The sequence below is a fragment of the Oryx dammah genome, unplaced genomic scaffold (assembly GCF_014754425.2).
Source record: "Oryx dammah isolate SB20612 unplaced genomic scaffold, SCBI_Odam_1.1 HiC_scaffold_1, whole genome shotgun sequence".
Classification (NCBI taxonomy): domain Eukaryota; kingdom Metazoa; phylum Chordata; class Mammalia; order Artiodactyla; family Bovidae; genus Oryx; species Oryx dammah.
Window position 1 is genome coordinate 73,327,233 of NW_024070185.1, and position 229,697 is coordinate 73,556,929.

General features: G+C 43.7%; 4 protein-coding genes and 3 long non-coding RNA genes across 11 annotated transcripts; 3 read left to right on the forward strand and 4 right to left on the reverse strand.

Annotated features, from left to right (window-relative positions):
- Positions 1–26,411: 26,411 nt before the first annotated feature.
- Positions 26,412–42,194, reverse strand: LOC120866131 (aprataxin). Of its 3 annotated transcripts, none has more exons than XM_040243675.1 (8): positions 41,554–42,128; positions 35,994–36,130; positions 34,631–34,677; positions 34,094–34,396; positions 33,430–33,489; positions 32,388–32,614; positions 27,577–27,680; positions 26,412–26,695 (listed from the first exon to the last, which is right to left on the reverse strand). In XM_040243675.1, exons 1-8 carry the CDS (start codon positions 41,619–41,621, stop codon positions 26,541–26,543), a joined length of 1,101 nt encoding a protein of 366 aa, XP_040099609.1. In that variant the 5' UTR covers positions 41,622–42,128; the 3' UTR covers positions 26,412–26,540. The 3 variants fall into 3 exon arrangements, with proteins under 3 accessions (XP_040099609.1, XP_040099618.1, XP_040099624.1); XM_040243690.1 differs by having other exon boundaries at positions 26,418–26,695; positions 42,091–42,194; XM_040243684.1 differs by lacking the exon at positions 27,577–27,680 and having other exon boundaries at positions 41,554–42,136.
- Positions 42,195–65,869: 23,675 nt separating this feature from the next.
- On the forward strand, positions 65,870–76,374 carry LOC120866159 (dnaJ homolog subfamily A member 1). Its single transcript, XM_040243713.1, has 9 exons — positions 65,870–66,030; positions 67,091–67,232; positions 67,364–67,541; positions 69,634–69,738; positions 70,425–70,652; positions 72,784–72,898; positions 73,920–74,035; positions 74,335–74,435; positions 75,143–76,374. The coding sequence occupies exons 2-9, from the start codon at positions 67,101–67,103 to the stop codon at positions 75,359–75,361; spliced, it is 1,194 nt and encodes a 397-aa protein (XP_040099647.1). The 5' UTR covers positions 65,870–66,030; positions 67,091–67,100; the 3' UTR covers positions 75,362–76,374.
- A 3,883-nt stretch (positions 76,375–80,257) lies between these two features.
- On the reverse strand, positions 80,258–111,667 carry LOC120866152 (WD40 repeat-containing protein SMU1). Its single transcript, XM_040243701.1, has 12 exons — positions 111,526–111,667; positions 108,242–108,452; positions 106,587–106,739; positions 105,379–105,489; positions 94,213–94,341; positions 92,625–92,744; positions 91,219–91,335; positions 90,468–90,595; positions 89,751–89,877; positions 87,645–87,812; positions 82,276–82,428; positions 80,258–81,044 (listed from the first exon to the last, which is right to left on the reverse strand). Exons 1-12 carry the CDS (start codon positions 111,549–111,551, stop codon positions 80,946–80,948), a joined length of 1,542 nt encoding a protein of 513 aa, XP_040099635.1. The 5' UTR covers positions 111,552–111,667; the 3' UTR covers positions 80,258–80,945.
- Positions 111,668–113,009: 1,342 nt separating this feature from the next.
- Positions 113,010–125,698, reverse strand: LOC120866172. The gene is made up of 3 exons (XR_005721606.1): positions 125,687–125,698; positions 117,231–117,235; positions 113,010–113,091 (listed from the first exon to the last, which is right to left on the reverse strand). It is a non-coding gene; the product is annotated as an uncharacterized LOC120866172 (long non-coding RNA).
- On the forward strand, positions 113,089–121,299 carry LOC120866167. The gene is made up of 3 exons (XR_005721605.1): positions 113,089–113,226; positions 113,272–113,278; positions 121,284–121,299. It is a non-coding gene; the product is annotated as an uncharacterized LOC120866167 (long non-coding RNA).
- Positions 125,699–136,441: 10,743 nt separating the features above from the next.
- LOC120866179 (beta-1,4-galactosyltransferase 1) lies at positions 136,442–189,446 on the reverse strand. The gene is made up of 6 exons (XM_040243741.1): positions 188,740–189,446; positions 159,678–159,913; positions 147,470–147,657; positions 142,062–142,184; positions 139,837–139,941; positions 136,442–139,353 (listed from the first exon to the last, which is right to left on the reverse strand). Exons 1-6 carry the CDS (start codon positions 189,161–189,163, stop codon positions 139,221–139,223), a joined length of 1,209 nt encoding a protein of 402 aa, XP_040099675.1. The 5' UTR covers positions 189,164–189,446; the 3' UTR covers positions 136,442–139,220.
- Positions 189,447–193,102: 3,656 nt separating this feature from the next.
- Positions 193,103–221,320, forward strand: LOC120866188. Of its 3 annotated transcripts, XR_005721608.1 has the most exons (7): positions 193,103–193,390; positions 196,924–197,077; positions 203,057–203,202; positions 206,028–206,123; positions 207,190–207,280; positions 215,656–215,754; positions 221,281–221,320. It is a non-coding gene; the product is annotated as an uncharacterized LOC120866188 (long non-coding RNA). The 3 variants fall into 3 exon arrangements; XR_005721607.1 differs by lacking the exon at positions 196,924–197,077 and having other exon boundaries at positions 193,111–193,390; XR_005721609.1 differs by lacking the exons at positions 196,924–197,077; positions 215,656–215,754; positions 221,281–221,320 and adding an exon at positions 208,927–212,978 and having other exon boundaries at positions 193,111–193,390.
- The last annotated feature ends 8,377 nt before the right edge of the window (positions 221,321–229,697 follow it).

Sequence of the window (229,697 nt, forward strand, 5' to 3'; positions counted from 1 at the left end):
GGAGTCATGGAGTTGAGAGCTGGGACAGGGACCTGTCTCCCACCCAATCACCTCAGAGGTAAGGCAGAACCCAGAAACAGGCTGGGGCTCCCCAAGGCCTGCAACAAGCTGGTGGCAACCCCAGGATGAGAACCCAGCCCTCCCAACCCACCAGCCCATGTTCTTTCCTTGTCACCAAGTCACTGATATCTAAGCCTCAGTTTCTCCATCTGTAAAATGGACGTAATACAGATCTCAGAGATGTGAATGTGTTCTGTAAACACAAGGGTCTTATGTCATCATTGCAAATTCTGACTCCTTCAAAAATAGACGTAGGACCAATTGTGGGCACTGGCACCGTATCTTTTGGGGAAGTGGGAGGAGGTGGCATAGAGAGAGGGACAGAGGAAAAGAAGCAGGCACACAGAGGCCACTTGTGGTCCTTCCCTGCTGCTCCAGGTACTTTAAAGTATCTGGGAATTAGCCAGGAGTCTTGTTATCACACCAGATTCTGATTCCGAGACTGCTGTGCTAACAAGCTTGCAGATGATATTGATACTAGCCCAAGGGCAGTACAAGAACAGTGGCTGTGGGGCCAAATGGCCCTCCCTCTGCACTGACTCCCCTTCCCTCCCATCTCCAGACTAGGGCACCTGGTTGCCAACTGCTCTGATTAAACAGAGCATATTGAAAAGCAGAGACATTACTTTGCCAACAAAGGTCCGTCTAGTCAAGGCTGTGGTTTTTCCAGTAGTCATGTATGGATGTGAGAGTTGGACTGTGAAGAAAGCTGAGCGCCGAAGAATTGATGCTTTCAAACTGTGGTGTTGGAGAAGGCTCTTGAGAGTCCCTTGGACTGCAAGGAGATCCAACCAGTCCATTCTAAAGGAGATCAGCCCTGGGTATTCTTTGGAAGGAATGATGCTAAAGCTGAAACTCCAGTACTTTGGCCACCTCATGCAAAGAGTTGACTCATTGGAAAAGACTCTGATGCTGGGAGGTATTGGAGGCAGGAGGAAAGGGGGACGACAGAGAATGAGATGGCTGGATGGCATCATCGACTCAATGGACGTGAGTTGGAGTGAACTCCGGGAGTTGGTGATGGACAGGGAGGCCTGGCGTGCTGCGATTCATGAGGTCGCAAAGAGTCGGACACGACTGAGCAACTGAATTGAACTGAACTGATTAAACAAGCCTCTCAAAGGCTCTCCTTTCCCCAAAGGAAGCCATGGGGAAGACACTGTCACGCAGAGTAAGCTGCAGGGTTCAAAGCCCAAAGCCCAAGCTCCTCTCCTACTCCCTCCCCAAATATAGCAAACTCATCCGAAAAGAAAAGCAAAACAATTCTCCTGTAATTCACACCCTCCAGAGGCAACCAGTAGCACTGCGGTATCTTTCCTCTTTTCTGTTTGTTTGCATACAATTGGATCCTTTACATCCACTATCTTCAAATACACTCTAAAAGCACAGTTTTGCAGCTGTGTAATAGTCTCTTACCTGGTGTACCTTATTTTGCCATCCCACGTGGCTAATCATTTAAATTGTCTGTAATTTCCAACTATTATTATAACGAACTCTCAAAAGCATCCTGTTACAATACCAGTACTTACTCTTAAATTCCTAACCCCACTCTTAAATAGTAATAATCAGCTTCTTTTTTCAATAGGTCCAGAAATTCTGAAAGGTCAAGACTTGGGTTCTAATCTCAATTCTGATACCTATTTTCTGTTTATTTTTAGAGATTTTTCTTTCTGTTTATCCTTCCAGATTTTCACTTATAAGATGTGACAGTTTGAATCAGATGTCTGAAATCTGAGGAGGTTGTGTGACGTTTCTCTGATGTACTCTGGTGCATTAGGAAGCAGCTCTGCCACTCCAACAGCAGCGTCAGTTCTCCAAATGTCAGTTTCCCCATCTTCACAAAAGTAGGTTCACGAACATCTATCCTGTTTACCCCACAGAACTGTGATTGGAGTTCATGAACAAAAGGGCTCCCGAGTCCCTGTCTGTGCGCCGACCCCACAATTTTCGGTCCCTAACTCGGTTCCTTGGCGATGGGGCTCCAGCCACCTCCTTTCCCTGGATCTTCCGACTCCACCCAAAGCGCCCCCTCTGACAGCCTTGGGACTACCAGCGACCATCCTCTCCTTGCCTGGCAGCCCCTCACCCCCACCCCTACGCCCATCTTCCCGGCGGCGGGGGTCTGCGCAGGGGACTGGAAGAGTGGGGACATCTCACCCGTCAGCGCCGCCCACAAGCTGGCAACGCCGCGTGCACTGCACGGTGAGGCTCCCGTGTTTATAGCGCTCCGCTGCGTGTACACCCACTTTGGGAATAGCTCCAAACCTGCAGGATGCCCAAAGAATGCCGTAGAAAGCACCAAGAGATTTCCGGGGCCGGAGCGTGAAAGGGTGTGGAGATGCGGGGGGTGGGCATCTGGGGAGGTGGGTCAGGTGCAGCACCCCGCGGGGGGCGTAGGAGGTGCGGCGTTCGGCACAGCGAAAGGCTCCGGTGGAGACAGACTCTGGGGTGCTGGGTCGCACCTAGGGCGCTCAGTGCAGGGGCACGGCGCCCCAGGAGGGAAGAGCCTGAGTTCACATGCACGGCGAGCGCCCAGCTCCGCAGGAGTGGAGGGATGCTCCGCGCCCCTGTCTGGTGCCTCCCAAATAAAACCTCAGTTCCGCTGCGGGATTGAACTTTAATTTTTCAAATGTGCCACTCCTCCGGCTCCATATAACAGCCTCAGAAATATCGGGGATGTGATGGAGAGGGATGTTGTGATGCAACACAGAAAGTATGCAATGTTGGCTTCCCAAACCACTACAGTGACCTGGTGGTCCCCTGGCAGACCTGCTAGGCTGCAGGAAACAGAAACAGGTTCTTAGGGATGAACATAACATTCATTTGGAAAATTAGAAGGCCTCCCTGGCTTTGAGTCCCAGACTTGAAGTAAGTGTTGTCCCCAACCACTTGAGACCCAGCCAAACCAGGTGGGCTTCATGAACACAGGACCCTGCTGCCCCATGCGTTGTTTGATGAGCTACTGTCCAAGTCTTGAAATTCTCAATAGTTTTTGAACGAGGGGCCCTGCGTTTTCATCATGCATGGAGCCTCACAAATTATGCTGCTGATCCTATTTGCAAAGGGACTTACTGATCACCAGCCCCAAGTTCCCTCTGCTGGCAGGAGAAAGCTTGCCAACAGACTCTCTGTGGCAGGGGCTTTGATGGGGCAGAGGGGTGAGAGCAGTCATGCCACACCCTAGCAGGGAGAGGACCAACCCAGAAGCTGCACAGGCATAGCCATTAATACTTCCTGGGGAAGAAACAGTCAGGCACTCTGACCCAGGATGTTTGAGCCCTAAGAGAAAGGTCTAGGGGCTTGAGTGTGGTTCTCGTGCTGGCTGGAGGGAGATGGGGGAACAGGGCAGGTGTGGGCAGTATGGTTCACTTGCCAGCTGAAAACCAGCAAGTTGAAGGGCTCAGAGGAGAGTTGTATGGCCAGGGCCTGAGTTTTCCTGCTCTTAATTTTCAATATACAGCTTCAGATCCCGTCTCTGGTTGCTCAAGGTCCAGGGGCAACTAGAAACCCCCCTCCCACCTTTTCAGGAAGGAGCACAGAGGGAGCTTCTAGGGATGAGCAAGTGGGGGTGGGGCACTGCACGGAATTCTGACGCAGTCTCAGCTCTGTCCTGAGGCTCTGGGTGACCCTGGCCAGACCAAAGATTTAACCCTCACGTTCCACCCCCGTTCCAACCCCCCTCCTCAGTTCTCAGTTTCTTCCTTCTGGACAGTACGGAATCTGGAATGTATCATCTCTGAGGTCCTCTTCAACCTCACCAGGAGCAATGCCAAGTGTGAGAAGATCATCAGCCCAGAAGGAAAAGAAAAAAATCCAGCCAGAATTTGCAATAGCATTTCTCCTTTAAGGCTTTACTTTATCTTCCTGAAAAAGTCTAATTATCAGTAACAGCTACATTTTCTATGGAAACTGCCTCCTGTTTAGCATCCTATCAATGCCCAAGGCCAAAAGGACTCTCTTTGAGCATGCTCCTTGTAACTTTTCTGTTCTGTGACTCCCCCAGCATCCGATACAGGAGGCACAAATCTGTAATAATTATATTTTAAAAAATCAGACTTTGGAGGACAAGGCAAGGAGATCTGCCTTAGTCAGCTGAAGTAGGGGAAGGGAGGAGAAGACAGGATTGGAAGAAAAGAACGTGATTCACAGCTTCAACTGGTCCTCTGGGAGGAATTACTTGATGACTCCAGCTCTTAAGCATACAAGGCTCAAAAGATAAAACTTGAAGGAAAAGAGTGCACCATAAATGCATCACTGGATTTTAAACAGTCTAAATAGATCACGGAGGCCAGTTGGTGCAGCCCTCACCCAATAGTTGATTCTTTCTTTTTAACTTTTATTGACCTGCAGTTGATTTCCAATGTTGTGTTAGTTTCAGGTATACAGCAAAGTGAATCAGTTATACATATTCTTATATCCACTCTTTTACATTCTTTACCCATATAGGTCATTACAGAGTATTGAACAGTTCCCTGTGCTATACAGTAGGTCCTTATTTGTTACCTAGTTTATATATAGTAGTGTGTATATGTAAATCCCAATCTCCCAATTGATCCCTCCCCTCCCCTTAACCCCTGGCAACCATAAGTTTGTTTTCTAGATCTGTAATTCAATTTCTGTTTTGTAGAGACGTTCATTTGTACCGTTTTTAAATTTGTTTTTAAGTTTTTATTGAATTTGTTACCACAATGCTTCTGTTTTATGTTTTGGGTTTTGGCCACAGGTCATATAGGATCTTAGTTCCCTGACCAGGGATCGAACTTCTACTCCCTGCTTTGGAAGGCAAAGTCTTAACCATTGGACCACCAGGGAAGTCCTCTTTTTTTTAGATTCCACTACTTGATTCTCAACTCCCCACCAACCACCACCACCACTGCCACATTCCATCAGGTAGTCATCCTGCCTTTGTTTGGATGCTCCCAATAACTGGGAGCTCACTACCTACATGCACGAAATCATCTAGAAAACTGTCCATAGAACTTGGTGAAGTCCAAGCCTGGCTCCTGCAAGGAACAGTCTCAAACCCAGGTCTATCCTCTGAAATCACACAGAGAAAACCCAATCCATCTCCCCACTGCTAGCCCTTAGCTATTCAAAGGCATCTGGTCATTTCTCCCAGCATTTCCCCAGGTTTCTCGCTGCCTGCTCTGTCCTTGTTTGTAAATTCTTCCCCAACCCTTTGGCCTTCTGCATGTTACCACTTTTGAGCCCTGGGCCTGCCAATACCGGTGAGGACTGACCATAGGCCAGAGCAGGACCACCTGCTCCCTTGCCGGAACACTCGAGATAAGCTTTTATTTAGCTGCTGAGTCACTTGGTTGATTCATATAGAATTCATCATCTTTTTGGCAGACACTGCTGTTTAGTCATTTTTCTTCTATCACGGACTTAGGCGGTCAGGTTTGGGGTTTGGGCTTGATTTTTTTCTTGGAGTGGGGAGGAGGCAAGGAGAAAGTAAAGAACTTTACGTTTATCTGCTCTTCTCTTTCTGCTTTGCCCACCATCTCTCCCTTGCTAGGTGGTGTCTTTTTTCTGCACCCCACCACCACCGCCACGGTCCAGCTCTGTGCCAGCAGCGTGGCAGTTTAGCTACTGCTGATGGAAGTGGAACAAGCTAGAAATGGATGAGAGCAGTAAATACTCCATGGCCTATAATTAAGAATCATTCTCCAGGCTCTAATTATAATTTGGGTGATTCAGTCATAAAAAAATAATGGATAATAAAATCAGAAGTGATAAAATTAGCCTAGAGCTGATGCAGAGGCATCCTGACTGCTGTTTCAGGGCTTCCTTAAGTCCAGAAACATTCACTCCATCCACTGTGTTTCCCTTATTTTCCCAAATAGGATCTCTTTGCGAAAAGATCTGATGCTAGTCTCTCTTGAGTTGCTTTTCATGGACCTACAACTAGACAAATATCACTTAAACTACCTTCACTGTTAATCTTTTATTGGTATAAGAGATTCTGAAATTGGGACTGTAAGGTAAAAGAGAATATGTCATGTTAATGTTAATATATACAGGCTAATGGTAGCAGCAACGCTCACTGTCTCTGAGAAAACCCAGTTCCCACAAGACCATCAGTCTGGATGTAGTTGTCCTTTTGAATGTTTGCCATTCTGGTGGGTAAAACTGACATTTTACTCTCTTACTATCTTTGTTTATTGTTTTCAGCTATTCATTTTAAAATGAACTTTCCTTTTCTGTGACTTGCTTATTCATAGTATTTGCTCGTTCTGTTGGGTTAGCCATCCTTTTTTAAATTGAAGTGTAGTTGGTTTACAGTGCAGCCATTTTTCTACCGATGTAGATCCAAATCTTACTGGAGAAACAATGAAAACCCTTTGGCAAAGTGAATGGGGTTGAGGGGAAGTGGGATAAATTTGGGATTAAAGCCGGGGGCTTTCTCATTAGCACTGCTTGAGAACTGCCTGGAAGAGGGAATCCTAGAGATGGTCCTGTGGGCCCTAGACTACAGTCAGGGAGACAAGATAAGAGAGAGAGGGAGATGTAAATTCTGATAGAAACCTGGCAGGGCTGCTCCCTCTCTGATGAGTGGATCTTGGTATGGTGGACACAGCAACAGTCCCCACTGGCCTCTTTTAGTTCTTGGACACTCCATGTCTTCACAAAATTCTTTGGGAGTAGCTGCAGTGCTAGACAAGTACAGGGTCTTAAGTTTCCAGGTATTTCTATGTAGGTATCCCCACCCAACCACCTGACATGTCTCCAAAATCTACAATTTGCATTCCTCCACCAAGAGAAGGGCCAAGACCCTCCCACTAAATTGGATGGAAAAAGCAAAAATGAAAAGCAGATGCCCCACATCCACACCCTCTGTTTCTGCACCCAGAACCTTCTACTGGATATACTGCTCAGACTTTAATGTCTATAGAGGGGTCCCGAAATGGCAGGGACAAAATGTGAAGTTTCATTTGAAAATTGTGCCAAATAACTGCATGTTAGTCAGAGTAACTTATATAACATGCCAGAGTTTTGGGGGGGTTTTAATGCTGTCAAAGTACAGTTCACCAGTGCTGAGACACTTACCTATTCCAGAGCAGGAGACAGATGGTAGGCTAGCTGCAACATGTGAGGGAGAGTACTTTTGCTTGGAGGACTTGTTGCCCTAACATTGGACCAGACCTGGAACCACTGGCATCTTCAAAAATCCCTTCTAAGCATTACCCCACCAACGAATCAGATGCAAGAGCTGAGAGGTCACTCATAAATCTTGGTATATAGTTGGTCTATGCAGGCCAAATGGAATAAATCCACCATAAATCTTGGAAGAAATGGTCCACTAACAGCTTCCACTTCTCCTATACCTATAGAGGCACAGCCAGATCCATAAAGACCCACTTCATCACCAAAGTTTGTGCTCACTGAACATTTAGTACCTCCCAAGCACGTTTACATCATTATCTCATGAAAGCCTTCCTACAACCCTGCAGGGTGAGTAGCCACTGTTACCCCATCTCACAGATGAGGAAACTCATCAAGATTTAGCTCTCAGCCAGTTGGCGGAGCCAGCATTTGGAGCTTTCATGCTTAGCCTCTAAGCTACACTATCTCCCAGGAGATGGCGCTGGATCAGTGAGGACAGATGCCAAAATAAGCACCTTGTCCCCCACAACTGCCTCTGGAGAGAAAGAAATGGTTGCAACAAAACGGGAAATGGAGTTCATGTCAGAAGCAGAGGAGATGGGACCTCTGGAAGCTCTGAGCATAATAACTCTGAATGCAAGTGCCTTTGATTGCTAAATTAAACTACAGGGTCTGCTGAGACTAAAGTACTTCAGCAATCATTTTCACTTAAAGCAGTCTATAACATTTGAAGTTTCTTCCTGAAAACAAACATTTGTTCTTAAGAAAATACATTCCAAATGATTTCTGGGGAAATGAAACATTTGAAAAGACTTTACCAATTGATCTCAATGCAGAGATACTTTTAAAATAAAAACTCTAAGTTCAGGATCTCAGCTCCCTGCAGACCACACACACACACACACACACACACACAAAATATTCATCACATACACATACTACACAAACCATGCACTTACACCAAATGATACACACTCATCATCAAAAAATACAACATAAATACACACACATGTACCTTCATATATACATATCGTATATACCCAACACGCAAACCACACACCCACCACACAAATACACATATACTACAAGACATCCTTGCCACACAAATCACACACACACGTGCATACACATCCCACATATTCCACACACTAGTAGTAAAGCAGCACCTGTGTTTGTGATTCCCTTTTTGCATCCATTTATGGTAACTTTCATTTCAGTTTGAAGAATACAACTCTGTAGGGACAATTGTTTTAAATTTGAGAATGCTTGAATTAAATAACAATTTTAATTAATCTTATAGTAAAAACTCCAGTTTGTATTAGCAAAAAATAGGTACGGGACTTCAAAAATCATGCTCTAAAGCTTATTGAATCACTACAATTTTAAATTTTTGAATCTGCCATTAGAGGGGGAAAATACTTTGTAATTTGGCACATTCTTATAATGAGCCTCTTACTGTAACTCATGCCATAGATGCCTTGTGAAAATGCAAAAGAAAATAACCAGACTAATATGTGAGGAGAATTTCAATGATGGGAGAGAGGCTGTTGGGGTGAAACAAGCCTTTCCCACCCTTCACTGACTTGGGGCTCCTTCAAGTGCCCACATCAGGCTAAAAAAAAGTATTCGCACAGAGTCAAGAAAGAATTTCAGAACACACCAGTGGGAAAAAAGATTTTTCAACTTGCCCTGAGCCACACTCCCTTTGTCCACTGAACACTCTCTTAAACCTAACAGACTATTCTCTATTTCTTTTATTCTCCTAATTAAAAAACCTAAGGCTAAAAAGTGACCTCACCTGCCTTCAAGCTTAGCCCTAGGGAGGGCAAATGATGGAGAGGGAAAAGGAAGTCAAGGAAGTTAATTAACACAAGATGAGGCTGAGTGGGTTTCTCTGCAACTGAGTTTCTCAAAAAGGAGGAGTGGAATGAAAGGGGCAGGCAGAGCACAGGACTGAGGAAAGTGGGTGATGCCCATAACTAAGAAGTGTGCACCTAGTTCCCAATGTAACGTGGGCCAAATAAGCTTATATAAATTCATTTTGTGCACTGACTTAACGAGTTCAGTTTACATAGCAATTTGGTGTTGTCTATGAGCATGTAATTATTCACTCTATTATTTATTGCATTGTGTTTGTTTCAGGGGGCAAAGATTTTTTTTTTAAATCTACTGTTGAAGAAGAAATCAGGAATGTGTTTTTATATAAATGTTGGTTACAATTCACCTTTAAGGAAGCTCTTGGAAATTTACTGTGAATCATTACAACACTGAACAATGTTTGAGCCATTCATTATTTCTCTTCATAAAAACCACTAATAAATAATAAAATTTTCTGGGACTTCCTTGCCAGTCCAGTGGTTAAGACTTTGCCTTACATGCTGGGAGTGGAGGTTTGATCCCTAGTTGGAGAGCTAATATCCCACAGGCCTCCCCGACATGTCTCATGGCCAAAAAACCAAAAGCCACTAGTTAGAACTAATCAGACTATTCACTAAGGGGCTAGTTATGAAACAGACACAATACTGTAACAAATTCAACAAAGACTGTTATTTTTTAATAAAAAAGTCCACATCAAAAAAAATCTTAAAAAAAATAAACATGAGTTTAAAATAATAACAATATAATTTTCTAAACAATAGTTCATAGGTGCCAGAGATAATGATGAAACAAAGGCTTTATTGTGAGCTACAGGAAAAGAACTAACAGGATTTTTTTTAGGACTAGAAAAGTTCTTATCTTCTCCTTGGGGCAGAAGCTGGAGAATACTTCAATCAAAGCAAATGCACTTGTCTTGGAGACTTTTCTTGAACCTTTTAAATCTAGCTAACGAGCACTTTACTGTTAAGCTGACTTCCGTTCTTAAAGGGGAAAATCCTATTTCTGTTCTGACAATTTTCCTTTTTCCTAATGAAGATCTATGTGATTTTCTAACACCCCAGTAGACATAATTTGAAATTAACACATTTTCAAGGTACATATAATTTCCATGTTCTGTAATCCATTTATAGGGCATTAAACTTAGAAAACAATTTCCCTTCATTTAATAAAACTCACATATCCCTGAATAGAAAAACAGAAAATGAGAAATCAAACCTCTTATATAGATATGTTTTAGGGTGAAAACCAGGATATCCAATATTACAACTATCATTTAACACTGCCTTGAATATTTTGACAAATGGGAGTGAGAAGAAGGCAATGAAAAACAAAAGTATTACTATCAGAGAGGAGAGAATTAACACGACAGTCTGTTTAAAAACTTTGGAAAATCAATCAGAACTAATTAAAATTAATCAGACTGTTCACTAAGGAGCTAGTTATGAAACAAGTTACTAACTTTATATTAGCAACAGATGAAAAATATAAATCACTCCTATTGCCAACAGAATATCTTTACATATAAAGAATAACCACTAGGAATAAAGTTAAGAAATGTGGAGGATATAGATTGAAAGTTACAAAACTATATTGGAAGTCATCAAGGAAGACGTGAATCAGACTATTTCCAGGAATTGCAAGAGTTGTAAGACTGAAGTTTGCCAGGACATCTGAGACCCCATTCAAGACCAAAACCAGTGACTTAGTGATGCCCAAACCTAGAAAACTGGGCTTCCTGAAGGATTCTAGTCATCAGTCATTGGACTGGACAATGGGGAAGACACTGTGTCAAAGGTATATCAGGTCCATCTGTCAACACGTTTTAGTAGTAATCGGATTTCACACAAACATAATCAAGTGGAGCTGGACTATCTCCACAGATTTCCAGATTCCCTGGGGTAGGACTATGTTCCTCTATATTAGTGGAAGTAATGCATTTGTAAAGAAAGAGAAACCTATTTTCTCAATAGCTGAACAAAATGAAAACTACTTTCTTGCTTATTTAGAAGTCCAATCAGCCTGGGATAAGGAGAAAGAAGAGAAGCCAGGTTGATGGAGGCCCTTGCCATCTACGCCACTTGGCTTTTCAGGTTGCCCTGAATGAACATCAGAGTCCCACCAGCAGACTAAAGAAAATGAAGAAGGATGTTGTTTATGAGCCAGATCTGATCGAGGTGCCCTTTACTTCTGTTCACATTCCCTTGATACAACTCAGTCTCAAGGCCAACCTAACTGCAAGGAAGCCTGGGAAGGGGGCTCACATTGCTTCCCCACCCCGACAAAAAGAACAGACGATTGGGTTTATAAAAAGAACAGATGATTGCGTTTATTCAATAGGCAAAGAAAGAATTTCCCTATTAACTTCTTCCTATAACGGGAGCTTGCCCTTTAAACACTTAAGTTTTTAATTTTACACATATTTATGCATAATAATTTTCCTGTTTCAACAGAAAGATCAATAATGAAACATTTCCTATGGCTCAGGAGTTTGATGAATATAAGCTCTCTTCCTAAGACTGCCGTCAGGCACTCTAAAAAAACTACTGATACTTTCTCTCTATACTATCAATAAAATGCTCTAGATGACTTTTGCTTTTTTCAAACTGTTGGATCTTTTGAAATGTCTCTTTCTGAATTCTTCCTCCAAACAGAATGGCACCTGTCACTTCTTGCTGCCCTCATCACACAGGCTTCTAGTAATTCATCTCCCCTCTAACTTCAACTAAGGGCTTATACTAAGGTAAAAAAAAATTGAGTGTGAAGTAAAATCAAAAAATTGGCTCAGACTAATGTCCATTCCTGAGTAAAGATTGTGAATTTCTATCGCCTGGACCTGCTAGCACTGACTTTGGTTATCCAACATTTTTTTTTTTTCTTCCAAGTTTTTACTGCTTTCAGCAGTTGCAAAAAACCAATTATGTTGCTTTAGGATACAATCTTTGAAAAGAAAACAAATTATGCCTCAAAGAGAATCACCTTACAAATAGTTCTATGAAGAAAATTTAAAAATATTTTAAAAATTTAAATAAAATTTAAAAATAACAAAACTAGAATAATAGCTAACAAGAAAGAGATCTGAAATATATTGTTAGGTAGAAAAAACCAACTGCAAAATGGCATTTATAGTGTAACCCCATTTTTGTAAAAAAAAAAAAAAAGAAAAAAGCATATTTGTGCATATGCCTAGAGAAAATATCTTAAGGAATCAGGAATCATTTTCTTAAGGTGTAGGACTGCTGAGACTTTTACTTTCAATGTCATTTATTTAGGTGTTTGACTATTTTATAAGAAGCAGATTTTTCATAAGCATAAAAAACAATAATAACGTTAAAATAAAACTCATGCTGTCTTCTCAAAGAATGAGCTCCTGGAAAACATAGATGATAGATAAATACTCCTCTATATACTATCTGCTACCACAAATAAGGGGATTCTTAATAAACACTAATTTTTTATAGAGATAAAACACAAACAAACTAGAGTCAACTCAGAGTTGACCTCATAGACAGGACAATTCCAGGAAAGTGCTGATGACTTTCCCCTTGGAATACTTCTGCCTGGAAATCTGCTGGAAAGTATATTAAGCAGAGTTTCAAAGCCCATCAAAGGAGCTTATACTAACCAGAGCCACAGTTCAACCTATACTAGAATCATGATGACAATGTACTCAGCAGGGAAAAATTCTGGATAATTACATGGTGTATAAAGGCTTTCCAGAATCTGCTTCACTTCTCTAACAAAAACACTGATTATTTAGTGTGTGAAACCAGCATGCACATAGTAGGTTTTTGCCCCTTGTTATATACTGAGGACCCCAGAAAATACCTTCTGCTCAGCATTTTTTGCCTACCCTGCAAAGTGAAAGTGAGAGTTGCTCAGTCATGTCCGACTCCTTGCAACCCCATGGACTATATACTCCATTGAATTCTCCAGGCCAGAATACTGGAGTGGGTAGCTGTTCCTTCTCCAGGGGATCTTCCCAATCCAGGGATCAAACCCAGGTCTCCCACATTGCGGGCGGATTCTTTACCAGCTGAGTCACCAGAGAAGCCCAAAAGTGAAAGTCACTCAGTCGTGTTCAACTCTTTGCAACCCCGTGGACTGTAGCCTGCCAGGCTCCTCTGTCCACGGAATTCTCCAGGCCAGAATACTGGAGTGGGCAGCCGTTCCTTTTTCCAGGGGATGTTCCCAACCCAGGGATAGAACCCAGGTCTCCTGCACTGCAGGCAGATTCTTTACCATCTGAGCCACCAGGGAAGCCCCTACCCTGCAAAACTCTATAAAATATGCACAAAGATTAAGGCATGAACTCCAGAATACTCCAGTTTAAATGAAAATACATTTTCTAGAAAAGTAATGTAACAGTTAACTATTGCCCCTAAAATGCTGCTTAACAGATTGACCCAAAACAGAGAGGCATGCAACAAGAAGCATTTATTCTCACATTCATAAGTCTGCCGGTGGGATGGGACAGCTCAGCCTCATGCTGTGGGTGTGTGCTATGGGGGAGCAACTGTGCTCCACGTGCCATCATTCTTCTGGGAGGAGTTTTCATATTTAGCCAGACTTAAAAAGAATACACTAAGGAAACAGGACAGAAGGAAAGGGGGAAAGTGGGGCCCAAAAATACATAGCATTCTGGACACTGTCCATGAGGGAGGAAGGGCTGGGGGAGGTACCACAGTAGAGGTCTCTGGAAGAAAACAGAACAGAACACCCTCATGAATGAAATTCACTAGTGAAAATTCAGGAGTGAAGAAAAACAAGACAAGACAGCAAGAAAACATATATATATGAGTGTGAAAGAAAATCCCACAGAAAGACAAGTTTTAAGAAACCTGCACATAGAAGTAAACCTGTTCAAGCACAAGGTGTCTCTCCATTTGAAACTGGCATTTCTTATATGACCATCTTTGGTCTATTACCTGTGGCTCATAATTTGGAAGAGGTTGTAAACCACTATGAGAATCTCTCCGTAAGAATCCTTACTACAAGAAAAACAAATGTGGGGGTGGGGGTGGGGAGGGTGATGTACACATTTTTTGTAAACCAGGCAGATAAGAAACTCCCTAGAATTTGAGCCTTGAACAAAGGGATACAATACCAAAAACGATACAAGTTCACTCCTCGCCCGGGTCACCCTGATGAGGCTATGTCATGATTACTGCTTCCCAGGTTCTTAGAGTTGCTCCATAATCCTGACTCCACTGAAGACCCCCGCTTCCACAGTCCTTCAACTCTGTAAACCATCCTTTGATCCTATAAATATGCTTTTTTTGCTTAAATGAATTTAAATTGATTTCAAATTTTTAATCAAATAATTGAAATCAAAGAATTGTCAGGTACACTTGTCCTGTGTTCTATCCTCTGAGGAGACAAGGGAGAGAAGAAGGAGAGAGCACTAAAGATGCCTTGAAGTAAATAAAAAGGCATGCCATTATTCAAGAATCTAGTATCTAAAACCATTTCATGAACATCACTGTTACTATGGCAACTCTTCAATGTGCATTCAGTGATTTTATAATATATTAACACTTTAAATCAAACTATATTGGCTCATTTGGCCTTGACTCCTTTTTAAACAGATTGTTTTGTCTCATAAAATTCATCAGCACTGACTCACCGAATAAATTTGCTTTTTCCTCTAAAATGCCTATTGAAATGACATGTTTCATTTCAAGGCTAAAGGAAAGGCTTCCATGTTTTATCTCCCACCACCACCATCATTCTATACACACACACACACACACACACACACCCATAATGTCCACTAGAGACCTAGCTCCTGTCATCAGAATCCATTCTGAGAATCCAATATGGTTAATATGCCTCCCTTTAAATGATAAATTAAAAACCATCAAAGTCAAAAGCCTAATGATATTTTTGAAATAAAATCTGACAAGTTGGAGGGAAGGCACATCTGGAAGAATAACTGTATAAGAGCCAATAACATATATACTGGCTGGCTGCAGCATTGCAGGTAGATTATTTATCATCCGAGCTGCTGCTGCTGCTAAGTCACTTCAGTCATGTTCGACTCTGTGTGACCCCACAGACGGCAGCCCACCAGGCTCCCCTGTCCCTGGGATTCTCCAGGCAAGAACACTGGAGTGGGTTGCCATTTCCTTCTCCAATGCATGAAAGTGAAAAGTGAAAGTGAAGTTGCTTAGTCGTATCCAACTCTTAGAGACCCCATGGACTGCAGCCTACCAGGCTCCTCCGTCCATGGGCTGGTCTTCCCCAAATGTTCACCTTCTCATCAAGTAGATTGGTTTAGCTTCTCTGACTTCTTTCTGTGACCTCTCCACTTCTCTCATTACTTGAACTCTTTGCCACAAAGGATATCTAAAACCAAAATCTTGACCATTCTCCTCCTAATGTTCAGCTCTAATTTGCTCCTCCACTTCTCATGATACTTTATGTCTGAAGTCTGGTTTCCAGGCCACAAAGCACTCACACATGAACTAATCTATAAACCTTATCACCCATTCCCACATCATCAAAAATGTCTCCTTGAGTCCAAGTCAACATTAAAAGTAGCCCTTAGGAATCAAGAGGATTCATTCCCAAAACTCAAGGATGGTTCAATATTTGGAAACTTAATATACTATTAATGTGCCACATCAATATAACACACAAGAGAGATCATGGGACTTCAATGGCTGCCGAAAAGACATTTGTAAATACAAAAAGGAAGTTGCTGTGTACAACAATTCTAAACAAAATGTAGTTGATATCTCTGCAAAAAGCAATTGTGGTTGTGGGCAAAGAGAAGATCTACTTTTCTAAACCTAGTGATAGAGAAATCAGATTCAGAACATGAATTACCTTCATTTGTGCCATTCTAAGGCCCAAGTGAACCTGTTAAAGGCTTGGAATGTGGCCTTGCAGGATGTTTTTCAGTCTGTAGAGGCCTGAAGAACTGATATGACTTGTTAAAATTACTGGCCATATTTGGCTTTACCAGCTATTAATATAAGTAACTAAATGTTGATTGCATTCCCTTGTGACCTGTGACTCTTAATAAAAGTTGGTTTTTCTCACATCCTCACACATATTCATAGTAGCTAATTAGAAATATGCACAACATAATGAAATCTAAGTTACTCACATCCTCATCATCCAGAGAAGATTACCAATTAATATTTTAGTATATATTGTCTCAATGTGAGTTTAGGAATATAAGCATTCTTGGTGTTTACAGAATTCCCTGGAGGTCCAGTGGTTGGGACTCTGTGCTCCCAACTGCTGAGGGCCCAGGTTCAATCCCTTGTTGGGGAACTAAAATCCCACAAGCTTAGTGGCCTCAAAAACAACAACAACAACAACAACAGCATTCTTGGTATTTATAAAGACTTAAGTTTGTCACTGGTGTTAAAACAATTACTTCTGTGTCCCAAACAACTCAATGGGATATCAGAGGCTATTAGACTAAAGAATTTTAATAACTTCTTAAGGAAAGAGATTAAACATTTGTCTGCCTCCAAAATACAGGAGTATTAGATGTTTTCCCATTAGTAACAGAATGAATTTCTGTATGTGGTTTGGAAAAAGGCCCTACCAGATGGTTCAAAACAATCTAAGGGATACACACACACACACACACACACACCCCAGCTGAGGGTCTAAGGAATGTACACACACACACCCCAGCTGAGAACCTCTACTAGGAAATCCAAATATTATTGATTTGTATAAAAAGTACGTATGTGGAAAGGATCCATAGTTTTCACCAAATTCCCAGAATTTGTGACTCCATCAAAGTTTCAGGAGCCCTGGTTTGTCAAGTTCTTTCCAGCTCTAATATTTTGATATTATTTGAGGTTGGGGCACTTATTTTGCCTGCTTAAAAGACAGAAGTAATGGAAGAGCTGGAGAACAGAGAGGAAGCTATGCTAATTTATCAGAAAGAGGCTTTGAGAGAAACTAGCTGCAGTCCGTGGGGTCGTGAAGAATCGGACAAGACTGAGCGGCTTCACTTTCACTTTTCACCTTCATGCATTGGAGAAGGAAATGGCAACCCACTCCAGTGTTCTTGCCTGGAGAATCCCAGGACTGAAGTGACTAGCAGCAGCAGCAGCCTGTGAAAAATGCACACATAGCCCTTCATCTTCTCTGGATCATTCATCTCACTTTGACAATGCTTCCTCTAATACTGAACCATCAAATTAAGATCACTGTAAACATAATGCCTCTTTATGGAGATTGCTTAAAAAACTACGAATAAAACTACTGTGTGTGTGTGCTTAGTTGCTCAGTTGTGCCTGATTCTTTGCAATACCATGGACTGTAGCCTGCCAGGCTCCTCTGTCCATGGAGATTCTCCAGGCTAAAACACTAGAGTGTGTTGCCATGCCCTCCTCCAGGGGATCTTCCCAACTCAGGGACTGAACAGAGGTCTTCTGCATTGCATGTGGATTCTTTATCATCTGAGCCACCAGGGAAGCCCAAAACTACCATATGACCTGACAATCCCACTACTGGGCATATACCCTGAGAAAACCATAACTGAAAAAGACACCTGTACTCCAATGTTCACTGCAACACTATTTACAATAGCTAGGACATGGACGCAATCTTGATGTCCATCAACAAATGAATGGATAAAAAAGCTGTGGTACATATACACAGTAGAATATTGTTGTCAGTGGCTAAGTCATGTCCGACTCTTTGTGACCCCATGAACTGCAGAACACCAGGCTTCCCTGTCCTTTATTAGGTCCCTGAGTTTGTGCAAACTCATGCCCATTGAGTCAGTGATGTCATCCAACCATCTTATCCCCCATCATCCCCTTCTCCCCTTGCCCTCAATCTTTCCCAGCATTACAGTCTTTTCCAATTGAATGTTACTCAGCCATAAAAAGGAATGCATTTGAGTCTATGCTAATGAGGTAGGTGAAACTAGAACCTATTATACAGAATGAAGTAAGTCATAAAGAGAAAAACAAACACATTAATGCATATAACGGAAGCTAGAAAGATGATACTGATGAAACTACCTGCAGGGCAGCAGAGGAAATAGAGACATAAAGAACAGACTTATAGACATAGGGGAGATGGGGAGGAGAGCATGGGATGAGCATGGGATGAATGGAGAGAGCAGCATGGAAACCTATACACTACCATATGTAAAATAGATAGCCAGTAGGAATTTGCTGGGCTTCCCTGGTGGCTCAGATGTTAAAGCGTCTGCCTACAATGCGGGAGACCCGGGTTCGATCTCTGGGTCAGGAAGATCCCCTGGAGAAGGAAATGGTAACCCACTCCAGTATTCTTGCCTGGAGAATCCCATGGACAGAAGAACCTGGTGGGCTACAGTCCACGGGGTCGCAAAGAGTCAGACATGACTGAGCGACTTCACTTCACTTCTTCAGGAATTTGCTGTATGACTTAAGGAACTCAAACCAGGGCTCTGTGACAATCTAGAGGGGTGGCATAGGGTAGGAGGTGGGAGGGAGGTTCAAGAATTCATGTTGATGTATGGTAGAAACTGACACAATAGTGTAAAGCAATTATCCTTCAATTAGAAAGAAATAAATAAAAATAAAGACACTTTTCAAAGATATGCCCAGGAGAAGTGTCTGTTTCCAGTGCTGCTTCCTGGTATATATGTGATAGGAACAAGAGTTACTAACCTTGGGATCAACTTAAGAAATGGGAGGAAATGAACTAGCATATTTTTCAGTGTCTACCATGCACCTGACATGTCCAAGATCCCCATCTGATAAGTGCCAGAATCAGATCTCAACCCTGACTCTAGCCAATTTCAGTCTCAGTTCAGTTCAGTCGCTCAGTTGTGTCGGACTCTTTGCGACCCCATGAATCGCAGCACACCAGGCCTCCCTGTCCATTAACTCCAAACCAAATGGCCTCCCCTATCAATCATGTGCATTTTATATTCTTATCTGTACCGTGGCTTTCTGTCAAACTTCTATCTTAAATAGGAGATCAGTTAAACACACATAAGCCTATTTTTAAAATCCCTCTATATTTTATTTTAAAACAGATTCTAAAATATAAAAGAATTACAGAGAAAAACAGAATAAAAATAAAAATTTTTAAATAAAATAAAAACAGAGAGAAAAGCAAACATAAAGTATAAAAGACTTACATAAAACTTCTTTCCCAAAAAGATTTGGAATAAAGGACAAATTAAAATTTTACTGTTCAAAGACTGCCCTCTGGTGGCCAAAAATAATAAACCCTCTAAAAAAACAACTCCTCATAGAAAAGATATGGAAGACCTCAAGAACCTCAGTTCCTTTTTGGTTAGCAAAGAATGATAATCTGTAACATTATATGAGAAAACATTAACATGTTTATGTTCCACTAATTATTATCCATGTGATATACTATGCTCACAGACTGGCAGCAGGATATCTATCAGAACATTTCCAAAAACCAGATGCAGTCTCAACAGACCACACACTTGACCATTAAACCCAGCTGCAACAGCAGTTGTTTCCTCTGTTTTTCAGAGTATGACACATGGTTTCATTCCTTCATCCCAATTTTATTGGGATCCTATCAAGTTGCAGGTACACTGAATTTTATTGGGTACATAACAGAGAACTAAAGAAACAGCATCTGTTCTAGAGAACCTCATGTTCTGGTGAGAAACAAGGTCCCCACCTTGTTAGGCTGCATATCTGTGACCTACATGAGCCCCAGAGTCAGGGGTGGCTGTGAGTTAAAAACTTTCATTTTCATGGGGCACCTTTTTTCATTCATGTGAGACATACACTAATAGCTTCTCAGGTGGGGTATTCAGATAGTGGTGCCTATTAGGAGGGAACTCTCTTCAAAATCTTGGGTCTCTTCCCTTATGCCTGATAAGCTGGAGGGATCACTCTTTAGTATGTGACCTATTTCCTCCCCTTGTTCTGTCACAAATATTTTCCCCTTCATGGTTTCTTAAAAGCAAAAGTTAAGGTTTCTCCAGTCCCTAGTCACTAAGTTATCCTCTGGGTATTTGCTAACCTAGAGAAGTTGTTAACAAGAATGGAAATGCAGATAAAAAGTAGCAGATAAAAATCCAGCTGCTCTACTGACTTTTTAGGCAACTCCCAAAGCCCCTTCCTCTGCCCTGACCCTGGCCTCCTACCCCAGAATACAACCAATGAAAGAGCAGCAGAAGCGAGTGGTCTACTGAGGAGCCAGGACATGGAAGTGACTCAGGACCCTGGCAACTCTAGCCAGTGTTAAGAGTGCATCCTACAGCTTCTAGAAAAGTTTCTGCAAAAGGTCCTTGGTTAGTAACTATTCAGCTTGAATGTGATAGTTTTTCCTCCCATCAAGGCAAACAGTACAGGCCAGGGGTGGGAGCAGGGGGTTGTGTCAACTTTCAATTTGTGGCTGCCAGAAGCCCAGGACTGTGCCTCCTTTCATCTCAGATCCCAAGGTGATGGCATGTGGTGAAGGGAGCTGTGAGTATGTTGGGGTGATGTGTGCAGCCCATGTGAGTGGTAAATATATACTGTTTTGTAAACTGCTCTTTCCTGTTCCATGTAAGTCTAGTGGGGCCATCAGTCCTACAGCCCTCCACCTCTCACGCCTCAAGATGGCCCTGTTCCTCAAGATGGCCAGAGTGCGTCATCCTCCTAAGAGATACAGTGGTTAGTCCAGAGACTAGTATGTGACCTAAGAAGAGTCAGGGTCCTTTCTCTACTTTGGCAGAAATGTCAGGGAAAAGGACTGTGCTCTCTCTCTGAGGCCCGTGGCTACTTTTGTTGCCCTCTGGAGAGAGTTAACATAGGAAAGCAGAACCAAGCAATGCAAAGTTCTAATGATGTCATTTAAACCCCTAGATTCGGCTATTCCCTGTGCTCCCCACCATGGGTCCAGAATCAGCATAAAGTGATGGAGATGTATAGACTTCTTTTAAAACTTCCTTTAGGGTCAAGGCAGGGATGTAAAGAATCTCTGTGCTGTAGAAAATTCATCTGCCAATTTTGGTCTTGGAAAAAAAGGAGACCTTGGGGACACAACAACAGGAGCTAAGTAGCCAGGGCCTGAAGCAAGCTGTAAGGCCCTCACACAGCAAATGCTAAATCGCTTGTGATTATGGATGACTTTTTTTGCTTCCTGTTTTTTGTTTGTTTGTTTTCTTATTATGTACATGTCCGCTTTCAAAAACAAATGTTATTTTTAAAACCTTAAAAAAATGAAAATTAAATTAAGAAGTTGTAAGTCCCTCTTACAACTAAGAGGGACTTCAGGTATTATCCAGCCCAAGGCTCTCATTTTAAATATGAGAAACCAAACCAGAAGGGAAAAAGAAGTTACTCAAGAGAATATTCATTAAAGCCTCGCAGGTCAGATGGGGGTCATAGTTTAGTAGAGAAAACTAGGATTGATGAGTGCTAGACAATCGGAGTACCTGAGCCTTTCACACTGATATTTGTTTAATCCTCACAGTCAACCTGGGATTACACTTTCTAGCTCAGTTTCACAGATGATAAAATTCTGACCAGAGAAGTTAAATAACTACCCCAGCCATCACACAGCTAATGTGGAACAGAACTGAGCTTCCAATACAAGCCTAAATCCCTTTATTCCTATTCTACCTTTAGATAAAGAAAATAGTAGGAGGTAAGACAAGAAGCAAGTGGGATTTAGCACTGCTGCCATTCCTTATTCTTAAATGAGATGTCAGTAACTTGAGAGCATCTGGGAAAAGTCAGGAAGACTTCCAATACAGGCCAAGGTCTGGTTTAAACTGCTAAATGAGCCCTTTAAATCTCCAGGTCCCAGCAGCCTTCTAAAAAATAACAAAGTTGAAATAGATGGTCTCAAAATAAATTTGCAAAATGGAACAGGGAAAAGGAATTGAGTAGTGAGTGGCCCAGAATCCTAGAACTCCTTTGCCACTGCCTGGGGCCCAGGCTGTTTCCTTCCCTGAAGCCTGGGTGGAAAGCAGCTGCCAACAGAGGAATTAGCAGGCATTTGAGGATGTCACTGATTTGATGAATCATTTGATAATTGCTTACATAATGCTCCCTTACCAGCCCCTCTCTGAATTGAAAGCATCAGAACCCTAATCATTAGGAGACTCTAAGACCCAAAGCTCATTCCCTGGTGATAGCTTGTTTGCTTTAAAAAAAACAAATTAAGATATGACTAATAGATTACTCCATTTCATAGAGGCTAAAGGACTTTGAGAGCCCTTTCCTCAGGTTGCGACTTAAACTGATTTAAGGCCTATTCTTCACACTCATGTAAGACATTCATTCACTTGCTCAGTTTCACGTTCCAGTTCGGCTACCTACCTTCTTGTACAGCAACAGAAGAACTCATTATAAACGTGACTTCTTGACTAGTAAGGATCCATCCATATTCAATGGCTTTATTTGAACAAAATTTCTGCCTTGTCTGCCTATAATAGGATCAAGATAAAAGAGAACATTCCTAAGGGAGAAAATACTAAGATCTGGCATCACAAATGTGACTTACGTGCTCTTGGTCTATTTTTTTCATGCCAGTATGAGAAGACTCCACCCAACTGCAATGCAATGATAAATCTGGGTTAAATAGGCAAAGAAAGGTAATTTTTTTCTAGTGATATTATCAACAACAGCCCACCTAGGGGAGGGAGTGACATGGGACTTATACACCTCAATATTTTGCATCCTTTTTCTGGCCCTTACAAGTCATTATTTATATTTATTCTTCTAAAAGAGCTATTATTCAAGCTCATCAAGTAGCCTGGCTGAAAAGAGAATTTAGAGGTGGTCACCTCACTTCCAATTTTCCTTCATCATACCTCACATGTTATACTGTCTGAGACACAGTCCCTCCTTGGTTGCAGTTTACCAGATGTTCTCATCTTGATTTTAATATTGATATGCTAACATTATTGATTAGGTAGAAAATTAAACTGTATGCTTCTGCAATATCTTTATTTTTTAAAGTTCACTGGGCACTTTGTCTGAAGTTTAGTTAAATGTTCCCTTAATTCTAAGTGCACTGGCTGGGACCCCAGTAGAATCTCTGCCTTGGTTTCAACAGTACAAGCTGCTACAAGCTGTACTAGGTCTTCAGTACAGTTTGTACTGTTAACAGACTGTACATAAATACTGCCACTTCCACTGTCTTCAGATACAATCACGATGCAGCGGATCTATTTGTGCAGATGATCAGTACAGTTTCCCTTGGACATTGATTGTGGTTAAGTACATCCAGTTTTAGACAGTTTATGATGAGCCTGGCAGCCAAGGTTTGCAAACCCCTCAGACCCACTGAGAATTTCCGTTTCCCAGGACTCCTGCAGGAGCGTGGTGGCTAAACTGAGCCAGCAGCTCCTGGGCCCCATGGCCAGAGGCCCCCAGGATATGCATGTACCAAAGGGCTGAGGGAGGAGCACTGACACCCAAGGGAGTATCCCAGAAACCTCCTAGAGATGGGGTCTGGCCCCCGTCCTCCACAGCGATCCCAGATACCTTCTGAAATCACAGACACACGGTGGTGACCCTTTTCACCACCCCTAGGGAGTCTATGGAAGTGCTTCAGGAATTTTATAAACTCTATTATTTATATAAATGTGTATATATACATTATCCTGGGGAGGGCTGCCACAGTGAAAGCGCAGGGTCCTAACCACTGGACCACCAGGGAACTCCCTATCATATATATATATTTTAAAATCTCATCTATGGAAGAGCTCTGTGGAAGTCTCCAAGTAGGTATTACTGGAACAGAGAGACACAATTAGGCCAGTTCTGTCACAAATGAGCCCTGAATCTCTGAAACCTAGCCATATCCAACTTATGTGATGGGCATCTAGATGCCAAGCTCCAAGAGATGTCCCTGAACTTGTAGAGACTCTTAATGATCATCCCAAGTATGGTCTGGTCCTAGAAGGGACTATTTGCCCCTGGATATCAAAGAGACAAACTCAGAAGAGGAAAAATATAAATGCTCTGAGTCTCCAGCTAGCTACATTCATCAAGATCCCAAGCCAAGCCTCCAGGACTGACCTCTGGGCAGAAAGAGGGGAGTGAGAGCCACTGAAGAGCAGTCATCATCTCAACCTGGCCCTGGGCCAGAGAGGCTCCCTCCAACCCCTGCAGAAAGGGAGGGCTGGTCGCTACAGCCACTCTCCCTCATCTAATGCCCAGGGACTTCCCAGATCCTGAAATGATACTGACCCTGCAGAAGGAAGCAAGGCCCACAGCTGGCCCAGAAAGCCCACTGGAAAGTGCAGTTTGTGTCCTGGCAGGGCACAGCCTAATCTGGAAGCTTCAGACATGGAATATACTTTGAAGCCAAGGGCTCTTTATACTCTGGTTCTCAAACTTTATTATGAGTTTAAATGTTTGTTATGTAGTACAGATCCCTAGGCCCAGGGGACTGTGATCCAATATTAATTAAAAAAAAAAAAGAAACTAGTATTTGTGATCTCAGGAGTCCACAGAAGGTATACTCTATACCTTTACAAACAGTTTCTCTGGGCTTAAAGGCTTCAGATGTAGAGATGGGGCTAGGTCAAGAGAATCCCTTCCCCACCCCCACCACTCCCCTCAACAAAATAAAAGCAGAGGCTTCCAGTTACCTTCTCTGTGCCAGATATTATGCTGTCTTCTACAGGGATTATTTTATTTAATCCTTATTACCCTGAAGTTCAGAGAAAGTCAGTCACTTGCCTAAGATCCCTCAACTCTGAGTACCTGAGCCAGGTTTGGGACCCAGATCTGAATCCAGAGTCTGTTCTTAACCAATAAGCATTACAATGCCTAATAACCTGATGATGCTGAAGGAAAAGCTATGAAGCCACATCCCTTCCACAGCTGAGTCAGGGGAGAAGGCCATGGGCCACAAGGTAAGGAACCATCAGTGCAGGAGAGGACAACTGCACAGGCTCAAAGGTCCAGAGCTGAGCCAGACAGAAGCAACTAAGCATAAGTTCGGCTGACTAGGTAAAGCCTACACTCCTGGAGCGCAAGAGGAACAGAGGACATAGATGAAGAATGCTGGACAAACAGGGCTTCAAAGGAACTGACCGGCCTCAGAGAAATCAACAAAAGTCATGGAAAGCTTTGATCAGCACAGGCCCAAGGCCCCTGCAGGCCTATGACACCTGCTGGTTAGCACTACATTTTACTGTTCAGTTGAGGAGAAATGTAATGAATTCTGTGCACTAGAATCAAGACCAAACATGGAGCCCAGGATCTTTTATAGATACTTAGATCTTCATCCCTTAAAGGGGCATAACAATAGGTCCTACCCAAGAGTTACTCTCCGTGAGAAGATTTGGATAAAGCTACTTAGCATAATACCAGAAATAAAGAAATTGGACAAGTGTTAGTTGCTGTAATCATTAATTACAATTAATTATAATTATACTCATACTCACCAAAAAACCACTATGGCATCTTGTTTATTTGTGAAAGAAACCAAGGTCAAATGTGGTCTCCATGGATTGATGTTTTCCTCTCTTCAGAGAGACGTTATTGTTAAGAAGATTTTTTTTGGGGGGGGGGTGGTTGTTGTTGTTGTTGTTTTACAAACAAGAGCAAAAAAGTCACATCACCAAATAGATCAACAACTGATCAAAAATAATATTTTAGATTTCCCTTCACCTTTAGTTCTGATGTTAACTAACAGTCAACTTAATCTAACTGTTCTACCCAAATTTGTTCTGAGGGAAAAGTGAAACCATGAGGTTATTCAATTTTTTTCATTCAACAACTACTTTTTTGTGCATCAGAACTGACTCTGTGACTATTAGCTGAATTCCTGATAGTTTTCAATTACCTAATCAGACAACAGATCCAAGCAGGCCAACCAAGAAGACTTGACCGCTGAAATGGAACAAACATATTGCTGAGTATTTCCTTACCATCCAAGTACTCCTGACATTAGAAGAAAATTCCATCCCTGTACCTTGTCACCAGCCTGTTTGCTCAGAGTAAAGGAGAACTGATAAGACAGGCTTCCTGAGAAAAAAGCATTTGGATGATGGAAAGGAACGAATGGGGACAGAAGAAATAAAGTCTCCCGTGTGAAAGAGGGGAAGAGAGAGAATATTACGGACCAGATTATGATCAGAGAACAATCAGTGCCTGCGGGGTAAACAAGAAATCACTGTGTCTGGTCTGATAAAATGGCACCACCTATCTCTGAGGAGAGAGAATAAATGTAAACAACAGGACTTTATAAGCAGCTCTCTGCTTCCGTACCCTATGTTTGGTCAGTTTGAACAAGGCCTTGCCCCCCATTATTCAGACCTGACGTGACTCCTGGAGATGGTGGGCCAGGCCTATCCCTGCCACCCTCAGCAAAGAACACACCCATGACAGACCCAAATTCCTAATTCCTTAACTATTTCAGGTCAAGCCATATTGTAGCCACTCAGAAATACAACAAGCTTTGTAAAAAAAGAAAAAACGCATGTTTTAATTCAAGAAATGAAAGTTCACATGCAATCCAGAACAGGTGGCAGGAATTTGCTCTAAACAATCAGGTACACGTGCTGCAGAAGGTCGGGCTCCACAGAATCACTTGGACCAGTGCTTCCTGAGGTGCTCCTTCAGCTGAGGGATGGAAGGCAAGAGCTGCTGGCACTCGTGACAACGGAGGGGCAGCTTCAGGAGCTCGGGCATCCCGTCTCGGACGGTCACTCTGCCAGCCTCTTGCACCATCTCAATCACAGCTGCAAGGGAAAAATGTTCAGAGTCCAGCTACTCAGGAAAGCCAAGATACAAAAATTAAAAAAAAAAAAAAAAGGAAAACCTGATTCCAAATATGCCAACTATCCTTAAATCTAGTAAACTTGAGGTTACATTTACTGTTGGGAAAATATGCTTGGTCAGATTCTAAATCTGAGCAATGGGTTTCGTTTGATTTTTTGGCAGCACCACACAGCTTGTGAGATCTTTAGTTCCCCAACCAGGGACTGAACCCGGGCCCTCAGCAGTGAAAGCATGGAGTTCTAACCACTAGACCACCAGGGAGTTCCCTGAGCAACCTGTTTCTGAGATAATTACATTCCTTTAGGATACATTCTAAGCAATCCATGTTACTATGTCAAAGGCTTATTATCACAGGGCTTTATCACTAGTTAGCCCATGGTCATCATTAACATTCCAGCATACTTAAGTTCCACAGTATACACAATGGAAAATTCTTCCTTTCTACATATAGACAGGCTTCCCCTATTAAGTAGCCACTCTTGACAGAAGGCAGCTACCAAGCTCCTCCCAGCTGCTGGCAAAAGAAAGAAAAAACTGTATAGAGCTTTCAGATCCATAAACTCCAATAATTATCTGCACAACCTTTTAAGCCCCCCATTGAATTTTTTCTGACTCTGACATAACAGCATTCTACGTCTCCCAAGAAGGCTGCTCACAGCAAAGTGGTAATCCTACTAAAATCCAAATAATCCAGTTTCTGTTAATGGGGTTCTCTGTATAGGCCATACAAAGTTGTATGTGAGTTTTCAAAGCCAAGTTATTATTTAGGGAAACAACTGAATCAAGTGTAAGAACAGCTGAGAAATTAAAACAAATGTAAAAATTAAACAATATTGTTTACCTTGTGATTCAAGGAAGTATTCAGTATTGAAAGAATTCCAGTGTTTTTTGTTTTTAAGGCAAGGAGAATCAAAATCCTGGCTGATCACATGGAGGTGTACATGGCTAGTTGAGAGGAAACAAAGATTTACCATTAAAGCTAGCTTAATCACAATGCCAAAAAGGAAGAGTATGCAAAATACTGACAGTGTTTCCACTTAACTCCATTCATTCATCTATTCACTTAAGAATATTTACTGCTCATGAAGTACCTACTAGGGCCAAGCATTGTTCTAGCACCGGGAATTTAGCAGTGAACAAAATGGGAAAGGCCTATGTCCTTGTATACCGTAATGAAGGGAGATAAATAATTAATAAGTAAACAAATAAACAATGAAAATTCAAACTGTTACTGCAACAATGCTAAGAAAAAACAAAACAGGGAGATGGGATAGAGTGCCTAGCAAGTAGAAGCTGTCTCTTCAAGTAGCTAGGACGTTCACAGAAAACCTCTCCCAGGCAGAGATTTGAACTGAGAAAGCAAAGATCTGAAAGAGAGTTTCAGAGAGTGGAGAGACCACATGTGAAGGCCCTGGTATGAAAAAAAGCTTGGTGCAACTGAGTGGCAGAAAGAAAATAATGGCCGGAGTGGCTGGAAGCAAGGAGCAGGTGCTAGGGAGGAGCTGGATCATAACGGGTCTTACAGGTTGACAGAGGGTTTGAATTTTATTCAGATTATACTGCGGAACCACTGAAGGGTTTTAACCAGGGGAGTGCCATTATCTGGGCTTCCTAGGTGGTGCTAGTAGTAAAGAACCCGCCTGCCAATGGCAGGAGACATAAGAGATGTGGGTTCGACCCCTGGGTCAGAAAGATCCCCTGGAGGATCTTTCACTCCAGTATTCTTGCCTGGAGAATCCCACGGACAGAGGAGCCTGGTAGGCTACAGTCCATGAGGTTGCATAGAGTCGGACACAACTGAAGTGACTTGGCACACACACATATGCTATCATCTGCTTGGTACTTTAAAAGATTACTCTGGCTACTGTGTGGAAAAGGACTGTAGGAAGGGTAAGGATGGATATAGAGAGAAGTTAGGAGGCTGCCACAGCAGTCCAAACCGAAAATAATGTTTCAGACAGAAGCTATACAGGTGGAGATGACAAGAAGCAATCCAATTTTAAATATATTTTGGAACAGAACCAACAGGAACAATTAATGGATTAGATGTGGGTTTGGGGAGGTGCCACTTGCTGGGATGAAGAAGCTTAGGGAAAAACAGGTTTGAGGTAGAAAACCAACAGTTCTCTCTAGGACTTGTTAAACCAAGAAGGACGACTTTCTGTAAAGCTTTGACTCAAAATCAGTAATATTTCACATTCCCCCAATAAATCATCAAAACCAACCAGTCAGTACCTTGTGGGAATTTAAAATGGAATACAAGCAGTAACAAATAAACCTAACGTATTACAAATAAAAAGGGAACCACACTGAAGGAGGTCAAGAAGAAAATAACTAACCTAATTAAGTTTGGAAAACAGTATTTTGACTTGATTCTGTAACGATAAAAAGAACGCTATACAAATACTGTACTCTAGTGAGTAAATGTCTTTCTCATGTGAGTGTGGATAAGCAATTCTGTAACTATTTTATGTTTAAACTGGGAATGAATACATAAGTGAATTAACTGTAGCTAGTGAGAGCCAAATTTCTCACTACTGGAGAAAGAAATCACAAAAAAGGAAAGGGGAAGACAAGAATGAACCTGTGGAACAGGACTGGATCAGAAGTATCAGCATGAACTCACGTTTTTCATATACACGCACAGGTAGGTAGGTAAACAGAGAAATAAATAGAGAGGTGTATGTATCTGTGTGGGTTGGATTCATGCATCTATTTCCTAGTTCCATCTGCTGAGAGAACCTAGAAGCAAAGACGCTCTGAAACCAACCATTTCTCTCTATAGAAACCTCGTGATCTAGTCTTGGTTTATGTCATTCTCCAATAAAAGGAACTATGGCTCTTTGGAGAAGTGGTTCATTCCAGAGCTAGAACAGGAAAAATATAAGATAAGCATAGAATACCTTGTTACAAAAAGTTAAGGGGCCAGAAAAAAAGGATGTGCTCAAAAAATGTTTGGGGCATGTCAAAGTGATACAGGAACCAACCTAAAGGAATTTCCAATGATCAAGGCTGGAACAATATGAGCAAGAAACTAAACAGAGACAGATTAAATTAAAACCTATATAATAAAATAAATATCCATCAGTCCATACATGTATTGAATAAATACATAATGGGGGGAAAGGACAACTCTTCCACACAGAAAATTCTGATTAATAAATTAGAAGGAATGAGGGAAACATAAAGCTACCATGAAGTAAACACTACAATAATAACTGTTGCAGGCAAGATCCACCAGTAGATGCTAAAATCACTGGGCGAAAGTCTGAGGAGAAAAAAATTTAGTAGCATAATCTTAGAACATCTCCCCCCAAGATACTGATCAATTACAAGGGAAAAAATAGCAACTTTGAGTAGAAAAACCTGGCAGACACCACCTTAATAAAGTGATCAAGGTGAACATCAGGAGCAACAAACTGTCTCGATCGACCATGCACTCCTTGATATGATGCACTGAGAAGACACAGTATCATTTCTGGGGTATTTTGGGAAAAAAAAAAAAAAAAACCCTCAATATAATCATGAAAAAACATCAAACAAACTGTAATTGAGAGCCATTCCATAAAACAACTAGGCAGTCCTCATCAAAAGTGTCAAGGTCATGAAAACCAGAACAGAAGGAGGAATTGTCACAGATCACGGAGACTAAGGTGAGACAACAAATAAATGCAATGTGGGATCCTGGAGCAGAAAAAAATGGAAAGAATAACGGCTGAAATTTGAATAAGGTCTAGAGTTTAATCAGTGGTGATATTATGGAAGATCTTTGTTCTGCTTCATATTTTATATTTTCTAAGTTGAAAATATATTAATTTTACAATAGAAAATATTTGTTCCTTTTTCCTTCCTAGATTTAACATATTCAAACTTCTAAAGAGTGATCATAAAAGGATATGTGCCTGACAACTTACTGCTCATTTTGCTTCCCACTCACACCAGTTGCAGCTCTTGCCTTTAGCATTCTCCTTAGCACCCATTATATGAAAAAGGTGTGGACAGCACGACTGCTACGTGAAAAAGGTTCTGTGGTCAAGGGCTGTCATCATGAGGTATGCAGAACTAGGGGAATAGGATCATGTGTGACTTTCTGCCCTATAGTCGTGAATAAGGTTTTAACAATTTAAAAATATTTTCTAAATGAGATACAACATATTTCCACCCTGAGATCTAGCAATTCCACTTCTAGGTATTTACACAAGAACAAAAAAATGAAGTATATCCATGATACACACAACAACATGCATGAATCTCAGAATCTATTACACTGACCAAAAAAAGCCAGACAGGAAAAGAGTAGACATTGTGTGATTTCATTTATACGACATTCTGGAATAGACAAAACTAATCTGTGCCGAAAAAACGAGAACAGCACTTGGAGGTTAAGGGGAGGATTAAAGGAAAAGGAGCACAAAAGAACTTCCTGGGAGATGACTGAAAAGTTCTGTGTTCTTTATCTTGATCACAGTCATAGTTACATGGCATATACATTTGTCAAGACTGATTAAACTACAGATCTTACTGTGCATTTTATTGGATGTAAACTATGCCTCAATTTAAAACAAAGAGTATGGATGGGGAAAAAACGTAGCACAAAAATTTCATGTGTTAAAGTGGCCAGTAACCTAAGTCACAATTATCCACCTAATAAAATGTAAAGAATGTTGGGTGGTTAAATAAAACAAAAGAAATTGACACGTTACAGTACAGATGAACCTTGATGACACTATCCTAAGTGAAACAAGCCAGCCACGAAACAACAGATACTATATAATTCCATTTACATGAGGTACCTGAAGTGAAAGTGAAGGGTAGTCAAGTTCATGAAAACAGAAAGTAGGATGGTGGTTGCCAGGGACTGGGGGAAAGGGATCTGAGGGTTAGATGAGGAAGATGAAAAAAAGTTCTAGAAATAGGTGGTGGTGATGGTTGCGCAACAATGTGAATTTACTTAATGCAACTGAACTGTTAAAATAGTAAATTTTATATTATGTATATTTTACACACACACCCCAGAAAAACACCCCAAAATAAAAAATCAGAAATTCCATTTGTCCTCTTATCTTGTTGCTTAACTCAAAAGAATTGGAGATCTGCCTTGCTTGCATTCTTTGAAAAGTATCAATCATTCTTTTCTGAATCCTTCCAGCTATGAGCCAAAGGATAACAGTCTCTATACTTTTTTCCTCATTTTATCTTAAATCTGAGATCTAAGCTGTCATGAAAGAAGTCAGTGATGCTTGTCTCCTTCAAAGCAATGGTCCCTAATCATTTAGAGGTTATTGATACTTCTTTTTTTTTTTTTTTTTGATACTTCTGAAGAATCTGATAAAAGTCACTTTATTACCATCAGGTGACAGTTCTTCACTGAAGGTAATAAAGCTGCTTCATCTGGTTTGTAAGTTAGGCTCTCAGAGTTTACATTTGAGAAGAACAAAGAACTGTATGTTATCAAATTATAAGCAGAAGTAGGAACTCCAGGCTTGCAAGCAAGTCAGGCAAAAGCATTCAAGTTTCAGTCCACCTGCCTTGGAAACACCCCACCCAATCCCCTGAACTTCGGGGTGACCAGCACACTCAGCACACCCAGGCTGAATTCATCTGCCCGCTGAGATGGAACCAGAACACACCAGCACTCCCCACAAGGTTTACCTCATGCTGGGAATGGCATGGTAGCCCAATCGGAAGCGGAGTTTGCTGGACCCAGCGAAGTCAGCAATCACTTTTTCCCCAACAGCGTGCATGTGTCTGAGGAGCTCCAGATGTTCTCTGGTCACAGCCTTCAGACTGGAAATGGAGGCCCAAGGTAAGACCAGCCAGTGGAAACGAGCCTTGGGGTATTTATCCTTTATCACCACCACCTGCTCATCTTTGTAAACCTAGCAGAGGGGCACAAGAGAAGGAAACAGACGTCAATTGTACATCTTGTGTGTGCCAGTATGGTCAGGTTCACTAACGTACTTAATTCCTGCCACGATCCTGTGAAGAGGGTCTTAGGATCCCAATGTCGACAGATGAGAGCACAAAGACTCAGATAAGCTGTGTCATGTGCCAGGTCACATAGTCACCAAGTGGGAAGTCTGAAGTCTAGAATGCCAACACAGACCTAGCTGACTGCTGTCTGTGTTTTCAGCTACCACAGCACACAGAGCACAGAAGAGAGGCATGCTGCCAAACAGCTGCTGAGGGGCTGATGCAAAGCCCCCAGGTCTGAATCCAAATGCACTCTTCTTCACTGCAGCCCAGCAGACCACACGACTCACGCACGTGTTCCAAGAAGCCCTAGCAGATCTTGCCCCCTGTCATCCCAGGATGTAATTTAAGAACTCAGACCCCTCCCAGGATGATGGCTATTAATCCCAGGGCAGCCATAACTACAGTCACCACACAGTAACTGACACTTTGTCGAAAGGGACCACACTAAGTTTAACACAACATCCCATAATAGTGCCCAGAAATTTAGGAGGAACAATGCAGAGAAGATACTCATTTGAAAAACTTAGCTTTCTCTCTAAAGAATTCCAGTTGTAACTTACTGACAATGAGAAAAGCCACTTGATCTCACAAAATAGCCTAATAAAACAAATCTCATTCAGAAGGACTGATCTCCTTTGATTTCATTTGTAGCTATGACCTCTGTGGAGTGATCATGTACAATGTGAAAAGTATTTTGATGCCAAAATTTTATTCTGACCTGCATTTTGGGGTCCTCCATAGAAATCTTCAAGCCTTGACTCCAGTGGCCCAAGGATTCCTAAAACAAACAAAAAAAGACAATGTAAACTGCAAACAAGATGGTTAAATTTGGCATTAGTTAACACTGGATGTCAGCAAAGTCCAGCCAAACTTGGAAATAAGGTCAGTCTTTAAGAATTAAATTAATCTCTTTACTTCAGTCTTTTCCTTTATAAACCACAAGCTATTCCCATTCTCTTCCCATATTCAGAGCTGCATGTCTAGACAGAAGCTGGACACACCAGAGTGAACTGCATCTTCTTTCCCCTCTCCCACTTCATCTACAGCCTAAGTTTCCACTTTGACATCAGGATGTGAATCATGGGATCTATGAACAGTGTTGCAATGTTAACCTTGTATAGAGAGACAGATGACTGACCTATTTTAGTAGCTCAATGTGAAGCACACTGCCATTATCACCCTACCTTCAAGTGGCTTACCTCAGGAATTCAAGAGAAAAGTACACAAAGGGATATTCATCCCAGTGACTGGTGACATAAACAAGTGACTCTCTCATCATAATAATCCTTCACGCGTGTCTGGGCTTGACTGCGTACAAAACAATTAAGCAACATTACATTTTATGTACTCTCCATGCCACCTATCCAGCCCTCTTCCCTCACCTTTTTGGCGGATGCATCTTTCTCCTTCTTTGGAGGCACAGAGCGCTGGCGAGGGTTGCTCCCAGGTTCCAGTCCTATGCTGGGCTCAGCTTCCGGGGAAGCACCCCTTTCTGTAGGATCGCTATTGCCTGACCTCTTTCTCTTCCTGTGTGTCTCCAGGCCAGGACTCTTTGCCTCTTCCTCAAACTCTATAATATACGGATAAAGTTCATTCACCAGGTAGAGGACCTGGCCAGGCTGCAGCTTCACCTCCTGGTCCTTCCCAATTATGACTGAGTCAATGCTGGTGGGATTGACCCCTACCTATGGAATAATCAGAAAATAATTATAATAGCAGTAACATCATTAGTAATATAGCTACTCCTATGTTCACCACTTGCTACATGCTCAGTACTATGCTTAATATTCACTTCTGTTATTCTGTCACTTCCACAAGTGACCAAGGAGCCTTTACTGGCTGGCACAGACACTCTAAAGTCAACAGAGTAAGACAATCATCAAGTAGAACATGGAAATCCAAGATACAAATAGACATACCTGCTTTACCTTGACATATCCTTTGTTACACTCTGCTTTCAACTGTACTGAAAGAGATTGAAAAAAGGTAAACCCAAATGCCATGAAGAACCAGAAACTTGCTCCTATTATCCCTACAAGACAATGAAGCCTCCCTCTAGGAAGCAATATGACAAGGGTTTCCTCAAAGACCCATAAGCAAAATCATTCATTTTTCAGGGGACTAGGGCTCCAGGTCCTTCCATACAGTACCCAACAGTGTACATGCTCCCTCAAGCACTGCTAGTATCTCTATAAGGCAGAGTCACTGAATCCTCACAAGTCTCCCTAATTCAGAGCCCTTGACCCACTCAGGGTAATAGGCTCTGAAATCAGGGAATGGAACCCAATTTCCTCACAAGCTCTTATAGCTCAGGATCAAATCAGACTTCTCCTATTACATGACACGATCAGAAACCTTCAACCGAGAAAGAGGTAAACGATACATTCCTGGGAAACTGAAGTTCAGCTGGCCTTGGGTAGGAGGAGTGCAGAGACTATTCTAGAAAGAGGACTGCTGGGACAGAACAGTCTGAGCATGTGTGGGAAGAAGTAACACCAAACATTTAGGTTCAGATACATGAACAAAAAAATTCTGGCAAGAGACAGGGAGCAAAGGAGAGACATCCTAGCTTCTCTCCAGGGAGGACAGGCAGCGGATGGGCTGACATACACACCCCTACAGCTGCTGTTGTGACAAGGGGGACAGAGAGCAAGAAGCGGTATCTTTTGCCCATTTATATTAACATGTGGGGAAAACTAGAATCACTGCTGCAAGCTCCAAGTCTCAAGAATCCCTGCCATGGGGAACACACTGCAGGGGGAGACCTGGTAGCAGTGAGCACATCTGGAGTTTACAGGTTAAAAAAATAAAATGAGGCACACGGTAAAGATTCTTCCTAAGGACTTTCATTAAATTCCAGAAAAGACATTCCAAGAGCCAGGTGCCATCATCTTTTAAAGATAGCTCCCTCTGTGTATGGCAAAGTGTAAAGAATGAAACCATCACTTCTCAGACATGGTTTCAACCTGGAAATCCCAGAATTCAGCTGTCTCCCTGCCCAACGAGGAACGTCCCTGGGCAAAGCGGAGCAAGGACTCAGTTCCACCACCCCATAGTACAGGATGGAACCTGCCTGCTCCGAACACTGAATATGAACCCATTTTCAGAGGATGGAATCAGGAGTGCACAGAGCCCTGTCATCAGCCAAAAGAGCTCAGTTGCTGAGTTTTGATTTGGCACAGAAAAGGTTTTCATCAGTAGCATTCAGGAAAAGTGCACCTTTGATTATCACTATCTGAAGGAACCAAACACGGTAATCTCCACAATCCTGTGACCAATTACCTTGCTGTCGAGAACACTTCTTGTCAGCGATCTTGGTCTCTGGGCTGCGCCCAACCATGACTGTTTCCAAATGTGGAAGTTTGATTCGCTGGTGCCGATTGTCCTGTCTCACCAACCAGCACACCCGCATCATTATTCTGAGTGACAAAACACAAGAGAAGCCCTGGAAAAACTAGTACATGTCCTCCAGGGCCACACCCCAGCACCGCCACATATGCCATTTACCAGCTGCTCATTCTCGAGGCAAGTGGCTTCACCTCCCTAGTCTGAATTTCCTCACCTATAAAATGTGATAATAACAGGACTCATGAAGGTGTCGTGAGTATTTAAGAAGATAAAGTGGGTAAAATATTTACCTCTGTGCCTGAATCATGTTATGCAATCAAATATTTGTTATCTGTGCCTGAATCATGTTATGCAATCAAATATTTGTTATGTTTATCGATATACTCTACATGCTGGACATTAAGCTACCTGCTGAGGATTAAAGAATGATGAAACACTGTCCCTATCCTTCAGGGGCCTAGAGTACAACGGGGCAGACTCATATACCAATTATTACAACATAATGCAATGCCTACTATAAGGGAGTAGCCATATGGCCTTAGCCCTTGGAAAGGAATGACTGACTCCTGTAGGGAGTATCAAAAAAAGGCTTCATGAGGAAGGTATATTTACACTTGGTTTTAAAGGACAAGAAGTTTGCCTGACAGAGAACTGAGGACATAAGAACAGAGGATGTTCTCTCCACAGGCATCAAGGTTTCTAGTCCTTAACTGTCATAACATACGGATGTTGGAACAATACATTGTACTGACATCTGCCAGAATATTGTCATAATAAATATACAAACCTATTTCTAAAGTGTGATTATAGCACCTTTATTCAATACACAACTTGCACTGACACTACTATAGGTGCTGATACTTTTGTAAAAGAACATTCATGGTCACACAGAGTTATCAGCAGAAGAGAAAGAGAAGAAATCTGGGAGAGGGAAGAGGCCTGAACAAGAGGATGACGAGGAAAAAGCCAGGAAAAACTGTGAAGGTGACTTACTCCTGACTGCACTTGGGGAATAACAAGGGAGACACCAACCAAGATGTTTAATTTGGAAATACTCATTAACCAAAATGAGGAATACACAGAAGACATAATTTGGGGATAAAAGATAAGTGAAGAAAGGATGATTTCAGATTGAAACACAATTAGATTAAGTTGTCTGTGGAAGGTGCTAGAGTCACGCTGGGATATACAGTATAAAGCTCAAAGAGGGGACAGGACTGGGGGGATAACTTTTTTTTGAGACGATCAAGTGTTTTATTTGGAGTCAGGAATTGCAATTCGGGAGACATAGTTTCAAGTAAACCTGAAAGTGTTTCAAGGAAGAGAAAGAATGAGAGGCTTATAAAAGCAAAGGTTGTTAAAGCTGTAATTATGACCAGCTCTGACACAGAAAGGAAATATTTGCCTTTAATTGAATGTATATATTTGCAAGACATCAATATGTCACAGAATTTAGGGTGAAAGAAGAGGATAAGATCACCCAGGGAGGCAGAGCATGGAACTGAGAGGGACAGGACTATATCTTTGGAACGCTTCCCTCAGTTCCAGATGCTTACCAATGCTCAAGCCTCTAATGTCCTCTATCTGAGAAATGCCTCTTGCAGGCAAGGCAGCACTTAATCAGCCCCTCTGCACAAGCTTTGTATCCAAAGGGAAGGGAAAAGAAACCATATTTTTAAACATTGGAGTTTCATTACCATTTACAAAGATAGGATAATGCGAGTCAGAGTGAGCAAATGAGTGCTGAGGACCTGCAGTCACAGAAACTGGATCAGTCAGGGAAGGCTTCGGAAACTGTGCAGTTGAGGTCAAGAGCCAAGGGGACCGACAAGGAAGAAAAGGAGTGGGAGTGGACATTCTATTTCAAAAAGCACAAGTGACAGTACAGATTTCAATAGTGACAAGCCACGGGTGAGGGGTGAGCAGCAGACCTTAGTTGGCTGACCCAGAGGAACTGCCCCAGAGAATCACCAAAAAAAGGCAAAGGTGTTGAAAGAACAGTAACTAGGCCATGAGATTCAACAATCCATAGAAGACCACCACCAGGGTCTGAGTTGCACAGCAAGATGAAATGACGCTGTGTGTAGGCAGCCTGGAGTGGAAAAATCTAGAGTCAGCAATCATCAGGAGGCTGTTAATATAATGTGGGCCAGTGTTAGGTCTAAGAGGCAGCTCCTCTGTGAAGAAGCTGATGCACGAGCATGAAGAGTCAGCTGTAAATCTAAAATCCTTCACCCAGAGCATCAAGTGATGATGATGCTACAGGCAAACCGCACTTTTAAATGCTATGTGCTCAGAGGGATCTCTGTTTGCACTTGATGGAAACTGAAGAATGAACAATGAAGCATGTTTTCATTAAGCATTGGGAAATAAGTCATGTGGTGACTGACGACTCACAGGAATAATAAAAGGAGCCTGGAGAGAGAATACCTGAAGAGCAAGGACAGGAGGGAATCCAATAGGCAGCTGAGAGCACAGCTGACTTTTGCAGGATAAGAGGAACTCCTCCTTCTGCCCTACACACACACACTCAGGTGCTTCAGTCTCCCTAAAGTTCTGACGTTATAATGCTCCCACTTACTACTCCTTGAGAGGCTGAAGCAGTGACGACACAATGCTTATATAACTAACCTTAAGCAGTATCTTGGTCCATTTCAGCCTACAGTTCCAACTTCTAGGAACGAAGTATTTTAGAATATGGGGAGCACAGAAAGATGGCTGTTCCTGAACTGTCAATATAACCCATCCAGTAAAACCCCATAAACTGCCAGCTCTATGACAGCAAAAGCCTCACTGTACTGTATGATGCAGGTATAATACATCATACCTGCCTTCGAGATGCTCAGAGTCTTGTGGAGGACAGAGATTCAAAAACAAATGCAACAAATCTGAAAAGTATTATGACTGGTCCATGCAAAGGGTCAGAGAAGGCAATGGCAACCGACTCCAGTACTCTTGCCTGGAAAATCCCATGGACGGAGGAGCCTGGTAGGCTGCAGTCCATGGGGTCGCTAAGAGTTGGAGATGACTGAGCGTCTTCACTTTCCCTTTTCACTTTCCTGCATTGGAGAAGGAAATGGCAACCCACTCCAGTGTTCTTGCCTGGAGAATCCCAGGGATGGGGGAGCCTGGTGGGCTGCCATCTATGGGGTCGCACAGAGTCAGACATGACTGAAGCAACTTAGCAGCAGCAGCAGCATGCAAAAGGTGTTGTGGGAGCACAAAGCTGGAATACCCAACCTAGCCTTGGAGAAAGGTGTCAAGGAAGGTTTCCTATAAGAGATGGGCCTAAAATGAGACTTATATATGAGCTGGTTAGTTAGGTGAAAGTGGGCAGCCTAATTAGCTGAGGAGCAGGAAGTGGAGGAAGGAATCAAAGAGAAGATTCCAGTCAAAAGGAACAGAACAGTGCACACGCATGAAGAAGCAAGCAGTTCAGGGTTGCTGCAACCTAAAGTATGAGGTCAATACGAGGCTGGAGATGCAGGCAGGTCCAGATGAAGCAGAGCCCTGGGTGATGGGCTGAGAAGCTCAAACTTTAGAAGCTCTAATGGATTTTGCAATTTAGTAAACAATAAATATTTGCTTAATGAAAGAAAAGATAGGGTGAATGAAAGGACAGATCTTTAAATATTATTAAGCAGGACTTTGACTCAGATCTGTTTTCAAGGATCATTTGAGGGAGGATGGTAGGTAGTGTAAAGAATAGTTATGCAGGGAATTGATCTAGAGGCAGGGAAACCAGTTAGAAGGCCATCATATTTCAGGTGAAAGAAGGTTCAATGTAAAACATTAATACAGACAAAAAAAGAACACAGATTTAAGAAATACTTAGAGGGTAAAATCAATAAGACAGTGATGGATGTGCTAAGAGTAAGTACAGAGAAGACAATATTTGAACAGTCTGTGAGACTAGCAAGCAGAGGTATCCAGCAGGGTAGCCAGAGGTGAGAATGAAACTCAGCAGAGGTCTAAGCTGACACTTTAATTTGGGAGCATACAGGAAGGAGTTAAAGCCATGCTAGTTGATGTGCTCATTCAAGCAGTGTGTACAGCATAAAAAGAACAGTGGGCCAAAGTCACAAGCCTTGGAAACACCCAACATTTTAGACAAGGAGGAAAGACTATCCACAGGAGAAATTACTGGTGAGGGAAGCACTCGGGGGAAAAAAAGCTAAAATGTAAGCTTTTCAAGGGAAGGAGGCACTTTGACGTGTTCATCTGTATATCACAATAAATGTCTGTTGAATAAATCAGCTTAGTGTACTGTCTTGAAAAGCAAAGGAGTAAACAGTATCACCACGTTTGCAGCAAAAAGGATCCAGTAATGATCGAAAGTGTTAAAAGCTCAGTCATGTCCGACTCTTTGTGACCCTATTGTGACCCACCAGCCTCCTCTGTCCATGGAATTCTCCAAGCAAGAATACTGAAATGGGTTGCCATTCCCTTCTCCAGGGGATCTTCCCAACCCAGTGATCGAACCCTGGTCTCCTGCACTGCAGGCAGATTCTTTAGCGTCTGAGCCACTAGGGAAGCATAATGATTAAAGAATGTATATTTGGTTTGATAATAAGTCACTAGTTACTACTGTATAAAATTTTAGTGGAATAATAGATCTGAAAGCTAGACCGCAGAAAGGAATGAAAGGTGAGGAATTGGATATAGAATTTAGATTAAAAAGTCTGGATAAGGAGAAGAGAGTTACTGTATGCGAGCTAAAGAAAGATGGATCACCAAGAACTTTTTCTTTCTGGCTTGGGGGATAACGAGCAGGGATCTGAGTAACCTGACCTTGTTTATACATGACTGGGACATAGACAAATGAAAGCCAGGTTTCATAGGTGAAAATATAAAAGAAAGGTCAGAAGCAAAGGTAAAGAAATTTGTTTTGATCAAGAGACAGCTCATCCTCTGATATTTAAGGAAAGGTATAGATAGGTGGTATCAACCTTGATGAGTGTATGAAGAGAAAGCAAAGGTAGAAATTTGAGGGAAAGCACATCGGATGAACTCAATTTTCTCCCTAAAATAGCAGATAACAACAGAGTAAGGTGTCCGGGCAGTTGAGAATCAGCTGAAGACAATCAATATAAATTAGTGGACAACATCCAGACCGCTGAAATCCAACTGCTCACGTTCAAATCTTCCCTCCACCACTACTCACTGCATAATTTGAGGCCAGTTATTTAAGCTAAGACTTCATTTCTTCAGCTGGAAAACGATATTAATTATGGCTCTACACCACACTCTTGTCACAAGGGCTAAATTAAGATGTAAAAAGTGCAGCATCTGGCAAAAAACCAGCATTCAACACCATTACCACTCTCGTTAATAGTGAAGAATAGGCGCTATAAGGAAATGTTAAAAGATCCGACAACACCGCTTGCAACGAAGGTGACAGGGCACAAATGTTCTGTCTCCCTGAAGAGAGTAGTCCTGTCCTCAGTGTTCTAATGGCTCCCGATATATATCAAATTCTCAAAAGGCTCCAAACCTGGACCACATTAATTCCACATGGAAATTATAGCCTTGATTTGTTGAACCGCTATCACTGGTGTTCATGAGAAAAGGCTTGATTCTTCTGGTCTTCCTACAAGGCCAGCTGTGGATGCTGTGAAGGGCCCTCAAATTCCTCTCAAGGAGCGTTTCTGGAGAAAACAAAGTCCCTCCTGACAGGCTGCGAAGCCTCCTTGGGTCAGACAGTGCCCACTCTCTAATATTCCTTCTGCTTGTGCTCTGACTAAGCTAGGTTCAGGTGTCAGGCGCATAGGTGAACCAAAGCGAAGTGCAGTGGAGACCAACAGGAGCGCCGCCAGCCGCTAAACACGGCAGGAGGGAAATGGGCAGCCCTGGGCCTTAGAGCCCGAGGATGGAGCAACGCCTGCTTGCCTGCCGGGAAAGAGCCGTGAGAGCGTTATTCAGGGAACATTACTCTGGGGTAGCGGCGGACTCGAAGCCCACACTCACGGCTCTCAACACGGCAGGCAGACGAGGTAGGCAGGCAGACGAGGTAGGCCGACAACCGCCTTACCTCGAGACGGCTGAGGCCGACAAGCTCACGTTACTCCTCCACTTCCGGCGCTGAGGGATGACGTTGCAAGACAAACTGGAGCGCAACCTGTGACGTTTCCAGTGCCTGTCGGAAGACCGACTGAGGATCTCGCCAGATGTCCGGATAGGGAAGTGCCCGCCCCATTTGGTTCCGAACTGGCCAACAGTCCAAGTTTGGTTCCTGGCAGTTAACCAAAAAACGACGAGTTCTCTCCGTTCCCCTCTATCCGAGAGCCGCTCCCCAGTCACCACCTCTTAATCTCTGAATTGGGAGATCCTCTCGGTGGCCGCTTCTAGGCAGCCATGCAGCATCTTGATTTTCCCTTCATAAGGAAAAGCTCACTACTTTTAAAGCCACCGTTTCCGCTGTAGACAGTACCTGCTTGTGGCACTGTTTTCCCGCACGCTTTCGAAGCTACAATCGGCTTTCTCTTTTTCTGAGTGAGAAAGGTCTGAAGGGGCCAGAAGTGGAGAAACTTGCTAAGATTTTTTTAATGCTGTCTTCACTGAATGAACTGGCTGAGTGACCGTCAGGGAGGAGAAAAGCAGGATGTTGGAATGAGATGTTTACTGATTTTTATGACAGTTCCAGTATGTTCCCTAAGTGTCATGAACTGCAAGAATTCGAAGGCATTCTGGCAGATGGAAAAACCGTCTCTCTTTTCTAATATCGTTTCCTTACATAGAGATTTAGGACTTCCCTGGTGACTCAGACAGTAAAGCATCTGTCTACAATGCGGGAGGCGTAGGATGAAGATATCAGCTGTCGAAACAGAATAGGAGGATCTTCCAGGAAACAAGGGAGAGCTGCCCTTGTTAGCAGAAAAGACGCGGGTTTATATTAAGGTCACACCAGGAAGTGCGGGAACACGGGGAGCAGCTCAGCGGCTGCACAGGCCTCATAGCAGTGGAATGTGGTTCACACTGTCCCAGGTAAAGAGAGGCTGTTCTGGTGACCCGACCAGTCTTGTTGTTCCCTCAGAATTAAGCACTTGCCAAGCATCACAATGGTAAAGAATCTGTCCGCCAATGCAGAAGACACAATTTTGATCCCTGGTTGGGAAGATCCCTTGGAGAAGGAAATGACAACCCACTCCAATAATCATGCTTGGAAAATCCCATGGACAGAGGAGCCTGGCGGGCTATAGTCCTTGGGGTAGAAAAGAGTTGGGCATGACTGAGCACCACACTCACACACAGAATTAAGCTTCTCTTAGCCTCTGCTTCTATAAATACCTGACCTGCCTATGTGTGTCTTGCATTCAAAATTGGATTGAATTATTCTAATTGGTCATTCAACATATATTGTGCAAAAATGTCCAGCCTATTAGGTCTAGCGCTTTCTCTATAGCATATTACTGGCCCAGGAAATGCACAGCTTAAGGGTATTGGGGGGGGGGGGGGCACTTAAAATTTTCAAGGACTCCAGAACCAAAGATTTATCACAAACACATATATAGAAAATTAATAGCTAATAAGCCTGTGGTATTACCTAATGCGTGTGCTCCGTGTGTGCTGGGCTTCCCAGGTGGCGCTAGTGATAAAGAACCAGCCTGCCAATGCAGGAGACGGTTGGATCCCTGGGTAGGGAAGATCCCCTGGAGAAGGGCATGGCAACCCACTCCAGATTATCTAATGCAGTAGCCCTAAAAGTGTAATTATTGGATCAACAGCAGTAGCCTCAAAACACTTAGGAACTTATCAGAAATGGAAATTTAGTTCTCACACTAGGCTTTCTGACTTAGAAACTGCTGGCAGGGCTCAGCAATATGTTTAACAAGTCCAACAGGTTTTCCTAATAGGTGCTTAAATTCGAAATTCACTGATGGAAGGCAAAAGCGTCAAACCATCACTTCAGTCGCTCAGTTGTGTCCGACTCTGTGACCCCGTGGACTGCAGCATGCCATAACCCATGATAAATGTGTTTTGTTAGTATGCTCAAGGCTTTGGGGTTTTTTCCTTCCTTTTTTATAAAATGTTTTTCGATTTTTACTTGTGGCAAAATACAAACAACATAAAACTCACCCTTAACCACTTTTAAGTAGTATACGTTTCAGTAGTGTTAAGAATATCCTTAATCTGCCCCTCGTGGTCCAGTGAATAAGACTCTGAGCTTGCAATGCGGGGAATGCGAGTTGGGAAACTAAGATTCCACGAGTTGCATGGTGCACCCAAAAAAAAATTTTTTTTAAGAACATTCACATTGTAATGAAATCTATTTCTAGAACTTTTTAATCTTGCAAAACCGGAATTCAAACAACTCCCTAGTTCCTCCTACCCCCGCCCCTGGAAGCCACCATTCTGCTTTCAGTTTCCGTAAGTCTGACTACTCCACATACCTCATATAAGTGAAATCATACAGTATTTGTCTTTTTGTGACTGGCTTACTTCTTAGCATAATGTTCTCAAAGTTAATTCACTTGTGTCAAAACTTCATTTCAAGGCTAAAAACCATTCCATTGCATTCATACACTACACTATTCCTCTGCTTCCACCTTTTGGCTATCAGGAATAACGCTACTCTAAACAAATATACAAATATCTTAAACAAATATCTCTTTGAGATCCTGCCTTTAGATCTTTTGGCTATATACCCAAAAGTGGGATTGCAGACTCATAATTCTGTTTTTAATATTTTAAGGAACCACCTGTTTTCCATAGTGGCTGCACCATTTTGCATTCCCACCAACAGAGCACAAGGTTTCCAATTTCTCCACATTCTTGCCAATGCTTGTATTTTCTGATTTGGGTTTTTGGATGTGAAGGGAGGTAATAACTCACTATGGCTTTGATTTTGCATTTCTCTAGTGATCAGTGATGTTGAGCAGCTTTCCATGTTTGTTGGCCATTTGTATATCTTCTTTGGGGAAATGTCCATTGAAGTCTTTTGCCCAATTTTTAATCATGTTATTTTGTTCTTGTTGCATTGTAGAAGTTCTTTTAATCTTCTGGATGTTAACCCCTTATCAGATATATGACTTAGAGATATATTTTCCCATTTCATAGGTTGCCTTTTCACTCTTGTCAACTGTGCCCTGCACAGAAGTTTTTAATTTTGATGTAGTCCATTGTATCTATTTTTACTCTTGTCATCTGTGCTTTTGGAATTATAGCAAAGAAATTATTGGAAACTTTTCCCCTGTGTATTACAGTTTTAGGCCTTACATTTAGGTCTTTGATCCATTCTGAGTTCATTTTTAAATTTTATTTATTTTTAATTGGGGGATAATTGCTTTACAATGTTGCCATACATCAAAATGCATCAACTGTGGGTATACATATGTCCCCTCCCTTTTGAACCTCTCTCCCACCTCCCATCCCATCCCACCCTTCTAGGTTGTCACAGAGCACAAGGTTGAGCTCCCTGTGTCATACAGCAAATTCCCACTGGCTATCCATTTTACACATGGTCCTGTATATATGTTTCAATGCTACTCTCTCAATTCGTCCCATCCTCTCCGTCCACAAGTCTGTTTTCTATGTTTGCATCTCTATTCCTGCCCTGCAAATAGGTTCAGCAGTACCATTTTTATAGATTCCATATATATTCACTAATATATAATATTTGTTTTTCTGACTTACTTCACTGTATAACAGGCTCTAGGTTCATCCACCTCACTAGAACTGACTCAACTTTGTTCCTTTTATGACTGAGTAGTATTCCACTGCATATGTGTACCACAACTTCTTTATCCATTCATCTGTGGTTGGGCATCTAGGTTGTTTCCATGTCCTGGCTATTGTAAATAGTGCTGCAATGAACACTGGAGTACATGTGTCTTTAAGAATGATTTTCTCAGGGCATACGCCCAGCAGTGGGATTGCATTCATTTTTCATATGGTGTAAAGTAAGCATCCAATGTCACCCTTTGCATTTGGATATCCAGTTTTCCCAGCACCCTTTGTTGAAAACACTGTCTTTTCTCCACTAAACGGTCTTGGAATACTTGTTAAAAATCATTTGACCATGCATGTAATGGTTTATTTCCGGGTTTTCTATTGTATTCCATTGATCCAGTACCACCCTGTCTTGATTACTGTAGCTTTGTAATAACTTTTTAAATCAGGGGGTGTGAGACTTTCAACTTTCTTTCCCGCCATTCCAAGATTGTTTTAGCTATTTCGCTTGGCGGAGGGTAACTTTTTAAAATTCCAACAGTTAAGATATTAGAAGATCTTGCATGAAAATCAGGATTCTTGGTCTCTTAGGGGAAAAAATCAAGAAATGCAGCAAATTTGGGCAACAAATAGCTGGAATTGTGAGTGGCTGCTAAGTGCTTTCAAGTTACCATTGTCTCTGCCCACTCATTTCTGTAACCTGTCTGGCCCCCTGAAGGCCCCTCTTTCTTTGAGACGTTAAGACTCCTGGCCTAAGGGAAAGGCAGTTGGACCCAGAGGACTTATCTGGGGAAGCTGCAGTGATCTAAATCAGAGATTTTTCTCAAAAGGGAAAATACAGAGTTCTGAGAGGAAATATAGCTAGGAAAGTTTGTTTGTTCAATGCAGGAGAGAAGGTATGGTGGAAGGGACTATGGAGGAGTGTCAGGAATCTATTCTTGCCTGAAAAATTCCATGGACAGAAGAGCCTGGCGGGCTATAGTCCAAAAGGTCACAAAAAGTTGGACACAACTGAGCGACTGAACTCACACACAGGAAAGACCTATCTAAGGAAAGGACAATTAAATCAAGTCCAGAAAGATGAAAATGAAACAAACAGACAAGTGAAGACTTGGTAGAAGAATACTATAAGCTAGCCTGAGGAAAGAGCATGTACAAAAGCCCTACCGAAGGGCCTTTAGCATTCTTTTAGGCATGACAGAAGTCCAGCGGAGCTGCAGCCTAGACAGTAAAAGGAAAATGGTGAGATCTGAGCAGGGGTCAGATAGTAAACCATTTAGGAACTGTATGTGGGCTCATCCTATAGTCAATGAAAAAACCCGAGGAGTGACATTATTTGATTTTCATTTTATGAAGATTACTGTGGCTGCTGTGAGGAAGAATGGATTTAAGGGGAGGATGAAAAGAGAATGGCTGAGAGCAGTTAGTTTACTGATGTAGCACAAAGGAGGATGGCAGCCTGGACAAGAACATAGAAGTGGGATGATTTAAGAGTTATTTTGGAAGCAGCATCAACTGGACAAGACAAAACATATTCTTCTCTAAGCATCAAAACCTAGTGAGCCATAAATGTAGTTGCATCTTTCACATATCTAAAATTTGTCACTGTGCATACCTGCGACTGTCTGCTGGCTTCCTCTGGCCCGAGAGCCTTCGCTGAACTGCATACAGGCCAGAAGGGAGGGGATTTACACCCCTGGGAGTAGTAGAGAGAATGACATAAAGAAGTGGAAGGGTAACTTGTTTCCACACCCGTGGGGTGAAACAACTTTGAAGCATATACTACTCGACTCCAAGAGGCTCTCCCACCCTAGTTGTCTAGAGGGGTAAGCTGTGCCTTAACCCGCCTGTCCTGCTGCCCTCCCAGCCCTGTCTCAGGTCTCCACTCTCCTCCTGGTACTTCCTGGGATCATCTCCAAAACAAACTGCACTCAAATCCTTGCCTCAGTATCTGCCTCTGAGGGAATTCAACCTAAACACTTCCTGAATATTTTCTAATGATATTTTATTATAAATAAGTAATGAATACTTCTAATGATATTTTGTATTCTCTTTTTAGGTAAGTTAATAACTCCCACTGCTTCCCAATTTATTGATGTCGTGGCATAAAGATAAAATTATGTATGCAGAGCATATTGGGGTCATCTTAAGTTCTATGAGGAACTTAGTGGAAAAATATATTTTCTTTGTAATTACATGCAATAATAATTTTAAATAGACTACTTGAGAAAATAGTATTGATTTTGGCTAAATATCCAAATAAAATTTGTTTTTACTTTTATGAGAAACTTGACCGTGTTTCTGTGAATATTACCTTTCTGACATTAGGTTTCACATGGTGAAATAGCGATGTAATTTCTGATTAAGTTTATAATGATAATATTTTTAAATTCTTAGAGTCACACCTATAATTGGCACACCAGTAGAGAAGTTCTGTTCTATTCATCACAGTATAAACATGCTAATGTATCTGTAAACTATACCCTGCAATTTACTTTAAAACCTTCCACCTATAATTTATACTTTATTGTTTTCAACTCCTACTTTCTGTACTGGTTAACCTCTCCCACTCTGTGTTGATTTCATAGCTTAACCCTCTCAAGAATCTAACTTTCCAAGACTTTATGGCATCATCATTGTAATCCCAAGTACTAGCATTCATATGGTTCCTGTTAGAACTTTGATATCAATTCAGAAATTCTTTCGCGTAAATTGCAGAAGTCCTGGTGGTCTCTTCTGAATGTCTCACACTAAGAAGAAAGTCACAGGAAGCCCTTCTAACTTATCCTGCTTACCTTCTACTATCTCTTCATTGCCAGCCTTGTACCAACAATCCTGAACTTCCTACCGTTCCACCGCTCCTCCCCAGCACTCTAGAGAGATGAATGAGATATCCCTATGAAGCCCTGGCCTAACTGCAATACTCCACTGTGTTCCCAGATGCTCATGCTATTTTCTCTGGAATGTTCTTTATTTTCTCCCTAATTCACTTCAGCCTCCTCCAATCCATCCACATATAACTAGAGAAAATATTTCAAAACACAGACCTGACTAAACTCAGTATGTGTCTACTTTTAAGTGAGATATCATCTCTCTCTCATAATTCTATCTACCACTTCCTTACCTAGCCACATACCTAACACAAGGGTTTTCTTTCCATTCTTTGAACGCACTCAGTCAAGGTTCTCTGATTGGAAGCTGAAAAACTAAAAGACTGATAGGCCTGCCCTTGGTACCATTCCCAAGCCATATGAATCCTGCACTACCTAGGCCCTCAACTTCACAATTATAGACAGTTAACAGTAACTCCAAACAAGAGGGCCTGGGCTCCTGACACAGTCAAGATGAGTTCTTCCCACTGGTCAAGTAGGAGGGACGTGGCTGTAGAAGCCCACATAGATACCTGCATTCCACAGTCTCCAGGGTCTTGGTCTCTAGCCGGAGGAAATTAGTGAGGCCTAGCCTTCCATGGCTTGGTACATTATTCATTCATTCAGCAAGTATTTCTTAGCACTTTTGACATGTTTGTTTTAGGTGTTGGGGCCTATACCACAGTGGACAAAACAAAGCTTCTGCTTTCAAGGAGCTTACAATCTAGTGGGGAGAGGCAGACCATAAAAAAGAAATGCAGGTCATGTAGGGATAAACGTTATAAAGAAAAAGCAGGATAAGGACTTCCCTGGTGGTTCACTGGTTAAGATCTACCTTCCACTGCAGGGAACGTGGGTTCAATCCCTGTTCAGGCAACAAAGATACCAGATGCCACAGAGAAACTAAGCCTGTGTGATGAAACTAGAGAGTCCTTACGTGCCACAATGAAAGATCCTGCATGCCACAACTAACCCCCTCATGCTCCTGCTCAGTTGCTTCAGTTATGTCTGACTCTTAGCGACACTATGGACTGTAGCCCGCCAGGCTCCTGTCCATGGGATTCTCAAGGCAAGAATGCTAGAGTGGGTTGCCATGCCCTCCTCCAGGATATCTTCCCAACCCAGGGATTGAACCCACATCTCCTGTGTCTCCTGCATTGCAGGGGAATTCTTTATGGCTGAGACACCAGGCAAGCCCAAATGAATATTAAAAAAAAAAAAGAAAGAAAAAGCAGGCTAGAAAGTGGTGAGGATATTTTGTATATTGTGGAAGGACCCCCCCCCTTTTTTTTTTAGCACAGACTTAAAAGAAGGAAGCCATGTGGATATCTAAGTGGGATGGGAAGCCATCAAGGGATTTTAATCAGAGGAGTGCTTTTTGAGTCCCGGTACCACCAATGACTTCCAGACTGACAATTTTTTTTTAATGGTATGTATTTTTAAAAGGTCATTCTAATTATTTTGTGACACCAGGATATTAAAGAGAGGGAATGGTTTACAACCTGCAATTTCTTCAAACCTCAATGTCTACATCCATTCAACAACCACTTGGGGTGCCTCCTCTGTATTAGGCAGTGAGTTAGGTGTTAAAGACAGACAAGGCAACAAACCAGCCCCAGCCCCTCCCTTTAAGGGACTGTCGGTGTGGAGAGCTCAGCTCCAGCCGACATTCACCTTTCACTGACTTACCTTTGAGCTCTTCTACTCTCATAGGTAAATCAGTGAGATTGACCTAGCTGCAATTTCTCCCATTTTGTCTTTCTCACTATAATTCAGACTGGATGCCCAGTGGCATTTTCCTGACCATGTTTTTTTTTTGCTCCTCTTGACAACAAATTTGGGATTCCCAGATGGTGCTAGTGGTAAAGAACCCATCTGCCAATGCAGGAGATATAAGAGATGTGGGTTTGATCCCTGGGTCAGAAAGATTGAGCATGGCAACTCACTCCAGTATTCTTCCCTGGAGAATCCCATAGACAAAAAAGCCTGGCAGGCTGCAGTCCATGGAGTCACAAAGAGTCAGACACCACTGAAGCAACTTAGCATACATGCATATACAACAAATGTGTATGTCTACACTTTTATACCTGGGACCCTCCTACCTTATCACTCTTCACTAATAAAGATCCAGCTCTGCATATCAAAATAACACAGTTTAGTTAAATTTACTCTTTCTTCCTTCACCGTATTTTCAATGAGAGTAAAACATCTACCTATCATAGAATAACATTGGCCTAAATTATATGGCCTGTAACAGAAGCTTTTAGCCACTCTCCAAACAGGGGAGATCTCACAGATAGGGGGTATAGCATGTGTGGTTGAGGAGGAATAAAAGGACAAATAATTCTTTTAGAAAATAGAGATACAGCCTTTGTCTCTATGGCAGTTCATCGACTCTATGGACATGCGTTTGGGTGGAATCCGGGAGTTGGTGATGGACAGGGAGGCCTGGTGTGTTGTGGTTCATGGGGTCACAGAGTCGGACACGACTGAGCAACTGAACTGAACTGAACTCTATGGCAGTCTATTACTCTTCTAGGCCCTATTGATTCTTATGTCTCAGAATCCTTGCCCTTGTATAGTTCCCTCCCACACTGACTTTGGACTTGGATGTGGAACTAGCTTTAGCTGATGGGACATTAAGAAGTAGAATGTGAGCAGAGCCTTAATAAGTGTTTGCACATTGTGGCTTATCCTTGCAGGTTGCTCCTCTTCAGAATTCAGCTGCCACGCTGTGAGAAGCCCAACTTAGCCATGTGGAGAGATGACATGAAGGAGCATAGAGGTCCTGATGAACAGCCCCAGCTAAGCTCCCAGCCAGCAGACAGTGTGTGAGTGATCTAGCTTAGATGAACCCTCTAGCCCTAGTTGAGCAATCTTAGTAGTCACCACACAGAACAAACACAAGCTATCTCTGATAAACCTTGGTTTAAATGCAGAGTTTTGAGCAAATAAGTGACTGTTTCTATTTTTTTTTTTTTACTGTTTCTATTTTAAGCCACCAGTTTGGTGGGGGGGTGGAGGGCATTTTGTCATATTGCATTAGAAAACTAGAACATCTACTTTATAAAAATAAAAACAAAAGAGGTACTGTTCCTAATGTATACTGGAATTCTTAGGACTAAAATGCCTGAACCTTGGGTCAAGGGTTGACTTCCCTAATAAGGGAGATGCCGGTGCACAATTACACTGCTGTAATTGTTAGTTTAATGTCTGTACTCCCATTCATCTCTAAGTTCTATGAGGAAAGGGATTATGTCTATCATGGTCAACATTGTTTCAAGGACCTAGAAAAGACCCTAGCACATAGTAGGCACTCAATCAATATTTTAATAAATCAATATTATGCTGATGTACTAGCTATGTTAGTTCTTCTGTTGAAATACAACAGTATTACTTATTTTATTATTAGCAAACATTATTATATAATATTTACATACAGACACTGTTCTAAACAATTTACAGGTATTAACTAATTTAGTCCTCACAATAACCCTATGAGTCAGGTACTATTATTGTCCCTTTTTACAGATTAGGAAACTGAGGAAGAAGAAGAATAAGTAACTTGCTTGTTGCAGGGCCAGGATTCAAATCCCAGGGCGTCAATTTCCATATTCTTTGCCACTTTACTCTCTCTCCCAGTTTCCTGTTCTAGGTCTAGCAGTGCCATTGCTATTGAAGCAAGAATAAGGTAAGGTTACACACCAGAAGATGAGAATATCTTCACCATGATGAAGACACCATTGTGATTATACAGGTGGAAAGTTGCACACAGGGACCACATTTCTGCCCTAAAACACCTTTACAACATCAATGACAAGAAGATGACATTCAGGAACGAGAGATGGTGACATACACCAGGAAGAAAGACCCTTATACAAGGCCCTACCCTAAGCCTCTAACTCTACCAGCTAAAAGACTGAACCCCAACCTGGGAGCTCAACTCAATCCCAGTCACCCTACAGGACAATAGGAAACCCTGATTCAGGAGCTGCTAGCTCACCACTGAGTCCCCTTTTTTTTTTTTTTTTTTGAGTCCCTTTTAATTCCAGTGCATCTGTGACTTGTTTCTGGGTCTTCCTCATGCTCAGCACAGAGACCAATGACAAAGGTCCACTGCAGTACCATTGCCAGCCCTGCCTCTTCTCTGAAGAACAGCCTAGATGTGGGAATCTGGATCTAAGCCAGGAACGATGTGACAGTCGCCAGCAATCTGACCTCCCAGTTTGATGAGTACAGTACTTTCTTAACCCAAAACTATCACTATCACCACCAGTAACTGTGTACACCCACACATAAATGCTCCAGCCAAACTGAAATGGCAATTTACCCCAAGAGTAGAAGAAATATTTCATGACTACATTGCTTGATAGCTACAAAAGGAGTGCAGAGTTGGGGAGCAAGATTTTAAGTCTTGGTAATTAGTGGGGCCTTTTAGAGGGAGTCTTTGAGCTTCATCTTCTGTACTTGACATTCACTCAACAAATACTTTTTGACACCTGCTATATGCCAGTAACTGTACTAGGTGGATGACCACTGAGAATGCTCCACCTCAGAAACAGCGCTTTAACTCACTGAATCACTTTTTGGTGTGTTGCCATCAGGCTGTAAGAGACACCCTTGTGGACTAGACACCCTCTCAGGGATGCTGTCAAGGACACTGCTCCTCATCCAACACAATGTTCTCTTCTTGAGCATCCCTGGGAGACAGCCCAATCTGACCTCGATTCTGGGAAGTTTTACTTCTCCAGAGTAACGAGTTCGTTTTTTATCTATGGACACCATGAATTGTGGAACCAAGGAGGCTGTCAGCTTAGAGACAAATTCATGGCCCTGCTGTAGCAAATGTGAAGGTCATTCCTATCTGTATTTTTAGCTTTGTCCCTGGCTCTATTTTGTCTTATTTTTATTTCTTCACTCTTCCTGAAAACCATGTTTTTATTTATTCATCCTCTGTACTTTTTTTTTGCACTTTTAATTTATGGCATCATGTATTGTGTATATGTGTGTGTGTGTGTGTGTGTGTGCGCGCAATTTTTTGTCTGGAGGCTTTTCTAGTATCCTCGGAATTGGCTATGAACCCTTTATAAAAGAAGACATTGGCATCAATATTTATAATACATTATACACATTTATGTAAATGCTATGATAGAGTTGTGTCTACAAGGTGATGCTGACAAACAGGAGAGCTTATAAATCATCAACAGCATTAAAGAAGACTTTGCAGAGGGGTCATTTCTGGAGTTTCTCTTTTGTATTACTCTTCGCTTGAGGATATTGTAGAATTTATTCACAATGCGACAATTGTTAAACAAAATTTAAGTTGTTACCTAGTTCAAGATAACACTAAAAATCTTGCACAGTAAATTTCTACATCATATCATATCATCGGTTTATGGGGCACCATAGAAATTGTTCACAAGAGATCAAGGCTACTTCCGCAAGAGTTTTCTCTAATCAATTTTTTTCTGACAAAAAGATCATGGGAAAAATAATTCATGCTTATGATGCTTATATCAAAATTTACTTGCAGACAAAGAAATTAAGATGGAATATCAAGCTCAAGTTAGAAGACATTTTGGCAAAACCATACAGTATTATAAAGTAAAAAAAAAAAAAGAAGACGACATTTTATAGCAAAGTAAGGTGAAGAATTAAAAATAGTTATCTAGGAGACATATATACACAAAATGTTATCAACTGGATTATTCAAATAAATGAGGATAACCAGGATTTAAGAATTTAAATTATCAAAGTCAATAGTCTCCATTTGGAAGGGATATTAAAAATTTATTTCAGTTGCATACCTGTGCAGCAGTGTTCTTCCTTAATTCTTTATTCCATCTTGTAGGTAGACACCCAGCATTGGACTTTCCCTGGATTGTGGTTACCTGAATGAGAAGACTGTAACCCATAGACTGTAACCTACCAGGCTCCTCCTCCCATGGGATTTTCCAGGCAAGAGTACTGGAGTGGGCTGCCATTTCCTTCTCCAGAGGATCTTCCTGACCCAGGGATCGAACCCAGGTCTCCCGCATTGTAGGCAGATGCTTTACCGTCAGAGCCACCAGGAAAGCCCAAATGAGAAAAGGGTGAGAGACAGAATAGTTGCTGGCACATTGTTTTAAGTGTGTTGGATCAGCAGATTATTTTCAAATACACTCAATTTGAGCTTTTTCTCTCTTTTCTTAAAAAGAGAGTTTTAGCAATATAAAAATTCATATTGACCAACTGCATATAGGGGACCTTAGGAAATAGGTCAGGATCTCATAGATGAAGCATTTCATAATTAAAAAAAAGACAGCAATAAACATGTTTGTGCATGCATGCTCAGTCTTGTTCGACTCTTTGCAAGCCCATAGACTTTAGCCCACCAGCCTCCTTTGTTCATGAGATTTCCCATGCAAGAAGACGAGAGGATTGTCATTTCCTCCTCCAGGGAATCTGCCCGACCCAGGAATCAAACCTGGGTTTCCTGCAGCTCCTGCATTAGCAGGCGGATTCTTTACCACTTAGCAATTTGGGGAGCCCCAATAAACATGCTTACTGCATATCTTTTCATTCTTCAATAGCATGGAAAATTACAACCACCTTTTTTATTCAGGTTGAAAAAAAAAAGAACAAAAAAGTAACCCAGCTCTACTCCATGACCTCTTTCAACTATAAGGCCTCTTTCTATAAGGCCTGGTGCTTTAAAGGGGATACTATTCTGCCTTGCATTGGGGGAAATTGTTGCCTTTTAATTTAGAATGACTAATGGTAAATAATCCGCCTGCAATGCAGGAGACTCAGGTTCGATCCCTGAGTTGGGACTATCCCCCGGAGAAGGAAATGGCTACTCACTCCAGCATTCTTGCCTGGGAAATTCCATGGACAGAGAAGCCTGGTGGGCTATAGTCCATGGGATCACAGAGTCAGACATGACTGAGCAACTAACACAAAGAGAAGACATTTCTATTTTTCCCTCCTCTTCCCATTAGAATTTTTTTAAAAAAGGAAAAAAAAAAACTTAAAAGCAAAATTATCTGAAAAATGCTTACTGCTGAGATGAAAGCCTGCTCTGAACTCAGCAATTAGTCACTCTGACATTTCCTGCAGGAGGGCAGCCCAGACAGGCAGAGAAACCACTATAGTGCTAGGCTGGATATTCAATGAGGGCAGGAACCATCTTTGCTTTTTCACATCTACCTGGTGCCTGGCTTAAAGTCTGGCACAATGCATATTCATGTATTCATTCATTCAATAAATATGTATTAAGTGCCTAATCTGTACCAGGCAATGTTCCATATGCCTGAAAAAAGTAAAGTGATAGTCGATTGCTACTGGGCTGTGCTTAGTCGCTCAGTCACATCACGACTCTTTGTGACCTCATGGGCTATAGACTGCCAGGCCCCTCTGTCCATGGAATTATCCGGCAGATTCTTTATCATCTAAGCCATCAGGGAAGCCTGGGATACATCATAAAACAAACAGACAAAGATCTCTATGAAATCTCATTTCTATTGGGAAGTGGGTAGAGAAGGAAGAGGTAAGGAATCTGTTATGAGTGTGAAGTGAGTAAAAGTTAGTGGGATTGAGGATGAAGAGCTAAAGAGGAAGAGCAGACTGCGGTTTTGAATAGGGTACATATTGTAGACCTCATTGAGAAGTGAAGTGAAGTGAAGTGGCTCAGTCGTCTCCGACTCTTTGCGACCCCATGGACTGTAGCCTACTGGGCTCCTTTGTCCATGGGATTTTCCAGGCAAGAATACTGGAGTAGGTTGCCATTTCCTTCTCCAGGGGATTTCCCAACCCAGGGATCGAACCCGGGTCTCCTGCATTGTAGGCAGACGCTTTACCGTTTGAGCCACAAGACCTCTTTGAGAAGGTGATATTTAAACAAAGCCTTGATGGGGGTGAGGTGCCAAGGCATGTTCAGGAAGTGGTAAGAAAACTAGTTTGAGAAGGAAGGCTGTGGGAGATGAAACTGGAAAAGAGACAGGAGGCTCACTAAGAAGGGTGCAGAGCCACACTGTATGAATTTACAAATTTTAGAGTTTACAAAGAACTTTTTCTTATAGTCCTATTTAATTCTCACATTCCCAGAAAAGTTTGTTTCATCTCCATTTTACCAATAAGGAAATTATACTCAGAGAAACTTGGTAATTTTCCCAAGATCACACAGAGATAAAACATAAAAGTAAAATTTAATGTAAATTTTTAAAATTATACACCCTGTAGAGCAACCCATAGACTGTAGGTGCTAAGTAAATAAATTACAGAACAGGACACTAAGAGCCTATTTTGAATTTTGTGTATTACTGGAAACAGAAAACATGTGGTTACAAATCTATTTCTATCATAAATGCCTTTCTTTTACTACAAACTTTTATAAATTTCTGCTTTCAGATTCAACCCATTTCTCTTACAAACACATTAATACTTTGTGACTTGATTTTCATGAATAAAAATATTATTTCTTAATTATACAAGAAACGCATGGATTCTTTCTTTAAAAGGCTAACAGCTCCAACCAACCACCACCTCCTACCTGGTCCTCAACATCAGAGATAAGTAAGTACTATCAGTTCCAACTGTATTCTCCTGTTCTTTTTCTATAGATACTTGTATATTAAATGTTACTATGTTTAAAACTGAACTAATTATGTTCCCCTCAAAGCTAACCTGGTTCTCTGATTTCCCTCAGTGAATAGCATTATCCCATCTGAAACTTAACATTCCATGTTTCATCCACCCACTCACCTGCCACATCTAATCATCAATCAATTCCTTAGGCTTACCTCTTTAGTATCTTGCATTACAGCTCTCCAGTCTCCAATCCCACTTCCACTGCTTTAATATTGGCCCTCTTTACTTACCACTTCTACACAGGCCCAGTTACATGCTGTGTGATATGCTATCACAAAGGGTCTCATGCTCAGAAGGGCCTCATGCTTGGTTTAATGCTCTGCTGTCACTATCCTGAAATTCTCAATTATTTTTTACCAACCATGCATGGTGGCTTGCAGTATTTTAGTTCCCCAATCAGGGAGTGAACTTGGGGGCCCAGGTTTTATTCCTGGTCAGGGAACTAGGGGGCTTCCCAGTTGACTTTAGTGGTAAAGAACCTAACTGCCAACACCGGAGATGTAAGAGATTTGAGTTCCATCCCTGGGTCGGGAAGATCCTCTATAGGAGGGAATAGCAACCCACTCCAGTATTCTTGCCTGGAGAATCTCATGGACAGAGGAGCCTGGCTGGTTACAGTACGTAGGATCACAGAATTGGCCATGACTGAGGCAACTTAATTCCAGATGTTCAAGCTGGTTTTAGGAAAGACAAAGGAACCAGAGATCAAATTGCCAACATCCGTTGGATCATCGAAAAAGCAAGAGAGTTCCAGAAAAACATCTATTTCTGCTTCACTGACTGTGCCAAAGCCTTTGTGTGGATCACAATAAACTGTGGAAAATTCTGAAAGAGATGGGAATACCAGACGACCTGACCTGCCTCTTAAGAAACCTATACGCAGGTCAGGAAGCAACAGTCAGAACTGGACGTGGAACAACAGACTGGTTCCAAATAGGAAAAGGAGTATGTCAAGGCTATATATTGTCACCCTGCTTATTTAACTTATATGCAGAGTACATCATGAGAAACGCTGGGCTGGATGAAGCACAAGCTGGAATCAAGATTGCCGGGAGAAATATTAGTAACCTCAGATATGCAGATGATACCACCCTTATGGCAGAAAGTGAAGAGGAACTAAAAAGCCTCTTGATGAAAGTGAAAGAGGAGAGTGAAAAAGTTGGCCTAAAGCTTAACATTCAGAAAATGAAGATCATGGCATCTGGTCCCATCACTTCATGGGAAATAGATAAGGAAACAGTGGAAACAGTGTCAGACTTTATTTTTGGGGGCTCCAAAATCACTGCAGATGGTGACTGCAGCCATGAAATTAAAAGATGCTTACTCCTTGGAAGGAAAGTTATGACCAACCTAGATAGCATATTCAAAAGCAGAGACATTACTTTGCCAACAAAGGTCCATCTAGTCAAGGCTATGGTTTTTCCAGTGGTCATGTATGGATGTGAGAGTTGGACTGTGAAGAAAGCTGAGTGCCGAAGACTTGATGCTTTTGAACTGTGGTGTTGGAGAAGACTCTTGAGGGTCCCTTGGACTGCAAGGAGTTCCAACCAGCCCATTCTGAAGGAGATCAGCCCTGGGATTTCTTTGAAGAGAATGATGCTGAAGCTGAAACTCCAGTACTTTGGCCTCCTCATGCGAAGAGTTGACTCATTGGAAAAGACTCTGAGGCTGGGAGGGATTGGGGGCAGGAGGAGAAGGGGACGATAGAGGATGAGATGGCTGGATGGCATCACCAACTCGATGCACATGAGTCAGGGTGAACTCCGGGAGTTGGTGAAGGACAGGGAGGCCTGGCGTGCTGCGATTCATGGGGTCACAAAGGGTCAGACATGACTGAGCGACTGAACTGAACAATTTTAGATCATTAGTTGTGACAACTGTACCATTTTAATTAACAATAGGGAACACTAGGTATTAGGTATATAGGAACTCTCTGTACTATCCTTGCAACATTTCTATAAATGTAAAACAGTTTCAAAATTAAAAGTTTATTTACAAACTAACAACTGGGGGCCTGAGGGTTGGAAGGGAAAATAGTTCATAAAGAAGACCAAGACCATGTGTAGTCCTAGAGATAAAGAGGAAAACCAGAACAAATCGGTGACACTCAAAAAAAGAAATTTCCAACCCCACTAGGCTTCATAGTCAGTTGAAACCTAAGCGTTGTAAGAAATTTAATTTAATTCATACAAGCATTTAAAATTGCATTTTAGCTCGAATTTACTTTCCATTTTGTGTTTTCTAATAAAATTTTTCTTTCCTTTTTAAAGAAAAAAAGTATAGCAGTAATTCAACACACCCAAAACTCCCCTCATCTTTCCTCCCCTTCAACTCTGACCCCATCACAGTCTCCTCTTTCTCGTCTTTTAGGTCTCCCCATCTCAGAAAGGGCGTCCCCAACCATCCTCTTGCTCAGGACAGAAAGCTGGAAGTCAGCCATGACTCCTTCTCCATCAACTTAGCATCCTGTCACCATGACCTACAGATTCTACCTTTATATTTATATTTCCCTCCCTCTCCATTTCTACTATATAGGCCTTAGGCCTTACTTTTTTTTTCCCCACACTGCACAACTTGCAGGATCCTAGTTCCCCAACCAGGGATCGAGCCTGTGCCCCCAGCATTAGAAGCACGGAGTCCTAACTACTAGACCACCAGGGAAGTTCCAGCCTTACCAATTTTAATCTAATCTCTCATCATAAAAGCTTCCTATGAATCTATCCTCCAAATTAACATCTAAATGGTTGTTCTAAAATGTAAATATGATCAAATCATTTGTAAAACAAAGTTGCTGTGACTAAAATATGACAATATTTATAGAGAGTCTAGCACAGTGCCTCACAGGCACTACTCCTGAAAAATCAGCTGTTAGATGTTATACCACCCTATCCCTAAACTCTTCCAGTATCTCTCAAGAGCTTTCAAGAAAAAATCCTAGCGAAATTCTCAAGCCCTTATGAAACTGGCTCCTACCATGCCTCCAGTTATTTCCAGCTATCTCCATGGATACCTGTGATCTGGTGAGAGTTACAGAGCACACTACTGAAATAAATTATAATGGTAAGAAAGGAGACCAAAAGCTCATACAACTCATTTGTGATAGCAACAAAAAGCACCTTTAAGAAGAAATGATCAGGACGTGTTTTCTTTTTCTTTTTTAAGTATACAGCAATCAAAACAGTGTGGTATTGGTATAAAAACAGACATACGGATCACTGGAACAGAATAAAGAGCCCAGAAATAAGTCCACACACCGACGGTCAATTAATCTTCGACAAAGGAGGCAAAAATAAATATAAAAGGGGAAAAAGAGAGTCTCTTAAGCAAGTGGTGCTGGGAAAGCTGGACAGCTGTGTGCAAATCAATGAAAGTACAACACTTTCACACCATGCACAAAATAAACTCAAAAATGACTTAAAGACTTAAACATAAGACATGGTACCATAAAACTCCTAGAAGAGAGCGTTAACATTCTCTGACATAAATCAACACAAATATTTTCTTAGGGCAGTCTCCCAAAGCTATAGAAATAAAAACAAACAAATGGGACCTAATCAAACTTCCAAATTTTTACACAGAAAAGAAAACCATTAAAAAAAAAAAAAGACCTACAGAATGGGAAAAAATATTTGTGAATGATGTGACTGACAAGGGCTTAATCTCAAAATAAATAAACAGCTCAAACAACTCAACAACAACAAACAACCCAATTGAAAAATGGGCAGAAGATGTTACTAGACATTTCTCCAAAGAAGACAACATATAAATGCCCAGAAGGCACATGAAAAGATGTTCAACATCACTAATTATTAATAAATGCAAATCAAACTATAACTTGGGCTTGCCTGGTGGCTCAGTGGTAAAGAATCCACCTACCAACAATGCAGAAGACACAGCAAGATAACTTGTTTACAGAGAGGAAGATTCAACATTATGAACAAGTTAATTCTTCCCAAACTGACTGATATATAAAAGCACTGTAATCACAATCAAAATCACACTGGGATGTTAGGGGAATCTACCAGAAATATTCCTAAGCTCATATAGAAGAAGAAAAATACTAAAAAATGCCAGGAAAATTGTAAAAAAAGAAGGAAAGGCCTACCAGACACTAAAATGTATTTTAAGGAAATTTAGTACATGATAAAAATGGCATTTCACATGAATTAAGAGAAACTGAATATTAAAATAGACAAACCAGTTCACCATTTGGAGAAAAACAAAGTTCAGCTAATTACAAATAATCCTCAGTCCTTATATCAAAAGAACTTCCAGATGGAATAAAGATTTAAATACAAAAAATGAAACCATGAAAGTACCAGAGAAAACCTGGGAGAACATATTTACAAGGTTGGACTAGTGACAGCTTTTAAACATAGCAAATGGAGGAGAAGTATGGGGCGGGGCGAGCAGAGAGAAGAAAAGAAATGAGAAGGGAAAATGAAAGAATTGAAACTTACCTACATAAAAGTTAAAAGCTTCAAGAAATTTCCTGGCGGTCTAGTGGTTAGGACTTCACTCTTTTACTGCATGGGGCCTAGGTTCAATCCCTGGTTGGGGAACTACGATCCTGCAAGCTGCATGGCATGGCAAAAAGAATTAAAAACTTTACATGGTCAAAGTATATACACAGGTACTAAGTTGAAAGCTACAAAACACTAGAGAAAATAACTGCCACATATGACACATTAACACTACTATCCTTAATATAAAAGTGCTATCATATATCATTAAAACAGTGGAGGGACACCACAGAAAAACAGTCAAATGGCAAGAATAGACACGACAGAAGAGTCAGTAAACATTTGAACAATGCCAATAACACTATTCAAGAAACTCAAATTAAAACAACAGATATCACTTTTTAATCTTTAAACTTAGGTGAGACAAAAAAAAGATCTCCCCACACTGGCCATTACTGACAGGCACAAACTGATGTGGAAAGTTATTTATTCGATTTAAATCTGCATTCACGTTCACACAGCAATTTCAGCTCCAGGTGTCTTACAGAAATACTTGCAAAAGTGCCCAAAGCTGTATTTGAGAATTTCTCTGCAACACTGTTCACAGAACAGTGTAAACTGTCAACATGCTTATCAGTAGCAGAATGGTTAAAGTGCTTGGTACTAGACATTATACACTCGTCAAAAATAACAAGCTAGACTTATTTGACCTGCCAATGACAATAAATTAAATGAAAGGGGCAAATTGCAAACAGCATGTATGATCCTATTTCTAGGAAATTCCTTGTAATGATGTTTTTTAAGGCAAATAATCACCTAACTGCTTCTGGAAGGACAAGATACTAGTTCAAAGCTTGAATTGGGAGGAAGAAATTTTATACTTTTTTAAGCTTTATCTTTTAATTAAGTACTATAATCAAATGGGTTAAATACTCCAAAAGTATAAACAGGTATACTGTGAAATGTCTTCCTCTCTCATTCGCCTCTCTCCAGAACCTAGCTCTCTCCACAGGAGAAATATTATTAGTTTGGGGGTATCTTTCTGAAATAATCTATACACATACAAGCAAATAGTTTTCTTTTAACCAAAAAGTTCTATTTTATTCTTAATAAAGAATTAACTTATAATATTCCATGGGCCTTCTCTGATAGCTCAGCTGTAAAGAATCCGCCTGCAATGCAGGAGACTCTGGTTCAATTCCTGGGTTGGAAAGATCCCCTGGAGAAAGGATAAGTTACTCACTCCAGTACTTTTGGACTTCCCTGGTGGCTCAGACGGTAAAGAATCTGCCTGCAATGCAGGAGACCTGGGTTCCATCCCTGGATTGGAAAGATCCCCTGGAGGAGGTCATGGCAACCTATGGTAGTATTCTTGCCTGGAGAATCCCCTAGTGACCTATAGTCCATGGGATCCCAAAGAGTTGGACATGACTGACTAAGCACAGCAGAGCAATCAGAAAGAAAAGGACTTAAGCATACCAGATTTTAAAAATATTTTCAGTGTCATATTTCAGTCTTACTGTTTCAGTCCTAAGAAGGTACTTTCAAGTTTGTAGTTATCAAATTTTCATCTTTCTAAAGGGGCTTTCCAGGTGGTGCTAGTGGTAAAGAACCTGCCTGCCAATGCAGGAGACATAAGAGACTCAGGTTCCAACTCTGGGTCAGGAAGATCCCCTGAAGTAAGGCATGGTGACCCACACCAGTATTCTTGCCTGAAGAATCCCTTGCACAGAGGAGCCTGGTCAGCTACAGTTTATAGGGTCACAAGGGGGTAGAGATGAACGGACTGAGTACACAGGCATCTTTCTAAAACTTGTGGGAATTTCAATTGGTTTTCTCAGGCAAAAAGAAACACTAAACGTGGTAACATTTAAGAAACACTAGCCATAGCAACACTGATCATGGAAACTTGAAGTGATTTGCTATATAACATCTGATGGTGTTTCATCTGGTTAACCCGTGTTGGATTCACAAACACACAGATTACACTAAATTAGGAACTGGAGGACTTCAAGGCCCACATAACACATGAACGATATTTATTGTTTACTGCTATTAATATTAATTGTTCATGTTTTCACAACTGTTGGCGTCTCTGCCAGGATGCTTATCTGGACAAGGCAAGATTCCTCCTACTTAGCACCTCAATACTCTTCTTTTATTGGCAGTTATCTTTGAGGGGCGGGTAAATGACTTAAGTGATTTTTATATTATCAAGTTGTAGCTCACTTCCTCGGAGAAGGCAATGGCACCCCACTCTAGTACTCTTGCCTGGAAAATCCCATGGACGGAGGAGCCTGGTAGGCTACAGTCCATGGGGTCACGAAGAGTCCGACTTGACTAAGCGACTTCACTTTCACTTTTCACTTTCATGCATTGGAGAAGGAAATGGCAACCCACTCCAGTGTTCTTGCCTGGAGAATCCCAGGGACTGCCGTCTATGGGGCTGCACAGAGTCGGACACAACTGACACGATTTAGCAGCAGCAGCAGCAGCAGCAGCTCACTTCCTGGCAATACTATACTTTTAGTAATGGATGCTTAAAGAAACAAAACCCTTTATACATAAGGTGATAGAGAAGGAGGTAACATCTGAGAATAGAAATGTTAGGTGTTTGTCAGCCTTAGCACAAGCACAGACAGGTGAAAAAGTGCATTTCGGAAAATGCAGAAAGCTACAATTTAAAGTGTTAAGTATGGAGGAATGCCTCCAGGATAGTTTGTTCAGAAACATACACCAGCGGGTGTTTGTCAACCACCTCTGAAGCCCCTCTGGGGCTTCCCTGGTGGCTCAGATGGTAAAGCGTCTGCCTGCAATGCGGGAGACCCGGGTTCGATCCCTGGGTCGGGAAGATCCCCTGGAGAAGGAAATGGCAACCCTCTCCAGTACACTTGCCTGGAAAATTCCATGGATGGAGGAGCCTGGTAGGCTACAATCCATGGGGTCACAGAGTCGGACACAACTGAGTGAGTTCTCTTTCATTTTCTGAAGCCTCACCTCCCGATACTCCAGCTCTCAACTCTTGTCTATATTCAAGCGTCTGCAATTTCCTAAAAATATCATATTCTTTCACATCTTAACCTCAGTCTTCCCTTGCACTGTGCCCTTATTGGGAACACTCCTTTCTTCACAACTCAACTGAGACTTACCCACAGCTTCCTCTATCCCATCAGACCTCTCCCATGCTGACCTCTATCTTGGGGTTCTCCTACAGTTCGTTGACTTGCGTGTCTCCCTGCTAACATCTAAAACGACGTGAAGCGGGCTTTTTCAACTTTGCGTCTCCGTCTTCCTCGGTGCCAGGTTATCCCGTGTTTGCTGTTGAAGCACACAGAGCCCAATTTCCACTGTGTCCCGCGCTCAAGACTAGAAAGCCTCAGGACTCATTTCAGGCTATAGTTCCAAATTCAGACTGGTAGCACTGAACACGTTGTCATATAATTGATGCTATTTGCTAGTCATTCTTTTGTGTTACTGTGTCCTGGGCTAACCAAACCGGAGGAACGACAGGCCAGAAACTCCAAGGCCCAAGGTTCGTACCATAGTATTGCAAACGTTTCCTCATTTAGTGCTGCCTGAGCCCAATGTTGAAAATATACACCTATATATGAAAATAAAGTGTATATAGGGGTCTAGACTCGCACTAAGAGCTCTTCCAACTTCGCAGTTTCGCGAATTACGAGGCCATGGACTGCGCGTCTGATTGCTCGGGGACCCAAGCCCGTCCTGCTTAGCATTTCGTGCCGGCGGTTTCCCAGAACCTCAGGGCTAAGAAACTAAGCCGGTTTGAGGCGAGGAAAGAGACGAATGAGGCGCAGGCGGGGAGGCGGAGCAGCAGGGCTTTGTTCTGAGAGGTTCCATTGCAGCATACGGCCCCTGGGCCCCTGCTCAGGGCCCTGTTCCCAAGTGTCGCGCGCTCTAGCCAGCGGCGAGGGCCCCACTGATCTGGGAATCCGGAGCTGACCCAGAATTGCAGCGCTCCCGGGCAATCCCGGCTCCCGCGGGCCCACTAGCTGGAAGAAGGGGATCCAGAAAGTTCCACGAGCGTTGCGAACCCAGGCTTGGGCCCATCCCCACAAGGCCCTTCCGCACAACCTCCTCCCTGCCCGAGCTCCCCCCGCGCCGTTGCCCAGGTAACCGCGGGGCGGTGGCATAGGCGAGAGGGGCGGGACTTCCGGCGGGTGACGCGCCTGGGCTCGGCTACAAAAGGAGACTGCTGCGGCGCGCCGGCCGGAACTTTCCAGAACGCTCGGTGAAAGGCGGAGGAGCGGCGGCTGCCCGAGCTGCGCACAGCAACGCGCTCCTTCCCGCTCCCCCACACCGGCATCGGCCCGCTCACAGGTGAGTTTCAGCCCTAGCGCGTCCCCTCGTCCCAAGTCTGGCGCCACCGGCGGCGCCGGGAAGCTGGATAGAGCCGCGGTCGGGAGGCGGTTGGCTCCGCGTGGGCGGGAGGGTTGTCGGTTCCTGTATCCTCGAGTCCCCTTCTGGAGGGCTGGGGGGTGGGGTGCCCCGGCAACCCTTGCCGGCGCGCAGCGAGTGGGCCCAAGACCTTTCCTGAAGCTTTTTCCACCCCTCCTTGAGGTCTCCAAGGACCTACCGCCTCCGGCTTTTCCTCTGCGGGCCCTCGCTGTGGGGTGGGGGAAGTTGGGGGGGGGGGGGCCCGATCCTGTGCGCACGCGCGAAAGGACCCGTCGGGGCGAGGGGCTGCGGGAGGAGCCGGGCGGAGGCTGCGGCTTTCGTTTCTCTGGTCTCTCCTCCTCCTCTTTGTTGAGTGCTGGGTTTCTCCCACCCCTTCCATCCGGGAAGGGGAAAGGAAGGAAACCGTAACGGTCGGCCCTGAATACAAGGGAAAACCTAACAACGTGTAAACTATGCTGGCTTGTAGGGGCGAGAGGGGTTCGGTCAAAACAGGAGCTACTCTCCTGTGATTGAGAAAGAGACTGAGCGGGGAGGGGAGCTAGTGTTCTTTATCAGTTTCGTAAAACACTACTCCCCGCCTTGTGCCAAAGTGTTTTTTCTTGGAAATGTATGATTTATCAGGTTTACCAAAGAGAATAATAGTGGACTGAACCTGTTATAATACCCCTTTTCTGTACTGCCCTTTGTCGCTACTTGGGAAGGGAAACAGAATCCAAATAGTAGTCGCGTTAGTATGGACCCTTCCAGGTGGAAACCAGCGCTACAGGAGGTTTTTGAATTATTCCTTGGTAATTATTAGGTTATATTTAGTCTGTTAGGATTTATGGGTGAGTTACCAGAGGCATTGTTACTTTCTCTGTGAAACTTAAGGAAGGTGGTAGTCTTATCAGATTTGTGGAAGAACAGATTTCTCTGCCTGAGCTCTTGATTTTATTAAAATTATCAGTTGAAAGTCGATTAAAGTTGAGCTTTCTTGTTTTAGGCTATAGAAAATGGTGAAAGAAACCACTTACTATGATGTTTTGGGGGTCAAACCCAATGCCACCCAAGAAGAATTGAAAAAGGCTTACAGGAAACTCGCCTTGAAGTACCACCCTGATAAGAATCCAAATGAAGGCGAGAAGGCAAGTAGTACACCCATAACATAGTTGAATCCTTCTTGTCAGGTGTATAGTATTTCAATTACAACGTGAAATTATGTTTAATATAGTGGCTGTCCTTTTTGAGTGAAATTTATCCCCTTTTTTTCAAACAGTTTAAACAGATTTCTCAAGCTTACGAAGTGCTCTCTGATGCAAAGAAAAGGGAATTATATGACAAAGGAGGAGAACAGGCAATTAAAGAAGGTGGAGCAGGTGGTGGTTTTGGCTCCCCCATGGACATCTTTGATATGTTTTTCGGAGGAGGAGGCAGGATGCAGAGAGAGAGGAGAGGTGAGAATAAACCTAATCTACATGTAGCAAACTAAAGTTAGCCCTTTTAGTCAAAGCAGATTCTTGAGAATTCAACTATTAAACGCTTGTTTACTTGTTAGTATAATGTACACTAACTTACGGTAATAGTTTTTTAAATGAATTTTGATGAAACTAAAAATAGCTAAGCCAGTCAAGTACCAAAAAATGTATCTAAAGTTGTTGGGAATATATATGGCTTCATGAAGTATAAGAACATAATTTTCAAAACCTTTTTCACAAATTTTATGTGATCCTCAACCCTAGTGGGAAGTGCAGTGGTTTTATTCTGTCGAAAGTAAATTACATATCAGAATTCTAAGTTTTTATCAAGGTCATATATAGCCATGCCATCAGTCTTCACTGGAACACAAGTTCATTGCCTCCAAATGGCCTGCTGTCTGTCTAATCTTTCTTCAGTTTTATTGCATCAAAATATGTGCCTTTAACATGTGATTTCTGGACTGTAGAAACACTGCTCATAAGAGTACAGTGTTCTGGTCAGAGTTCATCTTACTCTGTTCCCACTGTGGTTTATACAAACTAATGGGTAGAGCCCATTCTAGAAGGAATGGGCAGGCTATTAAATTTTTTCTTTGAGTGTTTTTGGATTCCGAAAGACTGGGAATTGTGTGTGTTTTTAATGCTACACAGGGTGTTAGTTGCAGCATGCAGGATCTTTTTAGTTGTGGCTTGTAGGGTCTAGTTTTGCTGATCAGTCATCAAACCCAGGCCCGCTGCATTGGGAGCAGGGAATCTTGGCCTCTGGACTACCAGAGAAGTCTCACAACTGGACATTTTTATTCAGATTTTCTTGAAAGGGGTATGTTTTACTATTTTTTTAAAGACATTTAAACAATTTCCAATCAAACTCAATTGGCGAACTACTACATGTCTTAAATTGGTGAAAGGTAGTATATTGAAAAAAATTTGCTTAAATTTCAGAAGTTTTATTTCTTCCCTGTACTCTAAAGTCTATAAAGCGCTGAAGTAAGAAGGGCAGCTTTTAGCATGGCAGAACCAATTATGTGGAATTTGGGATACAGAAACAAAAGGTGGGTCCAGGAGCAGAAGGTTATAGTTAATGGTACTTTACTTTTGATTGGAAACAAAATGTTCATTATACATATTGTGGAGATAGTTCAAGATCTTCTTTAACTTAAGCCAAAGATAGTATTTCCTAGTGGATAAAGTCATTGTGAAGGAATCACTAGCTAGGAACTTATTAACTATTGACAGGTCACTACATTTCGGTAGCCTCTGTTCTTGCATAATCTCCACCTTCCACTTCCCATTTCTAGATGAGATATGCCATTCCTTTGTAGCTCCTGGCAACATAAAATTTAGATTTCTTCGAAGAAAAAAATTCACTTAGTTTGTAGTAGCCATATTTACATGCTCAGTAACCATGTGTGACTACTGGCTATTGTATTGGCTAGCACAGGGTATAAAACTTCTCCCTTAATGCAGAAAGTTCTGTTGGAAAGCACTGTGGTAAAGAAAGAGAAATCTAGCCTTTAAACAGTCAGCTCAGCAGTAAATGTGCTGTTCCTACTTCAGGAAGAAGTAGGAATTGATATTCTTTGGAGACTGAATAAATATATCAAGCTTGCCTGGCCAAACTTGATTAGTTTTTGGAACTTTAGTGTGCTGAAGAGTTTTTGGATGATTTAATTGGTCATGTCGCTCAATATAATACATAAGGCAAGGAATATACTAGGACAGAAAAACAGTTTGGGGTTAAACTGTTGTGAAATGTGTCTATTCAAATAACGTGAGTTTTTTCAAATGATTTTTGCAGTTAATGTTTTTGGTTGCCATAAATATAGGAGGGCCACAACTCCATCCATATGTTACTTAATCTCACCTGATTTTCCTTTTTTGAAGTTACACCACAGTTAGAGTATATGTGAACCTGTAAGGCTCATCTTTCATTTTCCGTTACCATTTTTACAGTGCATTGAACACAGGATGCAGCTTTCTAAAATTTCACTTATTTTTGCCTGTGCTGGGTCTTTATTGCTGCAAGTGCTATTGGCAAGCAGTGTTTTAAATGAGGAATGTTTTGTTACAGGTAAAAACGTTGTGCATCAACTTACAGTAACTTTAGAAGATTTATATAATGGTGCAACAAGAAAACTAGCTCTGCAAAAGAATGTGATTTGTGACAAATGTGAAGGTATGTCTTAACATTCATAGTTCAAAATGGAACTGAAACCTTTCTGGATATATAACACTGGCAGATACTGCGTTGTGCAAATGCGAAAACCACCTGAACTTCTTTCAGAAATAACAGCAAATTATCGGCACTTTTATTTGTGTGTTTTGAATACAGGGTGGAATTGATATAATTTGGTGTCTTTCTACTCAACATTGTTCAGAGATGAGTACTTCTATCCCCTCTAGAACTTGAGGCACTCCAGTGGCTTCATATTCTTAATACTTAGCAATGTTCTCTTTTGGGGTAGTCAACTGTGAAATTACTGGCTGTGATGTGAATCTTTTTTTTTTTTTTTAATAAATACAAGTTATTTGTTGAAAATGGAGTGTTTTCTAATGAGAGGAAACTGAAATGTTCTCATTTCACAGCTGAAGTACTCTTAGAAATTGTGCTTTGGGAGTGTATGTTTAAAATCCAAAATACTGAAATAGTTCATTGAGGAAAATAGCAGTCAAGATGTTTATAATTGATAACTAAAGCTGATGTGGCAATATTTTATCAAAAAGCCTGAATTGTAGTTTTTTAAAGCAGCATTCCATCAGACCTTGAAAATATTAATGAAGTGGTGTGTTCAGGGACTGTCTCACTAGAACATTAATCATTATGTCCAACACTAAATTCAAACATTCTTTTTAAACTGTTAGGCCGAGGTGGTAAGAAAGGAGCAGTAGAATGCTGTCCCAATTGTCGAGGTACTGGAATGCAAATAAGAATTCATCAGATAGGACCTGGAATGGTTCAGCAAATTCAGTCTGTCTGCATGGAGTGCCAGGGCCATGGGGAGCGGATCAGTCCTAAAGATAGATGTAAAAGCTGCAATGGAAGGAAGATAGTTCGAGAAAAGAAAATTCTAGAAGTTCATATTGACAAAGGTGAGTTCTAAGCCACTTTTCTATTTTGATGAATTATATTCTACATTTTGTAATTGCTTAAAACTGTCATAATTAGGGATAGTTTCTTAGGAACTGTTGGGGTAAAGAATGGATGTGTTTTTGATTTACTAATTTGTAAGAACTTAGACTATGAATATTTCTAATGATTTCTGCAGATTAGGTAAACATACCTGTTTCTACCTCTTGGGTTATTGCCTAAAACTTTCTTTAAATATTCTTAGGATTTACTTTTTTTATTTTGCCTATTCCTTAATTTTGTCAGTTTATTTAAAAATCCTTTAAAATGTATTATAGCAGTAGATATTCATTGTAGAAATTTAGAAACGTGTATACAGCCCCAGAGTAAATTCTGCTGTACTTAGTATGAAATAATCAACATGGATGGATCCTTCAGACTTGGCTATTTTTAAATGAAACTATTATTACATGTAATATATACATTAATGTATGTACCTGCAATAGTAGTCTCCCATGTGACTCAGTACTCCTCTTAATTTTTTTTCTCCTTAACTGGTCCATGTCTGGTATGATTTGAATGTCTCCCTGTCTAGTAAAATCCCCTTCTTGATACCAATGATACGTACTCAGGAGGGCATTTAGTACTAAGTGAAACCATATATGAATGCTACACTTGCCTATCCCCCCCCCAGCCCCCACCTCATGCCACACTATATGTGGGATCTGAGTTCCTCCTTTGCACCCTCTGCAGTGAAAGAGCAGAGTCTTAACCACTGAACTGCCAGGAAAGCCACTGCCAGTAATCTCAACCTTGTTGGAACAACCAGTAAAACTTAGATCTGCGTTTAATTGCTTCACTAGTGTAGCAAGACAGTTACTTTGCCTCATGCTGCTGCTGCTGCTGCTAAGTTGCTTCAGTTGTGTCCAACTCTGTGTAACTCCACAGATGACAGCCCACCAGTCTCCTCTGTCCATGGGATTCTCCAGGCAAAGAATACTGGAGTGGGTTGCCATTTCCTTCTCCATTTGCCTCATGAATGACCTGTTTATTTTGGTCAGTGTATAATACTGATATTTTAGTGTAAGTCCATCTCTTTGTAGAGGTACATACTAAAGTATTTGGGTTAACTGGTATGTCTGGATTTTGCTTGAAGTATTGCAGGAAATGTGGGTGGAAAAGTGTGTAATACATGAAATAGTCATGAACTGGTAATTATGGATCTAGATTGATGTTATATAGGGATTTGTTCTACTGTTGGCTATTTTGTATACGTTTAATACTTTCCATGATAGAAACTAAAACCAAGGTGCTCTTGTTGGGTGACCTCAGTGATCTTTCCTTCAGGAAATCCAGAGCTATTACTGCAGTGTAAATGATCTGCAAACACACGAGTTCTTTGTAAAGGTGTTAGTTAGCTAAGTAAGCTCTTACTGAACTTAACTGAGCCAGAGAGAAGAAATCTCAGTAAATATGTTGACCTTTAAGATACGTTTGCTTATTGGAAAAACTTTTCTATTCTTGACTCTATTATAGATACTAACCACATGGTCTGAAAGTGTCTGAAAGATTTTTAAAATTATCCTTTTTTAAAAGATTAAAAATCATTCAATGAAAATAGTATGGATTTAAAAAATTTTTTCAGTTTCATATTACTTCTAATACAATAAAGGGAAGAAAGTCTTACTTATGCTTACTACATTTAGTAGAAATAATTTGACTAAGTGTTTTTTAAAATAATGAAATTGAAATAGTAAAGCATTTATGGTTACGTTTGCCAGTCACTGATTGGCACCAACGTAGACCTTTTTCTTTAGTCCTCACAAGAGCTGTGATGGAGAGGTAGGTCTCTGTGGGAAAGCTGATGCTTAGGAAGGTTATGTAACTTGCTTCCCCAGGGTAATTCTGCCTAGTAATAAATAGCAGCTCTGAGATTTGAGGCTTGATTTGTTTGCCTCTAGAATTTGTGTTCTCCATTATGATCACTTTCTTTAGTAAGAAGTTGGATTGGTCTAAGCATGTGTGCATTTCTGGTAAATTCTCTACAACTTGAGCATCCACAGAGACTTACACACAAACATGCATTTGTGTTTCTTAGTAGAGACTCTGACCTTAGTTAGATGTTAAGATGTAAAATTAGCCTTTTGTTTTTAGGCATGAAAGATGGCCAGAAGATAACATTCCATGGTGAAGGAGACCAAGAACCAGGACTGGAGCCAGGAGATATTATCATTGTTTTAGATCAGAAGGACCATGCTGTTTTTACTCGGTAAAAATTTATAAAATACTCAAACTGACATCTTGCCTATTTGGGATTTTTTTTTTTCCAAAATATGAATGAGCTTTTCATTAGGTTTAGAACACTATTTTTGGGAATAACCTAGAAAAGTATAGCAGAAGAATGAGGCTATGTATGTCTTTTATAAATGATTGTTATATCATTAATGTTTCAAAGAATCAGATTCTGTTTTTGTGTCTATATTTACATAAATTGTTGCCTGATCTGGTTTTTGAAGGATATTCTTCAATTAGAAGATGTGTTGTATAAGTAGGTGGATTAGGAACGCATCCCATGACAAAACTTGGCTCCCAGATTTTTTTAATTAATTTTTTTCAAAACTAATTTTGAAATATGTGCCTTAAAGTTCTCAACAGTTTCTTCATTTCCTGAGTTGGTGATAAGCTTGGTTGCAACATTTGACTGGAATAGGACTACAGTAACTGTTGGGAGTGACATCTTGAAAGAACAGGTTTTGAGTTAATAGTGTCTCAACAGTAACGGGAAATGCTGTCAAGCTCAGAATTGTGATGCTATCATTTGAGGTGAATCCTCTATTTCTGGAGAGTGATCTGTGTGATGAAAAGATACTACTAATATGAAGTGGAAAAGAAAGCAAGCACGAGGAGGAGGAAGTGTACTGTTATAAAAGGTTGAGATCACAATGTGCCAGGCACTATGTTAATTCATGTACATCAGTAAAGAAGATCTTACTGTTCCCTTGAAATTGGCCATGTCCCCTTTTCATAGACCCTGACTTATCCAGGACCCAGTCTGAGATGTGTTCCACTGCCTAGAATGTGTGGAGGGATTCTGAAGCTTGTCCAGGAAGCTCTGCTGGCAGGTTACATGTATTTGCTGTTCCCTGTTCTCAGCTCATTTTAAAAATGAAGAAGAAAGGGCATCTTTTGAAATATACCATTTGTTTCTAAGAACAGAATTGCCTATTTTGGTACTTGGAATCATTGGTGGTTTGAAAGCCCTAAGCATATGCCATGTTTCCATTGTACAGACGAGGAGAAGACCTTTTCATGTGTATGGACATACAGCTGGTTGAGGCATTGTGTGGCTTCCAGAAGCCAATATCTACTCTTGACAACCGAACCATAGTCATCACTTCTCATCCAGGTATGGTAACTAGATAAGTGTTTCTTTCTATACTGGTGTTCATTGCTAGTAGCTAGTACAGGCATAGAGGAAAGTGGCAGTTCAGTATTGCTCAGAACATAACCATCCTTGAGCTGAGCTGAAATTATGCATTCTTGACTCTGTGAGCCCCTAAAAAATCTATAAATCAAATTTATAGAAACCAGGATTGTTTCACATAAATGTATTCCTAATCAGTGAGCTAGGATGTTCCTCTCTTTATTTTCCCTACCTCATAAAAGTGTGATTGTATTTAAGGAGTTCGGCTTTAATGTTTTTAGGTCAGATTGTCAAGCATGGAGATATCAAGTGTGTGCTAAATGAAGGCATGCCAATTTACCGTAGGCCATATGAAAAGGGTCGCCTAATCATTGAATTTAAGGTAAGCTTAGAAAGTACTTCAGAAATATTTGAGAATGACTAGCTTATTAAAATTTTATAAGTTTCTGAATTGCTAGAAGTGCCAAATTTATATTCTCCATATTACTCCTGTCATGTTGAACGTTCTTTGTATCAAGTTGGTTTGTTTGCATCACTGTGGCAGGGAAGGGGATGCATGGCAAGTGGGTATTTTACTAATGAAAGGCTATTTCTAGTATCTTTAAAGTACAACAGAAGCATGTTAGCTAGTGTGGATTTCTGACAAAATATTGTAATGCTCTGGTTCTTAAAGCAATCCAACCATTTCCCTTAACCTTAAATATTTGAGTCACCTTAGACCCACAAATTTAACATTTTAAAAATTGCTTTCTGATCAAGAATAGCTTTCTTTAAATATCCATTAAAAAGGGTTAGAATGTGTTTTAGGCTGGGTTCTGTTAAAATGTATTTGCTGAATAGAAGTGATCATTACAGTGCAGTTACTATCTAGTAGGATTTTTTTTAAAGACTACCTTGAATTCTGGTTCAGAATACTAGATGATATATGTCTTCTTAGACCATTTATTCTAACCTGGGATTGGCTAATTTACCAAATAATTGTGTGGTTACAAGTGTGTTTTCTGGGGGAAATGGGTCAATGGTAATTTGTCTAAGGAATAAATAAATCATTTAAACTTTCATTTAAACGGTAAAAATTTCATTTTATAGGTAAACTTTCCTGAGAATGGCTTTCTCTCTCCTGATAAACTCTCTTTGCTGGAAAAACTTCTGCCTGAGAGGAAGGAAGTAGAAGAGACTGATGAAATGGACCAGGTAGAATTAGTGGACTTTGATCCAAATCAGGAAAGACGGCGCCATTACAATGGAGAAGCATATGAGGATGATGAACATCATCCTCGGGGTGGTGTTCAGTGTCAGACCTCTTAGTAGGGCCTGTGAATAACACTCACTGCTGGTGTTTTATTTGCAGTAGTGATTGAGTGAAGGACTATAATCATAATATGCTCACTACTTGCTTTTGTTTTAATATTCAACTATAGTAGTGTTTAAAAGTTAAATGAAGAATAAACTCGAATATAAAAGCTCTGACTTTGCCCTGTATGTATGATGACTTCAGTGTGCAAGATAAGTTTAACACTTGTAAAAACGACTTTAAAAAATTTCCCCTAGCACTTGTTAGGCCATACTTTGTGATTGATTTCAGCTATGTACATGGAATAGCTTAGACTGAAATGCCAGGTATATGTATTGACTTCAGTGTATGACCCTTAATTGTTAAGCTATGAAATTAAAACTGTGTTTAACTGGCAGTCAGACAAAGAAATTAATGTAGAGAAGTGTTGGTCTGTATAGTTGTAGTAAGTGGGATTCATTGTGATGCTTCTGCATTTATTCTGTTGCCTCAACTGTTACTTGAAGATGGCATGCTGTATAACTTAATTTAGCCTGCGGTATCAGTGATAGAAATGATACCTTTATAAAGAAGGGGTTTATCATAACTTGCTGCTTGAGGGCTTGCACTTGTAGAATTGCATTCCCTTCTGCTGTGCCATCTTTTATTAATATATATAGCTATTGGTCCTGGTTACTTTTTTTGCTGCGCCCCCCCCCACTTTGGACCACAGTAAGCCTTAGAGTAGTGACTTCTGGAGCAGGGAAACTTAGAGGTTAGAGTGATGAGACCTTTACATGGAGAAGTAATTTGCATGTATGAGATGGGAAGGTGTTTTTGTAGGTATGTTACAGGCTTACTTTAAACCATTTAACTTACGCTCCAGAGTAACTGTAATTTAATGTTGGTAGTATAGCAAATTATGATGAATAGCTTTAATTGTATGTTTAAAGTCATATGTTCATAAGCTTAAATCTGGTATCAGAATTTAAGCAATTCTTGAAATGTATGAATGTCTCTTTAATATACTGATTACAAAGCATGTCCAGTGTGTCACCACAGGCTTTTTTTTTTCCCCAGGTTAAAGCATTGGCTTTTCACTAGTTAAGATTACTAGTTTCATTTAACTAAAGTGAATAACACCAAAAAAGTACTATTTAACCATAGTTGGATGTTTAATACTAAACAAGGGTGTGGAGTGAAAGTGGAGGGATGAGTAATGAGCAACAAATGGGATGGGGGTCTTAAAGTTTTTTGCAAACACCAAAGTGGAATGTGGGTTTTTGCTTGTTCTACTGATTCTGTATTTCTTGTAATCCGGAGCTTTAAACACTTCTAACATGGACAGGTACAAGAGGAGACTGAAACTTGGAGTGAAGTGCCTATTTCCCAAACATTCAGGTTTCTTCTCATACTGACAGTTTTAATTGATAGCTTCTCCCCATCCTATCATTCTTGTGTTCTGTCTTTTTAATCTGGCCAGGCAAGTGTTCAGAAAGGAAAACAAAATATTGGTCTATAAAATTCTACAATAAACCTGTTATTATTTATAATACATTTTTAAAATTACAAAAATCCTTACATGAGGCTTTAATACTCATTAGTCATGAGGGAAATAAAATGAAAATTCAGTTAGATATACCACTTTGTACCTAGTAATCCAAAATGGAAACAAGTGAGAATATGAAGAAATGAGAACCCTGTACCTTGTTGGTGCTTTAGTATCAGTCCTGAACATTCTGTTAGAGGGACTGATGCTGAAGCTCCAATACTTGGGCCACCTGATGCAAAGAACCGATGAATTGGAAAAGATCCTGATGCTGGTGTTTTAACACGTCAATGAACAAAATGTGTCATATATGTATTTGTAACAGAAAGGCCTTTACATTTATATGAACTACCTAGGCAAATTCATAGAGCACAGATTACCAAGGGCTGGGAGGAATGGAAACTTAGTTTGAAAACAATAATGGTTGCACAACAGCTAATAAGGTTAGTGCTACTGAATTATATATACTCAAAAATGGTTGAGTAAGCTTTTACTTTCGTTTGACCACAGTAAAAAATATTTAGACATCACTAGAAGAAACTAGTAATAACCTGGAGAGGCAGAAACCGACAGGTTTGTAGTCTGTAAAAACAAAAAACACCAATAGTTAGTTCTTTTTTAACTCTAGCCAAGGTCATCAAAGAAATAGTGCATTCACAGAAATGTAGCTCCCTGGTCCCAGCCCTAACGCCTCCTTAATGATGCTCCCCCTGTCCATTCCTACTTGCAGGGAATAAAAAGCTAATTTTATGTCCCATGAGAGTCTTAGTAGATGGAGCATGGTGACAAATCTTGTGAAGTTAGCATCAGATTTTTTTGTGTGTGTATAATAACTGGCTCTCAACGTTGGCCACAAGTTACCTTGGAAGCTTTAAAATATGATATGTCTCGGGTATTTTGGTGTAGTTGAACTGTGTGTAGCCTCAGCAACCAGGATGGTTATATATACAGCCAAGGCCTTACACCACCACCATGGGGATATAGTTATATTGAATCACCAGAACAGTAATACCATTGTTAGAATTGCTGTGTGGAGGGTCAAAGAATGGCAGCCCTTGCTATAGCAAGTCTGTTCCAGACTGAGGGAGCTTCCTATCTTTAACATACTGTTAGTTTCCTGTTTTAAAAGAAACATAGGTTCTAAAGGCACAGTGAGTAAAAAATGCTTGAGCAAAGCACTGATGTTGCTTTCCCAATAGTATCACTTCACTTGATTATCTCAGCCACCTTCAAAGACCAACACAACAAGGATTGAAATACCTTAAAGATTATGAAAAGGACCCCTAGTCTACTTACTGGTTCTCAAGTTTGTACATGCTTGCTAAACCCCACTGCTGTACTTGGATGCTCTTTCTACTCCTCACCACCTGTGTTAAGGCTTAACCGAATGTGGAGAAACACCCATGGATTCTTTGCCTCTATCCAAACCAAAATGACACTTGACTCCAGACAAGAATACTGAAGTAGGTTACTATTTTCTTCTCCAGGGGATCAAACCTGGGTCTCCTGCATTGGAGGCAGAGGCTTTAACCTCTGAGCCACCAGGGAAGCCCTAGGAGTAAGTAGAAAACCACTGGCAACCTGTTTCTTCACTTGTATCGTGGGACTCAATAGGCTGGAGCTCATAAAGCAGTTCTGAAAACAACATCGCTCACATAGGAAGGACTCAGTAAATAGTGGTAGAAATACAAGCTGAAAAATAACTAGTTAACACTGAATTATACCTAAGACTCAGAAAATAACTGCTGTGAAGTACTAGGTCATTAAATGTTTTCCAGTCATCAATACAACAGTTGAGTGGGAGATGGAACAACTCATGGAGTTCACTTTCTCGGGAGCAGGGGTTAACTTCAACGCCATGTATTTTGAGTTTCTGGCCTTCCAGGTAGCGCAGGGATAAGGAATCTGCCAGCCAATGCAGGAGACCCAAGAGATGCAAGTTCAATCCCTGGGACAGGAAGATCCCTAGGAACAGGAAATGGCAACATGCTCCAGTATTCTTGCCTGGAAGATCCCATGGACAGATGAGCCTTGAGGGCCCCAGTTCATGGGGTCCCTAAGAGTTGGGCACCACTGGGCAAGCACATGGTGCATTTTGAGTTTCCAATGCTAGAGAGGAGTGTCAAATACATGGGCTGTAGCAGCTCTCTAGGAACCCAGGTTGAGGGCGCTGGGTTGGGGTGGTACAAGCAAGGGCCCAGGAGCCCTTCCTGGTTCTCACAGTGCTCAATCAATCATGCCTGCACCAAGCTCTCCTCCACTTCTGCCTTTCCCCAGAGCTCCCCTTGACTTCTGTACTGGAGGAGATGACCAGGAAGAAGGGACTGGAAGAAAAAACTTGGGAAAAGCAGAAGATTTTTCCTTCCCAGTTATGTGCATTAACTTCCTTAAGAAAATATACTTAATCGCCTGTAGTCTAGTCCTCTCCTCTCCTCTCTGTCTCCCTGGACCTTACCATTTGTGCAGCACCTGCCTTGCACCTGTGGCACACTGCAGGGCCTGGAAAGGCTCCCGCTAAGATCACCAAAGCCCTTTACCTTGAGCTCTTGATGGTCCTTTTCACAGTCAACTCCAAAAAACCTTTTCCTAACCCATTAGATCTGGATAATGCTTCTCCAATCATCAAAACAACAGATTTCCTCTTATCAACCACTAATCCTGTTAACTTGCTGTTTTTCCCCTATCCTGTGACAAATTGTTCTACCCATCCTGAGCATTAGATGCAAGAGCAGAAGAGATGTTTGCTAAAAATTCCTAGAAGAAATAAATGTACCCATGCTGACTAGATTCTTGCTCTCCATGAGCCTTGGCACAAAGGAGGCCTCTCAACTGCTACTTCATGAGGTTGTGGGCTAAATCAAACTGGTTTCTTGATTTTTGTAAGGAATTTTCGCATAGCTCTTTTCTCTCCACCTTAAGCATCTTTTATGTCGATGAATGAAAGCTGCTCTTCACTGAGAGGAATGGCAGGCGACAGTCATGTAGACTCATGGCTATTGTTCAACTCTCAAAATGACACCAAATGACATTCTGTGAAAAAGTTCAGGTTTTGCAGCAAAAAGACCAAATTTGGGGAGTGTAACTGGGAAAGATGGATTTCATAGTGCTGTTAAAGAATTAGCCAGCATTAAGCATTTTTACATGCTAGGCATTGCTCATCTTTAATACAGATCGGGCTGTATTTCAAGTGACAAAGGTTTTTAAGACTGTAAAATTCTCATTCACCTGTACCTACTAACTGGGGAAATGGGGCATAAAAGGCCTCCATAAATAAGCTCACTTTCTTGAAATGGTACCCAGCACAGTATCTTCACACACCAACATAAGCATTCCACATAAATCAGTTGAAACAGAAAAGACCCATATGCAAAATATTGCTGAGTTTTTGTTTTCTAAATCTCTTTTTTTTTTTTCTTGAACAGCAGCATATTTTCAATGCAAAAACCTCCTCTGCATACAAAGGAGATATGCCAAAACTGAATTCTCATAGTGGATCTTGCAATTAGTTAAAAAATGAATGCCCCGGGGGAGGGCAGTGAAATGAGATCCTCTGGGAAACTGACTTCAGGGATGATAATATAATGTCCTGCTCTTCATCTGATTCTAAGGAAGTGCGTTAACTAGATGGGCATTTATTTACATTTAAAAACAAAGCCTCCAGAAAGGTGTAAAGTTTATTAACTTTTTTTTTTTTAAAAGGTAGGATAGTAAACAGCTAATGAATTTAGGATAGTTCCTTATTTACAAGTTTTACTGCAGGAAACCCATTTCAATCAAAGCATTTCAGATAATCAAAGGAGTACTGTTTTTCCCTAGGAATACCAGTATTTCGCTCTTCAGGTAAAAGATTATTGACAGTATTGACTGCCCCAGTTAGAGTGAATACCTTGAAAATATATAAAAAATGATAACTGCTACTTAAATTTTTATGAATTTTCACAAAATTATTCTTGTGCCTAATTCAGACGATTTCCTTAGAAAAGCTGGCCTTAAAAAAAAAAAAAGGCAACACATGAGTATGTCTTCATTTTAAGTACATGCTCTCAAGCTAGTTTAAAAGAGAAGCTGAATTAGGGTTTCCAGAGCTTTAGCAGTCCATCTTCACTGTAAGTAGCAATCAGGTTCTGATGAGGGTGATGTGCAATACCAATCACATCCTTCTCGTGAACCTGGAATAGGGAAGCACAGAATCAGGGTACAGAGGTCGCTAACAAATCACTGAAGAAGCTTCCAGAGCTGAGTGGCAGATAAGAATAGAAGCTTCTACCTTCACCAAAGGAATCAAACCTAAGGGAGCATCAAAGAGGGTTAAACATACAAACCAAAAACTCAAACGAGGCTATCAGATGGCTGATCACATTTTCTGTACTGTTCTTCATAATGTGTGAATTATACTTTATGCCAAACCACTTTTGGTGCTACAGCTGGTCCCAGTCATCATCCATTTTGCAAATATTAGGCCAAGACAGTGGCTGAGACTGAACAATTCCTTCAACTCAGTGAACTCAGTATTTCCCTCAGCTAGAGGACACTTTCCGCCTCATTCTGTTCTGTTCACGTCTTTGCTCTCTACTGGAGGAGGCTTCACAAGGCTGGTGTACCAAAAGTTCACTCAAGAACAGTCTGAGATGAGATTATTCTCTAACAGGTATGTTTATGATTTTTTTTACACATTCAGCAGACCATTTCTTCTTCCCAACTGTAGACGACTGCATTTTCCCTATCCACTCCTCCTTTGCATTTGGGCTGTTGGCAGCACTAATTCTAATCAAAAAAGAATGATGGACAAAATAATATAAACCACTTCCAGCTGTAAGTCTTGAAAACATCCAGTAAACCCCTTCAATTATCTTTCCTAACACTTTAGAGGCCACATTTCCCAAATGGCACAGCTAAAAGATGGAGGAGGAGGATGCAATTTATATCACATTGTGACATAATATTCACTGTATTAGGCCACTGAAATCTGAATATTGTTACAGCAGCTGTGTTAATTATTCCTTGTTAAAAACGCTGCTTAATAAACCAATTTGATAGGGTAATATACAAGTAGCCTTTGAAAGCACATGCAGAGAACTAGCTGTATCTGTCACTCTCCAACCACCCTGAGGAGGTTTAACTAGCTGGCTAGACAGGCACATTCCTTTTCCTCCTCCTCTGCTTAATGTATACTCATCCTATCCACTAGAAGCTGAGGGCTCACTGAAGGATGACTTTTCCAGACAGAGGCGGTAATCCCCTACAATTACTTATGGGCCCTTTATTTTACTTAATGACACTTTTACATATTTTTACATCAAAATTCACAAGGACAGCAGTCTGAAAAAGGTTTACTTCCGAGTTCAGAAAGATGTAAGCATTAACAGTTTCTGTAGATGGCCTTAAGTCAGTAATACTTACAGTCAAAGTTCTCTCCAGTTTGCCAGTGACTGTGCTGAAGCAGTAAAGCACAAAGTCCTCCCCTACACAGTAGATCCATTCGCCACGGGGAGAGAGGGCACAGCAAACAAAGTCCCCACCTTCTCTCTTACCAGAGCTGAAGCTTCTGACAATCTAAGAGTACACAGTCCAAGGTAAAAATAAAACATCTGGATTAGCAGTAGTTCCACTGCAGCAGGGGAAACTGACATCTTTTGTGTTATTTTGTACTCTGGTTTACTGTCATTTATAATTAGATTACCAATTCCATTCACCTTGTGCTAAATCCTCTTGACTGGGAAATATACAAAAGATAAGCTATTGTAAGTCAGTGGCAGACAGAAATTTACAATTTCCATGTCCCAGGTCACCAATCCTACTCTTTAATCTATTGAGCCATTTTATTCTGAAGCAAATTCATTCATTACCATACACAATTTCCTAAATCAACATGCTACTGGTTCTCAATGCTGTGACCCATGCCCCCGAGTTTCCTCTTTCTAACAGAATGAGATGCCCTCCCCATTCATAATGGAACTCTATCCCTTTAAGACTTGCTTGATCTATTTTACATACCACTTAAATAATCATAAATCAAGTGGAGAGAAACCAATCTCAAAAGGTTTAAAGGTTACATACTGACTCTTATTTACTATATTCAAAAAGAAAAATTTAGAATAGTCTCAAACAGATCAGTGGCTGCCAAGGGCTAGGGTTGTGAGAAGGATTCAACTATAAAAAGTATAGCACAGGGGAGTTTCTTTGAGGGTGGTGAAACACTTCTATACCTTAAACTGTGATGGTTACATAAAACAAGATGAAATTTCACAGAGCTGTTCATGTCCCACCTCAAGATAAATGCATGTAAAGACAATCTAAATAAGGCTCATATTTGAGTTAATAGTCTTGTACCTCGTTTTGATGTCAATTTCCTGGTTTTGATAATTATACAATGCCTCTGTAAGATGTTATCACTGACGGATGCAGGGGAATGGTGTATAGGAACTCTCTGCCCTGTTTTTGTAACTTCTTTATGAATCCAAAAAAATTTTAACTTTTTTAATTAAAAAGTCAAGCAGAGGGCACCCTCTATACCTCCTCTGATGTCTATGTCAGAAGCTTTCTCTCTCCTTTTTATACTTTAATAAAACTGCTACACAAAAGCTCTTGAGTGATCAAGCCTGGTACCTGGTCCCAAAGCTAAATCTTCTTTGGAGATCACGAATTCGAATCATTCACCGCAAGCTATCATCTTGGGGGCTCATCTGGGATCTTCACAACAAGGTAAGGACACTCAGAGCTCTAGCTTGCCTGTTCTTTTAGTATACTTTTACTTTACTAATTCTATGGTGTGCCTGTGTGTGTGACTGATTGAGAGCCTGAGACGTACAGAAGTAAATACGAAGCAAGCGTACGAAGCAGAGCCTTGCTCTGCGGTTTCAAGGTGCCTCGTAATGACTGAAGGCTGCCTCAAAATGGGGAGCTTTGTCAGGGGTTTATACCAACTTGCCAATGCCAAAAGGTACCCAATGTCCCTGCGAGAGAAGCAGCCAGAAATGGGCGAAGCATGTGGACCAAACTTCCCTTTCTCAGTCACCTTTGCCTGGTCTTCTTTGACCATTCCGTAAGTGCCTGGGGAATTAGAACCACTAACCTAATCTGTTGGATCATAGACTTTCAAGGGACTTATGAACCATGTTGTTAGTGTACTTTTACTCAGACCCCAAGCTTGGAATAGTCATGAGAACTCAGACTTGCTAGAAGCACAGTCAGGAATAAGGTGGAACTCTAGCTTCAGCAACATCTCTCTTGGCTGCTTCCATATGGGGCTAGAGTCCTAAAAGTGAGTCCTTGTCATAGCTGTGCCTCCAAACTCTATATGGATAGAAGCGCTGCTGGTGAGCATGAGGTTTCTAAGAACCTAAGTCAGGAATCCCAGATTGAAAGTACAGTGGGCTACTTCCTTTGAAAAGGAAGAAAAGGCTAATAACATTATTAAGAGGCATATGCATACGCTAACGCAGGAAACACAAGACAATTGGTTTAAAGTTTTACCCATAGCTTTAATGAGGGCTCAAACTGCCCCTAGAAGGGACTGTCTCTATGGCAGACCATTTTTGTGCACCAATATTGTCACAGATCCTGAAGCCTTAGAATTTACTGTGTGATTCAGCTTTTAATCTTTAAACAGATATTACGAGAACTCTGGCAGGTGACCCCAATCCAGTCTCCAAAATTGGTCTAACTGCTAGGTCTGCAAAATGCTCCCTTCTTTATCACTGGAAGGCTTCACATGGTGGGTTTTTCCGATTCAAGAAAAGGACTTTCTTCACCTCTTCACCAACAACAATCATATGTGACGCCTCTTCTTAATCTGAAGACATCAACAATCCAAAAATGGACCCGTATAACTCACTGTACCTTAACTATGGAAATAATGTGACTTTTAATTCTGATTACATTTTAAAGCAATGCCAAAGAATGCTCAAACTACCGTACAATTGCACTCATCTCACACGCTAGTAAAGTAATGCTCAAAATTCTCCAAGCCAGGCTTCAGCAATACATGAACCGTGAACTTCCAGATGTTCAAGCTGGTTTTAGAAAAGGCAGAGGAGCCAAAGATCAAATTGCCAACATCCGCTGGATCATCGAAAAAGCAAGAGAGTTCCAGAAAAACATCTATTTCTGCTTTATTGCCTATGCCAAAGCCTTTGACTGTGTGGATCACAATAAACAGTGGAAAATTCTGAAAGAGATGGGAATACCAGACGACCTGACCTGCCTCTTGAGAAACCTATATGCAGGTCAGGAAGCAACAGTCAGAACTGGACATGGAACAACAGACTGGTTCCAAATAGGAAAAGGAGTATGTCAAGGCTGGAGCGTGAAAAAGTTGGCTTAAAGCTCAACATTCAGAAAACGAAGATCATGGCATCTGGTCCCATCACTTCATGGGAAATAGATGGGGAAACAGTGGAAACAGTGTCAGACTTTATTTTGGGGGGCTCCAAAATCACTGCAGATGGTGATTGCAGCCATGAAATTAAGACGCTTACTCCTTGAAAGAAAAGTTATGACCAACCTAGATAGCATATTGAAAAGCAGAGACATTACTTTGCCAACAAAGGTCCATCTAGTCAAGGCTATGGTTTTTCCAGTGGTCATGTGTGGACGCGCGAGTTGGACTGTGAAGAAAGCTGAGCACCGAAGAATTGATGCTTTTGAACTGTGGTGTTGGAGAAGGCTCTTGAGACTCCCTTGGACTGCAAGGAGATCCAACCAGTCCATTCTGAAGATCAGCCCTGGGATTTCTTTGGAAGGAATGATGCTAAAGCTGAAACTCCAGTACTTTGGCCACCTCACATGAAGAGCTGACTCATTGGAAAAGACTTTGATGCTGGGAGGGATTGTGGGCAGGAGAAGAAGGGGACGACAGAGGATGAGATGGCTGGATGGCATCACCGACTCGATGCACATGAGTCAGGGTGAACTCTGGGAGATGGTGATGGACAGGGAGGCCTGGTGTGCTGCAATTCATGGGCATGCAAAGAGTCAGACACGACTGAGAGACTAACTGAACTCAATCAGTATTTTGCCTTACATCTGTAACTGTATAAAGGAGTTTGTTTCTAGCCATGTAAAAGCTTTTAGGTTACAAATGATTGTTCATGCTGATACAACTTCTACAACCTCCTCCAACTTGGGGCCCCCGGATTAGAAACCCTCAATATGCGGGTTAGGAGAATATGCTGCCTCAACAATTTAGGGACAATACCCCCATCCCAGCAGGAAGTAGTTATGGAATGAAAATGCCACATTTTTCCCTTGGCAACATAATTCTCCTAAAAGAAAAAGGGTGAATGACAAAACTAATTCTTAGGTAGACTGATAAGGAGTCTGGGTCCTCGAGGGAAGGGGTCCAGGCAGGGCTCTCAAGGAGGAGAAAAGGACAAACTTTTTTTTTTTTCTTACATTCCTTCATCTTAGTCACATAAAACATTTTTTTTTAAAGCCCAGAGCTAATGGCTCAAGGGTTGTTTTTAAGCTCTGTGCTAAATGATTATATAAGAACAATGTATCTCCTTCTTAACAATAAACTTCTGACTAATCTTGTTATCTTAAGATGTATGTTGTGGGGAGTGGGTCTGATAAAAAAGTATATAAGGTCTTGATCAGAGTACACTCTCCATCCTCCTTCTGATGTCTATGTCAGAAGCTTTCTCTGTCCTCTTTATACTTTAATAAAACTCTGCTACATGAAAAAAACAAAAAAAGTCAAGCAGAAAACTAAGAAATGGGCAGCTGTGGCTATTATGAAGTGTCCCAGCAGTACTGAGGACCAGCCATCTCAACCATGGGTTCGTCACTACCAATTTATCTTTTATAGGGACTTAAGCAATGGAAAGACAGTCCCATACACCAGTCCCTGGGTCTTCTCCATGCTCAGCAAGATCCCCAACTGCTCGGGTCAACATTTCAGTAGCATCACAACACATCCAAGGGCTTGAGACCTCAACTTTGATACTCCTCATGTTCCTGGTGCTGCAAAAGTGAGGTTCTTTGGGAACCAGCAGGTGTTCTGATTACAAACACACATCATGAAGACACTGTTGCTCTTCTCCTACTGGAGTTCCACCTTAGATCATATGGTCGCTAACAGATATCCCAAACTCTTAATCCACACACTATGTCTCCTTCCCTCACAGAGGGATTGTTATACCTTAAAATCTTCAGTGAGGTTCTGAAGAAGGTTTAAAGACAAACCAGGGGACTTCCCTGGTGACCCAGTGGTTCAGAATCCCCTGCCACCTGCAAGGGACACGGGTTCAATCCCTGGTCTGGGAAGATCCCATGTGCCGAGGGGCAACTAAGCCTGTGTGCCACAACTACTGAGACCTTGCTCCATAGCCTTTGAGCGGCAACAACTAAAGCTTGGCTGCTCGAGCCTGCGCTCCACAGCAAAAAGCCACCACAATGAGAATCCTATGCACTTCAACTGGAGAGTAGCCCCTGCTCGCCACAACTAGAAAAAGCCTACATGCAGCAACGAAGGCCCAGAGCAGCCAAAAAAACAAACTAAAAAAAAAAAGAGAATTTAATTTATCCAAAGGATGCAAAAATACCATAGTATACAAACATCCCAGGGAAAGGAGCTAACTTTTGAGATGCCAGAAAGATGCTTTGTTGACAATAGAATTTAAAATTTAAATAAGAGTCTAAAAAACAGTGTATCTGGTTTTCTGAGTGGCGAACTGATAGCTGATACTTCACTGAAAGTATAGGACCAAGTCTCTCTGACTAGGGAACTACCCACAGGGCCCGAGGAAAGGCACATTCTGAGCACTCACCTGTCCTTGCATGTTCATGATGACCACTGTGTTGGATCTGTTGCAAACCACAAAGTGCTCTGGGTTTTTAGGAAGCAGGATCACACTGTTGACAGTGATGTCTGTCCCAGCAGTGCTGCCCAAGGATTTAAAGGTATTTGAACATTCTGTGGTCTTCATGTTCCAGATCTACAACACCAAAACATAAGGCATAAACATTTAGGGGTGAGAGTGCAGCAATTTCTAAAGTCTGAGGGTTGAAAATTAAGTTATTTAAAAAAAAAAAAAAGGACTTAAAAAAAAAAAGCTGCTTACAGTCCAAATATCTAGCATTGCCATATACAAAAGAACTCCCCTATTTGCTGATTAACTGATAAAAACAACAAAAAATCAGAAAGCTAAATAATAAAACTTTTTAAATTATGCTCTTTTCCTACAAAATTTCCCTTGGCTAACAAGCTTCCTAACTTTGAAATTAGCTATGTGTCAACACTGCTACTGTCATAAACAACCAGAAAGCTACCCGGTCTCTGGATATCAAAATGAAATGAGGGGTTTTTAGATTTATATGCTCAGGATGCTGAGATTCAAATTTGGTGGGTCTAGGGTGGGATGTATGTAGCTTTGTGTATTTTTTTAAAAGCTCCACAAATGATTCAGTTTGTACTGAGAACCACTCCACAGAAGTCACAATGTCAACAGCCACAAGTGAGGATCCATGAAGCGGAGGCTAATCTTGGCCACTTGTATGACCTCTCCCAGTCCAATACCTCTTCTAATAGTTCTCCATCCTAATGCTTTTTACCTTGTCCTTCTGAACTATTATGAACTGACGCAGATAATCAGACATCATAGTTACTGAAGTCTGAAACATGCTTAGAGAAGGGATGAACCAACTGTTGCCTGTGTCTGGATACTACTCACATCATGAGTAGTGATGATATAAAAACCTCAAAGGCATGCCTATGCTGTGTTTCTCCTGTGCCTTCAATGGAGCCTAGCACAAAATGGATGCTGAATAAATACCTAGATAAAGGAGGAAATAGCTGCCCCACTAGTTGTCTCAATATTTATTTCCTTAATAATACAGTATCACCTCCCCCAATTGCCTCTCTAAAGCCCAGCAACCTAGAAGAGAAATGGATATTCTGGTGATCAAGGGACTTCTAGAGTTTTCTGTCCAAAAAGTCAGTGAGATATTTTACCCCACCTGCTGTAAAACCTAAAGGAAAGGACTACAAAACAAAGAGACCTATACAAACCACCTCACAGTCCTATAGGCTGTAAGGCCCATATTCACAGCACAGAGAGGGCAAACCCCATGACTAAAGCACCAAGAACTCTGTGTATTTCTGTTCCATCCTGAGGAAGAGTACATCTCCTACCTTCAAATTTCTGGTTCAGTTCCCAAGCCATCACAGAAAGGAATCTGACTGTTAGGGATCTGTGTTAGGACGTTTAGGTCTTCTGCCAGAGAACATTCACTTACAAAAGGCAACTTAAAAGCAGATGTACAATGTAAATGGGGTGTCTCAATGATCTCTAGCAATTTTCAATTTGGACTACCCACCTTTTCTAGGAAATGATGCCCTCTCTTGAAATAACTAAATCTCTTAAGGCACTGAAGATCTATTACTTTCAGCTGAGAGCTGAAGGTAGCAAGTAACTAAGAGGACTTAGTTCTACTCTACACCATCTTGTTCCTCATTAATGCTATCAGAAACGTCCTAATGTGGGGGGCTGGGTATGGGGTGAAGCTCTGCAATAAAAGAGACCTATTTACTCTGCCACTGAGCCCTTCGTGAATTTGACTGTTGCAGGAAGACCATTTGATGTTGTGGCAAAGTCAAATGTAACCACTGTAAACAGGAGTTGACTTAAGTTTAGAACTCTACACCTTTTCCTACATATCATATAGCCTGTAGGTTTGAGATTTGAGGTCCTAGGCCAACAGGAATTACCCACAGATTGTGATTATTGGCACAGATCTCAATTATGGCTAAAATACAGCATAAAGAGGTTTAGCCACCATAACTATCACCATTATCACCACTGAAAACTCCTCAAAGGGCAAAATAGAAAAAATGGAATAGACACCCCAAAATAAATCAGTAGCAAATACTTAACCTTTACAGTGCCATCAGAGGATGCACTGATAATATAATGTCCATCCTGTGTAAAGGTTGCTTCATTAACAAAGGAGGAATGGCCACGGAATTCCTTCAGGGTTTTTCCAGATTTTAAACCATGAATTCTATCACAATAAAAGCAAATGAAAATAGCAATTAATATCCTGTATACTGTGGTTGGAACCAAGTGTTGAAAGCATTTTAGATGAATTATAGAAGCTCATGTTAAAATATTAAGAACAGGGACTATTCAATTATGTATGCAGTAGTATTTTCATTATGTCTAACAGTCAAACAAAACCAAACCAAAAGCTTTGCAGAGAGAGTGGAAGATAGGCCACTGATACCACAAGCTTCTGTTCAGCGACAGACTTCTAGGTCTCTGCTGGGTCCCAGGAATCTGTATTTGTCACATGCTCCCTAAGGTGACTCTGATGCAGGTGGGTCCACAGACCACACTCTGAGAAACATGAAGCGCTGCTAAAATCCCCTTCTGATCTCTCTTCTGGGTAAAGACCCAAATGGACAGCACAATAGCACTGTGTCAGCTGTACTTTGGGGAAATAAGGTCTCACATTTATTTATTACTCATTTATTCCCTCACTCTCCATATAAAGGAATCCTGGTGAAAACATAATAATCACTAACTAGTACCTCCCTCTGAAGTTTCATCACATCAAACAAAAGTGAGGGCATTTTGGAGATTCTTACTTACCTAATTGTCTGGTCAAAAGAGGCACTAAGGATCTGACTGCTATCCTTAGAGAAGCTTAGACAGGTGACACCTTTGCTGTGTGCCCTTTCAAATCTCCTTAAACACTGTCCACTCTGAATCTTCCATACCTTTATTTTTTTGAAAAAAGAATAGTAAAAACTTGTACCTAATACAGTGTCCCATGTCCCACTCCCACACTGCAGAGACAGGCAAAATACAGGGCTCACTAAGGTACTAAAAACAGCATGAAAAATGCATGCCAACAGCTCAATATGATATGCCAGGTTCTCAAAGTACATGACAACTTGAATCCTCTGAAACTTAAACCTCTTTCCTTTTAAATTATTAAAACAAAAATTTAGACTCTTAAGTTCACTTAGCAGAGACTATTTCTGTATTTTATCTAGCCCAGGGTATTTGACCAGCAATTAAATACAAGCCATAGCTGATCACTGCTAAGCATTTGCAGACCACCACCCCAAAGCAAAACACACCAAATAAGGTAAGCTATGGTGGCACAGGAGAAAGGGCACGAGCAGATCTAAGTCCCAAATCTATCACCAATTGTGTGACTTTAAATTATTGGACCTCTGTAAGCAGAGTTATTATTAGGGTTAAATAATAACTAAAGTGACTGGTATAAAGTTGATACTCAATAAAGAGTAGTTAAAAAAAAACCCTATGTAGGGACTAGCTCATCACAGAATTCTCAAAATGTCTACATATAAGAGTTCATGCCTCTAATTCATACCTTGATTTTTCCATCTTGGGCACCAGTTGCTAACATTTCTGTATCTCTGCTGAAGCACATACAGAGAACAGCATCATCCATCATCATAAAGTTATCCTGTGCCTGGTACTTAAGATCCTAAAGGAAACAATGATACGCAATTATCAAAATATCACAAAAACACCAGTTACCCCAAGTCTCTACAAACTTACTGGAAGCAGAATGGTAGACTGTGCTAATTAAATCTCCAAAGCAAATAGCAGTGTCATGCACGTTATCCTGATGAACAACTGGTAACACTGGGAGTACCTTTTTTACACAATTCAAATAAAGAAAAAATACAGATGTAACAGCCTACATCTTTTGCTTACTAATCCTTTCTCAGCAAAATTTCCCTACAGTTTCATATTGTACATCTTTAATAAATCTGAATTTATTTAATGGTATGACATGAGAAACATTTTTCCACAGTCAGCTACCTTTCCTAAAATCATGTATTGATTATTGTACTTGTTATTTTTCTTTTATCATCCATTACTGTTCACAATGAAATATCTTTATTTTTTCTAATTATAAAGTGAGACTGTTTCATGGTTAAAAAAAAAAAAAGGCAAACTGTAAAGAAATATACAATGTAGAAAGTGAAAACCACTCATAAATCCACTATATGTGGAGTGGAATTTAGTAATCATAAAGATTACGTTTTAAATCAGTGGTTAGTCACTAAACAGCTATTTGGGAAAGTTAAGCTAGATCTATGCCAATTTTATCACCCTAATCAAATGCCAGATGGATCAAAAACTAAACACAGAAACATAGAAGTATTTGAATAAATCGTGGGAGAAAAGATGGATAAAATATGATGATACAAAAAACTGTTACCTGTACAAAGCAAAACCATACATTAAGTCAAAAGACAAAAATCAAAGCTGAAAAATATTTGCAATGCATATTACCAAGGTTGATTTCCTCAAACTACAAAGAGCTACTTAATCACTAAGAAGTAGTCCAAAAGAGAAATGGGCCAAGGATATGAACAGACTTCACAGACTAGGAAATACTGGTGGCTTTTCACATATAAGCATATTCCACTTCATTCATGATAAGAGAAATGCAATTAGTACTACGAAAAGGTTAGACTATAAACAATAAGCCACTGCTTACATATACACATAGAATATTCCATAAAGATTACACAAGAAACTGGTAACTCTGGCTGCACCAAAGAAGGGAATTGACTGGCTGAGGGACAAAAGTGGGGAACAAGAGCCTTTACTGAATAACTGTTCTGTTTTATAAAATGTTTTATCAGATGTACATCTTAACCATTCAAAAACTAAATTTAAATTGCAACTATAACAAATAACTTAAAAACAATAACAGATAATTCTCCTACTAGAAAAATTTATATATTTAAAATACTTTACCTTTCTGATTTTTCCAGTCGTAAAGTTCCATACTTCAATGAATCCGTCAACAGACCCAGTAACCAGATATTGACCATCTGGAGAAAATCGAGCACACTCCACATGTGATTTCTGACCAAACTGTTTCAAATGAAACAATGAAACAGATGCATTTTTATCTAGTAGCCTTAAAACAATTCCCACTTTAATCTTTAGAGAGCTTGGCCCTAGCACAGTCATAGCGAGCCTATATTACAGAATTTGGAACACAAAGAAATGCTTGATATATTCTCTCCAACCAGTTTAACATTGAGGTTCACCATTGAAACTAATTTGATTTTTTTTTAATGACGTTGGTATTTCCAAAGAAAAGCAAACAAAAAAACTATTTTAGCAACGGACTTAGAACAAATAATCCTGTTAACTCAAACAGTAAGCAGAATCAGTCACTGTTAACATAATTTTCACACTAACTTAATATGGCATATGTTCCTTTTTTTTTTTTAATCTGGGGGAAAAATTCATTTTTTTCAAAATAGTTGTTTTCCTACACTATTTTTTAAACAAATTTTATTATCACTGTTTCTTTTTATGACCTTCATCTAAACAAGTGATAATGTGTGACTGACTAACTCTAAGAGAACCAATTAGAGCTGACAGAAATGCTTGGGAAATGTATCCGAAGCATTTATCAGCACTGATGTTTCCATTAACAGATGGAAACTACAGTACATTAGACAGATGAGAACAGAGAAAAGCTCTATTATGAGTCTCATTTTAAATGGCCCAAAAGGAAGTGTTTAAAACAGAAAATCTTAGTCCAGCAGCATAATTTAATGGATTTCTATTTGTCACAAGGCTTTTGCCAAGGTAAGTAAAAGTGCCGCTCAAAAATATCTTTACATGCAAGTCAGAACATATAATCCAGAAAAGACAAATTCAAAATACTAAGCCAAAGATGTTATGAAATATTTTTAAATCTATAAACTCAATCAGAGCACAAATCCAAAAAGAAACTATAATAGAAAGGAATAAAAAGAAGATGGTCAAGTAGCAAATACAGTTATAATTCTGGGAACTGCAACAATTACCTCATTTTGCTTTTTACTAGAAAAGTCTCAGAAAGAAAAAAAAGGGGGGGGGGGGGCAAAAAAACACCAAGAACCAGCCATTAAGATGATAAAACTATTTTCCTCAAACACCACTGAAGCCCACTTTCCAATCCAGGCCTGGTCCTTTGCCAAACATATAGCAGGCAAAAACACAACTGTTGAACAGGAAAATTACATAAGAGAGTTCATGGTTTTTAGTCCCAGGTTTAACTTAAGAGCTAAAGTGTTTTTCCAAATGTAGGGTTCCTGGGAGAAAGTCCAAGGGCAGATGATGGGTCAGTAGTGTTCAATGAATGTCCACTTGGTAATGCAGCTAAGTGTGCCATTGCCGGGCCACAGGGGGGCCTCAGTGGTCACCAGCAGCAACCATGAATGTTGTCAGAGCTGAAGAATGACTTCTACTCCCCAACCCAAGCTACTGGCACAGGGCCAGGCTGAGTAAGCATACGCTGAGTCCCCAGCAAGTGATTACCAACTGGGCGGTCCAAGGATCCTACCTTAATATGCCTGCTCAGCTGTGTAGGAAACTTTTCTTCTTCTACATCTTTGACAGCTGCTTTGCCTCTGAACAAATCTATGGTCATGCCAGGAGGAAGCAATCCTTGGTGCTGCTGCCACTTCAATGCCTATGAGAAAAGAAATCCACTTGGGTGCTTTTAAAACTTTGTCCTAATTCCTCAAAGCCTGAAAGGGTGAGGTTCACAGGAAGTGAGAGTCATCCAGACCCATCATCTCTGGCCATCCAAACACAACACAGCCTGGGCTATTCTGTGTGTTCTAGGACAAGAGGTTGATCTCAAGGTGGAAGGGGATTCTCAGAGCTAATGGGTCCAAGTTTCTACAGCCATTCTCTTAATAGGTGTGACTCCTATTATAAATAAAGTTTGAAAAGCAAAAATTTCCCATAGTTTCCAACATCCAAACACAGCTACAATTAGCATTTCATATGTTACCTTTTAGTATTTTCCCCCAACATGTTTAATTTATATACCTGTAATTATACCTTATGTAAAATTTAATACCCTGTTTTCACCTATCATTATATCATGCTATGACATAACCAACATAACTTAACATTTTCTATTCTAACATTATATTCTCTACTAGTGGATGTTTCATAGCTTATTTAATATATTAATGGACATTTATATTGCCTCTAATTTTTGCACTCATCTAAATAATCCTTCAATGAATAGCCTTGGATGTAAGGCTTTTTCTATTATCAGGATACTCCCCCCCAGAATAGATTCCTAGAACAGAAATTACTGAATTGAAAAATGAACACAAACGGCTAGGCTCTTTAGACACACTACCAAAATGTTCTCCCAAAAAGACACAACTACAATAGCAATCACAACTGCATCATAGGGAATGGAAAAACCATGGACTTTGGAGACAGACGGCCCTAGTTTGTCAACTAAGCTATTCTGAATCCCTAATTTGCCAACTAAAAGTCCAGAAAAAAGCCTAATTCCTAGAGTTGATGAAGGGATGAAACAATATGTTACACAGCACAGGGACATGATCAGTGTTTATTCTCTTTTCCCTTTGTTATATCAACAAAACTGAATAATTTTGGATGTCATTTAAAAACTCTAATGAGTGGAAAATTATGCCCTACTTTTAGTAAGTTCTCTGATTAGTCTAACCTTTTCTATTAATACATGTTTGTTAACGACATATACTTCTGTTAACTGTTTACTCATGCTATTTGTTCACTTATATGAACGAAATGGCACACATCTTTCTTATCAATTTGTAAGCTTTTTAATGTGATCAAGATATTCTATCTGTTCATGTTTCCCAAAAAGAATTTTTTTTCCCAATCTACCTATTTATTTTAGCTTTTAAAGGTTTCATTTAAGTTAAACTCTCAAGTAATGAAATTTGTTGACCTTAACCTTGGTGTCTACTCCCTAATCACAGGAAATCCTGTAATAGGAGGTCTGATATATTACTGCCTAAGTAGATCTGTATTCTTAAAATATATATCTGAAATTATGATTATAAAATATGAGAGAAGACTCTGATCTGACATTTCTCCCCTATTCTAAAGTAGGTGCCCCAAAACCATACGCTAAATAATTCTTCCTGTTCGTAGGTTCTGTGACAGTCTCATTAGCATCTACTGAATTCTGATAAATAATAGGGTCAATTTCTTGCACTGCTGTTGCACTGGATGCTAACTACCAAAATGATTTAAACTACGAACCTCTGTTAAATGCTTCACTATTTCTAGGGCTAATATGTTCAACATTCTTCCCAAAATTTCTTCAATGAATATACTTCTCTAAGTTTATATTTCCAGATGAATACTAGAATTCTTTTGTGATACAGTTTTAAACCTACTGTGAAGTGGTATCAACTGTTAGTCTTACCCAGGAAAATCAATGTTTTACCATCTTCTCAAATTTATTTCTCCTGGAAGCTTTGAAAGGATTCTGCTTTATTAAAAAATGGAAATCATTTTTCCCCCACAAAAGTTGGGGCCAGAATTTTTATATTGTATAAACAAGAACTCTGTTTTCACTGAATATTTGAACTGGCTAGTGCTGATATACAGAAATGCAATCAACTTCTGTATATTTTATATCTCACAAATTTACTAAATTTTCAAATATTCTATGATCACTATAGTTGAAATAGTTAATGTTTCTAAATACTGTTTTTTTTCTTTTCAAAATCCATATTTTGCTTATTTTTCATATTTTACTATAATGACCAGAGGACTTATCTCCAATCAATGGGTACTCTCTGCACTCTTTACCTTTAGTCTACAGCAGTTTCAAATCACTCCCATCTTTTAAAGGAAAAAACAAAAACCCTTCTCTTACCCTCTGCTCTTCACAGCTACTATGGCCCTCTTCCTTCTACATCACCCTCATCTTCTTTTAACTACCAAGCTTCATTAAGTCACCTATACTTGCTGTCTTCACGTCTCAGTTAATTTGCTTCTAACTTGCTATAACATAACTTATATCCCCATCTTTCCACTGGAAGCTCATCTCAGATATCCCTATGACCAAAATCAGACTCCTTTCTGACCCTAATCTCCATGCTTTTGGCTGCTCCCAACTACAATAACCACTCATCTGCTTGAAACTCCTACTGCTTTTTCTAACCCTATTCTTCCTGGTTTCCCTTTTCATCTCTCTGGTTGTTCCCTTCTCTGTTTACCCTATGGACTTTAAGTGTTCCCTATGGCTTTCTTCTCAACTTTTTACCCTTCTTCAGTTCAGTTCACTCGCTCAGTCATGTCTGACTCTTTGCGACCCTATGAATCGCAGCACGCCAGGCTTCCCTGTACATCAACAACTCCTGGAGTTCACTCAGACTCACATCCATCGAGTCCGTGATGCCATCCAGCCATCTCATCCTCTGTCGTCCCCTTTTCCTCCTGCCCCCAATCCCTCCCAGCATCAAAGTCTTTTCCAATGAGTCAACTCTTCGCATGAGGTGGCCAAAGTACTGGAGTTTCAGCTTTAGCATCGTTCCTTCCAAAGAAATCCCAGGGCTGATCTCCTTCAGAATGGACTGGTTGGATCTCCTTGCAGTCCAAGGGACTCTCAAGAGTCTTCTCCAACACCACAGTTCAAAAGCATCAATTCTTTGGTGCTCAGCCTTCTTCACAGTCCAACTCTCACATCCATACATGACCACTGGAAAAACCATAGCCTTGACTAGACGGACCTTTGTTGGCAAAGTAATGTCTCTGCTTTTCAATATGCTGTCTAGGTTGGTCATAACTTTCCTTCCAAGGAGTAAGCGTCTTTTAATTTCATGGCTGCAGTCACCATCTGCAGTGATTTTGGAGCCCCCCAAAATAAAGTCTGACACTGTTTCCACTGTTTCCCCATCTATTTCCCATGAAGTGATGGGACCAGATGCCATAATCTTCGTTTTCTGAATGTTGAGCTTTAGGCCAACTTTTTCACTCTCTACTTTCACTTTCATCAAGAAGTTTTTTTTAGTTCCTCTTCACTTTCTGCCATAAGGGTGGTGTCATCTGCATATCTTAGGTTATTGATATTTCTCCTGGCAATCTGGATTCCAGCTTGTGTTTCTTCCAGTCCAGAGTTTCTCATGATGTACTCTGCATATAAGTTAAATCAGCAGGGTGACAATACACAGCCTTGACGTACTCCTTTTCCTGTTTGGAACCAGTCTGTTGTTGTTCCATGTCCAGTTCTAACTGTTGCTTACTCTTCCTAGTCTACCTGCTTTTCCTAAGTAGTCATATTTTCATATATGGCTTCAATTACCACTGCAATTTCCAAATCTATAACCATAGCCAAAACCTCAAAGTTGAAGTTCAGAATCACAAATCCCAGTACATACACTGTACATCTCCACTTGTATGTCCCAAAGAACTTCAAAATTAGTACATCCCAAACTGATGGTCTGCTTCATCCAGTCTCTAACTCCATCCTAACAAACCTGCCCTTCTTTTTATATTCTCCACCAAGTCAGTGAAGACAGAATCCTAAAAGGGCAACCCACAATGAAAGCCTCACTCACTCCTCATATCTAACCAATTAAATGTGGAGGAAAGCATGAGTTTATTTCCACTCTTTCTAGAAACCTCACTGAAGTGACAATAATAAAGGAATAAAAAAGGTACATAACCCCAAAAGACACAGAGAATGAAAAAAGTAATAGCAGAAGAAAAACGTTAAATTTAAGAAGCTGCAAAGAGAATGGATCAGCTTGGAAACCAAGAAGAACAGATAAAAATGAAACCTAATTACACAAGGTGGGTATGATATACACAAGGTATATATCAATAACCTCAGATATGCAAATGACACCACCCTTATGGCAGAAAGTGAAGAGGAACTAAAAAGCCTCTTGATGAGAGTGAAGAGGAGAGTGAAAAAGCTGGCTTAAAGCTCAACATTCAGAAAACGAAGATCATGGCATCTGGTCCCATCACTTTGTGGGAAATATATGGGGAAACAGTGGAAATAGTGTCAGACTTTATTTTTTGGGGCTTCAAAATCACTGCAGATGGTGACTGCAGCCATGAAATTAAAAGACGCTTACTCCTTGGAAGGAAAGTTATGATCAACCTAGATAGCATATTCAAAAGCAGAGACATTACTTTGCCAACAAAGGTCCATCTAGTCAAGGCTATGGTTTTTCCAGTGGTCATGTATAGATGCGAGAGTTGGACTGTGAAGAAAGCTGAGCGCCGAAGAATTGATGCTTTTGAACTGTGGTGTTGGAGGAGACTCTTGAGAGTCCCTTGGACTGCAAGGAGATCTAACCAGTCCATTCTGAAGGAGATCAGCCCTGGGTGTTCTTTGGAAGAAAGGATGCTAAAGCTGAAACTCCAGTACTTTGGCCACCTCATGCGAAGAGTTGACTCACTGGAAAAGACTCTGATGCTGGGAGGGATTGGGGGCAGGAGGAAAAGGGGAGACGATTGAGGATGAGATGGCTGGATGGCATCACCGACTCGATGGACGTGAGTTTGAGTGAACTCCAAGAGTTGGTGATGGACAGGGAGGCCTGGTGTGCTGCGATTCATGGGGTCACAAAGAGTCGGACACGACTGAGCGACTGAACTGAACTGAACACATATATATAAATATATAGAGAGAGAACGAGAGAGAGGGGGAAACAGGGAGGCTGGGAGGAAAGGAGAGAAAAAGAAAACAGCATCACTTTGCCATAACCTGAAAATAACACATCAGTGTAAATCAACTATGCTTCGATTTAACACACCAACAACAATAAAAACAATTCAGGAAAAAAGTAACTTGCACTATCATCCCAGTTTCCCTATTTTAGGGGATTCAATTTCTATGTGTAAGAACTACAGACTGACTGAATAATGAACCAACTACCTTACCCATTATCCCATCCCCACCCCCTCCCTCAGTTTATGCATAATTTCTCAACAAAAAGCTGAGCATGCCCTTGCTGCATACACAGTTTGGGAGCTAGGCATGAAATTTAGCCTACTATATTAATGGTGGAAGTGGTAACTTTCTTTAAAATATCACCCTAAGTCTCTGTTCCTGGCCTTCTTAACACACTCCTACCCATCAACAGAAAATTGGATTAAAGATTTACTGAGCGTGGTTCCGCCCATCAGAACAAGACCCAGTTTTCCCCTTAGTCAGTCTCTCTCATCAAGAAGCTTCCATAAGCCTCTTACCTTTCTCCATCAGAGGGCAGGGAGACTGAAAACCACAATCACAGAAAACTAACCAATCTGATCACATGGACCATATGCTTGTCTAACTCAATGTAACTATGAGCCATGCCGTGTAGGGCCACCCAGGATGGATGGGTACGGTGTAGAGTTCTAACAAGAACTGAGAAGGGAATGGCAAACCACTTCAGTATTCTTGTCTTGAGAATCCCATGAAAAGTATGAAAAGGTAAAAAGATAGGACACTGAAAGATGAACTCCCCAGGTCAGTGGGTGCCCAATATGCTACCGGAGATCAGTGGAGAAATAACTCCAGAAAGAATGAAGAGATAGAACTAAAGCAAAAATAACACCCAGTTGTGGATGTGACTGATAATGGAAGTAAAGTTCGATGATGTAAAGAGCAATATTGGATAGGAACCTGGAATGTTAGGTTCATGAATCAAGGCAAATTGAAAGTGCTCAAACAGGAGATGGAAACAGTGAATGTCAACATTCTAGGAATCAGCGAACTAAACTGGACTGGAAAGGGTGAATTTAACTCAGATGACTTTTAAATCTACTACTGTGGGCAGGAATCCCTTAGAAGAAATGGAGCAGCCATCATAGTCAACAAAAGAGTCCGAAATGCAGTACTTGGATGCAATCTCAAAGACGACAGAATGATCTCTGTTCATTTCCAGTGCAAACCATTCAATATTAAAGTAATCCAAGTCTATGCTCTGACCAGTAATGCTGAAGAAGCTGAAGTTGAATAGTTCTATGAAGACTTTTAATTTGTAGACTTTGAAGAACTAACAACCCAAAAAGATGTCCTTTTCATTACAGGGGGCTGGAATGCAAAAGTAGGAAGTCAAGAAATATCTGAAGTAACAGGCAAATTTGGCCTTGGAGTACTAAATGAAGCAGGGCAAAGGCTAATAGAGTTTTGCCAAGAGAAGGCACTGGTCATAGCAAAAACCCTCTTCCAACAACACAAGAGAAGATTCTATACACGGACATCACCAGAAGGTCAATACTAAAGTCAGACTGATTATATCCTTTGCAGCCAAAGATAAAGAAGCTCTATACAGTCAGCAAAAACAAGACTGGGAGCTGACTGTGGCTCAGTTCATGAACCCCTTATTGCCAAATTCAGACTTAAATTGAAGAAAATAAGCAAAACCACCAGACCATTCAGGTATGACCTAAACCAAATCCCTTACGATTATACAGTGGAAGTGACAAATATATTCAAGGGATTAGATCTGATAGAGTGCCTGAAGAACTATGGACAGAGGTTCGTGACGTTATACAGGATGCAGGGATCAGACCATCCCCAAGAAAAAGAAATGCAAAAAGGCAAAATGGTTGTCTGAGGAGGCCTTACAAATAGCTGTGAAAAGAAGAGATATGAAAGGCAAAGGAGAAAAGGAAAGATATACTCATTTGAATGCAGAGTTCCAAAGAATAGCAAGGAGAGATAAGAAAGCCTTCTTCAGTGATCAATGCAAAGAAATAGAGGAAAACAATAGAATGGGAAAGAATAGAGATCTCTTCAAGAAAATTAGAGATACCAAGGGAAAACTTCATGCAAAGATGGGCACAATTAAGGACAGAAATGGTATGGACCTAACAGAAGCAGAAGATACTAAGAAGAGGTGGAAGAAGACACAGAAGAATTGTACAAAAAAGATCTTCACGACCCAGATAATCACGATGGTATGATCACTCACCTAGAGCCAGACATCCTGGAATGGAAAGTCAAGTGGGCCTTAGGAAACATCACTACTAACAAAGCTAATGGAGGTGATGGAATTCCAGTTGAGCTATTTCAAATCCTAAAAGATGATGCTGTGAAAGTGCTGCACTCAATATGCCAGCAAATTTGGAAAACTCAGCAGTGGCCACAGGACTGGAAAAGGTCAGTTTTCATTCCAATCCCAAAGAAAGGCAATGCCAAAGAATGATCAAACTACCGCATAATTGCACTCATCTCACACGCTAGTAAAGTGATGCTCAAAATTCTCCAAGCCAGGCTTCAGCAATACGTGAACCGTGAACTTCCAGATGTTCAAGCTGGTTTTAGAAAAGGCAGAGGAACCAGAGATCAAATTGCCAACATCTGTTGGGTCATCGAAAAGCAAGAGATGTCAGAAAAACATCTATTTCTACTTTATTGACTATGCCAAAGCCTTTGACTGTGTGGATCACAATAAACAGTGGAAAATTCTGAAAGAGACGGGAATACCAGACCACCTGACCTGCCTCTTGAGAAATCTGTATGCAGGTCAGGAAGCAACAGTTAAGAACTGGACATGGAACAACAGACTGGTTCCAAATAGGAAAAGGAGTACGTCAAGGCTGTATACTGTCACCCTGATATTTTAACTTCTATGCAGAGTACATCATGAGAAACGCTGGGCTGGATGAAGCACAAGCTGGAATCAAGATTGCCAGGAGAAATATCAATCACCTCAGATATGCAGATGACACCACCCTTATGGCAGAAAGTGAAGGAGAACTAAAGAGCCTGTTGATCAAAGTGAAAGAGAGGCATGAAAAAGTTGGCTTAAAACTCAACATCCAGAAAACGAAGATCATGACATCTGGTCCCATCACTTCATGGCAAATATATGGGGAAACAATGGAAACAGTGACAGATTTTATTTTGGGGGGCTCTAAAATCACTGCAGATGGTGACTACAGCCATGAAATTAAAAGACACTTGCTCCTTGGTAAAAAAGTTATGACCAACCTAGCCAGCATATTAAAAAGCAGAGTCATTACTCTGCCAACGAAGGTCTGTCTAGTCAAAGATATGGTTTTTCTAGTAGTCATGTATGGATGTAAGGGCTGGACTATAAAGAAAGCTGAGTGCCGAAGAACTGATGCTTTTGAACTATGGTATTGGAGAACACACTTGCGAGTCCCTTGGACTGCAAGGAGATCCAACCAGTCCATCCTAAAGGAAATCAGTCCTGAATATTCATTAAAGGACTGATGCTGAAGCTGAAACTCCAATACTTTGGCCACCTGATGTGAAGAACTGACATTTGAAAAGACCCTGATGCTGGGAAAGATTGAGGGCGGGAGGTATGGGGATGAGAAAGGATGAGATGGTTGGATGACATCACCGACTCAATGGACGTGAGTTTGAGTAAACTCCAGGAGTCGGTGATAGACAGGAAGGCCTGGCGTGCTGCAGACAATCGGGCTGCAAAGAGTCGGAGACGACTCAACAACTGAACTGAACTGAACACTCTCTCTTGGCAAACATCTGCAACCTGCCTATGTACTTACCATGCCTCATCTCTTTTAATCTCCTCTAAGTTTCTTAATTTATCCTAATAACTGTTGGGCTTCCCTGGTGACTCAGACAGTAAAGAATCTGCCTGTAATCCGGGAGACCTGGGTTCGATCCCTGGGTTGGGAAGATACCCTGTAGGAGGGCATGGCTCTCATGGACAGATTCTGAATGTAACTACCTCTTAACTATATTTTTAAAAAAGTTTTTTTTCTAAAACCTTAACATAAAAAATATTTCATGTATACATTAAAAAAGACGCACAAATTCTATGAAACAAAACAATTTGTTAACATGCGTATGTAAACTCTGGGTCGTAGGACTCATGACTTTTTTTATATTTCAGAATAAACAACTAAAACCTTCAAAAAAAAAAAAAAGAGGTAAGAGACATTGCTTACACAAGCAAACTCTCAAAAATTTACCTCTGTGTACCCTTTCTTAGCAAGTTACCCGAAGTACTCCATTAAAACAAGGTTCTAAACTATGAGAAGGAAAACATGTTTCTGAAAAATATGACCCAGAACTCTCAGTATAAAGATGAAAGAACTCCCAGTACAATCACTGTGCAGAAAACCATGAGAACAAGAGAGAGAAGGGCCTCAGGGAAAATATCAGCAAGTAGGGGGAAAGGGAGAATTTTTACACTTATTGGAACGATACAGGATGAGGAAGCAAAAGTTACACAGAAAACTAGGCAAAAGAAAGAAATTAAGCAATTGCTGCAGAGAATCATCAAAATTACATAAGAAATTAAAGTTATTTTTTGTCTATGAGCAATACTGATGTAAAGATAATGTAAACATTGAAATGATTTGACCAAAAGTTGTCATATAACTATACTGAAAACCCAGAGAAAGAAGACTGTGTACATGTTGTGGGGAACAGAGAGAAATCATCTTCCACTAAAGTCAACAGTTAATGTTTAAAACTTTTTCTAAAAAAAAATCAAAATATGACATTATAAGCATGATATTCAGCTACAAAGGTAAATGCCAAGAGTTAAAAATGGTTGTGGGAAGTAAGAAGGTAGAAGAGGGCAAATGGAACTATTTTCTCACTAAAAGCCCTAAGAAGTCAAAGTGTTAGTCACTGAGTCATATCTGACTCTTTGCGACCCCATAAACTGTGGCCTGCCATATTCTTTACCATCTGAGCCACCAAGGAGGCTCTAAAAGCCCTGAGGTACTATTTCAATTATACACACCTATCACTTCGATAAAAAGTAAATTAAGAAATAAAGCAGCTTATTTTTGAATTTCAGAAACACTGTAAGCCTCTAACAGTAGCTTTTTGGCCCCTTTCAAAATGCAAATTGAGTGTAAACAGGATATTTACATCTCTATTAATGACCTGTAACTCTGCTACTTATGTAACATCCATCACTCTAGGTATCTTTATAAATAATAATGACAATGCTAATACTACTGCTGCTGCTAAGTCTCCTCAGTCGTGTCTGACTCTGTGCGACCCCAGAGACGGCAGCCCATCAGGCTCCCCCGTCCCTGGGATTCTCCAGGCAAGAACACTGGAGTGGGTTGCCATTTCCTTCTCCAATTCATGAAAGTGAAAAGTGAAAGTGAAGTCGTTCAGTCGTGTCTGACTCTTAGCGACCCCATGGACTGCAGCCTACCAGGCTCCTCCATCCATGGGATTTTCCAGGCAAGAGTACTGGAGTGGGGTGCCATTGCCTTCTCCAGCTAATACTACTACTGTGGCTTAAAAAAAAAATTTAAAAAGAAACACCACTGGCAGCTACCATTTACTGTGTATTTAACAAGGTGCCAGTCAATATACAATTGCTTTAAGTACATTTTATCTCATTTAATCCTTAGTACAACACCATGATGAGTAAATGGGATCAAAAGTTAGGCAATGTGTCCAATACCGCATAGTCGGTAAGTGAGAGAGCTCAGATTCTAACTATGGCAAATATTTGTTCCAGTGTTCTGACACGATGATCAACAATGTCAAGATAAGACAATAAATTTTATTGTTACTCTAAATCTGTCTCCAGAGTGTATGCCCTTAACCACTACTCTGCATTTTACCACTCCCAGGAAAGATGAATGTGGCATGGCACAGCTGTCTATACAAGCAGTTCTATAGGTAGTTCCCAGTTCTTAGGTTAATTTCTTTAGCTCATACATAGAGTTTATACACAAGAAACATTACCAGGAGTTCACAGGAATTTCAGTTCCAAAGACTTTTAATTACCTGACCCAGCAATGCCATGAGACGAGATGGAGGCACCACGCTGACTTCCCCAGCTAAGGCCTGGGCAATGGCTGCTCTTCTCTTCTCTTTGCTACTGCCATCGGGGTAGGCCTAAAAAAGGAGAGCAGCATAGCATCATTTCCAAGAAATGGAAAAAGATATAAATGTGCTTATTTTTTAAAAATAACAACAGTAATGAAGCAGAAATATTCAAAAAGCAAAAGATTAAGAAACTACCCAGTTAAACAGAAGATTAATCAAATCAATTAGTTTTTTAAAATGATGTCTCAATTCTACCCAATTGCATTTCAAAAGTATGAGCTGAGACAGAACTGAGGTCAGCCAATCCACACTGTTATTTCTGAAAAGAGCCTCATAATAATAAATAATAAATGTATGTCAAAGAGTCTCATAATAATAAATATATGTCAATAATAATAAACTATGTAAAAGCCAGAGTTGTTTTTTCAGTTTTTTAAAAATCTGCAAAGTCAAGGATTCTTTTATATTCTTTAGTAATTTCTTTCAGTCAAATGACTCCCAGCCCAGAAGTTCTTTAACAACTCTAACTTAAATTCTGTCCTGGCAATCTAAACTCCTTCCTTTATCCTCATGGTTTCCTTGAGTTTACTCTAACTTTCCGTTATTCAGGGCCTATTAAATTCTTCTTCCTCGTAGTTAGACAAGCTTCTGGTAAAAGGCTGGCTGAGAAAGGATGAAACTGTATCTAAGGGTTTTGAAGAACAAAAGAGTATCAATCATAGTGCTCTACCAGGAGCATAAGCAGCTGAGAAGCAGAAACATAAGCTTTTAAGAAATAAAAGAACTGAAAAGAAACTGCAGTTGTTAAGAGCTAAGGACACAAATGCACAGTGAACACACCAACAGTAGAGCAGTGCTTCTGGGCAGGTACTTAGGCTAATAATGGAAATAACACCAGAATAAATGTTCTGCTTCTTTACTAATGAACACATAATCCTATATGATAGGGTGTGTGCAGAAGAGAAGGCCCTCAAGTACTCAGAAAATTGAATAAGACTACCCTCTTTAACATATGCAAATTTCAACCAATGTAAATAAACAAAAAAGTATCATTGTAAAAATTAAATCAAAATTACAAAAAGTATCCAATAACAGAGTTTAAAAAAAGATCACATTATTGCACGTTTTCAAAGTTAACAGCAGTTTCTTTTCATTATCAGTCTTACCTCTCGAGGATCAAAATAAGACCTGGCCAAGAGGTTTTCCAGATGAATATACCGCTCTGGCTGTGTTTGTTTTAACATGATCATGGGGTCAGTCTGTCTCAGAAGAGATCTGGCGGCACCCAATTCTCGGAGCTCTATCAATTCCAAAACAACCTGTAAAATTGAAAGAAAGTGGCAGTTTCAATGCATTCTCTTAGCTCGTTTTCTTTTTCAGTACAATTTCTGACACAGAAATGGTGTGCCAAAGTGATTTCCAAATCACAAACCAGGAAATGCCCCTTTCCCTTTCTATAGGCAATTTCATGCAGACACCTAAAGTAGTTATACAATAACTTCCATCCTTCCATCTACCAATCTCCCCTCCTCTCAGGTCTCTTATTCCAAATGTAAGATGCTAAAGAAAACTAAAGATGGAAATATATCCATGGGCTCCAGAGAAACTGTCCTTCGGTTACCAAAATTTTCTTTAGGGAATTACTAAACCCACATGGATTGTAAAGAAACAAACCCATTTCCCTATTTTTACTTCAAACCACACAACATTATTTTGAAAAAGTCTACTCGGTTCTGTTGTACAGATAAGCAATTTTATGATCTATGTGCTGGTTTCCTGGCATAGAGCTTCTAAAAACCTTGGAATCCCCCCACTGATAAATACCCTCGCTATTCATGAGCCCTCTGCATCACACCTAGTTAAGCGCTACGAAGATGGCTCAGGATAGGAGCTGGTTACCACTAGGACCAACCACATGATTTGAGGGTTGTTGATGCTTTGAACCAGCGCAACCCCAAAGAAAGTCAAAGAACTGGAGGTTGAATGAAAAATTATGGAGCTTCCTGGTTGATGAATACTTCAATGCCAGGTGACAAACTAGCCCTAACTCCATGGGGAGAAGGCACTAGAAATTCTGGTTCAGTACCCTCCCAAACCTTACCCTATATGTCTATTTGGCTGGTACTGATCTCTTCCCTTGATTAATAAAACTGCCATCATCACTATGTCACTTTTCTGAGTTCTGCGTCATTCTACTGAAATATCAATTCTGAGTGGGTCATGAGGACCCTTAAATTTGTGGCCGGTTGGTCAGAAGTGTGGGTGGCCCAAGACATCAGCGTATTGCTGGTGTGTGAAATAAAGACAGTCCTATAGAGGACTGGGTCCTTAACTGTGGGGTCTACACCAACAAGTTAGTGGTTGGTTAGTGGTGATTAGTGTCAGAACTAAACTTCAGTACACTATTTGCTGTACGAATGGTTGATGTTAGAATAGATCATTTAATGGTTACTTGAGAAATAATATCAATTTGAGGAAACCCTGGCTTTTCCAAGAAGAGAGATAAAAATACAGAGTAGTGGGAACTTCCCTGTTGGTCCAGTGGCTGAGATTCCATGCTCCCAATGCAGGGGGCCCTGGTTCGATCCCTGGTCAGGGAACTAGATCCCACATGCCACAGCTAAGACCCGGTGCAGCCAAATAAATAAATAATAAATAAAATAAACATTAAAAAAAATATAGAGTAACACTCAAGCTTTGAAAGTAAATTTTAAGGGCTGTGACAGCCCAAAACACTTGCAGAAATGCTTATGGATGCTCTCTGGTCAGGGAGGCCCACAGTAAACCCAGGTTCAGGAATCATCATCATCCCCACTCTTACCTGTTCATAGAGGTCAATGAGGGTTTTGTCTGGCAATTTCAGAGACTGTATAGCCTGTAAAACAGTATCCCAATGGCCACTATTAATGTCAGCCACAAAACTCTCAATGCTGTCCACTGTATTCAGAGACACAGTCGTCTCTTCCTGCAAGGTGGCTAGCGCCCGATGTAGACTGTTCTCCTTGAGGTACTGCATAATGAGCCGGATCACACTGAAAGAAGCAAGCACGTCATTCAGTCAGGGATCCTCACTCACCAAAGATGCCACAAAACTAGGCCCAGTTTATTTTTCTCTGCAGCCATCCTCCTTTCACTACCTGCTTTCCATTTATCACGTGAGTAAAACCTTCCCTCCCCAACCACCCCCCCCACCATAGAACCTGAGTTACATAAGACCCTGGGGATCATCCAGTTCCTACTTCGAACTTGTAAGTAGAACTGGGGTTCAATGAGGGGAAATAACTTGTCCTGTGTCTCACAGTCAGTTAGAAAACAAGATAGTACCAAGAAGACTCTCATACTTACAAGGTCAGAGATCTTTCTATTATGCCAAGTTTCTTGTTAATTCATATGATTTCACTGTTGCACACTTTAGGAAAACGTTTTAAACCTAGTCTAGTCACTGACACAGAATACTCTAAATGACTGGACGGTTTGGTCCATTTTTAAATGACAGCAAAAAAATATGAATTGAGACCTTTTTAACAGGGATTTGTTGAACATAAATAAGTAGAGCTATATTAGATGCAAATTCAAAACAAAGTTATGTGTCCTCACAAAAATAACACCTACCCACTGCCATTATTACCAAAATTTCAGGACAAGTGAAATAAAAACATGTGAATACACTTTCCCAAGGGAAAGAGGACCCAGACAATCTCCAAATACTGAGAGAACAAGCAACAATTTTCAGCATATGACAGAAAACTTACAAGTTAAATATATATACAATTAAAACTTCTTGATCTCTGGCTTAGTATTAAGGAGTCTGGTGAATAATTTTTCATATAGACAGTAAAAGTTCATGTACACTGCTGTACTACACTCTTCTTCTCTTGCCTTTGAAGTACACATATGGCTCGTGCATACTTCTACTAGACAGCATGAGTATCAGGGGTCACACTGTCCAGACTGGAAGAGATTTCAAATTGGAATTTAGTCTATTCTCTTTCCCGGGAGAGAAATAATAATCAAAAAACAATGACCAATGTTTACTTGACCAGTGTTCACAATATATCAGGTACTGTTCTAAGCATTTCGGACTCAGTTACTCCTCAAAACAACCCTATGAGGATGACATTTACCCTTATGTCCATTTTACAGATGAGGATCTGGCCAGGAAACAGAGCTAAGTGGAAAAAGGAAGATTCAAACCGGCAGTGTGGCATGTGAGCATATTTTGTTGTTGTTCAGTCACTCGGTCGTGTCTGACTCTGCGAACCCGTGGACTGCAGCACACCAGGCTTCCCTGTCTTTCACCTTCTCCTGGAGCTTGCTCAAACTCATGCCCATTGAGTCAATGATGCCATCCAACCACCTTGCCCTCTCTCATCCCTTCCACCTCCTGCCTTCAATCCTTCTCAGCACCAGAGTCTTTGCTAATGAGTCGGCTCTTTCCATAGGTGGCCAAAGTATTGGAGCTGCAGCATCAGTCCTTCCAATAGCCCGGATAGGACAGCAAACCCCCTCTTCTTAAAAACAGTTCTTGCAGAAGGAAACTGAATACTGCTACTCACAGTGGTCTTTTCTTTCATGGGCCCGTTAAGAGACCCCAGCTTGGATCCCTGCTGTTCCAGCACCACAGTTCCCCACAGCACACTTCCATTTATACTCCCCAAATGAAACACCATGCTTGCAAAGAACTCATATTTTCTAGAGCCAAAATCAAATTCACTTTCTTCTTTGTGTAATACAGAAGAGTTAAAAGTTTTGGAGACTTGAATCAGAGATTGGGATTTGAATCAGAGCTCTTGCAGTTACTGTGACTTTGGACAAGTCAGTTAACGTCTCTTTGCCTATTTCCTCATCTGTTAAGAAAAATACTTACTCTGTAGGGTATACAGATCAGTCTGTAGGGCTGATCAAAGAGAAGATGACACTGCTTACAGCGTGACTAACAGAGAAAATACTTAATAAACACAGCAATTACTGATAATAAAAAACATGCAGCAGCTCAGGGCTGGGAGAATGATCTGTTCTCATTTTTGATTCAGGGTCTGAAGTATGGAATGCTTTCCAACTCCTGCCAACTCCTAGCTGTCATCATTGCCAGCACTCTCCATCATCCTTCTTTGTTTTACTTTTCTCCACAACACTTACCACCATCTGTAAGCCTATTTTACTTACTGCTGTTTTCCCTCCTTTCTGTAAGGGCAAGGACTTTGGTCTGCTTCATTCACTACCATATTCCCAGGGTCTAGAGCAGGTACACAGCAGACTTGAAAATTTCCTGAATGAATAAACCTTCCTTCCTCCTATGGCAGATCTTGAGGACAAGTCCTCTCCCTTACACTCATGACGCAAATGTAAAATCTGCCGATTTAATTATTAAGCATTGGCAAGAGCAAGTAGAGGATGGAGTCCTGGAGAAGTTCACTGAAGACTTTCTTCAGTCACTCATTAGTACCCCTCTCCCCCAAATCTATCATTCTCCTGGCCCAATATCCACATTCTTTCTCTCCCTTGTGCTACACAAAGCCAACCAAAATTCAGCGCCACACGGAACCTGATAAAACAAGTAGTTCTTTCATTCCAAAGACAATTATTGAGCCTCTACGATGTACTAGGAACTCAGACTGTGATGAAAAGCAGCCCCTAGGCGCCGACATAGGCAAACGGTGACAATACCAGATTAAGAGCTAGGCAGAAAAAAAACAGAGGGCCGTGTAAGCACAGGGGAGGAAACAAACCGCCGTGCTCAATGGGGGCAGGAAGAGAGGGGAGGCTAAGAGTGCAGCCCCCTTGTGCAGATAGACCGGAGTCCTGACTGGATGGCTAATCTGCTCAGTCTCAGGGCGCATCAGGAGTCAGCGAGGGCTAGAACTCAGGTTTTGCAGGCACGTCCTACCCCTAGCCCCGCGCCGCCTTCCACCAGGCTTCGGGCTTTCCGTTCGCTACTTTCTTGTGAGCCCGCCCCTGAAGCAGTCAGATCCCAGAAGCTTTGTGGGGAAGTAAATACCCCTCCACTCCCAACCTCTCGGACGCCTCCCTCGAGCAGCTTCTACCCCTCAACTCATCGACTCCCGGCCCGGCCACTTCGCGAACATCCGACACCACGAGACTCACTCGGAGGACTCGATTTCGATCGACATAGCGCTGCCTTTCCGGGCGCAGGCCCCACTCCACTCTCAGGCCCAGCCGCGCAACGCACCAACGCCACCTCCGGCGACTCACGTACGTCACTTCCGCTCGACGTCGACGCCCGCTCCGGAGGCGGTGTGTACGGAAGAGGAACGAGGACTACGAATGGGGCGGGGCAGTGCGGGGCGGGGCTTGCACGCAGGGCTGTGTAGGGCGGGAGCTTCGAGGGCCTTTCAGAAGTCTGAACCTAAGTGCCCGGTCCAGAGAATTCTTCATTCTCTTTAAAGAAAGAGTTGTTCTTAAAGGACTGGTTTTTAAATGTTGCCTTTTAAATTTTTAGTTAGTTTAGATTTAAAGATAGGGCTGACAGACATAGAAAACAGACTTGTGGACAGAGTAGGGGGAAGGAGAGAGTGGGATGAATTGGAGTACAGGAGAATCATATATATTACCATAAACAAAATAGCTAGCTAGTGGGAATTTGCTGTATGACTCAGGGAGCTCAACCCAATGCTCTGTAACAACCTAGATGGGTGGGATGGGGTGGGAAGTCGGAGGGAGATTCAAGAGGGAGGGGACGTATGTATCAGTTCAGTTCAGTTGCTCAGTCGTATCTGACTCTGCAACCCCATGGACTGCTGCATGCCAGGCTTCCTTGTCCATCACCAACTCCCAGAGCTTGCTCAAACTCATGTCCATCGAGTCGGTGATGCCATCCAACCATCTCATCCTCTGTCGTCCCCTTCTTCTCTGCCTTCAATCTCAAGACCAGCCTCAAGGTCTTCTCCAGCAAGTCAGTTCTTCACAACAGGTGGCCAAAGTATTGGAGCTTCAGCCTCAGCATCAGTCCTTCCAATGAATATTAAGGACCGATTTCCTCTAGGATTGACTGGTTTGATCTCCTTGCAGTCCAAGGGACTCTCAAGAGTCTTCTCCAACAACAGTCTTCTCCAACACCACAGTTCAAAAGCATCAATCCTGAATTGTGTTCGCAGCCACCACCGCGCCGCCGTCGCTCTCCAACGCCAGCGCCGCTTCTAGCTCGCGGAGCTCCAGCCGAAGGAGAAGGTGGGTAAGTAAGGAGGTCTCTATACCATGGCTCGTACAAAGCAGACTGCCGGCAAATCGACCGGTGGTAAAGCACCGAGGAAGCAACTTGCTACAAAAGCCGCTCTCAAGAGTGCGCCCTCTACTGGAGAGGTGAATGAACCACATCGTTACAGGCTTTGTACTGGGACACTCCGTGAAATTAGACGTTATCAGAAGTCCACTGAACTTCTGATTAGCAAACTTCCCTTCCAGCGTCTGGTGCGGGAAATTGCTCAGGACTTCAAAACAGATCTGCGCTACCAGAGTGCAGCTATTGGTGCTTTGCAGGAGGCAAGTGAGGCCTATCTGGTTGGCCTTTTTGAAGACACCAACCTGTGTGCTATCCATGACAAACGTGTAACAATTATGCCAAAAGACATCCAGCTAGCACGCCACATACGTGGAGAACGTGCTTAAGAATCCACTATGACGGGAAACATTTCATTCTTTAAAAAAAAAATTCTCTTCTTCCTGTTGTTGGTAGTTCTGAACGTTATTTTTTTTCCACGGGGTCAAAAGGTACCTAAGTATATGATTGCAAGTGGAAAATAGGGGACAGAAATCAAGTATTGGCAGTTTTTCCATTTTCATTTGTGTGTGGATTTTTAACATAAATGCGGGAATGTAAAGCGTTAATGAAAGTCAAAATGTTTCAGTGAACAAGTTTCGGCAGTTCAACTTTACAACAATTATAAATAAACCTGCTAAATTTTTCTGGACAATGCCAGCATTTGGATTTTTTTAAAACAAGAAAATTTCTTATTGACTGCAACTAAATGGTGTTTGTAGCATTTTTATCATACAGTAGATTCCATCCATTCACTATACTTTTCTGAGTTGTCCTACACGCAAGTACATGTTTTTAATGCTGTCTTCTGTGCTGTTCCCGTGTTTGCTATTAAAATACATTAAACTATTAAAAAAAAAGTATCAATTCTTTGGCGCTCAGCTTTCTTTATGGTACAACTCTCACATCTGTACATGACTACTGGAAAAACCATAGCCTTGACTAGACGGACCTTTGTCAGCAAAGTAATGTCTCTGCTTTTTAATATGCTGTCTAGATTTGTGATAGCTTTTCTTCCAAGGAGCAAGTGTCTTTTAATTTCATGGCTGCGGTCAACATCTGCAGTGATTTTGGAGCCCAAGAAAATAAAGTCTGTCACTGTTTCCATTGTTTCCCCATCTATTTGCCATGAGGTGATGGGCCCAGATGCCATGATCTTAGTTTTCTGAATGTTGAGCTTTAAGCCAACTTTTTCACTCTTCTCTTTCACTTTCATCAAGAGGCTCTTTAATTCTTCTTCGCTTTCTGCCATGAGGGTGGTGTCATCTACATATCTGAGGTGATTGATATTTCTCCCAGCAATCTTGATTCCAGCTTGTGCTTCATCCAGCCCAGCGTTTCTCATGATGTACTCTGCATAGAAGTTAAAATATCAGGGTGACAGTATACAGCCTTGACGTACTCCTTTTCCTATTTGGAACCAGTCTTGTTGTTCCATGTCCAGTTCTTAACTGTTGCTTCCTGACCTGCATACAGATTTCTCAAGAGGCAGGTCAGGTGGTCTGGTATTCCCATCTCTTTCAGAATTTTTCAGTTTGTTGTGATCCACACAGTCAAAGGCTTTATAGTCAATAAAGCAGAAATAGATGTTTTTCTGGAACTCTCTTGCTTTTTCAATGATCCAGCGGATGTTGGCAATTTGATCTCTGGTTCCTCTGCCTTTTCTAAATCCAGCTTGAACATCTGGAAGTTCTTGATTGATGTACTGTTGAAGCCTAGCTTGGAGGATTTTGAGCCTTACTTTGCTAGTGTGTGAGATGAGTGCTATTGTGCAGTAGTTTGAACATTCTTTAGCATTGCCATTCTTTGGGACTGGAATGAAAACTGACTTTTTCCAGTCCTATGGCCACTGCTGAGTTTTCCAAATTTGCTGGCATATTGAGTGCAGCACTTTCACAGCATCATCTTTTAGGATTTTAAATAGCTCAACTGGAATTCCTATGTATAGCTATGAAATTCATATGTGTACCTATGGCTGATTCCTGTTCATGTATGACAGAAACCAACACAATGTTGTAAAGTAATTATACTCCAATTAAAACTAAATAAATTAATAAAAGATAGGGCTGATTAATACATTGCAAACCAGGCAATATTTTCAGGAAAAGTTTATTGAGTTTAAATAAATGAAAGATTTTGAAGCCAAAACACAGTTTAATTAATTTAATTAGGAAAAGTTTGAGACTCAGGATTTGCATACTCACTTCTTGGAAAGACCTAAATTATTTGTAGCCTTTTTTTCCAACTAAGCATTTAGTTGAAAATGGTTTCACAGCAGTGATACAATTAGTGGAAAAAGAATGAAACCAGATGCAAATGTGTAAAGGGAGATTTGAGACTTCTTTTAATAGACTTGAAACCATACATCATTAAATTAGTAGAGTCAAATGAAATGTAGATATAGCAATGAATTTCATATAAATTACTTTAAAAAAATATTTTATTGCCATCCTGTACAATTTTTTTTTAATTTGCAGCACAATAAGAAATCTATGTTGTGAAAATTATGTATTGAAATGATTTATTTGGAGATTTTCTACGGGTTTTCAGTCTTATCTGATATTTTCCCCAAAGGTCTGCCATACAACTTCTCTGTAGACTCTTAAATACTTCTTTCAAATCTTCTCAGTTTCCCATCAACTTGTGAAAGACATGGTCTCCAAGATCTCAAAGGTCTTAAGAGTCTAAATATATGCTCCAACATGTAGTCAGATATCTAGATAGGGGTATGATTTCTGACATTTTTTCACTATCCCATCTCGTGATGCAACATAGAAAATTATTATAACAGCTTCCTTGAAAAGAAGACACTACTCATTTTCAACAATTAGCATATGTCTTCATTTTCTCTACCTAGTACTTAACAGGTTATTCTTACTTGCATTAAGTTTACTTCTCTATTTTGCTTATACAAGCAAGTCTTCTCTATAATTACTTAAGTTTTGTTAGTTTCAGGTGTACAGCAATATAATTACTTAATACCAAGTTTTATTCTAGTGTCCATCACACCTCTGCTATCATTTTGAATGGAATGGCTTCTCTTCTTATAATTTATATTAAATCTAAACTTGTTAATTATACATACAGCAAGCATCTCACTGCTTCATTATGTCTTTAATAGTAATGCCCAAGGATTTAAATATTGAAATCCATATCACTAGATTTTATAACAAATTAATTTATTTTTATATTCCTACATATTGGGCTATATATTAATATTTTCAATATCTATATGAGTAGATTGTGTTATTTGAATTTCAGGATACTAAAGAAAAAGTTACAGAATATTTGGATGGCCTTGAGCCTAATAGTACTCAAACATGTTGAGAAGATCCCTGCCAGAAATTATTCCAACCAAGAGAATGACTCCAATCTCTTATTATTTTCCTTTCTCTCATCTTTTAACCTTGGAAAGATATTTTAGAAAATAATATCTTTTGTAATAAAGAAACATTTATGTGAAGTACGGCAATTCCTTTGGTTTCACTTCAGTTTCTATTTGTTCAGTCAATTATAGGTACAATTAAATTGATTACTTTTTCTCTAAAAAATAGCATATGTTGTATCATCCCATTTTATGAAAATACAGGTCCACAATTCCTTATCTGTAATTCTGAAATTATAAAAACTGTGAAAATTGAATATGTTTTATATACTTTATAAGTTATCTAGCAGCAAACTCTGTCCTGAATTTAAGTGAGGCTATTTGCAGTCTTTTAAAAATCTTTTAGTGTGAACATTCTTATGCAGAAGTGTTAATATACTAAATTATGTATCACTTAGATCCTGCTGGGAGATATAAGATATACAGTATATATACCATATTATCTTACCAAAATATAAAAATTCCAAACTCCAAAACATATCTAGACTCAAGATTTATCTACCCAGTCTGCTAATATATGTATATATAGAGGTTCTTTCTGTATTTGGATAAATAGTATATTCTTTTCATTATTCTACATCATTGAAATTCCTTTTTTCATAAGCATGTAAAAATTAGATCTTTTTTTTTTTAGTTTTCAAGAAGAAAAGTTACAGTACTTAAAGACACAGATGTCACTTATCTGAAAAATTAACGTGTGGAAAAATTCAATCTCTGATCATTCTAATTTCAGGAAAAAAAAACAAATTCCTCTAAACTAAAGAAAAAAAGGTGTGTGGGAAGGTGTTTGGTGTTTGGGAGGTTGTAAACTACGAACAGAGAAACCTGACAGGCTACAATCCATAGGGTCACACAGAGTCGGACACGACTGAGTGACTGAGCATGCACACACAAATTATATTCTAGCTGCACTGTTTCTGCTGCTTGAGAAAAATTCCTGGTGCAAAGTATCGTGTTTCAAGTCAGATCTTATTATTTGTTATGGAGTCTGTGGTTTATGCACCCATGGCAATCAGATCCTCAGACACCATTCTTGAGAAATCAAACTTTACGATTACAGGTAGCAGCCGCAGATGTATCCTCATTCTTTGCTTCTTTGATATATTGGATTTTTAATCTCTGATTGACAGCCAATATCCCTGGCTACACAAATCCTCCTCCTCCACATTTCCTTTGTAACAAGGGACTTAACTATGACATTTGTTACTATTTGTAACCAAACTGCAAGCTTTAGGTAGTTAGGGAGTTTCGCCTCTAAACTAGCTGCTTATGTAAGTCTTCTGTATCCAAGCTACATAATCCATCAATTTCCACAGCCTTTCTATACCCAAAGCATAAGCTTTATTATCTTGCTAATCCCTTATTAGCTAGTTGATAAGCTTTGACAATTACTAGCCATCAATTTGTCTAGGAAGTTTTGTTTTTAACACTAGTCAAATGAGGTCTCTTACATCTCTTCATCTGTACATGAATAAAGAAACTCAAACAGGCACACAACACACACATTTTCTAACCTCTAAACCAGGCAGTTGTGTTCATTAGGAAGATTCCAAGTCCCACTCAGAGTTGGGTCACAGCCTCCCAGACCTAACTTCTGGTGAACCAATAGCCTAGAGTGACCCCAAAGGAAATCCAGTCTCCTGATCACGTCCTTTCTGGAGAGGGGCCCATCCCAGAAGTCCACGGTCTCTGCAACCCATCTTCTCAATCCAGCAGAGGGCAGGCCAACCACAGAAAAGCTGCCATTGTTTGCTATCAAGCAGGAGAGACAGGTTTATGGGAAAGAGATCCTTGGTCCAGTGAAAGTAGAAGGTAGGGTCAATATTTGAGTGCTAAAATGGGGAAACAGTTTGGCCCTTCCTGTTAAACTACACCAATTTCATCAAGATAACATGGCAAAGACTAGAGAAAATTTATTACACAATTCTACCTGTTCGTGGCAGGACATGGTTTAAAGATCTTCTAACCGCCTCTTTTTAAATTCCCAACTCCTACAGGAATTCCTGCATCATCCGTGATGAAGGACCTTTTCTGTATACCTATCTGAATAAAGGCCACCTGTTCCAACTTGGAATAAAACACGCTTTCCTGTAAATCCCAAAGAGCAAGCCCATTCTCTTCAGAGACTGCAATGGGGCTCTCACTCTAGAGTCAAAAGGAGAGTATCTTCACATGGATAGCTTGTTTTCTTTTTCTTTTTTGGCCATGCTACATGGCTTATAGGAGTTTAGTTCACCGACCAGGTATTGAACCCAGGCCATGGCAGTAAAAGCACCAAGTCCTAACCACTGAGCCACCAGGGCACTCCCCACATGGATACTTTTTTTTTTTAACCAGGGACAAAAGCCTTTCCCAGAAACGCCCTCTTCAGCTGGTCTCTTGGCCAAGGCATCATCATATGTCCATTGTCAAGTTGAAAGCCATCATTGGCAAGGGTTGGAATTACCGAGCATGGCCTAAGCATGTACATGTGCCCCCTGGAGCCATGAAGGGACCACTTTCCTGAGCATCCAAACACAATCGCGTATCATCCAGCGAGGAAGAGTAGGTGGTGCTAGTGGAATGACCCTTGGGTGGACAGCCAACCCTGGCTGGATGAGGCTGGTAGGAGGCACTGAAGAGTCCCATCACACAGATAAGAAAGTAGAAAAAAGGGACTGAAGAGCCCCACCCAGACCTCACAGTGAGGGAGTCCCAAGCTTGTGAAAATTCAACCTGTGCTGGCTCTGGTCCCTTCCCTTCTTTCTTTGACCAATGACTGGGGATGCTGTCCTCAGTGGACTAGCCAAGACCAGACATATAGAACTGAAGGGAAAAAGAAAGGAAAGATGCCTGAGCAATGACGTGGGACTGATGGGGCACAAACAATAGCTCCAGCTTGAGGACACGAGGCTTGGCCCGGACCTCAGCTACACAAGCCTGTCTTGGAGACACTTGTTAAGAAAACAGCCTCACCAACAGCGCCACCTAAAAGGCAACCATAGGCACTCATGTTTTATACCATGTAACTTCTATCCGCTTCCCATACCAGACCCAAGAGCAAACAAACCATAGGCTGGCCAGCATCTTACGGCCTGAACTGGCTCAAAAATAAATGTTTTATGACCTTGAAAATGTAGAGCGATCAGGTACTTAGAAGCAGCTGAAAGTTTTTTCAGGTGGAGGAAGCCATGAGGTAAGCAAGGTAAAGCTGTAAAATAAGGATAATAATAGTACTACCTCAAAAGTTATGAGGATTAAATGAGCTAATATGTATAAACCACTTAAAGTACTGCCTGGCATGTAGTAAGCACTGATTAAGAGTTTGTTATACTCTGGTTTCCCTCAGATTGTGTGACTCTTTTGCCTTTCACTGTATGAGTTTATTGTTATAATATTATTATTGTTATTGTTGATATATATATTAAGAATTGTAAAAGCCCTACTCCTTTATGTTTCTTAACACAATAAGAAAACTCATACTAAAATTCAAGCTGAAGTATTGGTTAGTTTTGCAGGGAAGCACTCCTCCCCTCTGATGTCTCTCACAGATGGGTTTGTACCCTTCTCCTGTGCCATCAGGGGGTGAATGGATGGTCCTCTGTAATCCTCCCCTTTGTCTTGACCCCAGGAATCATTGCCTGGTCCCTGCTGGCTAATTCTGCTCCTGGGACTCAAAGCCACAGTGGAGGTGTATGGCCAGCACTGCCTTTGTTTACAAAGAAAGTGATCTTCTCACAAGCCTGAGGCTCAGATGGGAGGCCAGAGCTGGAGCGCCTGTCTCCCCACACCGTGACTTGTCAGCACTTGTAACTTCCAGAGGCTTCCCTTAACACGTTTTTGATCTGGAATTTATGCACATGGAATCCACAGGTCCAGGCCAGCACAAGCCCCAGCAGCTTCCTGAACTTTCCCACAGGGAGTTTCCACTGTAGCCCTTTTCCTAAATAAAGCATCTCTGATCTCCTTATCAGACTAATTTCTATCGACCTCCAGGGACTCTAAGGCATAGGATAAGGTTCAAATCTAGACACCTGGAAGGCTTGGCTTTTATCTACTTTGAGGGAAAGGATCCAGGTTCATTCCCTGGATGTGTGTGGGGAATTTTGAGTTGACCAAACAACATCCTTGGTAGCTCTCAACTCTTTTTCTCTGTGCAGCTGGTTTCATTCGTTTCTCTGCAATCTAACTTTGTTCCCCACACACCTTTTGTGTTGTCTGGTCAATTCACAATTCTTTTCCTTTCCCCTTCCAACTGCCCTCATTCAAGGGTGGGCCGCCTACAGCTACGTTTTACCAGATGTTTCCCTTCCTGTATGGCCCAGTTGTGGACACTGACCCATACTATACTGATAGAATTCTCTCTTCCAAGTATTAAGAATTGGGATCAAATATTTTAGTTCTAACTGACCTGATAGGCTGAGGAATTGTGGGTGGGCACTTTCTTTACTCGACTGAGGAAGAAAGAAAGTCAGATTGCAGAGAAAAAATGAAACCAGCTGCACAGAGAAACAAGAGTTGAGAGCCACCAAGGAACTGTCTGAGTTATTCTTCATTTTGGCTGGGTGCTGGGTCTTCATTGCTATGCACAGGCTTCTTTAGTTGCAACGTGTGGGCTTTGTTGCCCCACGGCATGTGGTATCTTAGTTCCCTGACAAGGGATTGAATCCATGTCCCCTGCATTGGGAGGTAAATTCTTAACCGCTGGGCCACCAGAGAAGCCCCACTGAGTTTATGATGGCTTCTATTTCTCACAAAAACTGTGAGTGGTCAGGACCACTAATACCCCATTTTACAGATGAGGAAACTGAGGCATAGCATTGTGACATTGTCCAGGCGATATCACATGAGCTCCTGGATCTAGCTATTCCTACATAGGATACAACTTTGGGCATCCTAGTTGTGTGAGCTGATAAAGGGTCCCTTTTTGTCTCCTTCAGCAGCTTTGGGTTGGGATTCTGTCACTTTTGATTAAAAGAGTACTGACAAAACCGAACTGAGCTGGATTCTTTTGGCTGGATCTAGCCTTGAATGTGGGCTTCCCAGGTGGCATTAGGGGTAAAGAACCCACCTGCTAATACAGGAGACACAAGAGACAAGGGTTCGATCCCTGGGTCGGAACAATCCCCTGGAAGAGGACATGGCAACCCATTCCAGTATTCTTGCCTGGAGAATCCCACAGTCAGAGGAGCTTGGCGAGTTATAGTCCATAGGGTCACAGAGTCAGACACAAATGAAATGACTTAGCACGCACAGCACAGCCTTGAATGTGAGGAAGGACACGATGATACAGGAAAAGGAGGGGAGAATGGGGGCAGTTGCAGGCAAGTTTGGAGGTGGGAGGGGGCAGGAAATGGAAGAGATTCACACCCACTGACCTCAGGCAGAGGGGTGTTCAGAGAGGTGCTGGGAGGCAAGGCATTTGTGCTAAGATCGACTGAAGCCTTTGGGGTGGGGGAAAGGGGTGCAGTAGGGAAAAGCCTATCTGTAAGTGGGAGAGGGAAGGCAGTTTGTATCAGGTAGAGAAATCCCCAGCAGCAGTTACAGGCGACGCATTGTATGTAGATTCATCCACCCCCTCCCCGGCTCCTTCCAGTTGTTTCTTCAGCGAGGCTCCACTACAAAGTTGAGGATTAGCATGTGGGTTGGAAGTGGGAGGAATTCCCCAATGGCCCAGTGGGTAAAAAAACCTGCGTGCATTGCAGGAAACATGGGACCTGTGGGTTCGATCCCTGGGTCAGGAAGATCCCCTGGAGGAGGACATGGCTACCCACTCCCGTATTCTTTTGCTGGGAAAATTCCATGGACAGAGGAGCCAGCGGGCTACAATCCATAGGGTTGCAAAGAGTCAGACATAACAGCACACGGCCCAGAACAGGGAAGGTGCTGAGGAGGGAGCCATTGAAGAATACACCTAGAGGTCAAGGCTGGAAGACATGGGGAGCCATGAACATTTTGCCGGAGGCCCTGCCGAAGTAGAAGACAAGTGTGGTATGAGAGAACTGGAGAGAGAGAAGGGCACATCAGAGCCTGAAATACTAGGTTGTCGAGACTTCTGAGGTGGCACCCTTTCCACTGCTGAGAAGACTCGGGACATGACCACAAGAAGGAGTGGCTGAAGCAGAGTGAAGAAGCGCTGGTGCGAAGTCTAGAATTTGGGGGCTAAGTACATATGAACATATGAAGGCTGAGAAGCTCAAGCAAACTTATGGCAGATACTCCCCAGACACAGAATACAGACATACGGGCAGATATACACAGGCATCACAGACGCACGGACACAGGACACAACGCAGACCCTCACGTCTTCTCCCTCCCAGCATACCACACACACAGGGACATATGGACACAGGGATGGGCACATAGTGTTGCTGAAAGCTCAGCTTCTCTGTACACCAGTGCTCAATCCAATCTTGGAGACAGAGCTTCGGGTGAAGTAGAAAAAAGTAGATTCATTGTTTTGCCAGGCAAACGGGGACACAGCGGGCTAAAGCCCTCAAACCATGTATTCCCACTTGGGGAAGATGGTGAGAAGTTTTATAGTAATTGTTCAAAGAAGGCATGATCAGCTCATGGATATTCTTCTAAGGGGGTTGGTGGTGAGCTAAGCAGGAGTCAACATCATCCACCTTCAGGTCCAACTGGTCTGGGGTCTCCAGCCTTGCGGGCAGCACACCATCATTAATCATTAACTTCTCCCACCTGGAGGAAGGGTTTCAGTATCTGCTGCTGCTGCTGCTAAGTCACTTCAGTCGTGTCTGACTCTGTGTGACCCCATAGACGGCAGCCCACCAGGCTCCCCTGTCCCTGGGATTCTCCAGGCAAGAACACTGGAGTGGGTTGCCATTTCCTTCTCCAATGCATGAAAGTGAAAAGTGAAAGTGAAGTTGCTCAGTCATGTCCGACTCTTAGCGACCCCATGGACTGCAGCCTACCAGGCTCCTCCATTCATGGGATTTTCCAGGCAAGAGTACTGGAGTGGGGTGCCATTGCCTTCTCCATCAGTATCTGCAAAACAGCTCAAAGATATTGTTGTGTGTATCCTTTGATGGGGATCTTGCCCCAAGGCTGCTCTTGACTGTTTTTCTCTGGTCTCACATCCCTAGTTACCTACCATATCCAGCAATCCCACTCCTGGACATGCGTGTGTACCTGCTCAGTTGCTCAGTCCTGTTCAGTTGTTTGCGACCCCATGGACTGTAGCCCACCAGACTCCTCTGTCCATGGAATTTTTGAGGTAAGAATACTGGAGCGGGTTGCCATTTCCTCCTCCCAGGGATCTTCCCGACCCAGGTATAGAACCCATATCCTGCATCCTGTGCACTGACAGGCGAATTCTTTCACCACAATGCCTCCTGGGAACCCACCCTTCCCTAATTAACAGCTGCTTGAATCTGCCCATTGTAACTCAGGGAAGGTCATGAGGCTGAATAGAGGCTGTTTCCTATAATCAAAGAAATGGGGGACACAGAAAGACCTTGTGCCCAGGAGCCCCACAGGGCCCTTCATGGTATCAATACTCAAGTATGAAATACATATATAGAGACATAAAGTCATATGACAGACATGAAACCTTTGACACACACCCCACAATCCTGTGACTTAAGGGAATAGGTTTTTCCCCAGGGTATTGTTTTTCTTGTTGATTCTGGCCTCTGTGGTGCCCATGTGACACATCCCCAGTTCTCAGGAAAAAAAAAAGAAACCTGAAACCTCTCCCAAGTTAGAAACAAAGGGCTTGGCACAGCCCAGCCCTGGCTCACTGGTCCAGGATGTCTGTTCCTACCTTCGTCTCCCTGGCACTGGAGTTCTGGCTCAAGTGCCACCCCTGGGGCGCCCCACCAAGAGAAGTAGAGCCTCCCCGGGGAACAGGGTAGCTCTGGGATAGTGGCCCAGGGCTGGCCAAACAAGCTCTGAGACCCAGAGCCCCTGCCTTCCCCAAACCAAGCATTCCTTTTCCAGATAGGTCAGCCTTAGCCCACACAGCAATCTGCTGTGTGGGAGCAAGAGTGAGAGGGGTGAAGCTGGAGAGACAGGTAGGCTTCAGCCAGAAGAAAATAGGGAGCCGAGGCGTGTTATTAAGTGAGAAGTGACATGTTTAAATTTCCACTGCAGAGCTCCCAACACGAAGAATTTATTATGTCACATAATAAATATGAAGGGCTCTGGTGGCTTCCTGTTTTTAGATGGGGCTGAAAACTGCTGACTCTCATGGAAGGAACCCTAGTTAGACGCATCAGATTAGTTAAAGGGGCTGGGGACTTAGTCTATGGCCAACTGGATGATATAGGAGTGACTAGAAGAAGAAATGAAAGCAACTATGGATGTGATCGGAGAAGGCAATGGCACCCCACTCCAGTACTCTTGCCTGGAAAATCCCATGAATGGAGGAGCCTGGTAGGCTGCAGTCCATGGGGTCGCTAAGAGTCGGACACGACTGAGCGACTTCACTTTCACTTTTCACTTTCATGCATTGGAGAAGGAAATGGCAACCCACTCCAGTGTTCTTGCCTGGAGAATCCCAGGGACAGGGGAGCCTGGTGGGCTGCCGTCTATGGGGTCACACAGAGTCGGACACGACTGAAGCGACTTAGCAGCAGCAGCATGGATGTGATAAGAAAGGCTGGGCAAGAGCTGGGACTCCTCAAGTGGCAGGACCCATGCACTTTGACTCATACTGATTAAAACACATGAGGTAGAGAATTCCCTGGCAGTCCACTGATTAGGACACAGTGCTCAATGGCAACCCACTCCAGTACTCTTGCCCGGAAAATCCCAAGGACGGAGGAGCCTGGTAGGCTGCAGTCCATGGAGTTGCCAGGAGTCGGACACAACTGAGTGACTTCACTTTCACTTTTCACTTTCATGCACTGGAGAAGGAAATGGCAACTCACTCCAGTGTTCTTGCCTGGAGAATCCCAGGGATCGGGGAGCCTGGTGGGCTGCCATCTATGGGGGTCGGACAGAGTTGGACACAACTGAAGGGACTTAACAGCTTTCACTGCTGGTGCCCAGATTTGATCCTTGATCAGGGAACTAAGATCCCACAAGCTGCACAATGTGGCCAAAAATATAAAGTAAAATTAAAAAAAAAAAAACACATCATGCAGATATGGAAAGCCAAGTTATGAATTTACCTGTCATATGGGTATGAAATATACCTGTTATGATGGTGGTAAATATACTCATATATGTACTCATATATTAGTGCAAGCATAGCCATCAACATACAAACATGCTCTGGTATCTCTCACTCTCAAAGTTCTTCTTTGACTCACATCATCCCTGTTCATCTCCCACATCACTTCTCTGCTTTCCCTCATAGCCAGATTTCAAGAATAAATTGCTCCCCAAATACTATTTCTACCTCTCACCTCATTCACTCCTAACCTATTTCAATCTGACTTTCATTCCACAAAACCTGCTCATGTCAAGACTGTCAATTACTTCATGTTGCCAAATCCAGTGAGCATATATTGGTCCTCATCTTGAGAAAACTGGGGTTCAGAAGGTTAAATAGAGTTTCCAAATTTTTTCCAGTTTGGCCCAGCCCATCTATAATGGAAAACATAGAATGAATCTGCTACAAGGCATAGAAGAGATAATAAATTGGGGTTTGGGACCACTTTTTCCCCTGTGTAGAGGTGGGGGATATGTTTTAGTACCAGAATACATAACCAAGAGACCGATGGCTTTTTTTGAAGAGAAGGCTAGGAATGGCCAGAGTGAGAATCCCTGATGAATCTCCCTTGGGTTAAGATACCGAAAGGCTGAACCTTAGAAGTAAGGATGAATTTTAAGTGCATGGGTTCTCATAGGGATCAGCTTTAAATCATCTCAATCGTTGAAATTGAATAAAGTAATTCTGGAGTGCCAAGAGCCTGGCAGAAGCAAACAAATCCTTTCTGAAGAAAGACATCTTAGGCCTCAAAGTGTTGCTATAAACAATTTTTTGCTTGTGTTTTTCAAGTACAATAGCCTGTGTACTCTGGATAAAGATTAAGTGAAAACCAACAAAAACAATAAACAATAGAAACAACTCCACAAGGGCTCCAAGTATTAGAATTATTAGACACAGGCTTTAAATTAACTATGTTTCCATGTTGAAGGGCTTCCCTGGTGGCTCAGACAGTAAAGAATCTGCCTGCAACTCAGGAGGCCTGGGTTTGATCCCTGGGTTGGGAAGATCCCCTGGAGAAGGGAATGGTTACCCACTCCAGTATTCTTGCCTATAGAATGTCATGGATAGAGGAGCCTGGCGGGCTATTGTTACTGGGGTCCCAAAGAGTCGGACACGACTGAGTGACTGACACACTTTCACCATGTTGAAAGACAAGACTGAGAGTATCAACAGAGGACTGGAGAAAAGAGCAAAACTACACGGAAATTCTAGCACTAAAAATGTAATAATCAACAATAAGAAATCACAGACAGGATTACCAGACCACCTGATAGCTAAAGAAAGAATTCATGAATTGGAAAATGTCATTTAAAAATAACCAGAAATAAGTGCTGAGAGACAAAAGTACAAAAAATACAGGAGAGGAACGATTCATAAAGGGTGTGATGAAAAGATTTAACACATGAGTAGTTCAAATTCCAGGAAGAAGAGACAGAGAACAGGATAAAAGCAAATCTTGAAGTGTTAATGGCTGGAAACTTTTCAAAGCGGAAAAAAGACATTAAGCCAGAGATTCAAAAAGTCCTGGAAATACAAATAGGATAAGTAAAAAGAAATCCACACCTAGCCAAATCACAGCAAAGCTACTCAAAACCAGTGAGTAAAGAAAATCTTAAAAGCATCCAGAGGAAAAAAAGGCATATTACCTTAAAAAGAAAGAAAGTGAAAGTCGCGTCAGACTCTTTGAGACCCCATGGACTATACATACAGCCCAGAATACTGGAGTGGGTTGCCCTTCCTTTCTCCAGGGGATCTTCCCAACCCAGGGATCGAACCCAGGTCTCCTGCATTGCAGGCAGATTCTTTACCAACTGAGCTACAAGGGAAGTCCATTAAAAAGAAAGAAGCAACAATTAGACTAATAAATAACTTTTTATAAGAAACAATGGAAAGCAATAATCAATGGTATTTTATTTGAAAGGACTGAAAGAAAATAATAATTTCTAGGTTCAATTCTATTTCCAGTGAAAATACCCTTCAATAGAAAAGGTACGATTCTGAAAAAATATATATATATGAATAAAAACATACGAAATGATTGGAGGGGCTTCCCAGGTGGCTCAGTGGTAAAGAATTTGTCTGCCAATGCAGGAGCCACAGACGTGGGTTCAATCCCTGGGTTGGGAAGATCCACTGGAGGAAATGGCAACTCACTCCAGTATTCTTTTCTGGAGAATCCCATGGAGAGAGGAGCCTGGCAAGCTACAGTCCTTAGGGTCGCAAACACTACTTAGGGTCACAGACACTACTGAGTGACTGAGCATGCATGAAACAGCTGGAGGAATTTGAACACTGACTGAATAGATGATATTAAGGAGTTATTACTAATTATTATATTTGGGTTTTAGAAAGAATACTGACCTTTTAGTGATAGACAATGAAATATCATAATGTCAGGTATTTGATTCAAAATAATCTGAGACAGTGTAGGGATAGGAGTGAAATAAGTAGGTACTGATAATTATTTAAATTAAGTTGTGGTTTAGTCGTCAAGTTGCGTCCAACTCTCTTGCAACCCCATGGACTGACTGTAGTCCATGGTATTCTCCAGGCAAGAATATTGGAGTGGGTAGCCGTTTCCTTCTCTAGGTATCTTCCCGAGCCACGGGTCGAATCTGGGTCTCCTGCATTGCAGGCAGATTCATTACTGTCTGAGCCACCAGGGAAGCCCAAACCAGTCAATCCTAAAGAAGATTAACCCTGAATATTCACTGATGCTAAAGCTGAAACTCCAATACTTTGTCTATCTGATGCAAAGAGCCAACTTATTGAAAAAGACCCTGATGCTGGGAAAGATGGAAGGCAAAAGGAGGAGGTGGCAGAGAACAAGATGGTTAGACGGCATCACCAACTCGATGGACATGAATCTGAGCAAACTCTGGGAAATAGTAAAGGACAGGGAACCCTGGCACACTGCAGTCTATGGGTTACAAAGAGTCAGACACAACTTAGCGACTAAAGAACAACAACATTATTTATTACAATATAAATATACCAAATACCTAGGGGAAAAAAGTGTAAGAACCCTAAGGATAAAGAAGACCTAAACCAGAGTTCTCTGGCAGTCCAGCGGTTAAGACTTGGCACTTTCACTGCCTGGGCCCAGGTTCAATCCTTGGTCAGGGAACTAAGATCCTGCAAACTGCATGGCGCGGCCAAAAAATAAAAATAATAAAAAGAAGACCTAACCAAAAGAGGATTATAATACATTTATCTTTTATAGATAAAAGAGATCAAGTCTCCTTATAGTGGTCCATAGAAAGAAAAGTGAAAGTGTTAGTGGCTCAGTCATGTCCAACTCTCTGTGACCCCAAGGACTGTAGCCCACCAGGCTCCTCTGTCCATGGGATTCTCCAGGCAAGAATACTGGAGTGGGTCACCATGCCCTTCCCCAGGAGATCTTCCTGACCCAGGGATTGAACCCAAGTCTCCTGCACTGTGGGCAGATGCTTAACCACCTGAGTCACCCAGGAAGCCTGGGTGGTTTCATAGAAAGAAAGAAAGAAAGTCGCTCAGTCGTGTCTGACTCTTTGCGACCCCATGGACTGTAGCCTACCAGGCTCTTCCGTCCATGGGATTTTCCAGGCAAGAATACTGGAGTGGGTTGCCATTTCCTTCTCCAGGGGATCTTCCTGACCCAGGGACTGAACCCGGGTCTCCTGCCTTGTAGCCAGACGCTTTACCATCTGAGGTTTCATAGATTCATCATAATTTCAGTCAGGATCTCAACAAGTGTAGTGATGGTGGTGGTGGTTTTCTGATGGAACTTTCGTGAGAAAGCAGGAGCCTGGCCACCAGATGCCCTGGGCACAAGTCTTGTGTTTCACTTTGTGAGCTAAACTCTGATTTATTGCAGCTTCAGTCCAGGTGATAAGACAAGGAAGAAGGAAAAGCATAAGGTCCCTCCAGGCAGGCTTGCGGTCCAGTTCCCTTTGGACTCTGGACTCTGACCCTGAGGGAGCCTTTGATCTACCCTTCCTTCTACCTTCCCCCTTCCTGGTTCCTGGACTAACAAAGAGGACTTTTGTTTCTGGCCTTGAATCCTGGCTTAAGTGCCCCAGCAGCAACCTCAAACAGGCAGAGAAGGCTGGAGGAATAAACCACCCCAAAGAGTTTTCCTAGAACCACAGCCAGCAGCCCCAGTGGGCTCTCACATCCTCCTCAGCCAGTTTCTGGATGGGGACCAGAGAGGATATGGCCTTGGTCACCTAGCAAGTCAACACTGGGCTTCCAGTCAACACTGACCTTCCTCGGTTTCCTCTCCTGTCTCATCCTCCTGAAGCCAGTTACTCCAGCTGTGTGCTAAGACATGTGCTCACTCAGTATTGGTAGTGAGCCAGGGAAAGGCCTGGCAGGCCCTGTTTCCCATTAAGAAAAGCCCTGAAAAGATCTTCTGGAAGGTGTGGACAGTGAACATGCAAGACAGGGCAGGTCCAAGGTAGAGAGAGTGCCTACAGGCCCCATGGAGCCAGCACAGCCAAGATCATCAGCCAGGCCCATCAGTCACCAAGTCCAGGGCCCAAGAGACGGAGTTGAGCCCCAGCACCTGAATCAGAGGCAGAGTGTTCCGAGCTGGCAGCAGGGCCCAGCCTGGCATCTGAAAGATGTTGCCCAACAAATTGGTCGTGGCAGAGGTTTCCTCCGTCCTCGGCAGCAGGTTAGCTCTCCTCATTCCACGTCTCATTGTGGCCAGGTCAGCTTCCATCCGGAGCAAACCGCGTGAAACATAAATCACTGAGTCTGATGAAGTCAAACCCAGCAGAGCTTTTTAGAACTCTTGATTGAGACAGTCTAAAAATCATGAATCATCAAGATACAGCCCCTGGCTTCATTTAGGAAAATGCCATTGGCTAAGAAAGTTTGGGAGGATTGGGAATGGGGTGACAGCTGCCCTCCTTTGGGCAGAGGGTGTATGGTGAGGAAAAGGGGTGACAAGAAGGAGAAGGGAAAGATGAGGAGGAGTCCAGGCCTCAGCAGAGCCACCCGCCTCTCGGCACATCCCCGGGAGCCTTGGGACAACACTGTGCGGAGCCCCCTGGATGCCAGGTGTTAGCCCAGGGGAAGGGCAGGACTGAGCACTGGGAGGAAGGAGCCGCTGCAGTTCAGTCACTCAGCCACGTCCGACTCTTGGCGACCTCATGGACTGCAGTACACCAGGCCTCCCTGTCCTTCACTGTTCCCTGGAGTTTGCTCAGACTCACGTCCATTGAGTCAGTGATCATCCAACCATCTCATCCTCTGTTGTCTGCTTCTCCTCCTGCCTTCAATCTTTCCCAGCATCAGGGTCTTTTCCAATGAATTGGCTCTTCATATCAGGTGGCCAAAGTATTGGAGCTTCTGTTTCAGCCTAAGTCCTTCTGATGAATATTCAGGGTTGATTTCCTTTAGGATTGACTGGTTTGATCTCTTTACAGTCCGAGGGACTCGCAAGAGTCTTCTCCAACACAGTTCAAAAGCATTAGGTTTTTGGCACTCAGCCTTTTTTACTGTCCAACTCTCACACCCATGCATGACTACTGGAAAAACCAATAGCTTTGACTATATGACCTTTGTAGGCAAAGTAATGTCTCTACTTTTAAATACACCATCTAGGTCTGTCATTGCTTTTCTTCCAAGAAGCAAGCGTCTTTAATTTCAGAAGGAACTGTACTGTCTGTGAATAAGGGGCTGCTTCTTGCCGCCCAGAGCGATGCTTCCAGAGGCAAAAAGCAGTCCCAACTTCTTCAGGTCCGTGTGGACCCTCAGCTCTCAAGGGTCTCCCTTCCTCTCTGTACCCATGACCCAGGCCCCCTGAATCATAATGGATGATTTCAGTGTTAACCACTCCAGTGCGTCTCCCAGACGGAGGCTGCAATGATATCCCTGGCATAGGGAGCTGTTGCCACCGAGTATACTGGCTTCCCAAGTCCTCTAGAACTGTAAAAAGAAAATGAAACAGAACCCAAACCACACAAAACGGAAACCAGGTCTTGGGTCCAGCCCATGGTCTATACTGCACTTCTCTTAGTGACGCTGCAGCAATGAGGCTCAAGGCAAGGCTCCTGTCTTCTGGCTGAGGCAGGGCAGCCTCCTTCCCCAGCCTCCAGCTCCCATGCTGTTTTGTGGAGGACGAGCCCCTGAAGCTGATGAGTGACTGGACCATGGTTCTGTGGACAGAGCCCGGGCTGGGACTCAGCACTCCTGCATCAGAGAGGAACTCTGTGTGATCTTATGTCCTTGCGTGACTGCCTCGAGCCTATGTTTCTCATGACGGAGATGATTGTAACGAGCAGTGCAGCACAGGAGGTGGCAGAGGGCCAGGTGTGCTCGAAAGGGGAGAAGCTGTGTGAAGGGTCACAGTGGAGCAGCAGTTCGCCAGGTCCTCCTCTTCCATCCATCACTACAGACCCTCGGTGAAGTGGGAGACCACAGAGCTGAGGCCTGGGAGCTGGCCTGTCCCTGTGCTGCTGTTGTCAGGGAAAAGCAAAGTCCCCAAGGCCACAGCAACAGGACATTTCGCAGAGAGGGAGCATTCTGAAAGCCCCCTGATAGCCCTAGTCCCCAGCTGGATGATGGCTGCTGGCCCACCCTGTCCAGTCTCTCAGTGCAGGAAACTTAAGCTGGCTGAACTCCCATGGAGCTGAGCAGCAGTGGGGGCGAGACTGGGCACGCAGCTCTTGGCACCCTACCAGACAGAGATTCCAAGGCAGTGGAGTGCACTCTTACTGGTCACAGCCTGGTGCCTACCCTCCCCTGGCACATGCCTCCCAGGCAGGACGAGGTCCCAGAGGACATGCCAATCGTCCAGCACTCACATCTGGCCCGGAAATGAATCTCTGAGAGCTCCAGGCTTGGGTCTGCATCAAAATCCAGATGGCAGGGACTCCTTGTGCCAGCAACAGGACTCCTGGATTCTGGGGCCAGAGATCCACAGGCAGCTAGATCCCCCTCACTTCCTGCTCCTCCCAGGGTCCTGATGAGGTGTCTCAGGCCAATCTTGCCCCTCCAGAGCCAAGGGGCACAGTGCCCCCCGCCCTCGCCACTTTTTTTTGGTTGGTTAACATTTTAATTACCCAAGTATAATAGGTGTGAATGTTCAATGGCACTCAGAAGAGAGTAGCAAACTGTTCTAATTTTTATGTTTCTAAACCCAAGAGAACTGATAGAAACTTCTGAGCCTGAGTTGATCCTGTCCAGCCTCCATGGACAATCCCACAGTGTGCCACATCCCCCACCCCGCCCAAGGTGAACAGGGTACAGGCCTCCATCACCTCCTCAGAGGAAGAGGACCTGTCTCTCTTCCACATCTGGACACTTTGAGGGAATGCAACTCCCCTGGAAAAGACGCTGATGCTGGGAAAGACTGAGGGCAGGAGAAGGGGGTGGCAAAGGATGAGATGGCTGGATGGCATCACTGACTCACTCAATGGACATGAGTTGGAGCAAACTCTGGGAGATGGTGAAGGACAGGGAAGCCTGGTGTGCTGCAGTCCACAGGGTTGCAAAGCCCCCAGACACGACTGAGCAACTGAACAACTCCCCTGGGGACAACCCAGCTCATTCTCTCAATGGGGCTGGTCCTGTTAAAAGCCTCGGCCCTCAAGCAGCCCCCGAACACTAAAGGTTGTTACCCTAGGCTGGGAGCCTGGCCACAAAAGCGGTGCAGAGAGATCGCCTTTCCATTTTATTGCTTGCATATCTGCTCCCACCAACAATCACAGAATAATTTTTGCACTAAATTATTCAGGCATTTCCTGTCCTATATGGAAATCCCATTCTGTAGTTTGCCTTCTCCCCTCAGACCTCTTTCCAATCAGTAAGTACAGATCCACTTCATCGTGCTCAGTGGTCACCTTGTTTGCACACACCTCATTTCACTGAGCACAGCCCCCACTGATGGTGGCTCTTAGGTTTTCAGTGTTATGAGTAATGGCAGCGGAAACACGGCTACCACAGAGGCTCCTGCGCTTCTCCCTCAGGGGCGATGGGATAATCAGGAAGCTTGAAGCTGGAAATCCCGAAGGGAAGCAGGTGACAGGAGTGTGTCCAAAGTTGGAGGGGCCACAGGCAGAAGAGGGAGACAGAAAAGCAATAGGATTCTAGCCTGCTCCTCCAGGTAGAAATTTTTGTTTCATTTTTTAAAAGTTTCAAGAAAATATTTACTTGGCTGAGTCAAGTCTTAGTTGCAGTACAAAGGCTCAGTAGTTGTGGTGTGGGGTTAGTTGCCCTGCAGTGTATGGAATCTTAGTTCCCTGACCAGGGATCGAACTCTTGTCGCCTGCCTTGAAAGGTGGATTCTTAACCACTGGACTGCCTGGGAAATCCCAGGTAGAATTTTTTTTTTCTTCTTTTTCCAGGTAGAGTTTTAAAAGTGTATCTTGTGGGACTTCCCTTCTTATGGTCAGTGGTTAAGACTTCACCTTCCAGTGCAGGGGATGAGGGTTAAGACTTCACCTTCCAGTGCAGGGGATAAGGGTTCGATCCCTGGTCAGGGAGTTAAGATCCTACATTGCTCTTGGTTGGAAAACTGAAACATGAAACAGAAGCAACACAGAAGTAACAAATTCAATAGACTTTAAAAATGGTCCCCATCAAAAAATCTTAAAAAAAAAAAAAGTGTATCCTGTGATGCTCAATGCTGTCCTGGGAGAAGAGGGGGAAGGCAGGGGTGATCCTGCTATTTTTACAAATGAAGACTCAAGATAAAATAACTTCCTCTAAGGCAGCATGAAGGGTGAGTCTCAGGAGCAAGGGGAAACCCGAGACTACAGCACTTCCTTCTGCGGGGAGGGAAAAACGATGGGGAGACCAGGGGTAGATTCATAAAACAGGAGAACAAACTGAGGCTCAGGGAGGGGAACAGACTTTAACTGAGTGAGCCAGCGAGTGGGAAATCAGAGGGCCAGACACAGTGACCACTCTTTGTATGGCTTCCTCCAGCCCTCCTCCTGGCCCCTGCCTGGTGTCCCGGCACATAACTTGCTCAAGTGCCAGTATCTTGGGAATGTCACGGTCCTCTGCTTTCTGGTCCATCGACCCTATCACTTCACATGCCATTCAGACCGTGCCGGCTCCTTTGCCACCCAGCCTGGGGACAGGTCCTGGGGCCCAAATGAAGGCAGCGGCCACGTTCTCTGCCTGGGGACTGTGCCAGGAGAGGAAATGAGGTTCATCTGGCACAACCGGCTCAGCTAGCAAACCTCATTTCCTTTCTGATGGGGTAAGAAGTTCCAGTTCTAAGAAGAAATCAGCCCCTAGGAATGTCCAAACTCCCACCTCCTGGAATAAACAGGAGGGGGCGAGCTCAGGAGAGCGGTGACTTGGCAACACCTAGCACTCGCTCGTCTTCTCATTTCCTCCACCTCCCCCAACCCTCCCCATACACAGCTTCCCTCTACCACCAGCAGCAAAAACTCCTACCGGGGAGGCTTTACTCATATACTTCCACGGGCACCCCAGCCATCTGGGCACCACAGCCCTGCCTCCAAAGGACATCTGTGGGTCAGTGATTAGGTACCCAGGTCACATTCTCTCATGGAAAAGAGGTACTCTATGGGGGGCAAGACTGGTACCCACCAAATCCACACCAATGGCTACTGGGCTCTGCCCTGGCTCAGACTTGGTTTGGGTCCCAGGTGAAGCGGCAGACTAAGGGCACTTCTCAAGGAAATGGCTACCCCCGGAGCCCGGCCCTGGCCCTCTTCCTCCCATCCTCCTGGTGCCTTGGAGCACACCAACACAGGATTTGAGACCCCCTCCCTTGCCAAGGCCACCATTCCAAACACCTTCCCTCAGGGCAGGCAGGAAAGGGTGGGGAAATAGCATTGCTGAGGTCTCGGGTGTCTCCAGAAGAGAAGTGGTCACTTACCCTGAGATCCATTCATCCAACTGCCACACAGTTAAGTCCCAGACACGTGCCCTAGAAGAGGAAAAAAGATCCCCAGCACACCTGGTGTGTTCATGTGTATATGTGGGTACCGTGCACACAGCATGTGTACCTGCGCTTTTAAAATTTAACAAATATTTATAATGTGCATAATGCTTATTATGAGCTAGATATGGTCTGAGTGCTTTATAAAATTAATTCACTTGATCTTCCTGACAATCCTATGAAAGAAGTACTGTTATCCTATTACACAGATGAACAAACGGAGGCATAGAGAGGCTAAGTCACTCACTCAAGGTCATGAAACTGGGAAGAAGCAGCAACAGGATTTGAAGACAGGTCTTCTGGCCTCTCCTAAGTACTTGGCGGTGTCCATGTATTTTGGGAGAGGGAAGGGTGCCCCACTTAACCCAGACCTTATAGCTTGCAAAGCCCTGTAAGGCAGCACTCTGTCCAAAGGCATCTGGTCAGAAAGACAGATCTGAGTGCCAGCCACTGCTCAAGCCTGAGGCTACTAGGGCTCCTTCCACCAGTCACACGGATGGGTGGAAATGGCCAGCTGGCCCTGGTGGGGCTTCAGGGGGCTGTCCTTCCGGCCCTGTTTCCCAGCCGGTCCCACAATCACAGCTCCATCCAGCAGGGCCTGTGGCCCCTCAGCTTGGACAGCGTCGGGGTGACCTCTCCTGCATACTGGTTTCCTCTGGCCCATTTCTTCCAGAAGACAATTCAATCAAAGCCACATGTCAGAGGCTGCAGTGCCTGACCTAGGGCACTGGAGGAGGTGCCCAAGGTACTTACTGTCTCAAGTCCTTGGGGCACAGCTAAGACCTTTTGTAGTGCCAGGTTAAATTTCCTGGGGCTGAGAAGAAAGCGTATTGATCTAAGCTACACTGTGAACACCTTGTGTAAACGGCTGAGAACATGCTGGCTTGTGTGGAAAACAGAACAGAGCCAGAGAACTGCTGGGAAAATGTCTTCTCCGAAGGGTCCCCAGCTGCTATGTGGTAAGTACCTGTGAGGTGCCTGTCGCTGTATTTCAGACACATGTCTTCTAAGCCTCAGAAAGTCTCTGTGTGTTACTATTCCCATTTTACGGATATTCGTATGAGACGCAGATGGGGAAACGGCTGATTCCGGTAGGGTGTGTGTGATCCCAGGCAGGCGAGAGAACATCTCCTCTCTTCACCCAAGCCCCCAGCTCCGCCCCCCACACAGTGAGGCAGGCAGAGGAAGTAGAGTCCCCGCTTTCCTCAGACCCTCCCAGCAGGCAGCCCCGATCCCTGTCCTCCAGCTTTGGAGGAACCTGTAACCCTTTACATCAGAAGAGAGACCACCTGCCGTTACAAAGATAGGGTCATTTATTCACGTTATATTACTGGATTTTAAAGGCAAAAATACAGTTCTGTTTTGAACACCAAGGTCAGACATTCACCCACTTACAATGGTAAATACATACATTTGTGTACATGGGAAATCAAAATACACAGCACACAGGTCTCTAGGACAGGAAGGCTCCCCTTCCAGCCGCGTGAGGCACCCCTCCCTCCAGCCCACCTCCCCCCCACCACTGGTCAGCAGAGGCCCTGAGGGGGCAGCACCAGCATTTCCTTTACCCTCTTGCGCCACCTCTGCCCTCTGACCTTTCCCAAAGGCCACCTTAGAGGGTCACCAGCAACAGAATGGACAGAAACAGAGAAGGGCACGTGACAATGTCATGGTGACAACTTCCAGATGAAGGAAATGAACCCTTAGTACTCAACTCCCCAGGGAGGAAGTACGCGCTGCAGCATCCGATGAACCAGACCAGGGCTAGGCTTAACCCTGGGCCCAGGTGGACCCCATGAGCGCACCAGAAGATGAGCAAACAGGGAGGGGGTGATGAAGCAGCGTCTCCGGTGGTCCTGAGAATGAACCACAGACTGGACTATTACAATGGAACATGAAAGAAAATGTAATAGGAAAACAAAAAAGAAAAAAAAAAGTCAGAATTTCGTTTTTAAAAGTAAAGTTACAAAAAGGTTACCACCCAGGATACTTGTCTCCTTTCTTTTAAGGCACTTTGGAAAAGTCAGGATCTGGGGACAGAAAGCGAGGTCTTCATTCTTTGCGTTTCCCAAAGCTTCCTGTCAGGGTTATTCCTGGCTTTAACAACGTCATTATTAAGGAGTGGGGAATTGACAGATGGAATACTCTTTGCATAGCACAGCTACAGTGGAAAATAATTTGTAACCAACACAAAGGTTTCTGGAAAAAGAACCAGGTAATAGCCTAAGATGCTCAAAGCAATAAAGGCACAGGTATGATTGGGGCCAGGCACCAACCAGTTCAGCGCCCACACTGAGGGCTGGTTTCTAGGCTGCCCGCAGCTGAAAGGCTAACCCTGGGATTAGAAAGCTGAATTTTAAGCCCTCAGCCCAGCCTGGACCCAGCACTCATGCCCAGTGGCAGGAACTGCCTTGTGCATCTCACCCCAGGCAGGCTAAAACCTCCAGCAGCAGAGGAGGGCTTGGGGAAGACATCCGCTGTGAGTCGGCCTCCCTGGGGTAGGAGCACCTGCTAAAACCTGAGGGGGAATGGGAAGCTCTCGGCACCAGAGTGGCTGTGGGAGGAGTGTGGGTGTGTTCAGCTGAACTGCTCTCTAGATCTCTAATTAAAAGGCACATTCATGCTGGAGAATGGACAGTCTGTTTGACCCTGAGTGCCACAGGCCAGTTTTAGGAAACAGGCAAAAGGCAACAGAACAAAAAGGGGGAGGGAGGGAAGAGAAAGGCAGCACAAGGAAGGCAGGAGGAGGAGGAGGAGGACAGAGAACCAGTCCTGCAAGGTGGGCCAGGCAGCTGGGCCAGGCCAACGGTGCCTGGAAGGCAGCCCCCAGGGGCAGATGGAGGGCCAGTAAACAATCTGATGGCTGTCATTTCCAGCTCCACAGCCTGGGGCCTAAGGAGGCTGCTGGGATCAGTCTGAGGAGATAGGGGTTGTTCCCTGGCCCTGCCCACCTGGGGAGGGCAGGGCGGTGGTGAGGTGGGGAACTCTGCCAGGCAGGCCAAGGTGTCTGCCTCCCCTGCAGAGTCCAGCTTGACAGTGCTCATGGGGCGCCTTAGCTCTCACCGAAGGACCCAAAGATGTCTACGGTCTTCAGAAAACCTGGCCTGCCAGCTCCATCCGAGGCCCATGTGGGGCCACTACAGCATACATTATTTTTCCCCCTAAAAAATGCTCAATCCCCATCCCCACATGTAAAACTCCACAATAAAAATACATAGGAAATTCAAGTTTATATAGCATGCTCAGAAAAATAAATTGCCATGACTAAAGACTATGCCATTCTGGATCAACACAAAATCAAGCTAGACCATAAGGAGGATCTGATTTGTTCTTTCTTTAAAATACTACAAATGCTATTAAAAAAAAGGATTTACATTCAGAAATCAGGCATCTGGAGAAAGGCCACTGAATGTGAGAACACCCAAGGCTTTTGCTCTGGTGGCTAAAGTGGCCTTGGAATTCAAGCCTCAAGTTTTAAAATTCTTTTGCTAAGAAAAGACACACATACACAGTGATTGTAATAGGTGCATATCATGGAGAGAGGGTCGAGGGTTGGGGGTGGTAACATGAGAATGGTTGAAACTGGGTGTTTTTCTGTTAAAACATGACAATGGAAAAACACCACACTGATCCGATTTCAGCAGCACTCTCCAATTTTTCACAAAGTAATAATACCACGATTTAAAGCAAAATTCTTACCTATATCACAACAAATTAGCAGGGTGTTTTTTTTTTTTTTTTTTTTTCTGGGGATGAGTCCCACAGTCACCAGATTTGGAGCTGTGAATAGCTTTGATTCTTTGGGGTGACACCGTGAACATGCCGAGAGCCCCCAGAGGCTGATGGTTTCTATGCTTACATACACCTCGTGGGGCTGAGAAGTCACATGCTGAGCCAAGTTGGGGGCAACATATCCCACTCGTCCTGGTCGTCCGGAAAGGCGTCTGAATGATGAGCAGAGAGGGCCTGTCATTGATTGTGAGAGTGAGAGGGACCAGCCCAGCACACGGGCAGAGACACAGCAGAGGTCCCTGGCCATTTTCAGGTCTCTGATCAGTGCACCAAAATGCTAGCTTGGCGTCCCGATGTCCACTGTGATTTTGGTATACAACGGGTACCTCTGGACCTCTAACACCATGTAGGTGAGTGAGTTCAAACCATCAGAGAGCATTGTCTCCTTTGTATGTGCAATTCGGTCAAACCTACAAGGAACAAACAGACAAAGGGTTTGAAGCCAACACGAAAATCTTAAAAAAAAAAAGCAAAAACAAAACTCAAAACTTTAAACGTTTGTACTTTAACGGCCCCTTTTCCCTCCTACTAGGCTTCTCCGGTGGCTCATCAGTAAGGAATCTACCTGCCAGTATAGGAGATGCAGGTTCAATCCCAGGGTCAGGAAGATCCCCTGGAGAAGGAAGCGGCAACCCACTCCAGTGTTCTTGCCTGGGAAATCCCATGGACAGAGGAGCCTGGGGGGCTACAGTCCGTGGGGTCGCAGAGTCGGACACGACTGAGCGACTAAACCACCAACACCACCATCTCCCTCCTACTCCAACCCTGCCCTGTGGATGGAACCCGTTTTTCCCTTGGGGCACAGAGCCCACTCCAGAGCCCCACTCCTGCAGCCAGCCCCACCTGAAGGCGGAAGGAAAGACACACAGGGGAGAGAATAAAAGAGAACACACCTCTGAGGATTAGGTTCATTTTTCTTGTCTCTCGAGTGGCGGATCATCCGACACTTCCCGATTACAGCATTTGGGCGAGACACAGACATGCCTCTAAAAGCTAATCTGTAAGGAGCAAAGGGACAAGTGGTCATCAGGTCTAGGTCCCACAGCGCCAGCTGCAAGACTTTTGTCCCATCCACCATCCTATCCTGCCAGCTGGTCTCACTAACCCATAGCCCAGCCCAGTGTACAGGCAGCAGTTAAAACTCACACCCCTCCCTCATATCCTTTTACCCTTGGTTCTAGATCTTGTGGAGGGACTACCCTGTGCCAGGCACTGGGGGTGTCTGCCCTCGTGGAAATTATGATGTGGATGCTTAGAATGTAGGGCCACAGGTGACAGGACGAAGGGGAGGAGGTGGGCGTGGGGATGCTCTCAGCACAGAGGGAGAAGCAACCAACTCCACCTGATCGAGACTGGGCAGAGCCAAGCCCTGAAGATGAGTGGGTGTTTGCCAGAGCATTTTGGGCAGTCAGGACAGCACAGGCAAAGGCAGGGAGGTGAGAGCAAGCGCAGTGCCCTCTGGGAGCATCAAAGTTTGGGGTAGGAAGTGGCCAGAGGTGAAGCAGGAAAGAAGGGCAAAGACTGTATCATGGAGGCCTTCTCAGAGCATCTCCCAGAACAGGGCCAATGTCTGAAAGGGATATAACTTTTGGACTATAGCCAAAGTTTTATAATGATCATACATGGAATATAACCTTTAAAAATTGTGAATTACTATGTTGTACATCTGAAACATACATTGTACATCAACTATACCTCAATTTAAAATTTTTGGGAACGCATGTACACCTGTGGTGGATTCATGTCAATCTATGCCAAAACCAATACAGAATTGTAAAGTAAAAATTAAAAATAAATAAATAAATTAAAAATAAAATAAAATAAAATAAAATAAAAAATTTAAAAAAAAAAGAAAAAAACAAAACAAAACTTTTTTTAAAAGAAAGGACAGAAAGCTCCTCCACAACCACTGATGCTTCTGTTCCCCCACCCTCAGGGGTTTGTCCTTGGGGCTCCCTCCTGGAGACTTTTCTGATCACTCAGGTCTATGCAGCACGTCAGCCCTGTACACCGTCACACGGGCCCAGCTGCCTGGGTGTGGTGCTGTGAAAGGAAGTCTGTTTTTGTCTGGACTCCCTGTTCAGGGCTTCAGTGTCTTCCTCACCACTGGTCCTGCCTGGCCCAGTGCTCTGCATATCGATAATCAATCTCTAAAATTCAAGTTTTCTTCAAGACTTGGGTCTATGCTGCAAAGCTAATCTTAAGCGACTTGGATGCTGCTCTGAAAGACATCTTCTGTTAATGATGAAATTAATGTACTCCGGTTCAGGAGGGCACCAGGGTGTATTCTGGTTTCAAACTCAGTGGCATGTTCAGGTTGGCTCCCAGAGGGAGAAGGTACTTTTTGCCTACATCCAGCAGGGGTGAAGATTCCACTGCCAGGAAAAACCAAGCAGAATGTGCTTTCAAATGCCACTGACAGATGGTTTTTTTACCATCTGTGATGACAACTCATGTAATAAAGTTTTACCAACTCATGAAGAGCCCCAGGGTGTGGATGGCCATGTAGTGTGAGTCACCCCTTCACATGTTTCTCATTTTACATTTTCCAGAAAGCTAAGGCAAAAATCACAGAAGCTAGTTTTCCTAAAGATACTTTTTAATTTTTTTAAACTTTTTTTTGTATTGGTGTATAGCCGATTAAAAATGTTATAATAGTTTCAGGTGAACAAGGAAGGGACTCAGCTATACATATACATGTATCCATTCTTCCCCAAACTTCCCTCCCATCTAGGCTGCCACATAACATTGAGCAGACTTCCATGTGCTATACAGTAGGACCTTATTGGTTATCCATTTTAAATACAGCAGTGAGTACAGGTTGAGTTTTTTGTTTTTGTTCCTAATGCAGGTAGATTAAAACTTTCAAGTGCACATCAGAGTTACACACATGCGTATTTTCAGATGCTTTCCAGTTTCATTAAGGGTTTTTATGGTGTGTCTCTTAAGATACTCTTTATCACCTGGAGCACCTAGAGCAGAGCTCACCTAAGAATTCAGGCTCGGTGGGGACTGCATCTCTCCTCAGGGTCAACCCTTGCAAAATAACCAAGCACAGATAGAAAAACCAGAAGTGAAGGGAGACAGGGAAGCACGAGATCTAAGTTGTGACGCTTACCTGTTATAAATATCATCATCTTCACCTCCCCAGCCCCAGTAGTTATTAGGAAATCCATTGATGCTGAGAAACTGTTGTTTACTTAGAGCAGAGACACCTCCAAAATACTGCACGTAAGGTAGGCTGGGGAAAAAAAAACCACACACACGCACACACAGAGGACCAGTAGTTAGTATTTATTCTTTAATAAAGCTCACTCAAAATATAAATACTTCTGGGCTTCCCTGGTGGCTCAGTGGTAAAGAATCCAATGCAGGAGACATGGGTTCAATCTCTGGTCCAGGAAGACCTCACAGGCCTCGGAACAACTAAGCCCTGCGCCACTATTGAGCCTGTGCTCTCAAGCCCAAGAACCGCAACCACTGGAGCCTGTGTGCCTAGAGCCCATGCTCTGCAACAAGAGAAGCCACCACAATGAGATGGCCATGCACTGCGGCGAAGAATTAGCCCCACTCGCCGCCACTAGAGAAAAGCCCACGTGCAGCAGCAAAGACCCAGCACCGCCGAAAATGAATCAGTTCAGCCACTCAGCCGTCTCCAACTCTTTGCAACCCCATGGACTGCAGCACGCCAGGCTTCCCTGTCCATCACCAACTCCTGGAGCTTGCTCAAACTCATGTCCATCAAGTCAGTGATGCCAGCCAACCATCTTATCCTCTGTCGCCCCTTCTGCTCCTGCCTTCAATCTTTCCCAGCATCAGGGTCTTATTAAATTATTATTTTTTTAAATATATAAACACTTCTATAGTTATTTTTACTCCCTGGAACTTTTAAGTTAGGGATTTATGAAGGTTTCCTTTGTTTTGTTTTCATATCAGACTCAGATTATCTCAGAGAAGACACAGATATCAAAAAGTAGAATGTTGCACTTTCCAAGAACACTGTGGTTATCTAGACAATCAGTCAGTGACAAATACAGAAGCCCAGTTCTGCATTGCTTGAGAACCTGCTTTCCATGGGTCAGAAATCCTTCTCCAGAAGGTCCCCAAAACTGAGACTGCTTTAGAGTCTCCTGTGCCCACCCTGTCATGCCCCCCTTCCCACCCCTGGCCCATTTACAGTCTTGCTTTCATTCTTCCAAAGGTATACTGACTTCAACACTGACCCCAATAGTCAAGACAGCATTTCTGAAAATTTGCTAAAATAAAAATTTTCTTGGAAAATTCTACCACATCCTGACTTGGCAAAATGTATGATGATGAATCTATTTTGACCCATTTTCAAGCAGTAGGGCATCTGGGCTTTCATCCTTCCAAACCATTCTGCATTTCAATATTTCAGTGGTTATGAATTGTGGACTCCTGAGGGACACGGAGGAAGGACTGACGAGAAATGTTAAGAATCTGGATGTGCCTAGAGGGCAAGCAAAGGCTTTCCTGTGGGATTTATAAAGGCTGTGATTTTGTGACAGCCCTGTGTGTAGCTCCAAACCACAGTTGGGCTTTTACTGGAATCCAAAGAGACCAAAACCCATCACACAAATTAAGGAAAACTCTAACTCAGACTTTGAGGAGGAAGTCAGCCAAACCATACAAAATGTATGAAAAAAAAGATGCAGTTATTATTTTCAAATACGTTCCAGAATTCTGACTGCAAGCACCCACAAGCAAAGATCCCCGGGGGCCTGCTTTAATGAATCAAAGATAATCCACTTGTAATTAGGTATCATCATTTAAGCATCAAGTCTTCCCCCTTTGGTTATCTGCACACTATAGTCTGCACTTATAATGTGAGGGTTTGAAAACCAAGGTGACCAGGCCATTAAGGATTTTTCATAATCAGTGTTTTTACAGAAGTGGACTCTCAGCCACTGCACAGGGGAAGTATATGCTATTCTGACCAGATTTGGTTTTGCTGTCTCTGCTGGTTTCTCTTACCTTCCTGCCTCGTCTCCCAAGCCTAACTAGTTCGGGGTGAAACATACATGATGCTGTGGTAAAGAATTAGGTAAGCACCACCACACTTCAAGGGCAAAGTTCAGAGGAACCGGTGTGCCTCAAAGAGGAGAAGATACACAAACAGGGAGGGAGAGGGGGAAGATAGGAGGGTACAAAGTTCTGTTTACAGTCAAAAGTTTCCCCGTTAAGATAGGATGTTTATGGTCTGAACGCTTTAATCTTGGGGAAGGACTTCAGAGCATCCTCTGTTTATCTCACAGCACTCATGCCCCCAGCAAGGGAGGACAGAAAGAAATGATGAAAGCAAGACGAGTCTGGGGCTTCCCTGGTAGTCCAGTGATTAAGGACCTGCCTTGCAATGCAAGGGACACTGGTTTGATCCCTGGTCAGGGAAGATCCCATGTGTTGCAGAGCAACTAAGTCCATGATCCACAACTACTGAAGCCCTCGTGCCTAGAGCCTGTGCTCACAACAAGAGAAGCTACTGCAGTGAGAAGCCTGTGCACCACAACAAGCAGCCTCTGCTTCCTGCAACTAGAGAAAGCCCATGTGCACTAACAGAGACCCGGCATGGCCAAAAAATTACATGAACTTTAAAAAATAAATAAAATGAGTCTGAAAGAAAGCCGTTGGTTGTTCTATACCAAGGGACTGCCAGTTGGCACACAGGCCTGCAGTACTGCGGTAGTCAAGCCTGAGCCAGGGAGGCCCAGCACACCTTCTTGGAGCTTCCAGGTTGACTCAGAACATGGAGGAAGAGGTCAGGTTATCCAACTGACAGTTGCCTTAAGTTTATGTTGATACAAACGTGGACAAATTATGGAATGAAATGCAAATTTACTTTTTAAGATTAAAAAAATGGACCACAAGACTTTTTTCTACCTATGACAATAGGCTTTAATTACTCTGCTGCTCCTGGGGACAGGCATCAGCTGGATTCCTCGCAAAGGGGGAATTTTGGTGGGAAAGTCTGAGCCCCAGTGTTTAAGCAGAAGCCTGTGCTTTGCAGGGAAACAGAACCGTGTTCCTTCTTAAAGTGCCAACGAAGATCTGCTCAGTTACCCAAGTCCAAGAAATTACTGAGGGAAGATGACTCCAATTTGCTTCCCAAATTGTGAGGGGAAGGGGAGAAGAAAGTCAAGTAATACAACCACCCTCTGGAGCCTGAAGATAAGTGCCATCCCAAATATAAACACTTCTCACCTGGAGGTGCAGAAGTATAGGTGCTTCTGGACTCCACTTCCCTCCTTAAAAAATAACTGACTATGACTATTCTCCATCTGAATGCAGAGTTCCAAAGAATAGCAAGGAGAGATAAGAAAGCCTTCCTCAGTGAGCAGTGCAAAGAAATAGAGGAAAACAATAGAATGGGAAAGACTAGCGATCTCTTCAAGAAAATTAGAGATACCAAGGGAACATTTCATGCAAAGACGGGCTCAATAAAGGACAGAAATGGTATGGCCCTAACAGAAGCAGAAGATATTAAGAAGAGGTGGCAAGAATACACAGAAGAACTGTACAAAAAAAGAGCTTCACGACCCAGATAATCACAATGATGTGATTACTCACCTAGAGCCAGACATCCTGGAATGGGAAGTTAAGTGGGCCTTAGAAAGCATCACTACGAACAAAGTTAGTGGAGGTGATGGAATTCCAGTGGAGCTGATGGAATTCCAGTGGAGCTATTTCAAATCCTGAAAGATGATGCTATGGAAGTGCTGCACTCAATATGCCAGCAAATTTGGAAAACTCAGCAGTGGCCACAGGACTGGAAAAGGTCAGTGTTCATTCCAATCCCAAAGAAAGGCAATGCCAAAGAATGCTCAAACTACCGCACAACTGCATTCATCTCACACGCTACTAAAGTAATGTTCAAAATTCTCCAAGCCAGGCTTCAGCAATATGTGAACCATGAACTTCTAGATGTTCAAGCTGGTTTTAGAAAAGGCAGAGGAACCAGAGATCAAATTGCCAACATCTGCTGGATCATTGAAAAAGCAAGACAGTTCCAGAAAAACATCTATTTCTGCTTTATTGACTATGCCAAAGCCTTTGACTGTGTGGACCACAAAAAACTGTGGAAAATTCTGAAAGAATTGGGATGGGAATACCAGACCACCCGACCTGGCTCTTCAGAAATCTGTACTGGACATGGAACAACGGACTGGTTCCAAATAGGAAAAAGAGTAAGTCAAGGCTGTATATTGTCACCCTGCTTATTTAACTTATATGCAGAGTACATCATGAGAAATGCTGGGCTGGATGAAACACAATCTGGAATTGAGATTGCCAGGAGAAATATCAATAACCTCAGATATGTAGATGACACCACCCTTATGGCAGAAAGTGAAGAAGAACTAAAGAGCCTCTTGACGAAAGTGAAAGAGGAGAGTGAAAAAGTTGGCTTAAAGCTCAACATCCAGAAAACAAACATCATGGCATCTGGTCCCATCACTTCATGGCAAATAGATGGGGAAACAGTGACTGACTTTATTTTTCTGGGCTCCAAAATCACTGCAGATAGTGACTGCAGCCATGAAATTAAAAGACGCTTACTGCTTGGAAGGAAAGTTATGATCAACCTAGACAGCATATTAAAGCAGAGACATTACTTTGCCAACAAAGGTCCATCTCCTCAAGGCTACAGTTTTTCCAGTAGTCATGTATGGGTGTGAGAGCTGGACTCTAAAGAAAGCTGAGTGCCGAAGCATTGATGCTTTTGAACTGTGGTGTTGGAGAAGATTCTTGAGAGTCCCCTGGACTGCAAGGAGATCCAACCAGTCCATCCTAAAGGAGATCAGTCCTAAGTGTTCATTGGAAGGACTGGTGTTGAAGCTGAAACTTGAATACTTTGGTCACCTGATGTAAAGAGCTGATTCGTTTGGAAAGATCCTGATGCTGGGATAGATTGAGGGCAGGAGGAAAAGGGGACAACAGAGGATGAGATGGTTGGATGGCATTACCAACTCAATGGAGATGAGTTTGAGTAAACTTGAGGAATTGGTGGTGGACAGGGAGGCCTGGCGTGCTGTGGTCCACAGGGTCGCGAAGAGTCGGACACAACTGAGCGACTGAACTGAACTGATGAGCTTCAAAGGACTTCCCAGGTGGCTCCAGTGGTCTAGAACTCCTACCAATGCAGGAGACGGAAGAGACACGGGTTCGATCGCTGGGCCAGGAAGATCCCCTGGAGGAGGGCATAACAAGCCATTCCAGGATTCTTGCCTGGAGAATCCCACGGACAGAGGGTCCTGGTGGGCTACAGTCCATAGGGGTGCAAGGAGTCAGACATAACTGAAGTGACTTAGCACAGCACTCAACACATATGCACTCTGAAGAGACTTAACACAGCACTCACACAAATATGTTTCAAAAGCACCCAGTTGTCCCAAAAGGCATTCTCATCCAAAGCCTAAGAGGCACTTACTCCTGGGCTAGAGGAACCACGTTCCTTGGTTGTCATGGAAGACACAGATATGTTTTCTGCAGATTCTGGTAAACATCTCTTACCTAAATCCAAACTTATCCATTGCTACAGAAATGTGCCGTGGCTGTGAAAAGCACCTGTAGGTGTTATGGTCGTTCATTGGGATGAGGTCCACATCGCTAAACACAAAGCAGTTGTAGTCATAGTCCTTCAAGGCCTCTTTAAAGCCAACATTGAGAAGCTTTGCACGGTTGAACATGGACTCTCCAGCCTGGTGCAGAAACAAAAAAAGTTGCCATCAGATGCCATGAGGCCTTTCAGCCAAACACCCATGGGGACTGGTGACCTGTCTGCTCCACATGGCCCTTAGACCATTCCTGGGCCTCATTTTCTACCCTCACTTTACAATTCAATCCTGAATAGCATTCCCTGAACCAGCAATCCCTCTTCTAGGAGTTATCTTGTAGGACTTGCAAGTGTGCAAATGACAGGTGAACAACGTGTTCACTCTTTTCACCACATGTTCACCAACACAAAAGGCTGCAAACAATGATGTAAACATGACCAGGAAATGGCTTAAATAAACCATGATGCATCCATATAATGGAATAGAGCTGTTTAAAAAAAAAAATAAGGAAGCTCTAAAAGGAAATGATCATCGAGATAGTATTGTTAGGTGAAAGGTGTTTAAACAGATGTGTTATTTATTCTTATAGTACATATAGGCTAATTGCAGGAAGGATATCAGGAAACTGGTGACAATGGGTCTTTTTCACTTCTACCTGCTTTTGTGTGGTTGACTAGGGTTTGATCATCACATTGTGTCCAGGTATTTGTCACTAAACCAGGTACCAGGAAATATGGCAAACTCAAGTCAGTCTCTGCCCTCCCAGTGCTCACAGTGTAGGGGGTGACCAGTGCGCTACTGGGCACAGTAGAGATAGTATGTATGAGAGAGGAGGACACCCGCTTCAGGATGCCAACCACGGGGTCTACAAGAATTAAGTGTGCTGGTACAAAGGTACTTCATATTTTGGTTACTTCTCGTTTATTTTCAGCCTTCTCCCATTAGAACATAAGCTCAATGAATGCTGGAATTTTTTTTTTTTTTTTTGCTTTTTCTTCACCCATTGGAAACAGGCCTGCAACACAGCCTGGCATACAATAAGAGCTCAATAAATAACCACTGGATGGATGGATTGCTGGGTGGATGGATGAGTAGACAAATGGATGGGCTTCAACATACAATGGCAGATGGCAACCCTTTGAGGAGACTCCTCCAACCTAAGGGGCCTCTCATGGGTCTCTGCTCTTACCAGTTACCAAGACCCCAGGTTAGTAAGGACAGTAACATCATCAACACAATCATGCTTATACTTAATTCACAAGCACTTCAATATCCATACTCTCATCCTGGCTGAAATTCTCCCACCATTGTCATGAAGAAACTAAGGCCACATACATGACTCAGCTGGTGCTGGAGCCCAACCCTCTAGAATCCTCACTTTCCAGTCTTTCTCGGGATCAACAAGATCAAGGACCTCTACTTTGGGGGAAAATGTGCCTCACGAGGGCCTAAAGTATCTGTATGGTCTCTAAGGTGGGGTGCTGAACATCTTCTCACCAGAACTCTAAGATAAGGCCCGGACACTGGCTCTCCACCAGGCTGCCTTAGTGAGGACAGAGTGCCCGGAAGGTGCCACAGCCCCCAGTGTCAGGAGGGTGACTCGGGGCCACGGACCACTTGAGAAAGATAAGTACCAGGAAGTCAGAAAGAGCAGTTCCAAAGAGTAAATGAAACATTTTACATGAGAGCTCCTTTCTTTAGCCCATGAGAAAGCATTCTAATCATGTGTGGTAACGGGAGAAGGCTGCACCCTGAAGTACTCAGGGTGTACCTGGGCTGCTCAGTGAGTTAACAGAGAGGCACCATGGCGTCGCAAAGAGTTAGACCCAACTGAGCACGCACACAGGCACACACACCAGTTAAGAACCATTTAGAATTCTGTCTTCAGCTAATTCTGTGTAAGTCATGAGACCAAGAAAAAAAAAAAAATTACCAAAGTTTAGGAACTGCATATGAAGTTGTCGTCATTATTATTATTATAACAACACACTGCTAATATTCTCTGGGGAATCTGATACACCGGGCACAGGGAAGTATTTTACAAGCATGGTGTGTCCTTTAATCATCTCAACAATCTTGTTAACAACCTTCACCCCCAAATCTGATTTGCTTCCTTCCTCCCACACCCTTCGACCTCCTGGTAATAGAGGCCTGCATCTGGTGGCTTCCATCTTCCTCCTCCAGTCCCATAAAGATTCTCAAAGAATTAGCTTTCTCTGAACATTGTGAGATAAAATTCAGCCCCACTGAACATGTTTCCAACAAGTGAACAGGCAATGTCCCAACAAAGCCTGTTCCCAGTTGTGGAGCAGACCCCCAAGAGTCGCTGCTGCCCCATGTTCCCTTCTCTTGGTCCACTCCCCAGGGACAGGCGCAAGGTGTTGGTGGCCTTGTCTGAACCACAGGACCTGGCCTGTTGGCCATGACTGGTTCATCTAAGCAGATACCTGACTGAGACTACCCTAAGCATTTTCCTCTCGCAGGAACTAGAAATATGGAACCATGAATGGGCACCACTGGTGCCAACCCCAGGACCAATGGCAGTCCAGAGGAGAAACCCAAGGAGCAGACCTGTTCTACCCCTTTCCCCATGTGTGGGGTGACTGACAAGTGGGTTTATCAGTCAAGAGAGGCCAACATCCATCAGTCCAGAGGGGACAGGAGCCTGGGCCTGGTCAGTGTGCTGGCCTGGGGAAGAGTGAGGACCTGTGAGGTGGGAGGCCTGGCAGAGTCTACGCTCTCCAGACACTTCATGCAGCAAACCCAATGCCCTTTGGGCAGATCTGGGTGGCAGGGACAAATGTCTCAAGAAGTTTCAGACGGCTCTCCAAGGCATTAGAACCTTTTTCAAGAGCCCTCATTTACCCTAAACATAAGAGCAAGTAATACGTCCATTCAAAACAGAATCCTCATACACTGCTGGTGGGAATACAAAATCGTGCTGTCATCTTGGAAGAACAAAGAGTCACCATGTGATCCAGAAATTCTACTCCCACGTATATACTCAAGAGAAATGAAAACATGTCCACACAAAAACTTTCAAAGTTCACAGCAGCACTGTCCAGCACTTTTTAGATAGCTAAAAAGTGGAAACAACCCAAATGGCCATTAACTGATAAATGGACAAATAAAATGTGGTATACACATACAATTCAACATTATTTTGCAATAAAAAGAATGAAGTACTGCTACATGCTGTAAATTGGATGACTCTTGAAAACATCATGCTAAGTGAAAGAAATCAGTCACAAAAGATCACAGATAAGACTGCACTTATATGAAATGTCCAGAACAGGCAAATCCATAGAGACAGAATGTAGAATTGTAGCTACTAGGGCAGGAGAGAATGGAGGAATTAATTGATAGCTAAGAAGTGTAGGGGAGTTTTTTTGGCTTAATAAAGATGTTCTAAAATTGATCGTGGTTGATAGACACCCAATTCTGAATATACTAAAAGCCACTACTGAATTATATACTTTAAATAGGTATATTGTATGATATGTGATTAAATTATCAAAAAAAAAGAAAGAAAAGAAAAGCCTGCTCCAGAGATGGGAGAGGAACAGAGGGCTCTTTTTCTCCCTCTTTTTCATATATTGATTCTGGTCATTTATTGAGTATCTACTTTTTGCTTAGCAAAAATACAGAATACAGAAAAAGAAAAGACACAAGCCCTGCTTTTGAGAAGTTCCAAGTTAAACAGGCAATTGTATTTTTATGGGGTGATGAGCTCTTTAGGGTGGACAGCTACCTAAAGGGGAAGGAGGAGAAAGGAGCTCCTCAGCTCAGCACATACAGAGAAGTAGAGGTGGAAACACAAACCCAATCATAGAAAATTAGAGAAGGCCTCGAAGAAGCTAGCCAAGTTTAGTTGGGAGGCATGAGAAGAATATTGCAAGATGAGCGAGCAGCATTTGTAAAGCCTGTGAGGAAAAGACAGCATTCAAGGAACTACAGAAATAGATTGGGCAAGACAGACTAAGATAAGAAGGTGGATGTGGATCAAAACATGGGGCAGGAGAGGCAGGCTGGGAACTTTGCTAAAATAATCAAGACTTTCTCTTTTTTATTCAGGCCATAGGAAGCTCTTGAGGTTTTAAATGAGAATTATGTTTTGCAAGTCCAGGAAGAATTTGTGCCCTACTTGCCAACTGAGGGCAGTAAGACCAGTCTGGAAGCTATGGCATGATTACTGGAGACTAGGCAATGACATGGGGCAAGCAGAGAATGCCTCTCCAGAAGGGCTAAGCGGGGGACTCCACTTCCCCATTTCATGCCTCACTTGTTCCTGGGCCTGTGCGCTGCACCTGTGAGCAGTCTTCATGGGGTTTCCAGGAGAGGTACCAGAATCTGGTCTAATCACCAGGCAAATCCTGTGGTTAAGGCAAGTGCAGCCTTTCCCTGATGGTAACAGGAGACAGATGACCAACTACCGAAAGCCACAGTGCCAACTGCCCAAGTTCTCACAGTTTCTAGAAAACCCACCAAACCACCCTGGCTTCCCTGGATATCAGGCCCTCATGTGAACACCAGCACACATATCCCCTGACCATGATGGCTTGGGGGCTGACTACCTGGCCCCTCTGCCACCAAAAGACAAAGCAGCAAAGAGGTTGGAAACACAAACCCTAAGCCCAGAGTCTCAAAGAATCAGAATTTCTATGGGATGGGAGAAACAATTTTGCTCCTATACATATTCCCTGCTCATCGCACCACTCCTCCCCTCCACAATAGCTACAGTAACCCACAGGCTCTCGAGCCCACAGATCCAGAGGCAGGTCTGCAGGCAGTGGAAATCTCTGCAGAAATACCCTTTTGCATGCTTCTCTGTGCCCCTTCAGACTCTAAGAGGAAAGACCCAGGACAAATGGGTGGCAGACAAGCAGAGGAAGCTCTGGCCAGGCAGCCATGCAGCAGGACTGACCAGCAAGCCTCAGGAGGGTAGACAGGCTGGCTGTGAGGGGATCTCCAGAGAATTGCTGGGATTACACAAACGCTGAGTCTGTGGCGGGATAATATCCACTGACCCATTATTTCACAGCAGTTGGGTCCCTGGCTTTGAACCTTAATAATACAGGAGCCCTGAGTTCGGACAAGGCCCTCAATAAAACCTGGGTCAGAGACTTAAGCTCTTCTCCCAGTGAGTGAAGGAAAGGTGCCCTCCAGGGTCTGTTGCAGGGAGGGGGTAGTCCTCTTGTTTGCCACAGTAATTACTCACAAGAGAGGGCATATCCTTGGCCCCTGACAGAGTAGAACACAGGTCAGAGCCATAAGGTCCCTTCAGAGAGAACAGAACTAATAAAACAGCCAAGCAAGGACTCTGGGCAAGGTAAACACAGAAAACAATTTTAAAACTTCAGTTCTACAGCAGGATGTCTGCCTCTCTCCCAGGGCCTACAGCACTGAGATGAGATTTTCTGCCGAAAAACACTCAGAAAATAAAGGCTTCGTTTTCAAGAAAGCAATTTGGCCACTTATATTATAAACCATAGAAATGTTTACACCATTTCTGAACCCATAGTCTTGTATCTGAAAATCTAGCCTAGGGAAATGAATCTAAATATGGAAGAAGCAAGCACAGAATAAGCCACAAACTGAAAGATGTTCATTACAGTCTTATTTACACAACTGAGAAAGTGAAAATTACCTAAATGCCTTCTAACAGAGGAATGTCTACACTAATTATGGTGGAACTACATGCTCAACTATTATGAAGGCATGGAAAGTGATGATTATGAAGACTATGAAATAACATGGGAAGATGTTGATGATATAGAATTTAAGGAAAAAAAGCAAGGTACAAAAGTATACACACATACAGTATGAGCTCAACTCCGGCTTGATTTTAATGCAAAGTCTCTTTGACCTTTGCACAACAGCCAGGCTCCCACCAGCCTCAGCATTTCTGAGTGAGCCCACAGGGGCCAGGGCCCTGCCTGGGAAACCCCAGGGCCCGGGATGGCACATGCTCAGGATCATTTGCACAGCTTCCCCCTGTCCAGCAGCGCCTGGGCTCTGGACTGGATCTGGGGGCATGTGGACATTACCAGGGTGGCGGCAGTGGTGGCAGCGGCGGCAGCAGTCGCAGCGGTAGTAAGGTCGGCATTCCTCTCTCTCTCTAGGAGGTGAAGGGCACAGAAGAGGAGCAGGTGGAGAGCAAGAAGCATATCACAGAGAGGAGGTCCTCCTTCAGCTTGCTTTGCTACAAACAGGATTAACAAGGAAAAGCAAAGGGCCCCCACTAGAAGGAAAAAAAGAAAAAAGAGACAAGGGTGGCTGCAAGGGAGAGACGTGAGGAAGAGAGGCAAGGGTCTGGGCTGTGGCCACCCTGGTTCCAAGGCAAAGGCACATTCCTAGTAAGTGGTCAGTCCCCATCACAAAGTCATGGGGGAATGACATTTCCCAGGACAATGCCCAGGGAGGCAAATCACCAGCTCAGGCAAGTACTTGTAAGTGCTGCTTCAACATGATCCCTGGAGGCTGGAGTGAGCCACAGACAGAGCAAGGGGAAACACACAGCAAAGGAAATGACCAGTCACTAGGGCAGCACGTGTGCAGCAGTGGGATGCGGGTATCTACAGCCGTCCCACAAAAGGTCCCAGTGCCCAGAGAAAGGGGCTGCTGCAGAATGGGGCCCGTCCCACCCCTCCCCAGCCCTACTCCTGCATACCTCAATCTGGGTGCTGACAGCTTAGGCAGGAAATGTAAGGCAGGGAGGTGGATGGCAAACAGACACAATCAAGATGGAAACCAACCCAGGGGGATGTCTCAGGCCCAGGCAGCTGTCCTCCAGAGCTTCACTCTAACTGTCTTGGCCTCATTTAGGAATCAGCTGCCTGGCCCAGGGACAGAGGTAAGCAGCCGAGGAGGGTAACAGAGGCTCTCACTCACTGAGGGTGCCAGGGGCTGTCTCCAAACCTGCCCACTCTTGGTCTCAGACAAGCAGCTTAGAACCACCTCACGACTGTACACAGATGAGAAGGAAGAGGGAAAAAACTCCAAAGCTGGACGGAGACTCTTCTGATGGGAGCTGGGGCCTCCGTTCAGGCCAGGTTTTACCCATAACCATGACAACTGGGCCAGCCTCCTGGGGGTTCTGAGGCTGCTACTCCCAAGCCACTGTCCTCTTCTCGTGACTCAGTGGGACTCAGGGGGGACACCGCCAAGTGGAAATGGAGCTGCTCCTCAGTGAGGAACAGACACATGGCAAGGTGAGGCATTCCAGGGGCTGCAGGTGATTTCTGTCCTAGCTCTGCTGCCTGGCCATCGCGAGACCCCCAGCAAGCTGCTCCCCTCTGGGAGTCTTCCCTCAGCAGGAATGGTGTGGAGGAGGGGCACCCATTGCCTCACTGAGGGCTGTCAGGGTCAAAACTCAAACTTTGAGACTGTGAAAGAGGCTCAGTCCAGAAGACCATCATGTATTATGAACATCAACCACCACAGGGCTAAAGTGGGGTCTCTGCTGGGCAGGAAGCTTTGATGGGGCAGAGGGGAGAAGGCCATGCAGGTTCCCAGGGGTCATGACCTGGCCTGGAGGGGAAAGGAGGCTTCACATCTCAGGTTCTCACTTGCCAGAGAGCCAGGAGCAAGGGGTCCTGTCCCGAGAGCAGCTCTGGCTCCACACGCTAACCCTGGATGAAGCACAGAGCCTGGTGGTCAGGGAGACAAGGGAGTCAGGCCTGAGGGATGTGGGTCTCGGGGCCGTAGGGGCGGGGAAGGCCCCCACACAGGCAAACACTCCTCTCCCCTCACTAGAAAGTACTCTGCGGCTTGGAAGCAGCCCAGATGGAGAAGGCAGCACAGTTCCACTCCAAGTCTTTGCAGAGCTAAGGGGAGGGCCTTCCATGGTGGCCAGAAAGCAAGCAATCAGGGGAGGGAAGGGAGGCACGCAGGATGGAGGTATTTGGTGCAGCATGAGCAGAGGCCCAGGAGGGAGCGTGTCTCAGGGATGGTGGTGAGTCCAGCGCGGCATGCAGAGACCTGAGGGGAAGTGGCGGCAGGTCTCAGTCTGGGGGCCAAGCTCAGGCTTCCATGCCCTTCAGACCCTCGCCTGTGGGCGAGGACATAATGGAGTTTAGAGAGGGCATGCCATGGTCGGAGCTAGAAAAACTGAGTGAGCGCAGAGGCACCAGACCTACAAACAGAATCAGAGACAGATCCTGGGCCCTGTTTCTGGGGCAAGGTGCTGCCACGGCTACTACGAACCCACTTGCATTTGTCATCCGTTTGGTAATTCCCCTAGTGGCTTATCTCACAAACATCCTGTATTTCTTATTAGAGTTAGGGCTGCCAGGTGGTGACCTGCCTTCCCTTTGCCCTTGGTGGTTTTATAGTTTCCTTTCTCAATGAAAGTATAAGGAAGTGAGGTGTGCACCCCACCTCCCATCTGCTAAAATATCTTAGTGTCCTCCTCTGTACCTGCGCTGGACCTCAGGTAGGATATCTGAGCCTCAGAGTAGCACCCTTGGCTCTGAAAGGCTGGACCTGCCAGAACCCTAACAGGATGTCCAGCTGCCGGCGGGCGAAGGCAGGAGGAGGGCTGGACACTGAGAACAGACAGCAATGCTGCTGCTTCTCCAGGCTCATCAACCCTCCACCCCTCTTCTTGTGAGATGCAAGTTATCATGGTGATTGGAGGGGACTAGACCAAAAGAAAGTGGTCAACAGCTGAGGATCATGGGGCAGGAGCCATAGAAGCCCATGAAAGCTCACCCCTGTGGGCAGAGCCCGAGACACAACCCTTCTCTGACGAAGCTGGCAGGTGGGCCATGGTCCCTAAGTTCACGACTTTCTGCTCCCATGGAGAACCCAAGAATGGGAGGGAGGGTCTCGATCCTGGTACTCAGCAGGCGTTAAACAGGAGGCAGGGAGAACAGTAGAGAGTTTATCACCATAGTCCGGGTCAGAGAAAACAGGCAGGAAGAAGGGGGACAGTGGGGGTTGGGGGGAGAAGGAACTCAAAGCAGCTAATGTTTACGGAGGGTTCCCCGTGTGCCAGGTGTGTGCGTCACAGCCCCGTCCCGTGTGTGTGAAGGACTGCAGCCTTCCCCTCCCATGAATGAGGAAACCGAGCTGTGAAGGACTTGAGTCCAAGGTCACTGAGCTGGGAAGGGGCAGAGCCGACACCCAGGCAGTCTGAGCCTGGAGCTCACTGCCAGTCCTGGACACCCAGCTCTGAGGAGGAGGGACTAAGTGCCCTTGAGAAGGGAACTGGTGCTAACGTGCTGAGAGGGCGCTAGGACACGGGACTGGGCTCAGAGCTGCAGCCCTACTGTGGCTTATGTGCCTTCCTACCAGTCCCTTCTTCCCATCCCTGAGCCTCAGTTTCCTCGTCAGCAAAACAGATGAGAACAGAACTCTCTGTTCTGTACCTCAGGGGTACAGGGGAATCCCAGCAAAGAATGAACGGGAAGTCAGGGATAGAGGTGGGGACACAGCCCCCACTTCAAGTAGAACATGCTGTGACCCAATGTGACCCACTATGGATGCAGGGCTAGGCAGCATTTCAACGTGGCAAGGGGAGGTTTTGTTCTTAAAAACCTACCTGAGAACCTGAGGACTAGATGTCTCAGGGGCCTCTCCTATTTTAGGCGATTTCTCTTCTTAAATTGGGTGTGTGTTGGGGCAGGGGCAGTGAATGAAGTGTCAAGATGACAGCAGGGTGTCTGAGACAGGAAGACGCTAAGAGGCCTAGCTGCTCAACAAATGGTACACAAAACCCAAGCCAGATGCTCTGAATCGGAGCATCTAATTGTAACACAGGAACGTGGGAAGGTTCTAAGTTGTAGAGAGGGTACGTTCCAAATGTTTCCCCTCCCACCTCTTTCAAGGTTTGGGTTTTCCTATCATCGCTTTATTATGGATTTCTTATAGATACCACACAAGATGTCCTTTGCTGGAAAGGTAGGGGCAACTTCAGGTTTCTTTATGACTTGGTTACCTGGAAGTCAGATCACATTTTTCCAAAGGAATAATCAGGGCGGAGCTGGAGCAGAAGAAATAAGATTAGCTGGGGGAGAGGGAGATAAAGGAAATGATTTTCTCAAGGCGGAAAGTTAACCCTTGGAAGAGTAGAAAAAGATGAAGAAATGAAAAGACATGGACTAGGGCAGAGGGTAGGGGTGGGGGGGTGGTGGTGGTGAGGTGGAGATGATTATACTGACCAAACTAGAGGAAAAAAAAAAAGAGAGGTGTAAAGGTTTGAAAAATGAAAAATAAAATCTTTCTGATGCTGAGATACACATGGGAGAAAACAGGAGTTGGGGGTGTTTCTCAGCATCCTAGGGAAAGTGAGGAGGTGGGAGAAGAGGAGGCCTGCTTTCCCCCAGTGTTCAATTCACGGAATAGCTGTCACTCGAGATGATTCTTGGAAGGCGGTTCCTCCAGTCAGATGAGCTCAGGAAACGTGCTGAGTTCCCTCTGGAGGCTGTCATGTGCACCAGGACACTGAAGGCTCTGCAGGAACAAAACCTGCTTCACGTTGTCCCCAGCATCCCTCAAATGCATGTGACCTCAGATCCCCATTTCAGAGAGCACACTTGGGGAGAAGTCCCGTCTTGGGCAGTGACCGGTGTGAGCCGGCACAGCGGTACCGCTGGTCCAAGCTGGCTTGCCTATTTATTGTTCTGCCAGCCTGGACTGGGGCAGGCAGGAGGAAATAGCTGGTGTAAGACATGTGGAAATCTGTTGTTTGAAACTTGGGTAATATCTATATCAATCCTGCCATAGGAACTTAGGACAGCGGCTAAATTTTACGGTTCCAATATACGTTTGACTTTATAATTGAATGAGGCAATCTCACTTTTACCTACAATACAACCTTTCTATACATTAGCATTTTCCACTCCGGCCCCAAAGTCTTCCTTGATCAGAGTTACCTAAATCCAAACACTTGGCATCATCACTAACTCTCTTTAACACTCTTTACCCAAGCATTTTAATCTATACAGTTTATATGCCACCCAGACCACAGCTGTCTAACTTCTGTTCAGGCAGATTTGTGGGAGGCTATTAGATACCTTGATGAAACAATCTGCCACAGTATCTACAGAGTATCACTCATCTACCGGTATAACAATTATCAATGAGGGAAAGGAGAGGCAGCTGGCGTGGCTTATGCTTAGTAATCCCTGCTGGCCTGGCAACTGTGGCTTCCTCTTCCAGGCGCTCAAAACCAGTGCTTTAATAACGGGCTCCTGAATCCTACCACGATCGACACGTGCACACTGGCATCAGACAAGTGTTCCTTGACAGCAGGGCTTTTTTTAAACAAATACTCGTTGGACTGAAGGGGCTTGGATTTTGCAGGGCATATACCTATTCTCTCTTACATAATACAAATATTCTTCCATAATAAAGCCCAACTGTCTGGCTATCTTACAAGCAGATTTTCTTGGGGCTGTGGTCTGTGCCTCACTTGGCCAAGGCCCTCCAACAGCCTTGAGGGGTTTTGCCTGCCACCTGTTCTCCCACCTTGAGATTCAGTTCTTGAGATTATTAGCAAATTGTTCCCTTGAAGGGTCCCACTTGCCATAAAGGAGGATGGAAGCTTCAGGACAGGTAGAACTAGGAAACTTCGTCGTTTCTTTAGTATCTCTCTGCTCTGTCCTGGCAGTGCTCAGAAATGCCTAATGGACACATTGCTGTTTCTAGCTTTTCTTCTGGTCCAAGGAACATTCACAAAGTCCCTCAGTTTTGATGGAAGCTGTCAGCTGCTAACAATCTTTCTATTCAAACTAACTTACTACAAGAAGATCCATAGTTTATCTTGATGTGAAATGGACACGGGGCCTTTTAGAAATGGAAATGTATATACTCTGTCTCTTCAAAGGAATTTCAATGGAATTTAGTAGACAGATAAGTTAGATGTGGTATTCCACCTGGGAGGTTATAGTCTAAAGGTGGGAATTTAAGTATTCAGGCTAAACTTGAAATACCAAAGTTAAATTCTTGGATGGGGGTAGGGGGAACTATACAGCATTTAGTTCATTTGCACCTGAGGGTGGTATGGTAGAATTTCAAAATGCCAGATGTCTAAAAAATTACTTCTATTCCTTCACCCCTCATCACTCACATATCTGAGTACATAAGTGCCCGCGCGCACACACACACGACATACATACGTCCACGCCTTCCCTCCCTCCCTCCATCCCCCCAGACCTCACCTGGTTGATAACATAGATGCCATAGTCTAACTGCTGACGCTGCAGGATTGGGTGCAAGTAATACAGCCAGTACTTGAGGTGTTCCTGCCGGTTGCGGAATGGAATGATGATGGCCACCTTGTGAGGAGAGATGCAGTCCGTGGGGCTGTAGCGACCCCCCAACTTCACCTTCGGGTTCTGCTGCTCCACAAGCTTCAGGTCCACAGGTATGTTAAATTCAATCAGCATGGGGCCGACTAGAGAGGTGGGGGAAAGGAGAAGACATCAGGCTCCAGGACTGCCTCAGGAAGCCATCCCTGGGGAGGCAGTACGGCCACGGAAAAGGCTCCCAGGCCAAGCACTAGGTACCATGTCCAGCACCAGCGTGACCAACCATCTGGGAAAACCTTTCAGTCCCAGCAAACCCAGACAGCTGGTCACCCTCTGAAGCACTCTCCTATCCCCAGGACCCACTCAGACTCTTACATTGCTCAACTGAAAAAATGGAAATGGAGTAATTCTTGCTCAGATTTCCGGACAAGCTGTTGTAAGGATCAGAGAGCACGGTTGAGAAAGCACTTTCTTAGAAATCCTGACGTTGAAACTTAACTCTGCCACCTCCCAGCTGTGTGGCCTTGGACAAACAACTTACATCATCTCTCTGAACCTAACCTAATTGGAAGGGAAGTGTGCATGTGTGTTGAGGAGTTCAGTGTTGAGGAAATCAGCCTAAAGTCAGAAGGCAGCAGTGAGTGGCATGGGTTACCCATGTGTGGGGAAGGGATGTGATGTACGAATGAAACAAACTTGATGGGGAGGGGCTGGAGGAACTCGGGAAACAGAGAAGGAACAGCCAGAAAGAACACCAAAAAAGAACGCTTAGATAAGTAGTGGATGAAGAAGGGAGGAAAAGTCAGGGGAGACTCCACAAAGATTCTGTCCTGGAAGAACATGGCTCCAAATGAGAGAATTAAGTTCCCTAGTGCCTCAGATGGCAAAGAATCCTCCTGCAATAAGGGAGACCTGGGTTCGATCCCTGGGTTGGGAAGATCCCCTGGAGGAGGGCATGGCAACCCACTCCAGTACTCTTGCCTAGAGAATCCCCATGGACAGAAGAGCCTGGAGGGCTGCGGTCCATGAGGTCGCCAAGAGTCAGACATGACTGAGCGACTAAGTATAGCACATAAAAGTAAGAGAGCTGGGGCTTAGAGGAAAAACTGATGAGACCCAGATGGTGGATTCTGAGGTAGTGACAGGTTAGGAGAGGAAAAGGTCAAAGTCAAGATCCAGATACAGGAATGAACGTCCCCGCCTCCTAAGTAGAAACAGGTGGAGCCGAGAGAAGACTCCAAGTCTGAGGACCGCTCCTGCCACAGCACACAAGGGGAGGGCAGGAGAAAGAGGCCCAGGGACAGACAGGGGATGGTGGACAGAGTGAACATTTCAAACCAGGTCCCCAGTATTCCCGGTAGGCCAGACTTTCTCAAAGTGGATTCCAGGAACCACTAGTCCCAGTAAGATGCTCAATGGAAAAACAGGCTCCCCTGGTCAAAGAAGTCTGGGAACCTTGCAAACTAAATCTTGCTTCTGGAAGGTCATAACGCACACCAAAAGCTCTGAGGAGCTGTGCAGTCAAGAAACCCCATTCAGGGACTTCCCCAGTGGTCCAGTGGCTAAGACTCCACGCTTCCAATGTAGGGGATCCTGGTTCGATCCCTGGTCTGGAAACTAGCGCCCACATGCCACAACTAAGCTCGCAGGATGCGACTAAAGATCCCACATGCTGCAGTGAAGATCAAAGACTCTGGGTTCTACAATTAAGACCTAGAGCAGCCAAATAAACTCTTTAAAAAAGAGAAAGAAACCCCATTCCCTTTATCTAACCCACCACTTCTTAAACTTACTTAGCCACAGAACCATTTTATCAGTGAACACGCTTTGGGAACCATTACTCTAGCCTAACCAACTTTACCTGTGAAGCAAACCATCCACAGGAACAAAGGAAGGAAACTACACACAACAGAACAGAGGCCAGACCCTGATCTTAAGCTCAGAGCGAGTTCCCCTGAAACATGCTGGTGAGGACCACCCGGGGGCCACTGCGGCCCTCTGGTGCTCTGCTGGCTTGTCAATGGCATGTGACTTTGTCTGAGCACCTCTTGTCTTCATGGATCACTCACCCTCCCGAGATGCGGCAGCGCAAGGAAAGGAAGCTATGACTCGCTCCTCTGGCCTGTCAGCAGGTGTGAACCTGCCGTCTCTTCTTCCTCTCGCCTCTCCTGGATCCCTGGGACTCCTCACCACTTCCCTCCCTGACACCGACCCAGTTCCATCCTCACAGGACCTGCTCCCAATAGTCCTTTTTCTTCCAAGACACAGCTCGGATCCTACCATTTTCCTGATAAAACCCTCCAATGTCTCTAAGGCCACGATCTTGGACCATGTAGGGTTAAGCCTCTTAGCTCCCCCTCCCTTCCCGCCCCTATAAATTGTGTCTGTGCCCACACTTTCCCCTCTGCCAGAAATGCCCTTCCCTCTTTCCTCTAATGGCACTGAGAGACCAGAATCTTCAAACTGAAGCCCCAATCTGGCCTTGTCCTTTATCTCTACTCCTTCCCACAGAGCTCAGATGGCAGACCCCCTGGGCAGAAGGGGATCTTTAGGGATCAAAAGCCCTGGTCTCGGACTTCCCTTGTGGCACAGTGGATGTGGATCCACCTGCCAATGCAGGAGACATGGGTTTGATCCCTGGTCCAGGAAGATTCCACATGCCGTGGAGCAACTAAGCCCAGCACACAACTACTGAGCCTGTGCTCTAGAACAAGAGAAACCATTGCAAGGAGAAGCCCCTGCTCTCCACAACCAGAGAAAGCTCTCACGCAGCATCGAAGACCCTGTGCAACAAAAACAAAACCAAAAAGCCCTGGTCTCTCCCTAGCCACGCACATGGTCTCTGGAGGAACAGAGGCCTCACAGACCAGTCCCTCCCATGACTGCCTGTTGCCTCAGCCCCAAACTCCCATGGTGCCCTCCAGTGAGTAGGTCCTACGTCCTAGAGCTAAGTAAGGGGTCGGCGTGACCATTTTCTTCACACTGATCATCAAAATCAAGTGAGGCAATCAGTAAAAATATGGAATCTCAGGCCTCTGCCCTAGGGAGTCTGACTTGTCAGATCTCGGGAAGGACCCACGTAAATAACAAGCAGCCAAAGCAATTCTTTCTGGACAAATTGGGTGGTGGGAGCAGACAGGGCCAGCCTGTGCATCTTCACAAGCTTGGGGCCTTCAGGGAGGTAGTAGCCCTTTCCCACGAGGTCCCGCAGGCCTGGGTTGCCTGACTCCCCAGCCGTGGGCACAGCCTTCTAGGAGGCCCTGATGCACAGGGCACTTGTGAAAAACAAGAAGAAAAGATCGGTGCTCGGGTTCTTCTCACTTCAGGAGGCCCCATGACATCTGCACTCCATCCACAGCCTGCCCCACCTTCGGTTCGGAAGATGCAGCTAAACATATCTTCATTTTCGGGAACCCAAAGGGCATCTGGACTGTCACTCTACCAACTTTCTCACAACTTCTGAAACCAACCCAGGAAAGAGATATTTTACACTTGGGCTGCCTGGCCTCCCTGGAGCAGACACCTGCAGGCTTAAAGCATCTTAATCTCGTCCCTTCAGTGGCTCTAGGAAGACAGCGGTGAGGCAGTTTCCTGGTCAGAAAAAGGCTGCCTGGGCCCTAGCTCAGCTCTGCCAGTGACTTCCTGGATGATCTTTGGGTGACAACCATCCACTCTCAGGATACTGGTTTCCAGTTGTAAATTCCAGGGGTTGGAACTCAAATGAACACTTACTTAACCTCATCACTTCCACCAACCACCACCACCACCACCACCACCGAGGGCCAACCAGCTTCTGCTCCAGAGTTTCTTCAGCAACTGATAACACTGTCCACCCAATTATGGGAGCTGATAACCTCCCTCCCCTTCCTTTAATCCCAGAGTGTGTGTGTGTGCGCACACACACACACACACACACGGTATTAATAGCATGTGACCACCCATCCATGGGAACCTACTCAAGCATCAAGCCAGAGTCTTTCTGAAGTGTTTGTTTAATGTAAACAGTTCCCGTGGTGTGTCGAGGCCACTTTCAATTCGTTTCAATCAATACTTTCTGGACATCCACTGTGAACCGGGTCGGGGAGGTGGGAGGTGATGATGGGATGGACACGACAGTTCCTGACCTCGAGGCACTCCCTGCTGAAAAGGGCAGGACCCATGTGAAAACTACTCTGGCTCAAGGCTGTCTAAGGGACTGGCTGTCCCAGCGGCTCCACGCAGAGCTTGATCACCAAACAGCCTCTTCTCACTCCCTGCTCCTCCCTGTGCCCGTCTTACAGCCCTGCCGTGTCTCCCACATGGATGGGAAGAGTGAACCCCGGCCCTTCCTGCCCAATCTGACAATTCTTTTCCCCACCTTCCCTCCTCGAAGCTGCCACTGCTCTGAGAACCCTCCAGCTCACAACCCTGAGATGGGTCAGGGCTCAGCAGCCGTGGAGGCTCCTGACCTGGAGCCGAGTGCCTTCCTGGGTCTGGAGCCAGGTGGGAAGCCTCCCCACGTGCCCTACTCACCTCCTGCCATGTGGCAGGGGCTGTCCTGGGCAGCACACCTGGCTCTGTCCTAATGACAAAGTCTAAGCGCTCAGACTCCAGGAGGGCAGTGACTAGCTCTGCCCGGAACCTCGGGGACTTGCCAGCCAGTCTCAGAGACACCATGGGGGGAGAGGCGTGAGGAGGAGGCAGAAAGCTGAGCCAAGGCCCCCTTGCTGGGTGGCGCATGGCGGTGCTACCACAAACTCTTGGCCCCGCTGGGTCGGCTTGTGTGTTTTCTTGGCTCTGAGAGCCGGGAGGCAGGGTTACGTAAGCAGATGAGCAGATGTGAGCCTGTCCTCAGCTCCTCCTGCTAAAGCTCCGCCACGTGGGCCTCTCAGCTGGGAGTCTAGGTCACGGCCTTGCGTGTAAGTCGCTCAATAACTTCAATGTGTGAGCTCAACTCAGACAAATTCCACTGCTCCCTAGTCCAGCACAGCAAACCCAAACACACACGCACCCCTCATCAGAAGCCCTGCAGATCAAGAGCCAGCCCAGCATGGATGCCCTGCCACCCTGCCAGCCAAGCCACTGGTTCACTCCTCTGGCATCAGCCAAAGAGGCTGGAACATCCAGTCACGGCTTCCCATCTGAGCACCTGATTGGTCAAGACAGTCCTCGGCCTGAAGTGGGGTGATGACAATGGTTCACCAGCCCGAGATGGTGAATGTAAATGGTTAACGTAAGGGCTATGTGGGGCTTCCCAGGTGGCTCAGTGGTAAAGACTCTGCCTGCAATGCAGGAGCCACAGGAAACACAGGTTCTTGGGTAGGGAAGATCCCCTGGAGAAGGAAACAGCAGCCTCCTCCAGTATTCTTGCCTGGAAAATCCCATGGACAGAGGAGCCTGGGGGGGCTACAGTCCAAGTCCCTACACGACTGAGCAACTGAACAACAACAAAAGATGATGTAAGTGGTCCCTCATTAAGCTCAAAGCAATCAGTATATCAGAATGCCAGTTCTTCCCAAAGGAAGTGCTTCTTACTCATTAAATGTTAAGAGCCCCTTTCTTTTAGGAAATGAGCACAGTGGATTTTAATGTTGGATTGATTGTTTTTTTAATTTAAATTAAAAAAAAAAAACAAAAACAAAAAACCCTTACTTGGCAACCAGGGTTGCTTGACTCCCCAGTTTTAAAAAAAATTTTCCTGAGTGATGAAATTCACATTTTCGGGAACTAGCCAATGCCCAGAACTTTGTGACTCAACCAGCTGAGATGTTGGAATCTCTTTCTTGGCCAAGCCTGAGACCTAACAACATGGCACAGCCCCTCTTCAAACCATCCCTCCCGCAGCCCACCCCTCAGCTCCCCTGTGGTGTTGCTCCTCGGACTCTTGTTGTGGGTGAGCCATTTTCCTCTGTACCAACCTTCCAAAGACCTGATGTAGGCTGGAAGCTGAACTAGGCACTATCAAATCCCCAGGCACAGGAATGACAGCTGTCTGCAGTGGTCTTATCAACCCACAGTGCCCCTTGTGACTGCAGGCTAGAAATGAGAAGCAACGTCTACGGCAAGGGGCCGTCCCTCCAACAACTTCGTTATCACCAATCCAACAGCTGCCTGGCCACAGCTCAAACATCACCTCTCCTGGGAAGCCTTCTCAGACCACTCAAGGTTGGTTCTTCCTCTTCCTTTGTTAAAGACTCACAGCACCATGTCCATTTAAGCATGCACCTAGTTAGCACACACCACTTGCCAGTTGGTGCCAGGCATGCAAGCAGCGGGGGATGGGTTAAGAAGAAGTCTTTGCCCTTGGCCAGGAGGGAGACTGGCAATGCAAATACAATGCCGAGGGTGATAGTGGTGAGAATAGAGGAAACGGCACAAAGGAAGGGGAGTCAACTCTGGGGCCGGGGAACAGAGTCAAGGAAAGCTCTGCAGAGAAGCAGCTGACTCTACCGGCTCCCTCAGCTCCACCCCGGGAGGACAGTCATGAGTGTCCACTTGGCTGCCGTGGACATGGAGTACGCCAACAAACCTGAGCCCAATGGACGGTGCGCAGTTGTTCTCCCTGCCACCAGTGCAAGAAACAAAGAGGATTTCAATAAACCTTGAGAAAACGTGATGAAGGTTTAACGTACAAGAAAACACGAGAGAACGTGATGAAGGAGGACAGGACAGAAAGCCACCAGATGGGACTGCTCATGGTTCATGGTAACCATGTCTCACTGGGTTTTAAAATCCAAATCACAAAGGCTCCCAAAGTACTGGAAATCATTTCTTAAACCAGATGTTCATGCTCCTTTTCTTTATACTTTTGAGTATATCTTTAAAATCGAACAATAACTATTTAAAAATATAACCCGAGGTCAAGAAGTGTGACCACCCCCCCGCTTCTTCATCCCTTTCCCAATAAAGAAGTGTCTTCCAAAATAAAGACTTCAAAACATACAACTCCGTGACCAGAAAACAGGAATCATTTACTCTAAAGGCTGGCCTGCTGAGTCTCAGACACACTGTATGCAGGACACAATTTCAACACCCACTTGTCTTCTGCCAACTCATCATCCAAGTCGCTATTAGACCCTGAGGGGAAAAACATTTTTTCAACAGGAAGCTGAGCACATTTGTGGTCTCAGAACCCTGCATTTGGGGGCACATAGAAAAACAAAGTATTTGCTCAAAAAAATAAAAGAGCCTGCCAGAGCAGGTCTACAGAAGAGAGCCCAGGAGGGCGAGGGGAAGCTGGACAAGCCGGACAACACAGTGGGGCCATCCATCTCTGTGCTGAGGAGCGTCCCTGCCACGCGCCTGAACTACCACATTGAGTACCTCTTCTAAAACATGACCTGAAAGTGACCTGGCCAGGAATGAACCTCATTGGAACTGCCTATTCTCGTGCCCTGCTCTCTCTCCCACTAAATTCCCACCCAGCCTTCACACAAAGGCCAAGCCTTCACATTTGCTTTATTGCATGTGCTTTCAAGATATTGTTGAGGTTTCCATCTACTGCAGAGGTTCTCAAGTTGTGGAGTACATAGACAGTCATCTGGGGAAGCATGTAAAATTGCAGATTCCTGGATCTTCCTGCCCAGAGCTTCTGATCTGGTAGGTCTGGGGTTGGGGCCCAGGACCCTGCCTTTTACAAGTACTCTAGGTAGCATTAACATAGGTCCCTAGAGTATAGTTTGAGGAATGCTGGTTTGCAGGCTCACCTGCTAACCACCACCTCCCTCCCACCCCCATGAAGCTCTTGAAGAGTGAAGCACCAAGAAAAACAACTTATGCTCAGGAACTACTGCATATCGTTGCTCTCTGACATTTCACTTGTGGCTTTTGCAAAGTGACAGATGAAATGGCTATGCTGGGTTGCCCCATCTGAATAACTCTGCCTGAATCTTAACTTTTAAGCCACATTTTCTCTTTCTCTTGTTTTATTTATGTTGATCCTTTTTTACAGTGTGTACCCTTGCCTGGAGAATCCCATGGACAGAGGAGCCTGGTAGGCTGCAGTCCATGGGGTTGCGAAGAGTCAGACACAACTGAGCGACTTCACTTTCATGCATTGGAGAAGGAAATGGCAACCCACTCCAGTATTCTTGCCTGGAGAATCCCGGGGACGGGGGAGCCTGGTGGGCTGCCGCCTATGTGGTCGCACAGAGTCAGACACGACTGAAGCGACTTAGCAGCAGCATTCTTATGCTATTTCAAAAACCTTTGTGAAGTAGGCAAGGGAACAGTCCTTCAAAGTTCAAACTTTGAATTTCAAAGCTTTTCCAGGATCCTTCAGGCCAGCTGGTCCGTGCTCCAGATGCCTACGAACACTCTTCACCTACCAATGTTCCAACCTTTACGAGCCCGCATCCAAGCCCCCCTGGAGGAGGGTGCCAGTCTATCTACCTGCTTCCTCTAGTAGACCCTTGTCTCCTTGAGGGCAGGGGCTGTATACCATTCCTTTTGAACTTGGAACAGTTTCTAAAAGAACAGGCTGTACAAATGTTGGTGATCCCCACAACACATTCAGCTATGAACTAAGAAGCTGAGTTAGCAGAATTGGGAGCTATCTTGCCTATATGATGCTTGAGAATCTAGCTGTTGTCCTAATTACACACCTACACCCAAGGTGACCAAGGGCAAGAAAACTCTCCCTTCTGAGCTCTAAAGATGCCTTTGGTTTCCAGGTATAGCACCTAATTCATGACCTATGGGCATATCCCCCACCCTACATTTTAAAATGAGTTTCCTCCAGATTCTAGCCCTATAATTTTAGACACAGTGGTAGTATACAGCCTCATCTTCTAAACAATATATTGCTATTTCCTCATCTAAACCTCACACTGCCACATCAAACAGGTGCTTCCCCAAATACCACTTGTTCCTTGAGAGAATAACTCCAAAGTTCAAAGTCTAACACGGGTCGTAAAATCATTAGAAAAGCCTTGGATGTTCACCTGGTCCAGGATCCTATTACCAAGGGTACCAAGGCCTAAACCTAAGGGAGTGAAGGTAAGGTCAGATTCCATCACCTTGAAGGGTCAGGATCCACCTTGAAACAGGCCCCTTGGATAATCCTAGCAGACCAGGGCTGGAGGGACCTTGAGAATTATATTTTAACCCCAGTGTACACAAAGGACAGAGAGCCTGATAGATTTCTGCAAGGACACTTAAGATTTGCAAAAGAGTCATCCTTATCATCTCCTTATTAATCCTTTAAGGTTCTGATGATCATGGGTATATCTACACAGTGGGCAGCAGATCACAGCTCACGTGGCCCTTTGCTTTCCCTCCACTGTGCCCAGGAGGTAGTCCATCTCAGAACTCCAGGGTTCAGAAGCCATGGGGATTCTGATTCAGGAAGCCTAAAAGTGAACCTGATGTGACATCGCTGATCTAAACCCTTCTCGTGTACTTCCACACATACATGGTCATGGTTCAGAATTCAGAGTGGGCAGTAGAAACAAGGATAGAGAACTAGGGAGCCCTGGGAGCCCCCAGGACTGGGGGCCTAACAGTACACATCTGTCCTGGGATAACCCAAGGAGGTTTCTACGGCACAGAGGTGCACAGCCTGAGATCAGGAAGCAGTGCCCAGGGATCAACGCTTTTACAGCCCAGTAAACAGGCTTCCCAGCATTTGCTCTCTGGGGAAAAACTGTCCCAGGAAGAGTTTCTGCTTTGTTTGGTTCCAGCCCAAATGCACACTTCCTCCTCACCCAGCCCTCCTCCTGCCGGGCTGGAATTTGTGGAAACTGCGCCTGCTCACCGTTATCACTACCAGGAAAGGCTTGGGGGGCCTGGAAATTCTATGTTAGCCCCAGGATGATCCGGCTGTATCTCTCTCCTCTTAGAACCAGAGCACTTCTGGAAGGGATGATTTGAGCCTCTCAGAAAGGATTAGATGATACAGGCCTGGGTGTTATTTTAAGACCTTCCCCTGCGGGCAGAAGCGGCCTCCCAGTCTCCTCTGGGTCTGACACTATCAGCCTGGAGCCAGCAGCGGGTAGCCCAGGGCCTGCCAGGCCCAGGAAGGCGGGAGCCACACTTCCCTCCACTCCTCTCCTGATGACTTTCCCCTCCCTGGATGCTGGGGGAGAGCACTTCGCTCTGCACCTTCTTAGGCCATTTGTTACAAAAGGTGTGGAAATTTGACACATGGTTCTATAGGAACCAAATGCAATTTCCGAGGGAAGCAGTTCAGTGGGAAAGATCAGGTTTAAATCCCTACTCCAGGAGTAGAGAATGGACGTGTGGGCACGAGGGCGACAGGAAGGATGGCACAGATTGGAAGAATGGCACTGACAGACATACACTACCAAGTGTAAAATAGATAGCTATGGGAAGCTGCTGGACCACACAGGGAGCTCAGCCCCGTGTGCTCCGTGATGACCAGAGGGGAGGGATGGGGGGTGACTGGGAGGGAGATCCCAGAGGGAGGGGATACATGTATACTTATAGTCAATTCACTTCGTTGTACAGCACAAACCAACACAACATCATAAAGCAATTATACTCTAATAATAAAATTTAATAAAAAGGCAAAAAATCCCTGCTCTACCTCTGAAAAGCCACAGGCATGTTTTACCCTCTCTGAACTTTGTCTTGTGATACAGCACACTGCCTAACAGATAGTGGGTTTACAACACAGATTTGCTGAATAAATATATGAATAATACCTGCATGCAGATCTTATATTCTAAGAGGCAAAGTCATTCTTAACAGAAATCAATAGAGGCTAAGAAGTCATAAGACAGATTGCTGTGGAGAATCACCAGAGCTTAGTCATACCAGCACATTTAAAATGTGGAGGGACTAAGGGTATTCACGTAATTATAGAAAAAGGGTACTGATGAGAGAAAGCACAAAACAAAGGGGGAAAAAGTCTTCCATTCAAACAAAAGATAGCATGGGCAGAGTGAACAGATAAAGGACAGATTGAGAGAAGAGACCTGTAATGTCTGAGACCAGCAAGAGATTATTATCCAGGATGTATAAGGAAATCTTACATGTCATCAAGAAACCACAAGAGCCCCTTTGAAAAAACAGCCAAAGAAGAATTATGAATAAGCAATTTACCAAAGAAGACTCCCAAAGGCCATCAAGCATACAAAAAGATGCTCCAGCTCATTTGTCATCAGAGAAAATCAAGTTAAAACCAGAGCTCACCCAGCATATCTAATCGTTTGGCAAAAATGAGGAAGTTCGTTAAGGCTAAGTATTTGTAGAGAGGTACAGAGATGCTCTGCTCTCCGCTGGTGGAGATGTAAACGGGAGCAGCTGGTCTGGAGCTGTATCTGGCACTCAGGGAGCAGCATAAATCCACACACAGGTCCACAGAGGATATGGAGAAGGCTGTTCCTTACGTCAGGATGTATGAAGGTAGTGTGGGAGTCATTAATGGAGAGAGAAAACTGGGATGAACACCACAGACACTAGATTACACATGGCAATGAGGATGGACCTTAAAATCAAGGGTGAGTGTCTGGAGCCCAGCTTCTGGTTTCTAAACACCATCCTCTGCTAAAAAGAACGAGAGCTCATTGGAGAAGTGGCTGATTCCAGGGCCAAGTCGGAACGAACAAGAGGAGGCTGGAACATCTTGATTTGCCTGAAAGTGAAGGAAATGCTCGAGGAACAGAGTGACGTGCCAAAATGACACAGGAGCTAGCCTGAAAGGGATCTCGTCGGCCAAATCTGGGATGTACGTGCTTAGTCACTCAGCCGTGTCCGATTCTTTGTGACCCAAGAGAGTCTGAGCATTAAATAAATAATGTTAGTGAAGAATTATGAGCTACTGAACAAAGAAAGATCTGTAGCTCTTCCTCACAAGAAAATGCCCATTAATAAATGTAGAAGCCATGACAGAATTAGATCGCCTAACACCATACAAATAATCGATTCCAGTAAGAATCACTGATAGCTGCTAAAAGCCAATGGATGAAAATTTGAGGAATAACAAGATATTCACATAATCTCAAAGTAAATGCCCATAAAATACATTTTAATTAAAAGGAGTAAAATAACAAACTTGAAAATGGAGAAACAGCAGATGCCACCATAATGAAAAGATCAAAGTTCACTTGGCCAATAAGGACCAAATTAATAGCATGTGTTTCTACATAATACGTATTGAGAAGAACTGAGCCACATTCACCCAAAACTCTTGCTGTAAATGCATAACCTGAACCTCACCACAAGGAAACATCAGACTCAAACTGAGGGGCCTTTATAAAACAACTGGTTGGTGCTCTTCAACAACATCAGTGTCATGTAACACAAAGAAACGTCAAGCATTTTTCCAGATTAAGAGACTAAAGAGACATGATCACGGAATAAAATGCCTGCTCTTCAATTTCCTTTTAGTACAAGGACAATCTTGGGACAAGCGATAAAATCTTCATAAGGTCTGTAGATGGGATAATAGAAAATTTTCAATGTTGATTTCTTGATTTGGTCATTGTACTAACCAGTAATATTAAAACATTCTTGTTTTTAGGAAATACACACTGAATATTTAGGGCTAACAGGGCATGAGTTGGAATATCACACATGCACATACATGGAGAGAAAGAAGAAAAAAGCAAATATAGCAAATGTAAACGTTTGGGGAGTTCAGGGGGATCCAAAGGCTATCCCTGACAGCTCAGTTGGTAAAGAAACTTCCTGCAATGCAGGAGACCCCGGTTTGATTCCTGGATCAGGAAGATCCCCTGGAGAAGGGAAAGGCTACCCACTCCAGTATTCTGGCCTAGAAAATTCCATGGACAGTCCACGGGGTCGCAAAGAGTAGGACACAACTGAGCCACTTTCAAAGGCTATCCAGAAATTCTCTGCATAATTTAACAACTTTTCTATGTGTTTGAAGATATGTCAAACGTTTTAAAAATTGAAGAAAAAAAAAAGAAGAAAGAAAAAGCAGAAGTGGGTAAAAAAAAAAATAGAATCAAAATGAGCTATAAAAAATACCATTGGGACTTCCCTGGTGGAAGCTTCCAATGCAGGACGGCACACAGGTATGATCCCTGCTTGGGGAACTAAGATACCATATGCCACGCAGCATGGCAAAAAATAAAATAAAATGGTTTATACGTTAAAAAATATATATATATACATATACCATGTGATTCACTTACAAGGCATTCTCAAAAAAACAGTAATGATCAGTGATTAACAGGGGTGAAGGGTGAGAGGAAAATACAACCACAGGGGGATTTTGGCGGAGGGTGGTGAAAAATTATTTTACATCTGGATTGCGGTAGTTTTATATATATGTGTGTATATACATATAAAAATTCACAGACCTGCAAACCAAAAAAGGCCAATTTTAGGTATGTTAATTTAAAAAATTAAATTAAAATTAAAAATTGCATTATATATGAAACAGTGGCTCCCATCTGGCAAGAGCAAAAAAAAGATACACATTAGACACTTTAATGCCCATGGTGGGGTTGGAAAATGGAAGTGGGAATGAGGATCAAAGAGAACAAATAAATAAGGCAAGAGAGTCCTTGATGATAAGAGGCTATGAAATAAAAAGTTGGATGGCTGGATGGAAGGGAAGAAAAGAAAGAAAAAAGTACATAAGGGAATACATAGGGGAGTGGTGGAGGATGGCGTAGGATGTGTCCTTCCAGGGTTGCACAGGGGAGAGTGGAGTTCTAACCTCTGGACCAGACCAAGGTCCCTGAAGGGCTTCCACAATACTGCGGGGACGGGTTCATCAACCTGACCACCTGACTCCAACCAACACTGGAGTACAACTCACTTCTCTGCTCTGACTTCTGACTTCACAGCTGCCTGATTATTCTATGGCTTCCCTTATAGTGCTGCCAGCAGCCAGAGAATGCTAAGCCAGTTGACAACAGTTTCAATCTTCCAGTAGCACAGCACAGCTTAGCATTCCAGCATGTAAATAAGTCTCATGGGGGTTTTATTTCTGAGTCAGCTGACCCTCTGATCAGTTTTGGAGCCCTGACTGCATTTCTGGATCTGCAGTGCTAGTTACCAGAACATCCTTCCCTCTCCAACTAGAACCAGACCTTGGACTGTGGAAAGCTTGCTGCCCTACGGGCCACCTGGGCAGTCAGCCAGCCATGCACTCCTGACAATACCTCTTTGGCATCAGGACCTCTTTGAATGCAGCCTGTTCCAATTTCTTCCTCTAAGGAGTGGAGATAATAATGTGTTCTCTCCACGTGGTAAATGAGATAACACATATACAGTCTTATCACAGTGCTTAGCACTAATACATGTTCAGTAAATATTACTTTGTACTCACAGATGTTCAATAAATATTACTTTGTCTTCTCCCCTGACTCCCTAGAACTTCAAAGCATACAGATTATTACAACTCTGTAATCACAAGTGACTGAAATTTCACATTTCTACTCTAATCCATCAGCATCAATGATAGATTTAGAGCTCAAAGGGTTCTGTGGGTATGATATAAGGCTTCTTACAACATATGAGAGCTGAACAGTGATTCTGTTTGGTTTTTACTGTCAGGGACAAGTACTAAAATGCTAAAGAATCAGCTTAGAAAAGAATACCAAAAGAAATTTTTACAATCTTGGAAACATGAAGAACTTCCTAAGCGCCAAAACAACCTGAAGTCATAAAGGAAAAGACAGACTTAAATATATAAAACTTTTATATGATCAAAGATACCAGAGATAAAGTTAAAAGACACATGACAAATAGAGAGATCTTATTTGCAAATGATATATTATAAAGGAGTAATATCCATAGTCTTAAAAACTCCTGTAAACATATTTTAAAACTATTAGAAAAATGGGTAAAAATATTAACAAGTAATTTACAAAAAAACCCACAAATGGCCAAATAATACATTAACATTTGCTCAACACCATCAGTAATCAGAGAAACGAACTAAAACAAGATACCACATCTGACCATCATATTGATAAATGTGGAAAGAGTGATGATAAATATCCAGTGTGGGAAACAGACAATTTCCATACACTGCTGATGAGTGTAAACTAGAGGACAATTTAACAGTATTTATTAAAATGTGGAAAGTACATGATCTTTAGACCCAAATCAATAACCTAACCTTCCACCTTAAAAAGATTTTTAAGAAATAGAAAAACAAACTAAACATAAAACTAAAGCAAAACAGAAGGAAGAAAATAATAAAGATTAGAGCAGAAATTAATGAAATAGAGAACAGAAAAATAACAGAGAAAATCGATGAACCCAAAGTTGGTTCTTCGAAAAGATCAACAAAATGCCATACTTTTGGCTAGACTGATCAAGGTGGGAAAAAAGACAGAGAGAGAGAGACAAAATTACCTAACTTGGGAATGAAAACAGAAATACTTCTAACAACTTTGGAGTGAAAAAAAAAAAAAAAAAGGATTATAAGAGAATACTATGAACAACCATGCCAACAAATTAGATGAATTAGATGAAGTAGACAAATTCCTAGGAGGACATAAACTATCAAAACTGACTGAAGAATAAAAAGAAAATCCAAATAGACCTGCAACAAGTAAAGGAATTGACCCAGTAATCAAAAAGCTTTCTACAAGTAAAAGTCCAGGCCCAGAAAGTCTCATTAGTCAATTTCACCAGATATTTAAAGGAGAATTAATACAAACCCTTCACAAACTTCTGAAAATTGAAGAGGAGGGAACTCATCCCTATTTACTTTGTGAGCCTGTGTTACTTTGATACCAAATTCAGACAAAGACATCAGGAGAAGGATGAAAAGGGAAACTACAGATTATTTGCCAATTATACTTCAATAAAGCTGAGGGAAAAGCTCTATAGATCAATGACTCTTATGAACAAGAATTCTCAACAAAAATATTAGTAAACTAAAGCAAGAGGTATATGAAAAGGATGACATATCACAACCAAGTGGGATTTATCCCAGGGATTCAAGTTTGATTTATACCTGGAAAAGCAATCAGTGTATAATATACCACATCAATAGAACGACCAATGACAAAATCCACATGATCATTTCAACAGACACAGAAAAACACTTGACAAAACACACCAACACCTATTCATGATAAAAACATTCAAGAAACTAGGAACAGAAGGGAACTTCCTCATCTGATAAAAAGCCTCTGCAAAAATCCCACTGCTAAGATCATACTTAAGACTGAATGTGAAAGACTGATTGTTTTTCCCCTAAGACCAGAAACAAGGCAAGGATGTTCTCTCTTACTCATCTATTCGACAATGTGCTGGAAGTTCAAACCAGGACAATTAGGCAAAAAAAAAAAAAAAAAGTTGCTGTGAGAATCCCTGAAAATAATGCAGATGTAGTACTTTTCCCATGCTTGGCATGTAAGTAAGATGCTAAGTAAGCATTATCTGTTGTGGGTGTGGTTGATGTGGTTTTTGCTGGAACCTAGAACCCTAGATTCACAGCGGCTCCCACTGACTGGGTTTTCAAGCTGACCGATTTATTTGTGATTTGGGGCCTGGCTATGGGAATTGCTGGGAGGGTCAGCTGGGTGTGGATTTGGCCAGTAACTGACTCAATCCTGGCTCAGGGTACACTGACAGTCACCCAGGTCTACATGGCTGGCCCTCATGGGCCAGCTGTCCTGCAGCCCAGACATTCAACTGTATTACGCAGGAGTTCAAGGCTACATCAGAATTCCCAGGCACGAGGAGACACCAGAGAATATCCAGGCCAACCCCTTATCTCACTTAACAGATGGGTAAAGTGAGGCCTGGGGAAGAGAATGTGACTTCTTTCAGATCACTCAGTAGGCTGGCGCCAAAACAGAACTTCAGGGTGTGGTATCCTGGCTTCCTACACCAGCCCCTGGGTAGACACGGGCTGTCTAGGCCTGTGTCTTAGTTTTCCAACAGGATAGTGGTACAGACCACTGGGTGGCTCAGCCTGAGCCCACCTATGTCCAGCCCAGCACCTGGGTTTTTTGTTTGTTTGTTTTTAACACAGCCATTCTTAACTCCTGTTCAGTTCAGTTGCTCAGTTGTGTCTGACTCTTTGCGACCCCATGAACTGCAGCACGCCAGGCCTCCCTGTCCATCACCAACTGCCAAAGTCCACCCAAACACATGTCCATCAAGTCGGTGATACCATCCAACCATCTCATCCTCTGTCATTCCCTTCTCCTCCTGCCCTCAATCTTTCCCAGCATCAGAGTCTTTTCAAATGAGTCAGCTCTTCGCATCAGGTGGCCAAAGTATTGGAGTTTCAGCTTCAACATCAGTCCTTCCAATGAACACCCAGGACTGATCTCCTTTAGAATGAACTGGTTGGATCTCCTTGCAGTGCAAGGGACTCTCAAGAACCTTCTCCAACACCACAGTTCAAAAGCCTTAACTCCTGAGACTCCATCAAATATCCAATGCTCCCTCCAGCTTCTACCCTGACCACTCAGCTACGGTGTAGTCTGTGATGGCCTCGACCCAGGACACTGACAAACAATGATCACCTGGAGAAGGGAACGCTGTGAATGACCACAAAAGCCTGGCACTCCTGACACACGGTAGCCCACACTCCAGGTTCCCAGTGCTGCGGATCCAACAAGGTGGAGGTTTCTCCTTGGGGCCTGGGGTAGGTCTGTTCAGATAAGCAGGCCACCATCTCTACCAAACTGGCTAAACTCTGTCCCTAAACTGTGGATACAGCCTCAGTCTCCTTCTCCTGACTGCCCCGGAACAGAGAGAAAAAACTGCATTTGAAAAACATTTTACTTGGCAGCCTACTGTGTGGAACGTATACCTTTGCTGCCTAGGGGATGTGTTGTGCATTGATCAGAATTCCATTACCAAGTACCTCAGATCATCCCATCCTCTTATCAACCCTCTGAGGGTAAGGACGATCTTTCCACTTTACACAGGAAGGAGGTCTTGCCCTGGGTCACACAGGAACAAGATGTTCACAGCAGCTCCAGCCCAGTTCCAAACGGATCCTGGGAGCACCCCCATTGAGTCACAGCTGATTGCTGAGGAATGCAGTAGAAGAGAGGACATGAGGAGGGGCTGCAAGGCTAAGGCAGCAGCTGTCACAGGCTAAAGGCACCTCATCTACTTGGTGTAAATCTCTGGTCACTGACATCACTAGCTCTAAAGTCATTCTAACATTTGCGCAAGTGGTAGGCTGGCAGGCTCCTGTTTGTCTACAAAAAAGCCATGTGTATGGGGTAGGGGTGTGGCTACAGGGTCAGAAACAGCAATTCCTGTTTGCAGACCTCAGGCTACTGATGAACTTATTTATATCCAATCTAATTTGAGTCTTTCTTCATCTGGACCCTGTGTCTGGATCCCATAAACCAGGGCTGTCAGAGCAGAGTTCGTGCAGATGGGTTAATGGTCAGGTGCCCAGGCCAGTCCATTAGAGCCTAACATGGGTTCTGCGTGTGGTATTTCCAGCAACCGACCTGCAATGTGTGAGATCAACAGCATTGTAAAGCCAGGCTTTTAAAGCTGGGATCTGCCCCCAATCTACAGGTATGGCTCCACAAATAAGGAAAGGTCCTTATGTTGTATAAATCAACTCTTTGGCAAAGGTGTGTAAAGTATAGAAAAAGCCACGTGTAAGGTTCCTCTGTGGATACACAGTAACCTCAGCAGGACCTGCCCACAGGAAATGGCTTCTAGGAAAAGCCTCACATCCAGAGCACCTGCAGGGTCCTACACAGGAAACTACACAAACACACACACACACACGCACACGCACACACGCACACGCACACACACACACAGCTGAGAGCATTATGTGTGAGACTCCAGATAAATCTGACTTTCCCTGGGAATCCACTCTTTAGAAGTTAAAATCCCTAGTGTTAGTGGCTCAGTAATGTTCGACTCTTCGTGGCCCCCTGGACTGTAGCCCACCAGGCTCCTCTGTCCATGGGATTCTCCAGGCAAGAATACCAGAGTGGGTTGCCATTCCCTTCTCCAGGGGGTCTTCCTGACCCAGGGATCAAACCTGGGTCTCCCACATTACAGGCAGATTCTTTACCATCTGAGCCACTAGGGAAGCCTCAGCCCAGGAATTTACTGAGCCAGCCAAAAAGTTAATTTGGGTTTTCCCACACCATCTTACTCCAACTTTTTGGGCAACCCAATAGAATTTAAGGTCTGTGGATTATTCCAACCCTACTGGAAAGCACAGTGGCAGTGTGAACCAGTGCCATAAAGATGGCCATATCCTTTGGCCTAGAAATTCCCCTCTAGGAATTTATCCCCAGGAAATAATTCAACTGAAACAAGAAGCAACATGCAGCAAAGATGATCTATGATGGGGAAACACGGGATATTGGACCTTAAAGGGAATAAGCCCTAAGGATTTCAGAAAGGAGCCACAAAAGATAATTCAGGTAACATAAGCAATAGTTTATAAGATAATGCTGAACAAATATAGTAGAAGGCAAAACGGTTCCCACTATGGTTGCAACAGAGTAAAGTATGTATGCGTCTGGAAAGTATGCCAGTAGATGTATGGTTTTACTACAATGGGAAGGAGGAGAACTATGCGTATTTAAACATTGGATGTGGTGACACTGCACTTTCAATTGAAGAAGAATGAAAAGAAGCAGGAGAAGGAAGAGGAGGGGAAAGAGAGGAAGAGGAAGAAGATGACTAGGAGGGGGAAGACGAGAAGGAGAAATTTTACAAAGTAAAAGCCAAAATCTTCACAAATAAGAACTGTTAGTACTACCAATAAAAGATAACATATCTATATCTGTCTGGTGGCTCAGACAGTAAAGAATCCACCTGCAATGCGGGAGACCCAGGTTCAATCCATGGGTTGGGAAGATCTCCTAGAGAAGGAGATGGCTACCCACTCCAGTATTTCTGCCTGGAAAATTCCATGGAAGGAGGAGCCTGGAGGGGCTACAGTCCATGGGGTCACAGAGAGTCGGACACAACTGAGCCACTAACAGTGCTACCAGTAAGAGAGAACATGTATTTGGAGCTTACTCTGTGTTAGGCACTGCTTCAAGCCCTTTTGTGCCTACTAACTTCACAGCATCATGAGGTAGATTCTTTTATTATCCCCATTTTACAGGTGAGAGCAGTGAGGTACAGAGAAGATGACAACTTTCCCAAAGCACACAGCTAACCAGCATGAAGGAAAGAAACACTACCCGTGCCATTTCAAAGGTTACCCACCTAAAAGCTTTATGCCTGCTTAGACAGAGATGACAGAGTCCTCAACAGAGGCCTCATTACAAGACCCCTCAGGGGTGGGAAGTGAGCCCCTCAGGAACTCCCACAGGGGGGGTCACGTGGCACATAGAACCGGGGTTCCCCCCTACAAATCCAGACTCTGGGAGGAAGAGGAAGAAGCGCACTTAGGACCAACAGGTGGGCTTCCCAGGTGGCGCTAGTGGTGAAGAACCCACCTGCCAACGCAGGAGATGTAAGAGACTCGGGTTCAATCCCTGGGTCGGGAAGATCCCCTGGAGGAGGGCATGGCAACCCACTCCAGTATTCTCTCCTGCAGAATCCCCATGGACAGAAGAGCCTGGCAGGTTATAATCCGTAGGGTCACAGAATTGGACATGGGTGATGCAACTTAGCACACACACTTCAGAAAGGGGAGAAGGGACCAAGGCAGTCAGGATTTGTTCGCAATGATATGAGCTAGAAGAACCAGAATTCCGAATCCTCGCTCCAGAGGCCCTTGAACGCCCCCACACTCCTGCCACTCTTCAGACCACAAGCACCTTTTTCTGCACCTCTCCCCTTCTGCTTCCTTGCTCTGGGCCCTCAGTCTAGCTTTCTGGGCCTGCTCCTGTCCACACACTCCAGCTGCACGGCCTTTTCTCTCTTTTATCATTTTCCCTGCACTGTGCCTCAACTTCTTGTCCTCTCCTGCCCTGCTGGGGATGGCCTGCCACAGCTGACACTTTGGTTATGGCACTCTCCCCATGTGAGAGCAACTAGAGATGACAACAGGCAGCAGACCCCTGCCCTTCCCAACCAGGGAGACTGTTCAACATGCTGAGAGACCTTCGTTTTGACTCCAGCCCTGGCCCAGACCACCCATCCGGCTCCCTGCACCTTCTCAGTGCCCTGGGAGCACCCCTGCTTCCTCTCATCTTTGTCAGGGTCTGTTCACTGCTGAGTGAAGCCCCCGGGGTGGGGACCAGCCTTTGTTCATGTCCATCTCCTGTGCTTCACAGAGCTTAGTTACCAGTACGAGTTTGCTGAATGAGCAAAGGAGTCCCCACTCATCCTCTTCCTGAGCAGGGGGCCTCCTGCCTTTGGGGTAAGTACTCAAGGCTGCCCCTTCTGAGACAGGCAGGGACCCTGCCACACCACCTAAGGTGCTCATTTGAATGCTAAGAGCTACCCAACATCTCCACGCCAGTGTCCGAGCCTTCTATAACGCAATACCGCTTACCCTGGGTCCGCCCTAATTGGCAGTCCTTTCCTGTTTTTTCAAGCTGACAGTATCCTGAAACACAACGGCAGAGCTGCCATTCAGGAAGTCAAAGGCAAAAGGACAGTATGCAAAACAGGAGGAAACTTTTAAAGAAATCTTTAAAGGCATTTTCAGAATGCAACCTGTCATGAGGTCAGGCAGTCACTGAATCTTCTGCCAGGGTGCCTCCCCGTGACCTGGAGACCCATGTGGTGGGGCAGGAAGGAGCCTGACCTCACACCCTGGTGGTCACACTGGTCTGACACAACCCTGCCCTTCCCTCAGTGCAGCCTCCCCTTCGATAGCCGGGCTCTGTGCCAAATGACCCTGGGCAAAGTCCCAAATCCAAAGTGTGCCTCAGAAGGAGAATTTAGCTCCAGAGAGGACATTCAAAGTCGACTCTGACTTCAGAGCAGACACCTTGCAAAGAGCCTGAGTGCCAAGCTCTGCTGGTCTCCGAGGCTTCTCCTGACATGACTGTGGGAACCTATAGATTCTCGTTTCCTGGCCCCTCTCAGATCTCAGGACCCTCTGGAGAGGGGAGGTGGGAGAGCTGTGCTGGTTCACTAGTTTGTTCCCACACCTCTTGCAGACACAGTCCTATCTCAGTCATGTCACCGGAACTGGGTTAGCTAACTGGTGCTCACCCAGCACCATCGCCCCAGGGCCACGAGGCCCGTAAGCCCAGTCCAGGGACTTGGCTGCTGAGGAGACAGATGGAGATATTACTGAGGAAGCGGACTCCTAAGACATCACGCCCACCACAGAGTCATCCTGCAGCCTGGCCCCTTGCCCCCACCCCAGGCACTTACTTCCTTGCACCTAGTTTTTAATCAGAGTTCTAGACACAGCCTTTATTCAGCAGTAAGTGGTACACATCTGCCACCACTAAGCAAACCTGAAATTCTCAACGAGTCTATCCTTTAGTAAGAATAGGTTAAAAACCAAGCCCTTTTCAAAAAGTGTTCATCCCCTTTTCTTCCTTTTCAAAAAACCCTACTTTGGAAACAATCCAAAAAGTATGTAAAGTTTTATGCATGAGCCTCACCAAACCACTAAGAAAAAACTGTATGTGTTTAGCAACAGTTGAAAAATAAAAGCTATACCCCCTGTTGTTTTTAAAGGTATAGGATCAAGCCCGTGATAGAATGTTAAGTGAAAAAATCCTGGCCATCAGGCTGTCTAGATCTATCTATACCAATCTATCTGTCCATTTGTAAAAATGTCTCAGCTAAATTCTTAAACATGTACAAGACAAACTTTGTCAACATGCCTGGTCTAGGTACAGGAATATACATGTGCTTTTCAAACTCTTTTAACTTCTCAAATATTTTTCAATGAGCCCTCATTACCTTTCACAAAAAGGAGGAAAAAAGATTACTCGCTCTTCAAAGAAAAAAAAAAAAAAACAGGCAAAACCAAGACCCATGGCCCTGGCCTCTGGTATCCCAGTGAGACAAATTCTCCTCTCTCTCTCTGAGCTTTGTGAGGGGTTTGGAGAGGCGGCAGGGGGAAAGAGAAGCAGCTACGTTACACACCCAGACCAGACATTAAAATCCCTGCCAAAGAATTCAGCAACAGCCAATAATACAGCCCCTAGCCTGCATTTGTACAGGGAAGGGGCGGGCAGGGCCAGGCTGAAAAGTGGAACCTGAAACACTCAGCGTGTGACTCAGCCCTTCTGCCTCCTAAGGACGAATCCCTTTAGGCCACGTTCACCCAGAACCAGCTTCTTGCCAGGCCCTGTCCCCTGTCCTTCAGGCCACCACGACCTTCCAACTTGGAAGTCTGGCCTTTAGAACATAATCGAAGATCTCTCTCCTTGGCCAGTGACTGCGCAGGCCCAGGTAAACAGAGAGGCCCCACAACGGAGGGTTTTGCAATCACAGCCACGGCCCCTCACCAAGTTAAGGGACAGGTGGAACCCTGTGGATGTCACCGAATCCAATTTGCACGCCCTGTTAGCTCCTCGGATGTCAGGGTCTGGTTTATAGTGATCTCATCACCCAGCCCACATGGGCAGTGCTAGAGGCAAAGGTAAAAAGATCCTCGAGGGAGTTAGCTCTAGGGAGAACCACTGTCCTAAAACAACCAGAATGCTGCTTAACCAGATAAGAAGAACTGGAATTGCCAGGTGGACGTGGCTTCAAGCAGAATTTTCATCTCCACTTCATGAACGCTGATTAGGAAGTCAGGCATAGGAGGCAAGGTGGAAGGGGGTCAGTGAAGAAATCACCAGGTCTGACTTGACCACAGGATCCCTGGGCCCCCTTCACATACTGGCCAGAGCTCAGCTGAGCCTGAAGGGGATGAGACTCCTGGCCCTGCCCCCAGGATCTAGAGGGTCCCCAGCTGGAATCCATGGAAGATCCGGGATTAACTGTTTTGTCTTCCCCAAACCATAAATTTGTCTAGTCCCAGCCTGGAACCCCCTACTCTGCTGCTAACCAAAGCCCATAATATCCAACCATACGGCCACTGATGTATCATTATAGTCATTATAAAGCAGCAAGTTAAAGATTACCCAGCAGAGCTAATGCAAGGCTTCAGAAATTAGAGGAACATTTTCACACAATCAGATAAAGCCAGGACTGGAAAACTTTGGTCCCAGTTCTGGGTTTCTGAATAAGAGAAAGAAAGAAGAAAGGAAGGAAGGAAAGGGGATGGACAGGGAGGCAGAAAGACTAAAATGCTTGGACACACTGTGGCTTCCCTAAGTGACATCAGTATGGTTTAATTATGCCTCCTCTGCCTAAAGGGGCTTTTCAGGTGGCTCCACGATAAAGAATCTGCCTGCAATGCACGAGATATAAGAGACGCAGGTTCAATCCCTAGGTTGCTAAGATCCCCTGGAGGAGGGCAACACAACCCACTCCAGTATTGTTGCCTGGAGAATCCCAAGGACAGAGGAACCTAGAGGGCTACGACCCATAGGGTCACAAAGTGTTGGACACAACTGAAGTGATTTAGCACGTGTACCTCTGCCTAAATTGTGAGTTCCAAAAGAGGAGGCATTTTGTTGTCTCCCTCTCCATAGCTCTAGCACTCGGCCTAGGAACAGGCACACTGTCAAATCCAGACAAACTGTTACCATATCAGACCTCTCAGATGGACCCACCTGTAAACCTAGCAGGGATCTTCCCAAACTCAAGGCCACATTAAGCTGCCCTGAGCCTCTGCACTAAGGGTCTACTGGGCAATAACTTTTAAGGAAAAGCATTAGACTGGGAAGCAGGATATCACTTTTTCTAGCCCCAGCTGGCTACTGCCTGACTCAGTGGCCTGAGGCAAGATCCTTCCCCCTTTAGCACAGTGCATGACAGGGGCCAGGAAACTGGAGACCCATCCTGGGATGTTGTGGTTCCAGGATGCCACAGTTTGAGTCCCATCTTATGCGTGGCTCAGACACCCTGTAATCCATGGAACTTTCACCCGGTTCATCAGGTGGAGGCACCCATGTGCTTTCTTAGAAACTGGGTCAAATTATAACAGGCAGGATATACTCCTGCAACCATCAGGCTGCGTGGAAAATAGTGAGCCAAAAAGTCATGGAAGGTATTTCTCCTTTTCAGACTGTCAGACAAGAAAGCAAGTCTATGTGTATGTTAGGAAATTATTTTCCCCAGGAAAAGCAACAGGACAAAACTGGTTTAAAAGACTGTTACTGAACCTCCCAAAGCTTAAAGGTCTGGACACGGGAAGTTCCTGGTGCCTCCCCAAGCCCCAGGATGAGGCTCCACCCCAAGCCAGAAGGTTACGAGGCTCCAGGACTCATCCCCAAAGGAGAGAGACAGCCCTTCCCAAGCTGAGGCCACATGTCCTCTAGATACACTATGTCCCATGTGTGATGATGGGAGAGTGGGGGGAGTGGGAACTGTGTGCTGCTGGAGAAACACCTGGGAGCTAAGAGCCAGGGAGAAGCCCAGCACGTGCTCTGTTCTGCCAAGGGCACAGACCACGGCAGAGGCTTGGCTGACAGCCCCCATGAAACCTGGGAAAGAGGGCTCATGGACAAGTGTTCTCTCAGGGCCCTGGCAACCTGCAGCTGTTGGCTGGCCCAGGCGCCCATGCCTCTCTGGTGCCCACCTCTAGATCAGAGTCTTCATCTGAACATATGAAGAGGATCTCATCAAAGGGGAGCTGGGCAAGCGGGGCCTCAAGTTTGGGCAGTCCTATACTCATACCCTCCCGCCACTATCCCAAGGGCTAAAACCAACTGTCCAGGTCAGGCTGGCCTCCCCTAACCAGTCCTACCTGAGCCACTGCCCACCCCTCAGCCAGCCCCTCTCTAGGCGGGCAGTGCCAGTCAAGTATGTTGTGCTGCTGCCAAATCCAAGCAGAAATAAACATTCCCAGAAAAGTAACTCAGCGCAAGGCCGCTACTCCTCCCAGGCTGACTACATCTCAGGCAAACACCTAGGCAGCCAGAAAAGGGAGCCTTAATGCCATACTCAGTGAGATGCTGCACAGCCAGGCCAAGGGCCTGGACTCCCTGGGAGGACTCCCTGGGAACTTGCAGGAATCCTTAGCAAAGACCCACCTCTCCCCTATAGCTCTCATTCCCGAAAGCCTCACCTCAACCCAGCAGGGATCTGGGGACAGGGCCTACTCTGGCTCCAAACACTGAAACCTGCCCTGATGTACAGGGTAGACAGAAGCAGGACTCCAACTTTGAAGTGTACTGAAGTCTGGCTGCTGCTGCTGCTGCTGCTTGCTGCTAAGTCGCATCAGTCATGTCCGACCCTGTGCGACCCCATAGACGGCAGCCCACCAGGCTCCTCTGTCCCTGGGATTCTCCAGGCAAGAACACTGGAGTGGGTTGCCATTTCCTTCTCCAATGCATGAAAATGAAAAGTGAAAGTGAAGTCGCTCAGTTGTGTCAGACTCTTCGTGACCCCACGGACTGTAGCCTACCAGGCTCCTCCATCCATGGGATTTCCCAGGCAAGAGTACTGGAGTGGGGTGCAAAGTCTGGCTGAGGCTCTGACAACCCAGGACAGATTGAACAGGGACCTGTGAGCAGCCCAGCCTGGTGCCTGGCTCCAGCAGGCAGGGCATGCCTGTCACCCATCACCCACCAGCCAGGAGAGAGCCAAGCATCAGGCACAGACCCTTGGATGCCAGAGAGCAGAGCCCAGTTGTGCAAAGGAACTGCAAGTAGTGAAAAGGCCACAGCTTCAAACCCCGAGGGTGCTTTCTCCCAGTGACCTCAAAACCACCATGCTAGGCCTTTAGCTGACACCTGCCCAGCTGAACAGATGGGCTTGACTCCCCCAACCCACACAAACACGTCCCTGGAGACTTTCAGCTTTCTCAAGGCCCTCTCCTAACCAGGAACCTCCACATTGCGAGTATCCAGTCCTCGAACCTAAGGGCTCAATAATAGTGAAGAGAAACCCTCCGCCCTGAACTTCTAGAGCTGCCTTGGCAGGAGCCAAAACGTCAGGGTCGCATGCATGTCACATTAAGGTGGACAAGCTAGAGAAGGCCCAGGGCCTCTCCCCACCCCCAACCTGTGCTCTCCAAAACTTTATCTCTCAGGAAGTCTGTTTGTGCCATCAGAGTCAACTCAGAAACAAGTGACTGGCCACCCATCACCAGCAACATCATTACGAAACAAAACAAAGTGAACACAGGCCACCGCAGCCTCTCGTGCTTCACTGAGAAGGTCCCATACTTCAAACACTATTCTAATCATCTCTGGGTTACTTTCCTTTAATTTGCTAAAGGATTTCTCTTTCTTTCTACATAATATCTGGGCAACAATTAAAAACAGAAGGTCAAAATCTGGCTTCTCTGGGGTCTGTTGTTGTTGTGTTAGTTGCTCAGTTGTATCCGACTCTTTTCGACCCCATGGACTGTAACCTGCCAGGCTCCTCTGTCCATGGAATTCTCCAGGTAAGAATACTGGAATGGGTAGCCATTCCCTTTCCTGGGGATCTTCCCGACCCAGGGATAGAACCCAGGTCTTCTGCCTTGCAGGCAGATTTTTTTTTTTTTACCGTATTGCAGGGAGACTCTTTACCGTCTGAGCCACTAGGGAAGTCCCTCTGGGGTGTGAAGATTCTCCAGCTCTCTTCCCCTTTCTATGCTGTTCAGGGCCATCTCCAGAGGCTGACAAAATGGAACTTCAAATCCTGGGTCCTATTTGCCATGTACTTAACAAACACAATCTCATACAGTCCTAAAAATAACCCTGTGAGTTAAGCATGGACAAGCCCATTTTACACATGAGAAAGGGATTCTGAGGACCCCTGTAACATGTCTGAAGTCAGACACACAGCAGCATGGCAAAGATTTCATTTCATTTCCAGGACCAGTTTGTCACCCAGACTAACCATCAAGTCCAAAGGAATTCAAGCTTCTGGTTAAAAAAAAAAAAAAAAAAAAAAAAAAATTCCTTTATTACCACAATTTATGTCTGACCAATTCCAAGAACATCCTCCCAAACTTGATATGAAAATACTGAAGTAATTATTGGAAAAATTGAGCAAGAGTGTGCAGGAGGCTTGCTCTGCCAGGGCTCTTCGAAAAAGTGACAGTTCCTACTGGCAGGATGCCTGCCCTTCTGCTGGGTCCCTCATTCAGAATGACATTCTCGACATCCTCGCATTGAAACTGAGCAACCTGTGGCTGCCTTAAGCTTGACTGCCAGTGGATTACAGGTCTAGGGGAGGTTCCGATGGGCATGGGCTCAGCCTCTTCCTGACATAAGGAACGCAGACCCACCGACCCAAGCTCTCTGCTCCCGCTGAAACACAGGCTGGAGGCGCCAGTTCAGATCATCTGGGCAAGATAGCGGAGACTCCAGGTTGCTACCAAGGAAGGGTCAACATGGTACTAACTGGTTACTTACATTTTAGCCCTCCAGCTCCCAGGATACACACTACACTGGTACAAACACACTCCGCCCCTGGGAGGGCCCTGCTCACAGACATTTTGGGAACCTACAAGGGCAGGAAGCTGGGTAGGAGGGCCCCAGGGCAGGCATCTATAGAGAGGAGGAACTGAACACAATAGTGACAATTTACCGAGGGCTTACCCACATTAAACTCTTGTTTACACTGCTTCGTCTAATCTTCCAAAAGAGTCCCCTGAAACAGGTAAATCTTCTTATTTCCATTTAACAGATGAAAAACCAGAGGTTTAGGGACAAGTCACGTTCCCAAAGGCTTAGGAATAAAGTTAATCCACACTCAGGAGACGGTGGGTCTACGGAAGACAGAGGTGTGACCTGGGAGGTATGCTCCCTTCCCTGCTGGAGGCCTCATCATCACTTTTCTAAGCTAGAGAGGGTTACTCTGAGCTGCCTGGTAGTCCCTAAGCAGAGTTAGCAGGGCGAAGACTGCTCCGAGTTAGTAGGACTCAAACTCCCGAAACTTTTTGAGGTTTGGGCCAGAGCTGGGAAGTCTCCAAGGTCTTCTCCGGTTCTGGGGTCGGAGGGGCCTAAGGGCTTTCCAAAACCCTCAGCCTCCATGAATCCGAAGGAACTCACCTCCCAACCTCTCACCCCAGTCCAGCACGGAACCTCTGTCTGCGGATTAGGGGTTCTGATCCGGAACAGGGGGGCTGTCTGTTGTGGAAGAGGGCATGGGCGAACCTCCATGGGGAACTTACCGAGCAGCGGGGACTCCTCAGGGCATTCGGTCAGCGACAGTGTTGTGGTGGAGGGCACTGGGGCCGAAGTCAAGTTGCTCCCTGGGCCCGGGCCAGGGCCGGGGCGAGAGTCCGCGTCTGGGTTGGAGGCGGCCCGCGAACGCGGCTCGGAAGAGTTCCGGAAAGGCGGCGGCAGTGCGGCCCCTCGCAGCCGGAGCTCCCCGGAGGGCTGCCCGATAGCGGCGGCGCCGTGAGAGCTGCCCTGAAGCGGTGTGTGGACTCCGACCAGCTGAGGCAGGCGTCTTAGGTCTCGGCCGGCCAGGTAATAGACGAGGGTGACGCCAAGATGCAGCGCGCAGACAGCCACGAGGAGGCGGCAGGCCCGCTGCAGGGACGCGCCCGGCATCGCGGCGCTGCCGCCCAGGAGCGGCTCCCGAAACTTCATCTTCCCGCCGCCGCTTTAAGAGGGGGGTGGGCTACCGCGGGGAGGGCGGCCCGCCCGCGGGCCGCCAGCCAGGCACTGCCAGACCACAGCACTTGGGGGAGGGACCGGGAGGCGGGGGGAGGCGAAGGAGCGGCACCGGCGGGCAGGCGGCGGACCTCGGCGACTCCGGCCGGCTCAGCAGCCCAGCTAGCAGAAGTGCGCCCAAGGCGCGGGCGCGGGCTGGGGCGGGGCCGCCAGCGGGGCGGGGGCAGGGCCCCGGTAGAAGCAGAGTTTTCGGGACTGTAGCTGGAGGGCGGGGCCACCTGGGGCGGGGCCCGGTGGAGGGGCGGGACCGGTGGAGGGGCGTGGTCGAGCTGAGGGGCGGGGCCTGTGGAGGGTGGGCTCCCGGGGCGGAGCCGTTCGGGGAGACGGTTAGCAGCACGCAGGCTCCGCGATGAGGTCTCGGGTTCCCACGCTGCCCTCTCAAGCCCGCACCGTGAGGGTTCGGTCCCTACTAAGCGTCCCTTCCTCCTCTTCCTCCGAGCTGCCCCCGAGAGGCGCCGCCACTTCCTGCAGGGCTAAAGAGCAGGGTACGCGCCTGGGCCTGTGGCGCGGCGTCAGAGAAGAGGGAGGAGAAGAGGGCAGGCTGGTTGTTGTCTGGAGGGGTTGGGGCCGCGGCAGCTTTCCAGAACGCTGGACCTCGGTAGACTGAGTTGGGGTCAGGAAGAGGGGCGGAGAAAGGTTGCCCTGGAAACGGATTCGATGCCCAGCGGGAGGTAGGACAGCGGAAGGATTCTTTGAGAGGTTCGAACCCCTTCCCTGGGCGGAGCTAGGTCCCTCTACCAAGCTGGGAAGGTGGGGGGCCCAGCAAGGAGGCGTGGCTCACCTGGCATCCTGCGGAAAAGAAAGTGGACGAGTCTCCGCTTCTCTGGACTCACTGTCCGACAGCCCAGGCTAGGGGATATCGGAGACCCACCCAGCTCGGATTGGGAGTGTGTGGGTGCCTGTTCTAGCGCATCCCCCACCATGCATTGCGTGGGAGGATGTCCAGGAGCCCAAGTAACTCCTACGCTGCCATGCAAAGGAAGAGCAGCTGGCTTTATTTACAGTATGAACGGACCTGGACTCAATGCCATGAAGTAAGAGATTGTTCCCATTTTACAGATAGAGTTCAAGGCTCAAGAAATTTAAGACTCTTGCTCAGCTGGTATGAGGCAGAGGCAGAATTCTGGCTCTAAAACCATTATTTCCCACTTGTTGATTTGCAGATAAGGGCTGGAAGCTGTCTAGATGAGAGGTTTAGGCACTGAAGTCGCTTGCTTCAGATTTGACCCGGGCCCACCTGATTGCCTCAGTGGGGAGGCACCTCATTCCTGAGTAGGACTCATGGAGGTGCTATCACTTTGGTGGATGGGGCAGCTGAGGGGCTGTGGCAGCCTACTCTAAAGTGCTACCATACACTGAAAGAGCTTCCTACAGCCAGTCCGACGCAAGTGTAACTGCTTTACGTACGTTGCCTCAATCTTAACACCATGAAGTCAGGTAGTTGTTACTCTCCCCACTTCACAGATGAGAAAATTGAGGCTCAGGAGTTGACACGTGGTTGTGATCATACAGAATCTACTTTCTTCACTTGGCTTCCTGGACACCACGCTTTCCTCACTTCACTGGCCACCACTCTGTCTCGTTCCTGGGCTTCTCCTCTTTCCTGGTTGTTGAAGGCCCCAGCCCATAGTACACGATGCTCTTTTCTGTGTACACTCCCAAGGGGTGATTTATAATATCTGCATGCTGATGACTGCAAAATTTTCTATCTCCAGCCCTGACCAACCGACTCATATTCAACTGCCTCTCCTACTGGCATCTCAAACTCCACACATTCTGCCCCCAACAACCTACTCCCTACACTCCACTCCATTCTTACTCACCTCAGAGAATGGCGTTCTCCACTGTTCATCTCACTGTTGTTCATCCATTTCCCCAAGTCCCAAACCTAAAAGGTGTCCTTGATGTGCTTTTCTTATTCTTAAAGGCCATTTCCAGACCCTCAGCAAGTCTTGTCAGGGCTACCTTCAAATTATCAGAATCAACCACTTGCTAACTCTGCTGTAACCATCCTAGACCAAGCCACCATCATGGTGGCCTGGATTATAAAATAGACTCCTAATTGGTGACCCTGCTTCTACCTTCACCATACCCCCTCCCCAATCTATTCTCTAAGCATGTAGGGAGATCACTGTAGTCATAAATCAATTCATGCCACTTTATTTAGAAAAAGGGCTTCCCAGGTGGCTCAGTGGTAAAAAAAAAAAAAAAATCTGCCTGTTAATCCAGAAGAGGCAGGAGATGTGGGTGCAGTCCTTGGGTCAGGAAGATTCCCTGTAAGAGGAAATGGCAACCCGCTCCAGTATGCTTGCCTGGAGAATCCCATGGACAGAGGAGCCTGGTGGGCTGCAATCCATAGGGTCGCAAAGAGTCAGACACGTATTTAGAAAAAAATATGTATTTAGAAAAAACTCCACATCTGTAGAAGCCCTGTCTTATCTGATTTTTATCTCTATTCCCCTATCCCTTTCTTCTGCTGTCATCCTGTACCATGCTCTACCTGCTTTAGCCACACTAACCTAACTGCTGCTATTCCTTGAACTTACCCTGTTTCTTCCTGCCTCAGGATGTTTGTATTTGCTATTCAGTTAGCCTGAAACACCTATGAAATGCCTCCTGTGCTCAGTCAATCAGTCGTGTCCGCCTCTTTTCAACTCCTTGGACTGCTGCCTGCCGGGCTCCTCTGTCCATGGGATTTTGCAGGCAAGGATACTGGAGTGGGTTACCATTTCCTTCTCCAGGGGATCTTCCCAACTAAGGGATTGAACCTGTATCTTCTACATCTCCTGCATTGGCAGGTGGATTCTTTACCACTGAGCCACCTGGGAAGCCCAATACTTACCCCTATTTTACATTCAGATCTCTCAAATGTCACCTTATGAGAGAGGGCTTCTCAGACTAACCTATGTAGAATAGTTCCCCCCACCCAAATCTGCCTAACCTGCATGATTTTTTTCAGAGTAGTTATCACTACCCAAAATTAAACATTTAGTTTATTGTTGTCTTTCTCTCTCTCATTAGATCAGATGCATGAGTGCAGGAACTTTCTCTCTTGTTTACTACTATATCTTCAGCTCCTAGAACTAGACCACAGACATAGTTGGCACTGAATAGACATTTGTTAAAATACCTAGAATATTTGTTAAATATATTATTTTACATATATGTAAGTATATTTCCCTATAGCTCAGACAATAAAGAATCTGTCTGCAGCACAGGAGACCCAGGTTCAACCCGTGGGTTGGGAAGATCCCCTGGAGAATGTAACAACAACCAACCCCAGTATTCTTGCCTGTAGAATCCCATGGACAGAGGACTCTAGCAGTCTATAGTGCATTCGGTCGCAAAGAGTCAGACACAACTGGGTGACTAAAACTACTACTAAGTATATTAAATATTTTGCATATTTTACAAATACTGCTAATGAATGCTTATGATCATCTTGATAATGTGGGAACGGGAGAGGGGAGGAACTATTATATTTCGAACACAGAAGTCAAGAGTTGTTCACCAGGGAACTGGTAAGGGTAAAGCTGGCCCCAACTGTCTATGCCTAGAGAAAAATGCCTGACTGCTGAGTGAGGATGGGTCAGAATAGTCCCCTTTCTGAAAAAGGTGAGAAGGGGAAAATGGAGGTGTTTGTTTTATATGTCCAGAAAATGACCAAGAGACAGAATCGAGGGGAGGTTAGGGGTCACAGACCTACCCAAAGACCCACTCTGTGGCCAGAAAGCAGAAAAAGGAACAACACTTGCTTACAGTCCATCTCTTGGGAACCTGCAGAGTCCACTGAGGCTTGACACAGCCTCAACAGCTCCCCCATCCCAAGGTACCTAGCATTGGTCAGTTTCTTGCTTCAGAAAGGTCCAGAAAGTCAAAAGCCGCCCAGGACACCATTGCCCAGCTGTCTAAACCTGAAATGGAGTTAGAGACAGAAACAGACCCAAGATAACCTTCTTCAGTTCTTTTCACTCTTGACTTTGTCAGATGAAAAATTAATACCATGAAGAGATACCAGAGGGAGGAAGCTGCAGTGCTGATTGGACAAAAGCTGGAATCTGGGTTTGATGTTTACCCATCCAATGCTGATCTTCCCAGAACCACCCAGCTGACTGCTTCTCCCCTGCAGATTGCCTTCAACTGGTTAGTGATTTCCTCTGCCCTCTTATAGTACCCTCATTGCACCTGTCATTTTACATTTTTTTTCACCCTAGTAGATAAGAGCATAGAATAGTGCCTGCCACAATGTAGATAGTTATTTCAGTTATTTATTTCTGTATAACACACCACCTCAAAGGTTAGTATCTTAAAATTAACCATCTCTTTTTCACAGTTTTGTGAGTAAACTAGCAGTTCTGCTTCACATGGTGTCAGCTGAGGCAGTGGCACAGTTAGAAGTTCCAAAATGGTGTCATTCACAATGGCTGGCAGCTGGCACTGGTTGGGGGTTGGGTCAGAATGGGTCATGGATCAGGAGTCTTGGTTCTTCACCTGGGCCTCTCCACAAGGGCCTCTCGCGTGGCTAGTTGGGTTTTCTCACAAACTTGACTGTGACTCCTGGAATGAGCATTTCAAGGACAACGGGAGAAGATGCACATCCCAGAGGGCCTAGCCTTAAGCGCCGGGTCTGTGGGCGTTTTCTTTCTTTATTCTCATGTTATGTATTTATTTTTGGCTAGCTGGGTCTTCGTTGCTTCACGCATGCTTTCTCTTGTTGCAGTGAGCAGGGGCTACTCTTTATTGAGCTGTGCAGGCTTCTCACTGTGGTGGCTTCTCTTGTGAAGCACAGGTTCTAGGCATGCAGGCTTCAGTAGCTGCCGCTCTAAAACACACGAGTTTCCTTAGTTGTGACACACAGGCTCAGTATTTGTGGCTCTCGGGCCCAAGAGTGCAGGCTCAGTAGTTGTGGCTCACTGGGCTTTGTTGCTCTGCAGCATGTGGGATCTTCTCCGGCCGGGGATCAAACCTGTGTCCCCTGCACTGGCAGGTGGATTTTTATCCACTGTGCCACCGGGGAAGTCCGTGTGAGCATTTCAGATAAATTACAGTGCAATTCAGATTCAAGGGGAGTAAAAATAGACTCTACCATTTGATGAGAGGAGGGGTAAAGAATTGGCAGCTATCTTTTTTAATCGACTGCAGTTTGCCCAGAGACCACAAATTATTTCAATTCCTCCCCCATGTAAAATACATTAACCTCCCCCACTCCAAATTTTCCAAAGGTTCATCCCATTATAACTTCAGGTTCAAGTCCAGAATTGTATCATCTATATTAAGTATGATTAATCAGGTTCAGGAACATATGAACTATAAAACAAATTATCTTCTTCCTCTTCCTGTTGCTGAATAATTGAGTCCAAAGGCCATTAGGCAGGGATGAACAAGGTAGGAGTCCACATGTCATAGGATAGTCCACATGGATAGTGTGTCAGCTGCTGCTGCTGCTGCTAAATTGCTTCAGTCGTATCCAACTCTGTGTGACCCCAGAGACGGCAGCCCACCAGGCTCCCCCGTCCCTGGGATTCTCCAGGCAAGAACACTGGAGTGGGTTGCCATTTCCTTCTCCAGTGCATGACAGTGAAAAGTGAAAGTGAAGTTGCTCAGTCGTGTCTGACTCTTAGCGACCCCATGGACTGCAGCCTACCAGGCTCCTCCATCCATGGGATTTTCCAGGCAAGAGTACTGGAGTGGGGTGCCATTGCCTTCTCCAATGCATGATAGTGAAAAGTGAAAGTGAAGTCGCTCAGTCATGTCTGACTCTTAGCGACCCCATGGACTGCAGCCTACCAGGCTCCTCCATCCATGGGATTTTCCAGGCAAGAGTACCGGAGTGGGGTGCCATTGCCTTCTTCGAGTGTGTGTCAGAGCCCAAGTGAACAAGGAGAAGGGTAAGGGGAGGGGAGTGGCAGCCCAGCACAGGATATCAAAGCCTAAGCAGAGTAAAGAGGGCACCCATGGAGTATTGGGGGATTTCTGTGAAGTAGGTCAGCCCACTGCAGGGAGCTGGAGTCCCATTGGGGTGAGGAGATTGTCAAATACAGGGAGACTGATTAAAAGTAACTGTATATAGGTAATGAGAGTCACCCAAGTTTCTGACTGCCAGAAAAGGGAGTTACAAGTATAGACAAGTAGAAAACTGAAAGGAACTCTGATACTTTACTAGAATTGGGGAAATTGCTGTGAATTCATAGTTTCAATACATAGATAATAAAATAAATATAGCTGTGTGTTTATATGTAAATATGAGTGAATACCTGGGAGAAGTCTTGAGGGCAGAAGCTTCCCAAAAGTGTTAGTCGCTCAGTTGTGTCCGACTCTTTGTGACCCCATGAACTGTAGCCTGCCAGGCTCCTCTGTCCATGGGATTTCCCAGGCAAGAATACTGGAGTTGGTTGCTTTTTCCTTCTCCAGGGGATCTTCCTGACCCAGGGATCGAACCCAGGTCTCCTACATTGCAGGCAGATTCTTTACTATCTGAGCCACGAGGGAAGCAACCTAGCACCCAAATCTTAGTTTCTAAATACCATTTTCCAATAAAAGGAACTAGGTATTCTAGGAGGAAAGGTTGATTTCAGGGATATTACAAGATGAGCCTGGAAAATCTTATGCCAGAAGGTAAAAAAGAACCCACGCTCCTGATTTAAAACCCCCACCTCGCTGCAGTGTTTCCCTTTGGTTAACCATAAGTTTGTTTTCAATATCTGGAACTCTGTTTCTGTTTTGTGAATAAGTTCATTTATATCATTTTTAATTAGATTTCATGTATGAGTGATATATTTGTCTTTTTCTGTCTGACTTACTTCACTTGATATGATAATCTCTAGGTCCATTCGTGTTGTTGCAAATGGCATTATTTTGTTCTTTTTTATTGCTGAGTAGTATTGCAGTGTATATATGAACCACATCTTCTTTATCCATTTCTCTGTTGATGGACATTTAAATTGCTTCTAGGTCTTGGCTATTGTAAATAGTGCTGCAGTGAACATTGGGGTGCATGAATCTTTTCAGCTTATGTTTTTCTCAGAGTAAATGCCCAGGAGTGGGGTTGTTGGATCATATGGCTGTTCTACTTTTAGTTTTTTAAGGAACCTCCATACTGTTCTCCATAGTGGTTGTACAAGTTAACATCCCCACCAGCAGTATAGGAGGATTCCCCTCTCTCCATATCTTCTCCAGCATTTCCTGTTTGTAGACTTTTTAATGATGGCCATTGTGCCTGGTATGGGGTGATACCTTATTGTAGTTTTGATTTGCATTTCTCTGACAATTTGTGATATTGAGCATCTTTTCATGTGCTTTTTGGCCATATGTATGTCTTCTTTGGAGAAAAGTCTATTTAGATCTTCTGCTCATTTTTTGATTGGGTTGTTTGTTTTTCTGACAGAGTTACATGAGCTGCTTACATATTTTTTGAGATTAATCCCTTGTCAGTTGCTTCGCTTGCAAATATTTTCTCCCATTCTGTGAGTTGTCTGTTCATCTTGTTTATAGTTTCCTTTGCTGTGCAGAAGCTTTTAAGCTTAATTAGGATAAAGAAACTTTAATGATATATTTACATAACTTCAAAGTACCTCTCCTACAAAACACTTGTAATTTTGATGGGAAACATTAGAGAAATCCAAATTATGAAACATTCTACAAAATAACCATGCTGAAATCCTAAAAAAATTGTCAAGGTCATGATCATCGAGGAAAGATGCAGAACTGTTCCCCATTGAAGGAAACTAAAGAGAAATGGAAACCAAATGCATTACTATGATTCTGAAGTGGCTCCTTCTGCCATAAAAAATACTTTGGAGACAACCAGTGAAAGTTGACTTAGGACTAAAGGTAAGCTAATAGTAGTACATAATATTAATTTCTTGATTTTGATGATTGTAGTTATGTCTTTACCGCTTCATCTAGTCCCAACCTAATCTAAAATAAAATGCAGTTTGGGGCAGGGTTTTGGAGAGAGGCGGGGGTTCTGGACACCTGACCTTAACAATGGAGAAGGAGATGGCAACCCACTCCAGTATTCTTGCCTAGAGAATCCCATGGACAGAGGATCCTGATGGGCTGCTGTCCATAGGGTTGCACAGAGTCGGACACGACTGAAGCGACTTAGCATGCATGCATGTATTGGAGAAGGAAATGGCAACCCACTCCAGTATTCTTGCCTAGAGAATCCCGTTGACAGAGGATCCTGATGGGCTGCTATCCATAGGGTTGCACAGAGTCGGAGACGACTGAAGCGACTTAGCATGCATGCATGTATTGGAGAAGGAAATGGCAACCCACTCCAGTATTCTTGCCTGGACAATCCCAGGGACAGAGGAACCTGGTGGGCTGCTGTCTATGGGGTCACACAGAGTCAGACATGACTGAAGCAACTTAGCAGCAGCAGCTATGTTAGAGATAATGAAGGACAGGGAAGCCTGGTGTGCTGCAGTCCATGGGGTCGCAAAGAGCAACTGAACAACAACAATAACTTATGTTGGAAATATGCACCTAAGATTTCAGGGTAATGTGGCATTGTGTCAAAAATTTACTCTCAAATTGTTCAAAATAGCATTTGTAGTAAACTTGCAACTTTTCTGTAAGTTATCTTTTCCCCTCATATCTAACATATAACGGGAAGACAGGGACAGGAAAATCATAATAGAAACTCCCACTTAAAAGGGGATAATAAACATAGCAGTCCTTAAGTCTTTAGGAAATCTAAGATTCCATGGTGCAAATGTCACAATTTCCCCCTGCTCCAGAGTCCAGAAATGTGATTCTCTGTGGTTCTTCACCCTGTGGGTTCTTGGCTCCATCCTCTGAGTCATTCCTCCTTTCCCTTGGTTTGCAGCAGAGTAATTTGTTCAGGCTGCTTCAGTGGGTGCCCAGTGCCCTCATTTCATTTTGAACTGTCTTTGTCTATTTTAGTCCAAGCTACTGGTACTTATGCTGGTACAATTCTGTTAGGTGAGGAGAAAATAATCAAAAATTTTGTGTATTTCCCATGAACCTTACTGAGTTTCACTCCATTCAACAAAAACTACATCCCTAAGTCTCAACACAAGGTTCTCCCTTGTTTCGTGAGTCAGCGTACCGATGGACAAATCCTTAAGATCCTTAGAAGCACTTTCACCTAGATAAGAAGTCCATAAGGCACTGCTTGAAATCTTTATGAGATTTTACTGTCAAGAATAATACAGTCATGTCCTTGACCTTGAAACCAAACATTACTGGGAGTGTCCTAGAATTAATCCTGCCTCTAGGTTTTAGTTTATTTTGAGTAAACTGTTTTTGCAGTTTGGGATTGAGATTTCTTAGAACAACTAGGTGGTTTTCTGCTTCATACAGTGTTGGCTGGCATATGGCCTCATTCACATGGCTAAAAGTTGCTGCTGGTTGCTATCTGGGAGTTTAGTTGGAACTGTTAGCCAAAAGTTTCAGTTTTCCTTCGTGGGACTTTTCTACATGACTGCTTGGGCTTCCTTACAGCATGGCAGCTAGACTCTAAGAAGGAGTATCCCAAATACATAGGAGGGAGTGGAAGATCTCTTAAGGCCAAGTATTGGAAGTTATTCGGTGACACATGCCCTACATTCTACTGGTCAGAACAAGTCACAGAGCCAGCCCAGATTCAAGAGAAGGCGAAGCAGACTTCATCTCTTGATGAGAGATGTGGCAAAGAATTTGTGTCATTATAACATAAATAAACTGTTTCTCAGGATGGTACTCCCATCCACACTTGTTTTGAGTGCCCAGGTCGGCCTCTTTCCATGACCTGAAGTGAGGTTGGCTTCCTCCTCACATTCTTTCCCCCAAACCCACAAAGTGCCCCTAATGTTGGATTTGTGCCCCATGAAGTGACCTTGACCATCCATTCCCAGCAGTATCTATACCCAGAAAAGAACGTGCCCACAGTCTGTTGGAATGAGTTCTTTCCTCAAGTGCTACTTTCTCATACCCTGGAAAGGCCAGTAGAAGCCTGGGAACTACTCTCAATGCTGTATCTGAAGGTCTGTTGGAATATCCTATCTGTCTAAATGCCATAATAATGCTACATAGCAAATAACCAACAAATCTAAGTGCTGTAGGTGGCTCAGCTGGTTAAGAATCCATGTGCAATGTGGGAGACCTGGGTTCAATTCCTGGGTTGGGAAGATCCCCTGGAGAAGGGAACGGCTACCCACTCCAGTATTCTGGCCTGGAGCATTCCATGGACTGTATACTCCATGGGGTTGCAAAGAGTCAGACATGACTGAAGAGCTTTCACTTTCACTTTTCACAACAATAAAGCATGTATTTCTCTCTCACGTATCCATAGGTTGGTTAGGGCAGCTCTGCTTAAGGCTGGATATCTGTTGGTTGGCTAGGTGAGTCTACTCCATGAGTCTCTATTCTGTGTTACCTACCAAGGGCATGTATTTTCACATGGTAATGGCAAAGCACAAGATGAGTGAGTAAAAAAATCCAGTGCCCCTTTGAGACCATGCTTGGAATGGTCACTTCTACTTACACTGTGAGCCAAAGCAAATCACTTGGCCAACCCAACATTAGCAGGACAGGAAAATGTATTCTATCTCTAGAGAAATACAGGGAGTGATGAGGAACTGAGAATAATGCAATCCTCCATTCCTTTTTTTAAAAATAACAACTCACAATTTGCATTTCCCCTGATCTTCCTACCTCCAGCTTCCTGCCCATCCCAACCTGGCCTATGGATTTGGTCAGATTTCAGAACTGGAGAGAAACTGGAAGGACACCAGCTCTTCTTTCATCCACACAAAATAGGATTTTCTCACACAATACACTCTTAAGAGTTCATCCAGTTTTGTGTGCACACCTCCAGTGTCAGGGAGCCCATTATATTATGAGCCAGCCTGTTCCACTGTGTATATCACAGACCCAACTACTAAACCCTTCTCATGTTAAGCTGAAACTCACTAGTAGCAGTGATGCCAGCTATGTTCCATGGAGCCACAGAGAACTGAATCTTCTTTCACTTAATAGAAAGTGAAAAAAGATTTAAAAGTTCAGACATATGCCTTCTCCCAACATAAAGGCAGTTCCTCTCTAGGCTGACTCATATCTGTCATTTCTACTGTTCTTCATGCTTCGTGGTTGAGTTCCTTCCTCGTCCTGATCATTCTTCTTTAACCAGACTCTAGCCTGTCACTTTCCTCCATAAAAGATCAGCACCTGGGTCTGAATTCAACATCCCAGCTGGGGTCTCAGGAACAAAAGAGAGCAGGAATACCCCTCACCCCCATAGTCCCATATACCACACTTTCACCAATGCTTTCTAATACAGCTTTCACTTTTTGATGTCCATGTTAGAGACAGAGCTGAAGACAGAACCTTGGAACAGTGGAAACACCCCCTACAAGTTGATTTGGAACTTTTAAAATACAGTCTTTGTCCCAATCAGTGTTTTTGACTGCATAGACAGTCAATTACACCACTGCTCTGCCATAGCCATTACTGCCGGTAAACACTGAGCATCATCACTTCAGGATGAGTCAGCTGCTGCTGCTGTTGTCATGACTACTTCCTACACTACATCCACCTCTTAAATTCACCTCCTAAAAATTAAAAGTCCCTGGTGGGAATGGCTGAGCCTAATTCACATGATTGACCCCTGGCTGCAAGGAAGTAAAAAGGAAATTCTTCCAGGACAGCTTCCCTGGTGGCTCAGACAGTAAAGAATCTGCCTGCAATGTGGGAGACCTGGGTTCAATCCCTGGATTGGGAAGATCCCCTTGAGGAGGGCATGGCAACCCACTCCAGTATTGTTGCCTGGAGAATCCCATGGATGGAGGAGCCTGTTGGGCTGCAGTCCGTGGGGTTGCAAAGAGTCAGACATGATTGAGCGACTAAGCACAATACTATAATGGTATCGTTAGAAAATTTCTCCAAAATTAGAAAGGGGTTTGCATGCTGAATGAACAAATGTAGTGACGTAGGTTCACTCCAGTGATTTAGCAGATTACTTTTCCTCTTAATTGTACTATCATCTAGGCTTCTCTGGTGGCTCAGTGGTAAAGAATCTGCCTGCTAATGCAGGAGACACAAGTTCAATCCCTGGTCCAGGAAGATCCCACATGTGTGGAGCAACTAAGCCCATGCACCACAACTACTGAGCCTGCTGCCCTAAAGCCTGGGAGCTGCAGCTACTGACCTCACATGCCACAGCTCAACTGCTGAAGCCCTTGTGCCCTAGGGCCAGTTCTCTGCAACAAGGGGAACCACCAAAATGAGAAGCCCAAGCTCCACAACTGGAGAGTAGCCCCCACTCACCACAATTAGAGAAAAAGCCCATGCTGCAACAAAGACCCAGCATAGTCAAATAGATAAAATTATTTTTTAAAAATCTATTCTTAGATGAGAGCATAATTTGTAGAATCAGCTTTTCCTCCCTGTAGTGGACAGGTGTTAATTTTTTCTCCCCTGTATTCATTCCTCATTCTGGTAAAAGATGTCCACTCTTCCCACGTGGTTGGGACAGTCTAACCTCACCACAGTCCACTCAGTAAATGTGGAATTCATATCAGTCCAAACAGAGTGCTGTTTTCCTCCAGTCGCAGTGATTTGTTCAGGAAGCAAAGGTCCCCTCCTCTCCAGAATTTTGGTAAATGTTGAGAAAAAGCCTCTTCCTTTCCTCTAGGATGTCCAACCCGGATTTGTCAAGGGTATTGTATTAGTTTTGTAGGACTCCTGTGACAAATTGCCACATGCTTGGCAACTGAAAACAGTAGAAATATCCTCTCTCACAGTTCTGAAAGCTAGCAGTCCAAACACAGGATGTTTCCCTAGCATTTTCAGAAGCTCTAGGGAATATCCTTCCTTGCCTCATTTACCTTCAGTGGCTTCCAGCAACCTTGACCTTCCTTGGCTTCTAGTTGCGTCCCTCCACTCTATCTCTGTTACCATATGGCCTTCTCTGTGTGTATCTCTCTCTTCTGCAGATGTATTGTCTTCTGATTAGGGCACCAATCACTAGAAAAAGGGGCCCAACCTTAATCCAGTATGACCTCATCTTGCCTTCACCAATTGCATATGTAAAGACCCTATTTCCAAAAAAGATCTTTTCTGAGGGCTTCCCGGGTGGCTCAATGATAAAGAATTCGCCTGCCAATGCAGGAGACACAGGTTCGATCCCTGATCTGGGAAGGTTCCACATGCCTTAGAACAGCTAAGCCCATGTGCCACAGTTACTGAAGCCCACATGCCTAAAGCTCATTCTCCACAGGAGAATCCATCGCCATGAGAAGTCTGCACACTGCAACTAGAGTGTAGCCCTGACTCACCACAACTAGAGAAAAGCCCACACAGCCATTCTTTGTTAAAGACCCAGCACAGCCAAGAATAAATGAATGAATAAAATTATTTACTTAAAAAAGATCTTTTCTGAGGTTTTGGGTAGACGTGAATTTTGGGGGTACACCATTCAACCCCCTAAAACTACCATGTGGAAAGAGCCTGCCCGAGAAGCTGAAAAGGAGGTGGGAGTATGCCCTGCCATGGCCGTATCAGACTGCCCTGGACTCATCAGTAATGTGAACTGGCAAATCCCCCCTCCCTTTTCCCCCTTAGATCTGTTTGAAGTAACAGAAACCGACCACCACCCGTCCTTTTTCAAAACTGGAAAATCATTTGCACATGACCAGTGTTCCAGACTTCTTCCTATTGCACTCGTCCTCCAAAAACCTCTGACAGGCATTGCGCAATCTCACTTGGAAGTTTTCTCAGTGTCTTGGATTGACTTCATTTGGGCAGGAAACAAATTTATTTTGAGCAGCTGGATGAACTCTTGCAATGTCTTCTATTTTACAGGCCACAAAGAGAAGTGGGCCCAGAAGTGAAGAGCGAGTACTGCCTACATTCCTGAGGCTTCTTGCCCCATTCTTGTCCCTCCCGAGACCCAACAGCATTTCTACCCATGGATTCTGTGCCATTCTCCTTCTCTTGGCATCTTCCAGGTATTGCATGAGTGAAGTTCAGACTTTACAATCAAAGAGACTGACAAATAGGTCATGTACCAAGCAGGGACAAAATTAGAGAGGGAGAAGGGTAAGGGATGCTTAGCCTAGGCACACAGGTCAGTGTGGGTCACTGGGTAGGTGGGTAGAGGAGAGGCCATTCCTGGCAGGAATGAAGTTTCAAGAACCAGAATAGAAACTTGCTCCTGGCAGGCCAGGTGGGCAGGGGCTCCCCCCGGCTTCCTTGGGAGGCACCTGGGCTGCCTGCCAGTCCTCCCCTGGTAATTTCCCAGTCTTCCTAATTGTGTAAGACTGGCCTTGCCAGAAGACACCTGTTCCCACTAAGCTTTGAGGGCTGAGGTGTCCCTGCTTTTTTGCTGCCTGTCATTACAGTCCGAACTTCCTAAGTTTGGGCTTACCTGGTGGCTCAGATGGTAAAGAAGCTGCCTGCAATTCAAGAAACCTAGGTTTGATCCCTGGGTTGGGAAGATCCCCTGGAGGAGGGCATCGCAACCCACTCCAGAATTCTTGCTTGGAGAATCCACATGGACAGAGGAGCCTTGTGGGTTATAGTCTGTGGGGTCTCAAAGAGTCGGACACTACTGAGCAACTAAGCACAGCACAGCACCTCCTAAGTGTCTGGGAAGAGCTGCTGCCAGCTGGTTGTTATTCTGCCCCTCTTCCCAGTCAGCACGCCACTCTGTTATTCCCTAGCCTGGGAATGTGAGGGGGAAGGTGGCCTGCAGGTTGGACCTGAAGTTGCACAGTAATCCAAGACCAGCCCTTATGTTACAGGCAGGATGGTCAACTTACCCCTACTTGCCCATGAACATGAAAGTCTGTTGCTAAGTCATGTCTGACTCTTTGTGACCCCATGGATTATAACCCCCCAGGCTCCTCTGTCTATGGGATTCTCCCAGCAAGAGTACTAGAGTGGGTTGCCATTTTCTCCTCCAGGGGATCTTCCTGACCCAGGGATTGAACCCAGGTCTCCTGCTTTGGCGGGTGGATTCTTCAGCACTGAACCACCATTCCAGTTTTAACAGTGAGAATCAGCATCCCAAGACCCCTCTCAGTTCTTGGAAAACTACGAGGGTTAATCAGCCTAATTATAGACGCCCCAGGTTCTCAGTGGAAACCTGCATTAACATTGGGCCTCAGAGGCACCATCCCAGGTCTAGGGACTCCAGCCTCCAAACCCTACTCTCTTAAGTACTCCCGCACAACTGGCATTTCTGAAGCTGATTTCTGAAAATCACTGTAGGCAGTATGGCGAGTTAAGAGCACAGATGCTAAAGCCTCTCATTCATGAAGTGGGTGAGCTTAGACAAGCTAGCTAAGCCCTCAGTGCCTCACCAGAAAAATGGTATCAATAATAGTACATCTACTGTGCCATGGTGTTGTGAGAAAAGTAAGAACAGTGCCCGACTATATAAATGCTGGCAATTATTTCTGTGCCCTCACTCTGATCTAGTTAGTGCCTCCTCCCTCCAATGGGCACATGCCCATCTCTCCCTGGGCACACACCAGAGTCCCAGTGGCATGGCATAGACCGTGGGAGGATCCAGGCTGTCTCTAGAGACTTCACCTGGGCCTCCTCTCCCTGAGTTCCAAGATGGGGTGTCAGAGGAGGGCCTGCTTTCTTTCATTTCTGGGCAGAATCCCTAAAGAGGAACACTCAAGGCGCCCTTTGGAAGGCACAGCAGAAAGGGATGAGCAAAGGACCTCAAAGGCTTGGCCAGCCCTCTGGTACTGACGGAGGTCCCCTGTGTCTCCAGTCCACTGCCATTGTGGTCGACCGAGTCCATCAACCTGTTTCTCAGCAGCTGTGCTCTCACACCTGTCAGCCAGAAATAAGAAATTCCAGTCCAGGAGTGTCGTCTCCTGACAACCTTGCCAGCAATCACAGCACGCCTTGAGAGCTTACTGTGTGTGCATGGTTGAGAAGTGGCAGAGTCCCTGCAGACGGCTAATCCCCACGACCACTGACAACTAGAGGTGGGGGCGACTGCCCACAGAGTCACCCTGGTCTGTGTTCATTTCCTCCACTCTGTTCTGGGACGTGTACACACCAGCCCTGGCTTTGTGTGTCACAGAGAAAGCAAACCCCGATCCCCTAGCGCTGGCTTTCGGGTCCTCTAAGGAGAAAACCCTGGGAGTGCCTGCAGGTCTCCCCACCTCCCCTCAGGCCAGCCACACCAGGTCAGCTCTCAAAGGCCTCTTGTGTGTCTCCCTTTTCTCTCATCTTTCCCCACTCTGATAAATGTCTTGGGATTAGCCCTTCTGTGTTTATTGGATGAGCAATTTGTGTCTGTCTGAAAAGCTGCGTCTGAATAATATTTGGCACGAGCTGAAGAAATGTGATCTGCCACGTTCCCCTCCAGGCAGCTCTCAAGCCAGCACATCTCCTGCCAACAGGGCTGCACGGCTCTGCAGCTGGGCCTCCAGCCGAAACGTGTGTGGAGTGGGAAGCAGGGAGGGGAGTGGGTAAAAGGGTGAGGGAGGTGCCAGGGGTGGCACCAGAGTCCCCGAGCAACAGAGGGATAGGGCAGCCTGAGTGAATCTGCTAGTCATCCTGGAGCCCCAAGAATAATTTGGGGACAGGCCCCCCCCTGTGGCTCAGGAGCCCAGATGGTTACCTGGGCCCAGAATCCCAGGTGTGAACAGCAGCTAAGGAGATTCTAGAGAGTCCAGGAGTGGCTGGAAGCTCTCAGGCCTGGAGTGGTCATTAGGGCTGGGCTGCTGAGGTCTGAGTGTTTGGGTGGGACAGGGAGAGGTGGGAGGCTCTGAGGCTGTTTAAATGTTTCCTCACTCCATCTTTACAGGCCCCCTGGGAACTGGGGGACACAGAGCTTGCAGTGACAATCAGGCAACCCAGCCATGACGTGCTGCAGAGCGTGGAGGAAGAGGAAATTTGGTGGGTATGGGTGTGCAAGAACTTCCACCCTCACTCCACCCAACCCCAGAAGCCGCTATTATCCCTCCTCAGCACCTTCTCTGCTCCTATCTTAGGGCCCACATCACTTCTTGAATCCTGTGACTCGGGTCTCCATCCTTCCACCACCTCTGCCCCACTCTGTCCCAGCCTGTGATCAGACTGAAGGCAGGACATCGTCCCTGGGCCCCTAACAGCAAGCACAGGAGAAGGATGCTGAGGAAGCATCAACCCTGGTTTACTGAGTCAAGGGATGAATTCGAGAAGCTGGGAGCTCAGACCTCAGTGGTCACAGGTGCCCAGGAAGATAGGAGGTGACAGGTCAGGCAGAAGCAGCAGGGTGGGACATTGGTTCAGGAGTCAGAACGGAGCTGTAACAATCCCCAGGTCTGCCCAAGGCTATGGGGAAGGCCGGCCACATGGGGCAGGCCCCTTGCGGCTCTTTGTATATCTTTGTATATCTTAGTGTTCCACACAATTCCATCATGTGGAACCGACCAGGTTTCCATCCGTTTGGTTAATGTGTTTTGAATCTCTCCCTTGTACCATACTCTATAGGATACCATCTGTCTCCTCAAAAAAAAAAAAAGCAGAGGTACCATAAAAAGATAGCAGCAATCTGTGCTGTCACTGAGGCACAGAGAGAAGGCTATAAAAATTCAGAAGAGAAAGAGGTTGATTTCACTTGAAGGAGCAAGGAAGTCTTCATGAGGGTGGGGCAATCCATAAGACCTCATCTTAGATCAAAGTCCCCTTGCACCCCAAGAGTGCTGTTCATCACCACCCACTCCCTCCAACCCTCCACCTCTCCCCGATCACCAGCCCCAGCACACACCCAATTTGGTGCCAATGGCTGATTTTGCTGACTGATCCCTTACTCTTTCTTAAAAAAAAAAATTATTTATTTGATTGTACCAGGTCTTAGTTGTGGCATGTGGGATCTAGTTCCCTGACCAGGGATCAAACCCAGACTCCCTGCATTGGGAGTTTGGAGTCTTAGCCACTGGACCACCAGGGAAGTCCCTGATCCCTTACTCTTTCACTGAAAACAGGTATGTCCACAGAATCCTTCTCAACATGGCAACACAGCCAGATGATCAGAGCAGGCACATGGCACACATTTGCCATCCCTCACCTTGGAAGGTATGTATACCTGGGACTTGCAGGGATGGGAGACAGAGGGAGCAGGGCGAGCAGAGACACCGAGGTGGGGAAACACAGACGTATGTGATGAAGGTGAGTGACCGGGCGTGGGTAAGTTTCCTGAGGACCAGGGAACAACATGGCTGAGAAAGTAGGTTGAGGTAATATCTGGATTAGGGTCTTGCCAGGCTAGGGCTTGTGGGCTTAAGCCTGGGGAGGGAGCAGAGGCAGTCTGAACTGAGCTGTTGGGGGAGACATTTTGGTGGCAGTAGGCAGGGTGGGCTGGGGTGGGGAGAAGCTGGAGGCAGATAGAACAGAGTCTCAGCAGACAATCCTCGGCAGCCAGTGACAGAGCCCTCTCTGAGCTCCTGCAGCACTTGGCAGAAACATCTGCTCCACACTCGCCCCGCCGTCTCTCTTGGAGCTGTCTTCTGACAGCCTGATGGCCCCCATGGCCTGCAGCTCCTTGACAGCAGGAACCGTCTGCTGCCTCTCTGGGGCCCCAGGCCTGACATGGTTCTTGGCAGGTGCTCATTAGATATTTGCGAAGTTACTGAATAGGGCAGTGAAAAAAAAGAACAAGGGGCCTACAGAGAAGGGCACAGATTTCCGGGATAACATCCTGTTTAGCAAGTGCAGTTCCTTAGGCCAGGCATGAGCACAGCAGTCTCTGGTGTGTATAGAGAAGCTAAAGTCTGTGTGGGCAGCGCAGGCGAAGAAAGAACACCAGTTCATATCTAGAATTGCCGTGAGTGTGTGTGCGCGAATATGTGTGTGTGTGTGTGTGTGTGTGTATGTCTTAGGGAGGGCTTCTCAGAGAGGTGGACAGACAGGAGACCCCATGATCTATACTGTCCTAAGGTGCCTTAAGAAATATACTCAGACTCTTGATTGCAAGTGACAGAAACTCAATGAGGGCAATCTTAGAGAAAATGGGTATTTATTGGCTCATAAGGTACCTTTGGAGACAGCCAAAACTAAGGGTTCCAATAATGTCTGTCTCTTTTCATTTCTAATGTCAACTTTTCTCCACTGGTCAGTTAGTCTCACTCTCAAAGCCAAGCTCCCCTCACAGGCTGGAAACATGGCTGCCAGGAACCTGGGTCTCACACCATGGGAGTTTCCCTATCAGAAAGGCACCAAAGGCTTCTTTTCTCATGTCCCAGTTTTAGTTCCCAGGAAAGGACTGTGATTGGCTCTGTTCTTATGAGGAGCCTGCCCCTGGCCTAAGACTGAATGCAATGGCTAAGAGAGCAGAGTCTTGGAAGAAGGAAACGCTTCCACCAAAACCACCGTAGTTGAAGTGTAAGCCGTGTGTTTCCCAGAGGAGCCAACAGCAATCCTGTCTGGGTGTTTTGCATAAATTAACTATTCTGCACAACAACCCCAACAGGTGTTGCTATATTTACTGTTATAGTCATTGTTACCCTTAAGAATTATTACCTCAGGAAACCAAGGTACAGAGAGGTTGAGGAACTGCCATAGAACATGCAGCTAGTAAACAGCAGAGATGGAGCTGAAATTTATTCAGTCTAGCTTCAATCTAGCTATTGCAATCTGGCAATATGGCAGATAGCAATGAAGCTATTCAGTCTAGCTTCAGACCCAATATCTTCCTATTGTGTTATTTTGCCTATTCACTTCAGAGGGAAGAAAGCATGGTGTAGGGCTATGAGAAAGAAACCTGGACAGTTTTCTCCTGCAAAGATCCAAGGCCTGAGCTGAGGAGCCCGTGGAAAGATTGGTCCAGTGTCATGGAAATCTGGAATAAGAAATACCACCACTCATTTGAATCTCACTGAAGATATCTGAAAAGGAATGTTTCATTTTAACTTCTTTTTTTCTTCCATCTTGATTTACTTAAAGTAGAATTAGATGAAGCCAAGAAAAGCATGAAAGAACAATGAGGTCCCATTTTCACCTATTAAATATTTAAGCAGCAGTGTAATAGTCATGCTGATAATGGTGAGGAGATGGCTTGCTTCTAAATGCTGGTAACAGGACAAAGCAGTCCAACCAGTGAAAAAATTATTTGGCCATGAGGGTCAAGAGCTTTAAAAGTTTTCTTTAACTTTGACCTGATCACCCCACTCTTTAGAAGCAGCTCATGAAATCACAAAATAAAACCTAGCTAGTGCCATGTGTAAGAGACATATCTAAAATAGTGTTCCTCAGACAGATTGAAAGTAGAAGAGAAGGAAAAAATAGAAAACAGAACAAATATCACACATGCAAATACAAGTAACAACAACAACAAAAAAGAGTTATGATTTTAATATCAGACACAGCTGAACTCACAGAAAATCAGAAAACAAGCCACAGGAGAAAATGTTGTAATGATAAAGGCTGAGAGTCACAGTGAAGATCTGTCATAAATATTTATGCACCAAAAATAAAGTATCAGAATTTATAATGCAAAAAAAGAGGAAGTACCTGGAGACATGGACAGAAATATAGTAATAGTAGAAAATTCTCACTTACCTCTCTTAGTCCATGATCAATAAATCACACAATAAGGAAGGATATGGAGGACTTGATTTGTTAACTTAGTAAGACAGATCAAATTAAAAGACATCAAGCTCCATACCTTGAAAACCTAGAATATACTCGTTAGTGCCCGTTGATCATTAACAAATGATCACATGACAGGCTAATAAAAAAAAATGAACAAAATCTCAGTACATTTCAAAGTAGGATTAATATAGATAACATTCTCTAATCACAATGCAGTAAAACTAGAAAGTAATAGCAAAATCTGAGACTGAAAAGCAATAGAAATGTTGAAAATTAAATAAAAAGAAACAAACTAAAAGCTACATCTGAGTGGAATATTATTCAGTCTTTAAAATGAAGGAAACTCTGACATATGCTATGATATGACATGAATGAACCTCGAAGATACTATGCTAAGTGAAATAAGCCAGTCACAAAAACACAAATACGGAATGACTTCACTTACATGAGGTATCCAGAGTAGTCAAATTAATAGAGACACGAGTAATGGTTGTTTCCAGGGGCTGAGAGGAGTAGGGAATGGGGAGTTGTTTAATGGGTATAGAGTTTCAATTTTGCAAAATGTAAAAGTTCATCCTATATATTGCACAACATTGTGAACATACTAAACACTACTGAACTGTGCATTTGAAAAGGGGTGTGATGATAAATTTTGTAATACATGTATATTTTAAGAAATTTTCTCTTTGTTAATTCTCAAAGTGTAAAATATCTTTTGCGGGGAGGGGAAGGGATAATTCCCAAGGAAATAGTGCAAAAGACAATTCAAAGGAATGAGGATTTTTGTGGTTCTCAGCTAAGTTTCACATAATCTTCAGGGGAGGATTTAGAGGGATAAAAAGGAACAAGCTCTAAACTGATGCATTGACATGGCTTAAAAAAGTGTTGGTTTTCTGCCTGCACTTATTCAACAAGCATATGCGCCAGGCCCTATATTAGGCCCTGGAAAGACCAAAAAGAGTTAGTCTGTCCTCAGTGAGGGCAGCCTGCAGGGAGGCAGGCCTAGGGGAGACATGTACTTCATGAACTACAGTCAGGCTGGACCGTGCCTGAAGGGCTCCAGGAAAGGGCTCCAGGAAGGGGAGGAGGAGCAGGAGGCCCTACTGGGGCCAGGACATGGGAGCTGGCCTCTCAAAGAAGGCTGAAATTTCACCAGAGGAAAAGTGCTGTGAAGGGCAATGTAGGCGGAGGAAACTGCAGTACAAAGGCCCAGAGAATAAGACTGAAAATTCTGTTCAGCCCCACCAGGTACTTCCAAGCAGAAGGAGAAGGAGAAGAAGAAGAAGTACAAATAGCCAAGGGTGGGTTCTTCTCCTCTCTGAAGTAACCCCCTCCTCACCTGGATTTCTGGTTGTGGCCCCCTCGTGGTGATCATAGTTAAGTCATCTCACCTCTCATCAACAAAATGCCACCTAGGTTCACGGGGATCAAATGAGACATAGTGTGTTAAGAGTTTGGAGCCTCACACACAGTCAGCACACAAGAACCACTTGTGCGCATTTTTAATAGATGAAGGAGCATTCTCCAACTCACCTTTATCCCTTATTCTCTTAGGAGGCTTTGTTGGGCTTGATTCTTTCTTTCCTGAAGTTTCTTCCAAGATTCCCTCTACACACTTACACATAAGTTATCAGCTCCCCGAGGAAAGAGAGAAAGTTGACTCTTCCTGCTCTCTCCAGGATCTGACACTCGTCAAACAGAATGGCCTCCTTAGCTTCTGGCGGCCTGATCAGAGTCACAGCCATTCCACAGTACCACCCATGGTGCCACGAACAGTTGGAGCCCCAGCAAACATTACAGAGGCGGCCACATCTTCTATCTTCTGGTGTTTGGGGTTTTGTCTCCTGTACATGGCAGGCAGCATCCTCTGAACCTGGGAACTTAGTTTATTTGTTAACTCATTGACGTGTCAATAAACAATGGCAAAGGTTGCATTAGTGCCAAATGCAGTGAGGTCCAGGACAAGGAGCAGCTAAGCTTCACAGAGGAGCACCATGAACTGGGCTTGGAGTCAAGAAAGGACAAAGAGGTTAAAGAAAGAGAATACAGTTAAGGAGGAGAGCTTGGGGCCACTTGCAACAGTTTCAAGGTTGACCAACTGTTTTTCATAAGGCCATGCCTGGTGGCAGGGACACAGCCTCTGTTAACCTCCTCCAGAGGGTTCTTTGCAAATCCTCCTCTCACTGCCTCAGCCCTCTTGGCCTTACATCATTGGCCAGAGCTTTTTCCCTAAGGAGAACAGAGTGCTGCCAGAGTCCCAGAGTGAGTGGTGAGGCAGCAGAGATTAGGATCTGACTGAGTTACAGTCCTAGCTTTTCTATTCTTAACTCTTAGGCTTTTATGGAGCTCTGGGAGTTGAGCTGCCTTTTAAAACACCAAAGGCATGGTGGGTACAACTTGCTCACCATTAGGGAAAAAAATTAAGTTAGAGCTCAGAGTCATGGCTGACATTAGAATAAATTCCAGATGGCTGAAACCTTTGAATGTAAAACATAAAATCATCAAAATAGTAAAAGAAGAAGATAGATGAATATTTATTAATATCATTTTGGAGTGGAAGGGAGTAGAGAAGACCATTCTAAGTTTAATACCAAAGGCAGATAATAAAGAACAAATTGACACTGGTTTTAAAAAAAATCATGCAAAGAAGTCTGGCACAAAAGTAGAAATGTTAAGAAAGAACTTGAATTTCAAAATTTCTGCATTACTGGAACCTGGGCCATTCCTTGGGATTGTTAATTTGGAAACTGCATTTGAAGTATCAAATGAAATTTCCCCCTTCCTTATCCTTACACCTACACTGATCACCCAGCTATGGGGGAGATTCACCTCAAACCAGGCTCTTTGGCCAGAGGTAAGGTCTTGTTCCAAACAGCTAAAGTCCAGAAAGGGAAGAGGATTGTCATACCCAAAAGACAAGACAGGTCCTCTTCTTCCTTACCTACACCCACCTCATCTATTCCCAACCAACACGCTCCACTCCTTCCACAAAGTTACTACATGGGGGCTCAGTAAACAAAACAGACAAAAATAAGAATGAACAATAAAGACATGGACAAATATCCAGAAAACTACACATTTGAATAAAGTCAGGATAATGAAACAGGACCATCACAATCCACTATCAGAAAAACTAACATCAAGAAACAGAATTAGGGACTTCCCTGGTGGTCCAGTGACTGAGATTCTGAGCTCAATGCGAGGGGTCCAGGTTTGATCTGTGGTCAGAGAATTAGATCCTTCACTCGGGAACTAGGAGTTTGCATGCCACAACTAAAGATCCTGCGTGCTGCAACAAAGATCTATGATCCTGAGTGATGGAACTAGGACCTGAAGCAGCCAGACAAATACTAAATAAGCAGAATTAACAAATACTAAAGAACAGGACTTCAGATTCAGTGCAATTAATAGGTTCACAAGAAATGTGAAAGAATATTTCATATATTAAAAAATCAACTGGAGATTTTGGAAATCTAAGAACTCAGTTTTCCAAATAAAAATTCAATGGACTAATCGCAAAACAGATATTGCTAAAGGGTGAATAACAAAGTTGAAAGATCAAATGAAGAAATTCTCCCGAAATGCAGTTCAAAAGAACAGAGATGGGCAGTATAAAAGAAAAGTTAGATAGGAATTCCCTGGCAGTCCAGTGGTTAGGACTTGGTGCTTTCAATGCCAGGGCCTGGTTTCGATCACTGGTCAGGGAACTAAGATCCCACAAGCCCCATGGTGCAGCTAATAATAATAAAAGTTAGAAGACAGAGGTCAGTTTGTTTCACTGCCAGTAGTTTGCCAACCTCTCTGCTTAATGGCTTTCAGTGTTCTCATTTCTAAGATGGAAACAATAATTATACCTACTTCATAGGTTTCTGGGAATTAAATAGGGTTCTGTGTCAAGTACTTTGCTCACTGCCTTCACACAATAAGGAGCCAATAAATGTTACTGTTGATAATAATGTGGTTGTTGATATAGGTGCTGAGAATGAAGAAGGAGGTCATGTTTATTCAGCACCTACTGTGCACACAGCAAGGCTGAGTCTTAAAGGGACTTAGAGGATTTCATTTAGTTATTTTTATTACTTAATAAAAAACACCTCATGTTGGCATAGAAAAAAAGTGGGGAATCCATGGAGGATGGATCCAGAGATTCTACCATCCTATTTTATAGGGATTTCAGAAAGGGAGAACAGAGGGAATGGAAGGGGAAAAATTAAAAAAGAAAGCAATGACATATTGTTTCCTAGAAGTTGAAGAAAGGAATAAGCTTTCACAGTGAAATGGCCCACTGAGCATCAAGAATAACTTTTTTAAAAAAAGACCTACACTTGGATTCTGTCAACTCAACATTCAGGAAACTAAGATCATGGTATTTGGTCCCATCACTGCATGGCAAATAGATGGGGGAAAAGTCGAAACAGTGACAGATTTTATTTTCTTGGACTCCAAAGTCACTGTGGACGATGACTACAGCCATGAAATTAAAAGAGGCTTACTCCTTGGAAGGAAAGCCATGACAAACCTAAATGATGTATTAAAAAGCAGAGACATCACTTTACAAACAAAGTTTCATATAGTCAAAGCTATGGTTTTCTAGTAGTCATGTAGGGATGTTAGAATTGGACTGTAAGGAAGGCTGAACGCTGAAAGATTGATGCTTTCGAACTTCTGTGGTGCTGGAGAAGACTCTGAAGAGTCCCTTGGACAGCAAAGAGATCAAACCAATCAATCCTAAAGGAAATCAACCCTGAATATTCATTGGAAAGACTGATGATGCTGAAGCTCCAATACTTTGACCAACTGTTGCAAAGAGCCTACTCATTGGAAAAGACCCTGATGCTGGGAAAGATTAAGGGCAGGAGGAGAAGGGGGCGACAGAGAATGAGATGGCTGCATGGCATCACTGACTCAATGGATATGAGTTTGAGCAAGCTCCAGGAGATAGTGAAAGACAGGGAAGCCTGGCGTGCTGCAGTCCACTGGGTTGCAAAAAGTCAGACATGACTTAGTGACCAAACAACAGCAGCAACACCTGGATTAATTACGATGAAATTTCAAAATACCAAGCGTAAAGGAAATGCCAAGCAATTTCATTCCATTTCCTTACATCTGTAAGTGCATATTTCTAGGAGGACCCAGAACAAATATCCAGTTCTCAAAAGAGCAACCAAAAAGCAAGTTGAAGAACACTCCCTCCAAGAAGCCAATGCCTTCAAAGGGTGGGGGGGGGCTGGTTGGAGGGGCTTGACCCCTAAGCAAGAGCTTCCCTCAAAGGTTGTTCCACATCTGGATCTTTAATTTTAAAATACCACGTTGGCATATGGGGGAAAAAAGAAAAAGAAAGGTTAGGAAGCCTGGAGGGTGGGTCCAAAATGTTTGCCATCCTATTTAATAGGAATTCCAGAATAAGAGAAAAGAAGGAGTAGTCCCTTTCACTCCTTTTTCTTGCGTATTTGGAGAAGGGAAATTTTAACCAAGCTCAAAACCAGCCTGTCCTTAACTCAGACAGCATATTATTATACTTTCTTCTCTCTCAGAGGAACATCTGCAAAGGTTTTCCTCCAGGAATGTGCCTGCTGTTTAAAAAGTCTCTGTGACTCAAAATGCTAGTGGCATTTGCTACTCTGAAAATCTAGCTGAAGAAATGGGGCAGAGGGCGGGTCCTGAGAGCCCACTGCAGCCTTAGAGCTTTGGAAACGTGGAGATGTCCTGATCAGGTACAAGCCCCATCAGGGTGGCTGGAGACTTGGATGGGAGACTCAGTGCCACTACTTCCAACTGTGTGATCGAGGCAGATCCCCTTTGCTTTCTGAGCCTCTGTGTCCTGGTCATCGAAATGGGAACACATTTGTTCTGTTTCCCAGGGTAATTCTGATGCTAAGATGGTAAAACATGAAGGCGCACTGAGACAGCAAGCTCTAATCCAAGGGTCACATATGCAGATGCCTTCAAGGACCACTCAGGTAAGCAAATTTGTGAAGTGGCCAGCTTAACATACTAGGGAATGGTGGAGACACTGACCCACTCCTGGAAGCCAAATTTGGCCCTGAATCACCGGGTTGTGATCCTTGCTCCAGACAGAAATAAAGATACTTAGAACAAAGCGGCTCTCAAAACTGATGTAAAATAAAATTCTTTTTTATTTTTTTTAGCCCTATTATGGGTTCATTTGTGTCATCTTGTCTCAATAAATAAATTAATTAATAGTAAGTGGAAGTCCCGGGACTTTCCTGGTGATCCAGTAGTTAAGAATCTGCCTTGCAGTGCAAAGGACGCAAGTTTGATCCCTGGTCAGGGAACTAAGATCCCACATGCCTCAGAGCAATTAAGACCACGCACCACAACTAGAGAGTCTGTGCACTACACTGAAAAAGCCCGTATGCTGAAACTAAGACCTGATGCAGCCAAATAAAGAAGTAAATAATTTTTTTTTAAGTAAGTGGAATTCCTAATCCCAAGAATGTGACCGTATTTGGAAATAGGGTCATTGCAGATTAGTTAAGATGAGTTCATACTGAAGTAAGATTGGCCACTAATCTGACTGGTGTCCTTAGAAGGAGGCAGTCACGTGAAGACAGAAAGACACAGGGAGAAGCCCACTTTAAGACGGAGGCAGAGAGGGTAGCGATCACCCACCTATGAGCCGAGGAGTGCCAGGATTGCAGGCCACCGGGGGAAATAAGGGAATGAATTCTCCCTCAGAACCTCAAAGGGAGCTAATCTCACCCTCAGCTTGATTCCACACTTCTAGCCTCCAGAACTGTGAGAAAATAGATTTCTTCTGTTCTAAGTCACCTGGTTTGTGAGACTTTGTTATGGCAACCTGGGGAAACGAATACACTCCCCTAGACGGAACTTTATTTTACAAGAGACCTAAATTTCTGATTTTCATCATGAGTCAGTGACTCTCCCAGCTTAAGTGCTCGCAGGGTCAAGGCCTAGGGTGAGGTGCGTCAGGTGGCAGGGCGCCCCGCTTCCGGGTGCAATCAGTCTCCAGTTCCTGCAAGGGCTGATCCTGGCGGCAGGTGCCTGCTTAAGAGGTGGGCACCTCTGGCCATGCCAGGCTGTGTGACAGTAGTCTTGCTGGAATGCTTGATCTAAAATCTTTGAATGGTGCTGTGAAGCTGGCTTCCCAGGTGGCGTTAGTAGTAAAGAACCCACCTGACGATACAGAAGATGTAAGAGACTCCGGTTTTATCCCCAGGTCACAGGTTAGATCCTTGGGTTGGGAAGATCTTCTGGAGGAGGGCATGGCAGCCCACTCCAGTATTCTTGCCTGGAGAATCCCATGGACAGAGGCACCTATCGGGCTATAGTCCCTGGGGTCACAAAGAGTCGGACATGAATGAAGTGACTTCGCACACTTGCACTCCTCTAAGGCCTACATCCCCTGCCCTCCAACCCTTCACCTTTCCCTATTAAGATGGCATTTAATCCTGAATTCCTAAGCCACCTTAGGAAATTTTATTTATTTTTACCCTGGGTATCTCCCATGTATGTATGAGAGAGACAGATTAACAAACTTCTGTCTGCTTTGCTCTTGTTAATCTGTGTTGTATTACGAGTCTCAGACAGGAATTGAGAAGGGTACAGAGAAAATTATTTTCCCCCTTCTACAGTTTCTGGGGATGAGAAGGGACCACTGAGCCACCCTCCTCAGATGGAATCCTAGGAACACTGGCAGATGGGTAAGACTTCATCCCAGAGTCGGTGCCCCTGGGACTCTCTGTATGGCTCAGTCAAGAGAGAGGCAAAATTTTATGTAGGCCCTTCCTTTCCAATTTCAAGTTAGCAGGAGAAAAACACTGCTGAGTTCTTTGGGACTTCCCTGGTTGCCCAGTGGTTAAGACTCCTCTTTGCAACACAGGGGACTCAGGTTTGATCCCTAGAAAGGGAACTAGAGTTCGCATGCCACAACTAAAGATCCTATGTTCCTCAATTAAGATCCAGCCTAGCCCCCGCCCACCAAAAAAAGAATTAGTTCTCTGAATTGTGATTCTTATGAATTTTATTTTTGGGGTACACTTTGATCAGAAAGATCCCCTGAAGGAGGGCATGGTAACCCATTCCAGTATTTTCTTGCCAGGAGAATTCCATGACAGAGGAGCCTGGCAGGCTACAGTCCATGGGGTTGCAAAGAGTTGGACATGACTGAACAACTAACACAACACTTTGGTTATCTATCCTTTCCCTCCTGGAAACAGCTATTACTTTTTTATTTGTCTCGTGTTGTGTCCTGAGACCTCAGCTTGAAGGCAGGCTGTTGGTTCTTGTGTGTACAGGTGGCTCAACCATCAGGTTGGGGGGCGCCAAGAATGTAGCCAAACAGGAATGTGGGCCACACCCCATTTGCAGCTCTCCTCCTACTGACTGTTGCCAGCTTGCGGGGGAGTTAAGCCTTTTTTTCTTTCAGCGATCTTTGTATTTCTGGGTCTTAGGAGAGTTGCACCTTTTGTACCCTTTTTCGGGACAGCTCTCATGTCCATAGTTAAGTCGTGAAAGGTCAAGTCACTTGGTAGTTATACTTTGGTTTGAAGGAAAAGGTAGAGAGATAATTTTTAAAAAGCAGCTCAATATTGCCAGGAATATTTACTGTTTGTACTTGCTGAAATATGATAAAATAAGATATTGAAAGAATTTTTTAAAAAAGAACTCTATGGTTAGAAGGTGCTTCCCAGGTGGCTCAGTGGTACAGGAATCCACCTGCCAATGCACGAGATGTGGGTTCAGTCCCTGGGTCAGGAAGATCCCCTAGAGAAGGAAATGGCAACCCACTCTAGTACTCTTGCCTGGGAAATTCCATGGACAGAAGAGCCTGGTGGGCTACAGTCCATGGGGTCACAAAGAATCAGACATGACTTAGTGACTAAACAATGGTCAGAAGATGCCCTTCCTAATTGGAAGCTGATATTCAGAGCCTGATAGAAGTTGTTTTTGTTTTTGTTTTTTAAGACTTCTGTGTCCTCTCTATTTGACAGTGTTCCTCCCGGGACTTTCCAGTCAACTGAAATCCTCTTCTCAAAGCTCTGCTGATTACATTCCACCAATTTTGTCCACTTCCTTTTTAAAAAAATTTTTTTTATTTCTTTATTTATTTTTGGCTGCACTGGGTCTTCATTGCTGTGTGCCGGCTTTCTCTAGTTTCAAAGAGCAGGGGCTACTCTCTAGTTGCAGTGCACAGGCTTCTCATTTTGGTGGCTCCTCTTGTTGCAGAGCACAGGTTCTAGGTGTACAGGCTTCAGTAGTCGCGGTACACGGGCTCAGTAGTTGTGGCATGTGGACTTAGTTGACTTGCGGCACTTGGGATCTTAGTACCCGAACCAGGGATTGAACCCGTGTCTCCTGCACTGGTAGCAGATTCTGAGCCAGTGGGCCAGAGGGAAATCTGTCCACTTCCTTTTTGTCAGCATGATTTTGCTGCAGATAATTTGAAACTTCATTGGGAAAACTTAGGATCTCACCAAACTGACTCCTCTAAGACCCCTTCCTTTCCATATTCTCTCTGCTCCTCCTTCCTTCTTTTGCCACCTTGCATCTTCCATTCAGCTCCCTTGAATCCTATACTAAGCCCCATCAAACGCCTGCCTCCTCCAGCCCTCTGTCCACCCTACCAGACCTTTTCCTTCCCACTTTGGCCCCTCAACTCCCTACAGACACTTAAACTTAAGGTCCCTTACCCCATATCAGGGGCTTTCAAGGGGTTCCAACACCCCTCAAAGCAACTATGGAAAAGGAACTAGGAGCTTTTGGAATCTGAGAAAGTGAAATCTCTTAAAAGTCTTCTCCTTGAATACAAGTGAAAACCTTAGCCAAATAGTGGGTAATCAACCTATTAATCTGCCAGAAACACAATTTGAATCCAACTGTTCTTTTGTGAATTAATACACCTAACATATGGCTAAAATTTTAAAATAAAAGCTGTAAGATTTCAGTTTGTGTTTGTCTTGTGTGTTTATGTATGCCTATACTGTTTAGTCAGTAAGTTGCATCCCACTCTTTGCAACCCTATGGACTATAGCCCACGAGGCTTCTCTGTCCCTGGGATTTCCCAGGCAAGAATACTGGAGGGAATCTCCGTGTCCTCCTGCAGGGCATCTTCCCAACCCAGAGATCAAACCCACATCTCCTGCATTGGCAGGCAGATTCTTTACCACTGAGCCACGAGGGCAGCCCCAATTTGTAAAAGAACTCTATTTAATTGACTTAAAGGAAAATAAATACTTATATAAATTAAATATTCTCTCAGAGAAATATAGAAACCCAGTGTTTTTCAAGTTCACGTGACAGGTAATCTTTGGCAAATAAGAATATTACTGGTTTAGTGAAACAAAAATAGGCATGTCATCAGGGTTGTTCAGTTCAGTTAAGTTCAGTCGCTCAGTCGTGTCCGACTCTTTGCGACCCCATGAATGGCAGCACACCAGGCCTCCCTGTTCATCACCATCTCCCAGAGTTCACTCAGACTCATGTCCATTGAGTCAGTGATGCCATCCAGCCATCTCATCCTCTGTCGTCCCCTTCTTCTCCTGCCCCCAATCCTTCCCAGCATCAGAGTCTTTTCCAATGAGTCAACTCTTCGCATGAGGTGGCCGAAGTACTGGAGTTTCAGCTTTAGCATCATTCCTTCCAAAGAAATCCCAGGGTTGATCTCCTTCAGAATGGACTGGTTGGATCTCCTTGCAGTCCAAGGGACTCTCAAGAGTCTTCTCCAACAACACAATTCAAAAGCATCAACTCTTTGGCACTCAGCCTTCTTCACAGTCCAACTCTCACATCCATACATGACCACAGGAAAAACCATAGCCTTGACTAGATGGACCTTAGTTGGCAAAGTAATGTCTCTGCTTTTGAATATACTATCTAGGTTGGTCATAACTTTTCTTCCAAGGAGTAAGCGTCTTTTAATTTCCTGGCTGCAATCACCATCTACAGTGATTTTGGAGCCCCAAAAAATAAAGTCTGACACTGTTTTCACTGTTTCCCCATCTATTTCCCATGAAGTGATGGGACCAGATGCCATGATCTTCGTTTTCTGAATGTTGAGCTTTAAGCCAAATTTTTCGCTCTCCTCTTTCACTTTCATCAAGAGGCTTTTGAGTTCCTCTTCACTTTCTGCCATAAGGGTGGTGTCATCTGCATATCTGAGGTTATTGATATTTCTCCCAGCAATCTTGATTCCAGCTTGTGTTTCTTCCAGCCCAGCGTTTCTCATGATGTACTCTGCATTTAAGTTAAATAAGCAGGGTAACAATATACAGCCTTGACGTACTCCTTTTCCTATTTGGAACCAGTCAGGGTTGTTAATATCAAATATTATACATATATACAACTTTTGTTCTACCTGGGTTTACTAGTCAGGAAGAAACATAATTTAAAATAATTTAACTTGTATAACATGAAATTGTCACCACTTATCCAAACATAATTGTTAAGAACAAAGGAATTAACTAAATGTAGATGAAATAAAAGTTTATAAATTAACTTTTCAGACTTCCTTGGTACAGTGGATAAGAATCTGCTTGCCGATGCAGGGGACACAGTTTTGATCCCTGGTCTGGAAAGATTCCACATACCTCGGAGCAACTAAGACCATGTTCCACAACCACTGAGCCCACGCTCTAGAGCCCAGAAGCCTAGCTACTAAGCACACGTGCTGCAACTTCTGAAGCCCAGGCACCTAGAGCCTGTGTGCCACAACAATGAAGTTACTGCAATGAGAAGCCTGGCACAACACAATGAAGAGCGGACCCTGCTCATAGAAACTAGAGAATGCCATCATGCAGCAACAAAGACCCAGCACAGCCAAAAATTTTTTAAATAAATAAAATTTTAAAAATAAATTTAAAATGAACTTTTCAACAATTAATGTTTTATAAAATATAAAGTAGTTTATAATAGCTTCCAAAATCTTTTTGGTCGCTTGAAATGTCCACTGAATATCTAGATAATTTCTAAATAAAATAATTCTGAAACTTTACTAAACATAAGTGTAGCTTTTACATCCTTAAAGTGTCCAGTTCAGGTTAAGCAAGCTGGACTAACTATTTCAATGGATGATGGAAAACATATAACAAGATGTCAGGAAATCCAAAGCAATATGGATGAAGTCTTTTTAGCATCCTGCAGTACACTGCCAAATGTGATTTTAAATCTTAAGTATGCTATTTAAATAGAGAATAAATGAGTGCTTTCTTGCTATATAAATAAAATGCTTGATTTTTACACATAGAAAACAAGAAAGTCTAAGTTTGCTCACTTTTGGTCTCTAATTATAAACAGAAAAAAATTGGTTCTAATAGTAAGCATCCTTTTACTACATTAAAAAATTGTACAACGTGGAAGCCTATGATTCTGGATGTTATGAAATGACAAGTTTGCCACCTCTAGAATGTTGGTGTGACAGACAGTTCGAATTGCTTTTCTTAGTTTTTACTAGAAATTAAAGTCTCTAAGCCTGGTGGCTCAGACGGTAAAGCGTCTGCCTGCAACGCGGGAGACCCGGGTTCGATTCCTGGGTCGGGAAGATCCCCTGGAGAAGGAAATGGCAATTCACTCCAGCACTCTTGCCTGGAAAATCCCATGGACGGAGGAGCCTGATAGGCTACAGTCCATGGGGTCACAAAGAGTTGGAGACGACTGAGCTACTTCCCTTTCACTTTCACTTTTAAAGAGTTAAGAATTCTAATTAATGCATATAATTAAAAGCAGTAGGAAAAAAACTATGCCAAGTATACAAGGCATGTAGGGTATGATTTTAAGTAAGAAAAAGTATGAGGTATGGAGACATATTTTTGTTAAGAAAAAAATGAGAGTGATTTTGTCCTAAAATAGAATAACTGGTTGTTCCAGAATGAGAAAGACAAGAATAAAGGACAAAGGGGAGAGATGGAATTGGAGGAAAGTAATCAGAAGGTATACTTCCCTGGTGGCTCAGAGGTTAAAGCATCTGCCTTCAATGTGGGAGACCCAGGTTCAATCCCTGAGTCGGGAAGATCCCCTGGAGACAGAAATGGCAACCCACTCTAGTATTCTTGCCTGGAGAATCCCATGGAGAGAGGAGCTTGGTAGGCTACAGTCCACGGGGTTGCAAAGAGTCGGACACGACTGAGCTACTTCCCTTTCAATCAGAAGGTATAAACTTCCAATTATAAGAGAAACAAATACTAGAGATGTAATGTACAATATAATCAATATAATTAACACTGCTGTAATTATGTGTGAACATTGTTAAGAAAATAATTTCTTATGATTCATGTTGTTTTATCAGATCTTTGATTACTTAAGGAAATAAGTCTTCTCCAGCTACTGTGTTATCACTTATTTGTGGAATCTGAAAAATACTAGTGAATACAACAAAAAAAGAAACAGGCTCACACATTAGAGACCAAACTAGTGATTGCCAGGGGGTTAGGGAAAGGGGGGCAGAACATAATAGGGGTAGAGGGTTAAGAGGTACAAACCACTATATGTAAAATAAATGTTACAAGGATACATTGTATAGCATAGGAAATATGGCCAATATTTTAAAATAATTGTAAATGGAGTATAACCTTTAAAATTTGTGAATTACTATGTTGTACACATGAAATTTACATAATATTGTAAATCAGCTATGCCTCAACACAAGTAAAAGGAAAAGAAAAGCAAATCTTCTATGTTAAAAGAGCTAAATTTCTTTTTACTACTATGTAATTTCCATATTTGCCTTTGAGAGCTTTGTCATTTTTGGTTAAATGGATAACTAAGTGTTATTTCACAGTGACCTATGCTACTAGTTAACCAAGTGTTTTGAAATCTTTTGATATTTTTGAAAAACTTGTTTTTGTAATTCAGTCACTAAGTCGTGTCTTTTTGCAACCCATGAACTTCAGCACGTCAGGCTTCCCTGTCCTTCACTGTCTCCCAGAGTTGGCTCAAATTCATGTCCACTAAGTTGGTAATGCTATCTAACCATCTCATCCTCTGCTGCCGTCTTCTTCTTTTGCCTTCAATCTTCCCCAGCATCAGGGTCTTTTCAATGAGTCCGCTCTTCAAATCAGATGGCCAAAGTATTGGAACTTCAACTCCAGCACCAGTCCTTTCAATGAATATTTAGTGTAGATTTCCTTTAGGATTGACTGCTTTGATCTCCTTGCAGTCCAAGGGACTCAAGAGTCTTCTCCACAATTCAAAGGCATCAGTTCTTCAGTGCTCAGCCTTCTTTATGGTCCAACTCTCACATCCATACATGACTCCTGGAAAAACCACAGCTTTGACTATATGGACTTTTGTCGTTAAAGTGAGGTCTTTGCTTTTTAATATGCTGCCTAGGTTGGTCATAGCCCTCCTTCCAAGGAGCAAGTGTCTTTTAATTTCATGGTTGCTGTCACCATATGCAGTGATTTTGGAGCCCAAGGAAATAAAATATGTCACTGTTTTGACTTTTTCCCCATCTATTTGCCATGAAGTGATGGGACTGGATGCCATGATCTTAGTTTTTTGAATTTTGAGTTTTAAGTTAGCTTTTTCACTCTCCTCTTTCACCTTCAAGAGGCTCTTTAGTTCCTCTTCGTTTTCTGCCATTAGAATAGTATCATCTGCATATCTGAGCTTGTTGCTATTTCTCCTAGCGATCTTGATTCTAGCTTGTGATTCATCCAGCCTAGCATTTTGCATGATGTACTCTGCATATAAGTTAAAATGCAGCCTTGTATTGGGAAATACTCCTTTTCCAATTTGGAACCAGTCTGTTGTTCCATGTAAGGTTCTAACTGTTGCTTCTTGACCTACATACAGGTTTCTCAGAAGGCAGGTAAGGTGGCCTGATAGTCCCATCTCTTTAAGAATTTTCCACAGTTTGTTGTGATCCACACAAACAAATGCTTTAGTTAGTCAATGATGCATAATTAGATGTTTTTCTGAAATTCCCTTGCTTTCTCTATGATCCAACAGATCTTGGCAATTTGATCTCTGGTTCCTCTGCCTTTTCTAAACTCAGCCTGCACATCTGGAAGTTCTCGGTTCACATGCTGCTGAAGTCTAGCTTGAAGGATTTTGAGCATAACATTACTAGCAAGTGAAATGAGTGCAACTGTATAGTAGCTTGTACATTCTTTGGCACTGCCCTTCTTTGGGATTGGAATGAAAACTGACCTTTTCCAGTCCACTAGCTTTGTTTGTAGTAATGCTTTCTAAGACTCATTTGACTTCAGATTATAGGATGTCTGGCTTTAGGTGAGTGACCACACCATCATGATTATCTGGGTCATTTTTGTACAGTTTCTCTCTGTATTCTTGCTGCCTCTTTTTTAATCTCTTAAAAAGTTTGGAAAGCTTACCAAAAATCAAATTCTAAATGAAGTCTTTTTGACCTTGAACTAACTTTGGGATTTCCCAGAGGGCCCCCAATTATTTAACTTATATGCAGAGTACATCATGTGAAATTCTGGACTGGGTGAAGCACAATCTGCAATCAAGATTGCAGGGAGAAATATCAGTAACTTCAGATACACAAATGACACCACCCTAATGGCAGAAAGTGAAGAGGAATTAAAGAGCCTCTTGATGAAGGTGAAAGAGGAGAGTGAAAAAGCTGGCTTAAAACTCAACATTCAAAAAACTAAGATCATGGCATCGGGTTCCATCACTCCATTGCAAATAGATGGAGAAACGATGGAAACAGTGACTTACTTTATTTTCTTGGGCTCCAAAATCACGGACAGTAACTGCTACTATGAAATTAGAAGATGCTTACTCCTTAGAAGAAAAGCTATGACAAACCTAGTCAGTGTATTGAAAAGCACAGACATTACTTTGCCAACAAAAGTCCATATAGTCAAAGCTATGGTTTTTCCTGTAGTACATGTACAGATGTGAGAGCTGGACAATAAAGAAGGCTAAGTGCCAAAGAATCAATGCCTTTGAATTGTGATGCTAGAGAAGACTCTTGAGAGTTCCTTGGACTGCAAGGAAATCAAACCAGTCAATCCTAAAGGAAATCAGCCCTGAATATTCATTGAAGAACTGAAGATTAAAGGCAGGAGGAGAAGGGGACAACAGAGGGCGAGCTGGTAAGATGGCATCACCAACTCAATGAACATGAGTTTAAGCAAACTCTGAGAGATAGTGAAGGACAGAGGAGCCTGGCATTCTGCAGTCTGTGGGGTTGCAAAGAGTCAGGCACGACTGAATGACTAAACAAAAAAAGGACCCCAAGATCTTTTCAAAAGATTGTTCTCTCTCCTTGTAAAAAGACAGATGTTAAGCTAATTAGGATTATACACTGTGTTAGTTTACATTGGAAATATTGTTAAGTAAAAAGTAATGTTTAACTCCGAAAGAGACTCACAGTCTTAGATAATGAACTTATGGTGGCTAGGGGGAAAGATAGTGGAAGGGATAGCTAGGGAGTCTGGGATGGACATTAACACACTGCTATATTTAAAATAGATAACCAACAAGGACCTATTGTATAGCACATAGAAGCTCTCTGATCAGTGTTATGTGGCAGTCTAGATGGGAGGGAATTTGAGGAAGAATGGAGAAGGAAATGGCAACCCACTCCAGTATTCTTGCCTAGAGAATCCCATGGTCAGAGGAGGGCTGCTGTCCGTAGGGTCGCACAGTCAGACATGACTGAAGCGACTTAGCATGCATGCATGCATTGGAGAAGGAAATGGCAACCCACTCCAGTGTTCTTGCCTGGAGAATCCCAGGACAGGGGAGCCTGGTGGGCTGCCGTCTATGGGGTCGTACAGAGTCGGACACGACTGAAGCGACTTAGCAGCAGCAGCAGGATAAATGTATGTGTATGGCTCAGTCCTCTTGCTGTTCATCTGAAACTCACAACATTGTTAATTGGCTATATGCCAGTACAAAACAGAGTTCTTCTCTTTTTTTAAGGAAGTAATGTTTAACCTTCCTAAGTTATATTTGTAGGGATGTATATTATTATTAGTGTGTGTTCCAGAAAGTATATGAAATTCCTAGAATCTGATACATCCTCATACAATGTTATCAGTCATAACTCTAGTTATCATCCTAAACTGTGTACAACACAGAAATAACCAAATTTCCTTGTCAGTTGTTCTTAAATGAACTTTCAAGTTTTTAACCATGGTCATTTTGTCAGTCACAGACAGTTATTGTTTTACTCTGATGTTTCCTGAAAGCTTTTGCAAGTACCTATGATGCAAAAACTCTTTGTCTTCAGATTCATGGAAAGGACTCTAATAAGTATGCTAGGATATCAGTTTCCAATAACTTTAAGATCATATCATTAAACTGGGTAAGAATTTCCAAAACTGTAATGGAAAAACAGAATGAGTCATAAAACTAGTAGCTCAAGATCAAGCAAAATAAGATTTAATCATAGGGGACTGAATAAACTGATAAGCACAACTACAGTTTGTATTACTTTTTGTTTGAAATTTTGCTAGTTCTTTCATGCTTTGTTTTCTAGATTTAAGAAAGCTTTTTTCTCTTAAGCTATCTGTGACTTACTGCAGTTTGGTATAGTATACCTTCATAAACAGAATTGAAGCATTTATCTTTTCTCCCTATCTGATCCCTCCAGAACTCATACTCTTAATGTGTATTCTTATTTTCACAGCAATATAGCTATTTGCATAAGTTGTAGAAGAATCTGTTGTTCTTGTGACAGGACACAGTTGCAAACAGTTATATTACTAAGGCTTGACTAGGATATCAAATTGGAGAATGATGTACGTAGAATAAGATATGACCAGACAGCTTTAAGGAAGTAAGCTTGACTTTACAGTGAAAGTGAAAGTGAAGTTGCTCAGTTGTGTCCGACTCTTTGTGACCCGCTTTACCGTCTGAGCCATTAAGCCCCTTCTAAGAAACTTCCTGGTTCCTCGACTTTAGGTTTTCCAGCCTTACCAAGTAAGTAAGGAAGATCACTTCCTACCAGTCCCAGGAATCTCAGTATATTTTTGGGGGGACTTTGAGCAGAGAGGAATTAACCCAAATGTATAGATATACATGTGAACTCTGACAATGAGTTCTTGGTTTGGCTTCCTAGCCTTGAAAGTCTTTTAAAAGTCCAATCTGAGATTCCTTATGAAAGTTCTAACAAAGCAGATTTTAAAAGCACCTACATGCTCAATTGCTATTCTTACTGCTCTTATGTAAATAATCAGGTCAAGTTTTGTGAGCCGAAACTTGTTTTGTGAACAAATTTCCTTTTCTGTGATTATATTTTCTAGAAATGGGGGTGATTGTACAGTGAAAGATTGTTTCAGTAGAAAATTATAACAATCTTTGTGGATATGAGGTTCTAGCAAACTGGACTGGATCTTAAATTCTAGTTTTCTCTAATATCTGACTAAAATTCTCCAAACTAATGCTTGCAATTTTCTTTCACCCTTCTGACTGAAATCCCTAAAAACAAACCTGCCCTTTTCCCAAAGGACTGGAAGCTGAAGCTGGACAACTTGGTATAAACCTCAGAGAAATCACCACAACGGATCATGTATGGACAACCTTCATGTCTGTTGCTGTCTAGGTCGCTCAGAAAGTTCACCAGAACACCCAATGACATCATCAAAAATATTAATATTAAACTTCAAAAGGTGCTTCCAGCCCAATATATAGAAATCTTCTCAGGGCTGCTCTCTGGACTCAGACACTGACTTAACAGTGTGCTCCAACCATTATTTGTTTTGTTTCCAAAGAAATGCCTCTTATCAAATACCTGCTTACTTGTACCATATCCATTCTAACTTTGGTAGGATCCCACCTGCAATATCACTTCCTGGAATGAGACACAATTGTTTAACTGAACTGACCTGTTCTCAAGATTGAGAGACTGGTTCAGTGAGATCTACCAACTCAGCTTCTAGACCATGAAACTTGGGGAATTTTCAAAGGTGGGTCATGAGGGTAGCAGAATATGCCACCCCAAAAGATGACTGCAGGAGTTCAAGACATGCTATCCCAAAATATGCTGCTTTGGTGTACTAACTATTTGGAGCTGTAGGCACTTGAAAAGTGGCAAATGTAGGTAGAGCTTTCTTTGAACCCCACTTATCTGCCTAAAGATAGATCCTCCAAAAAGAACTCGTTTATCATAAATATCCTCCCTAGAGGCATCATTAACCCAGGGAGATTGACTTATCACAGGGGAGGAGGCTAGAGGTTGACACAACACACAGACAAACTTGGTCACAAACTATCATTTCTTCCATCTAGTCTTTGAAGAGCCCATTCATCTTTCCTAAAAATCATTTCCTCTTCCCTGAAAGTCCTAAATGGAGAATGCAATGGCACCCAACTCCAGTACTCTTGCTTGGAAAATTCCATGGACAGAGGAGCCTGGTAGGCTGTAGCCCGTGGGGTCACTAAGAGTTGGACACAACTGAGCGACTTCACTTTCACTTTTCACTTTTATGCACTGGAGAAGGAAATGGCAACCCACTCCAGTGTTCTTGCCTGGAGAATCCCAGGGATGGGGGAGCCTGGTGGGCTGCCATCTATGGGGTCGCACAGAGTCGGACACGACTGAAGCAACTTAGCAGCAGCAGCAGCAGCAGAGACTCCTAACATCCTCACTCTTCTTTCTCTACTAAGATGGTATTTAATCCTGAATTCTAAGCCAACTCAGAGAGTTACTCATTTTCCCTTGGACATCTCCCACAAATGCACAAGGTATACATGTTAGTAGACTTCTCTTTGCTTTTCTCTTGTTAATCTGTGTTTTACTGCAGAGATCTCACCAAGAACTCAGAAAGGTAGTTCAGTCACTCAGTCGTGTCCGACTCTCTGCGACCCCATGAATCGCAGCATGCCAGGCCTCCCTGTCCATCACCAACTCCCGGAGTTCACTCAGACTCACGTCCATTGAGTCAGTGATGCCATCCAGCCATCTCATCCTCTGTCGTCCCCTTCTTCTCCTGCCCCCAATCCC

Excerpts from the sequence above, each read along its gene's own strand:
- LOC120866131 (XM_040243675.1), bottom strand. The coding sequence starts at position 41,621 with ATGAACACCAGTGATAGCGGTTCAACAAATCAAGGCTATAATTTCCAT. Across the intron at positions 34,397-34,630 it reads GATATGTCAAGGTAAAGCAG|GTAGGGGTCAATCCCACCAG; the intron begins GTATGTCTATTT and ends ATTATTCCATAG. Across the intron at positions 26,696-27,576 it reads ATACTTCCTTGAATCACAAG|CTGTGATTGAGATGGTGCAA; the intron begins GTAAACAATATT and ends TTTCCCTTGCAG.
- LOC120866159 (XM_040243713.1), top strand. The coding sequence starts at position 67,101 with ATGGTGAAAGAAACCACTTACTATGATGTTTTGGGGGTCAAACCCAAT. Across the intron at positions 67,542-69,633 it reads GATGCAGAGAGAGAGGAGAG|GTAAAAACGTTGTGCATCAA; the intron begins GTGAGAATAAAC and ends GTTTTGTTACAG. Across the intron at positions 70,653-72,783 it reads AGAAGTTCATATTGACAAAG|GCATGAAAGATGGCCAGAAG; the intron begins GTGAGTTCTAAG and ends TTTTGTTTTTAG.
- LOC120866179 (XM_040243741.1), bottom strand. The coding sequence starts at position 189,163 with ATGAAGTTTCGGGAGCCGCTCCTGGGCGGCAGCGCCGCGATGCCGGGC. Across the intron at positions 147,658-159,677 it reads GCATCTATGTTATCAACCAG|GCTGGAGAGTCCATGTTCAA; the intron begins GTGAGGTCTGGG and ends TTTCTGCACCAG. Across the intron at positions 139,354-139,836 it reads AATGAACCTAATCCTCAGAG|GTTTGACCGAATTGCACATA; the intron begins GTGTGTTCTCTT and ends TGTTCCTTGTAG.
- LOC120866152 (XM_040243701.1), bottom strand. The coding sequence starts at position 111,551 with ATGTCGATCGAAATCGAGTCCTCCGA. Across the intron at positions 90,596-91,218 it reads CCCAAGATGGAAAAATCAAG|GTATGGAAGATTCAGAGTGG; the intron begins GTATGAATTAGA and ends AAAAAAATAAAG. Across the intron at positions 82,429-87,644 it reads TCATGAACATGCAAGGACAG|ATTGTCAGAAGCTTCAGCTC; the intron begins GTGAGTGCTCAG and ends GTGTACTCTTAG.